This window comes from Chiroxiphia lanceolata, chromosome 27 (genome assembly GCF_009829145.1).
Source record: "Chiroxiphia lanceolata isolate bChiLan1 chromosome 27, bChiLan1.pri, whole genome shotgun sequence".
NCBI lineage: Eukaryota > Metazoa > Chordata > Aves > Passeriformes > Pipridae > Chiroxiphia > Chiroxiphia lanceolata.
The window spans coordinates 2,186,720-2,467,392 of record NC_045663.1 but is presented as its reverse complement, the minus strand read 5'-3'; the positions used below and the strand labels follow the sequence as shown (position 1 = coordinate 2,467,392).

The 280,673-nt window shown below is 53.4% G+C and overlaps 8 protein-coding genes and 1 long non-coding RNA gene across 16 annotated transcripts in view; 4 read left to right on the top strand and 5 right to left on the bottom strand.

The window, feature by feature from the left end:
• The window catches only part of MPND (MPN domain containing), a 10,321-nt gene extending 4,280 nt beyond the window's left edge, over positions 1-6,041 (bottom strand). Inside the window, exons 1-4 of the mRNA XM_032712075.1 lie at positions 6,005-6,041; positions 4,179-4,399; positions 2,967-3,017; positions 991-1,170 (exon numbers count right to left, since the gene is read on the bottom strand). Coding sequence (XP_032567966.1) covers positions 991-1,170; positions 2,967-3,017; positions 4,179-4,399; positions 6,005-6,011 — 459 coding nt within the window. The 5' untranslated portion in view covers positions 6,012-6,041. The remainder of the gene's footprint in view (positions 1-990; positions 1,171-2,966; positions 3,018-4,178; positions 4,400-6,004) is intronic.
• A 2,944-nt stretch (positions 6,042-8,985) lies between these two features.
• Positions 8,986-21,122, bottom strand: FSD1 (fibronectin type III and SPRY domain containing 1). 2 transcript variants are annotated; one of them, XM_032712073.1, is made up of 13 exons: positions 21,038-21,122; positions 19,929-20,036; positions 18,711-18,842; positions 18,502-18,603; positions 17,414-17,436; positions 16,178-16,299; positions 14,314-14,523; positions 13,206-13,304; positions 12,964-13,123; positions 12,801-12,880; positions 10,464-10,715; positions 9,195-9,283; positions 8,986-9,108 (listed from the first exon to the last, which is right to left on the bottom strand). In XM_032712073.1, exons 1-13 carry the CDS (start codon positions 21,047-21,049, stop codon positions 9,004-9,006), a joined length of 1,494 nt encoding a protein of 497 aa, XP_032567964.1. In that variant the 5' UTR covers positions 21,050-21,122; the 3' UTR covers positions 8,986-9,003. The 2 variants fall into 2 exon arrangements, with proteins under 2 accessions (XP_032567964.1, XP_032567965.1); XM_032712074.1 differs by having other exon boundaries at positions 19,929-20,024; positions 21,038-21,064.
• Positions 21,123-27,786: 6,664 nt separating this feature from the next.
• On the bottom strand, positions 27,787-33,885 carry SHD (Src homology 2 domain containing transforming protein D). Its single transcript, XM_032711678.1, has 6 exons — positions 33,727-33,885; positions 32,941-33,025; positions 32,644-32,856; positions 30,733-30,871; positions 29,596-29,715; positions 27,787-28,018 (listed from the first exon to the last, which is right to left on the bottom strand). Exons 1-6 carry the CDS (start codon positions 33,883-33,885, stop codon positions 27,832-27,834), a joined length of 903 nt encoding a protein of 300 aa, XP_032567569.1. The 3' UTR covers positions 27,787-27,831.
• Positions 33,886-35,222: 1,337 nt separating this feature from the next.
• Positions 35,223-44,380, bottom strand: YJU2 (YJU2 splicing factor homolog). The gene is made up of 8 exons (XM_032712029.1): positions 44,216-44,380; positions 43,970-44,070; positions 43,017-43,161; positions 41,566-41,700; positions 41,216-41,397; positions 40,122-40,239; positions 37,512-37,665; positions 35,223-36,260 (listed from the first exon to the last, which is right to left on the bottom strand). Exons 1-8 carry the CDS (start codon positions 44,237-44,239, stop codon positions 36,175-36,177), a joined length of 945 nt encoding a protein of 314 aa, XP_032567920.1. The 5' UTR covers positions 44,240-44,380; the 3' UTR covers positions 35,223-36,174.
• A 1,308-nt stretch (positions 44,381-45,688) lies between these two features.
• HNRNPM (heterogeneous nuclear ribonucleoprotein M) lies at positions 45,689-82,192 on the top strand. Of its 6 annotated transcripts, none has more exons than XM_032712025.1 (17): positions 45,689-45,820; positions 49,586-49,755; positions 56,712-56,764; positions 57,639-57,646; positions 60,618-60,711; positions 61,775-61,972; positions 63,151-63,304; positions 66,698-66,747; positions 69,098-69,158; positions 71,906-72,007; positions 72,759-72,803; positions 74,737-74,811; positions 76,915-77,013; positions 78,423-79,204; positions 80,207-80,258; positions 81,586-81,753; positions 81,811-82,192. In XM_032712025.1, exons 1-16 carry the CDS (start codon positions 45,732-45,734, stop codon positions 81,747-81,749), a joined length of 2,196 nt encoding a protein of 731 aa, XP_032567916.1. In that variant the 5' UTR covers positions 45,689-45,731; the 3' UTR covers positions 81,750-81,753; positions 81,811-82,192. The 6 variants fall into 6 exon arrangements, with proteins under 6 accessions (XP_032567916.1, XP_032567917.1, XP_032567915.1 ...); XM_032712026.1 differs by having other exon boundaries at positions 81,586-81,769; positions 81,826-82,192; XM_032712024.1 differs by having other exon boundaries at positions 81,586-81,779; positions 81,835-82,192.
• A 772-nt stretch (positions 82,193-82,964) lies between these two features.
• Positions 82,965-106,616, top strand: TIMM44 (translocase of inner mitochondrial membrane 44). The gene is made up of 13 exons (XM_032712037.1): positions 82,965-83,032; positions 84,940-85,044; positions 86,990-87,160; positions 88,974-89,054; positions 90,612-90,761; positions 91,801-91,940; positions 92,545-92,630; positions 94,986-95,078; positions 95,355-95,479; positions 97,321-97,371; positions 100,505-100,594; positions 102,033-102,143; positions 106,041-106,616. The coding sequence occupies exons 1-13, from the start codon at positions 83,009-83,011 to the stop codon at positions 106,158-106,160; spliced, it is 1,347 nt and encodes a 448-aa protein (XP_032567928.1). The 5' UTR covers positions 82,965-83,008; the 3' UTR covers positions 106,161-106,616.
• Positions 106,617-107,052: 436 nt separating this feature from the next.
• LOC116799152 lies at positions 107,053-108,302 on the top strand. The gene is made up of 3 exons (XR_004361000.1): positions 107,053-107,693; positions 107,765-107,786; positions 107,891-108,302. It is a non-coding gene; the product is annotated as an uncharacterized LOC116799152 (long non-coding RNA).
• A 7,048-nt stretch (positions 108,303-115,350) lies between these two features.
• On the top strand, positions 115,351-145,354 carry CTXN1 (cortexin 1). 2 transcript variants are annotated; one of them, XM_032712038.1, is made up of 3 exons: positions 115,351-115,674; positions 142,765-142,878; positions 143,831-145,354. In XM_032712038.1, the coding sequence occupies exon 3, from the start codon at positions 143,992-143,994 to the stop codon at positions 144,244-144,246; it is 255 nt and encodes an 84-aa protein (XP_032567929.1). In that variant the 5' UTR covers positions 115,351-115,674; positions 142,765-142,878; positions 143,831-143,991; the 3' UTR covers positions 144,247-145,354. The 2 variants fall into 2 exon arrangements, with proteins under 2 accessions (XP_032567929.1, XP_032567930.1); XM_032712039.1 differs by lacking the exon at positions 115,351-115,674 and adding an exon at positions 137,368-137,539.
• Positions 145,355-149,175: 3,821 nt separating this feature from the next.
• FBN3 (fibrillin 3) lies at positions 149,176-268,567 on the bottom strand (the record flags this gene model as incomplete). The annotated part of the gene is given in 67 exon segments (XM_032711677.1): positions 149,176-150,388; positions 151,448-151,616; positions 152,191-152,422; positions 153,203-153,322; positions 154,015-154,143; positions 154,270-154,386; positions 154,991-155,113; positions 155,603-155,728; positions 155,929-156,135; positions 156,936-157,061; positions 158,204-158,335; positions 159,288-159,410; positions 159,851-159,970; positions 161,037-161,162; positions 161,452-161,517; positions 162,358-162,510; positions 162,594-162,719; positions 163,163-163,282; positions 163,722-163,850; positions 164,025-164,141; positions 165,331-165,456; positions 166,888-167,013; positions 169,448-169,573; positions 170,941-171,012; positions 171,790-171,939; positions 173,057-173,182; positions 173,310-173,435; positions 174,117-174,185; positions 174,677-174,838; positions 175,239-175,361; positions 175,684-175,806; positions 176,645-176,770; positions 177,798-177,920; positions 179,060-179,182; positions 180,195-180,320; positions 180,401-180,526; positions 180,995-181,117; positions 181,396-181,521; positions 181,946-182,071; positions 187,262-187,390; positions 187,983-188,108; positions 188,230-188,457; positions 191,129-191,254; positions 191,608-191,658; positions 192,611-192,748; positions 194,023-194,142; positions 197,538-197,663; positions 198,678-198,803; positions 201,425-201,478; positions 202,376-202,651; positions 204,328-204,450; positions 205,034-205,159; positions 205,808-205,927; positions 207,415-207,558; positions 208,687-208,884; positions 210,285-210,437; positions 218,237-218,362; positions 226,772-226,897; positions 227,941-228,138; positions 241,288-241,383; positions 244,938-245,033; positions 249,480-249,578; positions 250,347-250,429; positions 264,936-265,230; positions 268,309-268,447; positions 268,449-268,511; positions 268,514-268,567. Coding segments are annotated over 67 exon segments (9,003 nt in total), but the record flags the coding sequence as incomplete, so codon positions are not given.
• Between the last annotated feature and the right edge of the window lie 12,106 nt (positions 268,568-280,673).

The following is a 280,673-nucleotide window of genomic DNA, read 5'->3' as shown; positions in this document are numbered from 1 at the left end:
GGTGCCAGAGGGGGGTTATGACCCCATCCCAAGGTGCCAGGGAGGTTGTGACCCCATCCCAGGGTGCCAGGGAGGTTGTGATCCCATCCCAGGGTGCCAGAGGGGGGTTATGACCCCATCCCAAGGTGCCAGGGAGGTTGTGACCCCATCCCAGGGTGCCAGGGAGGTTGTGACCCCATCCCAAGGTGCCAGGGAGGTTGTGACCCCATCCCAGGGTGCCAGGAGGGTTGTGACCCCATCCCAAGGTGCCAGGGAGGTTGTGACCCCATCCCAGGGTGCCAGGGGAGTGACCCCCATCCCAAGGTGCCAGGGAGGTTGTGACCCCATCCCAGGGTGCCAGGGGGGTTGTGACCCCATCCCAAGGTGCCAGGGAGGTTGTGACCCCATCCCAGGGAGCCAGGGGTGGAGTGACCCCATCCCAGGGTGCCAGGGAGGTTGTGACCCCATCCCAAGGTGCCAGGGAGGTTGTGACCCCATCCCAGGGTGCCAGGGGAGTGACCCCCATCCCAAGGTGCCAGGGAGGTTGTGACCCCATCCCAGGGTGCCAGGGAGGTTGTGACCCCATCCCAGGGTGTCAGGGGTGGAGTGACCCCATCCCAGGGTGCCAGGGAGGTTGTGACCCCCATCCCAGAATGCCAGGGGGATTGCAACCCCATCCCAGGGTGTCAGAGGGAGGTTGTGACCCCATCCCAGGGTGCCAGGGAGGTTGTGACCCTCACCCCAGGGTGCCAGAGGGGGGTTATGACCCCATCCCAAGGTGCCATAGGGTTTGTGACCCCCATTCCAGGGAGCCAGGGGGGTTGTGACCCCCATCCCACCCACCCACCCACCCACCCACCCCGCACACACCACCCCCGGGATGTTCCCCCACCTCCATCCCCCAACCCACCCCTCCCCTTCCCTCCGAGCGTTCCGGGGGAGGGTTTTTCCCCCCTCCCACCCCTCCCCTTCCCCCTGAGCGTTCCGGGGGAGGGTTTTCCCCCATCCCACCTCGTCGGGGGGCGGTGCGTGGGGCTGGTGCCGGCGCAGCCAGGCTGCCTTGTACTGGTCGAGCCTCTGGCCGCGGTACCGCACGGACGCCCACCCGCAGCCCGACTTCTTGGCCGGGTTCACCAGGCGCTTGCAGTGCGTGGCCCAGGCACTGGGGGAGTTGAACACCTGCCCCGTCTCCTGCGGGAAGGGAAAGGACAGAAAAAATCCCCGGGAAAGCCGCTGAAGCCACCGCGTTCCAAAGGAAGCCGGAATTAGGAGAGCAGCGAGGCTGGGGAAGGGACTGGAGCACAAGTGCTGTGAGGAGAGGCTGAGGGAGCTGGGGCTGTTCAGCCTGGAGAGGAGGAGGCTCAGGGGAGACCTCCTCACTCTCTGCAACTCCCTGACAGGAGGGGGGAGCCAGGGGGGGGTTGGTCTCTTTTCCCACCCAACCATCAGCAAGACAAGAGGGCTCGGTCTGAAGCTGTGCCAGGGGAGGTTTAGGTTGGATATTAGGAAGAATTTCTTTGCAGAGAGGGTGCTCAGCCCTTGGAATGGGCTGCCCAGGGAGGGGGTGGATTCTCCATCCCTGGAGGTTTTTAAGGTGAGACTGGATGTGGCATCAGTGCCATGGGCTGGGAACCACAGTGGGGTTGGATCAAGGGTTGGATTGATGATCTCAGGGGTCCCTTCCAACCCAGCTGATTCCATGATTCTGTGATTCCATGAATTTGTAAGTTGTTTGAATTTTGAAGGTTTTTAACAAGCCAGTGTTTCCACAGCAAAGGGTTAAATGGGGTTGGTTTCAGGTGGTTCTGATGGAACCAGGGCCTAATGGAGTTTTGGGCTTGGCTCACAGGGAATTTCCCGGCTCTTGGAGAAGGGACACGGCTTCTGTGAGCACGGAGGGATTGGGAAAAGAACAGAACTTTTGCAAATGGATAGAATCTATTATGTTACATATCTATAATCTATCATCTATAATATATATAAATTATCTATATATCTATATAGAGATCTATATAGAGATTATATCTATCTATTATACATATTATATATCTATATATTATATATATAAAATATAATATATTATATATTACAGATATCTATTTTATCTATATATCCATATATATATATTATATATAATATATCTATATGTATATCTATATTATATACATTATATGTAATATATATAATTATATATAAAATATAATATATATTATATATATCTATTCTATCTATCTATCTATGTATATATGTCTATATATAGATTATATATTTATAATCTATCTATATACTTTCTATATATCTATTATCTATATATATATATAATCCATAATCTATCTATATAATCTATCTATATATCTATATAACTGTATATCTATCTACCTATAATCTACCTATATAATCTATCTATATATCTACAATCTACATTTATAATCTACCTATATCTGTAATCTCTATCTATAATCTCTCTATGTAATCTATCTACAGTCTCTATCTATAATCTTTATCAATATATCTATAATCTATTATTATATCTATTATATAGATATTATCTATTATTATATCTATTATATAGCTTTATCTCTATAATCTTCAAACTGACAAAATCAGTCACCTGAGGCAGGAAGATACCAAAAAAAAAAAAAGGATAAAGGACTAATTTATGGGCAGGAAAACAAAACTATGAGTGTTTAAAAGGCCATCAGGAGGTAACTGTGATAAAAGGACACCAGATGGATGAAGGGAGCAGAAAAAGTGGGATTCGACAGGAATATAAATAATAATAAATAAATAATAAATAGATAAATAATAAATAAATAAGATAATAAATAAATAAATAAGATAATTAATAATATAAGGGTTTTGCTGTTGTAATTTCATCGGGAGCACTCGTGAGGATCCCCCCCAGCCCTTCTGCAGGGCTGTGCATGGAGAGGGATGTGATGGAACATTGGGAAAATCCCGTGGGGAGGGAATTCCCTGGGACTCACCTGCCACGTGATGGTCCCGTCCGGCCCCAGGTCCCCCACGAACTTCTTGCCCTGGGGGGTGGGGGGAGCTGGGGAGGGACCCGCTGGGCCCCCGGCCTGTCTGCCTTGTCCCCACCCCTGCCCCATGTCCCCTGTCCTCCTTCTGTGGCCCCTGGCCCCAGCCCACTTCCCTTTTCCCTTCCCATCTCCCCTGTCCCCATCCCACCTCCCACATCCCCATCCCCACCTCCCACATCCCCATCCCATCTCCCCTGTCCCCATCCCACCTCCCTGTCCCCACCCCACCTCCCACATCCCCATCCCCACCTCCCACATCCCCATCCCATCTCCCCTGTCCCCATCCCACCTCCCTGTCCCCACCCCACCTCCCACATCCCCACCCCACCTCCCACATCCCCATCCCCACCTCCCACATCCCCATCCCACCTCCCTGTCCCCATCCCACCTCCCTGTCCCAATCCCACCTCCCTGTCCCCATCCCATCTCCCTGTCCCCAGCCCATATCCCCATCCCACCTCTCATGTCCCCATTCCACCTCTGATGTCCCCACTCCATGTCCCCTGTCCCCATCCCATGTCCCCTGTTCCCCCCCCATGCCTCCTTCACCACCACTTGCCCTCTGTTCCCACCCCCTGTCCCCTGTCCCCATCCTGTGTCCCCATCCCATCTCCCCTGTCCCCCTCTCATCTTCCCTGTCCCCATCCCATCTCCCCTGTCCCCATCCCATGTCCCCTGTCCCTACCCCATCTCACCTGTCCCCATCCCACCTCCCACATTTCCAGTCCATCTCCCCTATCCCCATCCCATGTCCCCAGCCCATCTGCCTCATCCCCATCCCACCTCTCATGTCCCCATTCCACCTCCGATATCCCCATCCCATCTCCCCAGTCCCCAACCCACTTCCCATGTCCCCATCCCATCTCCCCTGTCCCCATCCCCTGTCCCCACCCCGTGTCCCCAGTCCCCACCTCACCTCCACTGTCCCCCATCCCACCTCCCCAGACCCCATTGCAGCTCCCTGGTCCCCATCCCATCTCTCCTGTCCCCATCCCATCTCCCCTGTCCCCATCCCACCTCCCATATCCCCATCCCACCTCCCCTGTCCCCACCCCGTGTCTTCTGTCCCCATCCCAGCTCCCATATCCCCATCCCACCTCCCCAGTCCCCCCCCCCAGCTTCCTGGTCCCCCCGTTCCCGTCCCCCCGTTCTCACCAGGTAGTAGATGGAGAGGACGCCCCGTCCCGGCTCCAGGAGCCCGTCCCGGAGCAGGACGCGCAGGGTGATGCCCCTGCGGGTCAGCACCGCCCCCCGCGGGCCCCCCGTCGCCCGACCCCCGGCCCCCGCCTCGGGCTCCGCCTCGTCCAGCCCCGGCTCCAGCTCGTCCTCGTCCTCCTCCAAGCACTCGTCCCCCGCCGGGGACCCGGCCGACAGCGCTGGGGAGGGGACACAGAGAGTGGCAGCACCCGGGGTGTCCCCACAGAGCACCCCCGGGACAGGGGACAAAAGGGGTGGACACGGGGACACGCACGCAGGGGACACACACGGCCAGGAGGGCCCGGGGACAGAGGGATGGGGGAGAGGGGACTCAGGGACAGGAGGGTGGGGGACACTGACGGGGGGAGATGTGGGGAGTGAGGACATGGGAGCGTGAGGAGAGAGGACTGGGGACGCGGGGACATGGTGGGGGACGTGGGGACACGGGGACACAGGGACATGGTGGGGGACGTGGGGACACGGGGACACAGCCAGGAGACACGGCTGGGGACATGGGGACAGGGGGACATGGCTGGGGACATGGGGACACAGGGACATGGTTGGGGGACATAGGGACACGGGGACACAGCCAGGAGACATGGCTGGGGGACATGGGGACAAGGGGACATGGCTGGGGGACATGGTGGGGGACATGGGGACATGGGAACATTGCTGGGGGACATGGGAACAGGGGGGACATGGTTGGGGGACATGGGGACACGGGGACATGGGAAGGGACATGGGAACATGGCTGGGGGCCATGGGGACAGGGGGCCATGGCTGGGGGACATGGGGACACAGGGACATGACTGGGGGACATGGGGACAGGAGGACACAGTCGGGGGACATGAGAACACAGGGGACACAGCCAGGAGACATGGCTGGGGGACACAGGGATGTGGTGGCAGGACACAGGGACATGGGGACATGGCTGGGAGGCACAGGACCACGGGGACATAGCTGGGGGGCACTGCTGGGGGACACAGGGACGTGGGGACATGGCTGGGGGACATGGGGACATGGGGGCACAGTCAGGGGACACGGGGACACGGTTGGGGCACACAGGGACATGGGGACACAGCTGCAGGACACAGGGACATGGCTGGGGCACACAGGGACATGGGGACATAGCCAGGGGGCACGGGGACATGGGGACAGGGCTGGGGGACAAGGGGGCATAGTCAGGAGACACAGGGACATGGCCGGGGCACACAGGGACGTGGGGACATGGCTGGGGGACATGGGGACAAGGGGATATCACTGGAGGGGCACAGAGACATGGCTGGGGGACACGGGGCCATGGGGACACAGCTGGGGGACACGGGGCCATGAGTGGGGGACACGGGGACATGACGGGGGGACACGGGGCCATGACAGGGGGACACGGGGCCATGGGGACACGGGGACGAGTCTCTCCCGGCCCAGCAGGTCCCCAGAGCCCGGCGTGAGCCCCGCGGGGTGCGGGGGGTGACACACGACAGGTCCGCGGGGTGGGGGGGGGGGGTCGGAGAGGGGCTCCCGGGGGGGGGGGTAAGGGGAGGTCCCGGGACAGGTGTCCGTCCCCACCGAGGGTGTCCCGCGCGTCCGCGGGCACGGGCAGGTGCGCGCGGGGGCGCGTGCCCGGTGCGTGCGCGTGCCCGGTTCCCGGTTCCCTGTTCCCGGTGCGTGCCCGGTGTGCGCGCGCGCCCGCTGCGTTCCCGACTCCCAGTTCCCCGCCCGTTCCCTATTCCCGGTTTCCGGTGCCCTCCCTCCCCCCCGGTGCTCCCCCCCCCCGGTGCCGGTACCTGCCATGCTCCGCTCCCGCCGCTCCCGCCTCTCTCCCCCCGGTGCGCGCGGCGGCGGCGGCGGCGACACGTGACGATGGGGCGGCCCCGGGGCCCCGCCCCGCCCGGGGGGGTGCGGGGGACACCGGCGGCACCGGGGCACAACGGGGGGGGGGGGAGAGAACACAGCCCCGCACCCCCCGCACCGGCCGGGGGGGACATACGGGGGGGCTCAGGGGGTACCTGGGCACTGAACCCCCCTCTCCCGGTCTGGGGATGGGGAGGGGACACCGGCACCGGGGGCGGGACACTGGCACCGAAGGGGGTACACTGGCACCGGGGGACAACGGGGAGACACAGCCCCGCACCGGCCGGGGGGACACACGGGGGGGCTCAGGGGGTACCTGGGCACTGAACCCCCCTCTCCCGGTCCGGGGATGGGGGCGAACACCGGCACCGGGGGACAACGGGGGGGGCACAGATTCGCACCCGCCGCACCGGGCAGGGAGAACACGGGGGGGCTCAGGGGGTACCTGGGCACTGAACCCCCTTCTCCCGGTCCGGGATGGGGGGGGACACCGGCACCGGGGGGGGGACACTGGCACCGAAGGGGGTACACTGGCACCGGGGGACAACGGGGGGGCACAGATCCGCACCCGCCGCACCGGCCGGGGGGGGACACACGGGGGGGTTCAGGGGGTACCTGGGCACTGAACCCCCCACTCGGAGCGGCGGGGACACCCCCGCCCCGCCCTTCGCACCGGCCCGGGATGAGGGGGGCTCACCGGCACCGGGAGGGGGGACACTGGCACCGAAGGGGGTACACTGGCACCGGAGGGGGGACACCGGCACCGGGGAGGGGAGGCGGGACCTGATGGGGGGGATGAGGAGGGGGAGCACTGCACCTGCCGCGTGGGGGGGGGGTGGGGGGCACACAAAGGGGCTCAGGGGGCATCTGGGCACTGAACGCCCCATCCGGACTGGCGAGGTCACCCCCGCACCGCCCTTCGGCCCGGTCCCGGGATGGGGGGGGACACCGGCACCGGGGGGGTTGACGGGACCTGATGGGGACAACCCCGGAGCTGCCGCATGGGGAGGGTGGGACACGGGGTCTCAGGAGGGGACACCCGCTCGCCGCCCTTCGCCCCGAGCCCGGAGGGGCCGCCCGGTGCCGGGAACGCGGCGGTTCCCGCACGGAGAGGGACCGGCCGGTGCCGCTGCCCCGCGGGCGCTGGGCCCGGCACAGCCACGAGGGATTCGGGGACATGCCGGGGCCGCGGGACCAGGGGGCGGCGACCCCCGGCACCAAGAAGAGAGACACCCCGGGGCCGAACGCCGGGACCGACCCCCGGCACCGACCCCCAGGACTGACCCCAGCACCTCCGGGACCGATCACCGGGACCCCCGGGACCGACCCCTGCATCCTCTGCCCTAATCCCGGTATCCCCTGGACCGACACTCGGGGACCCAGGAGCGATTCCCGGGACTGACTCCGGCATCCCCGGGCACTGTCCCACCCTGGCACCGACCCCCCGAGTCCCTCCCGCCGCCCGGGACCACCCGGGCATTCCCCGCGGTGCCCGGTGCCGGTTCCCGGTGCCAGCGTCGTTTCCCGGTTCCTGGTGCCGGCGACAACGCTGTTTCTCAGTTCCCGGTGGCGGTTCCCGGTGCCAGTGTTCTTTCCCCGTGCCCGGTGCCGGTTCCCAGTGCCAATGTTCTTTCCCGGAGCCGGTTCCCGGTCCCTCCCCATACGGCTACCAGAGGGTGTGGGCCGGGCTTCGGGGGCTCACACTCGCCTTCTGCGGGGGGCCCCGGGATTACGAGGTACGGGGGGTCCTCTGGCCAGGACCCCCGGGACAGGGACCCCCGGGTGGGCTCTCCTGACCGGGACCCTCGAGATTCCCCCAGACCGGGACCCCCCGTGGGAACCCCCGTGTCTGGAGACACCCTCAGGCTGGACCTCCCCGGTTGGGCACCCCTGGGTGGGACCCCCATGTCTGGGACCCCCTCAGGGTGAGACCCCCAGGCCAAGAAGCTTTGGGTGGGACTGGAGGGGCTCTCCCAGGCTGGGACCTCTGGGACCCCCCAAGGTGAGACCCCAAGACTGGGACCCCAGAGACACCCCTGGGTCAGGACCCCCCCCAGGGTGGGCACCCCCAGGCTGAGACCTGGGTACTGGGGTGGCACCTCTGAGAGACCCCTGGGCCGGGACCCCCCCAAGGGTCTCCCTCTGTGCCCTCCCCAAGGCTGGGACCCCCAAGGTGGGACCCCCTGAGATCGGGGACCCCTCCCCAGGGCTGGCACCCCATAAGCACCCCTGGGCAAGGGTCCCCCGATGGTGGGCACCCCAAGGGTGGGCACCCCCAGGCTGGGACCTTTGGATGACACTGGGGGGGGAGGGTCCCCAGGGTGGGGGTGGGAGCCCGGCTGAGGGGCAGGGGGGTGGGATGGGGGGGCTGAGGCCTGACGTGCTCGTGTCTGTGGTGGGGGCACAGGGGGCACAGAGGAGCTGCTCAGGGCTGATGGTGCCAGTCTGGGGGGGGCACCGGCAGCCCCCCACGTTGTGCCAGCACCACTCAGGGCAGCAGTGCCCCTCCAGCCTCAGGCCCCCTCGGCAGGGCACCCCTTAGTGCTGGGGGGGTACCGGGGAGGGGCGACCCCCCCAGATATTTGGGGAGCACCGTGTAAAGAACCCTGTGCCCCACTCAGCCCCCTCATGTCTCCCGGTGCCCTAGGGGTGCCCTGGGCGTGCCCTGGGGGTGCCACCCCACCAGCCCCGCCCCGTGCCCCTCCCGTGCCCCCCACCCACGCCCAGGTCACTCCTACATCCCGATTTATTCCGGCCAAAGCAGCTCTCGGTGGCGGGGGTGGGGGGGCACAGAGTGGTGGGGAGGGGGGGGCTGGCACTGCCCTGCCAGGGCGGCGATCGGGGGGTGCCCGGGGGGGGTGTCAGGGGGGTACATTCAGTGCTCGTGCCCCCGGGGAGGGGGTGTGCCCGCGGTGGGAGGGGGCACGGCTCTCTAGGGCAGGCTGGAGCTGCTGGCAGTGCTGTTCCGCTTCTGCAGGCACCGCACGGCGCTGGGCACCTGCAGCCCCGAGGTCACCTGGAAGCTGCCACACCACACCTGAGGGCACAGGAGGGGCCGTGAGGGGCCGGGGCCGAGGCCCTGGCACCCCCCGGGGAGCGGCCCCGGCCCTGCCCACCCCGTACCATGAAGGCTGGCAGCACGGGCTGCGTGAACTTGGCCTTGAAGGTGTGGAGCAGCTGCTTGGTCCGGGCGTTGTAGAAGGAGAGGAAGCCTGTGGGGGCACAGGGGAGGGGCACAGGGTGGGCACGGGGTGGGCACAGAGCTTGCAGAGCCCTGGCACGGTGCCCATGGTGGTGGTTATGGCCACGGTGATGCCTGTGGGGCTGGCACTGCCCACAGTGGTGGTGATGGCAGCGGTGATGCCCGTGGGGCTGGCAGTGCCCATGGTGGTGGCGATGGCAGTGGTGATGCCCATGGGGCTGGCAGTGCCTGTGGTGGACATGCTGGCACCCACAGGACTGGCAATGACTGTCGTGGATGTGTCGGTGCCCACCGTGGTGGCAATGCCCGTGGTGGTCACACTGGTGGCCATGCTGGGCACTCTGGTGGCTACAGTGGTGGCACTGCCCATAGTGGACACACAGGTGGCCGTGGGGCTGGCACTGCCCATGGTGGGCATGTCAGTCTCATGGGGGTGGCCATGGCCCTGGTGAACACTTTGGTGCCCGTGGTGGACACGCTGGTGGCCATGGTGCTGGCAATGCCCACAGTGGACACTCTGGTGCCCATATTGGACATGCTGGTGCCCACGGTGCTGGCAATGCCCACGGTGCCCACACTGGTGGCCATGGTGGTGGCAATGCCCATGGTGATGGTACAATGCCCACGGTGGGCATGCTGTTAGCAATGGTGGTGGCCATGCCCACGGTTGTTGTGGCAATGCCCACAGTGATCACACTGGTTCCCATGGTGGTGGCAATGCCCACAGTGGTGGCAATGCCCACGGTGATCACACTGGTCCTCATGGTCATGGCAATGCCCATGGTGGACATGCTGTTAGCCATGGTGGTGGCAATGCCCACGGTGGTGGTGGCAATGCCCATAGTAGTTCCCATTGTGGTGGCAATGCCCATGGTGGTGGCAATGCCCATGGTGGACATGCTATTAGCCATGGTGGTGCCAATGCCCATGGTTGTTGTGGCAATGCCCACGGTGGTGGTGGCAATGCCCACAGTGGTGGCAATGCCCACAGTGATCACACTGATCCCAATTGTCATGGCAATGCCCACACTGGTTCCCAGGGGTTTGGCAATGCCCACGGTGATCACGCTGGTCCCCACGATCATGGCAACACCCACACTCATTCCCATGGTGGCAGTGGTGACACCCACAGCACTGGCACACCCCCATGCCCACCCCCAGCCCTGCCCTGTGCCCCCCAGCCCGCCCACCTTCGTGGAAGTTGCAGTAGACGCCGATGCAGTCGGGCACGGGCACGTCCAGCGCCTTGGCCTTGTTGGCATGCTTGGCACTGAAGCTGAGCTGCAGCCAGTTGTTGAGGTGGAGGCACCAGGAGGCCGAGGTCTTGCCCAGCTGGTCGAACTTGCCCAGGCTCCGATATGCCACCCCCACCCCGAAGGCTTTGCTGTCCCGGTCGTACCGAACCTCCCAGTAGTGCTCGTCCCCGTCGATCAGGGTGTCCCCTGTGGGTGGGCACAGCTCTGGCACATGGCCCCCACCCTGCCAGGGCCCTCTGGGTGCCCCATGGCCACTCGGATCACCCTCTGTGTGCCCCCTGCCCTCGGTGCCTGCAGGGGCTCTCCAGCACCCACGGGGTGCCCGGTCCCATCCTCAGCCCCAGTGGGTCCCTCTGGGTGCCCCGTGCCCACCTGCATCATCCCCTGTGCTCTGCCCCCTCAGTGCCCCCCTCATGGGGTGGCCCAGGGTCCCCCCCAGCACCCACAGGGTGCCCCATCCCATCCCCAGCCCCACCAGGGCCCTCTGTGCGCCCCATACCCACCTACAGCACCCGCTGTGCCCTCTGCCCTCTGTGGTTGCAGGGTCCGCCCCAGTACCCACAGGGTGCCCTGTCCCATCCTCAGCCCCAATGGGTCCCTCTGGGTGCCCTGGATGCCCCCTTGTGCCCCCTGCCCTCTGTGCCACCCTCCTCATCCACATCCCTGGGTGACTGTAGGGTCCCCCTCAGCACCCACTGCATGCCCTGGCCTGTCCCCCACCCCGCCAGGCCCCCTGCCCACCTGCATCACCCCCTGTGCCCTCTCCCCTCCATGCCCTGCTCCCAATTCACACCCCTGGGCATCTGCAGCCCCCCCTCTCAGCACCCAGGGGTGCCCCATCCCATCCTAAGCCCACCAGATCCCCCTGGGTGCCCCACACCCACCTCCCTCACCCCTGTGCCCTCTTCATATCTACAGGGTTACCCCAAACACCCACGGGGTGCCCTCTCATCACCTCCCCTCGGGCCCCCACCCCTACCTGCACCCCAGGGTCCCTGCAGGGTCCCCCCAGCACCCTCAGGGTCCCTGTAGGGCCTCCCCAGCACCCAGGGGTGCCCCATCCTGTCCCCAACCCCACCAAGTCCCTCTGGGTGCCCCACACCCACCTCCCTCACCCCTGTGCCCTGTTTCCTCTGTGCCCATGGGATCCCCTCAAATACCCATGGGGTGCCCTGTCATCACCTCTGTGCCCTCTCCCCTCAGTGCCCCCATCCCCCCCACACCCCAGGGTCCCTGCAGGGCCCTCCCAGCACCCAGGAGTGCCCCATCCTGTCCCCAACCCTGCCAGGTTCCTTTGGGTGCCCCACACCCACCTCCCTCACCCGTGTGCCCCATCCCCTCCATGTCTACAGGGTTACCCCAAACGCCCTGTCATCACCTCCCCTTGATGCCCCCATCCCTACCTGCACCCCAGGGTCCCTGCAGGGACCCCCAGCACCCATGGGGTCCTTCATCCCACCCCCAGCCCACCAGGTCCCTCTGGGTGCCCCACATCCACCTCCCTCACCACTGTGCCCTGTTCCCTCTGTGCCCGTGGGATCCCCTCAAATACCCACAGGGTGCCCTGTGGCACCTCTGTACCCTCACCCCTCAGTGCCCCCATCCCCCCCACACCCCAGGGTCCCTGCAGGGTCCCCCCAGCACCCCCAGGGTCCCCTGTAGGGCCCCCCCAGCACCCAGGGGTGCCCCATCCTGTCCCCAAATCCACCAGGTCCCTCTGGGTGCCCCACACCCACCTCCCTCACCCCTGTGCCCCGTTCCCTCTGTGCCCACAGCATCCCCCCAAACACCCATGGGGTGCCCTGTCATCACCTCCCCTTGGTGCCCACCCCCCCAGGGTCCCTGCAGGGCCCCCCCAGCACCCAGGAGTGCCCCATCCTGTCCCCAAACCCACCAGGTCCCTCTGGGTGCCCCATCCCCTCCATGTCTACAGGGTTACCCCAAACACCCTGTCACCACCTCCCCTCGGTGCCCCCACCCCTACCCACACCCCAGAGTCCCTGTAAGGCCCCTCCAGCACCCAGGGGTGCCCCATCCCATCCCCAAACCCACCAGGTCCCTCTGGGTGCCCCACACCCCCCTTCCTCACCCCTGTGCCCTGTTCCCTCTGTGCCCGCGGGATCCCCTCAAATACCTACGGGGTGCCCTCTCATCACCTCCCCTCGGTGCCCCCACCCCTACCTGCACCCCAAGGTCCCTGTAGAGCCCCCCCCAGCACTCCCAGGTCCCTGCAGGGCCCCCCCAGGTACCCCCAGGGTGCCCCCCTCTCACCCAGCACCGTGTAGGACTCGGCGGTGAAGCGGTCGCGGCCCCCCCGGCCCAGGGACATCCTTTTGGGCGACTGCACCACCCTGGCACGGACAGAGGGGCAGGGTTGGCACCGCCCAGGAAGGGGACACAGCTCCAGGGTGACCCTGGGGGGGGTTGGCACTACCTGGCAGGGGAGTTGGCGGGCGAGGCCGTCCTGCCCTTGCCGTCCTTCTCGCGCGCCTTCACGTCCTGCACCTTCCCGCCCGTCGCGTCCCACTCCACGCTCAGCTCCTCCACCCGCAGGTTCTGGTGGCACGTGCTGGCATCCAGCTTGAACGTGAACGCTGGCAACACCCGCTGTGAGCGCCCCCTGAGCCCGGGGTGGCACGGGGGGACTCCTGCCAACCACCCCAGCCCGGTACCCACCTCTGGTCTCCAGCGTGACCGGCTCCGAGAACTCGCCCGCCACGGCCTTGTTACACGCCCGCACCCGAAAGTTCATGTACTTCATGTCAAACCTCAGCCCTGTGGGCACAGCGGGCTCACAGAGAGGGGCACAGGGTGGGCACTGCCACCCCCCTGTCCCCTGAGCAGCCTGGCACTGCCACCCAGCCCCTGTGCCTGAAAATTCATCTGCTTCATGTCAAAACTCAGGCCTGCGGGCAAAACAGGGTCATGGGATGGGTATTGCCAACCCCATGTCCCCTGCAGAGCCTGGCACTGCCACCCAGCCCCTGTGCCTGAAAATTCATCTGCTTCATGTCAAACCTTGGCCCTGCGGGCACAGCGGGGTCACAGGGTGGGCACTGCCATCCCCATGTCCCCTGCACAGCCTGGCACTGCCACCCAGCCCCTGGTACAGCCCCAGTGCCCAAAAATTCATGTACTTCGTGTCAAACCTCAGTCCTGCGGGCACAGCGGGGTCACAGGGTGGGCACTGCCACCCCCATGTCCCCTGCACAGCCTGGCACTGCCACCCAGCCCCTGTGCCCGAAAATCGATGTACTTCATGTCAAACTTCAACCCTGGCAGCTGTCCTGGTTGTGGGCACAGCAGGGTCATAGAGAGGGGCACAGGGTGGGCACTGCCACCCCCATGTCCCCTACAGAGCCTGGCACTGCCATCCAGCCCTGCTGCCTGAAAATTCATGTGCTTCATGTTAAACCTTGGCCCTGTGGGCACAGCAGGGTCACAGAGTAGGGTATGGCACAGGCACTGCCACCCCTGTGTCCCCTGCACAGCCTGGCACTGCCATCCAGCCCCTGGTACAGCCCCAATGCCTGAAAATTCATGTACATGTCAAACTGTGGGCTCAGTGGGGTCACAGAGAGGGGCACGGGGTGGGCACTGCCATCCACATGTCCCCTGCACAGCCTGGCACTGCCACCCAGCCCCTGTGCCCAAAAATTCATCTGCTTCATGTCAAACAGCTCTGTGGGCACAGCGAGGTCTCAGAGCAGGGCAGGGGGTGGGCACTGTCCCCTAGAGCCCCTGGCCCTGCCCCCCAGCCCCTGGCACAGCCCCGTGCCCTCACCAGACAGGGTGTACTCGGTGCCCTTGATGCCCTCGATGACCATCCAGGGCTGGTCCTCCTTGGCACGGGGGGGCCCCTCGAAGTTGGTCCTGCGATACTCCAGCACGTAGTGGTCGATCTTGCCGCCCTCCTCGGGCATCCTCCATGCCAGGCTCACGCAGTTATCGGCCACCAGCGACTCCGCCAGGTCGATCTCGGGCGCGCTGGGCACTGCCCGCGGGAGCAGCCGTGCCAGGGGACCCCCTCCCTCACACACGGGGGGGTCCCAGCACCCCCTGGGCATCCCCCGGGCACCCCCCGGGCTCCCAGAGCTCCCATGGGCTCGGCAACCCACAAACCCCTGGGGTGAGACCTGCAGGACCCCCGGGCACAGCACCCTGGGGACCCCACCCTGGCATTCCAGAGAGACCCTCAGCACCCACAGGATCCATGGGCACAGCACCCTGGGGACCCCACCCTGGCATTCCAGGGACCCCCAGAATGGCACCCACTGCACCCCATGGGCACAGCACCCTGGGGGCCTCACCCAGGGCATCCAGAGACCCCCAGCACCCACAGGATCCATGGGCACAGCACCCTGGGGACCCCACATGTTCCATTCCCGGGACCCCCAGCACTGTACCCACAGGACTCCTGGGCACAGCACTCCTGGGGACCCCACCCTGGCATTCCAGAGAGACCCTCAGCACCCACAGGATCCACGGGCACAGCACCCTGGGCACACCCACCCTGGGGCACTCTCTGCAACCCTGGGCACAGCACCCTGGAGACCCCACCCAGGGCATCCAGAGACCCCCAGCACCCACAGGATCCATGGGCACAGCACCCTGGGGACCCCACATGTGTCATTCCAGGGACCCCCAGCACTGTACCCACTGCACCCCATGGGCACAGCACCCTGGGGATCCCACATGTGCCATTCCAGGGACCCCCAGCACTGTACCCACAGGACCCCTGGGCACAGCACCCCTGGGGACTCCACCTGTGACACCCCAGAGACCCCCAGAATGGCACCCACTGCATCCCTGGCACAACAGCCTGGGCACCCCCACCTTGGGGCACCCACTGCACCCCTGAGCAGAGCACCCTGAGGATCCCACCCTGGCATTCCAGGGACACCCAGAATGGCACCCACTGCACCCCTGGGCACAGGACCCTGGGGATCCCACCCATGGCATTCCAGAGACCCCCAGTACCCACAGGATCCATGGGCACACTCACCCTGGGGTACCCACTGCACCCCTGAGCACAGCACCCTGGGGACCCCACCCTGGCATTCCAGAGACCCCTAGAATGGTACCCACTGCACCCCATGGGCACAACACCCTGGGGAACCCACCCTGGCATTCCAGAGACCTCCAGAATGGCACCCACTGCATCACATGAGCACAGCCCCTTGGGGACCCCATGTGTGGTATCCAGAGACCCCTAGAATGGCACCCACTGCATCCCTGGCACAACACCCTGAGGACCCCACCCATGGCATTCGAGGAACCCCCAGCATGGCACCCACTGCACCCCATGGGCACAGCACCCTGGGGACCCCACCTGTGACATCCCAGAGACCCCCAGAATGGCACCCATTGCACCCCTGAGCACAGCACCCTGGGGATCCCACCCAGGGCATCCAGGGACCCCCCAGTACAGCACCCACAGGACCCCTGGGCACAGCACCCAAACCCCCTCCTCCTTCCACCCCTGGCACCCTCCCACCCCTCTGGCTGAGGCACCACAGGGCACCCCAAGCCTGGCCCCCTCCCAGTTCCTCGCCCCCTAAACCCCGGCCCCCCACCCTCGTGCCACTGTCCTGCCAGGCGGGCACTGCCCTCCCCCGTGCCCCCTGTGCCCCCTGTGCCCCTGGTACCTGGCAGGAAGGTGAGGGCCTGGAGCAGGCGCCGTTCCTGGGCAAAATCCACCATCAGGTGGCTCATGTTGTCGCTCACCTTGGCCTTGAGCGAGAGGCGGAAGGCGGGTGCCATCGTCACGCTGTGCCAGGGACACGGGCACGGGGCTCAGCGGGGCCAGGGAGGGCACCCAGCCGGCCCTGAGCGCTGCCACCACCCCAAGGGAGGGTGGGGAGGGTGGGCTCGGCCACCCCAGCGCCCACCGGGCCACCCCAGCACCCAGGGGACCACCCTCTGTGGGGCTCTGGCTGTGGGAGAGGAGGTACCCAGGGACCCCCAGGATGGCACCCGCTGCACCCCTGGGCACAGCACCCTGGGGACCCCAGTTGTGGCATCCAGGGACCCTCAGCGCTGCACCCATAGATCCCATGGGCACAGCACCCTGGGGACCCAACCCTGGCATCCAGGGACTCCCAACACCCACAGGACCCCTGGGCACAGCACCTTGGGGACCCCACCCATGGCATCCACAGACCCCCAGGATGGCACCCGCTGGGCACAGCACCCTGGGGACCCCACCCTGTCATTCAAGGGACCCCCAGGATGGCCCCTGCTGCACCCCAGGGCACAGCACCTTTGGGACTCCACCCTGGCATTCCAGGGACCCCCAGAATGGCCCCTGATGCATCCCCAGGCACAGCACCCTGGGGATCCCACCCTGGCATTCCAGAGACCCCCAGCACCCACAGGATCTATGGGCACAGCACCCTGGGGACCCCACCCTGGCATCCAGGGACCCTCAGCACTGCACCCACAGCTCCCACAGGCTCAGCAATCCACAGACCCCCAGCGTGGGACCTGTAGGACCCCTGGGCACAGCACCCTGGGGACCCCACCCCTGGCATCCAGGGACCCCCAAGATGGCACCCACTGCACCCCCGGGCACAGCACCTTTGGGATCCCACCCATGGCATCCAGGGACCCCCAGAATGGCACCCCTGGGCACAGCACCCTGGAGACCCCATTTGTGGCATCCAGGGACCCCCAGGATGGCCCCCCAGAGGAGGAGAAGGTGGAGGATGAAGAGGTGGGGGGTTAGTGGGGTCGGGGGATCTCAGGGGGTCTCGGGGAGTCTCAGGGGGGTCTCAGAGGGTCTCGAGGGGAGTCTCGGGGGGGTCTCAGGGGGGTCTTAGAGGGTCTCAGGGGGGTCTCAGGGGGGTCTCGAGGGGTCTCAGGGGGTCTCGGGGGGGCCGTACCTATCCTTGATCTGTTTGGCCGCCTTGTGAGCGCAGAGGGAAGAGCAGGAGAGAAGAAGCAGGTGAGAACTGCAGAGCCAGGGAGGGGGGGCAGCATGCGGGACCCCCCGGGCACAGCAGCACACAGCGTGTCCCTGCATCCCACAGCGTGTCCCTGCATCCCACAGCATCCCACAGCATGTCCCTGCATCCCACAGCATGTCCCTGCATCCCACAGCATCCCACAGAGTCTCTGCATCCCACAGCATCCCAGAGCATCCCTGTATCCCACAGCATCCCACAGCATCCCGCAGCATCCCACAGCATCCCTATATCCCACAGCATCCAACAGAGTCCCTGCATCCCACAGCATGTCCCTGCAGCCCGTGGCACAGCATCCCACAGTATCCTACAGCATGTCCCTGCATCCCAGAGCATCCCACAGCATCCCTGTAGCCCACAGCATCCCACAGCACCCCTGCAGCCCATGGCACAGCATCCCACAGTATCCCACAGCACCCCTGTATCCCACAGCATCCCACAGCATCCCACAGCACAGCATTCCTATATCCCACAGCATCCCTGTATCCCATAGCACAGCAACCCTACATCCCATGGCACATAATCCCTGCATCCCACAGTGGAACCCCACGGTACAGCATCCCTGTATCCCACAGCATCCCTCTATCCCACAGTGGAACCCCATGGCACAGCACCCCTGCATCCCACAGCATCCCTGTATCCCAGAGCACAGCATCCCTGCATCCCATGGCCCAGCATCCCTGCATCCCAGAGCATCCCACAGCACAGCACCCCTGCACCCCCCCAGTGCCCCCCTGGCACACATCCCAGTGCCCCCCGTGTGTCCCTGCCAGGGCATCCTTTTGGGGTCCCCCGTGCTCCTCGTGCTCCCCCCCAGCCCCACAGCCAGCCCGGTACAGAGAGAAAGGGGGGTGCCCATCCCAGGGGGTGCCCATCCCAGGGGGTGCCCATCCCGGGGGGTGCCCATCCCGGGGGGTGCCCATCCCGGGGGGGGCATCAACCAGCCGGCACAGGGGGGGTGTCAGGACCCTGCCCAGCGCGGGGGGCAGCCGGGCAGGGCCCCCCACCTGGGAGAAGTCGTGGTGGTTGGCAGCGCCCAGGGCCTGGTTGGCCGCCTCCAGCAGCTCCTCCGAGCTCTCCAGGGCCTTGGAACACGCGGCGAGCTGGGCCTGGGAACGGGCAGGGAACAGGGAACAGGGAACAGGGAAGGGGTGGGAGGTGGGTGAGGGTGCCCACAGGGGGGGCACAGGGGGGCACGGGGGGGTGTGGTGCCCACCTGCAGCTCGTAGGTGCGGCTGGCGCGCTCCTGCTTGATCTTCATCACCATGTCCTCCTTGAGCTCGTCCAGCAGCGAGTACAGAGACTGGAACTCGGCCTCCAGGTCCTCCTGCGCCCGCGCCGAGTTGGCCTGGGCACAACCCACCCCCCCAGCCGGGGCATCAGCGAGGGGACACCCCACCCAGGGGGTACCCAGGGGGCACAGAGGTGCCATCTCCCACAGGGGACAGGGAAGTCCCATCCCATACCAGGGTGCCCACAGGGGACAGGGAGGTCCCAGCCGGGGGTCCCCAAGGGGCAGGGAGGTTCCACCCCACCCAGGGGGGTACCCAGGGGGCAGGGAGGTCCCATCCCATCCAGGGGGTGCCCAGGGGCACGGAGGTCCCATCCCATAGCGGGGGTCTACAGGGGACAGGGAGGTCCCATCCACGGGGGTACCCAAGGGACAGGGAGGTCCCATTCCACCCAGGGGGCAGGGAGGTCCCACCCCAGGGGGTCCCCAAGGGGCAGGGAGGTCCCACCCCCCCCGGGGGGTCCACAGGGGGCACAGAGGTGCCATCCCACCCAGAGGGGTACCCAGGGGAGAGGGAGGTCCCACCCAGGGGGTACCCAGGGGACAGGGAGGTGCCATCCCATACCAGGGTGGTCACAGGGGGCAGGGAGGTCCCACCCAGGGGTCCCCAAGGGGCAGGGAGGTCCCACCCCACCCAGAGGGTCCACAGGGGGCACAGAGGTGCCGTCCCACCCAGGGGGGTGCCCAGGGGGTACGGAGGTCCCATCTCAGCCATGGGGATACCCAGGGGACAGGGAAGGCCCATCCCATACCCGGGGGTCCACAGGGGGCAGGGAGGTCCCACCCAGGGGGGTACCCAGGGGACAGGGAGGTCCCATCCCACCCAAGGGGGCATCCAGGGGGCACGGAGGTTCCAACCACCCAGGAGGTGCCCAGGGGGCACAGAGGTGCCATCCCACCCAGGGGGTGCCCAGGGCACAGGGAGGTCCCAACCCGCCTTGAGGGGTATCCAGGGGGCATGAGTCCCACCCCAGGGCAACCCCAAAGGGCAGGGAGGGCCCATCCCACCCAGGGGGTCCCCAAGGGGCAGGGAGGTGCCATCCCAACTATAAGGTGCCCAGGGGGCAGGGAGATCCCAGCCAAGGGTCCCCAGGAGACAGGGAGGTCCTACCCCACCCGGGGGTCCCCTCCCTCCCCCGGTACCTCCACATTCTGGATCATCTGCTTGAGGGAGTAGATGAAGTTCTGGATCTCCTCATTCTTCACGGCGAGGGTGGTGATGATCTTCCGCAGAGACTCCTGCCCGGCACCCTGTGCCCGCAGTCAGCCCCCCGCGGGCACCCCCGGGCACCCCCCGGGCCCCCCCGAACCCTCCCGGGGCGCGTCCCCGTCCCCACCGGGCCCGGCCGTGCCAGGAGCGGGGACAGGGCCGGGAGCTCCGGGCTGGAGGAGCCGCATGACTTGGCAAGTGTGTGTGTGTGTGTGTGAGGGCAGCGAGGGGACAGTCCCGAGTCCCCCGTCCCTCCTGAGCCCCCTCCATCCCCCCTGAGCCCCCCATCTCTCCTGAGCCCCCCTGTCCCTCCTGAGCCCCCTCCGTCCCTCCTTTGCCATCCTCAACCCCTGTATCCCTCCATCCTCCGTCCCTCATCCCTCCTTCTCCATCCCTGTCCCTCCTTCCTCCATCCCCCCCTCCCTCCTTCCTTCCTTCCTTTCCCTCCTTCCCGTCTTCTCTCCTCCCTCCCTCCCTCTTTCCCTGTCCCTCCATCCCTCTGGCTTCCGTCCCTCTCCCATCCATCCCTCCATCCCCACTTCCTCCATCCCTCCTTCCTCCATCCCTCCGGCCCCTTTTCCTCCATCCTTCCGGCGCCTCTTCCTTCATTCCTCCTTCTTCATTTCCCTCCCTCCCCGCTTCCCTCCTTCCTCCACCCTTCCATCCCCTCTTCCTCCATCCCTTCTTCTTCATCCCTCCCTCCTTCCTTCCCTCCTTCCTGTCTTCTCCTTTTCCTCCCTTTTTTCCCCATCGCTCCATCCCCTCTTCCTCCATCCTTCCGGCGCCTCTTCCTTCATCCCTCCCTTTTCATTTCCCTGCCTCCCCACTCCCCTCCTTCCTCCCTCCACCTTTCCATCCCTCCCTCCCTCCCTCTCCATCCCTCCCTCCCTCCCTCCATCCTCCACCCCCCCTCCCGCTCCCTCCCCCATCCCTCCATCCCCTCTTCCTCCATCCCGCCGTCCCCTCCTCCTCCTCCTCCTCCCTGCCCTCCGGGTGCCCTCCGGGTGCCCCCCGGTGCCCCCCGGGCCCGGCCCGGCCCCACCTGGTCGCCCATACCGGGCCGGCCCCGCCGCCGCTCGGGCCCCGCCGACACCAACAAAGGGGGAGCGGCGCCCCCGCCCCGCCCCCGGACACGCCCCCGACAGGCCACGCCCACCGGACACGCCCACCGGGATGTGTGGGTGGGGTGTGGTTTATGTGTGGGCGTGTCTATAGTGGGTGTGGTCAGGGGCGTGATGGGAGTTGTAGTCCTGGGGGGACACCCGGGGTGGGGGGTCCGACAGGGAAAGGGGGGCGAGGGGGGGGACAGTGTCACATGGGGGGCAGAGAGGGGACAGTGTCACACTGAGGGGGGACAGTGTAGGGACAGTGTCACATGGGGGGACAGAGAGGGGACAGTGTCACACTGAGGGGGGACAGTGTAGGGACAGTGTCACACGGGGGGCAGAGCAGGGACAGTGTCACATGGGACACACAGTGTCCCAGTCCCGGACCCCCCGCCCTCCCCACTCCCCCGGGTGGCCGTGCTGGGCCTCCCCAGCCCTCCCGGGGACAGGAGGTGTGTCCCCCTCTTGGGGGACTCCGGAGGGGTCTCCAGGTGACACATCTCATGTGTGGGGTCAGACTGGAAAGGACACAGGACGGGTTGGGGGCCTGCAGAGGTACCACCTTGCTCCAAAGGGTGTCCCACAGCCCTCCCTGCCTGTCCCCACCCCTGGCCCCAGCCCTGGCCCTGTTCCAGGCCCCATTACTGTCCCCATCCTTGTCCAAATCCCTGTCCCCAAACCAGCCCTGTCCCCATCCTTGTCCCCATCCCTGTCTCTGTCTCCATCCCTTTCCTTGTTCCTGTCCCCATTCCTGTCCAATTCCCCATCCCTTCCCTGTCTCCATCCTTGTCCCCATCCCTCTCCCCATCCCTGTCTCCACCCCTATCTCTGTCTCCATCCCTTTCCTCATCCCTGTCCCCATTCCTGTCCAAATCCCTGTCCACAATCCCATTCCTGTTCAATTCCCCATCCCTCTCCCCATCCCTGTCTCCATCCTTGTCCCCATCCCTCTCCCCATCCCTCTCCCCATCCCTTTTACTCATCCCTGTCCCCATCCCTGTCCAAACCCCCATCCCTGTCCCCATCCCTGTCCCCATTCCAGTCCCCATCCCTATTTCTGTCCCCATCCCTGTCCCCATCCCTGTCCCCATTCCGGTCCCCATCCCTATTTCCGTCCTCATCCCCGTCCAAATCCCTGGAATCCCCGTCCCCATCCCCACCTCCTCCCCCCCTCCCGGCCCCTCCCTGTCCCCGTGTCCCCCCCCGGTGTCACCGCGCGGGGCGGAAGCCGCGGTGTCACATCTCCGGGGGTGACGAAGGGCCAGGAGGCTGCGGGGACACAGCGGCGCTTTGGGGACAAGGACAGCGCGGGGACGGGGGGACGCGGCCCCTCTGAGGGGGGGCTGGGGCGGGATGTGGGGGCTCGGGGTCCTCATCCCCCTCCTCGGCGGTGAGTGGGGGGACACGGGGGACACGGGGGACACGGTGGTTGGGCCGGAGGAGGGGGGGGGACAGGCCACCCACGGGGCACTGGGGCAGGGGGGCTGCTGGGGACATCTGTCCTGAGGGTTGGGGACACTGCGTGGGGACAGGTTGGGTGGACAGGGGTGGAGGGGGAGACAGGGCAGGGATGGACGGGGGGGACACGGGGAGGGGACAGGGTGGGGTCAGGGAGGGTGAGGGGGGACAGGGAGGGGACAGAGATGAGGGACAGGGAAGGGACAGAGATGGAGGACAGGGAAGGGACAGAGGTGAGGGGATAGGAAAGGGGACAGAGATGGGGACAGGGAAGGGACAGAGGTGGAGGGACAGGGAAGGGACAGAGATGGGGGACAGGGAAGAGACAGAGATGGGGGACAGGAAAGGGACAGAGGTGGAGGGACAGGGAGGGGACAGAGATGGAGGACAGGGAAGGGACAGAGGTGGAGGGACAGAAAAGGGACAGAGGTGGAGGGGCAGGGAAGGGACTGAGATGGGGGTCAGGGAAGGGACAGAGGTGGAGGGACAGAAAAGGGACAGAGGTGGAGGGGCAGGGAAGGGACTGAGATGGGGGGACAAGGAGGGGACTGAGGTGGGGGACAGGGAGGGGACTGAGATGGAGGGACAGGAAGGGCACAGGGTGTGTGGTGACAGGATGGGGCGCGCGGTCAGAGGCAGCAGTGACAGGGGACGCGTGGGCAGCGAGCCTGGCACCCCCTGTCCCCTGCACCCAGGGGGGACCCGGGGTGGGCTGGGGGGTGACAGCCCCCCGCGACCCCCGCGCTGTCCCCACAGCGGGCGCCCTGCGGGTGCTGCAGAGCCCGGGCGAGGCGCGGGTGACAGCGGGTGACACGGTGGCCCTGGGCTGCCGGGTGGAGGTGGCCGAGGGCCGGTACCTGCTGCGGATGGAGTGGGTGAGGGCCGGGGGGCGCGGGGCGCTCTGTGCCACCCGCCTGGGCACCCTCGGCCCCGCGCCCCCCGACCCCTGTGCCCCCCCCCTCCGCCTGGCCTGGCAGCCCCCCCGGGCCACCCTGAGCCTGCCCCGGGTGCGGGACAACGACAGCGGGCGCTACCTGTGCCGGGTGACCCTGGAGATCCCCCGCTACGCCACGGCCACCGGCGCGGGCACCGTCATCATCGTCACCAACGTCACCAACGTCACCGATGTCACCGGCACCGGGCACGACGGCACCACCGGTACCACCGGAACCCCCCAACCCTGCCACGGGTTGTCCCGTTGGCTTGGGGGGCCAACGGGACACCCCACTGGGGACGGGGGCAGGGAGGGGGGCACGGGGAGGTGGCGTCACCGAGGGGCTTGGGGGGATCGTTGTGGGGCTGGTGGGGTCACCGAGGGGTTCATGGAATCCCGGGGGGGGGTTGATGGGGTCCCTGGGGGAGTGGCATCGTTTTGGGGGTTGATAGGGTCACCAAAGAGTTGATGGGGTCACCGAGGGGTTGGTGGGGTACCTGAAGGGGTTGAAGGGGTCCCTGAGAGGGTTGAAGGGGTCCCTGGGGGGGTTGATGGGGTCCCTGGGGGGGTGGCATCATTTTGGGGGTTGATGGGGTCACTGAGCAGTTGATGGGGTCACTGAGGGGTTGGTGAGGTCCCTGAAGGGGTTGATGGGGTCACTGAGGGGTTGGTGAGGTCCCTGAAGGGGTTGGTGGGGTCACTGAGGGGTTGGTGGGGTCTCTGAGGGGTTGGTGAGGTCCCTGAAGGGGTTGATGGGGTCACTGAGGGGTTGATGGGGTCCTTGAAGGGGTTGGTGGGGTCACTGAGGGGTCGGTGGGTCTCTGAGGGGTTACTGGAATCACTGAGGGGTTGGTGGGGTCCCTGAAGGGGTTGGTGGGGTCTCTGAGGGGTTGGTGGGGTAACTGAGGGGTCAGTGGGTCTCTGAGGGGTCAGTGGGTCTCTGAGGGGTTGGTGGGATCACTGAGGTGTTGGTGGGGTCCCTGAAGGGGTTGGTGGGGTCTCTGAGGGGTTGGTGGGGTCCCCTGCTGGAGATGCCTGGTGGGTTTGGGATGGGCACAGTGTAGGAGGGACAGGGACAGGGCTGGGGACAGGGATGGGGACAGGGATGGGGACAGGGATGGGGACAGGGCCACCCCTGACTGCTCTCCCCTCCCGGTAGCAGCTGCTGGGGGCAATGGGGCAGGTCTGTGTGTCCCCTCTGTCCCCACTGTCCCCTCTGTCCCCTCCAGCCCCTGTCCGGGTGCCAGCGGTGGCAGGGGGTGACCCTGCTGGGTGTGTGTTCACAGGGGTGCTATGGGGGGTGCTGGGGGGCCTGGGGGGCACAGCCCTCCTGGGGACAGCCCTCCTTGGCTACTACTGCTGTCACAGGAGCTCAGGTAACCCCGGTCCCAAATACCCCCTCCCCAAATACCCCATTCCCAAACCTCCCAGTCCCCAAATACCCCATCCCCAAATACCCCATCCCCAAAAATCCCAGTCCCCAAATATCCCTGGCCCCAAATATCCCCAGCCCCAAATGCCTTCTCCCCAAATACCCCATCCCCAAATACCCCATCCCCAAATACCCCATCCCCAATTACCCCATTCCCAAGCCTCCCAGTCCCCAAATACCCCATCCCCAAATACCCCATCCTCAAACATCCCAGTCCCCAAATACCCCCTCCCCCAATACCCTCTCCCCAAATACCCCATCCCCAACTACCCCATCCCCAAATACACCATCCCCAATTACCCCATCCCCAAATACCCCATCCCCAAACCTCCCACTCCCCAAATACCCTGACCACAAATATCCCTGGCCCCAAATATCCCCGTCCCCAAATATCCCTGTCCCCAAATGCCTTCTCCCCAAATACCATCCCCAAATACCCCAACCCCAAATACCCCAATCCCAGATACCCCAACCCCAAATACCCCTTCCCCAACACTCTGTCCCTAAGTCCCAAATGCTGTCCCCAAATATCCCATTCCCAAATACTCCGTCCCCAAAGCCCCCAACCCCAAATCCCCCACCCCCCTTTGCCCCCTGGCCCCCGCCCCTCCTCCCTCCTGCCCAAACACCCCCAAAAAACTCGTGTGGCCCCCCCACCTCCCCCGGGGGTCCCCCGGTGCCACCCCCCGTGCCCCGCCCTGGGGGACAGGAGCGGCCACACCCCAAACCACGCCCCGCCCCCCCAGACACGCCCATCTACCAGAACGTGGTGCCCCCCCCGCCGCGGGACCCCAAAAAGCTGCCCCCGCCCCCCGCCGCGGTGGCCACGGACAACCCGTACCAGGGGGGGCCGTGGTGGGCACGGGGCCCCCCCGCTGCCCCCCGGCCCTGAAAATGCCCCGATGTGCCCCCGGTGCCCGGCGGGGGGGAGGGCACCCCCTCCCCCGGCAGGAACCCCCCCAAAAATCGTGTTTCGCAGCATCTCGGCCCCCTCTCCGTGTCCTCTGTGCCCCCCCCGCGCCAGCCGGTGCCACCCCAGTGTCCCCGGCCCGGCCACCACGCGTGGGCAGCTCGTGGGCACAGGGGCAGCCCCCGGAGCCCCCCATTCCTGGGAATCCCCCCGGATGGTGCCAGGGGGACCACCCTCGGCGGGGGGGTGGCAGTGCCACCAGCCCCCACACACCATGAGGGTGAGCCCCCACCACGGGGGGTGACCTCTGGCAGTGCCACCCTGTTCTGTGCCCACGGCCGTGTCCTGGGGGGCTCATCCCGACTCCCCCCTTCACCCTGGGGGGCCCTGGGGGGGGAGCTCAGGGTCAGGAGCCCACGGGGTGGCAGCGGGGGGGACACTGGTGGCAGTGCCAGGATGAGGACCCCACACACAATGCCCAGGGTGGGACACCGGGGGAAGTGCCAAGATGAGAAGTTCATGTGGTGGGACACTGGTGGCAGTGCCAGGATGCCCCCACACACTGTGCCCAGGGTGGGACACGGGTGGCAATGCCAAGATCAGGACCCCACACACTGTGACCAGGCTGGGACACTGCTGGCAGTGCCACCCTTGGCAGTGCCACCCCCTCACCCTCCCTCCTGCTGTGTGACAAGGGTGGGACACCAGTGGCAGTGCCAAGATCAGGACCCCCCACACCGTGCCCAGAGTGGGACACTGGTGGCAGTGCCAAGATCAGGACCCCCCACACCGTGCCAAGGCTGGGACACCAGTGGCAAGATCAGGACCCCACAAACTGTGCCCAGGCTGGGACACCGGTGGCAGTGCCACCCTCGGCAGTGCCACCACCTCACCCTCCCTCCCACCCTGTGACAAGGGTGGGACACCGGTGTCAGTGCCAAGATCAGGAGCCCAAGTGGTGGCATCAGGAGGGGACATGGGTGGCAGTGCCAAGATCAGGATGCCCCACACTGTGCCCAGGGGTGGGACACCAGTGGCAAGATCAGGACCCCATGAACTGTGCCCGGGGGGGACACCGCTGGCAGTGCCACCACTTCACTCTCCCTCTCACCCTGTGTCCCATGAGGGTGGGAAATCGGTGGCAGTGCCAAGATCAGGATCCCCCACACTGTGCCCAGGCTGGGACACTGGTGGCAGTGCCAAGATCAGGAGCCCAAGTGGTGGCATCAGGAGGGGACACCAGTGGCAGTGACGAGATCAGGACCCCCCACACGCCGTGCCCAGGCCGGGACACCGCTGGCAGTGCCACCCTCGGCAGTGCCACCCCCTCACCCTCCCTCCCACCCTGGGACACCGGTGTCAGTGCCAAGGTCAGGAGCCCACACACACTGTGCCCAGGCTGGGACACCGCTGGCAGTGCCACCACCTCGCCCTCCCTCCCCCCCTGTGACCAGGGTGGGACACTGGCAGCAATGCTGAGATCACAACCCCACACACCATGCCCAGAGTGGGACACTGGTGGCACTGCCAAGATCAGGAGCCCAAGTGGTGGCATCAGGAGGGGACACCAGTGGCAGTGCTGAGATTACAACCCATCACACACCATGCCCAGGCTGGGACACTGCTGGCAGTGCCACCCCCTCACCCTTTCTCCCACCCTGTGACAAGGGTGGGACACTGGCAGCAACGCCGACATCACAACCCCACACGCTGTGCCCAGGCTGGGACACCACTGGCAGTGCCGCCCCCTCACCCTCCCTCCCGCCCTTTGACAAGGGTGGGAACACCGGTGGCAGTGCCAAGGTCAGGAGCCCCCACACTCAGTGGGGACTGCCCCCCAGGCAGTGCCACCCTCGGCAGTGCCACCCTCGGCAGTGCCACCCCGTCGCCCTCCCTGCCCCGAGAGCGAGCAGAGCGTGCCCGTCCCTGTGCCACACCCACGGGGCTTTCCTGGGGTGCCGGGGCTTTATTGGGGTACCGGGGCTGTCCCGGGGGGTCACGGGGGCTGCACGGCCACGGGGTACAGCAGGGCCATGTGCCGTGCCCCCCGCACGGGCAGTGCCCGGGCCGTGTAGTGCCGCACGGCCGCGGGCACCGACGGGAAGGCGGCGCCGGCGCGGCCCAGGGTGAAGTGCTGCTCCCGCGTCCTCGTGAGCTTCACGTGCACGAAGCCGTGGCTGCTCCTGGGATCCGGGATACAGGGAATGAGGGGGGGATTGGGAATGGGGATGGGATGGGGACAAAGGTGGGGATGGGGGGACACCGGCCAGGGCAAGGGATGGGAGTGGGGATGGGGACTGGGATTGGGGCAGGGATAGGGGTGGGGATGGGGATTGGGACAGGGACGAGGATGAAGATGGGGATGGGGATGGAAGTTGGGATGGGGACGGGGACAGATAGTGGGACAAAGAAAGGGATTGGGAGAGGGATTGGGACAAAGATGGGAATGGGGATGGGGACTGGGACTGGGGCAGGGAGAGGGAAGGGGATGGGGATGGGGATGGGGACAAAGTTGGGGATGGGGGACACCAGCCAGAGCAAGGAATGGGAATGGGAATGGGAATGGGAATGGGAATGGGAATGGGAATGGGAATGGGGACAGGGATGGGGATTGAGACATGGATGGAGATTGGGACAGGGACTGGGACAAAGATGGGGATTGGAATAGGGATGGGGACGAAGATGGGGATGGGGACAGGGGTAGGGATGGGGATGGGGACTGGGACAGATGGTGGGACAAAGAAAGGGATTGGGAGAGGGATTGGGACAAAGATGGGAATGGGGATGGGGACTGGGATTGGGGCAGGGATAGGGATGGGGATGGGGACTGGGATGGGGATGTGGATGGGGGGACACCAGCCAGGGCAAGGGAAGGGAATGGGGATGGGGACTGGGATTGGGGCAGGGATAGGGATGGGGATGGGAATGGGGATGGGGACTGGGGCAGGGATAGGGATGGGGACAAAGGTGGGGATGGGATTAGGGATGGGGGAACACCAGTCAGAGCAAGGGATGGGAATAGGGATGGGGACTGGGATTGGGGCAGGGATGGAGATTGGGATGGGGACTGGGACAAAGATGGGGATTGGAACAGGAATGGGGACAAAGATGGGGATGGGGAAAGGCATGGGGATTGGGAGACGGGGACTGGGACAAAGGGATTGGGAGAGGGATGTGGACAAAGATGGGGATGGGAACAGGGATGGGGATTGAGACAGGAATGGAGACTGGGACAGGGATGTGGAGAAGATGGGGACAAGGATAGGGATGGGGACTGGGGGACACCATCCAGAGTAAGGGATGGGAATGGGGATGAGGACTGGGATGGAGATTTGGGACAGGGATGTGGACAAGGATAGGGATGGGGACAGAGATAGGGATAGGGATGGGGACAGAGATGGGGATAGGGATGGGAAGAGGGATGGGGGACACCAACCAGAGCAAGAGATGGGGATGGAGATCGGGACAGGGATGGGGACAAGGATGGGGATGTGGACAGGGGTGGGGATGGGGGCAGAGATGAGGACACCACCCAGAGCAGGGGCAGGGGGTGGCACCTCCGTGGGGCCCCCACCCCAGGCGAGGGGTCCTGGGCCCATCCCGCCTGGCCCCACATGTGGAGCTGTGCCAGGACAGGGCCACAGTGAGGGACACTGGGGGATCACCCTGCTCCTGGCCCTGCCCCCTGCCCGGGCACCCCCCGGGGCTGTCCCCGTGCCCCCCCAGGGCTGTCCCCGTGCCCCCCCAGCCCCCGGCTCACCGCAGGGACAGCGAGTAGTCGTCGGGGCTGGTCTCGCAGTCCCGCACCAGGAAGCTGCCCTCGCGGCACAGCGCCAGCAGCGTCTCGGCGCCCGCCCGCCCGATGGGGCCGTGGTACCACCTGCGTGGGGCTGGGCATCACCATGGGGCACCAGGGGTCACCAGGGGTCACCAGGGGCACCCTCTGTGCTGTGGGGGATCGTCCCCACCGCTTGGATCTGTCACTAACGGAGGGCAACCCCCCGGGGACCTGTCTGTGCCATGGGGCACCTCCCATGCCATGGAGGCAACCATGGCATTGCCATTGGACACACAACCATGGCAGGGGCACCCAGACATGGCATTGGCCACCCAGACATGGCATGGGCACCCAGCCATGGCATGGACCACTCAGACATTGTGTGGGCCACCCAGTCATGGCAGGGGCACCCAGACATGGCATTGGCCACCCAGCCGTGGCATGGATCACCCAGACATCATGTGGACCACCCAGACATGGTATGGGCACCCAACCATGGCATGGACCACCCAGACATGGCATGAACATCCAACCATGGCATGGGCCACCCAACCATGGCACGGGCCACCCAGCCGTGCCATTGGCCACCCAGCTGTGGCATTGGCCACCCAGCCATGGCATGGGTACCTAGCGATGGCATTGGCCACCCAACCATGGTATTGGCCACCCAGCCGTGGTGTGGGCCACCCAGACATGGCATGGGCACCCAGACATGGCATTGGCCACCCAAACATGGCATTGGACACCCAGCTGTGGCATTAGCCACTCAACCATGGTATTGGCCACCCAACCATACCATGGGGCACCTCCCACATCATGAAGCCAACCGTGTCATGGGACACCAAACCATGGCATGGGCACCCAACCCTGCCATGGGGCACCCAACCCCACCAAAAGGACCCCCAACACCATGAGGACCCACTCCCGTCACGGGGCACCCTCCATGCCATGGGGTACCCACCCATACCATGGGGCACCCACTCTCCATGCCATGGGACACCCTCCACCCCATAACCACCCACCCATGGGGGACCCTCCGCCCCCCAGAGCCTCCTGCACCCCATGCAGTGCCACCAGGGTGCCAATGCCACCCCCTGGGCAGGGCCCCCCCAGACTCACGCCTGCTTCTCCAGGGGCAGCGAGGTGTCCACGTGCCGGGGGCTGGGGGGGCAGCCCGGCCTGGTGCCCGGGGGGGCCCGGGGGGGCCGTGGCAGCTGCCGGGACAGGCTGGGCGAGCGCTCAGGGCTCTCAAACTGCACTGCAGGGCAAAGGGGGGGTCACCCCACCCCTGCCTGCTGCTGGGGAGGGGGCACCTCTTGGTGCCACACCACCGAGGGACGGCCCAGGGGTGTCCCCACCGGGGCTCTGCCCCTCCCTGGGGTCCCATTGCCACCCGTGGGCACCGGGGCTGGGAGCGATCGGGGGGTCACGGGGTGTTGGTGACACCCATGGGCACTGAGGGATGTGGGGCTGGGGGACCATGGGGTGCTGCTGGAGGATGTGGGGGGGGCAGGAGAGGCACTCATGGGAGTGGGGGAACCCTGGGGTGGTCCCCGTGGGCACTGGAAGATGCTGGGGGGAAGGAGTGGCACCCATGGGAGCAGGGGGACCCTGGGGTGGCACCCATGGCACCTCTGGGATGAAGGGTTGGGGGATTCTGGGGTGGTCCCCATGGGCACTGGAGGATGCTGGGGGGTAGGTGTGGCACTGATGGGAGTGGGGGAACCCTGGGGTGGTCCCCGTGGGCACTGGAAGATGCTGGGGGGAAGGAGTGGCACCCATGGGAGCAGGGGGACCCTGGGGTGGCACCCATGGCATCTCTGGGATAAAGGGTTGGGGGATTCTGGGGTGGTCCCCGTGGGCACTGGAGGATGCTGGAGGGGCAGGATTGGCACCCGTGGGAGTGGGGGAACCCTGGGGTGGTCCTCGTGGGCACTGGAGGATGCTGGGGGGCAGGAGTGGCACCCATGGCACCTCTGGGATGAAGGGTTGGGGGATTCTGGGGTGGTCCCCATGGGCACTGGAGGATGCTGGAGGACAGGGATGGTACCCACGGGAGCTGGGGGACCCTGGGGTGGTACCCAGGGGTGCTGGAGGATGGTGGGGGGCAGGAGAGGCACCCATGGGAGCTGTGGGGCTGCAGAGTCATCCCCGTGGGCACTGGGGGATGTGGGGCTGGAGGACCTTGGGGTGGTACCCATGGGGGCTGGGGGGATACTGAGAGCCAGGGGTGGCACCCACGGGAGATGTAGGACCCCAGGGTGGTACCCACAGGAGCTGAGGGTCCTTGGGGTGGTACCCATGGGAGCTGGGGGACCCCAGAGTGGTACCCATGGGAGCTGGGGGGATACTGAGAGCCAGGAGTGGCAACCACGGGAGATGTAGGACCCCAGGGTGGTACCCATTGGAGCTGGGGGACCCCAGGGTGGTACCCACGGGAGCTAGGGGGATACTGAGAGCCAGGAGTGGTACCCATGGGAGATGTAGGACCCCAGGGTGGTACCCACAGGAGCTGAGGGTCCTTGGGGTGGTACCCATGGGAGCTGGGGGGATACTGAGAGCCAGGAGTGGTACCCATGGGAGATGTAGGACCCCAGGGTGGTACCCACAGGAGCTGAGGGTCCTTGGGGTGGTACCCATGGGAGCTGGGGGGATACTGAGAGCCAGAAGTGGTACCCATGGGAGCTGTAGGACCCCAGGGTGGTACCCAAAGGAACTGAGGGACCCTGGAGTGGTACCCACGGGAGCTGGGGGGATACTGACAGCCAGGAGTGGTACCCAAGGGAGCTGTGGGACCCCAGGGTGGTACCCAGGGGGGCTGTGGGACCCCAGGGTGGTACCCAAAGGAGCTGAGGGACCCTGGAGTGGTACCCATGGGAGCTGGGGGGATACTGAGAGCCAGGAGTGGTACCCATGGGAGATGTAGGACCCCAGGGTGGTACCCATGGGGACCCCGGGGTGTCACCCAGCCCTCCCAAGGTGTCACCCAGCCCCCCGAGGTGTCACCCAGCCCCCCCGGGCCGCCGTCACCTGCGAACGCCCGGGAGATGTGATCCTTCTTCCACTCCCAGGGCTGGTCGTACTCGTCCGCCGGGCGCTCGTCGTCGCGGGGCAGGCGGCTCTCCCGGGCCGGGGGCCCCCCCGGACCCTCCCCGGCCGCCTCCCACTCCTCGGAGGGGGTGTCGTAGAGTTGCGGTCCCCGCCGGGGCCTCCCCCGCCGGCCCTCGCCCTGCCGCGGGCACCCTGGGGACGGGGGGACGGGGCGGTGGGAGCCACCCCGGGACCCCCCCCGGGGGGGTTGTTGGGGGTGCCGGGGGTGTCACCCACCTGGGGGCTCGTCCTCGCAGCCGCCGTCGGGCGCGGGGTCCTGCTCCCCCTCGAAGGGCTCCGAGTACTCGCTCTCACCAGGGCCCTGGGGGGGTGGGGGGGTGGCCCGGTGGGTGCCCCGGGTGGGATGGGACCTCCCTGGACCCCCCCCCGGCAGGTGCCCGTGCCCTGGGTGCCCTCCCGGGACCCCGCGGCCCCCCCCGAGCCCCGCGCTGGGTGCCCGCAGCCCCTTCCCCGCTCCCTCCCACCTGCTCCCTTTGTCCCCCGACCCCTCTCCCCTTCCCCCTCTCCCAGGGACTCCGCCAGCCCCCCCAGGCTCCCCCAGTTCGCTCTCCCAGTGCCCCCAAATCCCCTCTGGGTGCCCCATTGCCCCCCTCACCCCCTTCCCCCCGACCCCGTGGCTCCCCCCGCTTCTCCATCCCCGCTCCTTCTCCCTCGCTCCTTCTCCCCGGCCCCCCTTCCCCATCTCACCCCCATCCCCTCCGTGCCCCCCGCTGCCCCCCATGCCCTCTCCCCAGCCCCCCGCTCTCTCCTTGTGCCCCAATCCCACCTCTCCTGTCCCCCCCCGGTTCCCCCTCTCCTGCTCCCGGTGCTCCCGGTGCTCCCGGTGCCCCCCTTTCCGCTCCCCAGCCCCCCCCCCCCCGCTGTCCCACTGCCCCCCGATCCTTTCACCTCCCTCTCCGGTGCCGCCGCTTCCCCCCGGTGCCCCCCCGGTGCCCCCCCGGTGCCCCCCGGTCCTACCTGCTCCATCCTGCGGGGGCCGCCCCCCGGCCCCGCGCCCCCCACCCGCACCAGGCGGTGCCGGGGGGAGGCTGCGGGGCCGCGGAGGGCGGGGGGGGCTCCGGGGGGACCCCCGGTACCGGTACCGCTGTAGTCGGGCTGTGGCGGGCGGGGGGGGGAGCGCCGGGCCCCCCGGCCCAGGTACTCCCGGAGCCACTTGGCCATGGCGGGGGGAGCGGCAGCGGGGACCCCCCCGGCACCGCCCCGGGACCCCCCCGGCACCCACCGGGACCCCCCCACCGCCGCCGCCGCCGCCGCCGGAGCCGCTTTGTGTCGCCGCCGCGCTGCGCGGACCGGAGCCCCCCGGCCCCCCCCGCGCCCACCCCCAGCCCCCGCCTCGCCGGGGGCACCGGCACGGGGAGGGGGGGGCGAGAGACCACCGGGGGGGGACACGGGGGGACCCCGGGAGGGGACGGGTGATCCTCACCCCCCACGGAGTGATGGGGGGCAGCGGAACCCCTGAGTGGCACCGGGACCCCCCAGGTGGCACCGGGACCCCCGAGTGGTACCGGGACCCCCGAGTGGCACCAGGACCCCCGAGTGGCACCGGGACCCCCAGGTGGCATCGGGAAAGGCCCCCCCCGTGTGACAGTGCGAGAAGGGGGGGGTCACCGGGACCCCGCGGAGCAGCCCCGGGAGGGGACGGGTGATCCCCCCCCATCACTCGATGGACCCCCGCGTGACAGTGCGACCCCCGAGTGGCACCGGGAAAGACCCCCCCGCCGTGTGACAGTGGGAGAAGTGGGGGGGTCACTGGGACCCCCCCATAGGGACCCCCCCCACCGGCCCCTCCGGGTTCCCGGGGCTGCCCCGGGAGGGGCGGGGAAACGGCTCGTGGGGGGGGGGGCACCGAGCCCGGGGGGTTTGGGGGGCACAGGGAGCCCCCCCAATGTCAGGGTCACCCCCTGCCCTCCCGCGGAGCTCATCAAGGGGGGTATGGGGGGCTCTGCTGCCCCCTCTGCCCCGGGGTTTGGGGTGGGGGGCTCAGACACCACACTGGGGGGGGGGGGGGGGGGTTTGGGGTCCCCCCCCGGCCATGCCCCTTGTATTGTCCCCAGAACAAAGGTCCCTCTCGGGGGGTCCCTCCCCGGGGGTCCCACGCGGTGCCAGGGGGTGCTGGGAGGGGTGAGCAGGACATGTCTGGGAGGGGGGGACACAGCCAGGGACCCCCAAGTCCTGACCCCCCCCAAAAGCTCAGGGCCGAGCCCAAGGCTCATTAATGTTTGAAGAGGCCAATTACAGGGAATGTGCATGGAATGCTAATTGGGACTGGGGGGGGGCTGCCTTTCTCCCTGGCTCTCCCTGATGCCCCCCAGCCCCCCCCGGCCCCCCAGCCCCCACCAGAACACTCTGAGAGCAGGTTAATTAGCGCTCAGCAATTAGCAAAGGGGATGCCTCGATGAGGGGAGCCCCCGGTTGGGTGGGTGGAGGGTCCCCAAGGGCAAGACCCGCCCCGGTGCCCACGTACAAATCACCCTCTGGAAGATCAGGAAGCAACTGGCTCTGACAAATCCAATTTATTCCGGAGTTGTGGCTGCTGGAGCCGGGGAAGGGCGGGGAGGGGTTTGTCACCGAGCTCCTGGGGACATCTGGGGGGGCTCAGGGAGGGGAGGGGGCTGCTGGCAGGACACAGCCCCCCTGGGGCTGGGGGGCAGGATCCAGTCACAAAGGTGGGATCTGAGACCCCCAGGAGATGGAAAAGGGGTCCAGGGTCACTCAGAGCAGGGACAACACAGTCCAAGGACACTGGATTTGGGCTCCAGGGACAGAAAAGGGGTCCAGGGTCACTCGGAGCAGGGACAACACAGCTCCAGGATTCTGGATTTGGGTTTCAGGGTCACTCGGAGCAGGGACAACACAGCTCCAGGATTCTGGATTTGGGTTTCAGGGTCACTCAGAGCAGGGATATGACAGCTCCAGGACTCTGGATTTGGGTTTCAGGGTCACTTGGAGCAGGGACAACACAGCTCCAGGACTCTGGATTTGGGCTCCAGGGACAAAAAAGGAGTGGTGGGCCCTCCTGAGGTGGCAGAGGGGTGAGTGCCCACCTGGTCTCTGCATCCCAGTGGGAAGGGCAGCTCTGAGGTCCCTTTCACTGCTGTGGGAGGGTCGGTGAGCCCCCAAAACAGGGCCTGGGCACCCCCAGGATGGAGACAGCAGAGTCCTGTGCTTCCCAACACATCCTGGGAGCAGGGCTGGGACACACACCGGGCTGGCTGGATGCTGGGAGTGGGCACAGAGGCTTCCCACAGGATCCCTGCTCCAGGGAAACCCCCTTCCCACGGGAGCAGCTCCTCCGTGTGCCAGCAGCGAGGGCGGGCACTGCGGGTCAGGATTTGGGAACAGCAGCTGGCCTGGAATTCCCTGGGCCCAGGCTGTGCTTCCAGCTCCACGTGGGGCTCCAGGGGCAGCTGCTGCCATCCAGGAACATCCCCATCCTGCTGAGGTGGCTCCTCAGTCCTCGCTGTCCTCGCTGTCCGAGTAGGCCCCCAACAAGCTGAGGGAGGACGTGGAGGTGCTGGTCGGGGTGGGAATCGAGCCTGGAAGAGCAGGGAGAGAGGGAAGACCATCAGGGACAGCCCCCTGGAGCCTGGGAGAGGAGGGAGAGGGCAGAGACCAGCAGGGACAGCCCCCCCATGGCAAATCCCACCATCCTGCTTGGCCTCATCCCAGAGGCTCCATCCAGGGATTCACCCCAGGCCTGATCCTGATGGGAATGACAGGGATAAATCAGGTGGACATGGAGCCTCCACACCCCTCAATGTTGGCCCAAGGTCTGTGAACCCCTTTATCCCTCCACAGCTGATCCCCCTCAGGGATCCCACAGAGAGCTGATCCCCTCTCAGGGATCCCCCAAATCTCCCCTCAGGGATCCCCCCAAGAGCTGATCCCCCTCAGGGATCCCCCAAGATTTGATCTCTCCCCAGAGATCCCCCAAGAGCTGATCTCTCCCCAGAGATCCCCCAAATCTCCCCTCAAGAATTCCCCCAAGAGCTGATCCCCCCTCAGAGATCCCCCAAATGTCCCCTCAGAGATCCCCCAAGAGTTGATCCTTCCTCAGGGATCCCACAGAGAGCTGATCTCCCCTCAAGGATTCCCCCAAGAGCTGATCTTCCCTCAGGGATCTCACAGAGAGCTGATCCCCCTCAGGGATCTCATAGAGAGATGATCTTCCCTCAGGGATTCCCCAAGAGCTGATCCCCCCTCAGAGATCCCCCAAATCTCCCCTTAGGAATCCCCCAAGAGCTGATCTCCCTCAAGGAATTCCCCAAGAGCTGACCCCCCTCAGGGATCCCCTAGGAGCTGATCCCCCCTCAGAATCCCCCAAATCCCCCCTCAGGGATCCCACAGAGGGACTCCCTAAGCCAAAGGCTCAGGATCACCCAGCCCAGCACCAATGAATCCATCCCATCCCTCCCCAAATCCAGGGATCCTCTGGCTCTCTGGGTGCTGGGAAGCCTCTCAGCCTGTTTTCCGCCCCCAAAAGCTTCCCAACTCCCCTGGTTTCCCAGGATTTATCAGCAGGCCCCCGAACCAAAGCAACCCTCCCGCTTTCCCAGCCCTTATCCTGCTGTTGTGACGCTCCCAGGGTCCCATCTGTGCCCCGACAATCAGCCCCCAAGGCCGTGGCTCGGCGCCAGGAGCCCGGAAGGAGCCGGGAAAACCCTTGGAAGCACGGACAGCCCCCAGTTCTCCCACCAAGAGCTTCACCCCAAGCTCTGAAAACAGAGCCAAACCCCCCTTTGGGAGCTGCCAGAGCCTCCCCTGAGGGCCCAGCCTGGGGCAGGTACCGGTGTTTTGGCTCTTCATCCCGTTTTCCAGGGCTGGATCCGCCTTCTGCTTCCTCAGGGACACCAGCCCAGCCAGCTGGGCCTTGCTGTTGAGTTTGCCCACGCTCCTCTCCCAGCTCTCCGTCCTCAGCTTCTTGCTCTGGGGCTGAGGGTCCTGCAGGGAGACAGGAGAAGGGGTCAGGGGGGCTCCAGCTTTGGAGAGGAGAGGAGGAAAAGGGAAAAACAGCAGCAGGAAAAGCGGGAGACGCGAGGGAGAGGCCAAGGTGGGGATTCTCCCCCTGCAGCACCCGGGACAGGCCGGATAAACAGAGCTCTGGAGCCAAAACAGCCCTTGGAGATCAATGTCCTGCTGTCTGGGATTGAAGCCCAGCCTTGGGATGGCCCTGGGATGCTGAGGAGGCAGATAAAAGAATTCCAGATAAAAGAATTCCAGACTGGTTTGGGTTTGAAGGACCTTAAAGATCATCCCACTCCACCCCCTGCCAAGGGTAGGGACACCTTCCACTCTCCCAGGTTGCTCCAACCTGGCCTTGGACACTTCCAGGGATGGAGCAGCCACAGCTTCTCTGGGAATTCCATCCCAGCCCCTCCCCACCCTCACAGCCAGGAATTCCTTTCCAATATCCCATCTAAATTTCCCTTCTTTCACTTTGAAGCCATTCCCTGTGTCCTGTCCCTCCAGCCCTTATCCCAAGTCCCTCTCCAGCTCTCCTGGAGCCCCTTTAGGCCCTGAAAGGGGCTCTCAGGTCTCCCTGAAGCCTCCTCTTCTCCAACCTGCCCTTGGACACTTCCAGGGATGGGGTAGCCACAGTTTCTCTGGGAAATCCATCCCAGCCCCTCCCCATCCTCCCAGCCAGGAATTCCTTCCCAAAATCCCACCTACCCTTGCCCTCTTTTAGTCTAAACCCACCCCCCTGTGCCCTATCCCTCTCTGCCCGTGCCAAAGCCTCTCTCCCCCTTTTTCCATCAGCTCCCTGGAAGGGCAGGAGCGGCCCCAGGGGCTGCCCCAGCCCTGCCCTGCTGCCTGCAGGTGGTCCAGGCACTGAATCCAACCAATCCAACCCCCCCTCTCCGGGCTCTGGGATTAGTGCTGGGCCAGGGAACACGGCTGGGATTAACCCCAAACCCGGTTTAAAGCCGCAGCAGCTTTGATTGCTGCGGGCAGACACGGGTCCCTGCAGACAGGGAGCAGCAGGGCAGGGGCCTGGCTCTGGGATAATCCCTCCCTCACAACCAGGCCACTCAAAGCTCTTTTGTTCGGCCTCTTTTGCCAAAAACACATCCCAGGGAGGGGCTGTTGGTTCCCCTGAGGGCTGAAATCCCGCCTGGAGCAGCCCCAGGGCACGGCCTGAGCTGGGAGGGGAGGGAAGGGAGGGGGGGGGGCAGCTCTCCCTGCCTGCCTTTGTCAGCAGCCACGGCCTAAAATCACCCCCTGGATCCCCGGGCTCCTTCCAGCCCAGTGCACAGGGACACGGCTTTGGGAGCTGCTCATCCATGACGGGCTCCGGGGGCACTGGATTGGGGCTGGATTGGGGCTCCAGGACACAGGATTGGGGATGGTTTGGGGCTCCAGGACACAGGATTGGGGATGGTTTGGGGCTCCAGGACACAGGATTGGGGATGGTTTGGGGCTCCAGGACACAGGATTGGGGATGGATTTGGGCTCCAGGACACTGGACTGGGGCTGGATTTGGGCTCCAGGACACAGGATCTGGGCTCCAGGACACAGGATTGGGGCTGGATCTGGGCTCCAGGACACAGGATCTGGGCTGGATTTGGGCTCCAGGACACAGGATCTGGGCTGGATCTGGGCTCCAGGACACAGGATCTGGGCTGGATCTGGGCTCCAGGACACAGGATTTGGGTTCCAGGACACTGGATTTGGGCTGGATTTGGGTTCCAGGACACAGGACTGGGGCTGGATTTGGGCTCCAGGACAACGGATTGGGGCTGGATTTGGGTTCCAGGACACAGGATTGGGGCTGGATTTGGGCTCCAGGGGCACTGAGAGTAGGGATACAACAGGAACCCGCAGCTCCAGGACACTGGATTTGGGTTCCAGGATGGGGGATCCGGGCTGGATTTGGGCTCCAGGATGGCGGATCTGGGCTGGATTTGGGCTCCAGGATGGGGGATCTTGGCTGGATTTGGGCTCCAGGATGGGGGATCTGGGCTCCAGGATGGAGAATCTTGGCTGGATTTGGGCTCCAGGATGGGGGATCTGGGCTGGATTTGGGCTCCAGGATGGGGGATCTGGGCTGGATTTGGGCTCCAGGATGGGGGATCTGGGCTGGATTTGGGCTCCAGGATGGGGGATCTGGGCTGGATTTGGGCTCCAGGATGGGGGATCTGGGCTGGATTTGGGCTCCAGGATGGGGGATCTGGGCTCCAGGATGGAGGATCTTGGCTGGATTTGGGCTCCAGGATGGGGGATCTGGGCTGGATTTGGGCTCCAGGATGGGGGATCTGGGCTGGATTTGGGCTCCAGGATGGGGGATCTGGGCTGGATTTGGGCTCCAGGATGGTGGATCCCAGCTGGATGTGGGCTCCAGGCCCCTGGCCAAGCTGGGGGAGCAGCTGGGCTGTGTGCAGGCCCCTCTCCCCCCTCACCTCCTGCAGGATGTCCGTGGGGTTGGTGCCCGCGGGTTTCGGGCGCGGCTTCGCCGCCTCCTCGTCGGAGTCGGAATCCACGAGGAGCCGCCGGTTCTGGGCCTGCTCCAGCATGGACCTGTGGGAGAGGGGCCACACTGAGGGCTGGGGCTGTTCCACTGCCACCTCCTCCAGCCTCCAGCAGTGCCGTGGGATGCACCTTCCTGGGGTTTTTTTTCGGGAATGCCGGAAGGTTCTGAGCAGCAGGAGCAGAAACTCCTTCCAGGTGAGGACACTTCCCCTCCAGCAGCCCAGATCTCACGGAATCATGGAATGGTTTGGGTTGGAAGGATCTTAAAGATCCATTTCCACCCCCTGCCATGGGCAGGGACACCTTCCACCACCTCAGGGTGCTCCAAGCTGGCCTGGGACACTCCCAGGGATGAAGCATCCTCTGGAAAATCCATTCCAGGGCCTCCCTGCCCTCACAGGGAAGAATTCTTTCCCAATATCCCATCTAACCCTGCCCTCTGGCAGTGGGAAGCCATTCCCTGTGTCCTGTCCCTCCAGCCCTTGTCCCAAGTCCCTCTCCAGCTCTCCTGGAGCACCTTTAGGCCCTGGAAGGGGCTCTCAGGTCTCCCTGGAGCCTTTTCTTCTCCAGCCTGGCCTTGGACACTCCCAGGGATGGGGCAGCCACAGCTTCTCTGGGAATTCCATTCCAGCCCCTCTCGATTCTCACAGGGAGGAATTCCCACCCAATATCCCACCTAAATTTCCCTTCTTTCACTTTGAAGCCACTCCCTGTGTCCTGTCCCTCCATCCCTTATCCCAAGTCCCTCTCCAGCTCTCCTGGAGCCCCTTTAGGCCCTGCAAGGGGCTCTCAGGTCTCCCTGGAACTTCCTCTTCTCCAGGTGAACCCCCCCAGCTCTCCCAGCCTGGCTCCAGCCTTGGAATCATCTCCACGTCCCTCCTCCCATTTCCCTGCTGGGTGGAGCAGTGACACCAAACCCTTTCCCACTCTGCCACAACAAAGCTGTCCCCAAACCCTTCCCCATCCCTCCCACCAAGCTCCTGGGCCTGGCTGATCCCACTCCCAGCATTCCCAGCCCGCTCACTTCATCTCCTGCTCATCCTCCTCCTGCTCCCTCCTCCTCTGCTCCTCCTCGTACTCCTTGTACTGCTTCAGCATGGCCTCGAAGTCCACGTTGGCCTGGCGCTGGTTGAGCTCCTTCAGCTCCTGCAGGTTCTCCAGAACCTCCATCTCCAGCTTGGAGTCCTTGGTTCTGTTCTCCAGGACCTGGGGGAGAGGAGACGAGCTGGGATGTGCCAGCAGTGACCCCCCCCAGCAGCTCCAGGGAGCACAAGAGGATCCCCCTCATCCCGATTTTTGGGCAGGACGAGGTCACTTGTGTGGCTGGGGGAAGCCAGGCAGGGCAGGGGGGAGGTTTTCCTTCAGCTCTTGTACCTTCATGGGGTTGTTGAGCTCTTCCTCCTCCCTCTCCTTCTGCAGCCTCTTCTCCTCCTCCTCCAGCAGCTTCTCTGCCTGGAAGTTGCGAGTGGCTCCGTGTTCCATGGTGTAATCCGTGTTCTCGGGGTCTGTCTGAGGGGGAAACAATGGAAAAATCACTGTACTGAACCCCAGCCACTTCCAGAGCCACACATTCCCTGAGTTCCATGAGGGAAACTGGCTGGAAACAGCCCATCCATGGGGGGGTGGGACACTCCAGAGCTTCCAACTGCCCCGAGAAGGGAGGAGACACCAAAACCCCCCCTCTTTCACTTTGAAGCCATTCCCTGTGTCCTGTCCCTCCAGCCCTCATCCCAAATCCCTCTCCAGCTCTCCTGGAGCCCCTTTAGGCCCTGGAAGGGGCTCCAAGGTCTCCCTGGAGCCTTCCCTTCTCCAACCTGGCTTTGGACACTTCCAGGGATGGGGCAGCCACAGCTTCTCTGGGCAACTTAGTTTTTAAATTAAAAGAAAGCAGGGATAGATGGGATATTGGGCTCAGTGTTTGCTGGGACACCCCAACCCCAGGGGGGCAGGAATGGCATGGAATCATGGAATGGTCCCACAGGGATCATCAGCCCAACTCCAGGCCCTGCCCAGGACACCCCAACAATCCCCCCCTGTCCCTCAGAGCGTTGTCCAAGAGTTCTGGACAACAAAATGATGTTCCCCATAATTTTCCTTTGTTCTTCTCCACCCCCTGCCCCTCAAAGCTGGGGGAGATGGAGGGGCATTTTCATGGAAAAATGGGGGACATGGAGCAGAGAAGGATTTCAGAGCAGCTGGAATTTATCAGGAATTCTACAGGGTAAAGCACAATCCCTGGACTGACAAAAGCAAGTGGGAGGGGAATGGATAAGACAGAGTTGGAGACTGGATTTATTCAGAGAATCCTGGAATATTCTGAGTGGGAAGGGTCCCACAAGGGTCATCCAGTCCAACTCCTGGTCCTGCCCAGGACACCCCAAATCCCCCCCGTCCCTCTGAGCGTTGTCCAAGAGTTCTGGACATGTTCTCCAGGGTTTTCCTTTGCTCTTCTCCACCCCCTGCCCCTCTTTATTTAAGGAGCTGGGGCTTGATTTGTCCCCTACAAACACAGAAACATCCACAGCAACGATACAGCAGGATTTCTGTAGAATCCTGGAATATTCTGAGCAGAAAGGCACCCCCAGGGATCATCAGGACACCCCAACAATCCCTCAGAGGATCATCCAAACCCTCCTGGAGCTCTGGCAGCCTTGGGGCTGTGCCCACTGCCCTGGGAAGCCTGGTCAGTGCCCCACCACCCTCCGGGGGGAAAAATTCCCTGATATCCCACCAAACCCTGCCCTGGCACAGCTCCAGCTGCTCCCTCAGGTGCTGCCCCTGCTCCCCAGAGGGTGGGAGCCCAGAAGACCCCTCGGGGGTGTCACCTTGAAGGTGATCTCAGCCAGGCAGCGGGTGCACTTGATGTAGAAGCGGAAGATGGGCAGCCCCAGGTACACCTCGTTCTGCACCGTCTCCTTCCGGGCGTTGAACTTCTTCCCCTTGTAGATGTACTCCCCACAGGTCTTGCACCTGGCAAAAAGGACAAGGGAAAAGTCCATCCCACAGCACAAAAAAAAAAAAAAAAGGGATTAAACAGGTCAAACCCACGGGATTTCCGGCGGCGGTTTGAGCGATGGTTGTTTGGGGGTTTAGGGGCTCCTCATAAAACAGCCCCAAAAATCACAGATTCATGGAATGGGTTGGGTTGGAAGGGACCTTAAAGCCCATCCAGTGCCAATCCCTGCCATGGGCAGGGACACTTTCCACTAGCCCAGGTTGATTCAACCTGGCCTTGGACACTTCCAGGGATGAGGCAGCCACAGCTTCTCTGGGAATTCCATCCCAGACCCTCCCCACCCTCACAGGGAGGAATTCCTTCCCAATATCCCATCTAAATTTCCCTTCTTTCACTTTGAAGCCATTCCCTGTGTCCTGTCCCTCCAGCCCTTGTCCCAAATCCCTCTCCATCTCTCTTGGAGCCCCTTTAGGCCCTGAAAGGGGCTCCAAGGTCTCCCTGGACCCTTCCCTTCTCCAGCCTGGCCTTGGACACTCCCAGGAATGGGGCAGCCACAACTTCTCTGGGCAACCTAGTGTTTAAACTAAAAAAAGGCAAGGATAGATGGGATATATGGAAGCAATTCTTTCCCTGGGAGGGTGGTGAGGGGCTGGAATTCATTTCCCAGAGAAGCTGTGGCTGCCCCATCCCTGGAAGTGTCCCAGGCCAGGCTGGAGCACCCTGGGATAGCGGGAGGTGTCCCGTGGCACAGCTGGACGTGCTTTAAGGTGCCTCCCAACCCGCGCCATTCCAAACCCCCCCGCGGTGCCCGTCCCCTCTCACCTCATGTTGAAGGGGGCCATCAGCCTCACCACGTACTGACGGTCCTTGGGGAGTTTGAGCTTCGGGATCTTCGCTGGGTCGAAGTCCGGGGGGTAATATTTCTGTGAGGGGAGAGAGCGCAGGGGGGTGTGAAGGGTCCTCAGCCCTCCCCCGTTCCCCAGAGCCCCCCGAGCAGCGCCCTCGGCCGGCTCGGGACCCTCCGCGGGCCCGGCCCGGGCCCCCTGGCGGGGGATCCCTCCAACTCACGTTCAACACTTTCCGTTCCGACATCGCTGCTGTCGCTGCTGTCGCTGCTGTCGCTGCTGTCGCTGCTGTCGCTGCTGTCGCTGCTGTCGCTGCTGTCGCTGCTGTCGCTCCCGACCCCCGGCGCTGCCCCCGCGCCGCTCGCCACTTCCGGGTTTAGCCCCGCTCTCCCCCTCCGCTCATTGGCGGAGCGAGCCACGCGCTCTGTGATTCTCGTCTGTTATTGGCCGAGCCAGCTGCCTGTCAACAAGCCGCGCCCTCCGCTGTTGTGCATCACAGCCAACCGTCCGCCGGCGCGCCGCGGCCTCATCAGAGGTTCCGGCGATTTTGAGGTCCGGGGGGGTGTGGACTGTGTCCCCTTCCCGGTCTTGGGAGGCCCCGAGGCTGCGAACTGGGGCTGGGGAAGCTTCGGCTGCGTCCCAGTGACCCTCGCTGTGGGCCCCGGTCTTCCCTGTTCTGCCATGGCACACATTCATCGTGTGGGCAACAGTCCCCGAAAAGTCTTTTTTATACTTAAAATACCCCTCCCACGGCTGCCGTGTTGAGCCTTTTTTTATCGACGAGGCGTTTCCTGGTCAGTGTTAAGTGGGGAATGTGGAGTTGTCCCTGGGGCAGTATCCTGGTGTTGTCGGGGGCGTTCGGGGCAGAGCTCTGGTGACGTCCCAAAGGCAGGGGAAGCTCCTCTGCTCCTTCCCCGTTCTCCTGCTCGGGTGTGTTTTGGTGTCTGTTCCTTAAAACTGACGATTCCGAGGCCTTCGGAATTTGTAAAAAACTAACTCAACCTCAGGCCTTGTAGGTTTATTCCTGTGCAGGGCCAAGAGTTGCACTGACGAGTATCCCTTGATTTTGTGAGCTAAACAGCGTCTCTCTTAGAGCGGAATTATTGCTTTGTTGTCCATGGGAGGTCAAACCCCAAAATCTCAAATTTTGGGGGACAAAACGCCCAAAAATCCCCGTCCCCCTCCCACCTCCGCACAACACTACCCATGCCTTGCGGCGTTGCCCTATATTGCGCATGCGCAGCGCCGCCATGCCTTGCGGCTTTGCCCTATATTGCGCATGCGCAGCACTCCGTTCCCGCCATCCCTCACAGAGCGCCGCCATAACCGCGTGTCCGTACAGCACGCCGCCGCTGAGCGCGTACGCAGTTGTAATATCGCTGGCAGCCCACACAGAGCGCCGCCATTACCGCCTGTCCGTACAGCGCAGAGTCATCATTACACCAGCGCCGGCCGTTGGCGCCGCTCAGCGCGGCCGCCGCTCATCCCGCGCCCCCGCTCCCAGTCCCGCCCAGCAGCCATTGCCGCCTCATTGCGCGTGCGCAGCGCGCCACGCGCCCTTTCCCGCCGGCAACCGCCCTCGCGGCGTCGCCCCTTTTGCGCACGCGCGGCGCGGTTCGCCCCCTGGCGGGCGGGCGGAGCGGCGCCTTCCCGTCGTGCCCCGCGCGCGCCACACAAAGGGACGCGCAGGGAAAATGGCGGCGGCGACCGCGGCGGCCTCGCAAAGCGCCCCCGGCAAAATGGAGCCTCCGGCGGCCTCCGCGGCCGCGGCGGCGCCTCCGCCCGCGCCCAACGGGGCGGGCGGCGCGGGGGGGCCGCCCCCCAAGAGGTAGGGAGCGGCGGGACGGGGCGGCGGCGCCGCGTGCGCGGCCTCCCCGCGCCTGGGCCCGGCCTGAGGGGAGGGGAGGGGAGGGGTGGGGGGGAACCGTGCCCGGCGGGACCGCTCCTGGTTCGGGGCTCCCGAGGGGGACCCGGGCGGTGTTTCCTCCGTGAAAGCGCCTCTGCAAGAGCCGCTCCTGGCTCTCCTCGCCCCCGTCCCGCTCCGGAGGAGTTTCCACCGGGGTTTAGCGGAGTTAAAGCCGCCGCGGGGCGAACAGGCGGTGCCGGAGGGGTGCGGGTGGTGTTTAAAGTTAATTCCTTTGTGTTCTCTCGCAGTTTTGGGGGTGATTCACCCAGGAGGTGGCTCAGGAGCGCGAATACCTCGAGGGGGAGAGTTTGAGGTGGTGCCGGGAAGGGGTTACACAACCCTCGTGGCGAGGGAATGCTGCAGGAATTTCAGCAAAAACTGTAGTTTTGGGGTGGAAAAAAGCGCCTCAATTGCTTCTCAAATCATTCCGTTGCTGCTGGAGGAAAATTTCACTTAGAAAAGCTGGTTTTGAGGCCAAATCCGTGGAATAAAGGACATTTTTGGCTCCGGTTTAAGCCCGCGGGGAGAACCAGCAGTTTGAACCTCGCGTGCTCCGAGTCCTGTTGCAGATTTGAGGTTGGATGTGAGGTTGTGGGTTTGGTTTCACGGGGAGGAAGATCTGGAAAAATAGATGTGGAAAAACAGATGGGGAAAAATATGCATTTTCTATCCATTTTATCAGTTTTTTGGGTTTTATTTCTCCATTAAAAATAGTCAAATTGGGCTTTGAGGAACTGAAATAAAATCCTGACAAACATAATTTCGTTTAAACCTGCGCCTTAGTGCCCTTAGGGGGGAAAAAGAGGGGTTTGATATGACGGATTTTGATGTTTTTAGGGAATTCTGAGCCACTTCCTGGGTGTGGCTTAAGAAATCTTGTGGTGGAATGTGACTAATAATCCACTTTTTGGAGGAAATAAGAACTTCCCTTTCGGTTCCTCCTTCTCCAAACGCCACAAACAGGAGAATTTTCTTTTAGTTTGAGTGAAACTTTTTAGTTCTGGAACTCCAGGGGGGAGCAAAAAATCCCAGTAGATAAAATATCTCCCCCAAATAAGGACTAAAATGTGTTATTTTATGTAGATCTTTGGGTTGTAGTTACCCAAAGTGGTGGTTTAAGCGAAGCTTGAGGGGTTTTTAAGCTGATTTGGGAGCCTGAAATTCAGAATTCCAGGAAATCTCTGCCTCATCCTCATTGCCTGGAATATTTTAGAGCAGTTCAAGGGCCAGGAATGTAAATCCAGTTTAAGGAATAACCATAAAAAAAAACTTTTACCACTAAATTTTGTGTTATTTCCTCAACCCAACAAATTAAAGAGTCACAGGGGTTTCAAATCTAATTGAATTATTTTGTTTCTCAAGATTTAAGAAAAGTTCAGGGAGGAAAAGACTGGAAAATTCCCAATCCCTGAGGCTGGAAAAGCCTCAGAGAAAAATGGGGAATCCCCTCAAATATAAAATTTTGGAGACATCTCCACTCTTATTTCCTTTATTCCAGGGGGGGTTTGCCTCTTCAGGGATAAAATGGGAGGGATGGAGTTGGAGTTTCTGCCCTGGAATTTCAGGTTTTTAAGTGGAGAAAAAGCTCAGCACAGGCAGGTTTTAGAAACTTCAGCTTAATGTGTCCTCCTGAATTCCTTCAAAAGATGTTTTTGTGCATCTTCTCACCCAGAGAACTGGGAAATTAATTGGATTAGTGAAGGGAATTATGGAAGGCTGAGCCTGAAGCATTTAATTTATTTTTCCTTTCAGGGTTGCTTGAGAAATACTCTTAATTTCTAATTATTTTTTTTTTAAGTTTTTACCCTGAAATAACAAAGGGAAATATTCAGTATGTGGAAATATTGAATATGTGGAATTTGTCACCCAAAAATCTGGTTTTAAGTGGAATAGAGAGGAAAAGTGGATTAATGAGGAGCCACTGGGCTGAGAGATACAGATTATTGTGTTAAAACAACGTTATTGTGGTAAAAATCCTAATAGTGGGAGTGGTTTTATTTGAATTAAAGGTGTTTGAGGAGTGTGGGGAGGTCACAAGGAGGTGGAGGGTGTGAGGCTGAAAACTTGGGAGAAATGGGGGAGGAAAACGTGGATCTTTCCCCCCTGGGAAAGGAATCCCGGGGAGTGGGATTGTGTGGGAATCTCAGGGAGTGGGATTGTGAGGGAATCTTTGGGCCAGGGCCACGTTTGGGGCGGTTTTGGGGGGAAGGAGCAGCTTCCAAACCAACCTGAAGGGCTGAAACTTGGAAGGTGAGGGTGGGGAGGGGCTGGGATGGAATTCCCAGAGAAGCTGTGGCTGCTCCATCCCTGGAAGTGTCCAAGGCCAGGCTGGAGAAGGGAAGGTTCCAGGGAGAGCTTGGAGCTGCTTCCAGGGCCTAAAGGGGCTCCAGGAGAGCTGGAGAGGGATTTGGGATGAGGGCTGGAGGGACAGGACACAGGGAATGGCTTCAAAAGGGGGAATTTAGATGGGATATTGGGCAGGAATTCCTCCCTGTGAGGGTGGGGAGGCCCTGGAGTGGGTTTTCCAGAGGATGCTTCATCCCTGGAAGTGTCCAAGGCCAGGTTGGAACAACCTGGGATACTGGGAGATGTCCCTGCCCGTGGCACTGGACGGGCTTTAAGCTCCTTCCAACCCAAACCATTCCATGATTCCAGCTGAGCCAGGCAGTGAATTGCAGTTTGTCCTAAATACAAACTGTGGATCAGTTGATCCTTTTCCACACTGAACCACAATCCACCTGCTCAGGAGTTTGGAAGTTTCTTCCCCTCATGGAAATGTGCTTTGCCTCCAGCCCCAGGGCAGGGATGGACCTGGATCATCTTTAAGCTCCTTCCAGCCCAAACCATTCCATGATTCTCTGATTCCAGCTGAGCCAGGCACTGATTAAATTCTTGATTCTGCCCCTCAGGGAGATGTGTTTGCCTCCAGCCCCAGGTCAGGGGTGGAACAGGATCATCTTTAAGCTCCTTCCAACCCAAACCATTCCGTGATTCCAGCTGAGCCAGGCAGTGGATTGCAGGGTGAATCTCTCCTAAGTACAAACTGTGGATCAGTTGATCCTTTTCCACACTGGACCACGATCCGCCTGCTCAGGAATTTTGAAGTCCCTGCCCCTCAGGGAAATGGGCTTTGCCTCCAGCTCCAGGGAAGAGGTGAAACAGGATCATATTTGGGGGCCCTTCCAACCCAAACCATTCCATGATTCTGTGATTCCAACTGAGCCAGGCAGTGATTGAGTTCCTGATTCTGCCCCACGAGGAGATGTGTTTGCCTCCAGCCCCAGGTCAGGGGTGGAACAGGATCATCTATAGGGTCCCTCCAACCCAAACCATTCCATGATTCCGTGATTCCAGCTGAGCCAGGCAGTGATTGAGTTCCTGATTCTGCCCCTCAGGGAGATGTGTTTGCCTCCAGCCCCAGGTCAGGGGTGGAACAGGATCATCTTTCAGCTCCTTCGAGCCCAAACCATTCCATGATTCCAACTGAGCCAGGCAGTGATTGAGTTCCTGATTCTGTCCCTCCAGCCCCAGGTCAGGGGTGGAACAGGATCATCTTTCAGCTCCTTCCGACCCAAACCATTCCACGTTTTGCTTCAGTTGTAGGCCTATCCCAACTCCATCCCAAGATTTGGTGGCAGTTCCCGAGCCAGAGTGATCCATGTGCTGATCCTCCCTGTTTTCTTGCAGCGAAGGGGAGAGACCAGCCCAGAACGAGAAGAGGAAGGAGAAGGGGGTGAAGAGGGGGGGGAACCGCTTCGAGCCCTACGCCAACCCCTCCCGGAGGTACCGGGCCTTCATCACCAACATCCCCTTCGACGTCAAGTGGCAGTCCCTGAAGGACCTGGTCAAAGAGAAAGGTAAAGTGCTCCTCAGGTGGCCCAGGGATGTCCTGTTGTCCTCCCTGTGCCCGACTTCCTGCAGCTCTGGGTGGACTCGGTGTGATTTAGGGCTTTTGGAGAAGGTTCTTCGGCGGCTGTTGCACGACACCCGTCCCTGGCAGCTTTTCCAGGGGGATGGTTCCCGCGTGGGCATGTTGGCAGTGCAGCTGCTGGTGCTTCAGCCCGGGGTTAGGAGGATTTTCCTTAGGCCTTTCTCAGATTTTTAGCCTCCCTGGAGCAATTTTTTGGGCGTTCAAGGCGGTCATTTCCTGCTCTGGTGTGCGGAGATCCCCGAACTCGGGGCGATTTTGGGGCTCAGTTCTCAAGGGCCATTAAATGTATTTAAGGGTGACCTGCCAAAAAAGAGCCATCAGGTTTGTGCTTTGGCATGTGCTGCAGCAGGCTCAGGGTCCTGGCATTCCCACTTCCACGTGGGAGCTGCCTTTGTTGGCCTCAACACCTTCATCTCTGGAGGAAGATGAAGAGATTGAGCTGAGAGGGCTCAGGTGGTGACAAGTCCAAATTAGTGTCATTTCTCGAAGCTCCAGCCCAGCTTCCTAGTTTTCAAGTCACCTCGGAAATGCAGGAGAGTGGCAAGAAAATCCTTGACTTCTCCAACATTTCAATGGCTCCAAACAAGTTCAGAGCAAGCAGCACCTTAAATCCAGAGTCATGGTAGCGAGCAGTGTTCACTTGTGCTTGAACTGGGCAAGGATGGAGAGTTCATGTGGTCAAGGTGTGGCCTAATGAAGGGGAAAACAAATTTCCAAAGGGTTCTAAAATGTCTTGTCTGGAACCGAGTCTGTCAGGACTGGAAACCCTGGGAAGCTCCAGGATTAGGGGCTGGTTGAGACCCACCAGTGTGGTTTTCTTTAATGACAACAGCAGCCCCCAAGGCTGCTTGGCCAGGCCCCTAATCCTGCAGGGTCCCTGCTCCCACTTGGCTCCACCAGATCCATCGGTTTCTCCGGAGATTTGCCTTAATTCCAAGTGCTGTTGTTGAATTCCGTTCCAAGTGTCTTGTGGTTTCTCTCCAGATGGAAAAGTCCGGGGTCAGCTTGTTCCCTGCCTTGCTGTTCAGCTGCTCATTCCAGCAGATCCTTCCCTAGGGCAACGGTGAAGCCTCTTCCTTCCGCCTGCAGGGCTCCAACTGGGAAGCAATTCCTGGTTTTTGGGACTGCCTGACCAACCCACCGCTCCGGCTTTGCCGTGGAGTTGGGATTCACTTCCCTCCCTCAGTCCCAAGAACCAGGAACGTGCCCGTGGAAAAAACCAAACCCTGACCTGTCGTCTTTTTTTTTTCTCGTTCCGTGTGAAGAATTCCAGGCCCAACCATTCCCAGGCTTTTCTTTTTTCTTTTCTCCCCTCTTTTTATTTTTTTTGGGGAGGGAGCAGGTGGAACTTTTGTCCAGCCGTGGTGGCTTGTGGCAGTAAGTATTTGGGTTAGGAGCCAACCTGGTGCTGGTGGCCAGGCTGCCAAAGGTGCCACCTCTTCCTCTCTCTCTCTCTCCCTCTCTCTCTCTCTTTCTCATTCCCAGGCATTCCAGGGTATTTGTTGGTGCAACTCAATTACAGGTATGCAGTGGGAACATTGATAAAATGGAAAAAAAGAAAAGATGTTCTTGGTTGAAACTCCCCCTTTTGGGTTTTTTTTAGCTGAACTGAGGTGATCAGGTGGTTTAAAAGGCTTCTGGATGGCAGGAATTCTCCCTGGAAGTGGTTGGATGTTAAGGAGCTGTCCTGGTGTCCCCCACACACATGGGGGAGAAATGTGGGAATGTTCATGGATGCCAGCTGGGGTTTGAATCCCAGATATTTCAGGATACTGTGGTTTTAAACCTTCTTCCTGCCCCGGGTAGCAAATGGCAGAGGATCCAAGGAGAAGGGGTTGGCTGTAAAATGAAGCAATAGCTGTGCCACGTTGTCTGGATATATTAATATCCATAATTTAGATGGTTTTCTGGACATTAAAAAACAACCAGGAGCAGTTGCAGCCAAGGCCACGCTCGTGCCACACCCTGGGAAGGACAGGAGCCCAAACTCCCTGGGAAGAAGAGCAGCTCTTTAAACCTCCTGTGCTGCCTTCTTGCCCAATTCCCAGGGATTTTTGGGAGCTTTGTGGCCTCCTGCAGCTCTCCCTGGTGCCTCTGGGTTCAGTGCCCAGGATTCTGCCACGAGCTGCTCCCAGCCCAGCATTTTAGGGAGGCAAAGAGAGATGGATGAGTAAGGAATGTGCCTTGTTCCCCTTGTTCCTCTATCTTCCGTGGGCCTTCCCTGTCTTCCCAAGGAGTCTCAGTCCTTCCCTGGCTGCAGGAGCTTTTCACTCCCTCTTTCCTCTTTTCTTCTCTCTCCAAGAGCCAAAATTTCCCCTTTTTCTGAGTCTTCTTGTGCAAAAGGGACATTTATTTCCCTTCCCCATCTGGAAAGTGCTACCTCTTCTCTGCCTCTACTTTGGGGGGGATGTTTTCCTTCTCCCCTTTTAACCAAAACTGTGTAAAAAACATGTCAAAAATGTGTTTCTCTTCCCCTTCTGTGACTTTATAGGGATTTCCTGTCAGGAATTTTCATCTGGAAGTGAAGGAAGAGCAGTGGCCACCTCTGCATTTCCTCACATTGAAGCTTTCTGATCCTCTTCAAATAATCTCCTCATTCCTTACTTCAGATGATTATGAGGCACCCAGACAATTTCATCATGTCTTGAGTCTTCTTTTCCCTATTTAATATTTCCTTTTGGCTCTCTAGGCCAAAGAAATAAGTGGGATATAAACCATTCCTTCCTTTCTCCCTTTTTGTGCTTACTCAGACTTCCCTCTCTGCACCTTTCACACCTCTTGGTTTGTCTCAAATCATTAAATTGCCCCCAACTTTGAAGATTTTTAAGTTGATATTTATACCCCAGCTGGTTGTTCTGGTGAATTCCCAGAAAAATCTTCAGGATCAGGTGAAATCCATCCAAGCCAGGCCTCAGGTCATCCTTTTGGAATATCCTTTTCTGAGCTTCCTGAATGGTCACTGCCCAAATATTGGAATTCTGCCAGCCCAGCCTGGCTGGAAAATCCTCATTTTCCATTGCAGATCAACTTTGGGAAGTGGATGTAAAGTTTAAAAGGGGGATAAGAAGTTTAAAAGGATAAAAAGCTTAAAAGTTTGCATTTCTGGCTGGTGCAGTGATTCCTGCTCCGGCCTCTTGAGGAAATGCCGAGTTCCCAAACTTTTTTCCAAGTGTGAGGTTTAAAGAAATAAATAAACCCAGGCTGCTTTAAGTCTTAAAGACACCTTAATTACCCTGGCATTAACTTAAACCCCAGGATTTTCTGGGAGTTCCTGCTCTTTTTCCTTTTAAAAAGCTTCCTTTGCCAACCTCAACCCACCCTCTCCCGGCAGGATTGGGTCATTTCACGTGGTTTTCAGGTTAAAAAAAAAATGCATTTTTATTGCTCTTGTTCTGTCCTTTGGACTTTGTCTTGGATCCTGAGGATTGTGGCATTCCCCTTTCCCTGCTTTTCCTTGAATTTGGCTCTTCAGGAAGTTCCTTGGAAGGAAAAAAGCTCCTTCAGGTTGTTTTTAATCTCGGGGCTCGAAGGCGAAGCCCCCGAGCAGAACTGGCACATCCTGCCTTTTCCAAGAGATTCCTGGAATTCTCGTGGTTCCCAGTGAGAGATTGGTTAGAAGAGCCAATGTTCCACTGTGTTTAATACATCCAGGCTTGGCAAACTTCCTTGGAAGTTGTGTGTGTGGATCTGAAGGAGGGATTGTGGGTGAATCCCAGGAGCAGTTGGGAGAGAAGAGCCCTGGATCCGAGGGCTCAGGATATTCTTGGGAGCAAAGTCACAGAATTCCAGCCTGTGGCTCCGTCTGGTTTTGTCCTGTAGGTCCCCTGGGAAGAATTTGTTGTCTCATTCCCTGAATTTGTTGTCTTAATCCCTAAAATTGTTGAATCCATCCCAAGTTTGGTTGGACTTGGCTGCTGCTCTTGATGGCTGGCGACAGAAACCCCGTGGGAATGCTGAGATTCCAACCCCCCTGGATCAGCCCAGGACGGGCTGTTCCTCACACAGCCCCTTGGAATTGTCCTGTGTGATCTCATCCTGGATTATGGACTGGAATTCCTGCTGTTAGGCTGGATATCAACAGGGATTTAGCTGTGGGTTGGAATGGGACACTCTGGTAGAGCTGCCCTGGCCCTTTCAGAGGGACTTGTCAGCCCCTTCCAGCCTCCAACACTATCCCATAAACATCTCCCTGCTCCCTGGCTGGAATGCTGGTAGTGCCAAATTATTACTGAAAATAAGAAATGGAGATTAAAAGCAAAGAAATCAGTGATTTCATCAAGCATTCCTTTCTTTCCCAATTTTAAGAGAAGCCTTCCAGGCTGTTACTTTTCTGTAATTATGTTAAATATAGGCTACTTAATGTTATTAATATATAATTAATATTTTGTATTTATAAGATAAATTGCTGACCCTGTGGGAGGTCAGGCTGAACACCTCCCTCTGTCCCTTGGGAGACTCCATTCCTTGCTTAAATTATTCATTAATCCTCCCACTGGGTGGTGGTTTCCCACAAACACAACATCCCACCTTCCAGGTAACACAACCTGGAGTCCTCCTGGGTTTAATTTTACCCCCAGGATTTCTAAAACCACCTATAAAGAGAAAAAAAAAGGCATGTTTTCACCCATCCTTCTGTGTGCCAGTCCCTTCAAAGGCAGCAGCCACTTGGGTAGTTGGATCCTGGAATAAAAAGGCGATCCCAATCCCATGGGGAAAGATGCAGCTGGAGTTTTCCAGGGAGTTTTGCCTCTTGCTGTTGATAACTTTTGTCCTGAGAGCAAACAGGGCAGAGTTAAATGTGAATTATTGCAGCTAAAACCAGACTTTTTAATTAAAAATCTTGAAATAAATGCTCCCTTGTCCTTTTGGGACAATTTTTTCCCTCAGGATTTCAAGATAAAACAAATCACTCAGTGGAGAGATTCAGGATAAAACAAATCACTCGTTGGAGTGATTCAAGATAAAACAAATCACTCCTTCATGGAGACAAACTCGAGGTGAAGGAAACTCTTTCCTGCAGCTTTTCCCAAGGGTTTGGATCGCCTCAAGATCCAGAGGAACCTTCCACTGTGTAAGAAAACCTCAGGAAGCAATCCCAATCCCTTGGTTAAAGGCACAGCTGGAGTTTTCCAGGGAGTTTTGCCTCTTGCCGTCGACAGTTTTTGTCGTGAGGGCAGAGTTAAATGTGAGTTATTGCATCTAAAACCAGACTTTTTAATTAAAAATCCTGAAATAAATGGTCCCTTGGTTCAGATTGAGTCCTTTTGGGACAATTTTTCCCCTCAGGATTTCAAGATAAAACAAATCCCTCGTTGAAGTGATTCAGGATAAAACAAATCACTCGTTGGAGTGATTCAGGATAAAACAAATCTCTCCTTCATGGAGACAAACTCGAGGTGAAGGAAACTCCTTCCTGCAGCTTTTCCCAAGGGTTTGGATCGCCTCAAGATCCAGAGGAACCTTCCACTGTGTGGGAAAACCTCAGGAAGCAATCCCAATCCCTTGGTTAAAGGCACAGCTGGAGTTTTCCAGGGAGTTTTGCCTCTTGCCGTCGACAGTTTTTGTCATGAGGGCAGAGTTAAATGTGAGTTATTGCATCTAAAACCAGACTTTTTAATTAAAAATCCTGAAATAAATGGTCCCTTGGTTCAGATTGAGTCCTTTTGGGACAATTTTTCCCTCAGGATTTCAAGATAAAACAAATCACTCGTTGAAGTGATTCAAGATAAAACAAATCACTCGTTGGAGTGATTCAGGATAAAACAAATCTCTCCTTCATGGAGACAAACTTGAGGTGAAGGAAACTCCTTCCTGCAGCCTTTCCCAGGGGTTTGGATTGCCTCAAGATCCAGAGGAACCTTCCACTGTGTGGGAAAACCTCAGGAAGCAATCCCAATTCCTTGGTTAAAGGCGCAACTGGGTTTTTCCAGGGAGTTTTGCCTCTTGCTGTCGGCATTTTCTTGTCCTGAGAGCAAACAGGGCAGAGTTAAATGTGAATTATTGCAGCTAAAAATGGACTTTTTAATTAAAAATCCTGAAATAAATGCTCCCTTGTCCTTTTGGGACAGTTTTTTCCCTCAGGATTTCAAGATAAAACAAATCACTCGTTGGAGTGATTCAGGATAAAACAAATCACTCGTTGGAGTGATTCAAGATAAAACAAATCACTCCTTCATGGAGACAAACTCGAGGTGAAGGAAACTCCTTCCTGCAGCTTTTCCCAAGGGTTTGGATTGCCTCAAGATCCAGAGGAACCTTCCACTGTGTGGAAAAACCTCAGGAAGCAATCCCAGTCCCTTGGTTAAAGGCGCAGCTGGAGTTTTCCAGGGAGTTTTGCCTCTTGCTCTCAGCAATTTTTGTCCTGAGAGCAAACAGGGCAGAGTTAAATGTGAATTATTGCAGCTAAAAATGGACTTTTTAATTAAAAATCCTGAAATAAATGGTCCCTTGTCCTTTTGGGACAATTTTTTCCCTCAGGATTTCAAGATAAAACAAATCACTCATTGGAGTGATTCAGGATAAAACAAATCACTCGTTGGAGTGATTCAAGATAAAACAAATCTCTCCTTCATGGAGACAAACTCGAGGTGAAGGAAACTCCTTCCTGCAGCTTTTCCCAAGGGTTTGGATCGCCTCAAGATCCAGAGGAACCTTCCACTGTGTGGGAAAACCCTCAGGAAGCGGAGGAGAACCAAGAACACGTTCCAAGTGCTTTGCCCCCTTGCTGCATACCTGTAATTGAGGTCTGGAGAACACGGAGTGTTTCTGGGCGATTTCTTATAAGGCAGAGGCTCCATACCTGGTCGTTGATTGTTCTAAATTCCCATTGTTTTCTTGGCTTTTCTCCCTTGGTATATGTGTCGTCTGGAATCTGATTTGTAGTTGGTGAGGTAACATACGTGGAGCTCTTAATGGACGCTGAAGGAAAGTCAAGGGTAAGTGTTCTGAGAGAATTTACTTCTGTGGATTTTCTACCTGCCCCCAAAAAGAAAAAAAATAAAAATTAAACAAGCTTATCCGTGTGGTGGTGGCGTGGAAAAAGGCAGCCAGGGAAGGAAGCGCGCGGAGAGTGTGGATGTGGAGTGGCCAGAATTCCGGGAGAGCCGCTTTTCCGGGGGTTTGGGAGGAGGTGGGCCCAGGGTTTCGGAGTTCAGGACGGTTTTCCCCGCGGTCAGTTGGCGTTGGCTGTCGGACTTTTCCCCCCTTTTTTTTCCCACCCTCCCTTTTTCCCCCCCCCCCTTCCCCTCTGGAGCCCAGTTGGTATTTGGCTGGAGAGTGGAATTATTTATTTCTCCATGGCTTGGCAAAACTCGAGCGGTTCGGCTGCATTTCGGAAGAGCGGGTCGTGTTTTAAAAAAAACTCCACTTCCTGGGCCAGGTAAAAACCCTCCGCTGTCACCCTCTCTAGCCCAGAATTCCAGCAGGGATGGAAAAAATCCGGGAGAGCAGCGAAGTGTCCTGAAGGATCCGGCTGTAGGGTTTGTGTGTGGAGGCCAGGGAAGAGCAGGTCACGTGGAGGAGTGTGTGGTTATTTTCTTGGAGGAGGAGGAGAATCGGGATTTAGTTCTGTCTGTTCCAAAGCTCAGAGAAAATCCCAGGTTTTTTTTTAACCCTCTGATGGAAATTAGGGCCTGGAAGTCTCGGAGGCTTTTATTCTCACCGGCAGGGCCAAAACTCATGTTGATTTGACTTGGAAATGAATAAATAAATGAGGGGTTTGGGGGGTGTTTGTTGTGCTTTTGCTGACTTTGTTTCTGTTTTCTTCCCTCCTCTCCTCCCCGGTCCCGACCTCCGGAATCTCCTCCTCAGGGATGCGCGTAAGTTCAGTTTTGGGGAGGGAATTTTCTCCTCGTGTTTTTTTATTTTTGAATTCTCTCCAGTGATCTGTGAGCTCTTCTGCTTCTCTCCAATACCAACCAATCCCCTCTCCCCTAAATTTTAGTCTTTAAGAAATAAAACTTTAGTTTAGTAAGTGTATTTTTGAATTGTCTCCAGTGATGTGTGAGGTTTTTATTTCTTATATTTTTGAATTGTCTCCAGTGATGTGTGAGGTTTTCTGCTTCTCTTCAACACCAACCAATCCCCTCTTCCCTAAATTTTAGTCTTTAGTTTAATAGTTAATTAAATTTATTAATTAAATAGTTAAGTTATTAATTAAATAGCTAATCAATTAATTAAATAGTTAATTAAATTTTAGTCTTTAGTTTAAAACTAAAGTTTTATTTCTTATATTTTTGAATTCTCTCCAGTGATGTGTGAGGTTTTTATTTCTTATATTTTTGAATTCTCTCCAGTGATGTGTGAGGTTTTTATTTCTTATATTTTTGAATTCTCTCCAGTGATGTGTGAGGTTTTTATTTCTTATATTTTTGAATTCTCTCCAGTGATGTGTGAGGTTTTTATTTCTTATATTTTTGAATTCTCTCCAGTGATGTGTGAGCTTTTCTGCTTCTCTTCAACACCAACCAATCCCCTCTTCCCTAAATTTTAGTCTTTACTTGTTAAACTGAAGTTTTACTCTTTCAGGTTTAATATAAAGTTCTTCTTCTTAATATAAAATTGAACCTTGCCCTCAATTAAAACAAAGTTCTAACTGGAACAAACTAAGCATTGCACCACAAAATCTAAGTCAATACTGCATGATATTGTGGGTAGATATAATGCAAAAGTTCATTTTTTAGAATTAAATATATATATTTATATGTCTACACTTCATATTACATGCATCCATATATTTTAATATGTGCACAAGTTCATTTTTTAAAATAAATATATATATTTGTATGTGTACACTCTATATATTCCATGCATCCATATTTTGATATGTGCACAAGTTCATTTTTAAAAATAAATATATTTATATGCGTACACTTTATATATTATTTATATTTATATATATTTTATATATATATAACATCCCTCTATTTCAATACGTGCACAAGTTCATTTTTAGAAAGAAATATATTTTTATTGTGTACACTTTATGTATTATTTATATTTATATGTATTATATATATATAACATCCCTCTTTCAATACATGCACAAGTTCATTTTTAAAAATATATATATTAATATGTGTACACTTTATATATTATTTATATATATATTTAACATACATCCCTCTATTTCAATATATGCACAAATTCATTTTTAAAAGTAAATATATTTATATTGTGTACACTTTATATATTATTTATATTTTTATATATTATATATATATTTTCCATGCATCCATATATGTAATATGTGCACATTATGCACTTTATATATTATTTATTTTTTATACACTATATATTATTTATGTTTTATACACTATATATTACTTATATTTTTATATATTATATATATAATATATTTATATGTATATTATATATTTTTTAATATATATATTTATGTATATATATATTCCATGCATCCATATATTTTAATATGTGCACATTATGCACTTTATATATTTATTTTTTATACACTTTATATATTATTTATATTTTATACACTATATATTACTTATATTTTATATATTATATATAATATACTTATATATTATATATATAATATATTTTTTATATATATATTTATGTATATATATATTCCATGCATCCCTATATTTTAATATGTGCACATTATGCACTTTATATATTATTTATTTTTTATACACTATATATTATTTATGTTTTATACACTATATATTACTTATATTTTTATATATTATATATATAATATATTTATATATATATTATATAATTTTTAATATATATATATTTATGTATATATATTTTCCATGTATCCATATATTTAATATGTGCACATTATGCACTTTATATATTATTTATTTTTTATACACTTTATATATGATTTTTATTTTATACACTATGTATTACTTATATTTTTATATATTATATATAATATATTTATATATATTATATGTATTTTATATATATATATATTTATGTATATATATATTCCGTGCATCCCTATATTTTAATATGTGCACATTATACACTTTATATATTATTTATTTTTTATACACTTTATATATTATTTATTTTTTATACACTATATATTATTTATGTTTTATACACTATATATTACTTATATTTTTATATATTATATATATAATATATTTATATATATATTGTATATTTTTTAATATATATATGTATGTATATATATATTCCATGCATCCCTATATTTTAATATGTACACATTATGCACTTTATATATTATTTATTTTTTATACACTTTATATATTATTTATATTTTATACACTATATATTACTTATATTTTATAAATTATATATAATATATTTATATATTATATATATGATATATTTTTAATATATATATATTTATGTATATATATATTCCATGCATCCCTATATTTTAATATGTGCACATTATGCACTTTATATATTATTTATTTTTTATACACTATATATTATTTATTTTTTATACACTATGTATTACTTATATTTTTATATATTATATATATAATATATTTATATATATTATATATTTTTTAATATATATGTATTTATGTATATATATATTCCATGCATCCCTATATTTTAATATGTGCCCATTATGCTCCATCCACACAAGAAAGTTTCCAAACCAAACTAAAACGGGACAAACAATAAAAAAGTGGACATTTTAAGAGTCCTGTGCAGGGATCAGGGTTGGATTTGCTGCTCCTTGGGGGTTCCCTTCCCGCTCGGCACATCCCGGGACTGTGGAATTCCCGGGAAACCCTCCCTGCCCCGGCTCTGAGCGTCCTGTCCCCGCAGGGTGGTGGAGTTCAAGATGGAGGAGAGCATGAAGAAGGCGGCCGAGGTCCTCAACAAGCACAGCCTCGGGGGGAGGCCCCTCAAAGTCAAAGAGGTGAGAGCTGCTCCTCTTCTCCGGGGCCTGGGGAGGGCTGGCTCGGGAATAACTGAGCAAAAGTGGGATTTGACAGCTCGAATCCAGAAAAACCCAGGCAGTCTTTTTTATGTTTTACCTGTTGAACCACTGCTGGACTTGAGTTCAAAGTTGATTCATCAAATTTAAAGTTGATTGATTGAGTTTAAACTTGATCGATCGAGTTTAAACTTGGTCGATTATCGAGTTTAAAGCTGATTGAGTTTAAGGTTGATTATTAAAGTTTAAAGTTGTTCAATTGAGTTATAAGTTGATCAGTCGAGTTTAAAGCTGATTGAGTTTAAACTGGATTGATTGAGTTTAAACTGGATTGATTGAGTTTAAACTGGGTTGATGGTCGAGTTTAAACTGGGTTGATGGTCGAGTTTAAACTGGGTTGATGGTCGAGTTTAAACTGGGTTGATGGTCGAGTTTAAACTGGGTTGATGGTCGAGTTTAAACTGGGTTGATGATCCAGTTTAAACTGGGTTGATGATCCAGTTTAAACTGGGTTGATGATCCAGTTTAAACTGGGTTGATGATCCAGTTTAAACTGGGTTGATGGTCGATCATCAACCAAGTTTAAACTTTAGGCCTGGCTTTTCACTGCCTTAGACTGTCCTATATGGAAAATATTATAATCCATATCATGGAATATTATATTTCATACAATGGAATATTCTTTGATTTGAGCAATGTCCTATTTCAAATATAAACATGGAGGGACGGGTGTGAACATTTGCATTTCTGCAGTGAAACCTCAGGCCTGGCTTTTCGCTGCCTTAGGCTGGGCCTAATGGGAGACAATCTTTGCTGCTGCCCTGGCACAGGTGGCACAACAATTTGGGATTTGGGAAAAACATCCTTGGGTGAGGGTTGGAGAGGTTCTTTAAAGGAGAGAGGGAACGGGAGGTGAGAACAACATCCTCGGAGCAGAGCAATCAGCCCACCAGGAAGGGCATTCCAGAGGAATGCTGGGGCATTCCTGGTGGGAATCCCTTCCAACAGCTGGATTTTGGGATGCTGAGGGTGTGTTTTCCCACAGGATCCCGACGGGGAGCACGCCAGGAGGGCCATGCAGAAGGTCATGGCGGTGGCCGGAGGGATGGGAATCGGGCCCGGCCCCGGCGGCCCCGGAATGATCAACATCCCGCCCAGCATCCTGAACAATCCCAACATTCCCAACGAGATCATCCACGCCCTGCAGGCAGGGAGGTTGGGAAGCACCGTCTTCGTGGCCAACGTAAGTGGGAAGCGGGATTGCCTGGGAATTCCAGCTCTGGGAAAACCTGGGAGGGGCTTCGTCTGCCTTGGGTGGCTTCAGTCTGGCCTGGATGTCTCGGTGATCCTAAGGAGGTTCTAAATTATAAATTATATTTAAATTACATGGCAGAGTGTTGCTAATCTGGGTTTTTGAGCAAAGTACGAACTTAGTCTGTGTCTTCTTGGTTCCCTGTGCCAAGGAAGTTGTGCCTAAATTCCACAGTGTGTGTTTATTTGGATTTTTGAAGAGAGTAATAACTTAATCTGTGTCTTGTTGGTTCCCTGTGCCAAAAAGTGATGAATTAAGAGGTACCTGCATGTCCCAGTGCCTGTTAATTTGGATTTAGAGCAGTAACTTGATCTGGGTCTTGTTGCTTCCCAATGCTAAGGGAATTATAAATTAAGATGTACTTATATGTCAGTGTCTTCTAATTCAGATTTTTGAGCAAAGTAGTAGCTTAATCTGTGTCTTGTTGATTCTCTGTGCCAAGGAAGTTACAAATTAAGAGGTACCTGCATGTCCCAGTGCCTGTTAATTTGGATTTAGAGCAGTAACTTAGTCTGGGTCTTGTTGCTTCCCTGTGCTAAGGGAGTTCTAAATTAAGATACATTTACATGTCCCAGTGTCTGTTAATTTGGATTTTTGAACAAACTTCATCTGTGTCTTGTAGATTCCCGGTGCTAAATTAAGATGTATTTATATATCAGTCTTCTAATTCAGATTTTTGAGCAAAGTAGTAGCTTAATCTGTGTCTTGTGGATTCCTTGTGCTAAGGAGGTTATAAATTAAGATGTATTTACATGGCAGAGTGTCTGTTAATTCAGATTTTGGAGTGAAGTAGTAGCTTGATCTGTGTCTTGTTGGTTCCCTGTGCCAAGGCAGTCGTACCTGAATTCCACAGTGTCCATTTATCTGGATTTTGGAGCAAAGGAGTCACTTAATCTGTGTCTTGTTGGTCCCCTGTGCTGGGGGAGTCCTAAATTAAGCTGTACCTGCAGACCAGTGTCTGTTCATCAGAATTTTGGGACAAAACTCCGCCCTTTGCACTATTTCCATTCCCTCTTATCCTTGTAAACTCGGGGAAGGCAACATAAGGCACTAACGCTGTTTTTTCCATGGAAATCACTCCTATTCCCAACACTCCCCTTGTTTTCCAGCTGGATTACAAGGTTGGCTGGAAGAAGCTGAAGGAGGTGTTCAGCATGGCCGGGGTGGTGGTCAGGGCTGACATCCTGGAGGACAAGGACGGGAAGAGCCGTGGGATCGGCACCGTCACCTTCGAGCAGGCCATCGAGGCCGTGCAGGCCATCTGTATCCTTGGAAAAACCTGGAAAACCGGGGGCAAATCACAGAGCAGGGTGGAAACACGGGGTGTGGGACGGCTGAGGGTGTTGCCATGTTGAGGGAAGTCAAGTTGGGGTGGGTGGAAAACGTGAGGAAAGCAGGAAATAATTCCATCTCTAAGGAATTGTTGCTCAGGATCATCAGCCAAGGGGATTCTCTTTCCCTTGTGGAAATATGTGTATTAAAACACAATCCTGAGGGAAGATTTGCCTGGAATTCCCATGGTGGAGGTAAAGGATGAGTGGAACAAATCCCTGTACCCACGGATTCGTTCCCTTGGGGAATGTTCTCCATGGACTTGTTGATCTGTGTTGTCCATGGCCATGGAGGCCTTGCAGGCCATCTGTATCCTTGGAAAAACCTGGAAAACCAGGGGCAAATCACAGAGCAGGGTGGAAACACGGGGTGTGGGACGGCTGAGGGTGTTGCCATGTTGGGGGAAGTCAAGTTGGGGTGGGTGGAAAACGTGAGGAAAGCAGGAAATAATTCCATCTCTAAGGAATTGTTGCTCAGGATCATCAGCCAAGGGGATTCTCTTTCCCTTGTGGAAATGTGTGTATTAAAACACAATCCTGAGGGAAGATTTGCCTGGAATTGCCATGGTGGAGGTAAAGGATGAGTGGAACAAATCCCTGTACCCACGGATTCGTTCCCTTGGGGAATGTTCTCCATGGACTTGTTGATCTGTGTTGTCCATGGCCATGGAGGCCTTGCAGGCCATCTGTATCCTTGGAAAAACCTGGAAAACCGGGGGCAAATCGCAGAGCAGGGTGGAAACACGGGGTGTGGGAAGGCTGAGGGTGTTGCCATGTTAGGGGAAGTCAAGTTGGGGTGGGTGGAAAACGTGAGGAAATCAGGAAATAATTCCATGTGGAAGGAATTGTCACTCAGGATCATCAGCAAAGGATTTCCACATGGAAAATTCCATGTGGAAATGTGTGTATTAAAACACAATCCTGAGGGAAGATTTGCCTGGAATTGCCATGCTGGAGGTAAAGGATGAGTGGAACAAATCCCTGTACCCACGGATTCGTTCCCTTGGGGAATCTTCTCCATGGGCTTGATCTGTGTTGTCCATGGCCATGGAGGCCGTGCAGGCCATCTGTATCCTTGGAAAAACCTGGAAAACCAGGGGCAAATCACAGAGCAGGGTGGAAACACGGGGTGTGGGACGGCTGAGGGTGTTGCCATGTTGGGGGAAGTCAAGTTGGGGCGGGTGGAAAACATGAGGAAATCAGGAAATAATTCCATCTCCAAGGAATTGTTGCTCAGGATCATCAGCAAAGGATTTCCACATGGAAAATTCCATGTGGAAATGTGTGTATTAAAACACAATCCTGAGGGAAGATTTGCCTGGAATTGCCATGGTGGAGGTAAAGGATGAGTGGAACAAATCCCTGTACCCATGGATTCGTTCCTTAGGGAATGTTGATCCATGTTGTCCATGGGTTTGATCCAGGTGTGTCCCTCCCTTCCCTGTGTCCTTCCACTGCCCAAGCAACCTAAAAAACTCCCAAAATCCCAACCCACAATCAAATGTCAGATATTTCCCTCTGTGACCTCTCTGCCATGGAAAGGAGGGAAATATTCCCCCCTTTCCCCTCCTGGAATTTCTCTTGGAATGTTAATTCCCTCCTTGTTGGGAGCAAGACTTGGCCAAGTGGTTCCCCCTCTGGAATGGGGGGGTTGGTTTGGGAATAAGGAGAATTTTTCCTTGTTTTCCCCCTGTTTTTTTTTCCCCTGTTTTAAATGGACAAAGTTCCTGAGGAGCCACTTGTTTGGAGTCAAATTTAATGAACTTCACCTTAGTTTTTAACTCATTTTTTAATTGGAAAAAGCCCTTTGAATATTGAAACTCAACACATTTGGATTTCAAAGGGTTTTTAGGTTTGGAGAATGCAGGATTTGGGCTGAATTTTTACTTCATTTTTTAACTGCAAATATTGAAATATTTAACTTTGAATATCGAAACTCAACACATTTGGATTTCAGAGGGTTTTTAGGTCTGGAGAATGCAGGATTTGGGCTGAATTTTTACCTCATTTTTTAACTGCAAATATTGAAATATTTGACTTTGAATATCCAAACTCAACACATTTGGATTTCAAAGGGTTTTTGGGTTTGGAGAATGCAGGATTTGGGCTGAATTTTTAACTCATTTTTCAATTGGAGAAAGCCCTTTGAATGTCCAAACTCAACACATTTGGATTTCAAAGGGGTTTTTTTAACTGCAAATATTGAAATATTTAACTTTGAATATTCAAACTCAACACATTTGAATTTCAAAGGGGTTTTTTTAACTGCAAATATTGAAATATTTAACTTTGAATATTGAAACTCAACACATTTGGATTTCAAAGGGTTTTTGGGTTTGGAGAATGCAGGATTTGGGCTGAATTTGTAACTCATTTTTTAACTGCAAATATTGAAATATTTAACTTTTAGTATTGAAACTCAACACATTTGGATTTCAAAGGGGTTTTAGGTTTGGAGAATGCAGGATTTGGGCTGAATTTTTAACTCATTTTTTAATTGTAGAAAGCCCTTTGAATATCCAAACTCAACACATTTGGATTTCAAAGAGATTTTTTAACTGCAAATATTGAAATATTTAACTTTGAATATTGAAACTCAGCACATTTGGATTTCAGAGGGTTTTTAGGTTTGGAGAATGCAGGATTTGGGCTGAATTTTTAACTCAAAAAGCCCTTTAAATATCCAAACTCAACACATTTGGATTTCAAAGGGTTTTTAGGTTTGGAGAATGAAGGATTTGGGCTGAATTTTTAACTCATTTTTCAATTGGAGAAAACCCTTTGAATATCCAAACTCAACACATTTGGATTTCAAAGGGGGTTTTTTAACTGCAAATATTGAAATATTTAACTTTGAATATTGAAACTCAACACATTTGGATTTCAGAGGGTTTTTAGGTTTGGAGAATGAAGGATTTGGGCTGAATTTTTAACTCAAAAAGCCCTTCAAATATTGAAACTCAACACATTTGGATTTCAAAGGTTTTTGGGTTTGGAGAATGCAGGATTTGGGCTGAATTTTTAACTCAAAAAGCCCTTTTGAGTATTCAAACTCAACACATTTGGATTTCAAAGGGTTTTTAGGTTTGGAGAATGCAGGATTTGGGCTGAATTTTTACCTCATTTTTTAACTGCAAATATTGAAATATTTAACTTTGAATATCCAAACTCAACACATTTGGATTTCAGAGGGTTTTTAGGTTTGGAGAACTCAAAATTTTGGCCGATTTTGGCTGCTCTGGGATCTGGAACTTCAGAAATGTGGTTTTTCTGGGGGGGTTTTTGGGGTTTTCAGGTTTGAACAATGCTCCTTAACGACCCCCAGCCATGTTCAACGGGCAGCTGCTCTTTGACAGACCCATGCACGTGAAAATGGTGAGTCCAGGCCCCTCCTTCCTGCTTTTCCAGCTGGGAATTCTGCTCCTGGTCTGGGGGCATGTTTGGATTCAAGGTTGGATCAAAATCCAGTGGGATTTTCCCGATCCCGTGGGATTTTAAGTGATGAATTCTGATTTATTGTTACAATTCGTTGTTTCATTGTGTTAATTAAATTAATTTATTTATTAAATTATGTTTCTTAAATATAAATATATTTTAAAATATTAAATATTAAATTCAGTAATTTATTGTTACAATTAATTTTTTCATTGTATTAATTGAATAAAATTAATTTATTTATTAAATTATATTTATGAAACGTAAATATATTTTAAAATATGAAATATTAAATTCAGTAATTAAATTTATTGTTACAATTCATTTTCAGTTGTGATAATTAAATTGATTTATTAGATTATATTTATTAAATATAAATATATTAAAAAATATTAACTATAAAACCAGTAATTAAATTAATCAATTGTTACAATTCATTGTTTAATTGTATTAATTAAATCAAATTAATTTATTAAATTATATTTATTAAATGTAAATATACTTGAAATATTAACTCTAAAAATCAGTATATATTAAATATTGAACTCAGTAATTAAATTAATTAATTTGTTGTTACAATTCATTGTTTAATGGTATTAATTAAATTTAATTAATTCATTAAATTATATTTATTAAATATAGATATATTTTAAAATATTAAGTATTAATGTCAGTAATTATTTATTGTTACAACTAATTGTTTATTGTATTAGTTCAAATTAATTTATGAAATTATATTTATTAAACATAAATATATTTTAAAATATTAAGTATTAAATTCAGGCATTAATTTATTTATTGTTACAAATAATTGTTTAATTGTATTAGTTCAAATTAATGTATGAAATTATATTTATTGAACATAAATATATTTTAAAATATTAAGTATTAAATTCAGGAATTAATTTATTTATTGTTACAAATAATTGTTTAATTGTATTAGTTCAAATTAATTTATGAAATTATATTTATTAAACATAAATATATTTTAAAATATTAAGTATTAAATTCAGGAATTAATTTATTTATTGCTACAAATAATTGTTTAATTGTATTAGTTCAAATTAATGTATGAAATTATATTTATTGAACATAAATATATTTTAAAATATTAAGTATTAAATTCAGGCATTAATTTATTTATTGTTACAAATAATTGTTTAATTGTATTAGTTCAAATTAATAAGTATTAAATTCAGGAATTAATTTATTTATTGCTACAAATAATTGTTTAATTGTATTAGTTCAAATTAATTTATGAAATTATATTTATTGAACATGAATATATTTTAAAATATTAAGTATTAAATTCAGCAATTAATTTATTGTTACAAATAATTGTTTAATTGTATTAGTTCAAATTAATTTATGAAATTATATTTATTAAACATAAATATATTTTAAAATATTAAGTATTAAATTCAGGAATTAATTTATTTATTGCTACAAATAATTGTTTAATTGTATTAGTTCAAATTAATGTATGAAATTATATTTATTGAACATAAATATATTTTAAAATATTAAGTATTAAATTCAGGCATTAATTTATTTATTGTTACAAATAATTGTTTAATTGTATTAGTTCAAATTAATAAGTATTAAATTCAGGAATTAATTTATTTATTGCTACAAATAATTGTTTAATTGTATTAGTTCAAATTAATTTATGAAATTATATTTATTGAACATGAATATATTTTAAAATATTAAGTATTAAATTCAGCAATTAATTTATTGTTACAAATAATTGTTTAATTGTATTAGTTCAAATTAATTTATGAAATTATATTTATTGAACATAAATATATTTTAAAATATTAAGTATTAAATTCAGGAATTTATTTATTGCTACAAATAATTGTTTAATTGTATTAGTTCAAATTAATGTATGAAATTATATTTATTGAACATAAATATATTTTAAAATATCAAGTATTAAATTCAGGAATTAATTTATTGTTACAATTAATTGTTCAATCGTATCAATTCAAATTAATTTATTAAATTATATTCATTAAATATAAATAATTTTTAAAATATTAAATATAAACCCCAGTAATTAAATTGTTACAATCAATTGTTTAACTGCATTAATTCAAATTAATTTATTAACTTATATTTATGAAATATAAATCTATTTAAAATATTAACTCTAAAAATCAGCACAGAAATGAATTATTATTTGAGGGTTGCCTGAGCTTTGAATTCCTTTGGTTTCATTTATAAACTTCAATCACAAGGCTGATTTTCCTGCCCCTGTTGCCAACTCTGTGCTGTTTGTGTTTAGGACGAGCGAGCCTTTCCCAAAGGAGATTTCTTCCCTCCAGAGAGACCCCAACAACTCCCCCGTAAGTGTTTCCTGCATGATCCAGCCCCAGGAATTCCAGGGAAAAACTGGGATGCAAAACCCCCTCCCAACTCCATCCGGGGGGGGGGGAAACAGCGATCAGGAGGATTTTTGGAGGCTCCTTTCAGCTCACAGCCAGAAGCTTGGCCTAAAACAGGATCCCAACACCTTCTCCAGGCTTCCAGGTCCCAATTCCAAGATCCCAGTGCCTCCTAAAATTCCTGTTTGTGGTGGGATTTCCTGGGAGCATCGTCCGGCAGGCACCTCCTCGGATGGGATCTGGATTCTCCCTGACAATCTCCCAGCTCTTCAAATTCCTAAAGGGACATAAATTTCAAATTGATATCCATGGATATCAATCCAGAAAGGATAAGGGGGTCTTATCCATGGATATAAATCCAGAAAAAGGGATCTTATCCATGGATATCAATCCAGAAAAAGGGATCTTATCCATGGATATAAATCCAGAAAAAGGGATCTTATCCATGGATATAAATCCAGAAAAAGGGATCTTATCCATGGATATAAATCCAGCAAGGGGGTCTTATCCATGGATAAAAATCCAGAAAAAGGGGTCTTATCCATGGATAAAAATCCAGAAAAGGGGGGTCTTATCCATGGATAAAAATCCAGAAAAAGGGGTCTTATCCATGGATAAAAATCCAGAAAAAGGGGTCTTATCCATGGATAAAAATCCAGAAAAAGGGGTCTTATCCATGGATAAAAATCCAGAAAAAAGGGGGTCTTATCCATGGATAAAAATCCAGAAAAGGGGGTCTTATCCATGGATAAAAATCCAGAAAAAAGGGGGTCTTATCCATGGATAAAAATCCAGAAAGGGTAAGGAAGTCTTATCCATGGATATAAATCCAGAAAGGATAAGGGAGTCTTATCCATGGATATAAATCCAGAAAGGATAAGGGAGTCTTATCCATGGATATAAATCCAGAAAGGATAAGGGAGTCTTATCCATGGATATAAATCCAGAAAGGATAAGGAAGTCTTATCCATGGATATCAATCCAGGAAAAGGGATCTTATCCATGGATATAAATCCAGAAACTGGGTCTCATCCATGGATATCAGTCCAGAAAGGATAAGGAACCAAGAGGCTCTTTTTGGAGAAACCAGAGACCAAAACACAAGAGCCTGGAAATCCAAAATAATTGGTGGCTCCAAGCTGCAAATTCCCACTTGGAATCTTTTCATTAATTCCAACTCCACGTCTCAAACCACAGCAGGAAACCCCAGACTCCATCTGAGCGTCAGGAAATGTGAATTTGAGGTTGCCTGCCTTGCCCAGAGAACCTGTGGAGTCTCTAATCCTTGGAAATACTCCCAAATCCCTGGGAAATGGTCTGGGATAACCAGCTCGAGGTGACTCCAGAGGTCCCTTCCAACCTGGGATAAAATGGAATTATTGAAGAGGGAGAGCTGGGATTGGAAGGGAAGAGCTGGAAAAGGGAGAACACGGCCTGGATTGGTTTAAATGCAGCAAAACTGGGGCTGAAATGGAATTTTAATCCCCCTGTTGTGGTGGAACTGGATGGGCTTTCAGGCCCTTCCAGCCCAAAGCATTGGGAGTTCCACAATTCCATGAATTCAGCCAGTTCTGGTTAATCCCCCATGGGGACCAGACCCAGTTTTAGGGATCCTCAATCAATCCAGCCCTTAATTAGTGCAGGTTCTGGGTCTGCCAAAGCAGCATTAAAACCACTCTTACCACCATTCCTCTTCTCCAAGAGAAAACCATTGGGTTCCAATGGAATTATCCTAAAAAAAAAAAAACCCAAATCCCACTGGAAGCCTGGTTTGTTTTTTTTTTGTTTGACCTTTACTGGGGTGGGGAAGGAGGACCTCATTTAATTTCATTTAATCTCTTTAAAACAAGATTTTCCCGTGTTTCTGACGCTGAGCTGGAAACCAGGGAATCCTGGTTTCCAGGGAATCCTTTAGGCAAAGCATTGATGCCACTGGAGCTGTTGATTTTTTTTTTTTGTTGTTGTTGTTTGTTTTGCAAGTGCAAGCAGAGAACTTTTTTCTTCCTGATCCCAGGAAAAAAAAAAATAAATCAGGGCTTTTCCTTCTTTTCTTTGGGGTTGGGGGGAAAAATCCTTTAATGGGGTCGGGGCGGGGGGGGGGGGGAAAGCTGGAAATTCCTGCCCTTGGGAGGAGAATGCCATGTTTTTGTTTGCTCAGGGAAGAGGCTGGCTGTGTGCTCAGAATTCCAGAGGTGGCTGTCAGAACCAGAGGTTTGGAATTTTGTGGCTCAGTAGGTGGGAAACGAGCCCCGTTTGGCCCGTCCGGGGCGATCCGTTCGTGCCCAGGTTTTTTAGATCCGTCTTTCTCCCCCAAAATTTGCCCACTCCACTGCAGGAGTTCCCACAAAACCAAGCAGTGTTCTCAGCCAGTGATTTTTCAGGAGTCAGCTTCCAACCAGTCAGCTGGAAAATGGATGATTTAAAACCCCATAATTTGAGCTGGCTTGGAGCTTATTTCAGGACAAATCCACTCAGGATTTCCTCCCCTGCTGACCTGCTTTAAGTGCACACCCCAAAGGAGGGGAACACAGCAAGCTTTCCTTTTTTTATCATTATTATTATCATTATTATTATTTTTTATTATTATTATTATTTTTAATTTTTTTTTTTTTTTTTTTGGAGAATGAAAAGTTCAGTAACTTAAAGAATTAAAAAACTTGCTGTTTTGTCGAAAGGAGGCTTTTTTGATATCTGAATATTTTCTTCAGATGGTCTTGGTGGTATTGGCATGGGATTAGGACCTGGAGGTCAACCTATTGATGCAAATCATATAAACAAAGGCATGGGAATGGGCAACATGGGACCTGGAGGTAAGAAGATTACTCCTATGCTTTTGTTTCATGAGAGCTTTAAGCTGTGTAGAAGGTAGCTAGCTTTGTTTTGCCTTCCCCCCTCAAAAAAAAAATTAAAAAAAAATTAAAAAACCAGCTGGAATGACCTTAGGAATGTTAAAACCAACCGAGTTTTTATTGAGCTTTGATCATGGAAAACCTGAATTTCACCGACTGCTCCGTATTTTTATTTTTTATTTTTTTTTTTTTGGGTTTTTTTTTGTGCCACTGTGGGGTCGACACACAGCCCTTCGTTTTCTGACTCTTGAGCAGCAGACACTGCAAAAATATCCCCCAGGAGAACTCTGAGAACCACCTGTCACTCCTAAAACCACACAATTCCTCCATCAGTGGGCTTTGCAAATCTTTTTTTTCCCGTAGGATCTGGTCTAAAACAACAAGTTTTCAAAAGAGCCACCTAAAAAAAAAAAAACAAACCAGTAGCACACATTCAGCTTTCAATTTCTAAAATTCCAGTGGGTGTTTTTGGTTGTTTGGTGTTTTTTTTTTTTTCCCTTTTGCTGCTTGATTTTTTTTTTTTTTTTATGATTTATTATTTTATTTTTTTTTTTTTACCCTGACCAAGGAACGTTGGAATCTCCTCAGAGTTTTTATCCCATGTAAGCTCTTCAGTTCAAACTGTGGATGTGCCATGTGATGCTTTTATTTCTTTTCTGCAATTTTCTGAGAGTGACATGTGCTACATAAAAGCTTTCTCTTTTATTTTGAGGCATGGGAATGGAAGGCATGGGCTTTGGAATGAATAAAATGGGAGGTAAGCTGTGGTTTTTTTGATGTATCTGTAGCTGGGGTTCCTTAAAAATCCTGGAGGTTCAGTTGGGTTTGTCTGGCAGGGATTGGGGTGCTGGGAAATCATCACTGGTTTGGGAATAACTTGGGGGGGTTTTTTTTGAGTGGAGGTGGATGGGAATGGTTGATAATTCCCATAAAACACCACCAGGAGTCTCCTGCTCTCTCCGTGGGCTGCAGGTCCCCAGCAGGACCTGCCCCATCCTGGGCTTCCTTCTGCATCCACCTGCTCCATCCTGGGGATCCCATGGGATCACATCCTCCTTCTGCATCCACCTGCTCCATCCTGGGGATCCCATGGGATCACATCCTCCTTCCTCATCCACCTGCTCCATCCTGGGGATCCCACAGGGTCACATCCTCCTTCCTGCATCCACCTGTTCCATCCTGGGGATCCCATGGGATCACATCCTCCTACTGCATCCACCTGCTCCATCCTGGGGATCCCACAGGGTCACATCCTCCTTCCTGCATCCACCTGCTCCATCCTGGGGATCCCACAGGGTCAGATCCTCTTTCCTACATCCACCTGCTCCATCCTGGGGATCCCATGGGATCACATCCTCCTTCCTGCATCCACCTGCTCCATCCTGGGCTCCTCCATGGGCTGCAGAGGGGTCTCTGCACCCCAATGTCCCCCCCCCATGGGCACAGGGGGGTCTCTGCACCCTTGTGGCCCCTTATGGGCTATAGGGGGGTCTCTGCACCCCAATAGTCCCCCATGGGCACAGGGGGGTCCCTGCACCCTTGTGACCCCTTATGGGCTATAGGGGGGTCTCTGCACCCCAATAGTCCCCCCCCCATGGGCACAGGGGGGTCTCTGCACCCCTGTGACTCCCTATGGGCTGCAGGGGGGGGTCTCTGCACCCCAATAGTCCCCCAGGGGCTGCAGGGGGGTCTCTGCACCCCAAAAGTCCCCCAGGGGCTGCAGGGGGGTCTCTGCACCCCAAAAATCCCCCAGGGGCTGCAGGGGGGTCTCTGCACCCCAATAATCCCCCAGGGGCTACAGGGGGATCTCTGCACCCTTGTGACCTCCCATGGGCTTCAAAGGGGGGTCTCTGCACCCCAATGTCCCCCCCCATGGGCACAGGGGGGTCTCTGCACCCCGATAATCCCCCAGGGGCTGCAGGGCCTCAGCTCCAGCACCTGGAGCTCCTCCTGCCCCTCCTCCTGCCCCACCCCTGGTGTCTATCTCCTTGTTCCCATATTCTCTTCCCTGGCTGGAATTCTTTCCGTGCCACAACCTTCTGTTCCTAAATATGTTATCCCAGAGCTGTTATTACTCCTGACTGGCTCGGCCTTGGAAGCCCATCCTGGAGCAGCTGGAATTGGCTCCACGGGACAGGGGAAGCTTCCGGCAGCTTCCAAGAGAACCCACCCCTGTAGCCCCTCCCTGCTACCAAAACCCAACCCACCACCCCCCCAGCAGCACTCCTGGCCCTCTGTCTTTATTGGAACTAGTCCTGTTCTCCTCTGCCTTGGAAAATTCCCATTCCCAAAGCCTGTTCCCACCCCTGGGAAGGGGCCACGTGCCAGCGATTCACAGACATGTCCCTCCACATTCCCATAAAACATCACCAGGAGCCTCCTTTCTTTAGGAGATCCAGGGAATAACATCCCTGGGGCTTGACACTGGATGATCCTTAAGGTCCCTCCCGAGCTGCTCTGTAATTCCATGATTTATCCATGATTTTAGGGTGGTTTGTCCAAATCCTGCTTTGGGAATCGGCGACACAGACTCGTCTCCCTGCTGTGTGTGTTCAGCATGGAGTTGAAATGCATTGCTACAGAATCCCTGGAAAATCCCTTTTTTTTTTCTTTTTTATAGGAGTTGAAATGCACTGCTAAAGAATCCCTGGAAAATCCCTTTTTTTGTTGTTGTTGGTTTGTTTTTATAGGAATGGAAGGTCCCTTCGGTGCCATGGAAAACATCGGACGCTTCCCAGCCGGGATGAACATGGGCAGGATGACTGGTAGGCACTGGGGTTTTTGTGTGTCCAGCCCCTCCTGTGTGTTCCCTGGGAGTGTATCCCTCTTCTCAGCTTTATTTGGGAATAACTGGAAGCTTTTCCAGCTGACAGAGTGTCCCTGAGTCACTCGTGGCCTCCGAGCTGACCCAGAATAAGTCATTTATTGATGCTGCTGGGAAGGGTTGGTTCAAAAAGATTCTGTGCTCACCAGAAAGGCTTTTCCAGAGCCTCAGAAATATTTGGGATGAGTCCTGCTTTTCCTTGGGGTTTTGGACTCGTGAAGGCACCACAAAATGCTCAGGAGAACACGAGAAAAACCTTCCCTTGCTGGGAATCTTTAAAAATTATTTTGGTGTTAAAATGTTCTCTCAGGAGCCTTTGAGACCCCCTGAACTTCCCAACTTCATCTTGGAGACCCCCTGAACTTCCCAACTCCACCTTTAGACACCCTGAACTTCCCAATTCCATCTTGGAGACCCCCTGACCTTCCCAACTCTATTTTTAGACCCCCTGAACTTCCCAACTCCATCTTTACACCCCCTGAACTTCCCCAATTCCATCTTTGAGACCCCTTGAATTTCCCAGCTTCCAACTCTGAGACCCCCTGAGCTTCCTAACTTCATCTTGGAGACCCCCTGACCTTCCCAACTCCATTTCTAGACCTCCTGAACTTCCCAAGTCCATCTTCAGACCCCCTGAATGTCCCAACTTCCATCTTGGAAAACCCTCTGAGCTTCCCAACTCCATCTTGGAGACCCCCTGAATTTCCCAACTCCATTTTGGAGACCCCCTAAACTTCCCAACTCTATTTTTAGACCCCTTGAACTTCCCAACTCCATCCTTGAGACCCCCTGAACTTCCCCAACTTCACCTTTAGACCCCCTGAACTTCCCAACTCCACTTTTAGACCCCCTGAACTTCCCAAATCTATCCTTGAGACCCCCTGAATTTCCCAACTCCATCTTTGGAGACCCCCTAACCTTCCCAACTCCATCTCTGAGACCCCCTGAACTTCCCAATTCCATCTTTAGACTCCCTGACCTTCCCAACTCCATCTTTAGACCCCCTGACCTTCCCAACTCCATCTTTAGACCCCCTGACCTTCCCAACTCCACCTTGAGACCCCCTGATCTTCCCAGCTCCATCTTTGAGACCCCCTGACCTTCCCAACTCCATCTTTAGACCCCCTGAGCTTCCCAACTCCATCTTTAGACCCCCTGAATGTCCCAACTTCCATCTTGGAAAACCCTGTGAACTTACCAACTCCATCTTTGGAGACCTCCTGAACTTCCCAGTTCCATCTTGGAGACTCTCTGGACTTCCCAACTCCATCTCTGAGACCCCCTGAACTTCCCAATTCCATCTTTAGACTCCCTGACCTTCCCAGCTCCATCTCTGAGACCCCCTGAACTTCCCAACTCCATCTCTGAGACCCCCTGAACTTCCCAACTCCATCTCTGAGACCCCCTGAACTTCCCAACTCCATCTCTTAGACCCCCTGAACTTCCCAACTCCACCTTTAGACCCCCTGGACTTCCCAACTCCATCTTTGAGACCCCCTGACCTTCCCAACTCCACCTTTAGACCCCCTGACCTTCCCAACTCCATTTTTAGACCCCCTGATCTTCCCAACTCCATCTTTGAGACCCCCTGAACTTCCCGACTCCATCTTTGAGACCCCCTGAACTTCCCAACTCCACCTTTAGACCCCCTGGACTTCCCAACTCCATCTTTGAGACCCCCTGACCTTCCCAACTCCACCTTTAGACCCCCTGACCTTCCCAACTCCATTTTTAGACCCCCTGATCTTCCCAACTCCATCTTTGAGACCCCCTGAACTTCCCGACTCCATCTTTGAGACCCCCTGAACTTCCCAACTCCACCTTTAGACCCCCTGGACTTCCCAACTCCATCTTTGAGACCCCCTGACCTTCCCAACTCCACCTTTAGACCCCCTGACCTTCCCAACTCCATTTTTAGACCCCCTGATCTTCCCAACTCCATCTTTGAGACCCCCTGAACTTCCCGACTCCATCTTTGAGACCCCCTGAACTTCCCCAATTCCATCTCTGAGACCCCCTGACCTTCCCAATTCCATCTTTCCAGAGATGGATCGTGCCATGGGGGGAGGATTTGAGAGAGAATTTGGAAGAAATGAAATGGGAATGTCCCGGAGTTTTGGAGAGACCTTGGAGAGAGGAATAGGTGAGTACATGAACTAAATTCCATTTACTGCACATAAAAATCATAATCAGGAATGATAAATTTTTTCAGGAATGATAAATTACTTCAGGAATATGAGAAGATGTTTAGGCATTTTTGTCCCTATCTAATTCCTGCTCATCCCTGTGTTGTCTTCCAGGTTTTGGAAACGCCAGCATTCCTGAGGATAAATTATTTCAGGAATATATTTTTCCCTGTCTTAATTCCTGCTCACCTCTGTGTTGTGTTCCAGGTGGTGGCAATGCCAGCATTCCTGAGGATAAATTATTTCAGGAGTGATAAATTATTTCAGGAGTGATAAATTATTTCAGGAGTGATAAATTATTTCAGGAGTGATAAATTATTTCAGGAAGGTGTTAAGGCTGTCCCTGTCTAATTCCTGCTCATCCCTGTGTTGTGTTCCAGGTGGTGGCAATGCCAGCATTCCTGAGGATAAGTTATTTCAGGATAATTCCTGCTCATCCCTGTGTTGTGTTCCAGGTTTTGGAAACGCCAGCATTCCTGAGGATAAATTCTTTCAGGAATGATAAATTATTTCAGGAAGGTGTTAAGGCTGTCCCTGTCTAATTCCTGCTCATCCCTGTGTTGTGTTCCAGGTGGTGGCACTGCCAGCATTCCTGAGGATAAATTCTTTCAGGATGATTCCTGCTCATCCCTGTGTTGTGTTCCAGGTGGTGGAAACACACCCTATTCCTGAGGATAAATTATTTCAGGAATGATAAATTATTTCAGGAATGATAAATTACTTCAGGAATGATAAATTATTTCAGGAATGATAAATTATTTCAGGAATGATAAATTATTTCAGGAATGATAAATTATTTCAGGAATGATAAATTATTTCAGGAATGATAAATTATTTCAGGAATGATAAATTATTTCAGGAATGATAAATTACTTCAGGAATGATAAATTATTTCAGGAAGGTGTTAAGGCTCTTTTGTCCCAATCACCTCCGTGTTGTGTTCCAGGTGGTGGCAGTGCCAGCATTCCTGAGGATAAATTCTTTCAGGATAATTCCTGCTCATCCCTGTGTTGTGTTCCAGGTTTTGGAAATGCCAGCATTCCTAATGATAAATTATTTCAGGAATGATAAATTATTTCAGGAGTGATAAATTATTTCAGGAAGGTGTTAAGGCTGTCCCTGTCTAATTCCTGCTCATCCCTGTGTTGTGTTCCAGGTGGTGGCAATGCCAGCATTCCTGAGGATAAGTTATTTCAGGATAATTCCTGCTCATCCCTGTGTTGTGTTCCAGGTTTTGGAAATGCCAGCATTCCTAATGATAAATTATTTCAGGAATGATAAATTATTTCAGGAGTGATAAATTATTTCAGGAAGGTGTTAAGGCTGTCCCTGTCTAATTCCTGCTCATCCCTGTGTTGTGTTCCAGGTGGTGGCAATGCCAGCATTCCTGGCATCGAGAGGATGGCCCCTGGCATCGATCGCATGGGCTCGGGCATAGAGAGGATTCCGGCCGGGATGGGGCACGGCATGGAGCGGGTGGGCTCCGAGATCGACAGGATGGGGCTGGTCCTGGACCGGATGGGCTCCAACGTGGAGCGGATGGGCTCGGGCATCGAGCGCATGGCCCCGCTGGGCATCGACCACCTGGCGCCCAACATGGAGCGGATGGGCCCGGCCATGGAGCGCATGGGCTCCGGCATCGACCGCATGGGCTCCGGCATCGGCTTCGGCATCGACCGCATGGGCGCCGCCATCGACCGCGTGGGCGGCGCCATGGACAGGATGGGCTCGGGCGTGGAGCGCATGGGCTCGGGCATGGAGCGCATGGGGCTGGGCATCGAGCGCATGGTGCCCGCCGGGATGGGCGCGGGCATGGGGCAGGTCCTGGAGAGGATGCCGGCGGGGCTGGAGCGCATCGGGGCGCCGCCCATGGAGAGGATCGGCCTGGAGCGCATGGGAGCCGCTGGCATGGAGAGGATGGGCCTGGAGCGCCTGGGGGCCGCCAACATGGAGAGGATGGGGCCCCCCCTGGGGCAGGGCATGGGAGCGGGCATCGAGCGCATGGGACTGGCCATGGGCAGCAACTTCGAGAGGCCCATGGACATGGAGCGGGGCAACTTCGCCGGCAACTTCGCCGGACCCCTGGGAGGAGCCGGAGGCCCCGCGGCGGGGGTGGCCCGGAAAGCCTGTCAGATCTTCGTCAGGAACGTGAGTCAGGCCTCTCTGGGCCCCCTTTTCCTTCCCTTCCCTTCCCACTCTTTCCCACCTTTTCCCTTGCCTTCCCACCCTTCTCTTTCCCGCCCTTTTCCTTGCCTTCCCACCCTTTCCCACCTTTCCTTTTCTTTCCCTCCTTCCTGCCCTTTTCCTTCCCATTCTTTTCTTTCCTTCCTGTTCTTTTCCTTTTCTTTCCCACCTTTCCTTGCCTACCCACCCTTTTCTTTGCCTTCCCACCCTATTCCTTGCCTTTGTGCCCCTTTTCTTTCCCTCCTTCCCACCCTTTTCTTTCCTTCCCGCCCTTTTCTTTCCTTCCCATTCTTTTCCTTTTCTTTCCCTCCCTTTTCCTTGCCTTCCCACCCTATTCCTTGCCTTCCCACCCTATTCCTTGCCTTCCCACCTTTCCTTTTCTTTCCCTCCTTCCTGCCCTTTTCCTTCCCTCCTTCCTGCCCTTTTCCTTCCCACCCTTTTTTTTGTTTCCCACCCCTTTCCTTTTCTTTCCCTCCTTTTTCTTTCCTTCCCTTCCCACTCTTTTCTCTTTCTCACCCTTTTCCTTTCCTTCCCCTACTTTTCTTTCCTTTCTCCCCCTTTTCTCTTTCCCCCTTTTCCTTTCCTTTCCCCCCTTTTCCTTTCCTTTCCCCCCTTTTCCTTTCCTTTCCCCCCTTTTCCTTTCCTTTCCCCCCTTTTCCTTTTCTTTCCCTCCCTTTTCTCTTTCCCCCCTCTTCCTTGCCTTTCCCCCCTTTTCCTCTCCCCCCATTCCATGGAATCAGGGCTGACCTGTTGCTCTCATCCCTGCTCAGTTTTCACTCACAATATCTAACATCGGATGCTGCCAAATTTTGGGAGCTGGAGCCATTTCCTTCCCAGGAGAAGAGCTCCTGGAGGACCAGGACTCCGTGGTTCTCTCACTGGCTATCCCAGGATTTTGGGGAGTTGGGAATGTTGCAGATTGTTCAGCAGAGCCTCAGTAATGGTTTGTTCTTCTCTTTTCCACAGCTGCCTTTTGATTTTACATGGAAAATGCTGAAAGATAAATTTAATGAATGTGGTAAGTGATTTTTTGATCCCTGGTAATTCCTGGGAGAAATGAATGGGAATATGTGGCCAGTTCCTAACCCAGTCAACACCTGCTTTTCCAAAGCTTTTGTCCCCTTTTCCATCTCTGGGTTGGGTTTATCCTGTGGATGAGACCTGAGAGCCCCTTCCAGGGCCTAAAGGGGCTCCAGGAGAGGGAGGGATGGAGGAACAGGACACAGGGAATGGCTTCAAAGTGAAAGAGAGGAATTGAGATGGGATATTGGGAAGGAATTTTTCCATGGGAGGGTGGAGAGGGGCTGGGATGGAATTCCCAGGAAAGCTGTGGCTGCTCCATCCCTGGAAGTGTCCAAGGCCGGGTTGGGAAGAAAAGGTTCCAAGGATTCCTTAAACCCCTTTCAGGGCCTAAAGGGGCTCCAGGAGAGCTGGAGAGGGACTTGGGACAAGGGATGGAGGGACAGGGCACAGCTCCCTCAGCCTCTCCTCACAGCACTTGTGCTCCAGTCCCTTCCCCAGCCTCGTTGCTCTCCTCTGGACCTGCTCCAGCCCCTCAATGTCCTTCCTGAGCTGAGGGCCCAGAACTGGACACAGCACTCCAGGGGTGGCCTCACCAGCACTGAGTCCAGGGGCAGAATCACTTCCTTGGCCCTGTTGGCCACACTGTTCCTGCTCCAGGCCAGGATCCATTGGCCTTCTTGTCCCCCTGGGCACACTCTGGCTCCTGTTCAGCTCCCTGTCCATCCCCACTCCCAGCTCCCTTCCTGCCTGGCTGCTCTCCAGCCACTCTGTCCCCAGTTTGTGGTTGCTGCATGGTCTCATGCAGACATGAGGTCTCAGGGGAGAGAGAGAGACCTCCTCACTCTCTCCAACTCCCTGACAGGAGGGGGGAGCCGGGGGGGGGTTGGTCTCTTTTCCCAGGCAACCATCAGCAAGACAAGAGGGCTCGGTCTGAAGCTGTGCCAGGGGAGGTTTAGGTTGGATATCGGGAAGAATTTCTTTGCAGAGAGGGTGCTCAGCCATTGGAATGGGCTGCCCAGGGAAGGGGGGGATTCTCCATCCCTGGAGGTTTTTAAGCTGAGACTGGATGTGGCATCAGTGCCATGGGCTGGGAACCACAGCGGGGTTGGATCAAGGGTTGGATTGATGATCTCAGAGGTCCCTTCCAACCCAGCTGATTCCATGATTCTCCCTCAATCTTACCATCCAAGGAGATGAAGCTCCCTAGGTAATTAAACCGCTGGACTGATTGGAGCTCTGATTACCCGGTGGTGCTATGGGGATGACGTTCAAATCCCTTCCCTCCCTGCTCTAACCCCCCTCCCCGCCATGTCTCCCCTCAGGGCACGTCCTCTACGCCGACATCAAGATGGAGAACGGCAAGTCCAAGGGCTGTGGGGTGGTGCGGTTCGAGTCCCCGGAGGTGGCGGAACGCGCCTGCCGGATGATGAACGGGATCCAGCTCCGGGGCCGCGAGATCGACGTGCGGATCGACCGCAACGCCTGAGCCTCCTCCTCCTCCTCCTCCTCCTCCTCCTCCTCCTCCTCCTCCTCCTCCTCCTCCTCCTCCTCCTCCTCCTCCTCCTCCCCCTCCCTCCTTTTTATCTCTTTAACACAAAACCAGGGCTTGTTATTTTTATTTCCCGATTTTTATTTTGGGTTTTTTTTTTCTCTCTCTCTCTCTTTTCTCCTCGTTAACCGTATGAGTTTTGACTGGATGTTAAAGGTGTTCAGGAAAAAAAACCAACAACAACAAAAAAACCCCCACCCAGTTGCTTTCTGGAGTAAAATTTTAAGTCCTTTTTTTAAACGGGTGAAATGAGCATTTTACCGGGTTTTTTGCATCGGAATCTGCAACGTGGCACAATCTTTTTTTGTAGTTGTGGCATCTCGTTGACATGACAGATGTAAACAGTCTGAATTTGATAATAAAGCAAGTGAAATATTGCAGGCACGGCGTCCTTTACTGGTGGTGAAAATCCCCGTCAGCTCAGCCCTGGGTAAGCTTAGCCCTGGATAAACTCAGCTCAGTGACCTCAGCTCTGAGCCCTGGATAAACTCAGCTCTGAGTCATCTCAGCCCTGGGTAAACTCAGCCCTGGGTAAACTCGGCTCTCAGTGAACTCAGCCCAGTCCCTCTGGGTGTCCCTCTGTCCCCTGGGTGTGTCTCTGGATGTCTCTGGGTGTCCCTCTGTCCCTTGGGGGGTGTCTCTAGGTGTCCCTCTGTCCCCCGGGTGTGTCTGGATGTCCCTCTGTCCCTCAGGGATGTCTCTGGGTGTCCCTCTGTCCCCCGGGTGTGTCTCTGGGTGTCCCTCTGTCCCTCAGGGTTGTCTCTGGGTGTCCCTCTGTCCCCCGGGTGTGTCTCTGGGTGTCCCTCTGTCCCCCGGGTGTGTCTCTGGGTGTCCCTCTGTCCCCTGGGGATGTCTCCGGGTGTCCCTCTGTCCCCTTGGTGTGTCTCTGGATGTCGCTGGATGTCCCTCTGTCCCCTCGGGGGTGTCTCTGGGTGTCCCTCTGCCCCTCGGGTGTGTCTGTTTGTCCCTCTCTCCCCCAGGTGTGTCTGGATGTCCCTCTGTCCCCTGGGGATGTCTCTGTTTGTCCCTCCATCCCCCTGGGGGGTGTCTGTTTGTCTGTTTGTCCCCCCCAAAGAGCGAACCCCCCGCCCCTTCCCTTCCCCGTCCCCTCCCTTCCCGCCCACGTGGCCGTGGCGGTCGCGCGGCAGTGACGTCACCGCGCGGCGCCGCGCGAAGGTCACGGGCGGCGCGGGGCGATGGCGGCGGCCGGAGGGTGCGGGGTGAGCGGGGAGGGAACGGGGGGGAACCGGGGAGGGAAACGGGGCTCAACCGGGGCGGCGGGACAACGCCGGGGGCAGCGCGGGGCCGCCCGGGCCGGGGGCACAGCGCGGGGCCCGCCCTGCCCTCACCCCCCGCTGGGCCCGGCCCCGGCCGTGTGACCCCCGGGGGACCCGCGGCCGCTGTTCCCGGTGCCCCGGAACCCGCCCGGGACAGCCCGGAGCGACCCCGCCAGGGAACTGCCCCTGCCCGGGGCGGGGGGTGGCATTGGATGCTCCGGAAAGCCCCTCCATCCCAAATCCCTACCCTGCAGGGGTGCAATTGGATGGGTTTTAAAGCCCCTTCATCCCAAACTGTCCTTCCTTTGGGGTGGGATTGGATGGTCTTTAAACCCCCTCCATCCCAAACTGCCCCTGGCACTGGGTGGGATTGGATGGGTTTTAAAGCCCCTTCCATCCCAAATCCCTGCCCATGGAGTGGGGTTAGATGGGGTTTTAAACCCCCTCCATCCCAAACTGTCCCTGGCACTGGGTGGGATTGGATGGTCTTTAAATCCAAACTGTCCCTGCCCATGGGGTGTGATTGGAAGGTCCTTAAAGCCTTTCCATCCCAAAATCCTGCCCTGCAGGGGTGGATTTGGATGGATTTTAAAGCCCCTCCATCCAAACTCTCCCTCCTTTGGGGTGGGATTGGATGGGTTTTAAAGCCCCTCATCCCAAATCCCTGCCCATGGAGTAGGATTGGATGGGTTTTAAATCCCCTTCATTCCAAACTGTCCCTGGCACTGGGTAGGATTGGATGGGTTTTAAAACCCCTCCATCCCAAATCCCTGCTCATGGAGTGGGGTTGCATGGGTTTTAAACCCCCTCCATCCCAAATCTCACCCATGGGGTGGGATTGGGTGGGTTTTAAAGCTCCTCCATCCCAAATCCCTGCCCATTGGATGGGTTTTAAACCCCCTCCATCCCAAACTGTCCCTGGCACTGGGTGGGGTTGGATGGTCTTTAAATCCAAACTGTCCCTGCCCATGGCGTGGGATTGGAAGGTCCTTAAAGCCTTTCCACCCCAAAATCCTGAGCCCCTCCATCCAACCTGTCCCTGCTTTGGGGTGAGATTGGATGGGTTTTAAAGCCCCTCATCCCAAATCCCTGCCCATGGGTTGGGATTGGATGGTCCTTAAAGCTCCTCCATCCCAAATCCCTACCCATGGGGTGGGATTGGGTGGGTTTTAAAGCTCCTCCATCCAAATTGTCCCTGCTTTGGGGTGGGATTGGGTGGGTTTTAAACCCCCTCCATCCCAAATCTCACCCAGGGGGTGGGATTGGGTGGGTTTTAAAGCCCCTTCATCCCAAACTGTCCTTGCTTTGGGGTGGGATTGGATGGTCCTTAAACTCCTTCCATCCCAAATCCCTGCCCATTGGAGGGGTTTTAAAGCCCCTCCATCCCAAATCCCTGCCCATGGAATGGGCTTGGATGGGTTTTTAAACCCCTTCCATCCCAAATCCCTGCCCATTGGAGGGGTTTTCAACCCCCTCCATCCCAAATCCCTGCCCATGGGGTAGGATTGGGTGGGTTTTCAACCCCCTCCATCCCAAATCCCTGCCCATGGAATGGGCTTGGATGGGTTTTTAAAGCCCCTCCATCCCAACCTGCCCCTGGCACTGGCTGGTTTTCTGGGATCCATCAGATCTTTCCTGCTCCGATTTGAATCCAGAGGGTTCCTTCCTGCCCGAGTACAACCGGGAAATTCCCGCTTTTCCCTCCAAAGTCGTGTTTGGGAAGAATTCTCCTGGAAAAAAAAACCAAACCCCCCGATTTCCTTCTCGTCGCCGTCGCGTTTCTGCTCCAGCTCATCCCTAAATCCCAGCTTTTGGAATGTCCCCTGACCTCTGGAATGTTTTCCTTGCAGAAGTGTCTCCTGGGGGGCCTGTGGCTCTTTTCCAGACGTTCTCCCATCGCTGCCTTTCCCAGGAATGTCTACGGGATCCGCGGCCCCGCCCTGGACACCCCCCAGGTTGGTTGAGGCCGGAATCGATGGAATTCCAAGCTCCAGAGTGGTTTCCCTTTGGAATCCTGAGCTGGAGGTGGAGAAGCACCAGGTCCAGGTGGAAAATTTCCCAGGTTTTTTTTAAGATGTGTCCAATAAACTCCAGGAATTTTGGAGTGGCTGAGGTTGAAAGGGGGCTTGGAGCAACCAGGGCCCTTCCAACCCAAACTGTCCCGTGATTCCAGGAAATATCTGGGAATTCTGGCTCTTTGGAAGGTCACCTGCTTGTTTTTTTCAGTTATCAGCTCCATTTTCCTTTTTATTTAATTTTATTGTTTTAATTTACTTATTTGTTGGATTTTATTTATTTGTTTATTTACTTTATTGTTTATTTATTTTTATTATGTTATCATTTTATTTCATTTATTTATATTTTATCTATCTATTTTTATCATTTTATAATTTTATTTCATTTATTTATATTATTTTATTTATCTCTATTTACTTTTTCTATTTTTATTATTTTATAATTTTATTTCATTTATTTATATTATATTTTATTTCTCTGTTTATTCACTTTATTATTTACCTATTTTTAATAATAATTTCATTTATTTATATTATATTTCATTTATCTGTTTATTATTTATCCATTTTTTATTATTTTAACATTTTATTTAATTTATTTTATTTCATTTATCTGTTTATTTACTTTATTATTTATTTTTATTATTTTATTTAATTTATTTTTATTTACTTGTTTATTCACTTTATTATTTATCAATGTTTATTTTTTTACTTTGTTTATATTATTTTTATTTACTTGTTTATTCACTTTATTATTTTAATTTTATTTTATTTATTTATAATTTTTTTTTTATTGTTTGTTCACTTTATTTTATTATTTTATTTAATTTATTTCTGTCCTTATTATTTACTTATTTATTCACTTTATTTTTTATTTATTTTATTTCTTTATATCCTTTTTATTTACTTGTTTATTCCCTTTATTACATATCTATTTTTATTTATTGTATTTTATTTAATTCATTGATATTCTTATTATTTACTTGTTTATTCCCTTTATTATTTATCTATTCTATTTTATTATTTTATTTAATTATTTCTATCCTTTTTATTTACTTGTTTATTCCCTTTCTTACCTATCTATTTTTATTTATTTTATTATTTTATTTAATTTATTGATATTATTATTTACTTGTTTATTCCCTTTATTATTTATCTATTCTATTTTATTATTTTATTTAATTATTTCTATCCTTTTTATTTACTTGTTTATTCCCTTTCTTACCTATCTATTTTTATTTATTTTATTATTTTATTTAATTTATTGATATTATTATTTACTTGTTTATTCCCTTTATTATTTATCTATTCTATGTTATTATTTTATTTAATTTATTTCTATCCTCATTATTTACTTGTTTATTCCCTTTATTCCCTATTTTTATTTATTTTATTATTTTATTTAATTTTTTGATATTCTTATTATTTACTTGTTTATCCCTTTATTACCTATTTTTATTTATTTTATTTTTTTATTTAATTTATTGATGTTATTATTTACTTGTTTATCCCTTTATTACCTATCTATTTTTATTTTATTATTTTATTTATTTCTCTCCTTATTATTTACTTGTTTATTCCCTTTATTGCCTATTTTTATTTATTTTATTCTTTTATTTAATTTATTGATGTTATTATTTACTTGTTTATCCCTTTATTACCTACTTTTATTTATTTTATTACTTCATTCAATTTAATTCTCCCTAAAATCCACATTAATTCCACACCAAAATCCCCCCAAAAAATCAAAACAACAGGAAAAAAATGGACAATTCCCCCCAAAAATGGACAATTTCCCCCCCAGATTTCAATTTTCCAACACTCCCCAGTCCCTATTTTACCCCTTAACCCTCCCAGTTATCCCAAAATCCCGATTTTTTTCCAGTCCAGGTGCTCCTCCTCGGGAGGAAGGAAAGGTTTCATCTCGGGCTTCGTGGAGAACATCAAACAGGAGTTGGCCAAGAACAAGGAGATGAAGGAAAACATCCGGAAATTCCGGGATGAGGCCAAAAAACTGGAGGAGTCGGAGGCGCTGAGGGAGGCCCGGAGGAAATACGTGAGACTGGCTGGAAAAGTGGGAATGTCGGGAATGGGAATATATGAGACTGGCTGGAAAAGTGGGAATGTCGGGAATGGGAATACGTGAGACTGGCTGGGAAAGTGGGAATGTTGGGAATGGGAATATGTGAGACTGGCTGGGAAAGTGGGAATGTCGGGAATGGGAATACGTGAGACTGGCTGGGAAAGTGGGAATTTCGGGAATGGGAATACGTGAGACCGGCCGGGAAAAGTGGGAATGTCGGGAATGGGAATATGTGAGACTGGCTGGAAAAGTGGGAATGTCGGGAATGGGAATATGTGAGACTGGCTGGAAAAGTGGGAATTTCGGGAATGGGAATATGTGAGACTGGCTGGGAAATTGGGAATTTCGGGAATGGGAATACGTGAGACTGGCTGGGAAATTGGGAATGTTGGGAATGGGAATATGTGAGACTGACTGGAAAAGTGGGAATGTTGGGAATGGGAATATGTGAGACTGGGTGGAAAAGTGGGAATGTCGGGAATGGGAATATGTGAGACTGGGTGGAAAAGTGGGAATTTCGGGAATGGGAATATGTGAGACTGGGTGGAAAAGTGGGAATTTCGGGAATGGGTTGGGAAAAACTCGGGAAAATTGATGGAGATTTGGCATTAAATGTGATATTAAATTTGATATTAAATTTGTTATTAAATATGACATTAAATTTGGCATTAAATTTACCATTAAATGTGACATTAAATTTGATATTAAATTTGATATTAAATTTACCATTAAATGTGACATTAAATTTGATCTTAAATTTGATATTAAATTTAGCATTAAATTTGGCATTAAATTTGACATTAATTTGGCATTAAATTTTATATTTTACTTTAAATTTGACATTAAATGTAACATTAAATGTGACATTAAATTTGATATTAAATTTACCATTAAATTTGATATTAAATTTGACATTAATTTGGCATTAAATTTGACATTAAATTCTACATTAAATTTAGCATTAAATTTGACAATACATTTGACATTACATTTAGCATTAAATTTTACATTAAATTTTACATTAAATTTGACATTAAAAGTGACATTAAATTCTACATTAAATGTGACATTAAATTTGATATTAAATTTAACATTAAATTCTACATTAAATGTGACATTAAATTTGATATTAAATTTAACATTAAATTCTACATTAAATGTGACATTAAATTTGGCATTAAAAGTGACATTAAATTTACCATTAAATTTGACATTAAATTTGGCATTAAATTTAACATTAAATTTTATATTAAATTGGCATTAAATGTGACATTAAATGTTACATTAAATTTGGCATTAAATTTAACATTAAATTTAACATTAAATGTGACATTAAATTTGGCATTAAACTTATCATTAAATTTACCATTAAATTTGATATTAAATTTACCATTAAATTTAACATTAAATTTGGCATTTAATTTAACAGTAAATTTGACAGTAAATTTGACTTTAAATTTAGCATTAAATTTGGCATTAAATGTAACATTAAATTTGGCATTAAATTTACCATTAAATTTACCATTAAATGTGACATTAAATTTAACATTAAATTTAACATTAAATTTGACATTAAATTTACCATTAAATGTGACATTAAATTTGACATTAAACAGTTGGGTTTGAGAGCTGTAAACCTTATTTGCCAAACTGAGCTGGTGGCTCAAGTGAGGAGCCCCTAAAATGGAATTTTTTTGCCTTCACTTCCACCTTTAATAGGATTTTATTCTGTGCTAAACTGCTTTTGAGGGGTTTTTGGTCCTCATGTTGTTTTTTTTCCCCCCAGAAAACCATCGAATCCGAAACAGTGAAAACCTCAGAAGTGATTAAAAAGAAACTTGAAGAAATAACAGGGACAGTCAAAGAGGTAAAAGGACCTTTCCCTGTGGAAATTCAGCTTTTAAGTGGGAGATTTGGGTGTAATTTGAATTATCACCTTTTTTTTTCCCCCTCCCTCGGTGCCAAGTGGTTGATTTTCTAAATTAGGAACAAACTGAGCTTTTTTTGGAGCCTTTTATTTGATGTTTAAAGCCCCTTAAATTCCAATTTCTGCCTCGGATCTCTTCCAATTCCAATTCCAATTTCTGCCTCTGGCATCTCTTCCATCCAGACCTTTCCCAGCAAGGAATCACCCTGGATTTCAGAGGGGGCACTGGATGCGTTTTCCAGAATATTCCTGCCTAAAATAACTCTGGAAAAATCACAACCACACGATATTTTGGGCCACAGAATTCCCATCCATTAAATAAAACCTCAGATTGGGGAAAGCTCTATAAAAAAAATCCCTTTTTGGCCCCAGGAGCTGCTCTGGGTGTGACTCAGAAGAACCCAGTTCCAGGTGGAAAATTCCCACTTTTTAAAAGATATATCTGGTGAAAATTCCCAGATTTTTAAAGATATATCTGGTGAACTTTGGGAATTTTGGAGTAGCTGAGGTTGGAAGGGGGTTTGGAGCAACTTGGAGTAGTGGAAGGTGTCCCTGCCCACAACCCAAACCGTCCTGGGATCTGGGATTCTCCAGGTTGGGAGAACTGAGGGGGGTTCACCTGGACAAGAGAAAGTTCCAGGGAAACCTGAGAGCCCTTTCCAGGGTCTGAAGGGGCTCCAGGGGAGCTGGAGAGGGATTGGGATGAGGGCTGGAGGGACAGGACACAGGGAATGGCTTCAGAGTGAAAGAGGGGAAATTTAGATGGGATATTGGGAAGGAATTCCTGGCTGTGAGGGTGGGGAGGGACTGGGATGGAATTCCCAGAGAAGGTGTGGCTGCTCCATCCCTGGAAGTGCCCAAGGCTGGGTTGGAGAAGAGAAGATTCCAAGGAAACCTTGGAGCCCCTTCCAAGGCCTGAAGGGGCTCCAGGAGAGCTGGAGAGGGATTTGGGACAAGGGATGGAAGGACAGGACACAGGGAATGGCTTCCCAGTGCCAGAGGGCAGGGATAGATGGGATATTGGGAAGGAATTCCTGGCTTTGAGGGTGGGGAGGGGCTGGGATGGAATTCCCAGAGAAGTTGTGGCTGCCCCAGCCCTGGGAGTGTCCAAGGAGAAGGGAAGGCTCCAGGGAGACCTTAAACCCCTTCTGGTGCCTGAAGGGGCTCCAGGAGAGCTGGAGAGGAATTTGGGACAAGGGATGGAGGGACAGGACAAGGGAATGGCTTCAAAGTGAAAGAGGGCAGGGTTAGGTGGGATATTGGGAAGGAATTCCTGGCTGGGAGGGTGGGGAGGGACTGGGATGGAATTCCCAGAGAAGCTGTGGCTGCCCCATCCCTGGAAGTGTCCAAGGCCAGGCTGGAGAAGAAAAGACTCCAAGAAGACCTTAAACCCCTTCCAGTGCCTGAAGGGGCACCAGGAGAGCTGGAGATGGATCGGGATGAGGACAAGGAATGGCAGGAGCTGCTCTGACCTTCCCCTTCCCTGTTTTTTGGCAGAGTTTGGATGAGGTCAGTAAGAGCGACCTCGGCCGCCGGATCAAGGAGGGCGTGGAAGAAGCGGCAAAAACGGCCAAACAATCGGCTGAGTCCGTCACCAAGGGAGGGGAGAAGCTGGGCAGGACAGCAGCCTTCAAAGCCATCTCTCAGGTACACAATTCCCGGGAATCCAGGCCTCAGGAATGGCCTGGAAAATCACAACCCCACGATATCCTGGGCCACGGAATTCCCGTCCGTTAAACGAAACCTCACACTGGGGAAAGCTCTGTAACAAAAAATCCCTTTGTGCCCCCAGGAGCTGCTCCAAGAGCTGCTCTGGGTGTGACTCAGAAGAGCCCAGGTCTAGGTGGGAAATTCCCACTTTTTTCCCCACATTCCCAGTGGGAATGCGGGAGCTGCCAGGGGGGAGTTTGTACCAGGGCTGAAATTAAACCCGCGGCTCCCGGGTGTGGTGGCAGGTCTGGCACTGCCCTGGCAGGTCTGGCACTGCCCTGGCAGGTCTGGCACTCCCTTGGCAGCTCTGGCATTCCCCTGGCAGGTCTGGCATTCCCTTGGCAGGTCTGGCACTCCCCTGGCAGGTCTGGCACTGCCCTGGCAGGTCTGGCATTCCCTTGGCAGGTCTGGCATTCCCCTGGCAGGTCTGGCATTCCCTTGGCAGGTCTGGCATTCCCCTGGCAGGTCTGGCATTCCCTTGGCAGGTCTGGCATTCCCCTGGCAGGTCTGGCACTGCCCTGGCAGGTCTGGCAGTCCCTCAGACTGGCTCTGTCCCAAAGCTCGGATTTGGTGGAAAATGTTTCAGGGTTTGTGTGTTTTGGTGTCACCTAAAAGCTGCCCCAGCCCTGGGAGTGTCCAAGGCCAGGCTGGAGAAGAGAAGGTTCCAAGGATTCCTTAAACCCCTTCCAGGGCCTGAAGGGGCTCCAGGAGAGCTGGAGAGGGATTTGGGATGAGGGCTGGAGGGACAGGACACAGGGAATGGCTTCAAAGTGAAAGAGGGGAAATTTAGATGGGATATTGGGAAGGAATTCTCCCTGTGAGGGTGGGGATGGAATTCCCAGAGAAGCTGTGGCTGCCCCATCCCTGGAAGTGCCCAAGGCCGGGTTGGAGAAGGGAAGCTCCAGGGGCACTTTCTGGGAAGGGTGAGGGGGGGGGGGCAATAAATGGAATTTAACAGGGATTCTTTTCCTTCCAGGGAGTAGAAACTGTTAAGAAGGAAATCGATGAAAGTGTTTTGGGGCAAACTGGGCCCTACAAACGTCCGGAGCGGCTCCGAAAACGGACGGAATATTCCGGAGAGAGGATCAAAGAGGAGAGGATATTTGAGGCCAATGAGTAGGTATTGGGCTCATCTGGGGTGGATATTTCTGTGTCTAATTGAATAAAAACCTTCCAAACTAGACAGGGATTAAAATCCAGGAGCTGGATGAGGCTTTGGGGGGAGAGCAGGGAGCTCCTGGAGCACATTCCCAGCGAGAGCTGCTGATCCTGAGTCTTCCCAGAGTGAAAGTGGGCACTTGAAAATTATAAATTTAATGGTCAAAGATCAAATTTTGACTTGGGCATGTGTTTTGTTGTCGGTTTTAACATCTCCACGTGGATTTAGGCTTGGAATTAGGACTGAGCCTGAGCTCCTTTGCTTTCCCTGCTACCTCAACCCTCTTAAGTCAATTATTATTTATGTGGTGTATTATTTCCCTGCTGTACCAATTATGGGGTGTCTGATTAATTAATGGGGTTCTAATTTGCTTAGAATTCTAATTCTAATTAATTTATGGGGTTACAATTTATCTGGTGTATAATTTATGGGCTTATCACTGCTGTGTCTCCTCACTTCTGTTCAGGGCTCAGGGATGTTCCTCCTCTTTGTTCTCCCACTGTTGTAAGTTAATTTTCTCCCCTGTCTCCATGTTTTATCCCTGTTTCCTGCCCTTTCCAGGGAGGCCATGGGAATGGTGCTGCACAAAGACTCCAAGTGGTACCAGCAGTGGAAAGATTTCAAGGACAACAACGTGGTTTTCAACAGTGAGTGTTCAAGAGCTCGGAGGCAAAGCTGGAGCTTCCTTCTTTTTCCCAGCCCTGATTCCTGCTGGTGTGGGACACATTCCATCTGTGCAAATCCCAAATTCCCAGCCTTCCTGTGGAAGGGGTTGGAGCTGCTGCTGGGAGTGGTGTGAATGGGAAGGGGGGGGGAAGAGTTGACAGCTCTGCAGCTTTTCCAAGCTGCTCCATCTGTGTTCAAGCCCCTCCTGCTGGATCAGTCCCTGGAGGCACCAAAACCTGTTTTCCAAAAGAACTGAGCTTTTCTTTGTCCCGTTTTTCCCTCTGGGAAGAGGCTGGAAGGGCACATCCAGCAGCAGGGAGAGGGCAGGAGAGGGCACCAGGTCTGGCCTGGAGCTGAGGAGAATCCTTATAAATCAACAGGGTGGGGAGAGACTGGGATGGAATTCCCAGAGAAGCTGTGGCTGCCCCATCCCAGGAAGAGTCCAAGGCCAGGTTGGAGAAGGGAAGGCTCCAGGGAGACCTGAGAGCCCCTTCCAGGGCCTGAAGGGGCTCCAGGAGAGCTGGAGAGGGATTTGGGACAAGGAATGGAGGGACAGGACACAGGGAATGGCTTCAAAGTGAAAGAGGGGACATTTAGATGGGATATTGGGAAGGAGTTCCTGGCTGTGAGGGTGGGGAGAGGTGGGATGGAATTCCCAGAGAAGCTGTGGCTGCCCCATCCCTGGAAGTGTCCAAGGCCAGGTTGGAGCACTCTGGGATAGTGGGAGATGTCCCTGCCCATGGCAGGGTTTGGAATGAGATGAACTTTAAGGTCCTTCCAAGCCAAACCACTCTGGGATTCCCTGATCCTGAAATCTGGTTTCTGTTGGCCCCTGCCCAGATCTCTGGAATATTTGGGACTTTGCCTCCTTCCCGTTTTTATTGCAAAACCTTAAAAATTGTGAATATCTCTGGGTAGTTTATTTAGGGATTTCATGTTTCTGAGAGGCAGAAAAAGCCCTAAAACCAGAACCCTTCAACAAATCAAACCCATCCCTGGCAGTGCCAGGGGGGAAAAGATTTGTTGAGGAACCAAATGATCGTGTGAAAGTACAACATAATTAACTTCACATCCTGTTTCTTCCCAGCTTTTGAAGCAGAGCTCCTTGGGAAGTGTCCAGGAGTGGGTTTTACATCCCATTTTTTAGGCTTTCCAAGGAGAGGTGCTCCTCAAACTCCCCCTCCTCCAGTCCTGAGCCATCTGCCCGAGCTTGAGGGTGGTTTTTTTTAGGCTTCAGGCATTTTTCCAAGGCAGGTTTTGAGTCCAGGCTGAGCTGCAGCTGCCCCAGGCTCTGCCTTCAGGTACCACTCTGAGAACACTCCATGTTCCTGGCAGGAGAATCCTCCAGGGAATAATTCCCATTTTTAACTGAAGAACTTCCCTGCAGGGCCTGTTATCCCTTCTGTGGGTCTGATCCCTCTGATGGTGCCCAGAGCCGTGATTTGCTGCAGCAATGCCCTGTTTGCTTCAATATCTGGGTTTTTTTAGGTCCCCCCCTGCCCCTTTCTGCCCTTGGGATTTTTCCTCTGCAGAGTTTTCCTCCTGGAACCAGGACACACTTGGCTTCTTCCCTCAGTGAGGTTGAGAAGCACTTGGAGCTGCTTAAAAACTACACCCTCACTGATGTGGGGCTGTTTTATTAAAAATTTGGCCAAGTTTAAGGTCTATTCTATGATTTTCCACCCCTGGTGAAACTTTCTGGGGTGATTTTCACATTTCCTGCTCCTTGTAGGGCACTGAATCGAGGGGTGAGACTGTTCCTGGTGTCATCAGACTGTTCCTGGTGTAATCAGATTATTCCTGGTGTAATCAGATTACTCCTGATTTAATCAGACTGTTCCTGGTGTCATCAGACTGTTCCTGATTTAATCAGACTGTTCCTGGTGTCATCAGACTATTCCTGATTTAATCAGACTATTCCTGATTTAATCAGACTGTTCCTGGTGTAGGGCAGTTTTCTGGTGTGTTTTCTGCCTGCAAATCTTCCAGAAGCTCCCAAAGTTAGTGGCAGCTGAAGCAGGAGAACCAATTCCTGGGAGTTGAGAACCAATTCTTGGGAGTTGAGAACCAGTTTTTGAGAGTTGAGAACCAATTCTTGGGAGCTGAGAACCAATTTTTGGGAGTTGAGAACCAGTTTTTGGGAGTTGAGAACCAGGTTTTGGGAGCTGAGAACCAATTCTTGGGAGCTGAGAAGGAGGACGATGGGAAAGGTCCCTCACGGTCGGTGCCTGTTGCGAGCCAGGAGATTGAGGAGGGAACTGGGAGCTCTGATTCCCAACCCCTGGCAGTTTTCCTGGATCAGGATGGGCTCTGAGCTCTCTCTGCTCTCCTGGCAGGGTTCTTTGAGATGAAGATGAAGTACGACGAGAGCGACAACGCCTTCATCCGAGCGTCCCGCGCCGTCACCGACAAAGTCACCGACTTGATAGGTAACAGCTCCTCCCTGAGCTCCCCCTGCCTCTGGCTCTTCTCCTCCTTGTGCCATTTCCCACCTTTTGGGACAAATTCTGGAGCTTTCCAGCATTTTCCACGTGTTTTCCACGCGTTTTGCCTGGATCGTTCTCCGGGATCACTCAGGGATCAGAAGGGCTCTGAGATGACAAGTTAAGCCTGGGATAAATCTCTGGGATAAATCTCAGGCTTAACTTAAAGCCTGGAGTTGTTCCCCCCGGGGCTGGTTTTGTGCCACTGCCTTGTTTTCCCAGGTGGATTGTTCTCCAAGACGGAGATGTCGGAGGTGTTGACGGAGATCCTCAAAGTGGATCCCTCCTTCGACAAGGATCGTTTCCTGAAGCAGTGTGAGCGGGACATCATCCCCAACGTCCTGGAGGTGAGGGGGAAAAAGCATTCCTTGGATTTTTTTCCCTTTTTTTACTTTGTTTTTACTTTTTTTCCTTCGTTCTTTCATTTTTTCCCGTCGCCCAAAAGAAAAGGCGGGACGGGATTCGCTCCTCGAACATCCTTGGGAAAGGAAGTTGGAGCCCACATAACCAGCAAGTTCCACCAGAAAACCAGTAAATTCCCTCAGAAAACCAATAAATTTCACCAGAAAATAAGCAAATTCAATTAGAAAACCAGAAAATTCCCTCAGAAAACCAGAAAATTCCCTCAGAAAACCAGTAAATTCCCTCAGAAAACCAGTAAATTCCCTCAGAAAACCAGAAAATTCCCTCAGAAAACCAGTAAATTCCCTCAGAAAACCAATAAATTGCATCAGAAAACTAGAAAATACCCTCAGAAAACCAGTAAATTCCCTCAGAAAACTAGAAAATTCCCTCAGAAAACAAGAAAATTATCTCAGAATATTTAATTATTTTTAAAAGACTAATAAATTCTTTTTCTGGCCTGGAAAACAGCAAATCATCCTCTGCCCTGAGAAATGACGTGAGATCAGAGGGATCAAAGGGATCAAAGGGAAGGGGGTGATAAAAAATGGATAAAGGGAAGGAATTTGGGGCATGCCAAAAGGATCTGGGACTCAGGGAGAACAGCAGGGTCAGTGGAATAAAAACTAATCTGAGGAATAAAAACTGATCTGGGGAATTAAAACTAAGGAATAAAAACTGATCTGGGGAATAAAAACTGATCTGGGGAATAAAAACTGATCTGAGGAATAAAAACTGATTTGAGGAGTAAAACTGATCTGGGGAATAAAAACTGATCTGAGGAATAAAAACTGATCTGGGGAATAAAAACTGATCTGAGAAGTAAAAACTAAGGAATAAAAACTGATCTGGGGAATAAAACCTGATCTGGGGAATAAAAACTGATCTTGGGGATAAAAATTGATCTGGGGAATTAAAACTGATCTGAGTAAAAACTGATCTGAGGAATAAAAACTGATCTGGGGAATAAAAACTAAGGAATAAAAACTGATCTGAGGAATAAAAACTGATCTGAGGAGTAAAAACTGATCTGGGGAATTAAAACTGATCTGAGGAATAAAACCAGATCCCAACCAGGGCTTTGTCCCTCCTGTCCTTGTGTGACTTCCTGGGATGTGATGGCTCAGGGATAAGAGGGAGCTCTCTGGGAATCTGCTCTTCCTCACAGTGCCAGGGAAAAGTTGGGAAAAACCTGCTCCTGGCTCTTGGAGAAGGAATTTTTCCTGCCAGTTTGCAATTTATAAAGCACTGGATTAAAAACCACCCTTTCCCACCTGTAAACAACTTGATTTTTGGTGTCTGCTGAATTCCCAGTGGGGGTTTTGTCAGGAATTCCAGGGGTTTCTTCAGGAATTCCAGGGGTTTTGTCAGGAATTCCAGAGGTTTCTCAAAGACAAGCCTTTCCCAGGAGTTTCCAGTGGAATCTGGTCGTTCCAGGCCCTGAATTTTTCACAGCCTTGAAAACTTCTCAATCCGACTCCTGGCGTGTCCCTCCTGCTTCTGTTTGATCCCATCCCTCAGGATTCCCCAGGAATGGGAATTCTGGGGACTTTTTTTTAAGTTTTAATGGGAAATTCAACAGGAAAGTTTACCAGGAAGGTTTAGGAGCTACATCCTGGAAATTTATTGGATTTATTGGACTCAGTTCATGTGTGTTTTTTGAAGTCCTTATTCCTGTTCCTCTTTGAAACTCCTGTTTTCCTTGGATTTAGGGTGTTTTGCTGCTGGAATTGCTGGTTATTTCCCCCCTGTGTTAAAATGTTCCTGTTTTATTCCCTTTTCCCAGGCTCTGATATCTGGGGAGCTCGAGATCCTCAAGGATTGGTGCTACGAGGCCGTGAGTGGAGCTCCTGGAAATGTCCTGGGAAGGGGGGGATTCTCCCTTGGAAATGGGTTTATTGGGCTTTTTTTTGGCTTGGGAGCTGGGCCTGGTTATCCTGGAGAAGAGGCTGAGAGGGGATTTATGTAGTAAATATAATAATATATTATATAGTAATATAATATAATAGTATATATATTATATATAATAATATAATATATTATATTATTTGACTCCATGGAAGCAGAGCCTTGCCTGAAAATAGAGATTTGTTCTGGGCTTCACTCCTGCAAAATGATTGTGCTCCAGAATCCAAAATAATTGGGATGTAGAATCCAAAATAATCGGGATGTAGAATCAAAAATAATTGGGATATAAAATCCAAAATTATTGGGATTTAGAATCCAAAACTATTGTGATGTAGAATCCAAAGTAATTGTGCTGTAGGATCCAAAATAATTGTGTGTAAAATCCAAAATAATTGTGTTTAAAATTCAGAATAATTGGGCTGTAGAATCCAAAATAATTCTGTTAGAATGCAAAATCATTGGGATGTAAAATCCCAAACAATTATGATTTAAAATCCAAAACAATTGTGATGGAAAATCCAAAATAATTGGACTGTAGAATCCAAAATAATCGGATTTTAGGCTCCAAAATAATTGGAGTTTAGGCCCCAAAATAATTGTGGTTTAGGCCCAAAAATAATCGGATTTTAGGCTCCAAAATAATTGTGGTTTAGGCCCCAAAATAAATGGGTTTTAGGCCCCAAAATAATTGGATTTTAGGCCCCAAAATAATTGGATTTTAGGCCCTAAAATAATTGTGGTTTAGGCAAAAATAATTGTGTTTTAGGCCCCAAAATAATTGTGTTTTAGGCCTCAAAATATTCCTGCTGTCCCATTAACCACTGGAATTTCTTGGAGCGAGTCTCCTCCATGTTCCCACCACCAGAGGGCTGGAAGAGGCAGGATTTTGGAAGGATTCCTTGTGCTTCCTGAGCCCAAAAATCAAACATTTCAGAGCCTTGTAATTAGAAATTAAAGCTCTTAAGTCCAGAATCAGCAGGAAAATAAGAGAGGGGAGGATAATGGGAGAATATTCCCGATATTTGGAGGTAAAGCCTCTTAAGGGAGTCATCCCACAGGATGAGTTTGGGATCATTAAAGCGTTGGAATAAAACTGGCAGCACAAAATGTGTAGGGGGGGTTTATCCCAAATCCCACTGATGGAAGGGAAAATCCCACTGCTGGGAGGGAGAATCCCACTGCTGGGAGGGAGAATTCCACTGCTGGAAGGGAGAATCCCGCTGATGTAAGGGAGAATCCCACTCTGGAAGGGAGAATCCCACTCTGAAAGGGAAATCCCACTCTGGAAGGGAAAATCCTACTGCTAGAAGGGAGAATTCCACTGGTGGAAGGGAGAATCCCACTGGTGGAAGGGAGAATCCCACTGCTGGGAGGGAGAATCCCACTCTGAGAGGGAGAATCCCACTCTGGAAGGGAGGATTCCACTGGTGGGAGGGAGAATCCCACTCTGGAAGGGGAATCCCACTAGTGGAAGGGAAAATCCTACTGCTGGGAGGGAGAATCCCACTCTGGAAGGGAGAATCCCACTCAGAGAGGGAGAATCCCACTCTGGAAGGGAGGATTCCACTACTGGAAGGCAGAATCCCACTCTGGAAGGGGAATCCCACTAGTGGAAGGGAAAATCCCACTGCTGGGAGGGAGAATCCCACTCTGGCAGGGAGAATCCCACTCTGGAAGGGAGAATCCCACTCAGAGAGGGAGAATCCCACTCTGGAAGGGAGGATTCCACTACTGGAAGGCAGAATCCCACTCTGGAAGGGGAATCCCACTAGTGGAAGGGAAAATCCCACTGCTGGGAGGGAGAATCCCACTGTGGAAGGGAGAATCCCACTGCTGGAAGGAAGTATTCCACTGATGGAAGGGAGAATCCCACTCTGGAAGAGAGAATCCCGCTGCTAGAAGGGAGAATTCCACTGCTGGGAGGGAGAATTCCACTGGTGGAAGGGAAAATCCCACTGCTGAGAGGGAGAATCCCACTCTGGAAGGGGAATCCCACTAGTGGAAGGGAAAATCCTACTGCTGGGAGGGAGAATCCCACTCTGGAAGGGAGAATCCTACTGCTGGGAGGGAGAATCCCACTCTGAGAGGGAGAATCCCACTCTGGAAGGGAGGATTCCACTGCTGGGAGGGAGAATCCCATTCTGGAAGGGGAATCCCACTAGTGGAAGGGAAAATCCTACTGCTGGGAGGGAGAATCCCACTCTGGAAGGGAGAATCCCACTGCTGGGAGGGAGAATCCCACAGCTGGAAGGGGAATTCCATTAGTGGAAGGGAGAATCCCACTGCTGGGAGGGAGAATCCCACTCTGGAAGGGGAATTCCACTAGTGGAAGGGAAAAATCCCACTGCTGGGAGGCAGAATCCCGCTCTGGAAGGGAAAACTCCTGGAATTGTGTGCTCAAGCTGGGATGCTTTGGGATTTGCTGCCCTCAGAATTCCCGCTCCGTGGCTCCAATCCTGAAATTCCTGTGGGATGTTTCTAAGGGCGGAAGGTCCTTGGCGGGGGAGGGAGGTGCTGTTTGATTCCTGCCAGGAATGCTCCGGGAATGCTGGAAGCAGGGAGAGATTCACCATTCTCGAGGGTTCTGATCCATAAATAACCATCCATCTGTGCCTCAGAGGAGCCAGGGAATGCTGGGCTGCCTCCAGGGCTGGCTGGGAATTGGGAAAACAACCCAGATCCCAGACTGTTTCTCCCTGTCTGCCCGGGATTGGGAATGCCTTGGTGTCCACACATCCTGGGCAGGGAAAAATGGGATTTAGAAGGGAATTTTGGGGAACCCCGGAGCACTGGTGCAGCTCTTTGCTACCAGACACCCATCCAGCACCTTCCCAAAATTATTTAGGGCTTTGGGAGATCCCAAAAAACAGGCTGGGAAGCTGCAGGGACACCCGAGCTGCCCCAGAAAGGTGGTGCTTGGAGAGTCCTGATATCCTTGGATATCCCACTGCAATATCCCAGCAGATCCCTCTTCCCTTTGGTTTTTTGCTAGTTCTCCCTGCATGGAAATTCCTCAGGGACAGGACAATTCCAAAGGGGGTTTTTTTGTTGCTTCCTTTTAGACTTACAGCCAGCTGGCTCATCCTATCCAACAAGCCAAAGCCTTGGGGCTCCAGTTCCATTCCAGGATCCTGGACATCGACAACATCGACGTGAGTGTCCCGGGATTTCACTTTGGGGCCTGGATTAAACTCAGCAGGGATATTCTGGGAATCATTGAGGTTGGAAAACACCTGCAAGGTCATCAAATCCAACCGTTTTTGCTTTAACTGCTGGGTTTGGCCTCTGGGGTTGGGCAGCTCTGCTCCCACAGGGACAGATCCCAGGGCTGGAGGGGAGAATTCCAATGATGGGAGGAAGAATCCCACTGATGGAAGGGAAAATCCCACTCTGGAAGGGAGAATCCCACTGCTGGAGGGGAGAATCCCACTGCTGGGAGGGAGAATCCCACTGGTAGAGGGCAAAATCCCACTGGTGGAAGGGAAAATCCCACTCTGAAAGGGAAAATCCCACTCTGGAAGGGAGAATCCCACTGTGGAAGGGAGAATTCCACTGCTGGAAGGCAGAATTCCACTGCTGGGAGGGAGAATCTCGCTGGTGGAGGGCAAAATCCCACTGGTGGAAGGGAAAATCCCACTCTGAAAGGGAAAATCCCACTCTGGAAGGCAGAATCCCACTGCTGGAAGGGAGAATCCCACTGGTGGAGGGTAAAATCCCACTGGTGGAAGGGAAAATCCCACTGGTGAATGGGAGAATCCCACTGCTGGAAGGGAGAATCCCACTGTGGAAGGGAGAATCCCACTGCTGGAAGGGAGAATCCCACTCTGGAAAGGAAAACTCCTGGAATTGTGTGCTCGAGCCCAAGTCTGTGGTTTGTGTCCTTGCTCTCGGGACACCTTTGCTTGGCTCAGCAGCAGATGGGATCAAGGAAGGCTAATCCTAAAGGCAAACAGCACATTCCCAGGGGATTCAGGCAGGATCATGGACATTCCTGCCGTGACTCAAGGTCGAGCAGGGCAGGAATGGCTGAAGAGAGTCCAAGCTGCTGTTCTGGAACGTTCCGGAGGGTTCTGAGTGGGCACGGAGCGGCTCCCGCAGGGCACTGTTGGGATTTGCTGGTTTTCCGAGGGAATTTATTGGTTTTCTGATGGAATTTACTGGTTTTCTGGCGGGATTTGTGTGCTTTCTGACAGGAATTTGCTGGTTTTCTCATGGAACTTGCTGGTTTTCTGATGGAACTTGCTGGTTTTCTGAGGGAATTTTCTGGTTTTCTGAGGGAATTTGCTGGTTTTCTAATGGAATTTTCTAGTTTTCTGGTGGTATTTACTGGTTTTCTGATGGACTTTTCTAGTTTTCTGAGGGAATTTGCTTATTTTCGGAGGGGATTTGCTGGTTTTCTGATGGAATTTTCTAGTTTTCTGAGGAAATTTACTGGTTTTCTGAGAGAATTTACTAGTTTTCTGAGGGAATTTTCTGGTTTTCTGAGGGAATTTTCTAGTTTTCTGATGGAATTTTCTGTTTTTCTGAGGGGATTTCCTTATTTCCTGACGGGATCTGCCAGTTTTCTCACGGAATTCCCTCTCCTTGCAGTTGGCCATGGGGAAGATGATGGAGCAGGGACCAGTTTTGATCATCACCTTCCAGGCTCAGGTCGTGATGGTGATAAAGAACCACAAAGGGGAGGTGGTGGAAGGAAATCCGGTGAGTGGGGTCTGGGACAGCCTCATCCTGCTCTTTTTCCCTCTTTTTTTTCCCTCATAAAAGGCACTGGAAAATCCTTTGCTGAACAAGGGGTTGGATTGAAGTCGTTTGGGGGGAAATCACTCAATTAAAATCTCTCAATTAAAATCACTCAATAATAAAATTAATAATGATGCTGCTGCCTCCCCACGCTTCACACAAAATAAAGCCCCACAAGCCCTTATTCCATGAAATTCCATGGAATTTCATGAAATTCCACCATCCATAAATTGGATTTAACACCCTGTGTGGTTCCTGGGGAAGCCTCGGGCAGGGAATGATTTGTGGAGCAAATCCCTGGCACCTCTTGGGAGCTGGGGCTGGAGTGATGTCAAGCTGTCAGAACATCCTTGTTCCCAGAATTAATGGCAGAGGAGCCTCTGGAATACCTTTATTCCCAGGAGTTTCACTCCAGACAGCTCCAACTTGCCTCGTGCCTGTGCAATATTTAAGTAGCTTAATGATGGCTAATGAGGGAGATGTCTGGAGCTGGCAGTTCCCAGCTCGTTTTCCTTGGGATTAATACAGGCATTTAATAAATATTGGCTTTTTTTTTTTTTTTTTTGCAACCCTTGTCTTTAGTTTGCAAAAAAAAAAAAGGATTAATTTGAATTCTTGGGCTGATTTACAGCCTGTCACTGGGGCTGCAGGGGGAGGAACAGCTGATCCAGTGATTCCTGGCATTAAATTAGTGCATTCCTGGGAGATGGATATTGATGGGATCATTATGGAACAGGATATCAAAGTCTGTTGGCTGTCTGGTTTCTCTGGGGGCAGCAATAAATCAAGGAGATGCATTAAAACCTTCCACTGGAAACCAAAATTGAGCTTTAATCAAGTGGCAGCCTGGGTGGTGACTGGGATTTGGGGCGTTTTAGGGGAAGAGGAGCCTCAAATCCATGGAATCACAGGATGGTTTGGGTTGGAAGGGGCCTTAAAGCTCATCCTTAAACACCTTCCACTATCCCAGGTTGCCTCAAATTGGCTTTGGGGGCTTTGGAGCAGCCACAACTTCCAGCTGCAAACTGGAAATTCTCCAAACAGACATTGCTTGGAATTCCCCCTGGGATTTTTAGCCTGCTTGGAATTGTTCAGGTTCCCAGAAAATTGAGAAGAGGAGGCCTTGGACAACTGGGTCAAGGGAATCTCTTTAAAATCCCAGATTTCAGGACAGATTGGCAGAAATCTGCCTTTGGGGGGGTCCAGAATTCCCACTTTCCATGGATATATGGAGCAATTGTCCACTGAGGATTAAGATATTCCCCATTAATAAGAGCACCAGCTCAGAAAAAAACCCCAAATCTTAAAAACCCACCCAAATCCAGGTTCCACTAAATCAGTTTAAGTGACTAAATCAATTCAAGCCACTTCATCCTGAGCTTAATCCAAGTGGTTTATCCTCAGGAAAGATCCATTGGGATGGTTGTGGATGTGTTTTCCTTCTCTTATCCCCTCTTTTTCCTCCTGGCACATCCCAAAAACATCTGGATGATTTTACATCTGGATGATTTTACCACTTCAGAGCAGAACTGAAGCGAAATCATCTGAAACACTCCAAAAAATTAAAGAAAATTTGCTTTAAAATACCTGATATTTCCAAATGCAGCTCCCAGGGAAAGAGCTAAAGATCCTAAATCTGATGGAAAGTTCCAGCCCAGGCAATTTTAAAACCCAGAAATTTCTGCTTAAAATAAAAAACCAAAACAAGGTCAAGTCTTATCCAACTTTTGGCAGTGGGGCCTCCTAATGTGTGTCAGGCAGGGATTTTTGGGAACCCTGGTTCTAATTTTGGAAATTCGGCGAGTTTTGATCTTGGGATGAAGTTCCAAGAGAGGGAAGTTGGAAGCAGAGAGGAAAATCACAGGAACAGTCTCCGTGGGAGGGAAAGGAATCCTGGAATTATTCAGGTTAAAAAGGGGCTTTGGGATCATCAATCCATGTCCCCAAGGGCCACAGCCACAGGTTTTTTGGGAATTTCCAGGAGTGGGGACCCTTTCCATGAAAAAACAGGATCCCTGATGTTCAAGCTAAACTTCCTCTGGTGCGACTTGAGGTCCTGGGATTTGTGTTTTCTGGGAAAAGAGATTCCCCCTGGATCCCCCCTCCTGGCAGGGAGTTGTGGAGGGGGAGAAGGTTCTCCCTGAGCCCCCTTTGCTCCAGGCTGAACCCCCCCAGATCCATCAGAAATGAGGATCCTTTCCCCCCAAACTGGGAACTGGGAATTGGGAGCCCTTTTCTCCAGGCTGAGCTCCCCCAGCTCCATCAGAAACGTGGATCCTTTTCCTCAGAGCTGGGAATTTGGAGCTGGGAGCCCCTTTTCTCCAGGCTGAGCCCCCTCATATCCATCAGAAATGTGGATCTTTTCCCCTCAGAGCTGGGAACTGGGAGCCCCTTTTCTCCAGGCTGAGCCCCCCCAGCTCCCTCATATCCATCAGAAATGTGGATCCTTTCCCCCCAAACTGGGAACTGGGAATTGGGAGCCCCTTTTCTCCAGACTGAGCCCCCCCCAGCTCCCTCAGATCCATCAAAAACATGGATCCTTTCCCCCTGAGCTGGGAACTGGGAGCTGGGAGCCCCTTCTCTCCAGGCTGAGCCCCCTCAGCTCCATCAGAAACATGGATCCTTTTCCCCAGACTGGGAGCTGGGAGCCCCTTTTCTCCAGGCTGAGCCCCCTAGATCCATCAAAATCATGGATCCTTTCCCCCTGAGCTGGGAACTGGGAGCTGAGAGCCCCTTTTCTCCAGGCTGAGCCCCCCCAGCTCCCTCAGCTCCATCAGAAATGTGGATCCTTTCCCCCTAGACTGGGAACTGGGAATTGGGAGCCCCTTTTCTCCAGGCTGAGCCCCCTCAGCTCCCTCAGAAACATGGATCCTTTTCCCCAGACTGGGAACTGGGAGCCCCTTTTCTCCAGGCTGAGCCCCCTAGATCCATCAAAATCATGGATCCTTTCCCCCTGAGCTGGGAACTGGGAGCTGAGAGCCCCTTTTCTCCAGGCTGAGCCCCCCCAGCTCCCTCAGCTCCATCAGAAATGTGGATCCTTTCCCCCTAGACTGGGAACTGGGAATTGGGAGCCCCTTTTCTCCAGGCTGAGCCCCCCAACTCCATCAGAAACATGGATCCTTTCCCCTCAGAACTGGGAATTGAGAGCTGGGAGCCCCTTTTCTCCAGGCTGAGCCCCCCCAGTTCCCTCAGCTCCATCAGAAACATGGATCCTTTCCCCCTGAGCTGGGAACTGGGAATTGGAAGTCCCTTTTCTCCAGGCTGAGCCCCCTCAGCTCCCTCAGAAACATGGATCCTTTTCCCCAGACTGGGAACTGGGAGCCCCTTTTCTCCAGGCTGAGCCCCCTAGATCCATCAAAATCATGGATCCTTTCCCCCTGAGCTGGGAACTGGGAGCTGAGAGCCCCTTTTCTCCAGGCTGAGCCCCCCCAGCTCCCTCAGCTCCATCAGAAATGTGGATCCTTTCCCCCTAGACTGGGAATTGGGAACCCTTTTCTCCAGGCTGAGCCCCCCCAGCTCCCTCAGATCCATCAGAAACGTGGATCCTTTCCCCTCAGAACTGGGAATTGGGAGCTGAGAGCCCCTTTTCTCCAGGCTGAGACCCCCCAGCTCCCTCAGATCCATCAGAAACATGGATCCTTTGCCCTCAGAACTGGGAATTGGGAGCTGAGAGCCCCTTTTCTCCAGGCTGAGCCCCCTCAGCTCCATCAGAAACGTGGATCCTTTTCCCCAGACTGGGAACTGGGAACCCCTTTTCTCCAGGCTGAGCCCCCCCAGCTCCATCAGAAACATGGATCCCATGCCTGGGAGCCAGGAGCTGTGTCCCTGCCCTGGCTAATCCCGGGATTTTCCCTGCAGGACAAGGTGCTGAGGATGCTCTACGTGTGGGCCCTGTGCCGGGACCAGGACGAGCTCAATCCCTACGCGGCCTGGAGGCTCCTGGACATCTCCTCGTCCAGCACCGAGCAGGTCCTCTGAGGAATCCCTGCATCCAGGGCCTTCCTGACCTTCTGGAGCTCGGAACTCGCCCCAGCCCTCCTGGACTGTGGGGGGAAGAAGCCAGGCTGGGGGCTCTTGGGGGGGCTTTTTTTGGGGAGAGCGGGTGATCCCGGTGATCCCAAATCCCCGGAGGAGCCGGGCGGGTGTGCCCTCCCTGCCCCGTGCTTTGCTGTGTCCAAGGGTTTGTGGAGCTCCACCTCAGAGACACGTCCTGGTCCTTCTTTCGTCGTGCCTGGAGCGTTTCCCGGGATTCCAGCGAGGTGGGAATCGGGAGGGGGCTGTTCCAGGTCTAATTCCCACCTCCGGCGGCCTCGGAGCAGCCCTGGAAAGGCCTTTTTTCCACTCTCAGCTGCCACGTGTCCTGTCCAAGCTCCACCACCAGGCCTTGTGTCCCTGCCTCGCACTTTACCAGCCAAATACAAGCAGGACTTTGCACCTGGAGTCAGGCTGGATTTGTGGGATGGCCGGGAATGCTTGGGAATGGAGGCTGGGGGGGAGGTTTGTGTGGTGGTGTCTCCACAGGGGGGACATTGTGGTGGCTTCTGGTGTCACCAGAGAGCCACAGCTGAGGCTGGGTGGGGTTGGTGGGGTGGGGAGGAGGAGCAGGGGGAGTGGGAAAAGTGGGATAGGGGAGGAGGGAGCGGGTGGAGTGAGGAATGGGAAGGTGAGGAGGTGGAATGTCAGAGGAGTGGGAAGGTGAGGAGGAGCAGATGGAGTGTCAGGGGTGGGAAAGTGAGGAGGAGGTGGAATGTCAGAGGAGTGGGAAGGTGAGGGAGCAGGAAGAGTGTCAGGAATGGGAAGGTGAAGAGGGAGCAGGTGGAATGTCAGGAGTGGGAAGATGAGGGACCAAATGGAGTGTCAGGAGTGGGAAGGTGAGGGAGCAGGTGGAGTGTCAGGAATGGGAGGAAGGTGAGGAACAGGTGGAGTGAGGAATGGGAAGGTGAGGGGGCAAGTGGAATGTCAGAGGAATGGGAAGGTGAGAAGGAGCAGGTGGAATGTCAGGAGTGGGAAAGTGAGGGAGCAGGAAGAGTGTCAGGAATGGGAAGATGAAGAGGGAACAGGTGGAATGTCAGGAGTGGGAAGGTGAGGAACAGATGGAGTGTAAGGAATGGGAAGGTGAGGAGGAGATGGAGTGTCAGGAGTGGGAAAGTGAAGGAGGAGATGGAATGTCAGAGGAGTGGGAGAGGTGAAGAGGGAGTAGATGGAATGTCAGAGGAGTGGGAAAGGTGAGGATGGAGCAAGTGGAGTGTCAGGAATGGGAAGGTGAGGAACAGGTGGAGTGAGGAATGGGAAGGTGAGAAGGAGCAGGTGGAATGTCAGGAGTGGGAAGGTGAGGGAACAGGAAGAGTGTCAGGAATGGGAAGGTGAGGAGGGAGCAGGTGGAATGTCAGGAGTGGGAAGGTGAGGAGGAGCAGTGGAGTGAGGAATGGGAAGGTGAGGAACAGATGGAATGTGAGGAATGGGAAGGTGAGGAGGAGATGGAGTGTCAGGAGTGGGAAAGTGAGGGAGCAGGTGGGATGTCAGAGGAGTGGGAAGGTGAGGAGGAGCAGATGGAGTGTCAGGAATGGGAAAGTGAGGAGGAGGTGGAATGTCAGGAGTGGGAAGGTGAGGAGGAGCAGGTGGAGTGAGGAATGGGAAGGTGAGGGACCAAATGGAGTGTAAGGAATGGGAAGATGAGGAGTAGATGGAATGTCAGAGGAGTGGGAAAGGTGAGGATGGAACAAGTGGAGTGTCAGGAATGGGAAGGTGAGGAACAGGTGGAGTGAGGAATGGGAAAGTGAGGGAGCAGGTGGAATATCACAGGAATGGGAAGGGCTCCAAGAGGGATGTGTGAGGCAGCTGCTAAAAGGCTGGGAAGTTGTTTTGCACTTCCCAGCTCGGCCCTGGCACCATCCCGAAGATCCCAGCTGGGAATTGCTGCTCTTCCCGAGCTGTGAAATCCGGGGATGCATCTGCTGGAGGGAGAGGAGCTGCTGTGAGTGTCTGTGCCCAGAGCCAGCCCACACACAGCTGGAGCTCCTGGCACCCTCGGGGAGCTCTGCATGGAAGGGTTTCCATGGATTTGGGCAGGGATCCATGCCAGGTCCTGGAAGCAGTGCCAGCTGTCCCTGAGGGAGCATCCCCACCCGAAATCTGGGATCTGAACCCGGCTCTACACCTAAATCTGGGAGGGAGGGGTTCACCTGAGCTCTCTGTGTCTCCCAGGAGGTGAATCCCAGCAGGAAAACTGGGCTCACTGGTGGAGCCCTCGCTCCCAGATCAGGGAAGATCCGGGAATCCAGCTCCAAAAACATCCTTGGGCATTCAGGGAGCTCCAGTCTTGCTTCCCAGGCATGGGCTGGTGACTCCTGGACTCCCCTGTTCCCTTTGGAGCATCCCATGGACCACCTTCCCTCCTTTCACCTCCCTCCAAACCCTCAGCTCGGCTGTTCCCAGCAGGAAAACCCACCTTGGCTGCTCTATCCGGGTGGGAATGCACAATTTGAGGTTTATCCTGAGGATTTCAACCCCCAGTTCCTGCTGACATCCCCCAGGAGATGGATTTAATGACCCAAATTCCAGAGGCAGAGGCTGAGCCGAGCCCAGGATCCAGGGGAAGGGTTGTTATCTTGGGATTCAGCACCAGGGCTGGCACTTGGCTCATGGATTCCTGCTCAGGGGACATGGAGTTGTTATTCCATGGGATCATAGAGGGGAATTGGATGGAGCTGGGCCCAAAGCTCAGCTCTGGGAAGGGCTGGATTCAGGCACATTCCTTGAGCACATTCCTTGGGGAGGATGGTTTGGGACATCCCAAAGGGGTTTGAAACCATTCCAGACCCGAATCCTTCCAACTGTGCCTGAGAAATCCTTTGATCTGTCAGGGAATCATGGAATGATTTGCATGGGAAGGACTTTAAAGATCATCTTGTTTCCCCCCCCACCGTGGGCAGGGACAATTCCCACTATCCCAGGTTGCTCCAACCTGGCCTTGGACACTTCCAGGGATGGGGAACCTCTCTGGGAGGTGGGAATGACATCCCTGCTCTGGGTCCCTCCCTCTGGAAGGAGCTGCATCCAGGGCTGAGTTGTCTCCAAAGGAAGCCCTTGGCTTTGGGATGGAGCCCCTGGGGGGGCAGTGGATGTGTGGGATGAGAGCTGAGGGATCCATGGATTCACCCCCTGGCTGGAGCCATTCAGCAGGACACAGAGGGATCCCCTGGGAGTGTCCAAGGCCAGGTTGGAGAAGAGAAGGTTCCAAGGATTCCTTAAAAACCTTCCAGAGCCTAAAGGGGCTCCAGGAGAACTGAAGGGGGAACTGGGACAGGGGATGGAGGGACAGGACACAGGGAATGGCTTCCCACTGCCAGAGGGAGGGTTAGATGGGATATTGGGAAGGAATTCCTGGCTGTGAGGGTGGGGAGGGACTGGGATGGAATTCCCAGAGAAGCTGTGGCTGCCCCATCCCTGGAAGTGTCCAAGGGTTTCCTGGAGGTGGGATCACACCCCTGGATAAATCCCAGGATAGTGAGGGAGATCCTGGAGCACTCAGGGCTGATTGTGGATCTGGGGAAGGGAATGGAGCTGGAGCAGCTGAAGGAGCTGGGGGGGCTCATCCTGGAAAAAAGGAGGCTCAAGGGGGAACCTTCTCCCTCTCCACAACTCCCTGGAAAGAGGTTGGAGCTGGGGGAAGTCGGGCTCTGCTCCCAGGGAACAAGGGACGGGACGAGAGGGAACGACCTCAAGCCGTGCCAGGGCAGGGTCAGGACGGATATCAGGGAAAATTCCTTCATGGAAAGGGTTGTCAAGCTCTGGAAGGGGCTGCCCGGGGCAGGGGTGGAGTTCCCATCCCTGGAAGTGCCCCAAAAACCCGTGGATGTGGCCCCTGGGGACACGGGTGGCCGTGGCAGCGCTGGGGGATGATTGGACTCCGTGGGCTCGGGGGTTCTTTCCCGCCTTTCCCATTCCCTGGTTCCCAGGTGCCAGGCACTCCTCAGTCCTTGCCGGTGGCTCCCAACCCCGGGATGTCTCCAAGGGAAGCGGAGTTGCCATGGGAATGGTGACTCACTGCTTTTCCAGCGCCAGAAGCTGCTCCGGGAGCGGCTCTGACATTCCGGAGGCGTCTCCCTGTTCCCCCTCATCCCCTGGATACCGTGGGATCCACCTGGATACCGTGGGATCCACCAGGATGCCATGGGATCCACCTGGATACTGTGGGATCCACCTGGATACAGGGATTCAGTTTTCCCCCCCTCCAAGCTCTGGGAAGAAAAGGGTTTCCCAGCTCTGGCTCCACCTGCTTTTCCCTTTAAACCTGGCGGGGTTTTCCCTCTTTTTTCCTCATCCCTGTTTTGGTGCCGGGAGGGGGAGTTGGTGACTCAAGGGATTCTGGAATGTGGGATGTGCCTGGAAGAGCCTGAGGCAAAATCCTTTGGGATTTGAGGCTGGAATGGGGGGGGCTGAGCAGCAAAATCAGGGGAAGGGGTTGAGGTTTTGGGGGTGGAAGGAGAGGAGCTTTAAGGTCCCTCCCAACCCAAACAGTGCCAGAATTCCATGAGATTTCCCACTGGGAAGGAGGGACTTTTCCCCCCTGTTATCCCCAAGCGCTCAGGGCTGTTCTGTTGGGATTTGAACATTTTGAGTCTCTTCACAGCCCAAACCCCTTCCCTGAAGATCCTCTTTGGCCATTTCCCACTTTTCAGCCCGATTTGGCTGGAATGGGATCGGGATGGAATGGGATGGGATCCCTCCATGCACTTTGCTCCTCTCTTCCTGCCCCACAAAGTCATTCCTTAGGGATTTCCTCCTCCCTGGCCTTCCTGGCACGGGGGAATTGCTCCTTCCCAGCCCTCAGCAGGTGGAATTCTCCCCGTGGAACTCCAGCTCCAGGGAATTCCTGTGCCAATCCCTCATTTAGGAACAACTCATTAGAGGGTGAAGGGTTTTTTTGGATGAGCTGGGTTCCATCTCCAGCCCCACGGAGCAGCAGCTGCCCCTCCAGGTGCTCAAATCATCAACCAAACCCCCTGAGATGGTTTTTTTGGGGGGGCAGGGAAAGATTCCAGGATGATTTTCCTCCTTTTTTAGATGAGATCCAAGCGCTGGGAGCTCTCCCTGGGGCTTAGTCAGGCTTGTTGGAGGGATGAGTTATTGGGAATGTGTGGATTCTTCTGGCTGTGACTGTCCCTCCAAATATATATATTTTAAAAAAAAAAGCTTAATTAAGGCAAATGTTTTAAGAACATTTTTCTCCCCCCCCCACACACCCACACACCCATGTTTTCCCAGAAAGCACAGGGAGGAAATTCCACCTTGAGAGGCTCTTCCTGGCACAGGGAAGCTGTGGCTGCTCCATCCCTGGGAGTGTCCAAGGCCAGGTTGGAGAAGGGAAGGTTCCAAGGAGACCTTAAACCCCTTCCAGAGCCTAAAGGGGCTCCAGGAGAACTGGAGAGGGATTTGGGATGAGGGCTGGAGGGACAGGAAAAAGGGAATGGCTTCCCAGTGCCAGAGGGAGGGTTAGATGGGATATTGGGAAGGAATTCCTGACTGTGAGGGTGGGGAGGGACTGGGATGGAATTCCCAGAGAAACTGTGGCTGCCCCATCCCTGGAAGTGTCCAAGGCCAGGTTGGAGCACCCTGGGATAGTGGAAAGTGTCCCATGGCAGGAGCTGGACCTGGATGAGCTTTAAGGTCCCTCCCAACCCAAACCATTCCATGATTCCCTGATTCCATCAAGTGAAGCTTTAGGAATAGGTGGGATGGTCCCTCACGGCCACGTGGCCGAGCTCTGGGAATTCCAAGGTTTGGAAGGTGCTCCTGCTCCCCTTGGAGCCCCTGAAACTGCGGAATCACCCGGAGGACAGGGAGAGCATCCTTAAAAAACCAGCCCCAGATTCCATCAGCACTTTGCTTCCCGGAGGGAAAAGCGCTCTGCTCTTCCCAACCCCACATCCAAAGGGTGTGGAGGCAAAAGGAGGAGCATCCTGACACAGCATTCCCGCTCCAGAGGAACAGGATTCCCACCTGGAACACACTTCAAACCTCGATCTGGCGGCAGCAGGACACAGAAAGCTTTGGGAAGAATCCCAGGAATGCCCCTGGAAGAGGCTGGGAATGCCCCAGGGAGGCAGGATCCAGCACATTCCCGTTATCCCTTCAAAGCTGAGCCACTCCCAAGTCGGTTTTGGTTTTCCAAACAACCCTGGGCAGAGGAAGGGGGAGGAATCCCTGGATTTTATTTTGCCCTTGGTGTCCATTTTGCTTTTCCCTGGGATGCTCCAAACTGGCTGGAATTCCTTTCCTTTCTGCTGCTGATTGGGAACGGGAGCTGTTTGATGGGATTTCCATCCCTTTGGAACCGGGAGAAGGAACAACTTCCAAAAACATCCCCCGTTTTTTAACTTCAGGGAAGCGTTTTCCGGAAAATTTAGGGATGCAGGGATTGGGGTACCCTGGGGGAATTCTAGGAATGCAAGGGAAGGGGTACCCTGAGGGAATTTTAGGGATGCAGAGGGCGTGGTACCCTCTGGGAATTTTAGGGATGCAGGGGATGTGATACCCTGGGGGAATTTTAGGGATGCAGGGGATGTGGGGGGAAATTTAGGGATACAGGGAATGCAGTGCCCTGGGGATGCAGGGGATGTGATACCCTCTGGGAATTTTAGGGATGCAGGGGATGTGATACCCTCTGGGAATTTTAGGGATGCAGGGGGGTGTTTTCCACTGAAAACCCGGCGGGATTTGGATGGAATCCTTTCCCCCTCACGCCGGGAATTTGCTCTGGGAAAAGACGCGAGATCCAAACCCCTCCCAACCCCCCGACAGGCTCTGGTTGCAGCCAGGTCTCCCCGGAGCTCAGTTTTCCCTGGAAAACGGGAATCCAGCGGCTGGATCCGTGTCTCCCTTCCCTTCCATGGGGTCTCTCCCTTCGTCTCTCATCCCGAGGGTTGGGACGCGGCTCTGCCCCGAGGGAGGACGAGCCCCGCGGTCTCCCTTGGCACCATCACGTCCCGTTTTTCCCGGGAATGTCTCGCATCCTTGGCCGCGCTCTCCCGTTGCCATGGAGACGCCGAAGCCGCGCGCCCGGCAACACTTTTCCAGGCTTTTTTTTTTTTTTCCCTTTTTTTTTTTTTTTTTTAAATGTCTGGATGACTCGGGCTGTGCCCAGAGCAAGGGCTAATTAGCAGAGCGAGCTAATTGGAAGCCAATTAATAGGGGAGGGAGAGCCCTGTCAGAGCCGATCCCTGCTCCAAGGGCCACGTGGCACCTCTTCCCATTCCCAGCCTAAATGATTCCACGTGGGATGGAGCCAAGTTGGGGGGGGTTCATTGGAGAAGGGAAGGCTCCAGGGAGACTTTGGAGCCACTTCCAGGGCCTAAAGGGGCTCCAGGAGAGCTGGAGAGGGATTTGGGATGAGGGATGGAGGGACAGGACACAGGGAATGGCTTCAAAGTGAAAGAGGAGGAATTTAAACGGGATATTGGGAAGGAATTCCTGGCTGAGGGTGGGGAGGGGCTGGGATGGAATTCCCAGAGAAACTGTGGCTGCTCCATCCCTGGAAGTGTCCAAGGCTGGGTTGGAGAAGAGAAGATTCCGAGGAAACCTTGGAGCCCCTTCCAGAGGCTAAAGGGGCTCCAGGAGAGCTGGAGAGGGATTTGGGATGAGGAATGGAGGGACAGGACACAGGGAATGGCTTCAGAGCAAAAGGAGATTTAGATGGGATATTGGGAAGGAATTCTCGGCTAATGAGGGTGGGGAGGGGCTGGAATGGAATTCCCAGAGAAGCTATGGCTGCCCCATCCCTGGGAGTGTCCAAGGCCAGGCTGGAGAAGGGAAGGATCCAGGGAAACCTTGGAGCCCCTTCCAGGGCTTAAAGGGGCTCCGGGAGAGCTGGAGAGGGATTTGGGCTGGATTAGGGATCACATCCCACAGGTCCAGCTCCCAGGAAAGGCTTGATCCACTCTGCAGGGTCAGGGAGCTTGGAAAACAAGGATTTTGCAGGAATTTCGACCCCTGTGCCAAGGTGGGAAGTGTCACCACCCGGAGCAGGGGCCACAGGTGACCCCCGTGGGGTGGATCCAGAGGGGTGGATCCAGAGGGGTGCATCCAGAGGGGTGCATCCAGAGGGAAGGATCCAGAGGGATGGATCCACCCCAACCCTCCCTCAGGGCCGTCACCCCCCCCACAGCTCCACTCACTCCTTGTGCCCCCCCCGGCACCACCGGAATTCCCAGTTCCCTGACCCCACAGAATTCCCTCACTCCCCACACTTCCCTGCATCCCTGCACCTCTGCATCCCCTTGTACCCCCAGGGTACCACATTCCCTGTATCCCTAAAACTCCCTCAGGGTACCACGCCCTCTGCATCCCTAAAATTCCCAGAGGGTACCACACCCTCCGTACCCCTAAAATTCCAAGAGGGTATCACATCCTCTGCATCCCCCTGTATCCCCAGGGTACCCCATCCCCTGCATCCCTAACATTCCCAGAGGGTATCACATCCCCTGCCTCCCTAAAATTCCCCCAGGGCACCCCATTATCTGCATCCCATTGTACCCCCAGAGTACCACACCCACCTGCATCCCTAAAATTCCCAGAGAGCATCACACCCTCTGCATTCCCTTGTACCCACAGGGTACCCCATCCCCTACATCCCTAAATTTCCAATAGGGTACCACATCCCCTGCATCCCTAAATTTCCAATAGGGTACTACATCCTCCTGCATCCCTAAATTTCCCAGAGGGTATCACATCCCCCTGCATCCCCAGGGTACCACATTCCCTGTATCCCTAAATTTCCCCCAGGGCACCACATCCCCTGCATCCCTAAAATCCGCCCCCCCCCCCCGTACCACACCCCTGCCACTCCATCCCCCACCCCCTTCCCGCATCCCCACGTTATCCCATCCCCTCCCCCGCCACCTTCCCCTCCCTCCCCCGCATCCCCGCGCTCCCACCTCCCCCGCATCCAGCCCCGCACGCTTCCCACCCCCTCCTCCTGTCGCTGCACCCCCCCCCGAACCCCCCCGCTCCCCGTACCACACCCCCCGCATCCCTCCCTCCATCCCCCGCATCCCTCATCCCTCCATCCATCCCCCGCATCCCTGATCCCTCCATCCCCCGCATCCCTCCATCTCTCCATCCCCTGCATCCCTCCATCCCCCATATCCCGCATCCCTCCATCCCCCATATCCCGCATCCCTCCATCCCCCCACACACATCCCGCATCCCTCCCATCCCTCCACCCCGTATTCCCAACACTCCGCCCCCCCCCAAAATCCCGTCCCCACCTCCCGCAGCCCAATCAGGGCCGCTCGGAGGAATTCAAACCCCGGCCCCGCAAGCGCCGCCGCCGGCTCCGCTCCCGCGGCCCGGGGGGAAAAGGCTGCGCTGGGGAGACACCGGGAGCGGGATCAGGATCGGGATCGGGATCGGGAACAGGAGCGGGGCCGGTCCGGATGGGCGCGGGGAGCGGCAGGGCGGGCGCGACCCCCGCCCGCCGCCCGGAGCGCAGGTGAGTCCGGGGGGCACCGGGAGGGCACCGGGGGGGCATCGAGGGGGCTCCCGGCAAAGTTTGGTGGCGGAGGGGGGACACAAATCGCTGCCGGAGCCCCCAAAACCACCCCCGTGCGGGGCCGGGGGGTCCGGAGGGGTGGGGGGGGTTCCCCCCCCCCCCCCCCGGGGGGCTCTGAGAGCTCGCGGCGGGGGGAAAGGAGAGAAAAAAAGGGATTTTGGGCCGAAATATCGCTGTTAGATTAAAAAAAAAAAAAACAACCAAAACAACTGTGGGATGAGCGTTTGGGGAAGAAGGAGAAATCACGGAATTCCTGCAGCTGCTGCAAAGCTGCTGGTTTGGGAATTCTTCCTGGAGACCCCGAGCGCTGAGGGGCTTTGGGGGTGCCCGCCCCTGGCTCCGGGAAACGGGAAGAGGGGGCGGCTGAGGGAAAGTTTGGGATGAAACGGAGCCACCTCGTCCCTCCTGGAGCCGTGGGGGGCTGGGCGGGAGCCGGGCGGATCCCACGGAGCCCCGGGATAACGGGATGAGCCCCGGGATAACGGGATGAGCCCCGGGATAACGGGACGAGCCGCGGAGCCGCCCCACGCAGGAGCCGGTGGGAATTCACTCCCAGCCCCCCTCGGGAAGAGTTGGGAGCTCCCTGGGAGTGTCAGCGAGCCCCGGCCGCGGCGGAGGGAATTCGGGAAGTCTGGGCTTGCCGGAGGCAGTTTTTGGTGCAGAGCCTCGTGTCCAACATGAGATCGAGCTCCGGCAGCGCCGGGCGGGGGTTTGGCGGAGATTTGGGGCTTCCCGGCGCTGGGTTCCCATCCTGCCGTTCCTGCCGTTCCTGCTTTCTCCCGGCTGTTGTTACGCTCCATAAATCTGCTCCAGGGGTTGCTCCGGGGTGGCTCTGGCGGTGCCAGGGCAGGGCTGGGTGTGGGACGGGCGGCGGGGATGGTTGTCCTGGCGAAGGGATGGGTGGGAAGCATCCCTGCCCTGGTGACTCTGGAAGCGCAGCCCCAGCCTGCTCCTGGCAGGCAGTGAACGCCCAGATCCCCGCGTTTTTCCCTGAGAAGCCCCGGGAGGCTGCTCGGGAATGTGTTCAGGGTGGCTCCCCGTGGCTCCAGTGCCCGGGAGGGGAAGGGAGAGACCCGGAATCATCCCTCCAACCTGCAGGGGTGGAACATCCAACCCGCAGGGCTCCCCAGGAGGGATGGGAGAAGAGGAGACGGACTCAGGGAGCTTGAGGCTGGATATCAGGGAAAAATTTTTTCATGGAAAGGGTGGTCAGGCACTGGCACAGCCGCCCAGGGCAGGGGTGGAGTCCCCATCCCCGGAGGGATTTAAAATCCCTCTGGATGTGGCACTTGGGGACGCGGCCTTGGCAGCGCTGGGGGAGCGGCCGGGCTCGATCTCAGACACCTTTTCCAGGCTGAACAATTCCATAATTCCCTGACTCTGGCCTGCTCCGGGGGCCCGCAGCCACGCTCCCTGCCTGCTCCCAGCCTGGCAGCAGGACCTGCTGCCCCCAACGTGCCACCACCCACCTGTTGCGGGTGGCACCGGCCGGGCAGTGTCGCAGCTCCCGCTGCCAGGGAAATCTGCTCCCTGTTTCCCTGCGGCCCGGCCCTGCCGCAGCGTCACCGGGGCAGCATTCCCAGTGCCCAGCAGGGACTGGCACCGGCGACCAGGCAGGGCAGGGCTGGAGCACCAGCAGGACGGGGGCGGGCGCCGGAAAAAAGCCGGAGGGTTGGAGCGGCAGCCGCGGGGTTGTTTTTTTCAATCGGCTCCCTGCTCTCCTCCCTCCCTGCCACGGGTGACAGGAGCTGGTGACATCCTCTGGCTCGTGGCTCTGAACTCTCTGGAGCTGCCAACTGTCAGTAAATCCCGAGCCGTGTTGTTTTTTGGTTTTTTTTGGGGGGAGCAGCTGCTCCCGGGGAAAGAAGGAAGCGCCGTCAGGGCTGTCGGAGCCGCTCGGGTTCCGCCGCAAAATGTTCTCTCCAGGCAGGAAAATTGATGGGAGCTGAATCTGATATTCTGGAGGGGAACTTAATGGCCATTAGGCTGGTTGTCTGCGGCCCTGAGTGCAGGGGTTTGAGTCAGGATTAAAGGATGGGGGAAGTGCTGTCTGAGTCAGGATTGAAGGGTGGGGGAAGAGGGATGTGCTGGATGGGTGGGGGCTGATCCAGGGTGGAGAACGGGGAGCTGGAGAGCAGCTGGGAGGCTGGAGGTGGCAGGGGGAGGTGGCACCTGCAGGGCACAGAGCTGTGGTGACCGCAAGGGTGACCCAAAATGTGGGTCTGAAACGGCCACACCCCAGGGATCAGCATCCCTGAAATCCCAGATCCCGGCTCTGCTCCCGGGATTTGGTCCCTCTGCTGTCCTGAGGTCCCTCTGATTGTGCTGCTGGGCCAGAGCAGCTCCTGGGGCAGGACCAGGATCTGGCTGTGCCTGGACAGCGGCATCTGCTGTGTCCATGAACCCTTCCAACCTGGATTTGGCTCCTGGAGCTGCTGGGAACAGCAGCCTCCACTCCATCCATTGGCCCTTCCAGCCTGGATGTGGCTCCTGGAGCTGCCTCGTGCTCTCCTTCCCTGGCTGCCACTTCCCAAGCTTTGCAGCAGGGACCTCACCCCAGCTCCTGGAGTGGTTTTTGCCCACTCCCATCTGTCCCTGCTCGGTGACATCCAGCCAGTCCTTCCTCCTAGGAAAACACGCCCCTTCTCCCTGGAAATGAGCCCCGTCGAGCTGCCCAAGGTGGGAAACGCTCCTGAGCCCGGAGCCCTGAGCTCCTGGGGAAGTGCCCGAATTCCCAGGATGTCCTGCCGGCGCAGACCTGCATTGCAGGGCCGGGGTTTTGTCCTTAATTGCTGTGCTAACGGCCTGTGCTAACGAGGGGATTAAGGCCCCGGAAGGGCGAGTGGTGCCCGCCAACTTTCCAAGGTCTCGTGTTTTGTAACACTCCCTTCCCTCCCTCATCCCTGCCCTCCGCCTGGAGCAGCCTCCTGGCTCCCCACGCCGGGATTCAGGGATGCTGGGAATGCACCACGTGCCCCAGAACTCCTTCCCCCCCCCTCAGCTGGCCGTGGATTGAGGGATGTGAGGACGCCTGGGATGAACCCGGGATGAACCTTGGGCACTCCCTGCTCCCTGGTTTCTCCATCGGGCACTTCTCCAGCGGAGATCAGGATGTGCTCCAGGGCTGGATGTGTTCCCAGGAGGGGGATGAGGGGTCAGGGATGCTCTGCCTGCAAAGGGGAGGCTCTGCTGGATCCCACGGAGCAGGGAGCTGCTCCACCCGGGAGATCCCGGGTCAGGAGCACACAGGATGTTCCCCAGGCACCAGCAGAGCTTCCCAAGAGCCTGACTTTGGGGGTGGGGTTGGAGTAAATCCCGTGGGAGCCGTGTGGGATCGGCACCACCCTCTGGGAGCAGAGCTCGGCTCATCCCAAGGGACAAACCCCCGTCCCCAGGGGAACTCCTGGAGGTGCCAGGGCCCTGGGCAGACACCACGTGTGCCCGGGCTGCGATCCTCACTTCCAGTAAGAGCAGCCTGGCCAGAGCCAGACCGGGATCCATCCCAACATGCTTCCAGGAACGAGCCTGGAGAGGCGTCTCCCCGCCGGCGCATGGCAGGGGAGCGAATCAGGCAGAGATCAGATGGGAAACGCTTGGCACGGAGGTGGCACAAAGTGTCCTGGCACGGGGGGAGCACGGGCAGGAGCAGCTTTGCCCTGGGACAGCCGATCCCGGGCACGGTGCCGGGATGGGCGGCTTCCAAAGGAGCCGCAGCCCCGGGGGGGGGATGGAGGGGACACCGAATTCCAGAGGGAAGGGGGGTTGGCAGACACACTGTCCTGGATGCCCTGGATGTCCTGGATGTCTGTCCTGCCCGGGGGTCCTGCCCCACACACCCAGAGCCAGGCTGCCATGGGGGGGTGGGACGTGTTCTGGGATTTGAGTCTGGATCTGTCACAGGGAGTGTGGGAAGTGTTCCAGGATTTGGGTCTGGAACTGGCACAGGAGATTTAGGAAGAAGAAGCATTCCAGGATCTGGGGTCTCAATCTGACATAGGGGATTTAGGAAGAAGAAGTATTCCAGGATTTGGGGTCTGGATCTGGCACAGGGGATTTAGGAAGAAGAAGTATTCCAGGATTTGGGGTCTGGATCTGGCACGAGGGGGTGGGAAGGGTCTCAGTATTTGGGGTCTGGATCTGACACAGGGTGTGTGTTCCAGGATTTGGGGTCTGGATCTGACACAGGGGACTTAGGAAGGGGAAGTGTTCCAGGGTTTGGAGTTTGGACCTGGCACAGGGGATTTAGGAAGGGGAAATGTTCCAGGGGTAGAAGGATTTGGGGTCTGGATCTGACACAGGGGACTTAGGAAGGGGAAGTGTTCCAGGGGTGGAAGGATTTGGGGTCTGGTTGTGGCACAGGTGTGGGAAGTGTTCCAGGATTTGGGTCTGGATCTGGCACAGGGGGTGTGGGAGGGGGGAGTGTTCCAGGATTTGGAGTTTGGACCTGGCACAGGGGATTTAGGAAGAGGAATTGTTCCAGCAGTGGGTGGAAGGATTTGGGTCTGGATCTGGTACAGGGAGTGTGGGAAGGGGAAGAGTCTCAAGACTGGGGGTCTGGATCTGGCACAGGGGATTTAGGAAGAAGGAGTATTCCAGGATTTGGGGTCTGGATCTGGCACAGGGGGTGTGGGGAGGGGAAGTGTTCTGGGATTTGGGGTCTGGATCAGACACAGGGGGTGTGAGAGGGGGAAGTGTCGCAGGATTTGGGGTCTGGATCTGGCACAAGAGGGTGGGAAGGGTCTCCGTATTTGGAATCTGGATCTGGCACAGGAAATGTGGGAAGTGTTCCAGGATTTGGGTCTGGATCTGGCACAGGGGATGTAGGAAGGGGAAGTGTTCCAGCAGCAGGATGGAAGGATTTGGGGTCTGGATCTGACAGAGGGGGTGTGGGAAGGGGAAGTGTTCTGGGATTTGGGGTCTGGATCTGGCACAGCGGATTTAGGAAGGGGAATTGTTCCAGCAGCAGGGTGGAAGGATTTGAGGTCTGGGTCTGGGGATGCTCCTTCCCTCCCACTGTCCTGTTCATGTCCCCAATCCCATTCCAGCCCAGGCTCATCCCTGGCATCTCCATGTTCTCCCAGCTTCTGCTGGGGTGGGAATGTGGTGCTGGATCATTGGGATCCGCTGGGATCCAGGGCACTGCTGGCTCTGTGCCATTCCTGGCTTCCCTAATCCTGTTCTTCTCCCAGCTCTGTCCACCCCCAGCACATCCCTGGAGCAGCCTCTGGATCTGAGGAGGCTCCAGAAGCTCAACAACCTCGGGGTCCACCCACCAGTAGCTCCCAGTTCCTTTCCCTGCCTGACTGGTTTGTGGATGTGCGGGCTGGGCTCTGGGAATGGTTCAGATTCCGGGAACTGTGGCAGGAGATTTGATCCCCGGGGGAAGCAGAAACGGGAGATAACATCCCTTGGAGTGCTCAGCATGGGAACGGCATCGATTCCCGGGAGCTGCAGCCCCGGCCCTGGAATCGATCCGCGTTTTTAGTGGCTCAGCTCGGCCCAGGGAGAGGTTTGGATGTGGAGAGGGAGGAGGAGGAGGAGGAGGAGGAGGAAGAGGAGGAGGAGCAGCAGCAGCTCCCCAGGTCTCCTGTTTGCTCCTGCAGCGTCACCCACCTGCTGGAAAAACCGGGAGGGGTTTTATCCAGGTTAAAACATTCCCAGGGGAAAGGCTGGGACAATCCAGCAGGGATTTGCTCCTCTCCTCCTTCTTCTGCTTCCATTTGCATCGGGACTGGGTGGGTGGAGGGGATGAATTCCAGAGGGTTTAACTGCCAGGGATGGGGGTTTGCTCCTGTTTCCTGGGATATTGGATGAGTGCAGGGATGAATTCTAGAGGATTTAAGTGCCAGAGGTCGGGGTTTGCTCCTGTTTCGTGGGATATTGGATGGGATAAGGGCATGAATTCCAGAGGGTTTAAGTGCCAGAGGCAGGGGATTTGCTTCCTGTTTCCTGGGATACTGGATGGGTGGAGGGGCTGAATTCCAAAGGGTTTAAGTGTCAGAGGTGGGGGTTTGCTCCTGTTTCCTGGGATGTTCCTCACTGACATCAATCAGCCCACATTGGCTTCGGAAAATTCACTTTTCCCTCGGATTTGTTGCTGTGTGGGATGCTGGGTTGGAAATCACCTGGAATTCCCGTGGCAGAGGAAGCTCTTCCATCCCCTTTCCCCTTTTGGAGCAACCTGGGCTAGTGGAAGGTGTCCCTTTCCATGGAAATAGGTGACATTTCAGGTCCCTCCCAACCCAAACCAGTCCATGACATCCCAAACTGTGGATGTTCACATCCCAAAAAACCACCCTGTGTCTCCTCCTCCTTTTTCCTTCTCCTGGCTGCTCTTCCCTGCTGGCAGCTGGGACACCCAGAGAAGGAAAAGGGGACAGTCTCCCACGCTGGCACTGCTGGAACGGAGAATTGGAGCAGCTCGGGGGCAAAACTGGAGCTGTTTTGTCCAAACTCTTTGAATAATTCAAATCCTCCAGGAGATCTGGAAACCTGAGAGTAGCCCTGGAGGGGGCACTGCAGCGATTTAAGGCTGATCATGGTGATTTAATCACCATTTAAATGAGTGTTATCTCTTTTCCTCTCCGACTTGGAGCCGCAGCCCAACACCCCCGCTGGGATTCGGCGCTGCCGCCGCTCGTCCGAGCGGGAATGTCAGGGAATGAATCATAGAATCAGAGAATCATGGAATTATAGAATTATAGAATCAGAGAATCAGCTGGGTTGGAAGGGACCTCTGAGATCATCAATCCAACCCTTGATCCAACCCCGCTGTGGTTCCCAGCCCATGGCACTGATGCCACACCCAGTCTCACCTTAAAAACCTCCAGGGATGGAGAATCCACCCCTTCCCTGGGCAGCCCATTCCAATGGCTGAGCACCCTCTCTGCAAAGAAATTCTTCCTAATCTCCAACCTAAACCTCCCCTGGCACAGCTTCAGACCGAGCCCTCTTGTCTTGCTGATGGTTGCCTGGGAAAAGAGACCAACCCCCCCTGGCTCCCCCCTCCTGTCAGGGAGTTGCAGAGAGTGAGGAGGTCTCCCCTGAGCCTCCTCTTCTCCAGGCTGAACAGCCCCAGCTCCCTCAGCCTCTCCTCACAGCACTTGTGCTCCAGTCCCTTCCCCAGCCTCGTTGCTCTCCTCTGGACCTGCTCCAGCCCCTCCATGTCCTTCCTGAGCTGAGGGCCCAGAACTGGACACAGCACTCCAGGGGTGGCCTCACCAGCGCTGAGTCCAGGGCAGGAATCACTTCCTTGGACCTGTTGGCCCCACTGTTCCTGCTCCAGGCCAGGATCCATTGGCCTTCTTGTCCCCCTGGGCACACTCTGGCTCCTGTTCAGCTCCCTGTCCATCCCCACTCCCAGCTCCCTTCCTGCCTGGCTGCTCTCCAGCCCCTCTGTCCCAGCCTGGAGCTGCCGGGGGTTGTTGTGGCCAAAGGGCAGGATCCCATTTCAGCCCCAAAAGGGGCAGTTCCAGGCTCCAGCTGGTCCCCTGGGCCTGATCTCAGGAGGATTTGTCTCTCCTGCTCAGGGTGGTGCATCCAGCCCTACCTGGCTCCCTCCCAGCCAGAGCAGAACCGGCTGTCCTTCCAGCACCGGGCTGGAATGTGGCGGGATTGGGTGGGATGGGAATTTCCTCCATCAATTTTTTCCTCCTCCTTGTGTTTTCCAACATCCCACCAGGGCTGGGAAATGTACCCTGAGGCTGGAAGCAGTGGAGAAGGGTGTGGGAGCAGGAATCCTTGGCAGAATCCATCCAGGGCTTTGTCCTTCCGCCGTCTTTCCGCAGGAGCTCCCAAAATTCCTCCCTTCCCGCTGGAGAAAAGCAGCGGGGCTTGAGAGAGAGTTCAGAAGGCCCAGGATTCTGCTGACAGAAGAAGCTGAATTTGATTAGCAGGGGAAGGGAGTGAAGCCTTTCCAAGCCATAAATCTGTTCGGAAGGGATCAATCGTTCCGGGATGGGAGGAGAGGAGCTGGGATTAATTGGGAGCTAATGAGGTTTGGGCAGGATGGGAATCTCCTGTGTCCACTTTTACCTTCTTCTTGTGCTGTCCAACATCCCACCAGGGCTGGGAAACGTGCCCTGAGGCTGGAAGCAACAGAGAAGGTTGTGGGAGCAGGAATCCTTGGCAGAATCCATCCAGGGCTTTGTCCTTCCGCCGTCTTTCCACAGATCCCCCGGGAGCTCCCAAAATTCCTCCCGCCCCACTGGAGGGCTTGAGAGAGAGTTCAGAAGGCCCAGGATTCTGCTGACAGAAGAAGCTGAATTTGATTAGCAGGGGAAGGGAGTGAAGCCTTTCCAAGCCATAAATCCGTTCGGAAGGGATCGATCGTTCCGGGACGGGATGAGAGGAGCTGGGATTAATTGGGAGCTAATGAGGTTTGGGTTGAGTGAGATGCAGATTGGCAACGAGGGAGAGCTGGGAGAATCCCCTTCAGCTGCCTTTTAACAGAGCAGGATGTTCTGAGCTTCCCTGGACTCGTTTCCAGGCGGTTTTTAGGGATTTTTCCGCGAGTCCAGGAATGTTCCTTGGGGAAAACCTTCCCGGAGCGGGTCAAGGGCAGCTCGGGGTGGGTTTGTTGGTGCTGTGGGGTGGGAGCAGCAGGGAAAGGGGGGGACTGTACCCCTCTGCCCTGTTCAGGTGAGACCCCACCTCAGGTGACACCTCCAGCTCCAAGATCCAACGTCAGAAGGACGTGGAGCTGCTGGAGCGAGTCCAGAGGAAAACATGGAGGTGCTCCGGGGGCTCTGGAGAGACTGGGAGAGCTGGGGGGGTTCACCTGGAGAAGGGAAAGCTCTGGAGAGACCTCAGAGCCCCTTCCAGGGGCTAAAGGGGCTCCAGGAGAGCTGGAGAGGGATTTGGGATGAGGGATGGAGGGGCAGGACACAGGGAATGGCTTCAAAGTGAAAAGGGGGGAATTTAGGTGGGATATTGGGAAGGAATTCCTGGCTGGGAGGGTGGGGAGGGGCTGGGATGGAATTCCCAGAGAAGCTGTGGCTGCCCCATCCCTGGAAGTGTCCAAGGAGAAGGGAAGGCTCCAGGGAGACCTCAGAGCCCCTTCCAGGGCTTTAAGAGGCTCCAGGAGAGCTGGAGAGGGATTTGGGATGAGGGATGGAGGGACAGGACACAGGGAATGGCTTCATAGCGAGAGGGAATTTAGGTGGGATATTGGGAAGGAATTCCTGGCTGTGAGGGTGAGGATGGAATTCCCAGGGAAGCTGTGGCTGCCCCATCCTGGGAGTGTCCCAGGCCAGTTTGGAGCACCCTGGGATAGTGGGAAGTGTCCCAGCCCATGGCAGGGTTTGGAATGGGATGATCTTTAAGATCCCTCCCAACCCATTCCATAATTCCACGCCAGGCCGGGCTGGACACCCCAACTCTTTTGCTTTTATTTGATTTTATTTTTGGGAAACTCGCCTCCCTCCTCCCCCAAAAAAAAAAAACCCCGGCGCCGTGGCAGCACCGCGGCAACCCCAGCCAAAAAAAAAAAAAAAAGCGAGAATTCCCAAATCCCTCTAATTTGCAACAACGGGTTTCCTTTGGAGCAGCTCATTTGCCCACTTGTTCCATAATTCATGGCAGAGCCCGGTAATTAAATGCTAAAGACCTGATTTGCGTGGCGTTGTTTGGGGTTCCATTAAGCGGCTGAATGCGAGAAATTACCGCCTCCTTTAATTGCTAATTAAAACTAATGGTTACTTAGCAGCCCGGCAGGATTACTCAGCGTTTCTGGGGGGTTTTGGCACAAAGCAGGAACATTAAAAGTGGTGGTTTTTTGGGCGGATTTCTCGGAGGTTTCTGCCCGGGTTTGTGCTGAGGGGAAAAAGGTGCCCCACCTTCTTTTAATGGGTAATAAAAGCACGGGAAAAAAGCGAATTAAAGGCGAATAAACAGAGAGGAGAAGGTCTGGTTGTGTTCCTTGTTTCCCTTTTCCAAGCTTTTTTGGCGTTGGATGGTGGGGGTGGTCGGCAGGGAGGGTTTGGGGGGTGTTTGGGACACACACGGGGGGTTGAGAGGGTGGATTTGGGTGTTTGGAGAAGGGACTGTGCCTGCATTATATATAGTTATTTTTATATATATACATATATATATAAAATTATATATATTTATTATAGATATATTTATTATCTATATTTATTTGTACCTGTATTACATATTCATTTATATATTTATATATAATATATAATATATATTTATTATATATTTATTTGTGTCTGTATTTTATATATTTATATTTATTTGTATATTATATATATTTATTTATATATAATCTTAATATATAATATATTTATTATTTATATTTATTTGTCCCTGTGTTATATATTTATTTATATATTTATATATAAATTATATATATTATATTCATATACTTATTATATATTTATATATTTTTATATAATATATATTTGCATTTTAAAATATTATATATTATATATTATATTTATATATTTATTATATATTTATATATTTTTATATAATATATATCTGCATTTTTAAATATTATATATTATATTAATATATTTATTATATATTTTTATATTTTATATAATATATATTTGTATTTTAAATATTAAATATTATATTTATATATTTATTATATATTTATATATTTTTATAAAATATATATTTGTCTTTTTAAATATTATATATTATATTTATTTTTATACATAATATATGTTATATGTTTATTATATATATTTATTTGTGTATGTATTATATATGTATGTATTATATATATCTATTTATCTTTTAAGATTCCTTCTTTTTAGATTCCTTCTTTAAAAATTCCTTCCTTTTAGATTCCTTGTTTTAGGATCCCCTCTTTTTAGATTCCCTCTTTTAGGATCCCCACTTTTCAGATTCCTTCCTTTCAGATCCCCTCTTTTCGGATTCCTTAAGATTCCCACTTTTTAGCTCCCCTCTTTTCAGCTCCCTCCTTTTCACCCCTCGGGCTCCTCGGTGCCCCCGTGATCCCTGTGCTGTCCAAATCTCCCCTGACCCCAATGATCCCTCTCAAACCTCCCTTTCCATTCGTTTTTCCAGCCCTTTCTTTCTTCCCTGGGCATTCCTGGGCAGTGCCAGATCCCAAACACATCCAGGCTTTGGGAATGTGCTGGAGCAGCTCCGGCGGGAGCAAATCCACACCTCCCATTCCCTGAGCCCCCCTGTCCCCTCCTCTCTGCCCCACAGCTCCTCCTGTTCCCTCCAAACCATCACTCCCAACCCTGGCACAGGTTTCCCCATCCCTGGAAGTGTCCAAGGGCAGGTTGGAAAAGGGAAGGATCCAGGGAGACCTCAGAGCCCCTTCCAGGGCTTAAAGGGGCTCCAGGAGAGCTGGAGAGGGAATTGGGACAAGGGATGGAGGGACAGGACACAGGGAATGGCTTCCCACTGAAATTTAGGTGGGATATTGGGAAGGGATTCTTCCCTGGGAGAGCAGAGAGGAGCTGGGATGGAATTCCCAGAGAAGCTGTGGCTGCCCCAGCCCTGGAAGTGTCCAAGGTCAGGTTGGAGAAGAAAAGGTTCCAAGGATTCCTTAAACCCCTTCCAGGGCCTAAAGGGGCTCCAGGAGAGCTGGAGAGGGACTTGGGATAAGAGATGGAGGGACAGGAAACAGGGAATGGCTTCCCACTGAAATTTAGATGGGATATTGGGAAGGAATTCTTGACTGGGAGGGTGGGGAGGGGCTGGGATGGAATTCCCAGAGAAGCTGTGGCTGCTCCATCCCTGGGAGTGTCCAAGGCCAGGTTGGAGCACCCTGGGCTAGTGGGAAGTGTCCCTGCCCGTGGAGGGGGTGACACTGGACGTGTTTTCAAGTCCCTTCCACCCCAAACCATTCTGGAATTCTGGGATTCTCCCCTCCAACGCTCCTGAACGAGGAACATCCGTGAGGAGACAGAACCCGCTGGCACAGGGCCCATCCCACCCCCGGGGCCTGGTGCCCCCTCCTGCCACCCCCCCAGTGCCACTGCTCTCCCAGGAACCTTCATCCCTCTCCCAGGAATCTTCATCCCTCTCCCAGCTCATCCCTCTCCCAGCTCATCCCTGAGCTCCCAGGAACTGACACAAATTGGGGTTTTCTTTCCCTTCCCCGGTGATTTGGTGGCAGAGCTCTGTCAGCTCTCCTGGCACCGACACTCTGTTGGCACTGCAGCATCTCCTCTTCCCTCACCCGCGTGTCTGCTCCATTCCCAGCTTATTTTAGGAACCTGGAAAGCTGTTGGAGCTGCTCTGGAGTCACTGGGGTGGCTCTTGTGCTCGTGGCTGTTGTTCTTGCGTCGCTTCAGACACAATATTTGTCTGTTCTGCACAAAGACAGAGAGAAATAACAACAGATAAATACAACAGATAAATACAACAGATAAATACAACAGATAAATACAACAGATAAATACAACAGATAAATATCTGTTTTCTCCTGCAACCGCCTCTCCTGCCCCCCCACACCCCAGCTGGAGATCCCAGCCTTCCAGCACTGCTTTTCCAAGGCAGACTCTCTTTTCCAGGAGGTTATCCAGTGCTGATGGAGCTGTGGCAGAGCTCAGGGTGATGCTCAGCTGAGCAGTTCCCGCTGGCCCCGGGCCTGTCCTGCCTCTCCTTCCAAACTGGCACCTCCAGCCTGTCCTGCTCAGCTGCCCAGGGCAGCTCGGGTGAGCTTGGAGACCTGGTAAAGCCAGGGCACCTGGGCCTACCAGGACCTACCTGTGCTAGCCAGGACCCTCCTGAACCTGTCAGGACTCACCTGGACCTGCCAGGACCCATCTGTGCCAACCAGGACCCTCCTGAACAACCCAGGACCCACTTGGACCTGCCAGGACCCACTTGGACCTGCCAGGACCCACTTGGACCTTTCAGGACCCACTTGGACCTGTCAGGAGCCTCCTGGACTTGCCAGGACCTACCTGTGCCAGCCAGGACCCATCTGGACCTGACAGGACCCTCCTGAACCTGTCAGGACCTACTTGGACCTGACAGAACCTACCTGTGCCAACCAGGACCCACCTGGACCTGACAGAACCTACCTGGACCTGCCAGGACCTACCTGTGCCAGCCAGGACCCATCTGGACCTGACAGGACCCATTTGGACCTGTCAGGACCCACCTGTGCCAGCCAGGACCCTCCTGAACCTGTCAGGACCTACCTGGACCTGACAGAACCTACCTGTGCCAGCCAGGACCCACCTGTGCCAGCCAAGATCCTCCTGAACCTGTCAGGACCCACCTGGACCTACCTATGCTGACCAGGACTCATCTGCACCTGTCAGGACCCTTCTGAACCTACCAGGACTCACCTGGACCTGCCAGGACCCTCCTGAATCTGTCAGGACCCACCTGGACTTGTCAGGACCCTTCTGAGCCTGCCAGGACCCATCTGGACCTTCCAGGACCCATCTGGACCTTCCAGGACCCTCCTGGACCTGCCAGCTTTGCCCTGCTGGTGGTTTCTGGGTGATCTGAAGCAAAACAAGGCCCCAGCCTCCCTTCCCTTTGCCAGCTCTTCCCTGGAATCCAAACTCCCTGCCCCTTCTCCCATTGCTCCTGGCAGAATTCCCGGGAAAAGCCGTGGCCGTGGCTCCCGGATTTCTGGAGCCTCAGAATCCCAAAATCGGGCTTGAGATCCTAAATTTGGGTCAGAAGGCACCCCAAGGCTCATCTTGTGGGCGGGGACACCCCCCACCAGCCCGGGGTTGTTCCAAGCTGGAATATCACGGATGTGCTGGAAGCTGAGCTGTTCCAGAGGGATCCAGAGGGATCCCAGAGGAGCTGGGGGATCATCCCTGGGGGGTTTTCCTGGCTCTGGACAACGAGGTCCCTTTGTAGGGTGACACTTTGGGAGCCACCTCCCGCTGGCACTGGCACCTCTGGGCACGTGCCAGCCCCTCCAGCCCCTCCAGCCCTTCCTATTCCCGCTCCTGGAATAGATTCCCAGGAAAACAACTGGGTTATGATGCAATTAAGGATGAAGGATGAATCAGGGATTTGAGGGGGTGGGAAAAAACCCTAAATGTGACGAGGGAGGTGGCAGAGATCCCGGAGATCCTGGAGATCCTGGAGATCCCAGAGACCCAGAGATCCCACGCCGAGCTCAGACCCTGGGAGCTGGAGCCCTGCTGGGCTCTGAGCCCTGGAATTCCTTCCCCCCCTGGGAGCTTCCAGGCAGGGAAGAGCCCCGGGGATGGGAGAAAACCCCTGGATCATGGCAGTGCAGGGAAAAGGTACATCCCGGTGCCATGGCAACCTGGGCACCGACCGGGCTGAGCCAGGGGCTGTGGGAGCTGCCAGGCTGGGAGAGGGATGAGCTGGGAGAGGGATGAAGATTCCTGGGAGAGGGATGAAGGTTCCTGGGAGAGCAGTGGCACTGGGGGGGTGGCAGGAGGGGGCACCAGGCCCCGGGGGTGGGATGGGCCCTGTGCCAGCGGGTTCTGTCTCCTCACGGATGTTCCTCGTTCAGGAGCGTTGGAGGGGAGAATCCCAGAATTCCAGAATGGTTTGGGGTGGAAGGGACTTGAAAACACGTCCAGTGTCACCCCCTCCATGGGCAGGGACACCTCCCACTAGCCCAGGGTGCTCCAACCTGCCCTTGGACACTCCCAGGGCTGGGGCAGCCACAGCTTCTCTGGGAATTCCATCCCAGCTCCTCCCCAACCTCACAGCCAGGAATTCCTTCCCAATATCACATTTAAATTCCTCCTCTTTCACTTTGAAGCCATTCCCTATGTCCTGTCCCTCCATCCCTTGTCCCAATCCCTCTCCAGCTCTCCTGAAGCCTCTTTAGGCCCTGGAAGAGGCTCTCAGGTCTCCCTGGATCCTTCCCTTCTCCAACCTGACCTTGGACACTTCCAGGGCTGGGGCAGCCACAGCTTCTCTGGGAATTCCATCCCAGGGCCTCCCCACCCTCTCCCAGGGAAGGGTTGGAATTCCATGATCATTTTGATCCCTTCCAACCCAAACCATTCCAGGATTCCACAACTCTGAGAGGTGTTTGGTTCCCTCCTCCCCCCCTCCTCAAGGCATCACCTCCAGGAACGTTCTCATTCCAGTCCAGTTTTATCCCCATCAGCTCTCCAGGGCCCCTTCCCACCTGTGTGCCTGTCATTCCCACAGGGAATGAGGCTGGAACACCCTGGAGCACAGTCTGCTGTGCTCTAATTAGCGGGAATCATTAACTGGAATGTCCCTTTCCTGACTCCAGCAGTGTCAGTGCAGTGGTTCCATCAAAGCTGCCTTGTCAGGGGACAAGAAGGATCGTCCTGCTGGGATCACACAGCCATGGAATTATCCCTTGGATCAATTAATTACTTCAAAGTCACCTGGCAGGAATAAATTAACTCCCTTTCTTCCCTCCCTGTCCAGCTGCTGAGTCAGGGTGGGCACAGGGTGGGCACAAGGTGTGTCCCCTGGTGGGTCCCCTCGGATCCAGGTCCAGCAAACTGTCCCCAAATGTCCCTGCAGCCCCTTCCAGAGGTTCTCCTGCCAAGGGTTCCCCCCTGGCTGGGGCTGGGATGTGAGCACTGGATGGAAGATGAGAAGCTGGGAGGGCTCCAGGGGAGGATGGGAAGGGCAAAGAGGTCCTGGAGCAACAGTTCCAGGGGGCAGGAAAGATGAACAAAAATAAGGAAGAAACCTGGAGTGCTGGGGTGAAGATTCCTGAGGTCTCCTCAGACAAGAACCAGGAGCTGCAGTGAGACCCTCGGAGAGGGAACACCCCCCTGGCTGTGGAAAATCAGCCTCCAAACCCAATTCCTGTGGATTCCCATCAAAAGCAGCCTTTTCCTGGATGAGCCAGGGTGAATTCCTGATGGGAACAAGGAAGAGCCAACACGAGGCTGTCCCCCCAGTCAGTCCTCCCTGGAATCTGTGCAGAGGGACAAAGAGCACCGGGGGACACGGGAATGGTGACATCCAGCAGGATCCATCCAGGCCTTTGCTCCCACCGGCCAGGCAAGGACAGGATTTGCTGCCAGAGCCCCCAGACACCTTCTTGGATCCCCACCAGGAGATTCCTTGTCCTTGTCCCACCTTCCCCCTCCACTGCTGCCTCTGGAAGTGGCTGTGCCAACCCCAGCCCCACAGCACGAGCCGAGGGAAGAAGCATCCAGGAAAAAACCCGGATATTTCTGCGGGCCCGGGTGACACGGAGACCCCGGGACACAAATCCTTGTGGCCACCTTCCCTTGGGAACACATTAATCTGCTCCCAGGGAGCCCAGAGATAAAGAGAAGCATCCCAGGAGCGGCTCTTCCCGAAAGGAATTTTGTCACCAGCAATAAATTGCTGGAGGGTTTAAATTCCTGCCTGCCCCAAAAAACCCGGCACGCGGAGCGGTGTGATTTGTTCCAACCCTTTAAAGCTCCTTGATTTAAAGGCTGCTGAACTATCTTTATTTTCTTAGCACATTATTAGTTCAGGCTCTGGTGTGAAGGAGCCTCCTGGAGCCTGTTGTTGGGGGAATGAAAGGAGGGAAAGGGCGGATGGAAGGGAAAGAAAAGCCAGCCCGGTGGAACTTCAAGCTGGGAATAATCAGATTGTTCCGTCCTTCCTCGTGCTCTGACCACATGGGATAACTCAGCTCCAGAGCTCCCAGGGGGGTTGTGGGAATATAGGGATGTGTCTCACTCTCCTCAGCTCCTGGAATTTGCCATCCCAGCTCCGAGGTCGGGGCGGGAACTCGCTGAGGCTTCACCTGGAGTGTCGGACAAGAGGAGGCTCCAGGCCCTGGGATGGTTTGCAGCCTGTTTTTGAGGCACAATTTAAGGAATGTTCCCCCTCCCAGCAGTGCCTCTGAGCCCCGTGGAGAGGGAGGTTGGGGTTTAATCAGGATTTGTGCCACACAGTGTGGTGACAACTCCCAGCTCTGGTGCCCATCCCAGAGGGACAGGGATCAGAACCTGGGAAGCTGGAGGTGACAAATAAGCATTAAAACATCCCAAAAAAGGACAACAAATGGATCTTGCAGCGTTTTGGGGCAAAACCAGCTGAGATTCCACCCTTTGCTGGCTGAGAATCCCCCCCCCAGGAGCCGTCCTGCCTTTAACCTCCCTGTCCCTGAGATCTGGGAAACTTCAGCCACTCTTTGGCTGCCAAAAAAAAGGCTCCCAGAGAACATCTGCTGTGGAAAACCAGAGCCCTTCATCACCTCATTAGCGAGTTCCCCTGGGGGGGGGGAAGGAGAGAACTTTTCGACCTTTTCGCAGCTGCTCGGCTTTTGTCGTGCCCTGAGCAGGGAAAACCGGGAATTTGGGATGCAGGGAGGTCACCCAGCCCCGGGCTGTGGGAGTTTTTCCAGCCCTGGATGGGTGTTCTCAGCCTCATTAAACACCAAGGTGAGCGGGGGACGGCTTCCAGAGGTCGGGATGCTGCTGCCGAGCGGGATCGGCCCGGTGGGAATCGCGTGTCCTGAGGCCACCAGAGCTCCTCAGCTTCGTCCTCCAGGCACAGCAGAGGTGCTTCCACCCACCCTGGAGGCCTCCTGAGCTCTCCTGGTGGCCTGAGGGAATCGCTCCTGAAGACCTCCCGACCTCTCCCGACGGCCTGAGGGAATCGCTCCCTGTGGACACAGGGAGCGATTCCCTCAGGCCGTCGGGAGAGGTCGGGAGGTCTTCAGGGGAATCCTCCCTGCTCCAAACCACGGCTTTTTGGTCTCTGACCTGCTTTGTGCTGCCTCTTCTCTCCCATCCTCTTCCCTAATTGGTTTGTCTTCCTGCTCCGGGCTGTTTATCCCTGGAAGTACTCAAGGCCGCGTTGGATGGATCCCAAATTTGGGATATCGTGCTCAAGCCAGGAGAGGGAGAAATGGTCCCCCTGGGCTTTGTGGCCACAATTCCCCCCACACACATCCCCTAATCACACTCCCTCTAATTCCCTAATCCCCTAATCCCAGGGTCTGATTGGAATCTTTCCTACATTTTTTGAGGCCCAGGTGGGAAGTCTCTTGGGGTTTGTGGCTCGATAATTAACAGGATTACAGACATGGAGAGTGGCTTTTCACACGGGTAGGTGTTGGCAGGACCAGGGGGAACGGTTTGGAACTGAAGGAGGAAAGATTTAGGTGGGATATTGGGAAGGAATTCCTCCCTGTGGGAGGGTGGGGAGAGGCTGGGATGGAATTCCCAGAGAAGCTGTGGCTGCTCCAGCCCTGGAAGTGTCCAAGGCCGGGTTGGAGAAGAAAAGGTTCCAAGGAGACCTTAAACCCCTTCCAGGGCTTAAAGGGACTCCAGGAGAGCTGGAGAGGGATTTGGGACAAGGGATGGAGGGACAGGACACAGGGAATTGCTTCAAAGTGAAAGAGGAGGAATTTAGATGGGATATTGGGAAGGAATTCCTGACTGTGAAGGTGTGAAGGCCCTGGCACAGGTTTTCCCAGAGAAGCCGTGGTTGCCCCATCCCTGGAAGTGTCCAGGGCCAGGTTGGAGCACCCTGGGATAGTGGGAGGAGTCCCTGCCCATGGTGGGGATGGGACTGGATGAATTTTTAGGTCCTTCCCAACCCAAACCAGTCTGGGATTCCATGGCTGCGCCAGCACTCGGAGCTGACAGTGCCGTGAACTCCGGAGGTGCCGGAGGATCCGAAGCACCAGGATTCCCCTCCTCCCTGATCTTTAACTCCTCCAGGGAAGCTGCTGGAGCCAGGAGAGGTCACCCCACCTGCAGCTCTCAGAGGACAGGTCGAGCCTAAAGCATCACTCACAGAACAGCTCTGCAGGGCTGGGCTTGGATCCGGACGGGAATTAACGGGAATTCTCCGCTTGAGCAGCGGAGCCGCTCCGGGTGAGCCCAGGGAAGGACACTCTCTTCCCTCAGGAACATGTCCTCAGCCCTTGGGAAGAGGGCTCAGGGGCAACTCCCGGGATTTGCCAGGAAAAAGAGGGTGGGAGGTGGATTTATGGAAGGGATTTGGTGCCTCTCGCCCAGATTTTCCGAATCCCAGGATCATTAAAGTCGGAAAAGACCTCCCAGATGGAGTCCAACACTCCTCCAAGGCCACCACTAAACACCAACCCACGTCCCCAAGCATGGATTTAAATCCCTCCAGGGCTGGAAAACACTTTTCCAGGGAGGAATTTTCCCTTTGCCAGCCCTGGCTGCAACTCGGCCTCACCTTAAATCAGGAGCTGATTATCCTTAATTACCATTGGCAGGTAAATTAAACCCTTTAAGGGCCTGGAACCCACAGGAATAACAAATATCTGTGCCCTGAAGTGAAGCCTCCAAGGGTGTGTCACTGCAGGATTTTCCAGCATCACTTTGTCAGCACTCCAAAAAAAAACCAAAAAAAAAGAAGAAGTGCTTGGATCCCTTTCCCAGAGATTTATGGCATTCCAGAGGTGAATGGATTTTTGATTAGAGGAACAGTTGGTTTGGGTGGTTTTTTTTTTCTCTCCCAAGTGGTGAGATAATGCTGGAACTCATTGAATTATCCAGGAGGAACAAAGTCCTTTCCTGTCTCCACGTTGGAATTGCTCCCTCCCTCCCTCCCTGCAGCACCAAATCCCTGCTCTGAGGTGCAGCCGGGATCGATATTCCCAAATATCAAAGGGACAGGACACAGGGAATGGCTTCAGACTGAAAGAGGGGAAATTTAGATGGGATATGGGGAAGGAATGTGCCTCAGGGAACTGGTATCCCGAGTTTCCCTGAGGACCATCCAGCTTTTTGTGGGTTTAGGAGGGGGGAAAATCTTCCAGCAGGAGGATTTCCTGCAGCTCTGCCGCCCTTCCCGGGAGAGAGGGAGGAGTGGGAAGCTCCCACCAGGCCATTCCCACAGGCAGGTGCTTTGGAATAGAGCCCTTGGGAGAGGGGAGGAATTTGGAGATGAAAGAGCACAGGATTCCAGCATGGATTGGGTTGGAAGGGACCTTAAATATCATCTCATCCAGGTTGCTCCAACCTGGCCTTGGACACTTCCAGGGATGGGGCAGCCACAGCATCCCTGGGAAAGCTGTGCCAGGGCCTCACCATCATTCCAGGGAGGAATTCCTTCCTAAACTTCTTCCTAATTTCACCTGAGGCCCTTTGGAGGTGCCTGGAGAGACCCAAAATTGGGACAGAAGCCCCTCTGGCACAGCTCAGCACCGTCCCTGCTCCTCCTGACTCTTGCTCAGGGCAAAGACATCGATCCCATTGATCCCATTGATCCCTATCCTGGAGACAATTCCAGGAAGGTGAATCCTGCCCGTCCCAGGCCATGGATCTGCTCCTGGAGAGCAGCTGAAAGGAGATAAAATCAGCAGGAATTCATTGAAATGCAGCCACAGATCCCAGCTGGAGCAGAGCTGGGGCCAGGGGAGAGGAGCAGTGGGATGGAGGGATGGAGGGAGGGATGGATGGATTTATGGATGGATGGAGGGATAGATGGATGGATGGATGGATGGAGGGAGGGAGAGAGGGATGGAGGGAGGGAGGGATGAATGGATGGATGGAGGGATGGATGGAGGGAGGGATGGAGGGAGGGATGGAGGGATGGAGGGAGAGATGGATGGATGGAGGGAGGGATGGAAGGATGGATGGATGGAGGGATGGATGGATGGATGGAGGGATGGAGGGATGGATGGAGGGATGGATGGATGGAGGGAGGGATGGGCTGGCTAAACTGGGCTGGGGTGGACTGGGCTGGGCTGGGCTTTAATAGACTGGGCTCAACTGGAGTGGATTGGGCTGGGCTGAGCTGGAATGGGCTGGGCTGAGCTGGGGTTAGGCTGGACTAGGCTGGCTTGGCTAAACTGGGTTGGAATGGAATGGACTGGATTGGTTTGGGCTGGAATGGACTGTGCTGGGCTGCTGGATTGGACTGAGCTGGAATGGACTGGGCTGAGCTGGAATGGACTGGGCTACACTGGGCTTACTTGGGGTTAGGCTGGACTAGACTGGATTGGCTAAACTGGACTGGAATGGACTGGGCTGGGCTGGAGTGGACTGGGCTGGGCTGAACTGAACTGGACTGGGCTGAGCTGGAATGGACTGGGCTATACTGGGTTGAGTTGGGAATAGGCTGGACTATGGGATTCAGGAGCATCCCACTGATTCTGGAGCATCCTGGGGATTCTGGAGCATCCCATTGATTCTGGAGCATCCCATTGATTCTGGAGCATCCCAAGGATTCTGGAGCAGCCCAGGGATTCGGGAGTAATCCCGGGGATTCTGGAACATCCTGGGGATTCGGAAGCATCCCTGGGATTCTGGAGGATCCCATTGATTCAGGAGTATCCCAGGGACTCAGAAGCATCCCCAGGATTCTGGAGCATCCCATTGATTCTGGAACATCCAGGGGATTTGGGACCATCCCATTGATTCAGGAGCATCCCACTGATTCGGAAGCATCCCGGGGACTCTGGAGCATCCCATTGATTCTGGAGCATCCTGGGGATTCTGGAGCATCCCAGGGATTCGGGAGCATCCCAGGGATTCAGGAGCATCCCAGGGATTCGGGAGCAGCCCAGGGATTTGGGAGCATCCCAGGCTGTGGGTCTGGACGGACACCCACCCAGGAGGATCTCAGAGGGGCAGAGATGCAGCCCTGGGGATTAGAGGGGGGGGTATTTTTTTGGGCAGGGGGGGCCACAAGGACCCAGGAGCCTCAGGCGGGGGCGGGCAGGCTCAGCCCCCGACCCCGCGCTCGCTCTCCCACGGTCTGGTTTTTCCCAGGCAGCGGCTCAGGAAACTTCTCCCGGCTCCAGTTGCTGCGCTCCACCTTTTATTCTAATCGCTCCCGCATCGCCATAGGAACCCGCTCCAGCGGGAGCCGGGAGCGGCTCCTTCCCGGAGCGCTCCTTCCCCCGGCATGGCAAGGCATGGAGCCGGCATTCCAGGTACTATCCGTGCCCTCATTCCCTCTGGAATGCTCCCGCCGTGGGCACTGTGAGGAGGGGGGTACCAGGGACCCCCCACCCCTCCCGGGCTCGGGGTCCAGGATATCTGCTGGATGTTGTCCAGCGTGGGTGGAGAGGGCGGGAGCGCGGGATTTGGGGTGGGAAGAGCCTTTCCGGGGGGGACTGGATGCTCCCTGGGTGGTTTGGGAGCGGTGTGGGGGGGTTCCCGTGTGTGCTGGGATGAGCGGGGATGGGAAGGGTCCTGCTCCTGGCTGGGCTTTCCCAGGAGGAGTAGGGATTCCAGAGCCTGGGATTTAGGGAGAAAACATCCCTGCTTAGCTGGGATTGGGCTGAACATCCCCCTTGGGCTGAAGGGTTGGCCCTTTCTCTTCTAAAAAGGTGGATGGGACATCCCTGGCACTCGAGGGGGGGGCTGATCCACCCGGTGTGTCCCAAATTATTGGATCCTGTGGAGCTGCCAGGCTGGGAGAGCCCCTCCAGGGTGGCTCCATGGCTTTGGAGAGCTGCTGGAAGGGGAACTGGCATTCCTGTTATCCACAGGTTTAGCAGGAAACCAACCCAGCTCCCACATGGGGGGTTTGGGGGTCAGACCCGGAATCCCGGTGCCAGGGTGGAAGGTGCTGGAAGAGGGATGTTGGGGGTGGGTTTTGGAGGAAATGAGGGGATATCTGGGCACCTGAGGGATCCTGCTGAGCCTCAGGATCTTCCTGGGGCATCCAGGATGTCTCCTGGAGCCCGGATCTCCTCGTCCATGATGACAGAGAGGGGCCGAGGGGATCCACGGAGGAGCCCCTGGATCCTCCCGTGGGCACCAAACACCCCCAGACATGGGCTGTGGCACCTTGGGGAGGGCTGGCACTGCCCAGCCCGGGGTTTGCCCGGTGGGATATGGAGGGATGAACCCGTAGGAAGGTCGGGAACAGCCGGGCTGGAGGTGGAAAGGGGTCTCACCCTCCTTCCCTGGGCACCTCGGGGGGCAGGAGGGTCGGTGGAGGGGGCAGTGCCAGCTCATTCCCTGGCAGCAACAAGAGGGAAGCTGGGGAAGGGAAAGGGGGGGGGCTTTCCCAGGGAATTGCATTCCCAAAACGGGAAACAACTTTATTCCTGGCTGAGGAAGGACAGAGGGGAAGGCCCTGAACCAGCAAACCTGAGCCTGGGGCAAAGAGAGAGGAGCAGATTTCCAGGGAAAACACAGCTTGGGGAGGCACAGGAAGGCAGGAATATGGGAATAAAGGAATGCAGGATGACAGGAATGCAGGACAACAGGAATACAGCCAGTTTGTGCCAGTGGAGTCCTGTTTGCTCCCAGCTCCAGGGTGCATCCCAGAAAAAGGTGTCAGGAGGTCCCAGTGTGGGGCAGAACCCCCCAAGGACAAAGTGCAGCCCAAATTCCAGGGGTTTTTATCCCTCTGGGAGCCGAGCTCCCCCTGGCAGAGCCCCTGTCTGAGCTCAGCCCAACATCCAGGCTCGATCCCAGCGGGATTCCTGGGCTGGATCCAGCGGCGACGTTGACTGAAAAAGGCAAGGAATTCCTGCAGGGAATCTGGGAGCTCCTGTGGGAGCACCGGGGTGGCCAGGGAGGCACAGAGAGAGGCCTCCATCCCACCTGGGACAGACAGAGCTCCTGGGACAGACAGACCTTCCTGGGACAGACAGATCCTGGCTCTGGAGGTGAAGGGGAAGGGGGGAGGGAGCTGTGCCTGCCAGGGAAACCTTTTCCCATCTCCAAGGAGCTCAGGTCATGGAATAGAATCAGGAATAGAAGAGAAGGCTCCAGGGAGACCTTATAGGGGTTTATAAGAAAGGTGGGACAATGGTTTGGGGTTAAAAGCAGGGAGATTCCTGCTGGAGGTCAGGAGGGAATGTTTTATGAGGAGAAGCTGGGATGGAATTCCCAGAGAAGCTGTGGCTGCTCCATCCCTGGAAGTGTCCAAGGCCAGGCTGGAGAAGAAAAGGTTCCAAGGAGACCTTAAACCCCTTCCAGGGCCTGAAGGGGCTCCAGGAGAGCTGGAGAGGGATTTGGGACAAGGGATGGAGGGACAGGACACAGGGAATGGCTTCAAACTGAAAGAGGGGAAATTGAGGTGGGATATTGGGAAGGAATTCCTGGCTGGGAGGGTGGGGAGGGACTGGGATGGAATTCCCAGAGAAGCTGTGGCTGCCCCATCCCTGGAAGTGTCCAGGGCCAGGTTGGAGCACCCTGGGATAGTGGGAGGTGTTCCAGCCACAACTTCTCTGGAATTCCATCCCAGCCCCTCCCCACCCTCCCAGGCAGGAATTCCTTCCCGATATCCCACCTGAACCTCCCCTTTTACTTTAAAACCACCTCCCCATCCCCAAATTTTATTTTGTATAACCACCTCCCAACACCCAGAGCTCCCCCTGCTGCCTCTCCCTCCTCGGGGCTCCCGCGTTTTCCCACTCCCAGCTCAGCTCCGGGTTGGAAAACTGGGATAATCAGGAATGTCTGGGAGCATCCAGGGAGCAGAGGCTGTGCCCCCCTCCCTGCTGCCAGCCCAGAGGTGCCCAGAGGTGCCAGGGAGAGCCCTCCCTTCCCGGCCAGCTGGATCTCCCCTCCTCCAGCTCCGTCCCCGCCGCCTCCTTGTTTGGAATAAACATCTCGTTAGGTCTCTGCCGCTCCCGAATTACCGCGGAATTCGTGTTTCACAGCCGGGGAAAAGCTCGGCCCAACCCCCCGGAATTGTTGACAGGGCTCCTCTTCCTCCGTGAGCGCCGTTTCCTCGCTCCTGTTCTTCTTTTTTGTTACTAAGGGAACATGAATCTTAATAAAACTCCATCAAATGTGCCTGAAATAACAGCTGCCTTCAGCCCACTGCCTGAGCAGAGGGCTGGGGCTCGGCTCGAAATTCCTGGGAAATTCAGATTACGGATCCAAAAGGTCTTTGGGGTTGGAAGAAACCTTAAAGATCATCTTGTTCCCATGGGCAGGGACAGCTTCTGCTATCACAGGTTACTCCAACCTGGCCTTGGACACTTCCAGGGATGGGGCAGCCACAGCTTCTCTGGGAAAACCTGTGCCAGGGCCCCCCCACCCTCCCAGCCAGGAATTCCTTCCCAATATTCCATCTAAATTTCCCCTCTTTCACTTTGAAGCCATTCCCTGTGTCCTGTCCCTCCATCCCTCATCCCAAATCCCTCTCCAGCTCTCCTGGAGCCCCTTCAGGCCCTGGAAGGGGTTTAAGGTCTCCTTGGAACCTTTACTTCTCCAACCTGGCCTTGGACACTTCCAGGGATGGAGCAGCCACAACTTCTCTGGGAAAACCTGTTCCAGCCCCTCCTGATTCTTCCCACAGCAAGAGGGAAATCCTTTTTTCCTGAATACTCCAGGATATAAAAGCAGGGATGCTGTGGAGCAGAAAATGTTGCATTTTGTCCTGAATGTGCCCCTTCTTCCTGGGATTTGGGATGGGAGCCAGCTGGGCATCTCCAGCTCCAAATGATTTATTGGCTTCATTATCCAAGGATTTCTCACAGCTCCGGCGCCGGGATCCCCCAAGGGGAATTTTCCCGACCTGGATGTGTCCGTGGGAAGCACCAGGGGAGGTTTAGGCTGGATGGGTCCTGGTATCTCCCAGAGGGGCTTTGGGGTTTTTTTTCTGGAGTTTCCACAGCACTGGGAGCACTCAGGCTCCGGGGGCTGCAAGGGGGGATTGGTGGGAGTGGTCTGGAAAGGTTGGTTGGATGTTCTCCTGGGGAGGTTGGTGTGGATGTTCTCCTGGAAATATTGGTGTGGATGTTCTCCAAAGCAGGCTGGTTGGATGTTCTCCAGGGAAGTTGATTGGATGTTCTTCTGGGGAAGTTGGTTGGATGTTCTCTTAAGGAGGTTGTTTGGATGTTATCATGGAAAGGTTGGTTGAATGTTCTCCCAGGAAGGTTGGTGTGGATGTTCTCCTGGAAAGGTTGATTGGATGTTCTCCTGGAAAGGTTGATTGGATGTTCTCCTGGAAAGGTTGATTGGATGTTCTCCTGGGGAGGTTGGTGTGGATGTTCTCCAAAGGAGGTTGGTTGGATGTTCTCTTAAGGAGGTTGATTGGATGTTATCATGTAAAGGTTGGTTGGATGTTCTCCCAGGAAGGTTGGTGGGGATGTTCTTCTAAGGAGGTTGGTTGGATGTTCTCCTAAGGAGGTTGGTGTGGATGTTCTTCTGGAAAGGTTGATGTGGGTGTTCTCCTGAGAAGGTTGGTTGGATATTCTCCAAAGGAGGTGGGTTGGATAGTCTCCTAAAGAGGTTGATGTGGATGTTCTCCTGGAAAGGTTGGTGTGGATGTTCTCCTAAGGAGGTTGATTGGATGTTCTCCTGGAAAGGTTGGTTGGATATTCTCCCAGGAAGGTTGGTTGGATGTTCTCTTGAGGAGGTTGGCATGGATGTTCTCCAAAGGAAGTTGGTTGGATGTTCTCCTGGAAAGGTTGATTGGATGTTCTCCTAAAGAGGTTGATTGGATGTTCTCCTGGGGAGGTTGGTTGGATGTTCTCCCAGGAAGTTGCTGTGGATGTTCTCCCAGAAAGGTTTGTATGGGTGTTCTCCTAAGGAGGTTGATTGGATATTCTCCTGGAAAGGTTGGTGGGGATATTCTCCAAAGGAGGTTGGTGTGGATGTTCTCCAAGGAATGTTGGTTGGATGTTCTCCTAAAGAGGTTGGTTGGATGTTCTCCCAGGAAGGTTGGTTGGATGTTCTCCTGGAAATGTTGGTGTGGATGTTCTCCCAGGAAGGTTGGCGTGGATGTTCTCCCAAGAAGATTGGTGTGGATGTTCTCCTGGAAAGGTTGATTGGATATTCTCCTGGGGAGGTTGCTGTGGATGTTCTCCTGGAAAGGTTGGTGTGAATGTTCTCCCAGGAAGATTGGTGTGGATGTTCTCCAAAGGAGGTTGATTGGATGTTCTCCCAGGAAGGTTGGTGTGGATGTTCTCCTGGAAAGGTTGATTGCATGTTCTCCTAAAGAAGTTGGTTGGATGTTCTCCCAGGAATGTTGCTGTGGATGTTCTCCCAGGAAGACTGGTGTGGATGTTCTCCTAAAGAGGTTGGATGGATGTTCTCCTGGAAAGGTTGCCGTGGATTTTCTCCCGTGTTAACTCCCTCCAGAGCTGCCAACTCCAGATGTGCCTCGTGCTCCTGGTGACCCCCAGTGACTCCCCAGCCCTTTAACCCCCTCTGCCCTCTCTGTCCCTCTGCTCTGCCTCCCCAGCCCAGGAAAGCTGGACCCTGCAGACCTTCCCTCAGTGACGTGGCTGCTGGGACACGGCCTCCCCCTGCTCCTGCTGCAGTAGCAATGCTGGTGTCCCCACGGAGCTGCAGTGAGGTGGGTGCCCTCCTTCTCCTCCTGGAACCAGCCCCTGCTGCTGCCCAGCCAAAGGGAGGACAGCTGGACACGTGTCCCTCAGCAGGAGGGAGCACATTCCGACCTCGTGTCCATCCTGGGAGAACTCGGAGGCCAGGAGGGGCAGAGTCTGAGCAGTCTGATCTGACTGCAGAGCGAGGGAATTTTTGGTGGGAATTACCTGGGGTTTGGGTCCCTCTCCAGAGGATTTCTGGGGATTTGTGACTGGACAGACAAGTTCTGCACCAGTGCCCTGCGCTGCCCACCCACCCCACGCCCTTGTGCCCCTCCTGGGTGGCTTCTCGAGCTTGCTAAAAAAACCAGGAATCCCTTTGGGAGCTTCCCTGCCCTTCCCTGTGCCCGTTGCTGTGGCCTGGGGCCAATTCCTGCTCCCTCACCGCCTCTGCTTTCCCTTGTCCAATTCCTTTCCCCATGACCAATTCCTTTCCCCGTAGCCAATTCCTTTCCCTGTGTCCAACTCCCTTCCCTGTGTCCAATTCCCTTCCCTGTAGCCAATTCCTTTCCCTGTCTCCAATTCCTTTCCCTGTCTCCAATTCCTTTCCCTGTCTCCAATTCCTTTCTCTGTGTCCAATTCCCTTCCCTGTGATCAATTTCTTTCCCTTCATCTAATTCCCTTCTGTCTCCAATTCCTTTCCCTGTCTCCAATTCCTTTCCCCATCTCCAATTCCTTTCCCCATGGTCAACTCCTTTCCCTGCATCCAATTCCATTCCCTGTGTCCAATTCCCTTCCCCGTGTCCAATTCCTTTCCCCGTGTCCAATTCCCTTCCCTTCATCCAATTCCCTTCCCTGCAGCCAACTCCTTTCCCCCCTGACCTTTCCCCCTTTCCCCATGGCCAGTTCCTTTCCCCGTGCCCAAATCCTTTTTCCCTGTGCCCAACCCCTCCTCCCTCACCACCTCTCTTTCCCCTCCAGGAGCTCTGGGCTCTGGCAGGAGGTCACCCCGCGCCGGTGCCCATGGAGTGAGCGGTGCCCGGGGGTGAGCGGGCACAGCAGGACGCTGAAGTTTGGTTGCCCCGGCCCCGCCAAAATCCCTCCCCCCCCCCGGTCCTTCCCGCGCCCTCCCCGCCTCTGCCATGAATGATGCATCGACGATGGATTATGAACTGCTCTCGCCGTCCCTGGTGGAGCACCCGGCGGGCGCCGCGGGCATGGACGCCGAGCAGAAAACTGTCTTTGCCTTCGTCATCTTCCTCCTGGTCTTCTTGGTGATGCTGATGGTTCGCTGCTTCCGCATCCTGCTGGACCCCTACAGCCGCATGCCCGCCTCCTCCTGGACCGACCACAAGGAGGGCTTGGAGAGGGGCCAGTTTGACTATGCCCTGGTGTAGAGGGCAGGGCTGGGGCGAGCCCGGGCGCTCCCCGTGCCCCCCAGCCCGGCCCCGGCCCCCCGTTCCCCCCGCGGGGATGCTCCGGGTACCGCGGCGCTGAGCTCGGGCTCTGGGCCGGGGAGAGGTGGCGTGTTGGGGGGGGGGCGGGGGGAGTTTTCTAGGGGTTTCTCTCTTTTCTAAGCACTTTTCGGTTCTCTCTTTGCAGCCCGGGAGAGAGGGATGGGGGGGTCGGAGGGGCGAGCCGGGCCCGCTGCCCGCCCTGCCCGCGGGGCACGAGGGGACGGGACGGGGCACGGCGGGACCTGCCCTCGGCCCCCGCTCGGGGCGGCTCCGCCCGGTGCCACAGCAGAGCTTTGACCCTCTCTCCCCTCCCTCCTCCTGCCCCTTCCCAATCCATCCATCCGCCCCCGTCCGTGTCCCCCGGGGAGCGCTGCCCGTGGTCCAGCGCGTGTGTGTGTGTGTGTGTCCCTGTAGCTGAGCTGTGTCCGTCAGGGGGGTTTCCAGGCACCAGACCCAAGTGCTGGCTTTGTTCCTCTCCGTGTGGCAGTCCCAAGAACTCCCCCCAAAAAAAAGGGAGGGGGAGGTGGAGACCCCCCGTGTGTGCAGCCCCCTTTTTTTTGGCCTCCAGCCCCGCAGCCGCTCTCTGCTTCCGCGGTGCCCCGTCCCCGCCCGGCTGGTGACAGTGGCCCTGAGCGAGGTGCAGCCCCGCCTGGGTGGCCCTGCTGGGATTCCAGGAGGGATCAAAGATCCCACACAACGCCTGGGAGATGCTCCTCAGCCAGCCCCGGCCTGGCAGCCCCCCCCCCCCCGGTGCCCCGTTCCCCGTTCCAGCAGGACCTGGGTGGCCTCTCCGTGCCCAGGGGGTCGCTGGGGGTGGCTGGCCCTTCCCTGGCCGTCCTGATTTTGGGAATCCGAGGGGCTGTGGAAGTAGCTGAGGGGGGATCAAGGCTGTTCTCTCCATGCCTGGGGAGCAGGGGTGCTCAGCTGGCCGCGGGGTGGGCTGTGGCCGTGGGTCAGCAGGAGGGTTTGGAGGAAGGGATTGGAGCCCACGGGGGAGAGAGAAGCTCTGCCCCCTCCATGGAAATAAAGCTGCACTGTGCTAACCCCACCCGGCTCCAGCTCTGCTCTTTGGTGTCCCTCAGGCCCTCGGGGGAAATCCCAAATCCTGAGGGCCTGTCCCATCTCTGGGGGGAGAGCCCAAATCCTGGGGGGCTGCCCCATGTCCAGGGGGAAATCCCAAATCCTGGGGGGCTGCCCCATGTCCCAGGGGGAACCCAGATCCTGGGGCATTGCCTCATCTCCAGGGGGAAATCCCAAATCCTGGGGGGCTGCCCCATGTCCCAGGGGGAGATCCCAAATCCTGGAGGCTGCCCCATCTCCCAAAGGAGACTCCAAATCCTGGGGGCTGTACAATATCCAAGGGGAAATCCCAAATCCTGAGGGCTGTCCCATCTCTGGGGGGAGATCCCAAATCCTGGGGGGTCTGACACAAACCTGTCCCCCCCTGGGAGCCCGGGGAGCTGTTGGAGGGGCGGTCGGAGCCCCCGGGCCCCTGTTTTCCCTGTTTTCCCGTGCCAGGGGAGCGGCCCCGCTCCCAGCGCTGCTCCCGCTGCCCCCGGGAAGGTTCGGGGGGTCCCTCCCGGTGGCCGATGCCGCGGTCCCGCCCTGCCCTCTTGTGTCTGCAACGGGAAGCCAGGAAGAGCTTCCTAAAACCGGGAATATCAGCCTGGAAGGAGGGTTGGAGCCGAACTCAACCAGCCGGACGCCGACCCGACACACACGACCCGATCAGCGGCCGAGCTGTCACCACACCCCGTCCCCTGCTCGGTGGCAGGAGGGGTGCTGGTCCTCTCGGGGGTGCACCAGGGGCCGAAGGTGGGCACGGGACAAGCGGTGACATCGCTGGCCCCACCCCAGGCAGGGGCAGCAGCTTTGGCTCCATCCCCTCCATCCCCTCCATCCTCTCCATATTCTCCATCCCCTCCATCCCCTCCATCCTCTCCATCTCCTCCATCCTCTCCATCCCCTCCATCCTCTCCATCCTCTCCATCTCCTCCATCCTCTCCATCCTCTCCATCCCCTCCATATTCTCCATCCCCTCCATCCTCTCCATATTCTCCATATTCTCCATCCTCTCCATCCCTTCCATCCCCTCCATCCCCTCCATCCCCTCCCCAGCCCCTCTGGCAGCACTTTTAGTGCCTCTTTCATCCTTGTCATGGTCCCTGTCCCCTCCCTCAGCCCCACACCAACCACGGGCTGGGCACAGACACCCCTTCCCCAGGCTGGCACCTCTGGCATCGCCCTCATTCCACTCCCCTGCCTGGGAGAGGGAATCATGGAATCACAGGTTTGGGGTGGGAGGGACTTTAAAGCCCATCCATGGGCAGGGACACCTCCCACTATCCCAGAGTGCTCCAACCTGCCCTTGGACACTTCCAGGGATCCAGGGGCAGCCACAGCTTCTCTGGGAAAACCTGTGCCAGGGCCTCCCCACCCTCCCAGCCAAGAATTCCTTCCCAATATCCCATCTCACCCTGCCCTCTGGCAGTGGGAAGCCATTCCCTGTGTCCTGTCCCTCCATCCCTCATCCCAAATCCCTCTCCAGATCTCCTGGAGCCCCTTTAGGCCCTGGAAGGGGCTCTCAGGTCTCCCTGGAGCCTTCCCTTCTCCAATCTGGCCTTGGACACTTCCAGGGATGGGGTAGCCACAGCTTCTCTGGGAATTCCATCCCAGTCCCTTCTCACCCTCACAACCAGGAATTCCTTCCCAATATCCCATCTAAATCTCCACTTTTCCAATTGAAGCCATTCCCTGTGTCCTGTCCTTCCATCCCTCATCCCAAATCCCTCTCCAGCTCTCCTGGAGCCCCTTTAGGCCCTGGAAGGGGCTCCAAGGTCTCCCTGGCTCCTTCCCTTCTCCAGGCTGGACAATCCCACCTCTTTCTCCATAGAAGCTGCACTTTGGAGCTTGGATGGATCCTCCCACCCTCCCCAGTTGCCCCCAGTGACCTCCCACATCCCCCACCCCAAATCCATGCCCAGATAAGGAAGAAACACAGACCCACTTAACCCAAAATAATTTTATTGTTGCTGTTGCTTCTGATACAAAAAAAAAAAAAAAAAAAAAAGGAATTCCACAAAGAGCCACCTCTCTGTGCGGGACAAGGGGCACAAGGTTTTGGGTTTCCACACTTTTCCCCCCTTTCTCCACAAAAAAAAACCAAACCAAAAAAAACCAACAAACCAACCAAACAGCAAAAAATGTCAATACAAAATTAAAAGAAACCCCAAACCAACAAACCAAAAACCAAACCAAAAGAGAGGAAGGAAGGAAACCTTGAGCTTTTTCATTTGAGATTATTCTTTTTTTGGCTCAACACACACACACATAAACCCAGCTCTGCTAATTTATAATTATTAATAGGTTTGGGTTTTGGTTTGGTTTTCTTTTTTTTTTTTGTTAGAAAAAAAGCACCTGTTGGAAAACAAAATGAAACAAAATAATAATAAAAAAATAAAATAAAAAAAATAAAACCAAAACCAACAAAGAAAACCATCCCAAACATCAGGCCACCCATCCTGTCACAAGCTCTGGGGGGGGGGGGGGGGACTCTTGTAAAATCCAGAGTCTGGAGCTGCAAAAGAGTTTTCAAGTTTGACTTCAGCCCCCAAGTACAGTAAACACACACTTCCCCCACGCCCTGGGGACCAGGAAAATCCCACCCAATTCCCCAAAAAAAAATAATAAAACCCCCAAAAGCTACAGGAATCTGCACTCCTCCCGAGGCCCAGGGAGCAGGACTTTGGTGGTTCTCCATAAATATGAGGGGTGGTGGGGACAGTGCAGCGACGCCGGCGATCCCGATCCAGCACCGGCTTCCCGGAGCTGGGAGCACCTCGGGGTTGGGATAAGGTAGTTCCGTGTGAATTAGCACCTTTTATCCATTTGGAACTGCAGAGAGAGGTTCATGCAGGATTTAGGGAATGGCAGAGCAGGGAAGGACATCCGGAGGGAGGGAGGGGGGGGGAAAAGCCCGGTTGGAATTATGGGGGCAAGCAGGGAGCCCTCCTGGCTCTGGATTCCTGTTTTCCACACCCTCTGGAGCGCATCAGATCCACAGTGACCAGAGACTGCCCATCTCTGGGGCCACCTTGATGGAGGGGACAACCAGAGGGGAGAGACTTCTGGCCAGGGGGATGTGGCCACAAGCGCCGGAGTCGCACGGACAGAGTGGCTCCGAGCCCAGGGTTCTTCTGGAAGTGGCTGTTCCTGCCTCTCACCCCGTCCCCATCTTGCTTTTCCTGGTATTTTCATGGCTGCTGGCCATGGAATGTGCCCCTGCAGCGTGGGATGTGCACCTTCCCAAGCCCTCCACCCCTCTGGCACGGGAAGCATCCCGGTGCTCTCCACCGGGATCACGAGGTGCTTCCCACCAGCTTTGTCCAACCCCACCCAACCAAGCACCTCAATCCATCTGCCTTTCCCCAGAGCTCCTCCCTGGGAGGACACCTGAACCCCTGGACTTGCTGGAGCTCTGGGAAAGCCCTTCCAGCTCCACACTTGTTCAGCCTATCCCGGTGGGAAGACCTGAGGTGTCCCAACAGGAGCCTGTGGTCCCACGGCCTGGCTGCTTTGGGATGTGAGGGGGGCAACCTGAACTGGCCTTTTGCTCACAGGGGACCTTTGCTGCTTGAAAGAGGAGCCCCAAAAGCACCAGAGGAGCCCCAAAGAGACCAGTGGAGTCTTAAAGGACCAGAGGAGCCCCAAAAGCACCAGAGGAGCCCCAAAAGGACCAGAGGAGCCCCAAAAGGACCAGAGGAGCCCCAAAAGGACCAGAGGAGCCTCAAGGGACCAGAGGAGCCCCAGAGGAGCCCAAAAAGCACCAGAGGAACCCTCAAGGACCAGAGGAGCTCCAAAGGGACCAGAGGAGCCCTAAAAGCACCAGAGAAGCCTCAAGGGACCAGAGGAGCCCCCAAGGACCAGAGGAGCCCTAAAAGCACCAGAGGAGCCTCAAGGGACCAGAGGAGCCCCAAAAGCACCAGAGGAGCCCCAAAGGACCAGAGGAGCTCTAAAGGGATCAGAGGAGCCCCAAAGGGACCAGAGGAGCCCCAAAAGCACCAGAGGAGGCCCAAAGGGACCAGAGGAGCCTCAAAGGGACCAGAGAACATGGAGAAGACAGCGAGAGACAGAGCACAGCCAGGGCAGGGATGGGATGGTTTCTGCAGCACCATCATGAACGTAGAAGCAAAGGAGGAACAAGAGCTGTTGGGAAAGGCTCTGACACCAGGCCCTGCCAAAGCTCCTTCCCAAGCTTTCCCCAGCCCCCCCCCCCACATTTCCCGGGTTGTGGGGTGGGATATGACCACGGAGGCACCCCATGGCACCACCCTGCCAGCTTGGACAGTGTCTTGGTTGCAGGAGCCAGGAGGGAGCTGAGCAGGGGGCGGGGAGTCCCTGCCGGCGAGGGGCTGGAACCTTTGGCGAGGTTTGGAACCCTCGGCAAAGCTCCCGGGGAGCTCTCGGCGCGGCGCGGCCCCGGCTCACGGAGCAGAGCATCCCAGGTGCTGATCCCAGAAGGACGTTTCCCAGGGGGGCCGTTTCCCAGGGTTTCCCCGGTGGGAAGGAGGTGGAGGGGGGCGGCGCCAGAGGAGGAGCCCGTCTGTCCCCGAGGCGTGGCTGGCGAGAGGAGAAGGGCCGTGACTGTCGGGTGGGTGGGTGGATGGATCCCGTGGGGGGGGGTTGGTTTTTTTTTTTTTTTTTTTTTTTAGTAGAGCTGGAGCTGGAGCTTCATCCTCAGTGCCTGGCCCAGCTCCCCCGCCAAGTAGTCGAGGTGGTTCTTGGCCTCGAGTTTCTGCAGTTCCCGCCTGCGGTACAAGGGCACGCTGACGATCTCCAGCAGGTACGTGCCGGGCAGGATTTTCTTGCGGCCCAGGTGGAGGAAGCTGAGCCCCTCCTTCTGGTGGATGCGGAAATAGCCCTCCTCGTTGCCCTGGGAGATGAGGTACCGCACCCGGTTCTCCAGGGGCTCCACGGCCGGCAGGAGCTCCAGGATGTGCTCCTTGCGCGCCAGGTCCGAGAGGTTCAGGGTCATGGACAGCGGGGCCTCCACGTCCATGCTGGCCAAGTTCACGGCGTGGTCCTGCCAAGGAAGGGGGAGTGTCACTCACAGAACCCCTCAACACCTCCAGGCTGGGTGGAGGAGGGTGTGATTTCGGGGAATTCTGCCCCAAAACACCTCGGGGCCGGGTGGAGGAGGGTGTGATTTCGGGGAATTCTGCCCCAAACCAGCTCTGAGAAGTAACAGCGACTTCCATACGTTCAGCCATTGGAATGGGCTGCCCAGGGAAGGGGGGGATTCTCCGTCCCTGCAGGTTTTTAAGATGAGACTGGATGTGGCATCAGTGCCATGGGCTGGGAACCACAGCAGGGTTGGATCAAGGGTTGGACTGGATGATTTCAGAGGTCCCTTCCAACCCAGCTGATTCCATGATTCCACGGTCCTTAATTTCCTACAAGTGTTTCTCGGTGCCCTGATTGTGTCTCTGACACTGAACCAGCCACCACACAGCCCTCAGCTGCAGAGGCAGGACCAGGAACTTCAGAGCCTAAAATGACCTCCCAGTCCAACCTGACAGGGCTGTAAAATTCTTGGGGGAGCCTCAGACAGAGGCCAGAACTCCCTGTGGAGGAATAACCTGTATTTACAGTGACAGGCCCAGCCTGGAGTCAGACAGTGAGTGCTGAGAGCCCTCAGTGACCCTGTGGGAACTTCTCCCCCATCACCTCCCCTCGCTCAGAAACACAGAGCTGGTTTGGGTTGGGAGGGACCTCAAAGCTCATCTCATTCCACCCCCCTGCCACGGGCAGGGACACCTTCCACCGTCCCAGGTTGCTCCAAGCCCCATCCAACCTGGCCTTGGACATTCCCAGGGATGGGAAACACCTGCTTTATCTCTTGGCTTCACATATCTCCACACATCTGTGGCCAAACCACACGTGTGTGTGTCACCTCAGGGTGTCCCAACCTCCAAAAATCCCCAATTCCCACAGGACTTGTGGACTCGGGGCCGACCCCAAACACTCCAGGCAGGTGTGGGGTGAGCTGCTCTGGCTGGACTGAGGCAGGCCCCACTATTGCCCAGGTGACCCAGGACTTGCCTTGCCCCCCAGCCCACCCAGGGTGCCGTGGATGTCCCACCTGGTGCCTCTCGGTGCCGTTGAGGCTGCGGCGCTGCCGGCCCCTCTTGGGGTAGCCGTTGATCTTGCACTCGTAGCAGGTCTCGGGGGAGAGCAGGTTGTCCTCATCCTCTTCCTGAGGGGCAGGCAGGTAGGGACCTTTCCCAAAGCCCAAGCCAGAGATGCAGTGTCTGGGGGCAGAAGAGCAGAGAGACCCAGCTCAGAGCCGTGATCCGAACAGAAGTGTCACCACTGCCCTCGGAGGTTGTCCCAGAGGACTTGTTCTTGAGTCCCTTCCCCAGCCTCGTTGCTCTCCTCTGGACCTGCTCCAGCCCCTCCATGTCCTTCCTGAACTGAGGGCCCAGAACTGGACACAGCACTCCAGGGGTGGCCTCACCAGTGCTGAGTCCAGGGCAAGAATCACTTCCTTGGACCTGTTGGTCACACTGTTCTGAGCCAGCCCAGGATCCATTGGCCCTCTTGTCCCCCTGGGCACACTCTGGCTCCTGTTCAGCTCCCTGTCCATCCCCACTCCCAGCTCCCTTCCTGCCTGGCTGCTCTCCAGCCCCTCTGGCCCAGCCTGGAGCTGCCGGGGGTTGTTGTGGCCAAAGTGCAGGACCCGGCCCTTGGCCTGGTTGAACCTCATCCCCTTGGAACCAGCCCAACTCTCCAACCTCTCCAGGTCCCTCTGCAGAGCCCTCCTGCCTTCCAGCTGCCTCGATGGTTTTGGAACAGCGTCTGGGAAGGTGTAAGTGCCTCCCTTACCCTTGTCCCGCTCGGAAGTAGCCCCCGGGGCAGCCGCACAGGTACCCCCCGTCCGTGTTGGAGCAGCCGTAGCTGCAGGGGCTGCCCCCGGCCGAGCACTCGTCCACGTCCTGGCAGCCCCCAAAAGCCTGGTCGAAGTCAAAGCCCGAGGGACACACGCACTTGAAGCTGCCCAGGGTGTTGTAGCAGGAGGCAGAGCCGCAGGCGGTGGGGCTGGAACACTCGTTCTCGTCTGCGGGGGCGGCACAAAGGGGCACACGCTCAGGGAAGGGCGGGACGCGGCGCTCCCACCCCGCCCGGAATTCCCAGCAGGCTCCCGGAGATCCCAAAAGGCTGCTGGAGTACGGGGGGGGGTGTGTATCCTGCTGCTGGTGGCAGAGCAGCTTCCTGGCATTCCCTGTTCCTGAGAGAAGCCGGGGGAGGGCGGGGGGTCCATCCCTGGGTAATGTCCCGGTTTGTCTCTGGGGCGGGGCAGGAATATCAATGGGATAATGGGGATGAACCCAAACCCAGTGTCAGAGGGGGCTGAGGGGGGTGGAGAGGGACTGGGGGCTCGGCTGCCCTCCATCCTGCATCCCACAGCTATGGGATACACCCATAGGAATGGGATAGACCACAGGTATGGGATACATCCCACAGGTACAGGATACACCCCACAGGTACAGGATACACCCACAGCTATGGGATACACCCACAGCTATGGGATACACCCACAGCTATGGGATACACCCACAGCTATGGGATACACCCACAGCTATGGGATATACCCACAGCTATGGGATACACCCACAGGTACAGGATACACCCACAGGCACAGGACACACCCCACAGGCACAGGACACACCCACAGGCACAGGACACACCCACAGGCACAGGACACACCCACAGGCACAGGATACACCCCACAGGCACAGGACACACCCCACAGGTACAGGACACACCCCACAGGCACAGGACACACCCCACAGGCACAGGACACACCCTACAGGTACAGGACCCCAGCCTCACTCACCCACACACTGGTTCCACTGGTAGTGCTGGACATAGCCCTGGGGGCAGCCACACCTGTACCCCCCCAGCACATTCTGGCAGCCGTGCTGGCACCGGTGGTTCCCGTCACACTCGTCCACATCTGCAGCAAAGTGACACGGGGGCAGTGGGACAATGGGACAACAGGACAACTCCCCCCAGGCTGGGCGGCCCTCAGGGACCAGTGGGTGGGACCCCAGGGCCCTCAGGGACCAGCTGGACCTGCCTGGCACCCTGCAGGGTGCTCGTGTGGGGGTGGTTCTGGTGCCCAGTTATGTCCCTGCAGTTGGCAGTGAGGGGCACCCTCAGCCCCAGGGCCCACAGACACCCCTGGGATGGGTTTGGAGTTAAAGTCTGGTCTGGACTCTGCTTCAGGCTGAGCACTGGCACTCCTCAGCAGGTCCCATGGCCAGCATGAGATGTCTTCTGGTAGGACACAGGACCATTCCTGTCCCAGCTTGGCTGTGGCTGCAGCACTGAGACCTTCATTTCTCTCTCCAAGGGCCGGTGTTTCCCCAGGCAGGTCAGGCACTGACCTCTCCTTCACACCAGGGCTTCCCATGGGGGCTTCTGGTGCCCCACAGACCCTTCTTATAGAACCATGGAATATCCTGAGCTGGAAGGGACCCACAGGGATCATCCTGCCCAACCCTTAGCCCTTCACAGGACACTCCAACAATCCCACCCTGTGCCTGAGAGCATTGTCCAAACTGAGCTCCTCGGAGACTGTGATGCACCAGGAACTCTTCCCCAGGGGAACACAACTCTGCCAAAGCCCTGGAGACCCAGACCCACCTTCACAGTTGACCCCAGAGCTGTCCAGGGAGAATCCTTTCTGGCACTCGCAGTTGTAGCTGCCCGGGGTGTTCAGACACTGCCCTTTGGCTCCACACAGCGAGGGCTGAGCCGTGCACTCGTTGTTGTCTGCAAAACACCCGTGGTTTTGGGGGCTGGAAAGACTCTCCTGGGCTTAAAGCTGACCCCTGGGGATGTTGTGCCCGTGGGAATGTCCTGGTGCTGCCCAGGGGAGCAGGGAATGGCTCTACTCACCGATGCAGGACGAGTGGTGCTGAGTGAAGCCGGGGGGGCACTTGCAGTTGAAGCCCCCGATGATGTTCACACAGAGGAACTGGCAGTTGTGCTGCTTGGTGGAACACTCGTCCAGGTCTAAAGCAACAAGGAAAAGTGTCTCATTTTATCCCCCTGAGGTGTCTTATCCACGTGGTCTCAGCCTGTGCCACCTGTGGATACACCTGGGCACACCGGGACCGGCCTCAGGAACAACACTCAGAGTTCCTCCACGAGAAGAACGAGCCTCTCCCCACCTCAGTGTTATACATGGGTACATCTGGAAGGTGCAGAGACTTCTCCCTGCCTCCCCTGTGATCCACAAATCCCAGAGTCTCCCAGATTCTCAGCCCAGCCTCCTCACACACTGACACTGGGAGAGGTGGGCACAGCCCCAGCCTGGCAGCTGCTGGTGGCACTGACATGCAGGACACATCCAGGCTGAAGCTCCTTGGAGCTCAGCACAGCCTGGGATAGGCTCTGAGGTCTGTAGGAAAGGGCAAGGAGGATTTTTTTCCCAGATGAGACAAGTCCAGACTGCGGGAGGATGAAACCCTCACCCACCAGTCCACAAGGGTGGCACCTTTCCCCACATCTGTCCTCGTGCTGTGGCTGAACAGAAGGACCTGAACTGCTCTGCCACGTCCCCCCAGGTGCCAGGGGTGAGGCAGGGTCTCTGCTCCTCCTCCTCCTGGCTGGATACCTTTGCAGATCTTGCCATCCTCCTGCAGGATGTACCCTCGGGGGCAGGAGCACTGGTAGCTGCCTTCTGTGTTCTTGCAGATGAAGTTGCAGGGCTTGGGGGACTGGTTACACTCGTCCAGATCTACCCTCGAGAGACAAGACATGTCAGCACCCCCAGGGTCAGGGCCCCCTCCACCCCTTGGACAGCTCAGCCTGCCCAGGAGCTCCTGAACACGAGGTGATCCCGGGTTTTGTGGCACCACACGAGTCAGTGGTCAGATATCCCTATGGATTCTGGCACTCCTGGATAAAAGCCCTGTTTTCACCCTGCAGGAAGACAGGGATTTTGGGGCAGTTTGAGGCAGCACAACAAGTGTAGGAGGTCTCCTGTGACGTTGTAATCATATGAATATGCATTTAATCACATATGAAGATTGCACAAACCCCCCTGATTTTGTGTGAAACCTTCGAGCGAGTTCTCCGTGGTGCGAACCACGCTCGCTCCCGACGTCGGCCATAAACACCTTCGCTGCTCAAAAGATCCAAAAGCCTCTGAGCAGTTCCTTAAACTGGATTTTTTTTGGATTCACAAGGGCTGTCCAGAGGCACGGGATCCCTCTTCCCCACTCACCCACGCAGGCCGTGCCCGTGATGTCGGCGGTGTAGCCCAGCCGGCAGTGGCAGCGGAAGGAGCCGATGCTGTTGATGCACTGCCCATTCCTGCACAGGTTGGGCAGGACCTTGCACTCATCGATGTCTGGGGGAGGGAGAGAGGGAAGGACCTGTCAGTGCCAAGGCTGCCTCTGTGCCCGCTGCCAGCCCCGTGCCAGGGCAGCTCTGAGCCTCCCAGAGCTGAGAACCCGCCCGGAGAACCTCACAGAGGCTTCGTGTCTGCTCCGGGCTTTGTCCCAGCCTGCACCCACGTCCTCTGCACTCAAAGATGTGGCCCCAGCTCACCTCTGCCATCAGTGGAGTATCCTGGGCCATGGGGACACATCTTCTTGTACTGGGCAGTGCCAGGGAGGGGGCAGAGCTCACACTGGGGGCCCCAACTGCGCCCGCTGTTGCAGCAGCACTCGGATTTGGTGACCAGGTTGCGGTTGGTGGAGGACATCTGGCACATGGTTTGCAGCACCTCGGTGAAGCAGAACCCTTGGCGGGTGTCTGGGTGGAGGAAAGGGGGATATGAGTCCAGGATCTGAGGCAGTGTCAGCCCCAGGGATGAGGGAGCACCAGCATGAAGGGGGTGTGGTTCAGATAAAGGTGAAGGTGATGTCCCCCAGACCTTCTGCTCAGGATCAAAGAGTCACAGAATGGTTTGGGTTGGAAGGAGCTAGAAGATCATGGAGTTCCAACCCTGGTTTGGGTTGGATGGCACCTTGAAGGTCATGGAGTTCCAACCCTGGTTTGGGTTGGGTGGCACCTTGAAGGTCATGGAGTTCCAACCCTGGTTTGGGTTGGATGGCATCTTGAAGGTCATGGACCCTGGTTTGGGCTGGATGGCACCTTGAAGGTCATGGAGTTCCAACCCTGGTTTAGGTTGGATGGCACCTTGAAGGTCATGGAGTTCTACACTCTGCCATGGGCAACCTTATACTGTCCCAGGTTGCTCCAAGCCCTGTCCAACCTGGCCTTGGACACTTCCAGGGATGGGGCAGCCACAGCTTCTCTGGGTAACCTGTGCCAGGGCCTGCCCACCCTCCCAGGGAGGAATTCCTTCCCAATATCCCACCTAACCCTGCCCAGGGAGGAATTCCTTCCCAATATCCCACCTAACCCTGCCCAGGGAAGAATTCCTTCCCAATATCCCATCCAACCCCACCCTTTGTCGGCGTGAAACCACTCCCCTTTGTCGCGTCCCTCTGTACCCACATCACAAGTCCTTCTACAGCTCTCTTAGACCCCCTGAAGCCCCCAGGGAAGCCCCACGTGCTGCTCCAGACCCGGTAGGATTTGGGAATTACCGATGCACTCAGTGCCAGAGGGACTGACTTCGAAGCCCTCGTTGCAGTCGCAGCGGTAACTCCCGGCAGTGTTCACACAGCGCCCGTTGGGGCAGATCCCAGGCTTGGTCCGACACTCGTTCTCATCTGGGAGGGAGGGAAGGAAGGAAGGAGGGAGGAAAAGAGAGAGAGATAGGAAGAAAGAGAGAGAAAGAAAGAAGGAAGGAAGGAAAGGAGGGAGGGAGGGAGAAAGAAACAGAGAAAGAAAGGGAGAGAGAGAGAAAGAAGGAAGGAAAGAAAGAAAGAGAAAGAAAAAAGAAAGAGAGAAGGAGGGAGAGAAAGAAAGAAGGGAAGATGGAAGGAAGGAAGGAAGGGAGAAAGAAAGGAAGGGAGAAAAAGTGAGAAAGGGAGAAAGAAAGGAAGAGAGAGAGAAAGAAGGAAGGGAAGAAGGAAGGAAAGAAGGAAAGAAAGAAAGAGAAAGAAAAAGAGAGAAAGAGAGAGAGAAAAAAGGAAGGGAGGAAGGAAAGAAAGGAGGGAGGAAGAGAGGGAGGGAGGGAGAAAGAGGGAAAGGGAGAAAGGAAGGAAGAGAGGAAGGAAGGAAGGAAGGGAGAAAGAAAGTGAGAAAGGGAGAAAGAAAGGAAGAAAGAAAGGAAGAGAGAGAGAAAGAAGGAAAGAAAGAAAGAGAGAAAGAGAGAGAGAGAAAGAAGGAAAGAAGGAAGGAAGGAAGGAAGGAAGGAAGAAAAAAAAAGAAAGAAAGAAAAGAAAGAACCACAAAGAGCTCTAGTGAGGCAAAGAACCAACACCAGCTTTCCATGAGCCCCTGTGCTACCACTCGGTTTGAAATGTCCTCCCAGAGCCTTTGAGGACCATTTCCACATCAGCTGGGAAGCACATCCACCTACCCTGGACCTCTCCCAAAGCAAGGGTGGCCAAAATTTGGCTTCCCTGGGCTGCACATCCTCCACCTGCCCTGGCCAAGCTGCTGGGCCAGCTCTGGAGCTGGGCTGGCTCCGTGTCCCTGCTGTGCCCGAGGCTGAGCAGGGCTGGGCTGCCCAGTGCTGCCCCTTCCCAAAGCACATCAGTGCAAAGCAGGACAGACACAGAATGACCCAAAGGAAAGGTCCCTCCATGCTGGACTCTGATCCACGTGGGCCAGAGGTGAACAGAGGGTTGTGCGTGAAGGTGCGAGCGGGACACCCCAGGGAGGAAGAACATAAACTTCCACGGGCAATGCCTGGCAGGGAACCACCTCCATGCCCTTGGGAGTCCCTGGCAGCCTGCCCTGGTACCTGTGCAGCCCTCTCCATCGGGCCTGCGCTGCATCCCAGGCGGGCAGATGCACATGAAGGTGCCGATGAGGTTCTTGCACAGCATCCCCCGGGACTCGCAGTCGTGCAGCCCCTCCGCACACTCGTCCAGATCTGCAAGAGAGACCCCGTCAGAGCTGCCCCTGGGTGGTAGTTCTAGTCTAGGCCTTCCTTGGTGACCAGTTTGTAACCAAGGAAGTGGCCATGCTCCCAGTATTCCATATGATTTTTACATAAGCCAGGCTACTGTTCGTGTGAGGCCTAGTGAGGCCTAGTGAGGCCTTGGAGGCAGAGGGTGCCAGCAGTGCTTGGCACGATTCTGCTATCTCAAGGAGAGTAATAAGATTTTCTTTTCCTAGTTCTTTATTGATTGTTACTGTGCATACCTGCTTTGGGGTATTTTGTGTTTTTTTTTCCCTTGTCCCTTTTCCCTTCCCCTCTGGGGGGGTTGTTTGGGGTTCTCTTTTCATATGTACACAGTATTGTAACTGTATATAAACTTCTGATATACGTAAATATATATATTTTGGTTTCGGGTCTTTCAGTTTCTGTAGTTGTTTTTTTTTTCCTTTGTCCAAAGAGGAGGGGGAGGTTTTTGCTATAGCCTGGGGGACTTGGTGGGAAGCCAACTCCAAACAGCTACACCCTGCCAGCCCCGGGGGGCATCAGGAGCGCCCACTGCTCCATCAATCCCCATGGCCTTAGCCCAGGCTGGTTGGGGTACAGTATAAAAAAAAAATCATAAAATCATAACACGGTTTGGGTCGGAAGGGACTTTGAGGCTCATCCAGTGCCACCCCCTGCCGTGGGCAGGGACACCTCCCACTAGCCCAGGTTGCTCCAATCTGGCCTTGGACACTTCCAGGGATGGGGCAGGCACTGTGCCAGGGCCTCACTGCCCTGTGAGCAAAGAATTTCTTTCTGGTAGCAAAACCAGGGGGGTGACAGTGGGCACAGGCCCAGCGATGCCAGGGCAGGAGTGCTGCCTTCCCTGCACACATGAGGCTGAGACCAGGAGCTGGGGAGGGTTTGGGAGCTTCCTGATGGGTGCAGGAGGGGCTGTTACCTCTGCACATCCTCCTGTCCTCTCTCAGGGCGTATCCAGAGGGGCAGGTGCACTCATAGGAGCCGAAGGTGTTGATGCAGCGGAAGGCACAGAGCAGGGGGTTCAGGGAGCACTCGTTGATGTCTGCGGGGAGGAGAGAGGAGAGAACCTGCCTTGGTGCTGTCAGGGACAGGGCTGGGCCTCCCCAGGGCAGAGCCACCCTCCCTGGGCATCCAGCTCATGAGAACTTTGTTCCACCCAGGCTTCCTGCTGTGGTTGGTTGTAGAGGGACAGACACCAGGACTCTCAGCAGAGGGACAGACACGCACTGTCTCATCAGCTCAGATGGGTCCTGGCTCCCTGAGGAGGTAGCTCCTGGATTTTGGCAGGTCTCCAGGCTCCTCCTGGGCTCCGGCCTCAGAGGAAGCTGAAGGAGCCCGATGCCGAAGGAGCTGAGCCCCAGCCAAGCTTTCCCACACCATCCCTTGGAGCCAGCCCGGGCAGCGACCCAGTAGGGTCCCCCCCAGCCCTGTGGCGCTGGGAATGAGGGGACAGATGAGGGGACAGTCCCCCAGCAGCGTCACCTTCACAGGTCATCATGGGCCCCGGCTCAAAGCCCTCGTCGCAGGCGCACTCAAAGCCTCCCACCACGTTGGTGCAGGTGCCGTTCCCGCAGGGATTGCCGATGGAGCACTCGTCGGTGTCTGGGGACATGGGACACGTCGGGGGGTCAGTGGGGTGGGAAGGGTCGGGGCTGGGTGGTCTTTGCAGCCCTAAACCCCCCAGCAAAGGCAGGAGCTGGGACAATGGGTGGGCAGGGGAGGAGCGAGGTCACTCCGTCCACCTTGGACACAGTGGGTGAGGAAGGAGGGAACAGGGATCCCACCCCCACCTCACAGACCCACCCACCACCCACCACTCAGACCCCCACCCACCTCACAGACCTACCCACCACACAGACCCTCATCCACAGAGACCCCCACCCACCACACAGACCCTACCCTCACAGACCCTCACCCACAGAGATCCTCACCCATGCAGACCCCCTCCACCACGCAGACCCTCACAGATCCCCACCCACCACTCAGACCCTCACCCATCACAGACCCTCACCCACACAGACCCTCACCCACCACATAGATCCTCACCCACCACATAGATCCTCACCCACCACAAAGACCCTCAAAGACCCTCACTCATCACACAGACCCCCACCTACCACACAGATCCTCACACCCACAGAGACCCTCACCCACCACACAGACCCTCACCCTCACAGAACCTCACCCTCACAGACCTTAACCATACAGACCCTCACCCCCAGAGATCCTCACCCACCAGAGACCCTCACCCATGCTGACCCTCTCTCATGCAGACCCCCACCCACCACACAGACCCTCACAGACCTCCACCCACCACACAGACCCCCATCCATCACAGACCCCCACCCACTCAGACCCTCACAGACCCTCACCCACCTCACAGACCACACAGACCCTCACCCACCTCACAGACCACACAGACCCTCACAGACCACACAGACCCTCACCCACCACTCAGACCCTCACCCATGACAGACCCTCACCCATCACAGACCCTCACCCACCACACAGACCCTCACCGACCCCCACCCACCACACAGACTTCACCCATACAGACCCTCACTCACCACTCAGACCCTCAGCCACACAGACCCTCACAGACCCTCATGCACCACACAGACCCTCTCCCAGGCACCCCTGACCCCCAGAGCCCCGGGCAGACCCTCACCCACGCAGTTGACCCCCGTGTAGTCCAGGTTGTATCCGAAGGGGCACTCGCAGCGGAAGGAGCCGTCGGTGTTGATGCAGGCCCCGTTGATGCAGACCCCCAGGTTCTCCGAGCACTCATTGACATCTACCAGGGAAACCACGAGGGTGAAACCTCCCACAGCCACAAACAGCCCTCTCAGGACCGACATGAGACACTCAGGTGATCCCTGGAGCTTCAGATTCTCCCTTTCCAGAGCCGAGGGCTGAACCTTTGGTGAGCAGTTGAGCTTGGGAGAGCCCCCAGTCCAACTCCTTCCACCCCTTCCCTGCCTCTGGGATCCAACCCTGCTCTCCAGAAGCCCAAGTCTGGTTGTTTTTATGCAGGAACCCCCCCTCAACCCCAAATTTCTTGTCATCCCTAGAGCCAAGCTCACCTTCTCGGGTGTCACCTGGGCCTGGAATGGCTCCGTGGCCGTACGGACACAGCTCCTGGAAGGCAACTGGGAGGAAGCAGCAAAGTGAGATCTGCTCACAAGGGATTCCACTCTTGCTTCTAGAGCATGATGGGAGCTTGAGAACCCACAAAACCCCGTCTGGCTGGGCAAAACCCGTGCATGCCTCAGGTGTGGAATCATGGAACCATGAAGGTTGGAAAGCCCTCTAATATCATGGAGTCCAGCCATTAACCCAACACCACCGTGTTCACCACTAAACCACATCTCCAGGTGCCACATCCACATGTTCTTTGAACACTCCCAGGGATGGGGACTCCAGCAATGCCCTGGGCAGCCTCTGACAGTGCTTGACCACCCTTTCAGCGAAGAAACTTTTCCTAATGTTCAACCTAAACCCTCCCTGGCACAACTCAAGGTTGTTTCTTCTTGTCCTGCCGCTTGTTATCCGGGAGAAGAGCCTGACCCCCACTTGGCTACAACCTCCTTTCAGGCAGCTGTAGAGAGCTTCAGGTAGTTGTGGAGAGAGTTGTGGAGGCCCTGAGGTAACACCAAGGTTCTGGGTTTGACCCTTGGGTGGGCCATTCACCGAAGAATTGGACTTGATGATCCTTGTGGGTCCCTTCCAACTCAGAGCGTTCTGTGAGATCTCTGAGATGCTTTTGCCTCATCTAAAGCCCTGGAGAGCACCAAGAGTAGATCCAAAGCAGAAATAACCTGCCTGGTTGCTGCAGCCCCAGGGAATTCTGCAGCCCCAGGGAATTCTGCAGCTCAGGATGGGCTCCCAGTTCTCCAGGCATGGATAAACCCCCTTTGCTGGACGTCTTGCCTTGCTGGCTGCCTTCCCTGCCTTTCCCCACACACAGAGCCAGGTCCCAGCCTTCCTACCATTCCCTTCCTGAGGGCACAGCTCGCAGGGATCTCCCCAGCCCTCCCCTGGCATCTTGCTGCAGCAGCACCGAGCCTTGGTGGTGTTGAAGGCCTTGGGGACGGAGCACTTCCCGTTGTCGAAGCGGGTGAAGCAGAAGCTCTGGCGAGTGTCTGCGGGAGGATGGGAGAATTCCAAGGTCACACAGAGGTCCAGGAGGTTCTGCTCCCTCCCCACCACGAGCAGCTGCACTCACCAAAGCAGCGCCGGCCATTGTCAGACAGCACAAAGCCCGGGGGACAGACGCACTGGAAGCTGCCAGGGGTGTTGGTGCACGTCCCAAAAAGGCAGATGTTGGGCTCCTCTTCGCACTCGTTGATATCTGGGAGGAGCAGGGACACACAGAGCAGCCAAAGGTCACTCCTTTTTCCTCAGGAAAACAAGGTGAAGGAGATGTCTGGGAGCTCTGATGCCTCATCACCACGTCCCCAACCTTTAACCCTCCCTCAGAGAAAATGAGGCAATGACACACAGAGCAGCCAAAGGTCACTCCTTTCCTCATGAAAACAAGGTGAAGGTGATGCCTGGGAGCTCTGATACCTGCAGGACATCACCATGTCCCCAAACTTTAACCCCCCCTTAGAGAAAAAGAGGCAGAGAACCCCCTGAGGCCTCTCTGCCACAGGAGCAGGTCTTGCCTTGCAAGAAGGTGTTTGAGGGTGGTGATGCACCATCCTGCTGCTGCCTCAGAGATGCCCCAGCCCACCCAGGGAGAACAGGGCTGTTGTGGGAATGGTTCAAGAGGGGGCAGAGGCCCCACATTACCGATGCAGTTGTCGTTCTGCACCTCGTAGCCCGGGGGGCAGATGCAGCGGAAGGAGCCCTCCAGGTTCTGGCAGGTGCCCGGGGAGCAGGTGCCAGGCAGGCTCACACACTCGTTGATGTCTGAGGAGGAAGAGAAACACCCCGTGATGGGGTCTGTGCCCACCTCAGAGGACCCTCCTGCACCCAAGGCCCCGCTGAGCCCAAAAGGTCTGAGGGAAGCAGGTCAAGACATTTCCCAGGATGGTTCCCAGGGCATCCCTGGTACAGCTCTGCAGGTTTTAGGGGCATGGACAGAGCATTTCTCCTCACTGCACATGGAAAGGTGCAGGTTTGACTGTTCCCTGCCTTGCTGGAGGGGAGATGAAGGCAGAGAGGGACTCAGCCCAGCTCTCCAGGGGCACTCAGATGAACCAGGCTTTGGTTCCAGAGGACTCGGGACTTGTGGCAGAGGATCTGTGAGTGGTTCTGGAGAATCCACTGCTCAGCTGGCTGGGATGGGCCCAGCCTGGGCACCACATCTCCCAGCAGCAGCTCCCCCCACCGCTGCCCAGACACTCACCCACACAGTTCTTCCCGTCAGGGGTCCGGTCGTACCCCTCCTGGCACAGGCACTGGAAGGAGCCGACGCTGTTGATGCACTGGCCGTTCCGACACACCTGCCCCACCAGGGATGAACACTCATCAATGTCTGTGGGAGGGAGAGGACAAGCAAAACAGGAAGAGATGCAGAGCATGAGAGTGTCACCCCCACCAGCCCTGCACCTCCGGCACGTACGGCCCCCGCTCCGGCCGCCGCCGACCCCCGGCGTGCCCACCTGGCACATTCCAGCAATCCCTGGGCTCAGCATTCCAGGGAACTCACCCATGCAGTCGTTGTTGTGTGTGAGCTCAAAGCCAGGGAAGCAGAGGCAGTTGTAGGAGCCGACTGTGTTCTTGCAGGTCCCGTTCCCGCAGGGCTGGCGGTCGCACTCGTCGATGTCTGCGGGGAGAAGGCCACAGGGGACGGGTGAGGGGACACTCCTGGGTGTGCAGGCAGTGCCCAGGGGGCTGCACAGCACCAGGGGCAGCCTGAGAGGACGCTGGAGCCCTTGGCTGTGCTTGGCACCGCTCAGCAAAGTGTCAGAGAGAGCTCCCATCCTTCCTCGTGGCTGATTCCCACATGGACTGTGGCACCACAGTGACCATGGACATGGTGTGTGGTCACACAGTGACCCAGGAACACAGTCTGTGGTCACACAGTGACCCAGAAACACAGTCTGTGGTCATACAGTGACCCATGGGCATGGACTGTGGCACCACAGTGACCATGGACATGGTGTGTGGTCACACAGTGACCCAGGAACACGATCTGTGGTCACACAGTGACCCAGGAACACGGTCTGTGGTCACACAGTGACCCAGGAACATGGTCTGTGGTCACACAGTGACCCAGGAACACGGTCTGTGGTCACACAGTGACCCAGGAACACGGTCTGTGGTCACACAGTGACCCAGGAACACGGTCTGTGGTCACACAGTGACCCAGGAACACGGTCTGTGGTCACACAGTGACCCAGGAACATGGTCTGTGGTCACACAGTGACCCAGGAACATGGTCTGTGGTCACACAGTGACCCAGGAACATGGTCTGTGGCACCACACTGACCCAGGAACACGGTCTGTGGCCACACAGTGACCCAAGGGCATGAGCTGTGGCACCACACTGACCCATGGGCATGGACTCTGGCCCCACACTGACCCCTGCACATGGACTGTGGCCCCACACTGACCATGGGCATGGCCTGTGGCCCCACACTGACCATGCACACGGACTCTGGCCCCACACTGACCCACACACATGATCTGTGGCCCCACACTGACCCCTGCACATGGACTGTGGCCCCACACTGACCCACACGCATGGACTGTGGCCCCACACTGACCCCTGCACATGGACTGTGGCCCCACACTGACCATGCACATGGTGTGTGACCCCACACTGACCCACACACACAGAGACTCTGGCCCCACACTGACCATACACATGGCCTGTGGCCCCACACTGACCATGCACACAGACTCTGGCCCCACACTGACCCACATACATGATCTGTGGCCCCACACTGACCATGCACATGGACTCTGGCCCCACTCTGACCCACACACACAGACTCTGGCCCCACACTGACCCATGCACATGGTCTGCTCCCCCGTGGCCTTGAAGCCGTTGTGGCAGATGCAGACGTAGCTGCCCTCGGTGTCCACGCAGTCCCCGTGGCTGCACACGTTGGGGATCTCCTGGCACTCGTTGCGACCTAAAACGGAGCCAAGTGGGCACAGGTGAGCAAAAAGGAGGGACCAGATGGGAAGAGCAGAGTCAAAGAACATGCCCAGTTGGAAGGGAGCCACCAGGATTGTTGGGTCCAGCTCCTGGCCCTGCACACGAACCCACAAGATTTATGCACTCAAAAAACCAAAATTCCGTGTAATTGGAAAATGTGGCCCAGGCTGCACTTCACAGTGACCTTTTCTCATCCCTCAGGAGCCCAGAATCCTTGGGAATTGCACCAAGAACTCCAGATGTGCCATAACCACAGCACAGCCAGGTCAGAGTGCCCAGGGAGTGACAAAAGAGCAGCAAGGGACTGGCATGTCCTTCGTGTGCCAGGCAAAGAGTCACCAGCTGGGTGAGGGAGGGGGCTGTCCCGCTCTGCTCTGCACTGGGGAGGCCTCACCTGGAATATTGTGGCAGTTTTGGGCACTGCAAGAAAGATCTGAAGCTCTTAGGGAGTGTCACAAAGAGGGAATATGGGAAAGGGCCTTGATTTGAAGTGTGAGGACACTGAGGGCACTTGGTGGGTTCAGCTGGAGGAGACTGAGGGGAGAGATCAGGGCAGCTAAAACTTCCTCGTGAGGGGAAGAGGAGGGACAGCACTGTGGGGACCCCAGGGAATGACCTGGAGCTGTGTCAGGGCAGGGTTGAGTTGGATATTAGAAAAAGGTTGGATACCAGAAAAAGGTTTGATATTAGAAAAGGGTTAGATATTAGAAAAAGGTTGGATATCAGAAAAAGGTTTGATATTAGAAAAAGGTTGGATATCAGAAAAAGGTTGGATGTTAGAAAAGGGTTGGATATTAGTAAAAGGTTGGATATTAGTAAAAGGTTGGATATTAGTAAAAGGTTGGATATTAGTAAAAGGTTGGATATTAGTAAAAGGGTTGGATATTAGTAAAAGGGTTGGATGTTAGAAAAAGGTTGGATGTTAGAAAAGGGTTGGATATTAGAAAAGGGTTGGATATTAGAAAAGGGTTGGATATTAGAAAAGGGTTGGATGTTAGAAAAGGGTTGGATATTAGTAAAAGGTTGGATATTAGAAAAGGGTTGGATATCAGAAAAAGGTTGGATATTAGAAAAAGGATGGATATCAGAAAAAGGTTGGATATTAGAAAATGGTTGGATGTTAGTAAAAGGTTGGCTATTAGAAAAGGGTTGGATATCAGAAAAAGAGGCTGGTTGGGCACTGCCCAGGCTCCCCAGGGCAGTGGGCACAGCCCCAAGGCTGCCAGAGCTCCAGGAGGGTTTGGATGACCCCCTCAGGGACGCGGGGATGGCCCAGGAGCTGAACTCGACCCCTTCCACCTCGGCACATTCTGCAATCCTGTGACCACAGGGGGTGCTGTGCCAGCCCAGCCCCTCAGGCAGGGGGGGTGTGTGTGGAATAGGTGGCCCAGGGGTGCCCTCTTACCCACGCAGGCCCCGCTGGGTGACAGCTTGTAGCCCGTGGAGCACTCGCAGCGGTAGCTGCCCGGGATGTTGATGCAGTCGGCGTTGCGCTGGCACAGGTTCTCCCCACTGCTGCACTCGTCGATGTCTGTGCCAAGGAGAGGGAGGGAATCACGCCTGGCACCGAGGGTGGGCACCGAAAACATCGGGGGAACACCACGGGAGGGGGGATCCACCGGGAGAAATCGAATTTTCCCGTTATTTTTAGCGTTAGGAAGCAGGCGGCGCTTCAGTTTTAGGGTGGTTCCACACAGAGAACCCCCCACTTCCCAAACTTCTCACTGTTTATACTTTGTTAGCAAGGAAATCAGGGTTAATTCCCTATAAATTCTGTTCATTCTTAGCAAGGAAATCAGTGTTAATTTGCTATAAATTCTCTTCTTTGTTAACAGTGAAATCAGTGTTAATTTGCTATCAGTGTTAATTTGCTATAAATTCTCTTCACTGTTAGCAAGGAAATCAGTGTTAACTTTCTAAAAAATTCTCTTCTTTGTTAACAATGAAATCAGTATTAATTTGTTATAAATTCTCTTCACTGTTAGCAAGGAAATCAGTGTTAACTTTCTGAAAAATTCTCTTCTTTGTTAACAATGAAATCAGTATTAATTTGTTATAAATTCTCTTCATTGTTAGCAAGGAAATCAGTGTTAACTTTCTAAAAAATTCTCTTCATTGTTAACAATTAAATCAGTGTTAATTTGCTATAAATTCTCCTCATTGTTAACAATGAAATCAGTGTTAATTTCCTATAAATTCTCCTCATTGTTAACAATGAAATCAGTGTTAATTTCATATAAATCCTCTTCATTAATTGCCTATCAATTACATAATTCCCCCCATTAATTAGCATTCTATCTCTGCTGCTTCTCGATTTCTCGCTTCTCGTGCCCACATTTGCAGCCTTTTTATTCTCTTTTTCCCAGACAGAAATGCTGAATTATCTTTATCAGTTCCTGCTTCATTTCTGCTCTCTGCAACATGTCCTTGTGGTCCATAAATTCTGCATTCCTGGTGTCCAGTTCTCAGCAGTATTTCCCTCCCCTAAGGCTTTGGTCACCGAAGTGTGTCGAGGTTGGTTTAGCAAAACTTCACGTTTGGGTGATTTTTCCCAAAGTCTGTTCCCAGAAGAGCAATTACCCCGCTCATGATTAATGAAACCAATTAATTAGAAAAGTTATCAGGGTAGTTTTAGCATTTCCAACACTGCTGGGAACTCCTGGGAGGGCTGGAGGGGCTCAGTGCAGTCAGCTGCGCTTTAACCCTCGGTTTGCTCCAATCTGGGTGGATTTTCAACCATTTCCTGTTGCTTTGTGATTAAAAAATAAGGGGAATTTTAGTTTGAAAGGCTGCTGTTTGTAAACTTTTTTTTAAAAAAAACCCAACAAAACACAGAATAAGGGGAAAATCAAGAACATGAATGTAAATCAGCATTTTTTTAATCTGACCACCGAGGCGGAATATGAAGATTTCAAGGATTTATAGAATCGTGGAATACCCTGAGCTGGGAGGGACCACAAGGATCAGCAAATTTGCAGATGACACTAAGCTGGGGGGGAATGTTGATCTGCTGGAAGGCAGGAGGGCTCTGCAGAGGGACCTGGAGAGGTTGGAGAGTTGGGCTGATTCCAAGGGGATGAGGTTCAACCAGGCCAAGGGCCGGGTCCTGACCTTTGGCCACAACAACCCCCGGCAGCTCCAGGCTGGGACAGAGGGGCTGGAGAGCAGCCAGGCAGGAAGGGAGCTGGGAGTGGGGATGGACAGGGAGCTGAACAGGAGCCAGAGTGTGCCCAGGGGGACAAGAAGGCCAATGGATCCTGGCCTGGCTCAGGAACAGTGTGGCCAACAGGTCCAAGGAAGTGATTCTTGCCCTGGACTCAGCGCTGGTGAGGCCACCCCTGGAGTGCTGTGTCCAGTTCTGGGCCCTCAGCTCAGGAAGGACATTGAGGGGCTGGAGCAGGTCCAGAGGAGAGAAACGAGGCTGGGGAAGGGACTGGAGCACAAGTGCTGTGAGGAGAGGCTGAGGGAGCTGGGGCTGTTCAGCCTGGAGAAGAGGAGGCTCAGGGGAGACCTCCTCACTCTCTGCAACTCCCTGACAGGAGGGGGGAGCCAGGGGGGGGTTGGTCTCTTTTCCCAGGCAACCATCAGCAAGACAAGAGGGCTGGGTCTTCAGCTGTGCCAGGGGAGGTTTAGGTTGGATATTGGGAAGAATTTCTTTGCAGAGAGGGTGCTCAGCCATTGGAATGGGCTGCCCAGGGAAGGGGTGGATTCTCCATCCCTGGAGGTTTTTAAGCTGAGACTGGATGTGGCATCAGTGCCATGGGCTGGGAACCACAGCGGGGTTGGATCAAGGGTTGGACTGGATGATCTCAGAGGTCCCTTCCAACCCAACTGATTCCATGATCATGGAGTGCAACTCCTGGCCCTGCACAGAACACCCCAAAGATCCCAGGATGTGAGAACACATAGGCTCTGTCCCACAGCCCTCTCCCTGGTGGGTGCCACCTTTGGGTGCCCCCCGTTACCTTCGCAGATGAGCAGGATGTTGTTGTAGCTGAAGCCGATGGGACACTCGCAGCGGAAGCTCCCGATCTGGTTGATGCAGACGCCGTTGGTGCAGATGGCCGGGATCTCGCTGCACTCATCGATATCTGCACACACACAGACACACACAGACACACACAGACACACACAGACACACACAGACACACACAGACACACACAGACACACACAGACACACAGTCCCCCATGAGCATCCCAGCTGGAAAATGCCTTCCCCACACCGGCAAAATGGTGCCCCCGCCGTAATGGTTTGATTTAGGCCTTTCCCTGGCAACCAGCTCAAATCCAAGAAGTCCCTATGTCCTTCCCAGTATTCCATCCTATTTCTTTATGTAAGCAAACACATAAAAGGTTGGTCTCTTTTCCCAGGTAACCATCAACAAGACAAGAGGGCTCAGTCTAAAGCTGTGCCAGGGGAGGTTTAGGTTGGAGATTAGGAAGAATTTCTTTCCAGAGAGGGTGCTCAGCCATTGGAATGGGCTGCCCAGGGAAGGGGTGGATTCTCCATCCCTGGAGGTGTTTAAGGACACACTGGATGTGGCATCAGTGCCATGGGCTGGGAACCATGGCGGGGTTGGATCAAGGATTGGATTGATGATCTCAGAGGTCCCTTCCAACCCAACTGATTCTATGATTCTGTGATTCTATGAAGGGGAGAGGAGGTTGAGCTCTTCTTCTCTTACAGTAGGCTTGGAGAAATCAGCCTCCCTGTGGCTCTGTCCTAGTTAGAACAGCTGGGACCAGTTCATCACTGGATGGGTGTAACCCAAAACTGTGCATTCTCCAGCCTTCCATGCCATTGCCCAGAAACTGTTACCAACAGACCATTTACACCCTCTGCCTAGAGCAGCCCTGACTCCTCAGGCTGTAAACTGGGTGTTCAGAGGCCTGGGAGATAGGAGGGTGCTCCTGTCAGAGCAGATACCTGTCAGACAGGTATCCTGTCTCAGACTGAGACCACCACCCTCGACAGGGATATCCTCTGGGAAGGGAAGGTTTGGGAAAGTGTGGGAAGAAGGTGTGGGAAGGGGAAGGGCAAGGGCAAGGGCAAGGGCAAGGGCAAGGGCAAGGGCAAGGGCAAGGGCAAGGGCAAGGGCAAGGGCAAGGGCAAGGGCAAGGGCAAGGGGAAGAAGGAGAAGGAGAAGGAGAAGGAGAAGGAGAAGGAGAAGGAGAAGGAGAAGGAGAAGGAGAAGGAGAAGGAGAAGGAGAAGGAGAAGGAGAAGGAGAAGGAGAAGGAGAAGGAGAAGGAGAAGGAGAAGGAGAAGGAGAAGGAGAAGGAGAAGGAGAAGGAGAAGGAGAAGGAGAAGGAGAAGGAGAAGGAGAAGGAGAAGGAGAAGGAGAAGGAGAAGGAGAAGGAGAAGGAGAAGGAGAAGGAGAAGGAGAAGGAGAAGGAGAAGGAGAAGGAGAAGGAGAAGGAGAAGGAGAAGGAGAAGGAGGGAAGGATTATTTACTCACCAATGGGCTTCCCCGTGTGGATGTCGATGATAAATCCCGGGGCTTGGTTCCCACACAGGATCTGGTACTCGGCTGGAACGGGAACCCTGAGGTCAGGGCCGTGCCCAGTGGGCACAGAGGGTCCAGCCATGGCTGGATTTGGGGGTGTGCCAGGCAGGAGGGGCTCAGCACAGACTCACAGGGTAACCCAGACAGGGTGCTGTCCCTTGTCCCCCTCCCCTTGGCAGTGGCTGTGCCTTAAAATCCACATTATCTAAGTTTTAGCCCAGCTTGTTGGCACCTTTACCTTGCCAGTGCCTTAGGACAAAGTTTCTAAAACTGCTGTTGAACATCCTTTGTTCAGGAATTCAACAGACAGGGATTTTAAGGAAGAAAGGGGGTTTCTCTGCCTGTGAAAGAGCCACAACCTCTGACAAGAACCAGGCAAAGCTCTCCAGGAGCCTTGAAACCATTCCAGAAGGGATGATACTGTGCCAAAGACCAAGGAATAAGAAGATAGAAGGGTCTTTGAGACCTCTGGGTTAAATTTGGGAGGTGTGTCAGGGGTGGTGTTATGGGAGGGACAGTTTTGGAAGTGGGTGTAACAGCTGAGGTAATGTCCAAATGTTGCAATTAAATGACAATATAAAGCATAAAGTATCATAAAAATATTGTAATTGGATGATAGTATAAAGTTCTAACCCTGATATAGCTCAGGATGCACACTTGGGAAAACATTCCTGTGCATCCAGCATGGAATAAACGAGTGCTTTTTGCTTCAAAAAAAGAGTTTTAGGGAGTTATTTTCTGGCTTTTGGGTATCAGAATCCCTGGAAAAGCGAGGGGACAGCAGGGAATGAGGTGACTTACGGCTGGCAGGGGTGGGACAGGGCTCACAGGGCTTGTTCCAGGCCTTGCCAATGTTGTAGGAGCAGCAGCACATCTTCTTGGTCATGTTGAAGGAGAGCTCGTTCTCACACGTGTCGTTGTAGTTGCGGTAGCACACGCTCTTCCTCATGTCTGCAGAGGCAGCACAGGCAGCATTCCCAGCCTGGCATGGGCACTGCCAGCCCTGGGAATGGGCACTGCCAGCCCTGGGAATGGGTGCTACCACCTCTAGGAATGGGACCTGCCAGGCTTTGGAATGGGTGCTGCACCAGCCCTGGGAATGGGTTCTACCACCTCTGGGAATAGATGCTGTGCCAACCCCAGGAATGGGTTCTACCAGCCCTGGGAATGGGACTTGCCAGCCCTGGGATTGAATGCTGTGCCAGCCCTGGGAATGGGTTCTACCACCTCTGGGAATAGATGCTGTGCCAACCCCAGGAATGGGTTCTACCAGCCCTGGGAATGGGCCCTGTCAGGCTTTGGAATGGGCACTGCCAACCCTGGGAATGGGTTCTACCACCTCTGGGAATGGAAACTGTCAGGCTTTGGAATGGGCACTGACAATTCTGGGGATGAGTTCCACCACCCCTGGGAATGGATGCTGTGCCAACCCTGGGAATGAGTTCTCCCAGCCCTGGGAATGGGCCCTGCCAGCCCTGGGAATGGTCCTACCAGCTCTGGGAATGGATGCTGTGCCAAACCCGGGAATGGGCCCTGCCAGCCCTGGGAATGGGTTCTACCAGCCCTAGGAAGGGATGCTGTGCCAACCCTGGAAATGGTCTTGCCAGCCTTTGGAATGGCAGCCCTGGGAAGAGGTTCTACCAGCTCTGGGAATGGACGCTGTGCCAACCCTGGGAATGGGTTCTACCACCCCTGGGAATGGATCCTGCCAGCCTTTGGAATGGCAGCCCTGGGAAGAGGTGCTACCATTACTGGGAATGGGCCCTGCCAACCCTGGGAATGGGCCCTGCCAACCCTGGGAATGGTCCCTGCCAGCCCCAGGAATGGGTTCTACCACCCCGGGAATGGATCCTGCCAGCCTTTGGAATGGCAGCCCTGGGAAGAGGTTCTACCAGCCCTGGGAATTGGTCCTGCCAGCCCTGCCAGCGGGTCCCACTGGTGACTCCCAGCCCTTGTGCTGCCCCCCCCCAGCCCCCAGCCCAGCACCAGGCCTGGGTACAGGCTGGGCAGTGCTCCCCCATCCCAGTACGGCCCAGTATGGCCCAGTATGGCCCAGCCCCTGCCATACCCATGCAGTTGTTCCCTCCGTTGACCTGCATGTACTCGGGGGGGCACACGCAGGTGTAGTTGCCCAGGGTGTTGTAGCAGGTGCCAGGGCCGCAGATCCCGATGTGGGCAGAACACTCATCGATATCTGCCAAAAACAGGGCGAGAGGGGGGTCAAACCAGCGGGCACGGGGGGAGAGGGCACGACACGGGGTCGGGGCAGGCTGGGCACCAGCCCAGAGAAGGGATTTTCCCTGATTTTGGGGCCAGGGTACCTTCGCAGATCCGCGTGTCCTCGTTGAGGTAGTACCCGAGGGGACACTCGCACTGGAAGCTGCCGAAGGTGTTGACGCAGTTGCCGCCCTGGCACAGCCCTGGCAGCTCCTGGCACTCGTCGATGTCTGGGGAGGGAGAGCAGAGGGAGGTGTTGGCTTGCCTGGCACCCCAGAGGGTCCATCCCAACACCTCCCAGAGCTGGAGTTCATCCCAGGAGAGCACATCCAAGCTGTGTCCAGTTCTGGGCCCTCAGCTCAGGAAGGACATGGAGGGGCTGGAGCAGGTCCAGAGGAGAGCAACGAGGCTGGGGAAGGGACTGGAGCACAAGTGCTGTGAGGAGAGGCTGAGGGAGCTGGGGCTGTTCAGCCTGGAGAAGAGGAGGCTCAGGGGAGACCTCCTCACTCTCTGCAACTCCCTGACAGGAGGGGGGAGCCAGGGGGGGCTTGGTGTCTTTTCCCAGGCAACCATCAGCAAGACAAGAGGGCTCGGTCTGAAGCTGTGCCAGGGGAGGTTTAGGTTGGAGGTTAGGAAGAATTTCTTTCCAGAGAGGGTGCTCAGCCATTGGGATGGGCTGCCCAGGGAAGGGGGGGATTCTCCATCTCTAGAGGTGTTTAAGGTAAGACTGGATGTGGCATCAGTGCCATGGGCTGGGAACCACAGCGGGGTTGGATCAAGGGTTGGACTTGATGATCTCAGAGGTCCCTTCCAACCCAGCTGATTCCACGATTCTGCGATTCAAAGGTGGACACCCGGCAGTGCCCTCGCAGGGTTGAGCTCCCCCAGGCACAGGGCACAGGATAACTCACCCTCCAGGATGACAGTGATGGGGTTGGGCCGGAATCCTTCCCCTCCAGGGCACAGGGTCTTGTACTCGGCTGCAGAAAAATCAGTCAGGGGGGTCCTGAGATCGTGGGGGGGCTCCCAGGAAATAGGAGGGGGAGGGAGAAGGAGGAGAAACCCGGGAAAAACAGGCCATGGCGGTGGGGGTGGTGGCAGAGGGAGCAGCCCGACTTCCATGGCCTGCCAAGCCAAATTATCCCTCCTGGCTCTGCCTGCCCGCTGGAATAACAGTTATTCCACATCCCCCACCGGACTAGGGATGAAGGATCCCAACCTGAATCCCACAAGGCACGACCAGCCGGGTCTCCCCCACCCCACTTCACCCCTCCCCTGCCCTGCCTGGCCCTGCACAGGGTTGCCTCCCTCTCCCTCAGCTTCCCTTGCTCCATCGTGATGGTGGAGCAGCAAATCCAGGACCCAGGACCCCCAACCTGAGCTGAGAATCCATAGGGAAGCATCCCTGTCTCCCTTCCCTGCTGTCCATCCATCCCACTCCCGAGTTCCCCCCAGGCACTGCCCAACTCACTGGTGTTGGCTGGAGGGCACAGCTCGCAGGGGTTGCCCCAGGCCCGGCCCAGGGAGCAGCAGCAGGAGGCCCGAGTGACCCCGACTCCGATCTCTGCACTGCAGGAGATCCCCCCATCTCCTCGATCCTGGGTGTCCAGGAAGCAATTCCCGACACGGGTGTCTGCACAAAGACAGTGGTGGGTGAGCAGAGCCCCTCCAGCAAACTTTGTGTGCACAGGAGGAACAAAATCATGGGATCCCAGACTGGTTTGGGCTGGGAGGACCTTGAAGGTCATGGAGTTCCACCCCCTGCCACGGGCAGGGACACCTTCCACCAGCCCAGGTTGCTCCAAGCCCCGTCCAACGGTGCCTTGGACACTTCCAGGGAATAAGAACAGCCCCAGAGCTGCCCTGGAACAACTTCTTCAAGAAGCAGAGCACCCACACGGGTGACACAAGGTGGGTCAGGCCCAACAGGAGATGGGTCCTTTTCTTCTGGTGGTCAGCCAGCCTGGCAGTGGCCAGTTCCAGCTCTGAGGGACCACCAAGAAGGCCCCCCCAAGGTGCAGGTCCCCACTCACCCACACAGCCCACCCCGGTGGGGTTCAGCTCGAAGTCCTGGGGGCAGTTGCACAAGTAGCTGCCGGGGGTGTTGACGCAGAGCCCATTGATGCAGTTCACAGGGTCTGCACATTCATTGATGTCTGAAAGGGTGGAAGGGTGGAGAGTGAAAAACAGGGTGAAGAGTGGCACAGAAACCACAGCCCCGAGCTCTGTAGGTGAACCCTCACACCGTGGGGTTCCTAAGATGGTCATGGGATGGTCACCAAAGCCCTTCTAGAAACAGGCCTTGCCTTGTCCCACCTCCCACCACCCTCCCAGAGGCAGCAGAAAGGAGCAGAGCCACACTGAGCTGTCCCTCCTGTCCCCCTTCCAGTGTCCCACAGGGACACTGAGCTGGCTTTAGGCTGCTGGTGCCACCCCCAGCAGACCCCAGAGCAGTGCCCCTCTCCCAGCAGCCCTGACCTGTGCAGTTGCCTCCACTCCTGTCCAGCTCATATCCATCATCACAGGCACAGCGGAACATCCCGGGCAGGTTCTGGCAGGTGCCAAAGACACAGATGTTCTGGAAGGTGCACTCATCAATGTCTGCAAAAACAGGCAGAGCTGGGCACTCAGGGTGTGCCAGAGGCAGGGCCAGCACAGGATTCTCCTGTCCCACCACAGCCCTGCTGTGGGTGACCCACCTCAGGATGGCTTTGGTGCTATGGGAGACCACCTCCTGGGTGAGCAGGACCACTCTCAGCGCCCTCTCCTCTCACCCATGCCCACATTTTGTAGGAATGTTGCATCAATGCCCTCTCCTCTCATCCATGCCCACATTTTGTAGGAATGCTGCATCCATGCCCTCTCCTCTCACCTGTGCCCACATTTTGCAGGAATGTTGCATCAATGCCCTCTCTTCTCACCCATGCCCACATTTTGCAGGAATGTTCCACCAATGCCCTCTCCTCTAACCCATGCCCACATTTTGCAGGAATGTTGCATCAATGCCCTCTCTTCTCTAACCCATGCCCACATTTTGCAGGAATGTTCCACCAATGCCCTCTCCTCTAACCCATGCCCACATTTTGCAGGAATGTTGCATCAATGCCCTCTCCTCTCATCCATGCCCACATTTTGCAGGAATGCTGCATCCATGCCCTCTCCTCTCACCTGTGCCCACATTTTGCAGGAATGTTGCATCCATGCCCTCTCCTCTCACCTGTGCCCACATTTTGCAGGAATGTTGCATCAATGCCCTCTCCTCTTGCCCCTGCCCACATTTTTCAGGAATCCTTGGCTTACCCCAACCCCTCTGAAGGCTGGAGACCAACTCCTGCCAGCTGGAAGCTCGGGAGCTTTGCACCACCAGGTGATGGGGGGCCTTAGCAATGGGCTGGGTGGTCACAGAGCAGTGGAGAGGGAAGGAACTCTGGGCACTCACCCTGGCAGGCCTTGCTGTCCTCGGTGGGGTTGAAGCCCATCTCGCACTCGCAGCGGTACCCGCCGGGGGCATTGAGGCACTGCCCGTTCTCACACAGGTTCACGTTGTCTGCACACTCATCCACGTCTAGAGAGACCCAGCAGGACACTGAAGCATCCCCCAGCACGTGGCAGCTCCCTCAACTCACCCTCAACATTCCCACAAGCCAATCCCACCCCTGTCCCAGCTCTCGGAGGAGAGTGATCTCGTCCCGTGGAACCTCCCATTCATCAGGGACATCAACTGCAGCAGAGGGGGACATTTCTGAACTGAGCAAGTACCTTGTGAAAGATGCTCCTGTGGCATCTTAGATTACAGAATCCCAGAACATACTGAGTTGGAAGAGACCCACAAGAATCATCCAGTCCAACCCTCAGCCCCTCTTCTGCGAGGGGGCTGCAGTTCTCCTCATTGCCTTGATCCTCCCCAAACACCTCCTGAGGGGGTGGTGAATCCCTGCTGAGGGGGTGGTGGATCCCTGCTGAAGGTATCTGAGGTGTAAACTGGGCTGCTGTGGATTTTGGGGGGACATCTGGGATTTTGGGGGAAGGCCAGCCACACGCCCCAGGGTGCTGAGCCAGGCTGGCAGGGAAGAGGACTCAGAAAAGAGAATGACATGTCTGCCCAGGAGGAATTCCTCCAGTGGTGTTGTTTCTTCAAGTAAAGCTGCGATAAGGCGAAGCAAAATTAAATATTCCAAACCACTCTTTGAGCTGAAGCAGTAGGGGAAAAAAAAAAGGAAGCAAAATGGCTTGGGATCAGGGAGTTATTTTGTCTGGGAGAGCAGCTCCAGGGAATATCCAGCGACTTGGAACTGTGAGAAATAACAATCCCTAAAGGCTTTTTACTTAAGGCTTGTTACATCTGCATAATGAGCTGTGAGGGGCTTAAACACCCCCTCTGGAGCTGCTGCAGCTTGGTTGAGAACATCCCACCACCCCACCAGCTCTTTCACGACGACTTTTTAATTAAAAGCCTTCAAACATGCAGGTCCATTCATTGCCTGCACTTAAAGAGAAACTGCCAGTGCCCCTGTCAAAGTGGGGGTTTTTTGGGGCATAACTGGGATATAATTCCGGGTCCCAGGCCACATTCCTGCTGCCCGTGGCCTCACCTGAGCAGGAGAAGCCATCGCCGTTGAAGCCCTCGCGGCAGGCGCAGCGGTAGGAGCCGGGCGTGTTCACGCAGTTGGCGTTGAGGTTGCACTTGTGCTCTTCGGTCGCGCACTCGTCCAGGTCTGGGCAGGGAGAACACCCCGTCAGGGCTCTGCCTCCGGCCCTGCTCCCCGAGCCTGGGCAGCTCTGGGGGCTCAGGGATGCTCCGGGAGGTTTTCCAGGCGCTCGCGAGGCTCCGGCGGATCTCCGGGAGCTTCTCCGGCCTCTGTGACCAGGACGCTCGCCCACGGCCCCAGGTGCCACATCTACACGGCTTTGAGATCCCTCCAGGGGTGGTGACTCCACCACCTCCCTGGACAGCCCGTTCCAGGGCTTGACAACCCTCTCCGTGAATAAAGTTTCCCTGATATTCCACCTGAACTTCCCCTGAGGGAGCTTCTACCAGACCTGGGAATGGGACCTGTCAGCCTTTGGAATGGGTGCTGTACCAGCCCTAGGAATGGGTTCTACCAGCCCTGGGAATGGGTTCTACCAGCCCTAGGAATGGGTTCTACCAGCCCTGGGAATGGGTCCTGCCAGCCTTTGGAATGGCAGCCCTGGGAACAGGTGCTACCAGCCCTGGGAATGGGTCCTGTCAGCCCTGGGAATGGGTTCTACCAGATCTGGGAAGGGATGCTTCCTCTTGTCACGGAATCCCGGAACATGCCAGGTTGGAAGGGACCCCCAAGGTTCATCCAGTCCAGTTCCTGGCCCTGCACAGGACCATCCCCATGTGCCTAGGGGGATCACCCAAACCCTCCTGGAGCTCTGGCAGCCTTGGTGCTGTGCCCACTGCCCTGGGGAGCCTGGTCAGTGCCCACCACCCTCTGGGGGAAGAACCTTTCCCTGAGATCCCACCTGAACCTCTCCTGACACAGCTCCAGCCATTCCCTGGGTGCTGTCTCTGCTCCCCCCAGAGCAGAGCTCAGTCCCTGCCCCTCCTCTGCCCCTCCCAAGGAAGTTGTAACTGCAGTGAGGTCTCCCCTCAGTCTCCTCTTCCTCTCCCTTGTTCCCTGGCAGCAGAGCCCGACCCTCCCCAGCTCCCCCCTCCTGTCAGGGAGTCCCAGAGAGCCAGAAGGTCCCCCCTGAGCCTCCTTTTCTCCAGGCTGAGCCCCCCCCAGCTCCCTCTTCATCCAACTCCTGGCGCTCTCAGCCCACGTGCCAGCTCAGCCCAGCCCTCAGAGGTGCCCCCAGGAGCTCCCTCTCCCGGGGGAGGACTCACCGTTGCACTTCAGCCCGTCCCCGAGCCAGCCCGTGCGACACTTGCACTTGAAGCTGCCGGGCACGTTGATGCAGGAGGCGTGCATGTCGCAGTTGTGCGCCCCGATCTCGCACTCGTCGATGTCTGAGGGGAGGAAGGACACCCAGGTCAGCTCTCCCAGGGCAGGAGGGAGCAGCCAGGCATGATCCCGCTCCTGGGTTTGGGTTCCAATGGATTCCAGGAGCCCTGAACCTCGGCATTTTGGGGAACAGGCTGCCTGGAGTTGGAGCCCTGAGCTGAAGGGCTTGAGCACAGCTCAGCCCTGGAAGATGATGCAAAAGGAAAAGTTTGTCTATCAACTAGAAATAGGTCAGTTTGTGCCTCTAACCTGCCCTCCTGGCCATCTCTGATTGCCCAGGGAGGGGGTCCAGCTATGATCCTGTTCCTGGGTTTGGTACCAGTGGATCCCAGGAGCCTGAACCTCAGCACTTTGGGGAACAGGCTGCCTGGAGTTGGACCCCTGAGCTGGAAGATGGTGTAAAATGAAAGGTTTGGCTGTCAACTAGAAATAGGTCAGTTCGTGCCTCTAACCTGCCCTCCTGGCCATCTCTGATTGCCCAGGAAGGGGGTCCAGCTATGATCCTGTTCCTGGGTTTGGGTTCCAATGGATCCCAGGAGCCTGAACCCCAGCGCTTTGGGGAACAGAAGAGCTGAGCTGTGCTCAGCCCTGGAAAATGAGGCAAAAGGAAAGGTTTGGCTATCAGCTAGAAATAGGTCAGTTCTTGTCTCTACCCTGCCTTCCTGGCCATCTCTGCCTGCCCAGGGAGGGGGTCCAGCTATGATCCTGCTCCTGGGTTTGGTACCAGTGGATCCCAGGAGCCTGAACCTCGGCATTTTGGGGAACAGGCTGCCTGGAGTCGGACCCCTGAGCTAGAAGATGGTGCAAAATGAAAGGTTTGGCTTTCAACTAGAAATAGGTCAGTTCTTGTCTCTAACCTGCCTTCCTGGCCACCTCTGGCTGCCCAGGATTTGCTCCCAGCACAGCCACACCCCTGGGTGCCCACGGCATCCCCCACACAGCACCCCAGGCACGGTGCCCTCTCCGTGGCAGCCCTGGGAGCTGTCTGGGAAGGCTCCAGGTCTGCTGAGTTCCCACCTGTGCACCCTGTGGTTCCCTTCTTGACGAAGTAGCCGAGCTGGCAGTGGCAGATGAAGGAGCCCTTGGTGTTCTCACACTCGCCGTGCAGGCAGATGTTGGGGTTGAGGTCACACTCGTTCACATCTGCAGGAGGAAAAGAACCATGGAACACCACGAGGACTCTGGGGCAACCCTCTGTATCCCCTCCTGCACACAGTCCTCACCAATGCAGGTCTTCATGTCCAGGGATGCCATGAAGCCATCGAAGCAGAGGCACCGGTACTCGCCGGGGATGTTTGTGCACTGCCCACCATCGCAGATGTCAGGATTATCCTCACACTCATCGATGTCTAGAGAGGGGAGACCATTGCCAAGGTAAACAGGATTGTGGAAGCCCAGGAGGGAGGCACAGGAGGGGCTTAGCTCCAAATCCTGCAGTTCCAGGAGCCCATGAGAGGGGCTGGATGGGAAAATCACCCCTGGGGAACGGGCTCAGAAACGAGACTCCCTCGCCCTGAAGCTGCCACAGAGGTGCCTGGGGCAGCACCTCTGAGGGCTGAGGTGGGCACTGAGTTGCACAGGACCTCTTGTCTGGCATGGGCACTGACCAGCACAGGACCTCCTGTCTGGCATGAGCAATAACCTGCACAGGACCTCTTGTCTGGCACGGGCACTGACCTGCACAGGATCTCTTGTCTGGCACAGGCACTGACCTGCACAGGACCTCTTGTCTGGCACGGGCACTGACCTGCACAGGACCTCTTGTCTGGCACAGGGACTGACCTGCACAGGACCTCTGGTCTGGCAGGGGCACTGACCTGCACAGGACCTCTTGTCTGGCATGAGCGCGTAGCCCTCGCTGCAGCTGCACTCGTAGCTGCCCTCCGAGTTGGAGCAGTGGGTGTCACAGCCCCCGTTGGTGATGGTGCACTCGTCGATGTCTGGGGACAAGGGACAGGTCAGGCAGCAGTTTGGGTCGTGGGTTGGGATATGTGCCTCGCAGCAGAGGTGCTGAAGAGGACACCAATGCCTTCCCCCCAGCCACAGCCACCCACACTCCCTCACCGGCAGATTTGGCCGTTGCTCAACCGGGAGGTTCCCCCCTCGTCCAACCCTCCGACGCCCCGCTGAGGGTTATAAATAACAGACAAGACACCAGGAGGGCTCTGGGTTCATCCTGGGGCCCTGGAATGACTCGATGGCACAGAGGAGGACTCACCAACACAGCCCTGCCTGTCCAGCGTGGCCTGGAAGCCAGAGTCGCACGAGCACTGGTAGGTGCCGATGACGTTGACGCAGCGCCCGTTGCGACACAGGTTGTCACTGAGGGAGCACTCGTTGATATCTGGGGGGGAAGAGCAGTTGGAGCAGCCAGCTGGGCTGATTCCCACCCTGGGAATCTCCTGGTGCCCACCCCTGGGTCTCCAAACTGAGTTTGTCGTTGCCCCGTTGGTCGGTGCTCAGTGAACAGCAGAAGGAACAACGTAAGTGTAGTGAAACCCTGGGAACAGCACTGGTCCCTCCTGGGTGAGGGTGTTCTAACCATATATTACAGAATCACAGGGTGGTTTGGGTGGGAAGGGACCTTAAGGATCATTTCATTCCACCCCTCTGCCATGGGCAGAGACACCTTCCACCAGACCAGGCTGCTCCGACCTGGTCTCGGGCGCTTCCAGGGAAGAAGATATTCGTACCCCCGCACGAGACCTGAGCTTCCCTGTGTGATTCCCTTTGAACCCTCACTGTGACACAGGTTTCCAGCCTCTCACCTATGCAGGTGTTGCCCTCAGCTGTCAGCTCGTGGCCAGGGGGGCAGATGCACTCGAAGCTGCCGTCGGTGTTCATGCAGATCCCGCCCCGGCACAGCAGCGGGTCCCGCTCGCACTCGTTGATATCTGCGCACAACAACACCAATTGTCCCCTTCCAGAGGGTTTTCCAGCTAGCAGGGCAGTGCTGGTGCCAGCAGCACAGTCCCCACCACCAGAGGGCCACCCCAAAAAACACAGGGATATCCCAAAATCACCCGGGGTTGGGTGAGTGCAGTGGACTCCTGGCTGAAATCACAACCTTGACCTCAGCAGGACATAAAGTGTGACAGCAGGAGCAAGGACATTATTAGCTTTGTGCAGTTGAGCCAGCAAGGACTAGAAGGATAATTCCCAGCCCTCCCATCCCAGTACATTCTCACAAATCCCATCAGCAGAGGAAGAATTCCTTGGAAAATGTGTGGTTTGTTTGATAGAACACCAACAGACCTTCTTGGGAAGAGCCTCCCCAGCTCCAGTGTCACACATAGGGGTAGGAAATAACCCCCACATAGCTGGGAAAATCACGTGTGGACCAAAAAGATGGAATTTACAAGGACCTGGAGAAATCCCTGGAACAGGTGAAACTGCTGGGAGAGAGATGGGATCCGTTCAAAATGAAAAATAAAAAACAAAAAGGGATAGAAAAGTTTATAAATGTCAGACTGGAAAACCCAAACAAGGGAAACTCCTGGAATGGCGAAGTGGTGATGTCTGGAAACCAAAAAAACAACACAAGGAGGAGAGGAAAAGTGTGGAGCCTTGTTATCAATGGATTATCCATGGAGAGAGACCTTGGAAAAGGCTCTTTGTGATCTTCTAAGATGCTGTGCAGGTAAGTCTTTATGTGCTTCACAGTCACATTCCTTGGACAGGGCAAGTGCTGGGATGAATCTGATCCTTTAACTTTTGAAACAGGAGTCTGAGGTTCTTTATTCTGGTCCCAGAATGGAGTTTGTCAAAATCAAAAGATTTTGGGTTCTTGAATACCCCTAGAATTGACTGGAGATGTCCTGCAGTGACAGGAAGAGGGTAAAAAAACCAGGGAAGCCTCCCTGGAAGTGCTCAGAGGATTCATCCACAGCTGCACCCTGAGAAATGGGAATTGAGAGCACAAAGCCTTTGGGTGCAACAGGAAGGAGCTGAGGGAGCTAAAAATCTTCCCCATAAACCCCTCAGTGACAGCAGAGACAGGGAGGGAGGTTGGATGTGTGGGAAGAACCCAGTTTCTCCTCAGGTGTTTATTTTTCAGATTCTAAACTTGAAACTAAGAGGGGAATATTGCTCCTCCCTTGGATAAAACACTCTGATGGGATCTTCAGGTTATCCACAGCTACAGGGGACTGGGATCCACCCAAAAATGGGGGTGACAGGTCCTTATCAAACACCCCCCAGGAGCTGTGCCTCGAGTTCTCCACGGTGGGAGCCTATTCCTGGTGAATTCCAGGCTGCATTTCCCCTGCTCTTGTTGTCATCCACAGCCAGAGGCTGGAAAGAATTCCTCCCTCAGGAAGCTGGAGGCAAACAGAGATGGGAAAAAGTTAATCCTGGAGCAGAGGAAAGGCCATAATGTCACTTGGGGGTGAGGTGAGACAGCTCCCTGTCACCTCAAGGACAAGGTGGAGTTGGATTTAATATAATAATGAGCAGATAATAAGGAGCTTTAAACAAATAAAGGACAATTTATATATAAAGATATTAGACATCTCACTGCTGCAAGGAGCCAGCAAGTCATTGGTGGGGAGTGTGACAGTCTCAGTGTCTCAGAGGAGGAAGAGAAGATGATGAGTGGGAGCTCATCATTTGTGGTGTGGGAGTCCCACACCACAAACTGCAGGGAAAAAACAAACCCCAGGCCAGTGGCAGGGCAGGGATTGGTTTCAAAGAACACAGAGAATAAAACATGAAAAACAAATAAATGGTGTTGAATCACACCGAGGACTGAAGTGGTTTGAAAGTCCAAGCCAAAGCAGAACATCAGGAGTAGGTCAGTGAGACAAGTGAGTCTGGCTGGACAGACGAGGAAAAGAACATGGAATGCCAGGAATTAGAGGACAGCAAGAGTCTGGCTGAGCTGTTGGAGAAGAACTGAGGTACTGAGGTCACTGATGGGATTTTTTTAAGCTCCAAACAAAAATTATTAAATTGAAAACAGATGAGACTCTGACAGAGTAAAAACAAGCACTGGGCGGGTGGGAGGAGCTGTAAAGAATTATCTGAGGATTAAGGACACCATGAGCTGGGCAGGTGAAAGGTGCTTTTACAATTACAACTGAAAAGTGAGTGGGGCAGGAGAGTGTGGATGGTCCACCAGAACTTCTCAGGAAGGAATTAATCCCTGAAAATATCTGGGGAGCTGGGCAGGGACCTCTTTCATGGCTGAGGCTGGTATGGAACTGCTGCAGAGCCCAAGGAAAGGTGTAGGTTAAAATTTAAATATCACATAAAGTGAGACCAGGCTGAGAGGCATTTTAGAAGAGATCCAGTGGAAAGCAGCCCAAGAAAAACAGGATGAATCAGCAAGGTTCTGAGTTGGAAGAGACACAATCCATCTCCTGGTGGACCTCTTGCTCAGCAAGGTGTATCTCCATGTCCTCCTGCCAGGGGAGGCATTTGATTTAATTTGATTTAATGACACGTGGCTGGAGGATGGACCATGACAGCAGTGCTGTAAAGACAAAAGTTTAATTTATCTCCTAATACAGGAGTGGAAATAACAGGTCTGCTCATCTGCCAGGGTGTTTGAAAATGGTTTAGTGCAAGGGTTGACCACATGAGGTTAATAATGGGTGGAGATGGGGGGGTGTTTAGAGTGGGGAATATGTAAACAACCACAGGATCCCAGAATGGTTTGGCTTGGAAGGAACCTTAAAAATCATTCAGCTCCAACCTCCTGCCAGGGAGGGCAGGGACACCTTCCAGTGGCTGAATTCATCAGTGGCCAAATCAATAATAGGTGGCTGAGAAGGGGAAGGAGATGAGACGTCACGGAAAGTAAAAGGGCCAAGTGGGGGAGAGAACTGGAGCTCTCAAACACCCAGTCCAAGCTGCTGGGCTGGCACAGCTCCACCAGGCACTGGCCAGTGCCCAGGAGAAAGGTGGCAGGAATGAAAACACCAGGCATGGATCCTGTCCCAGCTCAGTGGCAATGCCAGGCTCGAGCTCCAGCTGCCGGGGGCTGAAAGGAGAGGAAGGTGAACGGCCAAGGTCTGGGGCAGGGGAAGGTCCGAGGGAAGAGGAGCATGAAATGAAGAAGAATGGACTTGGTTCAAGGACAGGAATGAGCACAAGATGAAGAAGGAAATACCAGGTGATCAGTGGGTGACCTCTCCCAGCTCTTATCTCAGCTCACAAGTCCTTCGCCCTTTTTTTCCCCTCCTCTTCCCCATTGCCGAGGGGAGGGAGACAGATTTAAATAATAAATTAACAAATAATTAATAAATTTAACTAATTAATTAATAAATAATTAATAAACTTAACTAATATCCCCACTCTTGAGTCTGTTTTGCCCACTGTGATGGTGACCAGTGGGTGACCTCTCCCAGCTCTTAACTCACAAATCCTTCGCCGGTTCTTTCCCCTCCTCTTCCCCGTTGCTGAGGCGAGGAAGACAAATTTAACTAATCAATTAATAAATAATTGATAAATTTAACTAATAAATTAATAAATTAATAAATGTAACCAATATCCCCACTATGAGTCTGTTTTGCCCATGGTGGTGATCAGTGGGTGACCTCTCCCAGCTCTTATCTCAACTTACGAATTCTTCACCATTTTTTTCCCTTCCTCTTCCTGTTTCCAAGGGGAGGGAGAGACCCAGCCAGGGTCAACCCACTCCTCCTGGCCAAGGGCAGGTCCTTATGAAATGAGAGCAAGGCCTAAAAGAGTTAACTGTTGATAAAACCCCCCTGACACCTGCTCTGCCTGTGCTGCTGAAGAACTCGTTCTGTTCTGCTCGCTGGACCCAAACCTAATCAAAAGAAGAAGGCTGGAAACTCTACACAATCAACCTGGAGGTCATAAATTAAGACAGGGTAGACATCTGACTAGGAGAAAAGGCCTTAGAGCCAAGGGTTTCTGCAAGCTTCAGTAGTCAGGATGTTAACAACAGAAAGGTGAGGAGGTCAAAGTGAGAAAGAAGAGAAATAGGCCCCCCATTTGAGGCTGAAGGCCAGAAAGAGCAGCAACACTCAGTGCCAAGAGAAGAATCTGGGAAGCACCTCCCTAAGCTCTGCCCAGACTCCACCTATTATTCATATGTATGATTAGATGTTGTAATCATGTGAATACCCATTTTAAAATGTTGCAATCGTGTATGCAGACTGCACAAACCCCTTGTTTTTGCATCGGTGCTGTCCTAGGTTAAAAAGGGTTTTCCCCTGGAGTTGGAAAGTGGTTAACTCCAGGGGGGTGGTGTTTCTTGGTGTTGACCCCATCAGCAGCCCTGCAAAATTAAAACATATTACACCAGACTGGAAAAGAAGGATGATGATGTAGTTGGAAGAGAGGCAGCCATGGTCTGAGCCACGAGGGGGTCCGGGCCAGTGAGCCCTGCTGGGGACCAAAGCCAAGGGCTGGGGGCTGCAGGAGCTTGGAACAGGATTAAACTGCCTTGCCCCCCCCTCAAACACGCTGGCAGCTTGAGACAGAGCAAAGGAGCTTTGGTAGGATGCTTGGGGCAAAGACTGAACTGAGAGCTGCCCTAAACGTTCTGACTCGAGGGAACTCGACCCCTCAAGGAAGGGATTTCCATGGGATGTCTTGAATTCTGTGATATGACTGTGGTGAAGTGAGTTTTGTCCCTGCTGGCAGTCCACGGGTGAGACCTTCAGTTGGAGCTGAAGGGCTGAGGGGTGAGAAGAGACCCCCTTGTGTGTGATGGAGAGAGAGAGAGAGAGAGATTTCAGCTATGACAACTCCAGCTACGACTGCTGCTTTGAAGAGGAGAGACACTGCTGCCCTGAAAAGTGGAAAGGATCTTCCCTTCTTCCCTTCTGAACTTTCACTGGAGGGAAAGGAGGGACTTGATCTAATGTAAATATTGTTTTACCATAGGAGAGAGAATTGTGTATATAATGTATTATAGTATTTATTTGTGTAATAAACCTCTCACACCGAAGTAAATTGTGGGAGGGGAGGGCTTGGACTTGGAAATCGGATTTCTGAGGGTCTCAAACAGGCGCCTTCGAGCGAGTTTGCCCGGCGCGGGTGAACAAACACCACGCTGCTCAGAGATAAAAAATTCTTAATTCTGAGGGGTTTTTTTCAGCATCACTTACCCATGCAGTTCTTCATCATCATGAAGCCGCTCTCGTAGCCCTCGAAGCACTCGCACTCGAAGCTGCCCGGGGTGTTGACGCACGTGCCGTGGCCGCACAGGTCGGGGGAGATGCGGCACTCGTCGATGTCTGTGGGGAGAGGGACACGATGCCTTCAAAATCTGCATCCTATTATTATTATTTATATTATTATTTATATTGTTATTATTTGTATTATTATTATTTATATTATTATTTGTATTAATTTCACGAGTTTGTGGTGCGCTGTTTTGTCTTTGCTGCAGCACAGCTGGGGGTTGGTGTGTGTGTGCCACAGAGCACTGCCTGAGGCTGCAGCTTTCCAGGCTCCCTGGGGGCATGAGAGACATTAATTGGCACCAAAATCCAAGGAGGAGAGGTGTCAAAGGATCATGGAACCCCAGACTGGTTTGGGCTGGGAGGGACCTGAAAGCTCATCTCATTCCACCCCCTGCCATGGGCTGGGACACCTTCCATTATCCCAGGTTGCTCCAATCCCTGTCCAAGGACACTTCCAAGGACGGGCATCCACCACTTCTCCCTGTCCCGCCTCCTTTCCCGGCCTCGATGCTTCTGCTCGCGGTTGGCTCCTCGCCACGTCCCTAAAACAAGTGCCACAACCCCACTGGGCGGCACCACCACGCTGAGCACCCCCAAAGGCAGCAGGGTGGGCCAGGGGTGGCCCAGAGGGGGGGTCCCTTACCCGTGCAGTTCCTCTCCTCGGCGTCCAAAGCGAAGCCGTTGCCGCAGATACACCGGAAGCTGCCGATGGTGTTCCGGCACGTGCCGTGAGTGCAGAGCCCGGCGAAGACCTTGCACTCGTTCACATCTGGGGGTGGAGAAGAGCAGGAGCTTCAGGGGGAGGGGGTGTCTCACGAGCCCAGAGCCCCCGGGGGCGGGCGGGCCGAGGGCCGAGCACCGCGAGGTGCTTTTCCCCGCTTTCCGCTCACCTTTGTAGAAGGGCCGCCCCGAGAGCACGTCCCCGCGGTTGGCGAAGCCGGGCCCGCGCGGGCAGATGGCCTTGAACTCGCCGGTGCCCGGCTTGGGGCACTCCTCGCAGTCGCTGCCCCAGGCCGAGCCCACGGAGCAGCAGCACATGTCCATGCGGTACTTGCCGGGCAGGGGCTCCGTGCACTCGTCCTCGTCCCAGCGCATGTAGCACTGCTCCACCCGCACGTCTGGGGGGGCACAGCAGGGCTCAGCAAGCCCCCCGAGGCGCCCACCCGCCGCCAAAACCAACCCTGGCGCCCTCCGGGACTGGGTTCACACGGTAAAAAGCACCCTGGCACCCTCTCTGGGACTGGGTTCACACAGTAAAAAGCACCCTGGCACCCTCTGGGACTGGGTTCGCATGGTAAAAACCACCCTGGCACCATCTTCACATGCTCCCTGGAGTGGCTTTGGTTGGGGAATCATCCAAACAACCCAGGAATGGGCCGTTCACCAACAATGCCTGGCACCCTCTCTGGGACTGGGTTCGCATGGTAAAAACCACCCTGGTACCCTCTGGGACTGGGTTCACACGGTAAAAACCATCCCAGCACCCTCTCTAGGACTGGCTTTACATGGTAAAAACCACCCTGGCACCCTCTGGGACTGGGTTCACATGGTAAAAACCACCCTGGCACCCTCTGGGACTGGGTTCACATGGTAAAAACCATCCTGGTACCCTCTCTGGGACTGGGTTCACATGGTAAAAACCAACCCTGGCACCCTCTGGGACTGGGTTCACATGGTAAAAACCATCCTGGTACCCTCTCTGGGACTGGGTTCACATGGTAAAAACCAACCCTGGCACCCTCTGGGACTGGGTTCACATGGTAAAAACCACCCTGGAACCCTCTCTGGGACTGGGTCCACATGGTAAAAACCATCCTGGCACCATCTTCACATGCTCCCTGGAGTGGCTTTGGTTGGGGAATCATCCAAACAACCCAGGAATGGGCCGTTCACCAACGATACCTGGCACCCTCTCTGGGACTGGGTTCACATGGTAAAAACCACTCTGGCACCCTCTCTGGGACTGGGTTCACATGGTAAAAACCACCCTGGCACCCTCTGGGACTGGGTTCACATGGTAAAAACCACCCTGGAACCCTCTCTGGGACTGGGTCCACATGGTAAAAACCACCCTGGCACCCTCTGGGACTGGCTTTACATGGTAAAAACCACCCTGGCACCCTCTGGGACTGGGTTCACATGGTAAAAACCACCCTGGCACTCTCTCTGGGACTGGGTTCACATGGTAAAAACCACCCTGGCACCATCTTCACATGCTCTCTGGAGTGGCTTTGGTTGGGGAATCATCCAAACAACCCAGGAATGGGCCGTTCACCAACGATACCTGGCACCCTCTCTGGGACTGGGTTCGCATGGTAAAAACCACCCTGGTACCCTCTGGGACTGGGTTCACACGGTAAAAACCATCCCAGCACCCTCTCTAGGACTGGCTTTACATGGTAAAAACCACCCTGGCACCCTCTGGGACTGGGTTCACATGGTAAAAACCATCCCAGCACCCTCTGGGACTGGGTTCACACGGTAAAAACCACCCTGGCACCCTCTGGGACTGGGTTCACACGGTAAAAACCACCCTGGCACCCTCTCTGGGACTGGGTTCACACGGTAAAAACCACCCTGGCACCCTCTCTGGGACTGGGTTCACATGGTAAAAACCACCCTGGCACCCTCTCTGGGACTGGCTTTACAGCATCCCTGGAGTGGTTTTGGCTGGAGCATCCTCCAAACAGTGCCCAGGTTCACAAATCACTCCTGGCACCTCTGGGACTGAGTTCACAAGGTCCCTGGAGTGGCTTTGGCTGGGACATCCTCCAAACAGTGCCCAGGTTCACAAATCACTCCTGGCACCCTCTGGGACTGGCTTTAGATCATCCCTGGAGTGCCTTTGGCTGGGGCATCCTCCAAACTGCCCAGGAATGGGCTGTTCACAGAATTTGCTGAGTAGGAAGGGACCCACGTGGCTGCAGCACTGGGACTTTCATTTCTTTCTCCAAGGGCCAGTGTTTCCCAGGGAGGTCAGGCACCGACCTCTCCTTCACATCAGGGCTTCCCATGGGGGCTTCTGGTGCCCCACAGACCCTTCTCACAGAATCCTGGAATATCCTCAGCTGGAAGGGACCCACAGGGATCATCCAGCCCAACTCTTAGCCCTGCACAGGACACTCCAACAATCCCATCACGTCCCTTGGAGCGTTGTCCAAACACTCCTTGAATCCTGTCAGGGTTGGATGCTCAACCACTGCCCTGAGGAGCCTGTTCCAGTGCCATTCCCTTTTTTTTTGGAATGCTGTGGGAGATTTCACAGCATGGACATGACCAGCCTGGATTTGCTGGCAACAGGGCTGGCGAACGGCCCCTCCCTGGTGCTGGACGCACAGATGGCCCCTGGGAAGGGCAGAGGTTTGTCCCTGTGTGCCCAGGAGTTGGTTCAGGGCTCGCTGGGCTGTGTCATCAACCAAAATTAGGTGATTTGGCCACTTCTGAAGTCCACCCAGGAGGAACAACTGCTGGACTCGGGGACACGAAGCTGTGGCAGCTTTGCCTCAGTTCAGCTGCCAGGACCTGCCAGCAGGTCCCTTTCATGCTGTCTGCAGGAATGAAGACAAGGCAGGAGTGAGGAGCTGCTCCATTCCCAGGTTCATGGAACCCTGAGGAGCAGCCCTGGAACCCTCCCTGGCTGCAAGGTGGCTGTTGGTCCTTGGGGTCACTCTGTCCTTCCCAAAGATGCCACCACTCAATTCCCAAGAATTCCTGCTGCAGGTGGCAGGGAGGGGGGGAGCTGGAGCCCCTTAGAGGGGCCAGGATTTGGGTGAGAGGAGGTGCCCTTACCCACACACGTCCTGGCAGTGCCATCCAGGGTCAGCCCCTCGGGGCACTCGCAGCGGAAGGAGCCGGCGGAGTTGACGCAGCGCCCGTTGGGGCAGACGCCGGGGAACACCTCACACTCATTCACGTCTGGGGGCACAGAAACAGGAGAAGGGCGTGAGACAGGCACGGGGACAAGGCCAGCACGGCCTCCAGGGGCTCCTGGAGGGGATGGAAGGAGCCCAGAGCTGCCCTGCCAGACTAAAAAGTGACAACTCGCTCCACGAAAAGCAATTTGTCCCTGCACGGCCACAGCCAAGCCCAGCCAGGGGCTGAGCACAGACAGACAGACAGACAGAGGCCACACAGCCACAGAGAGCCCAGCAAAGGGCCAGAAGGTGTAGAACCTCCCCTCCCAGACTTGGAGAGGCAGGAGAGCAGCAAATGAACAATGAGCATGATCCTGATGGAAACAGTTTCCCCGTGTCCTGCTGGAACTGTACCTTCACAGGTGACCCCCTTCATCCGGGCGTATCCCCGGGGACAGGCGGTGTCTGCAAGGAAAGATGGGAATGTCAGCAGAGGAACGGGCTGCTCCTGCCTTCCTGATCTCCCAGAGAATCAGGGAATATCCTGAGCTGGGTGGGTCCCACAAGGATCATCAGTCCAATTCCTGGCCCTGCACAGGACAACTCAACCATCACCCCCTGTCCCTCAGAGCGTTGTCCAAGAGTTCTGGACATGTTCCCCAGGGTTTTCCTTCATTCTTCTCCACCCCCTGCCCCTCTTTATTCAAGAAGCTGGGGCTTAATTTGTCACCTACGAACACAGAAACATCCATAGCAACAAAGCATCAGGATTTCTGTAGAATCCTGGAATATCCTGAGCGGGAAGGGACCCCCAGGGATCATCAGGACACCCCAACAATCCCTCAGAGGATCATCCAAACCCTCCTGGAGCTCTGGCAGCCTTGGGGCTGTGCCCACTGCCCTGGGGAGCCTGGTCAGTGCCCAGTCATCCTCTGGGGAGGAAGAACCTTTCCCTGAGATCCATCCCAACCCTCCCCTGGCACAGCTCCATGGGTTTCCATGGAAAAATGGGCAACACGGAGCAGGGAAGGATTTCAGAGCAGCTGGAATTTATCAGGGATCCTACAGGGTAGAGTACAATTCCTGGATTTATGAAAGTAAGTCGGAGGGGAATGGATAAGACAGAGTTGGAGACTGGATTTATTCAGAGAATCACAGAATCCTGGAATATCCTGAGTGGGAAAGGATGCTCAGGGATCATCAGGACACCCCAACAATCCCACCCTGTCCCTCAGAGCGTTGTCCAAACCCTCCTTGAGCTCTGGCAGCCTTGGTGTTGTCCCCACTGCCCTGGGGAGCCTGGGCAGTGCCCACCACCCCCCGGGGAGGAAGAACCTTTCCCTGAGATCCATCCCAAACCCCCCTGGCACAGCTCCAGGCGTTCCCTGGGGGATCCCCGTGCCAGGCAGGGCCTCACCGATCTCGCAGCGCTCGCAGGGGCTGCCCCAGGCTGCCCCCAGGGTGGCACAACACTCCGACTTGAGCGTGGCCCCGTTGATGTTCACCTCGCAGCGCCCGTCCTGGATGTTGAGCCAGCAGGTCCCTTTCATGCTGTCTGCAGGGGTGAAGACAAGCCAGGAGTGAGGAGCTGCTCCATTCCCAGGTTCATGGAACCCTGAGGAGCAGCCCTGGAACCCTCCCTGGCTGCAAGGTGGCTGTTGGTCCTTGGGGTCACTCTGTCCTTCAATCGGTGGGGCCAAGGGGGTTCCAGCAGGGACACAAACCCTGCTGGTCCCCACAGCCCTGTCCTGCCCTTTTCCCATTCTCAACCTGCTCCTTTTCTGGGTGGAAATAGTCCTTTATCCGTTTGTCCTGTGATGCTTTGCAAGGCCCTGACCATCGAGGAGTGGGAAGTGGGAACCTTCCCATGGTCTTGATGAGAAAGGGTCCACTTTTTCTCGACGTGCCTTAATGTCAGCACACCCCCAACCCACCTGCTGAGGGAGAACCCACCATCCTGATGCCCTGAAGGATCCCCTGGCACCCCATAGGGACCCTGGGTTCCCCTGGGACCCTGTGTGTGGGTGCAGCACAGCCTGAGGCTGCAGCCTTCCAGGTTCTCTGGAGGCAGGAGAGACATTAACTGGCACCAAAATCCGAGGGAACACTGAGTGGGAAGGAGAGGTGTCAAAGGATCATGGAATCCCAAATTGTTTTGGGTTGGAATGGACCTTAAAGTTCATCTCATTCCACCCCCTGCCACGGGCAGGGTCACCTTTCACTAGCCCAGGTTGCTCCAAACTGGCCTTGGACATTTCCAGGGATGGGGCAGCCACAGCTTCTCTGGGAAAACCTGTGCCAGGGCCTCCCCACCCTCACAACCAGGAATTCCTTCCCAATATCCCATCTATCCCTTTGGCAGTGGGAAACCATTCCCAGTGTCCTGTCCCTCCATCCCTTGTCCCAAGTCCCTCTCCAGCTCTCCTGGAGCCCCTTCAGGTCTCCTTGGAGCTTCTCTTCTCCAACCTGGCCTTGGACACTTCCAGGGATTCGGGGGCAGCCACAGCTTCTCTGGGAAAACCATTCCAGGGCCTCCCCCCTCTCCCGGGGAAGGGCTGGAATTCCGTGACCTTTTTGATCCCTTCCAACCCAAACCATTCCACGATTCCACAGCTCTGAGAGGTGTTTGGTTCCCTCCTCCCAGGGAGGAACTGGGGGATGAACTTTCCCCCCAACACCCGACCTAAACCTTCCCTCCTCCAGCTTAAGGCCGGTCCCCCTCATCCCACCATCGGTGCCCTTGGAATGCCAGGAAGGCACCGGGAATGCCCAGCCAGGGGTGCTGGTGGGCACTGGGGTGGCCAGTCCAGGAGAAGGTGCCCCCCTTACCCACGCAGATGGTGCCAGTGGGGTCCAGTTTGCTGCCAGGGGAGCACTCGCAGGCGAAGGAGCCGGCGTTGTTCCGGCACACGCCGTTCACACACGGGTTGGACGTGCACTCGTTGATGTCTGGGACATAAAATGTATGAAATGTAATGTACAAGTATCTAAAAATAGCTAAAATAGAAAATAGAATAATGGGTAAAATATGTATATAATTTATGAAGGATATCAAAGATATTAAATGTGTAATAAATAAGTATCTCAAGTAGTTAAAATACAAAATGCAATAATACGTAAAATATATAATCATCTATGAAGGATATAAAATGTATAAAATGTGTAATATATAAATATCTAAAATAGTTAAAATATAAAATGCAATAATACGTAAAATATATAATCATCTATGAAGGATATAAAATGTATAAAATGTGTAATATATAAATATCTAAAATAGTTAAAATATAAAATGCAATAATACGTAAAATATTGTAATATATAAATATCTAAAATAGCTAAAATATAAAATATAATAATATGTAAAATATATAATAACCTATGAAGGAATGCAAGGATATAAAATGTATAAAATGTGTAATATATAAATAGCTAAAATATAAAATACAATAATATGTAAAATATATAATCATCTATGAAGGATATAAAATGTATAAAATGTGTAATATATAAATATATTAAATAGCTAAAATAGAAAATACAATAATAGGTAAAATGTATAATAATCTATGAAGGATGTGGAAGGATATAAAAGATATAAAATGGGTAATATACAAATCTATTAAATAGTTAAAATGGAAAATACAATAATAGGTAAAATATATAATAATCTATGAAGGATATGTAAGGATATAAAAAGTATAAAATGTGTAATAAATAAATATCTCAAACAGTTAAAATATAAAATACAATTATACATAAAATATATAATGATCTATGAAGGATATAAAAGATATAAAATGTGTAATATATAAATATCTAGAATAGATAAAATATAAAATACAATAATACGTAAAATATATAATAATCTATGAAGGATATGGAAGGATGTAAAATGTATAAAATGTGTAATATATAAATATCTAGAATAGCTAAAATAGAAAATACAATAATATGTAAAATATATACTAATACATGAATGATATGCAAGGATATAAAATATATAAAGGCTATAGTATATAAGAATATATAAAATATATGTAAATAATATGTAAATATAATATTTAAAATATATAGTAATTTATAATATGTAAGTATATAAAATTTATAAAATATAATATATAAAATATAATAATATAGAACATATATACTAATATATGAATAATATGTAAGTATATATAGAAAATGTTTAGTATATATAAATATCTAAAATATTAAATACAATCATATATAAAATATACACTAATACATTAATAATATATATGATATAAAATATATTAGATCTATAGAATATAAGAAGATATAAAATATATGGAAAATACAATAATATTTAAAATGTATAGTAATCTATAATACGTAAGTATATAAAATATAGAAACTGAATAATATATAAATATCTAAAATACATAAAATATAATAAGATAGAACATATACACTAATATATTAATAATAGATAAATATATTAAATATATAAAATGTATAGTATACAAATAAATGACCTCTGACACCTGTCTGACCCTGATGTGAGGCCACACAAAATTGTCCACTTTTCACCTCCTTTACAGAAAATCTGCTTTTTTTCCACTAAACTTTCCTGTGCCAAGTGCCAGTTCTCAAATATCTGAGGATTTTGTGGACAGGAAACAATTTCTCCCACTCCAAAACCCAACCTTTCAATCAAATGCCCTAAAACTTGCAATTTTGGTCAGGCTTCAGCTAAAATTTCAGGGCCCTGGAGGAAATGGTTCTGGTTTGCAGGCACTGAAAAGCCCAGATGTTCTGGGTTTGGGTGTCCACTCCTTTGATGGAAGTGTGAAACTTCACCCTTAGGGAAAAAAAACCCAAACCCACAAACCCAAAAGCTGGAGATGAAACAACCAAACCCACAAACCCCAAAGCTGGAGATGAAATGATCAAACCCACAAACTCAAAACCCTGGAGATGAAATGACCAAACCCAAAAGCTGGAGATGAAATGACCAAACCCAAAAGCTGGAGATGAAATGACCAAACCCAAAAGCTGGAGATGAAATGACCAAACCCAAAAGCTGGAGATGAAATGACCAAACCCAAAAGCTGGAGATGAAATGACCAAACCCAAAAGCTGGAGATGAAATGACCAAACCCCAAAACTCAAAACCCTGGAGATGAAAAGACCAAATCCACAAAATCAAAAGCTGGAGATGAAACCATCAAACCCACAAACCCAAAACCCTGGAGATGAAATGACCAAACCCAAAAGCTGGAGATTAAACCATCAAACCCACAAACTCAAAGCCTGGAGATGAAATGACCAAACCCCAAAACTCAAAACCCTGGAGATGAAAAGACCAAACCCACAAACCCCAAAGCTGGAGAAGAAACCACCAAACCCCCAAATCCAAAAGCTGGAGATGAAACCATCAAACCCACAAATCCAAAACCTGGAGATGAAATGACCAAACTCACAAACCCAAAACCCTGAAGAGGAAACCATCAAACTCACCAACCCAAAACCCTGAAGATAAAACCACCAACCCCACAAACCCAAAAGCTGGAGACGAAACAACCAAACCCCCAAATCCAAAACCCTGGAGATGAAACCACCAAACCCACAAACCCTGGAGATGAAACCATCGAACCGACAAACCCTGGAGATGAAATGACCAAACCCACAACCCCAAAACCTGGAGATGAAACCATCAAACCCACAAACTCAAAAACCTGGAGAAGAAACAAACAAACCCACAAACACAAAACCCTGGAGATAAAGTGACCAAACCCAAAAGCTGGAGATGAAATCATCAAACCCACAAACCCAAAACCCTGGAGATGAAACCATCAAACCCACAAACCCTGGAGATGAAACCATCAAACCCACGAACCCTGGAGATGAAACCATCAAACCCACGAACCCTGGAGATGAAACCATCAAACCCACGAACCCTGGAGATGAAACCATCAAACCCACAAACCCTGGAGATGAAACCATCAAACCCACGAACCCTGGAGATGAAACCATCAAACCCACAAACCCTGGAGATGAAACCATCAAACCCACGAACCCTGGAGATGAAACCATCAAACCCACAAACCCTGGAGATGAAACCATCAAACCCACAAACCCTGGAGATGAAACCATCAAACCCACAAACCCTGGAGATGAAACCATCAAACCCACGAACCCTGGAGATGAAACCATCAAACCCCCCAACCCAAACCCCTGGAGATGCTCCATTTCAAACCGCTGTGGTCAAAAGGGAACCAAAGGCACGGCAGACTTTGAGCTGCCCTTCAGGCAGGCCCTCAGGCCATGGGTTTTTCCCCCCCCTGGAGCTGTTTGTGGTGCCTCCAGAGCCCCGTTACCTTCACAGGTGTCCGTCTCTGTCCTGAAGACGAAGCCCTTGGGGCAGGTGCAGGTGTAGCTGCCGGGGGTGTTCCTGCACAGCCCGTTGTCGCACAGCAGACGGTTGACAGTGCACTCATCAACATCTGGGGACAGGGAGAGAAGGGCTTCCTGAGCCACAGCACCGACCCCACAGAGCACAGGGGGAGCAGAAGTTCAGCTCCACCCTCACAGTGAGACAACCCAAGACGTTCAATCACGTCCGTGCAGGTTCTCATGGGCACCTTTGTGGTTTTCCGTGTGGGTGAGTGTCCTAGAACAGCTGGGACCAGTTCATCACTGCATGGGTGTAACCCAAAACTGTGTATTCTACAGCCTTCCATGCCATTGCCCAGAAACTGTTACCAACAGACCATTTACACCCTCTGCCTAGAGCAGCCCTGACTCCTCAGGCTGTAAACTGGGTGTTCAGAGGCCTGGGAGATAGGAGGGTGCTCCTGTCCTCACACCCAGTGTGGAACTCCCACCCTGAGGGAGGCACTGGGCATTCCTGCCTGAACTGGAGGATATATAATCTTGGAGTCTGGGGACTTTTTTAACCACTGGTGGGATCCAGAGGAGGACTGGGACCACCACTCTCAACCAGACTGAGACCACCACTTTTCAACCAGACTGCAGATCACCACTCTCAACCAGAGTGCAACCACCACTCTCAACCAGACTGCAACCACCACTCTCAACCAGACTGCAACCACCACTCTCAACCAGACTGCAACCACCACTCTCAACCAGACTGCAACCACCACTCTTGACCAGACTGCACCAGCAGCCTCACCAACAGGTTTTTCCCCTCTCCTTTTACTTTGACCTCAGGGGGCCCAAAGAACACCACTCTGTTCATGCCCCAGGGTGCTGGGTTATACACTTGGGTTTTGTGGGTTAAAACCAACTGTTTGTCTGTATAATCCTATTTATTGTATTATTTTATGAAATTGTTATTCTGATTTACGATCTCTCCTTTGAGTTGAGTTCATTTCCCCTGCTGGTTCACCTTTAAACCAGCACAATGAGGCAGCACTGAGTGGGGACAGGGCTTGGGGGCATCACCTGGAGGTTCTGGCCCCTGCCAACCCTCTGCCCACCCTGTGCCCTGGACTCACCCACGCAGTTCTTGCCCGTGGGGTCGGACTCGTAGCCCAGGTTGCAGATGCAGCGGTAGCTGCCCCGTAGGTTCTCACACATCCCGTTGGGGCAGATGTCCGGGTTCAGGGCACACTCGTTGATGTCTGGCAGAGAGAAAAGTCAAATGAGATGGACCACAGCCAAGGGAGACACCGGAACATTCCATCTCCCCGGCCCTCATCGTTCCTCGGTGTCCACCCACAGCCAGAAGCACAATCCCAGACTGGTCTGGGTGGGAAGGGACCTTAAAGCCCATCCAGTCCCACCTCCTGCCATGGGCAGGGACACCTCCCACCAGCCCAGGTTGCTCCAAGCCCTGTCCAGCCTGGCCTTGAACACATCCAAGCAGGGGCATCCACCACTTCTCCCTGTCCTGCCTCCTTTCCTGGTTTGATCCAGTATATCCTGGGGAACCTCGCTCCTCTCCCTCTGGAGCTGTGGAGCTGGGAATACACAGCTGACCTGGCACAGAGCTCTGAGCTCAGGAGGAGCTGGACAAAGGGATGAGATAAGCCCAGTCCCATGAGGGCTCTCAGCTCCTTCTGTCACATTCCTGAGTCTTCCAATAGCACCTTTATCCCGGTGCTCAGCTCTGGGATTAATTATCCCTGCATTCAGCACCCAGTGCCCCAGAGGGGTGGCAGCCAGGTGGGCAGCACCTCTTCCTCTGCAGCAGCATCACCTCCCTGCTTGTTTTGGAGCCTGGGCAAAGAGGTTTCACCCTGGCAAGAACCAGCCCAAGGCAGGCCCAGCAGTGCCCTGGCAGTGCCACGGTGCCAGATGGCCACAGGCCCAGGTCAGGCCTTCCCAGACACTGCTGGCCTTTGTCTCCAGGCAGTTGGAATTCAGTTCCATCCAGGAAAAAGCAGCCCTGGAGAGCTCAGAGTGTGCCTGTGGGCAGGGCTGGGCTGACCAGGGCTTGTCTGGCATATGGTACATATATATATATCTATTTTCAGACTATTTTATGCTGTATTGATTTTAATATGTTAAAGGTGGATGAAGACCAAGAGATTCTGGTCAAATGCATATTTACACCTAGAGATCATTAGTTCCACACTCTCACATCTGAAGAATCAAAGAGAGATGTCTCACTTAGGAAGTATAACCCATCAAACTGATTAAATATTAGTATCAAAGTCTGCCAAAGTGACTGATACAATCAGTGAAGATCTTGTTTCAGTAAATGTGACCTGTTGAGCTCTCTGGGCTTCCTTCACTTGCCTGCACAAAGACAACGACTTACATCTGATATTTCATTAAATATCCAGGACATTTTCACGGATCTGGTTAATTTGGCCATTTGTCTTTCTGGAATGGAGAAGTCTGGGCTGGGATACTAAAATATGACACAATTCCTTGCTAGAAAGAGCCTTATCATTACCCTGAGCCTGACTCTGGCCAGGACACGGTGCCCTGGCTGGAAGCCCAAGAAGTCACCAGGGTTTTGCCTCTGGCTCATTCCCATTTGGAAGGTTTTGAGAGGTTGTTATCTGGCTGCTTTGTTCTCTCCCTGCTGGTCCAAGCACTGCCCAGGGCTGGCACTGTGACTCAAAGCAGCTCCTTGGCAACACCCCCCACACAAACTTATCACCTCCCTCTCCCTGGGAGACTCAGGACCCTCCTCTCCCACCCTGGAGGAGCCGGAGGGAAACAACCAAGAGGATGGAGTTGGTCACGCTCCGTCATTCCCATCAAAGCAAGGGAGCAAAGCCAAACTCCGTGGGAGCATCCCCAGAAATGCAGCTCCCACAGGGGTGCCAGGCATCCAGCCCTCAATCCTCAGGGATAGTTACTCAACTCCAGCTCGCGGTGGTTTGGGGAGGGGGAAAAAAAAAATCCCGCAGCGCCTGTTTCTCCCCCTCCCTGTGCCCAACTCACATCCCACCCACTGGCACGGAGGGAGGTTCTTGTAGGCATTAAAACCCACCCAGGCTCTGCAAGCCCCCCCTGTGCCACTCATGCTCAGCTCTCACACATACACGGGCTGTGCCAACCCCCCAGCACAGCCAGCAGTGCCAAGGCTCTCCTGGCACAGCCTCCCGGTGCCACATCACTCCTGGTGCCACTCAAAACCTGGACATGAAACCATCAAACCCACAAACCCAAAACCCTGGAGATGAAAACACCAACCCCACAAGCTCAAAAACTGGAGATGAAACCATCAAACCCACCAACCCAAAACCCTGGAGATGAAACCATCAAACCCAGAAAACCTGGAGATGAAATGACCAAACCCACAAAACCTGGAGATGAAATGACCAAACCCACAAACCCAAAACCCTGGAGATGAAATCACCAAACCCACAAATGCAAAAGCTGGAGATGAAACCATCAAACCCAAAACCCCAAAACCCTGGAGATAAAACCATCAAACCCACTAACTCAAAAGCTGGAGATGAAACCATCAAACCCACAAACCCAAAATCCTGGAGATGAAACAACCAAACCCTCAGACCCAAAACCCTGGAGATCCACTAACTCAAAAGCTGGAGATGAAACCATCAAACCCACCAACCCAAAACCCTGGAGATGAAATGACCAAACCTACAAATCCAAAACCTGGAGATGAAACGACCAAACCCGCAAACCCAAAACGCTGGAGACGAAACCACCAAACCCACAAGCACAAAACCCTGGAGATGACATGACCAAACCCAAAAGGAGGGTGTGACCAAACCCTGAGGGTGACAGGAGACGAGTCCAGAGCTTGGGCTGCACAAACCTCTGCCATCAGCCGTTATCCCGATGCCGCTGCTGCAGAGAGCCTGGAATTCCGCTGTGGAGAAAGGACAGCAGAGCCATGAGCTTTGCTGGGCACTGCACCCAGTGCCAGTAACTCTGGATTTATTGTTTGTTTGTCTGTTGGAATGTCAGCTCCAGGCTTCCCAGCAGGGCCTGTTTGTGCTTACACAACGTGGATTTTAAAGCTGATGCTCCCAGTTGGAGTCCGACATCCCTGCCATGAGATCAGCACCAGATTTGGGGACCCAGCCTTTGTTTGTGGACTGCCTGGCACCCCTTTCCCCCTGCCTGTGGTTTTCTCATATTGCTGCCAAGCTGCCAAAGCCATCAGGAGGGCTCTGAGCACCTTCCTGGGGTTTTACACGCTCAGAATCACAGAACGTGCCGAGTTGGAAAGGACCCACAAGGATCATCCAGTCCAACTCCTGGCCCTGCACAGGACCATCCCCATGTGCCTGAGAGGATCACTCAAATGCTCCTGGAGCTCTGGCAGCCTTGATGCTGTGCCCACTGCCCTGGGGAGCCTGGTCAGTGCCCAACCACCCTCTGGGGGAAGAACCTTCCCCTAATTCCAGGTTATACTGTGCATATAATTACACCCTGTGCACTTGGGTGTCATTTTGTGGCTGTTGAAATTGAGGTTTCACTTGGTTCCTCCAGTCAAAGTTGCAGCCTGGATTAACCTGGATTGCTAATTAATCATTGTAGAATCATGGAATATCCTGAGCTGGAAGGGACCCCCAAGGATCATCCAGTCCAACCCTCAGCCCTGCACAGAACCATCCCAAGAGTCACACCCTGTGCCCCAGAAGATCATCCAAACCCTCCTGGAGCTCTGGCAGCCTTGGGGCCGTGCCCACCGCCCTGGGGAGCCCGTTCAGTGCCCAACCACCCTCCAGAGGGCGGAGGAGAAAGAAGAACCGGAGCTCACCCGAGTTCTTGGCCGGGCAGGGCTGGCAGGGCTCTCCGAAGCCGTGGTCCGGGTTGGCACAGCAACACTCGGACTTGGTGACGGCGCCGGGGAAGGGGCGGGCGCAGGTGCCCTTTTTGATGCCCCCGTAGCAGGTGCTGCGCATGTGGGTGTCCACGCAGACCCGGCCGTCCACGCCGATGGCCAGGCCCCCCAGGCACTCGCAGCGGAAGGAGCCCTCGGTGTTGATGCACCAGCCGTTCATGCAGATCCCGGGGGTCTCGCACTCGTCGATGTCTGAGGGAGGGAGGGGACACCGGCGGGGGGGGGGGTCAGCTGCCCACGGGCACGGGGACGCGTGGGGAGGGGTGAGGGACGGGTGGAGAGGGTGAAGGACACACAGAAAGGGGTGAAGGGCACATGGAGAGGGCAGAAAAACACAGATAGGAGTGAAGGAGACATAGATGGGGTGAAGGATACGCGGAGAGGGATGAGGGACACGTGGAGGGGGTGAAGGACACGTGGAGGGGGTGAAGGACACGTGGAGGGGGTGAAGGACACGTGGAGGGGGGTGAAGGACACGTGGAAGGGGGTGAAGGACACGTGGAAGGGGGTGAAGGACACGTGGAGGGGGTGAAGGACACGTGGAGGGGGTGAAGGACACGTGGAGGGGGTGAAGGACAGGTGGAGGGGGTGAAGGACACGTGGAGGGGGTGAAGGATACGCGGAGAGGGATGAGGGACACGTGGAGGGGGTGAAGGACACGTGGAGGGGGTGAAGGACACGTGGAGGGGGTGAAGGACACGTGGAAGGGGTGAAGGACACGTGGATGTGAAGAGGGGTGAGGGACAGGTGGATGTGAAGAGGGGTGAGGGACACGTGGATGTGAAGAGGGGTGAGGGACAGGTGGGGAGGGGTGAGGGACAGGTGGGGAGGGGTGAGGGACACGTGGGGAGGGGTGAGGGACACGTGGGGAGGGCGAGGGACACGTGGGGAGGGCGAGGGACACGTGGGGAGGGCGAGGGACACGTGGGGAGGGCGAGGGACACGTGGGGAGGGCGAGGGACACGTGGGGAGGGGTGAGGGATGCACAGAAAGGGGTGAAGAACACACAGAGTGGGTGAAGGACACATGGAGAGGGGTGAGGGACACGTGGGGAGGGGTGAGGGACATGTGGGGAGGGTGAAGGATGTGTAGAGAGGGGTGAGGGACATGTGGAGAGGGTGAAGGACGTGGAGGGAGTGAGAGATGCATGGAAAGGGGTAAAGAGTGGGGTGAGGGACATGTGGAGAGGGGTGAGGGATATGTGAAAAGGGTGAAGGACATGTGGAAGGGCTCAGGACACACGGAGAGGGGCTCAGGACACACGGAGAGGGGCTCAGGACTATTTTGCAGAGAGCCCTTGCAGACCAAGAGGGTCTACAGGGCTCTGCTGCCTGTCCCCGCTGGTTCAGGGGAAGGAACAGGGATCTGGGCTTCTCCAAACTCCTGAGATCCAAGCCCTTCTCAGAGCAGCAGGGTCTGGTCTCTGCTCTGCTGACGGGGCACTGACCCAGAGAATTCACCCCCTGTCACAGCAGCTCATCAAAGAAAAGGTCTCCTCCTCCTCCTCCTCCTCTTCCTCTCTCCACTCTGCCTCCACATCCCAACCTTCCTGCCTTTGGGAGGCAGCACACAGACTGCAGTGGGACATGCTGGAGAGGCTGGGAGCTCTGGGACAAGTGCTGCCAGCTCACATTGGCCACCCAGAGTTCCCTCAGAGAGAGGATTCCGGCTCCAATTTGTGCTGGAGCAGCGGAGGCCAAAGAACATTTTCCCTCATGCCCGTTCTGCTGGGAAGGGACGATTTCTGGTGGCAGAGCAGGAGCTGCCGGGCAACAGCCTTGGTTGTTCTCAGCTCCCTGTGCTCTGAGACAGACCAGTAATCCCAGGGAATGGGAATGGGCAGGGAACAAGCTCGGGGATCCACACACCGACACAGTAGCGCCCGTTGGGAGCCAGAACGAATCCGGGCTTGCAGATGCACTTGAAGCTTCCGTCCTCGTTGATGCACATCCCGTTGAGGCACATGTTGGTGGTGGCACACTCGTCGTGGTCTGGGGAGGACAAACACCTGGGCTGAGCCTGAGAGCAGCAGCAAGACCCTCCTGTGCTCAAAAACCCTCCAGCTCCTGTCCCAAACTGCTTCTCCCAGCAGTGGGTGCTAATCCTCGAGGAAGAGGGATGGTTTGGGATGGAAGGGAGCTTAAAGAGCATCTACTCCAACCCCCTGCCATGGGCCGGGGCACCTTCCCACTGCTTCTCCTGGTGAGAAGAAGAAGTCCTGCTGGGAACTTTCTTTCCCACCTTTGCTGGTGGGAAGAAGAAGTCCTGCTGCACCCTCAGAACTCTCAGCCAGTGAAAGACTCAGATACCGGCTGCTGGAGCACGTTCTGCCTCCAAACCCAGCCCTGCTGATGCTCCTGGACCCCAAAACCCACAGGAGCACTCACAGCCTTATAAAAACCCCTTCCCACTTGAGCCCTCTCATTTTAAGATGTCCTAGAGCCGAAGGGAGCGCAGGGGTAGGAACGGGATTTAAGGGATTTAAGGAGATCTGATTAAACCAACCCTCAACCCCGAGGGAGAACATAATCCTAGCTCAGTCCCAACCTCCCCAGGGGCCACCAGGAGCCTCACCAACACAGTTCTTGCCATCAGGGGTGATCTCAAAGCCAGCGTTGCAGATGCACTGGAAGCTGCCGTCGGTGTTGACGCAGCGGCCGTTCCTGCACATCACCCCGTTCATGATGCACTCATCGATGTCTGCCAGGAGAGGGACACAGCAAGGAAGGAGCAGCTTAATAATCTCCAGTTTAATAATAATCCCCAGTTTAATAATCTCCATGAGAAAACCAGCCAAGTGCCCTCAGACTCCAGAAGAATTCGCCTCAAAAACATCTAGTTGGGAAATTCGGAAAGCTTTTCGCGCTGCAAACTGAGGGGTCCTTTGGAAACCATTTGGTTGGAAAGAGAGGAAAAATTAAGAATTCCACAGGGAAATCTGCCTTTGCTTCTTGCTTCACATGGTGGAATGTTTCCTTTCCACCATTCTCTTTTAGCAGTCCCTCATCTTTGTGCTGCAAGGCCCTGAGAGAACAACCTTGCCGGGCGTCCTACACCGATACAGATTCGCCTCAAAACCCCATCTTCTGCCAAATAAAATCCCTTAAACAGAGTTCTGCTCTTGGAAAGGACTCTGTGGCTTCCTTGATTGCCACCCACCAATTTTAAGGCAGATTAAGGCAGACGGAACTTCTCCAAGACAGATCTCACCACATACACACACGTGACCAGAGGTTGGTTGGCATTTGGGGACTTCTCACCCTGTTTCCCCCCTTTAGAACCATTCCCTTTGGTTCCCAGGGCTCTGACACCTCTGGAGCTCATCCAAAGGAGAGGGACAACCCTTACCAATGCAGGCCTGCTTGGTGGGGGTGCTCTGGAAGCCCTCGTGGCACTTGCAGTGGTAGGAGCCCGGGGTGTTGACGCAGTCGCCGTGCACGCAGGGGCTGCTGGAGCACTCGTCCACATCTGCCAGGGGAAAACACCAAACCCTGAGCGTCCAGGAGACACAACCAGCTCCCAGGACTGGCACAAGAAGGGCTGGGGAGGTGCTGAGCCCCTTGTGCTGACAGCAAAGTCCCTCAGATGGCACCACCCCAACAAGGATCCCCCTCAACGTGGTGTCACCTGCACGAGGACACTCAATCCCAGAGTCTGTGTCACTGAGGAAGGTGTTTAACAGTGCTGGTCCCAATGTGGACCACTGGGGACACCACCACTCGTTCCTGGTTTCCACTTGAACTGGGATAATTTGGACACAACCCTCCAGACAATTCCTTATCCACCCAACCCACATCACTCCAACTCAGAGCTAAGGATGGTGCAGGGAATGATCTCGAAGGCCTTGCAGAAGTAGATGACATCTGTAACTCTCCTCTTTTTCATTGGTGAAGCCACACCATGATCAAAGACCACCAGGTCCTGAAAATCTCTGTGGGTGTGTCTTGAGAAAAACACCAACTTTCCCTTTCCTTTGTCACTGAAGTTCCATTTTCATAAAGACAGAGAAAATTTTCCATCCTCCCACCTGACATGATCCCTCTACCCTCTGTCTCCAACCACTTGTGGGAAGCTCTGATGGGATCACAGAACCACAGAACATGCTGAGTTGGAAGGGATCCCCAAGGATCATCCAGTCCAACCCTCAGCCCTGTACAGAACCATCCCCAAGAGTCACATCCTGCCCCTCAGAGCATCATCCAAACCCTCCTGGAGCTCTGGCAGCCTTGGGGCTGTGCCCACTGCCCTGGAGAGCCTGGTCAGTGCCCAGCCACCCTCTGGGGGAAGAACCTTTCCCTAATTCCAGGTTATACTGTGCATATAATTACACTCTGTGCACTTGGGTGTCATTTTGTGGGTGTTGAAACTGAGGTTTCACTTGGTTCCTCCAGTCAAAGTTGCAGCCTGGATTAACCTGGATTGCTAATTAATCATTGTAGAATCATGGAACATCCTGAGCTAGAAGGGACACACAAGGATCATCCAGTGCAACTCCTGGCCCTGCACAGACACCCCAACAATCCCCCCCTGTCCCTCAGAGCATTGTCCAAGGGTTCTGGACATGTTCCCCAGGGTTTTCCTTTGTTCTTCTCCACCCCCTGCCCCTCTTTATTTAAGGAGTTGGGGCTTCATTTGTCCCCTACAAACACAGAAACATCCACAGCAGCAATGCAGCACAATTTCTGTAGAATCCTGGAATATCCTGAGCGGGAAGGGACCCCCAGGGATCATCAGGACACCCCAACAATCCCTCAGAGGATCATCCAAACCCTCCTGGAGCTCTGGCAGCCTTGGGGCTGTGCCCACTGCCCTGGGGAGCCTGGTCAGTGCCCACCACCCCATGGGGAGGAACAACCTTTCCCTGAGATCCATCCCAACCCTCCCTGGTGTTGGGGCAGCAGCTGGAGGTGCTTTAGGAGCAGGCCCAGGGCCCGTCTGGAGCAGAGGCCACTCACCAATGCACTCCCCACGCACGTCCTGCTTGTAGCCCATGTTGCACTCGCAGCGGTAGCTGGACGGGGTGGGGATGCAGCGCCCGTTCAGGCACAGGTTGGTGAAGTGCTTGCAGATGTCAATGGTCTGGTTCAATGTGGCAGTGCCTGGGAAGCACAGAAACAGCATCAGGGAGAAGGTTCCGGAGCCCCCCCGTTGTCCCCAGGGCTCAGGGTGGGGACATTGGAACCGCGACAGCCCCGAGATGATCCTGGGCCCTGAGCAGGACCCCCACACCCAGAAGGGTCCACAAGGGGCTGCTGTGCCCCCTCCCCACTGTTCTGAGCTGGAAGGGACCCACAAAGACCATCAAGCCCAGCTCTGAAGTGACTGGCCCACACAGAGATCAAAGCCACCAGCCTGGTGTTATCAGCACCCTGCTGGGAGCAGCTGAGCTCATCCCAGGGCCAAAGGCCTTGGAAAATCTCTGGGACGTGTCTTGATAAAAACACCACCAGGCACGAGGGGGCTCAGCCTTGACAAAAACACCACCAGGCACGAGGGGGCTCAGCCTTGACAAAAACACCACCAGGCACGAGGGGAGCTCAACCCTGGCAAAAAACACCACCAGGTACAAGGGGGCTCAGCCTCTCTGAGATAAGGTGAGAATCCATTCCAGCCCCTCTGAAATCAGATGGGAATCAATCCCAGCCCCTCTGAAATCAGATGGGAATCAATCCCAGCCCCTCTGAAATCAGATGGGAATCAATCCCACCTGACTGGGATCAGATGGGAACCAATTCCAAGCCGCTCCGAAACAAGGTGGGGATCAATCTTTGGGGCCACCCAGCACGTCCCCACAGGCTTCAGCCCTCAGCAAGGAGCTGCATCGGGGTGCACAGCACAGGGGGGTCCAAGCTGGTGAGGGAGCAGTTTTGTTTTGGGGAGGCAGAGGGTGAGGTGGTGACGTGAAAGCTTTGTTCCCGTTCGGTAATTGTTTGAAAGGCTTCGTTCCTGTTGGGTGATTGGAGAGAGATTCCAGACTGGAGCCGACCCCGGCTGTGTTTTTGTGCCAGCAGACACTGTTTGATGTGTTTGTGGGCTCAGTGTCCTGCACAGTGTTCCTGTCACATCCCACCACTCCCCCCTTCAGGGTCGGGACACACCGTGGAGCTGTCGAAGAACGCGGGTGTGCCGGGAGCAGCATTCCAGCATTCCAGCACGAAGGAACACGCTCTGCTCCCAGCCAGGCAGCCTAAAGAGGGGTCAGCACGAGGAGAAAGGAGTTTAATTACCAATGCTCGAGCTTCCTGGGCCCATTCCAGGCAGCCCTGGGATCCCGCCTTGTCCGTTCGCCCCGTTTGGTCCGATGCCTCCGGGCCCGTTGAGTCCCGGCCCGACGCCGTTGGGCCCGAATCCAGGGATTCCTGGAAAGTTCCCAGGGAAGCCTGGCACGACCGGGAGTCCCTCGATGCAGAGCCTGCGGTACTCGTCTGAAACAAAACAGCTGCCTCAGGGCTGCTCCTGAGGGGCCTGATTCCCGGGATGGGGACGGATCCACGGGGAGCAGAGCGGGTGGGTGCTGGTGGGAACGGGGCACACGGGGTGGGGAGGGCTTGAACACCCTTCACCCCGCAGCAGGTGAGGACACACAGCTCGCCAGGGTGTCTGGCAGCAGGTTTTTGGGGCGTGTGGCACAGTTGGCACCGCGGGCTTCATTCCCACCAGGAAGGACGGGACACACGGGAGGTGCCAGGCACTGAATTGCTCTGCCCTGCTCGGAGTTAGGGATGGAAAAAGAGATGCAGAGCAATGTATCTACATCTCTGGGCCTCCTCCAGATGCAGAGAGATGGATCTACACCTCTGGGACTCCTCCAGGCCTCCCGCTGCCTGGGCTCATCCCAAGGTTCAGTTATGGTGGGAGCCAAGGAGAGCTGAAGGAGTGGGAGGAAAGGGATGAATTCCTGCCTTGGCTCAGCTCATCTGGCTCAGCTTCAGCTGAGACCCAGGCAGGGGAACCAGCATCCCCAGGTGACCTTCCCTGGGTGTTCCATGCATGGGGGGTGGGATTTTCTCCCAGGTTACAAGCGAGGGGACGAGAGGAAACGGCCTCAAGCTGTGCCAGGGGACGTTTAGGTTGGAGATCAGGGGGAATTTCTTCATGGAAAGGGTGGGCAGGCATTGGCACAGGCTGCCCAGGGCAGTGGTGGAGTCCCCATTCCTGGAGGGATTTAACAGATGTGTGGAGGTGACACTTGAGGACAGGGGTTAGTGGTGGCCTCGGCAGTGCTGGGGGATGGTTGGACCTGATGATCCTGGAGGGCTTTTCCAACCACAGAAAATGCTGAGTTGGAAGGGACTACAAGGATCATCCAGTACAACCCCTGGCCCTGTCCAGGACACACCAACATTCCCCCCCTGTCCCTCAGAGCGTTGTCCAAGAGTTCTGGACATGTTCCCCAGGGTTTTCCTTTGTTCTTCTCCACCCCCTGCCCCTCTTTATTTAAGGAGTTGGGGCTTCATTTGTCCCCTACGAACACAGAAACATCCACAGCAACAATGCAGCGGGATTTCTGTAGAATCCTGGAATATCCTGAGTGGGAAAGGACCCCCAGGGATCATCAGGACACCCCAACAATCCCTCAGAGGATCATCCAAACCCTCCTGGAGCTCTGGCAGCCTTGGGAAATAACCATTCCATGGGGAGCCTGGTCAGTGCCCACCACCCTCTGGGGAGGCAGAAACAATAATAATGGATATTACTCTTCCATAACACCCCACCCAACCCTCCCCTCGATTCCAGGATTCCCCACATCGCGCCGGCGGCTCCGCCGGGGTTGGCACAGGCAGGAGCTGCCCGGGCAGCAGCAGAGCTGTGGTGTGGCACTCACCAGAGCCCCTCACAGGGCACATCTCGGGGGTCTGGCCAATGGCCCAGCAGCGCCCTGAGTCGCAGCAGCACTGCATCCTGGTGTACTGGCCCGGCAGGTCCCCGGCGCAGCGGCCCCCGATGAGCGCCGAGAAACACGTCCCGATGCGCTGGTCTAGAGGAGAGGGGGAGACACCATCACAATGTGCCAGCACAATGTGCCAGCACAGCACCCTGGTGGCCTCCTGAGGGCTCATTCCCAACGGCATCTCTTCTGGCTGCCCCGTATCCCAACCCAGCCCCTCGTTCTGGCCTCGTCCTCCCGCGTCGTGAGGTTCTCCAGCACCTCCCTCCGGAGCACATCAATGCTTTAGGTAAAGCCAGGACTCATTCCCAGGATTAAATCTTGCATTCCTGTCCTCCCAGACAGCCCCAGCCTCCCACTTAGGCTCTGAAAAACAGCCAGACCAAGAGCCAGGCACGGGCAGCACGTGGGCAATCCCTCCTTGCCCTGCAGGAAGGACGAGCTGACCCAGCTGATTCTGGGTGGATTTACAGAGCAGAGCACAGGTGAGATCCCTCATCTCATCCCAGGCTTCCTCACCTTCCCCCAAAATCTGGATTATTTCCTGGTGTCTCCCTTCTCCCTCTCCAGAGTTTCTGGACTGACAAGAGGTGCCAGGGGCAGGTTCCCCCACTGAGCCCACCCCAGCTGGGAGAGGGGAGGTGGAACCTTGACTCTTCCCCTGCTGGACAGATGAACTGTTCTGGGCTAAATTCAACAAATTTGCATCCTGGGGCTGAGATGTCCATTCCTCAGGTTCCTCCTCTGCTGCTTGTGTCTGCCTTGCCCATTTATATTCCATTTGTGACCAAGGTTTGGCCATTGGCCACTGTAACACCACAACAGGCCCCAAATTTGGCCACAGGAGGAGCAGCATCTTCCCCTCTCTTGGGCTGTGGGACCCAGAGGGATGTATTTTCCCCTGACTCCTGCCACCAAAACCATTTCTCTGCCACAAAAACAACCCAGCACTGCCTCCTGCTCCTATTTCAGGGGTTCCCAGACAGCGAGAGGACACTCCCCAGCCATTCCTGCTCCATTCCTGAAGCCTTGGCTGCACAGTCCTGCTCCTGGTTTTCCCTGGGAACCGCCAGACCAAGGTGGTTGGACATTTCCCACCCCACTCTGAGGCTGAGGGACCAGGTCCAACCCTCCCAGTGACCCTCAGTGCTGCCACCACCGTCCAGTGCATCCTGCAAACCACAGGTCCAAGCAAGGACCTTCCCAGAACTGCCCCACATCCCAGGTTTCCCGTGGGGAAGCTTTCCCTGCCAGCACCCAGCGGTCCCAGCATCTCCTGGGACTGGAGCTGTTCCCAATCCCACATCCCTCCGGCCCAGCCTGTTCCTGTTTCAGGCCAGGGGCTGATTCCCACAGGCTGGACTGAGCTGGGAGGAGAAGGAGCCCTGGATGGTGGTCAAAGCCACAGACACCGAGCCTGGCACTGAGGTGGGGTGTGTGTGGCTTCTGGACCAGGCCCAGCAGACTGAGGGTCTTTCACACGTCTGGCAGGCTCCACCTGGCACCAAGTGCTCCAGGAAAAACCTGGAACCTTCCACTCCCTCATCTCCAGGAGATTAATGAGGGGGGAAGTCTCCTCTGCTGTGTCAGCTGTGGCTCTGGGCTGACAGCAGCCTGGGCTCTAATGGAGATGAATTGCCTGGAGCTGTCAGATCCGTGAGCTGTGGTTCCACCCCAGAGCCCTGCACAGGACACCAACCCCACTGAAAGCCAGGGGGACTAAACCAGCAGCTCTTTCCTCAGGCACAGCCCTCCCACCCCTCAGCAGGAACTGATCCCTCCCTGGAAACTTTATCCACCAAAGCCACACCCGGAGGAGGGAAATTTGAGAGAGGGGGTTGATGCAACACTGGATTGGCTCCTAATCCTAAAGATGGGAAGTACAAACCACCTGGGTCATCCCAAAGCCTTGATCTCTGGTGAAGCAAGAGCACTGCCCACGTCTCTGCAGGTTCCAGCAGGTGCTGGGGGGTGGCAGGGCTGTGTTTCCACACGGGGAGCAGGTTGGGGTTACTTGGTTTCGGGAATTTTCAGTAATCCAGCAGAAGTGAAGGGACAGGACAATTTGGGGAATGGCTTCCCACTGCCAGAGGGCGGGGTTAGGTGGGATATTCTGGAGAAATTCCTCCCTGGCAGGGTGAGGAGGGGCTGGGATGGAATTCCCAGAGAAGCTGTGGCTGCCCCATCCCTGGAAAGTGTCCGAGGCCAGGTTGGAGCAACCTGGGCTAGTGAAAGCCCAGGGGGTGGGACTGGTTGAGCTTTAAGGTCCCTTTCACCCCAAATCATTCCATGATTCTCCGTAGCCCCCTCTGGCTCCCAAAAGCAGCTCCTCTCTGACCAACCCAGGGCAGGATTTTGGGACCACTTGGAAAAGCCGCCCCTCGACCCTCTGACGGGAGTCATCCTTGCGAGGGCTCAGGGCTGAGCTTAAACGAACTCCTAGATCCGAGGGGGGTAGTTTGGAATAAACAAACCCTTCGGGGCATCAGAGATCCCCACCCAGCTCCTCCCGTGCCTGCTGGATCTCCCCAAGGCTGGCAGGCAGGCTGACAGCCAGGAAGGGTTGGAGAGCTCCGGCTCCTTCCCCCCGGCCAGACGAAGTGCTGACAAGTGTGACAAGGCGGGGAGGGGTCACAGCAGTTTGTGTGACACGGGGAAAACGCTGCAGCCCTTGTTCCGTCTGGCCCCCGGTGATTAAACTCAGCTGCTCTGCCGCGGTTTGCAACAATCCCGCTCCGAAATGAAGGTCAGAGCTAATTAAAAACTCATCCGCAGCTGCCTCGGGCAGGGAGAGGGGTGGGTGGGAAGAGCTGTGTCCCTGCAGTCCCTCTGTGACCTCCTCCAGGGCCACCCGCACGCTGGAGGTGGGAGAACAGCTTGTCCTGCCCTCCTCCTCCTCCTCCTTCTCCTTTTCCACAGCTTGCTCCGGGAATGAGTTTGCACAAAACCCCCCAGGAAAGCAGAAAATGCTGCAGGGAGACGGGAGGGGCAATTCCAAGTGGGATTAGAGAGTGCCCGGAGGTGGGGGATGGAGCCCCGGGTCTGGTTGAGGTCTCTGGGTCAGAAAGGCTGGGGAGGGTTTACTAGGCAGGAGATGGAGTTTTGGGACCTTCCACGGGGATCTCGCAGGGTTTGCACCCCCAGCTGGGCCACGGGGAGCGTGTCCTGGTGGCCAGGAGGAGCAGGATAGAAGGTTATCCAGCGTGGTTTATCCCTAACTTCCCATTCCACACCCTCTCTTCCCATTCCATGGACACACCCTCTCTGTGGTCTGCACAAGGTGTCTGAGCTCTGTCATGCACCTGCAGGGGATTCCTGCAGTTTAAATCCTAAGGAAGGGAGCTGGGGCAGGGAGAGAGGGAGGGAGGGATGGGAAGTTCTGGTGCCACTTCCCAGGAATTAAGGAAGAGGAATTTAAGGGGATTTCCCTCCCTTTGTGTCTCGCCACGAGCAGAAATTGAGAAGCTCAAGTGACCAAAGCCAAACACGCCTGGAAGTGTCCAAGGCCAGGTTGGAGCAACCTGGGATAGTGGGAATGTCCCTGCCCATGGCAGGGGGGTGGGACTGGATGGGCTTTAAGGTCTCTTCCAGCCCAAGCCATTCCACGATTCCATGAGCCTCACATTTCCTTCCTCCCCTTGCTTTTTTCTCTCCTGGACAACGCCCAAAGTGGACAAAACCCTGCAGGCAGGTGAAGCCCTCAGTGACACCCTCAAAACCTTCCCCAAGCCCAGGATTTTGCAAGGCTAAAGCAAAGCTTGGCCCTCCCCAGAACTGGAGGCTGTAAATCTGCCAAATGCTGCCCAAGCAGAGAGAAACCCCAAATCTCCTCAGAGCTTTGCTGCACTACCAGGGGGGAAAAAAAAAAAAAAAAAAGAGCTGAAAAAGCAATGTTCTGGTTTGCAAGGGCTGGAACACCACGTGCAGGTCTGCAAATGCATCTGAAAGGCCGTTTTTTCCCCTCCTTGGAAAATCGTCCTTTGAAGCTGTTCTCGAAGAGAAAACTCATTGTAGCAACAAAAAAAAAAAAAACCCCTCCCAGGCTGCTGGAGCAGATCCTTCTGCTCAAAAAAACCTCAAAAAAACCCCTCCCAGCCCGGCTTTTAGAGGCAGAAATGAATGAAACTGTTATGAACACGTGTGGGACTGGACTCTTTGTGTCAAGCCCAGGTGGCTGAAGGGTTCAATAAATGCTCATTTCAAACCATGACGGGCTTTCTCCAGCCTTGCTGCTGGGGGGGTTTTACTGGGCAGGGCAGTGAGAGAAGTTAATGAGGTTGGGGATCAACTCCAGCCCCAGGTTTTGCTGTTTCAGCTGTAAAAACTCCGGGAGATTATTCAAATGCAATAAAAAAAAGGTGTTTGCATCACTAAAAAGGGAGGGGAATATGTCAAAGCACCACATGGCCAGTGCTGGTGCCCTTTGAGATATATATAGATATATATATACATATATATTTATATATTTATATTTATATATTTATATTTATATATTTTTATTTTTATTTCTATTTTATTTATTTTATACATTTGATATATTTCTATACATTTATATATTTATATACTTATATATTTTATATTTTTATATATTTTATATAATTATATATTTATATTTTTATATTTTTAGATATGTATATATTTTTATATTTTATATATATTTTTATATTTGTATATTTATATATAGAGAGAGACACTATGGTCACCTCCAACCTAAACATCTCAGAGGTACCAGTGTGACAGTCTCTCTTCTCTCTCTCCTGATGCTGTTCATCCCTGAAAAGTGGCCATGATTAATAAATGGCCATAATTCTAAATAAGTGGCCACAATTAATCAATTAGTTATTAATTCCCAATTTTTCCAGCCATTCCTTTGATTTATTTTCACATGGGACGTAAATCGCCGCCGTAAACTCTCAAAAAAAAAAAAAAAAACAACCAAAACACACCAAAAACACAACCATGGAAGCAGAGTTTGCAAAAATCTGGATCCCAGGGCAACAAACACCCAAGAGCAACTGTGAGTTTGGCCAAAAAAAACACGGCCCTGGCCCAAAATGAGCTCAGGGAGGTGACGTGGGGAGTTCGGATCCACTCCCGGTCCACTGCAGCTCAGTCAGCTTCGGGGGCTATTTTTAAACGTGGGCTTTCTAATTTTTCATTTAGCTTTGGTCTCAAGGAAAAGTCCATATGACTCATCCATCACACTCATCCCCCCCGGGCTCGTGGCAGGGACTGGGAAACGGGGAGGAGAAGAAGAATTTTGTCCTCGTTAAAAATCCATCGGAGTCCCAAACAAGAGGAACTCGTGCTTTGCTTCTTACTCACACTTGACAACAACGTTTCTCTTTCTGGAATTAGAACATGTTCTAATTTTGCTCCAGGTTCTGTGGATAGAAAAGAATCTGGAGCTGATTTTTCTTTTTTTTTTTTTTTAATTTTTTTTTCCCTGCTCTATTAACTCCCAGGATTTCCAGCTGTGCCTGACATTTTGCATTGCAGCGACAACGACCTTTGCCTTTTCTGTGCCAGTCCCTCCTTCCAAAATCCTCCCAATCCTGGGCTTTCTGGAGGCAAATGAACTTTCTGAACAGGGTGAAAACATCCTGGGATTCGTTTTGACTCAAGCAAGGGCCCCTGCTGAGAGCAAGCAAACACCAAACTGATCTGTTTATCACAGGAATTGTTGTCTGGCATGAAGAGAGATGGCCCATCAAATATTTACAAGCCTTTGGAGAGGAATTTTGAGCTGTTCAAGGTGGAAGATTCGCTCCAGGCTTTAGGCTGGAGGCAGGAAAACTCAGCTTTCCTGGATTCAGGGCCGGTTTGGGGAAGAAGCTTTGAAATTTGGACACTTTGAGCCGAACTGGGAGAGAGATCAGCTGGTGGAGCAGCACATTCCAACCCCACCGAGCTGCTGGTGGCACCACAAGGCTGGGATTTCCATAGAAACCTGGGAATTGTGCTGGTGCCGGGCTTGGATGCTGTGGGAGAGCTCCCAGCACATCCCAGTGACCCCAGGGATGGGTGTCTGGGATTCCTGGGCTGGGGAAGCTCCTCTTCCTCTCCCAAAAAAACCAGCTCAGGGCAAAGCAACCCCCTCCAAAAGGCTGAGTTTAGGGAGGTGGAGCCAAAGGAGCCCTGTGGATCCTTAGCTTGGGAAAACTGGGATTTATGGGCAGGGAGGAGGAGGAGGTGAGAAAATTCCCTGTTTATTTGCACTGGTTCATAAACACTTGGAGGAAAAGTTTCCCCCTTTCACCTCTGCAGAGCAAGTGGGTGAATGGGCAGTTGGGGGGATGTTCCCACCACTGGGAAGGATCCTAAGCTTTTCCTTGGATTTACACACTCCACAACCACACCCCGTGGCCACAGTTTGTACTGGGAGTACTGGGATCACTCCCTGGATAACGCTTCATGCAGGAGAAAAAGGGGGGGATATCTGGGATCCTCCTGCAAGCTGGGAGGATCCCAGGGGCAGAAGCACAAGGATCCTTCCTCACAGACCACAATCCCACCAAGAGACCTTCCCACCCCACTCCTCTTCCTCCTCAGCAACCCCTTCAAGCCCTGAAGCACCTGAGGGTCCGAGTTATGGAGAGGGACAGAGGGACCAGGATGGACCATTTCAGCCAGGAAAACGTGGAGAACAGCACATGGAAAAGGGGCTTTCCAACTGCCTGGGGCTCAGAGCACAGCCTGAGCTGTGTCCCAGAGGTGGTGGGAGCCCTGAGGGCCGTGGCCAGGCAGGGCTGAGAGAGACACCCCCAAAGCCCCTGAGGGACCTTGGAAACAACCCCCCACCCAGGACCCACAAAAACCCTCCCAGATCCCCTCAGGAACCCTACAACCCACCTGGGACCCCCCCAAACCCCCTCAAAACTGACCCAGGACCCCCTGAATCCCCTCAGGGACTCTACAAACCCACCTGGGACCTCCCTAAAACCTGATCCAGGACCCCCTAAATCCCCTCAGGGACCCTCAAAACTCCCTCAGGGATCTCCCAAATCCACCCCAATCCCCCAAGACCCTCTAACCAGCAATGCCTGCCCAGTCCTTTCCAGTGCCTCCCAGTGTCCCCAGTCTACTCCCAGTGCATCCCAATCCTCCCCAATTCCCTCCCAGTCCTCCCAGGTGCCCTCTACTCCTTCCCACTCCCTTCCAGTGCCTCCCAGTGCCTCCAGTGCCCCCCCGTCCATCCCAATCCTCCAGTCCATTCCAGTCCCTTCCAGTGCCTCCCAGTCTACCATCAGTGCTCCGGAATCCACTCCCTCCATCCTAATCCTCCCCAATCCATTCCCGTCCCTCCCAGTGCCCCCTACTCCCCTCCATTGCCCCCAGTCCATCCCAATCCTCCCAATCCATTCCCAGTCCCCTGTGCCTCCCTCTCATCAGTCTCCACTCCTAGTCCATCCTAATCCTCCCCCAATCCACTCCCAGTCCCTCCAGTGCCTCCCAGTCTACCATCAGTACTCCAGAATCCACTCCCAGTCCATCCAATCCTCCCCAATCCACTCCCAGTCCCTCCCAGTGCCTCCAGTCTACCATCAGTCCCAATCCACTCCCAGTCCATCCCAATCCTCCCCAATCCACTCCCAGTCCTCCCAGTCCTCCCAGTCTACCATCAGTGCTCCGGAATCCACTCCCAGTCCATCCTAATCCTCCCCAATCCGTTCCAGTCCCTCCCAGTCTACCCCCAGTGCCCCCCCACTCCCCCTCCCAGCCCCTCCCAGTGCCCTCCCAGTGCCCTGCAGGTTCGATTCCCATCACCGGGCAGGAATTCGGGATGGCCTCGGAACCCAAACCCCATGAGGGGTCTGGGGGGGTGCTCCTGGGGGAGTGTGGGTTCCAGAGCATGACCTGTGGGGCCGGGCCGTGGTTTAGGGTCTCACCAATGCAGCGGGATCCGTCGGGGCTGGTCATGAAGCCCCGGGGGCAGGTGCACACGTAGCTGCCCGCGGTGTTGGTGCACTCGCCGCCGTCGCACGCGCCCGAGATGGCCCCGCACTCGTCCACGTCTGCAAGAGAACACACCCAGGGCGGGGTTGGCCTTCGGAGAGTCTCCTGTCCCGCCCGGATCCGGCTCGAAGAGGGGCAGGAGTGGGGTTAGGGGTGGTCGTGGGATGCTCCAGGTCATCGCTGGTCTGCTACGGGCAACAAGAGGCTCCCACACTGAGGGGTTCAGGGACATTCTCCCACACCGAGGGGTTCATGGAGACACTCCCACACCGAGGGGTTCAGGGACATTCTCCCACCACGAGGGTTCATGGAGACACTCCCCACACCGAGGGGTTTCAGGGACATTCTCCCACACCAAGGGGTTCATGGAGACTCTCCCACACCGAGGGGTTCATGGAGACACTCCCACATCGAGGGGGTTTATGGACATTCTCCCACCCCGAGGGTTTCATGAAGACTCTCCCATACTGAGGGGTTCAGGGACATTTCTCCCACACCAAGGGTTCATGGAGACTCTCCCACACTGAGGGGTTCATGGAGACTCTCCCACACTGAGGGGTTCATGGAGACTCTCCCACACTGAGGGGTTCAGGAGTCTCCACAAGACTCAGGTTTCATGGAGTCTCCCACAACACTCAGGGTTTCATGGATTTCTCCACAAGACTCAGGGTTTCATGGAGTCTCCACAGGATTCTCCCACACTGAGGGATCCATGGAGTCTCCCACAGGATTCTCCCACACTGAGGGATCCATGGAGTCTCATGGAGTCCTCTCCCACACTGAGGGGTTCATGGAGTCTCCACAAGACTGAGGGTTTCATGGAGTCTCCACAGGACTCTCCCACACTGAGGGGTTCATGGAGACTCTCCCACACTGAGGGGTTCATGGAGTCTCCACAAGACTCAGGGTTTCATGGAGTCTCCACAACACTCAGGGTTTCATGGAGTCTCCACAAGACTCAGGGTTTCATGGAGTCTCCACAGGATTCTCCCACACTGAGGGATCCATGGAGTCTCGTGGAGACTCTCCCACACCAGGGGGTTCATGGAGTCTCCAGAAGACTCAGGGTTTCATGGAGTCTTCCCAAGAGTCTCCCACACTGAGGGGTTCATGGAGTCTCTCCCACACTGAGGGTTTCATGGATTCTCACGAGACTCAGGGTTTCATGGAGTCTTCCCAAGACTCTCCCACACTGAGGGGTTCATGGAGTCTCCAAGTAATGTGCAAAAAAGAAAAGACTGATCAAAAAAAAAAGACTAATCTGCAAAACAAAAGGATTAAACTAAAAAAAAACGAAACTAAAAAAAAAAAAGACTAATCTGCGAAAAACAAAAGGACTAACTGAAAAAAAAACTAAAATAAAAAAAAAAGACTAATCTGCAAAAAAAACTGCCAAAAAAAAAAAAAAGACAAAACAGCTAAAGACCCCTCGTGTGGGAAGGGGTGGAGGGAATTTTTGGAAGAGCTCATCCACCAGATTTTCTGGGAAAGGGTCACCTGGGAGCCAGAACTCCTGGGTGTGAGGATGGATACGAGAAAGGGGAGGGAAATTTACGTAGGGAAAACAGTGTGAGTGACCCCGAGGGGCGGTGACTCGGGTCCTTGTCCGGTAGGAAAGTGAGGAATTCTGGAGCTGGGAAGGGAATCGCGATCCCACAGTGCCCTGCAGTGGCTGCAGGTGCCAGTGCAGCCCTGAAGGTGGGAGGGAGAAAGGCAGGGGATGTTTAATCCTGCTCTGATCTCCTCCTGATCCAGTGGGAAGTGTCCCTGCCCATGGCATGGGTGGAACTGGAGGAGCTTTAAGGTCCCTCCCATCCCAAACCATCCCAAAGCAGTCTGGGATTCCCCGTAGCTGAGCTGATGTTGGTTGTTATTCCCATTTCCAGGCACAATCAGCTCTTCCTGAAGTTCCTGCACTTTTCAGCAGCAGCTGTTGTGACAGCACAAGGGGGGGAATGGGTTCAAACTGCCAGAGGGAGGGATAGATGGGATATTGGGAAGGAATTCCTGGCTGGGAGGGTGAGGAGAGGTTGGGATGGATTTCTCAGAGAAGCTGTGGCTGCCCCATCCCTGGAAGTGTCCAAGGCCAGGTTGGAGCAACCTGGGCTAGTGGGAGGTGTCCCTGCCCTATGGCAGGGGGGTGGAATCTGACAATATTTAAGGTCCTTTCCAACCCAACCCATTCCATGATTCCACAATGCTGAGGGCACATCTGCAGTCCCAACAGAAGATAAAAATTAAAACTGAGACATTCGAAATTCCAGCTTGGATTTAAAGATTCCCACCAGTGGGAGCCCCATGTGGCCAGAGGAACAACCTTCCCCCTGTCCTTGCTCACCCAACCTGTCACAAACACAACTTGTTTCACTTTGGCTGCAGCTTTGACTGGAGGGACCAAGTGAAACCTCGATTTCAACAGCCACAAAATCAAACCCGAGTGCACAGGACGGGTTATCCACAGTCTAACCTGGAATTAGGGAAAAGGTTCTTCCCCCAGAGGCTGCCCATGGAATGGGCACTTCCCAAGGCTGCCAGAGCTCCAGGAGTGTTTGGACAACCCCCTCAGGGTCAGGGTGGGATTGTTGGGGTGTCCTGGGCAGGGCCAGGAGTTGGACTGGATGATCCTCATGGATCCTTCTGTGGTTCTTTTCTGTGATCCTATGATTCTATTCTACTAAAAACAGGAAGACACTTCCCTGCTTGGCTTTTTAGGACTAAAATTCTGCTTTCAGCCACCACCTGAGATGTCCCCTGAGCCCTTCCCCTGCTCCTCTGGCTCTTTGATGCTCAGGGAAAGGACTCGAAACCTCCCAAGGCAGCAAAGCAAAAAGGACAGAAAACACTTCCCCCACCTGGGCCCCTGCAGTGAAAAAGAGATTTTATCACTCCAGCCTGCCCTGTCATTTAATTACAGCCCTGCCTTGGGTTACAATTCACAGAGCACTGGAAGGAAAAGAGCTTTGTGGAGCAGAAGCTGGTTGTACTATTAGTGAAAAAAACCAGTTTAATACTCGTGTGTAGCACTGGGAAAGTTGTTGCATCAGAGGGCTGGGGGCCAGATCGATACCTACAACACAGCCAGTCATCCAGAGGGGTGTGTGGGCAGCAAATCCACTCCATTCTTGAGGAAAACCAGTGAATTCAAGAGGTTAAATCCAACTGCAATTTTTTTTTTCCCTCCCTGAAAATCCCAGCCCGGCCCAGAGCAGCAACCCAAGGAGCAGGAAAAGAGGCCGTTCCTCAAGCCTTGCACATCCTGTGCTTTGGGAACCTGAGCTCTGGGCTTTGTTGTTCTTTCAGTTCTTCCCCCACCACACATTTTTTTGCCTTCTTGGTTTTCCCTTTGTAAAGTTGGTTTGGATTCATTGAGCCAGGGAGAGCCCGACACGGGTACATCCACCTCCCATTAACACCCGGTGCTGGGCAGGGAACCCTTCCAGCTCCAGCCTGGCTCCTCCACCACTTTTCCAGCCCTCTGTTAAAAATTAAAGCAACATTCTGCCTGCTCTGCTGTGCAGACAATGGCAGGATTCAAGGCAAACGTTGATTTTGGATCTGCTCTCCACCTCTGGCTTGGAGTCGGAGCCTGGTCCTTACGGCTGAAAACTCTGGGAGCCAAAGGCTACAGAGCTCCAGAAGGAGCTGGAGGCTGCAAAGCCCATCCAACACGGTGCCCACAGACATGCTGAAACCCCAGTTTCTCCATCTGCTAAAAAAAAACCCCCAGGTCTTGATGGAGAAAACATCCCCCTGTCACGTAGCAAAGAGGTCAGGCCTCGACGGCAAACTCACGGGACTCTGAGACCTCCCCTCCCAGAAAGCACAAAGAAACCACAGAGGAGAGGAATGGAACCCTCCAAACCACCCCAAATCCGTGGAAATGAGCTTTTAATGGGGCCAAAACAATGAGCTCTTCTGTAGGAGTTTTGCAGGAAGGTTGAAACGGGACTAATAAAGCGGCTCTCGAGTTCCAGCCGAGCTCGTGGAAAAGATCCCTCTCCCCTGTGCAGAAACAGGGATGAGGTTGGACAGAGTGAAAAATAGAGCCTTGTGTTCGTCAGAAAACAGGGAATTTTGTGCCCCTGGTGACAAAAGAAGGACATAAGTAACATCTAAATAGAAAGGGGTGAGCGAAAATTGGTGATATTTGTAATTAAAGGCTTCGTTCTGCCCCGGCAAAACCTCCTGGAGAGGCCAAGAGTGGTCAAAAAGGACTTCTGCTGGAGGGATTTGAACAGAGCTTGTTGCACACAGCATGCAGAGCCTTCCTCTCCCTTCCCTGGTGTTTCTCCCTGTGTTTTTTTTGGGATGTCATCACCCTGGAACAATTCGGGACGCGAGACATTCCCTTTGGAAGCATCCTGGCCTTGCCTCACTGATAGCAGAGCTGGCCTGGCATGTTGTCATCCAGCACAGGAAGGGCTATTAGAAAGTTAAAATTCTTGGCAGGGGAACACTGGAATTGTGGCAGGAAGAGCTTTGTTCAGCCAGTGATTCCACCCTTTAACTGCACACCACGGAGCCGTTCCCTCGGTGCGATTTTTACAGCCGCTTTTCCAGGATAATTTAAAATGTCACTGCTTGTAACAACCCCCCCCACTTCCCTGTGATTTATGGATCGAGGGCTTTGCATCAGGAGGATGGGGCTGAGCTCAGCTTTGATGTTTTCCTCTCTCCATTTTGCACCAGGAGGGTTTTCTTGCGTCCTCCTCAACGATTTTACTCAGCTGGATAAACCATGAGCTTCTCTCCAGCTCCTCCATTTCTCATTCCCCTACAAACCTCCACAAATCCTGCTTTTTTTTTCCCCTTTTTTTCCCCATCAGCCAGGCATAGGATCTATTAATTCAGCCCTAAACTGGCAACTTCTGCCCTCCTTGCTGATCTTTTTGGGCAATATAAACCCAATTTTGGGTGCTATGGTTTGTCTCCAACCTTGCTTTAGGGAGCAGCCTGACCCCTCCCCACCCTAAATCCACCCCAAATCCACCCCCATGAATTCCATGATTCACAGGCCGCTCATATCCCTCAGAAACTCAAGTTCTCCTTAGACATTGCACAGATCCAAGCTCAGGAATTCCTGATCCCTCCAGTTCCCTGGGAATACAGTGAACAAAAGGAATCACAGCAGTGTCACATTTGTCAGGGATGAGCTGCAGAAACAAGCCTGGAACTGAGCAACCCTGAACTTGGAGGATATTCAGGTCCAAAACTAAGCAGAGAGAAAAAAAAGGAACCTCGTTTTCCTTCTGGAGTTGACCAAAATCCAGGCCCAAAAATCCAGCTGCAGCCTCCTGGGAGCTCAGGGCCTCCACTATCAGCCTGGAATATCTTTATTCCACACAAGGAAAGCATCTTTATTCTTCAGGGACTCGGGGACTGAAAGCAGAGCCCCCAACTCCAGGTGCCTTTTGTGTTAAGAGATAAGTATCACTGATGGGAAAGCCCCAACATTATCTCTCCTCCTGCCTGTTCCCACCAACGAACAGCCCCGAGGAGATTAGTGGCACATGCTGCTGCTGTTAATTAGGGAGACATCATTAATCAGCAGCCCTGGTGACACCGGGCTCTGACCTTTGGCTCCAGCACAATCCCATCTGCTGACTTCACCCCCCCCAGGAGGAACCTTCCTGAGCACAAAACACAAGCTCCTGGGAATCAGGGATAAAATTTACCATCTAGTTTTGATATTTCCTGGATGCTGGGGCTTGGATGAGGAAACCTGAAAGCGAGAGGGAAGCATCTTCCCTTCCTAAAGCAAGAAGGGCTTGGTGCATGTAGAAAAATCCCTCCTTTCACCAGCTCTAAAATTAACCCAGGGACTCAACAAGGGAACTGCTCCAGCATGGAGATTTTAGGCCTGGAGCACACCTGGGTGAAGAATAAATCTGTCCCTTTCTGCCTGTGGTTGTTATTTTGGTTCTCAGCCTTGGCTCGGGGAGGAGGGGACATGGATGGAGATTTTTGGCAGCAGGTCGGGAATTGGGATCCTCAAACTGGATCCTCAGCTTTGATTCTCGACTCCCTGATGTACCAAAGCACTCAGCAAACTCTGAGAGGAGCTCAGATCTTCCTAAATTTATCAGGTGTGAGCAGCAGACACGATGCTGCCTCTGTATTCTCTTATTCACATCATTTTAGGGAATCACGGGGCACATTCCTAGAGGGGAGCAGTGATGCCCCAACAAAGGTGATCCCACAATTCTGTGATCATCCTGATGGGACATGCTGGTGATTCCCATGTGGGAAACAAGCCCCCTCAAGCAACCCCAACCCCATCCCTTTAGAGCATCCCTCCTGTTTATGTCGTTCCCACAGAAGGACTCCCAGATCCCTCAATCCCACCCAAGCAAAGCCTCCTCTTTCCGTGGTCTCCTTAGCAACCAAGGCAAGATAAGTGATGGAACAGAACCCTGTGGATGCTGGAGATGTCTCTTTTTATGGCCATGCAGGAAGGAGAGTGAAAGGCAGCTGTTTATGGCCACATGGTGCTGCTTTGGCAGGCGCTGGGGGCCCCTCAGCATCTGGACAACAGACCCAGACAATGGATTGGTTTTAATCTCAAGGATTCCAGCTAAACTGATTGCAGATGCTCTCTGCCTGCTCCCCAGCCAGCGTGGGTGAGGCAGAGCAAGGACAAGAACGACTTTTTGTTGCCCACAGTCCCAGGGCAGGGCAGAGAAATTCCGCGGGACACCCTCGGATTCGGGTCCTTCACCCCAGACATGGATCAAAAGGCTGGGCTGGACCCTCCTGGTTTCAGGTCCTTGGGTGTCAGAGCACTGCAAGAAACCCCCTTGCTGTTGGAATTTTAGGGAAAGTCTCGTGGCATCCTGCCAGGGAAGACCACAGGCACAGATGTCTTCTGGAGATAAAAGAAGGTCCATCCCCCCCAGTCCAAGGATTGACCTCTGGAGCTTGGTATTCCACTTTGGGAAAAGGTTTTCTGAGGGGCTGAACCCAGGTCATAGAATCCTGGAATCACAGACTGGTTTGGGTTGGGAGAAACCATAAAGATGATCCAGTTCCACCCCCTGCCACGGGCAGGGACACCTTCCACTAGCCCAGGGTGCTCCAACCTGGCCTTGGACACTTCCAGGGATGGGGCAGCCACAGCTTCTGCGGGCACTGGAGACTACTAGAATTATCTCAGCAAGGAAAATTCCTGGATTACAGGAAGGTGGGAGTATGGGAACAATCCCCTGGGAGCAGTGATGCTCCTTTCCTGGAAAAAAATGGCTTGGAAGAAACCCCTCTGAGACAAGGAATGCTGTCAGGAATGCTCTAAGTGCTCTCCCTGTGTAGCTTTGCCACACGAATTCCATGTTGAAGGTCTGGATTTCAGTGCATTCCTCACCTCTTGTCTTGGTTACAGCAGAGCCTTGGAGAGGAATGAGAGGGAGGGGGAGCTCCTGAGGGATCCAGCAAGGTGGGACTCGATCCCAACATGCTCCATCCATGTTCTCCCACAGAACTGTGTGTCCCGGTCTAGGTGAGCCCCAAATTTATCTGAGGCATACACTGGACCAACTCACCCCAAGCCCAGGAGCAAAGAGCAGTTCCAGGGGCTCCCAGAAAACTTCCAGAGTTCTCCCTTAACTACCACAACCAGCCTGGAAATTGTTAAATTCTCACACCTCACACGAAGAGCCTCGAAAGAAAAGGCTTTGAGTTTTCAAAGCTTGATCAGACTGAGCTTTGAAGGCATCCCTGAGCTAAGCAGAGACCTAAAGCCTTCCAGAGATCCCTTCCGTCCAGTCAGTCTGTGTTGCCATGAAAATATCCTTCAGAAAACACCTGCCTGAAAAATCCAACCCCCTTCTTTCTGGTTTAAGAGAAGATCAGGCAAGCCCTGCTGCTCTTGGAACCAAGAGGAGCCAAATAAACAGATTAAAAACCTCATTTTGCAGGGCCTCCTCCTCTTTGGGAGGCAGGATTGAGCCTGGCATGGGAGATCTCTCCTTGGAAGTGCCCTGTGATCAGAGGTATCCTCGAGATTTCCACCCCCTTGTGCTCTCAGGATGTTGGAAAGCTGAGCTAAGCAGAGACCTAGAGCCTTCCAGAGATCCCTTCCATCCAGTCAGTCTGTGTTGCCATGAAAATATCCTTCACAAAACACCTGCCTGAAAAATCCAACCCCCTTCTTTCTAATTTAAGTCTGTGTTGCCATGAAAATATCCTTCAGAAAACACCTGCCTGAAAAATCCAACCCCCTTCTTTCTGGTTTAAGAGAAGATCAGGCAAGCCCTGCTCCTCCTTTCCTTGCCTTGGGGCTCTGGGAACCAAATAAACAGATTAAACCCCTTCTTTTGCCCTGTCTGGGAGGCAGGATCAAGCCTGGCATGGGAGATCTCTCCCATCTCTCCTTGGAAGTGCCCCGTGAGCAGAGAGATCCTCGAGATTTCCACCCCCTTGTGCCCTCAGGATGTTGGGAATCTGAGCATCCTGCAGGTCCGAGCCTTCCTTACCTTCACACCTGTGGCTGGTCTCGCTCTGCTTGTGTCCTGCAGGGCACTTGCACTCGTAGGAACCCACGGTGTTGATGCAATTCCCACCTTGGCAGAGGCCAGGGATGGCTTGGCACTCGTCCACATCTGCGGGAAGAAGAGCAGGGACGTGAGGAAGCGCGGCCGTCCCACGGATCCACGTGGGAGGGGAAAGCTTTGCTCCAAGATCACGTTTCAGAAACCCCCTCAGAGATAAGGTGAAGGACAGGAAATGGTCCTAAATGGTATTCCTGGCTCATCCACACAAGCAAGAAGGAGACAAAAGTCTGGGAATGCTTTCCAAAGCAAACGCCCGCGTGTCCGTCCCCCCGCGGTTCGTTCCCCGTGGAAGGCTGGGGTTTAATTTTGAACCTGGAGAAACAACCAGCCTCGATTCACCCCCTCTTGTGGGGTGGAGGAGGTTGGAGAACCGCACTGTGACCAGAATCTTTGAGCTAAAATGATCCTGGATGATCCCATGGGAGATCCAAGGTCCGTGGTGCTGCTCTGGGAGACATGACGACGGATCGAGCAAAGTCACACAGAGAGTTCTCTGTTTTGGGGCTCTGTTCTCCATGTTCCCTGTTTTGGGGCCCTGTTCTCCGTGTTCCCTGTTTTAGGGCTCTGTTTTGGGGCCCTGTTCCCTGTATTCTTTGTTTTGGGGCCCTGTTCTCCATGTTCTCTGTTTTAGGGCTCTGTTTTGGGGCCCTGTTCCCTGTATTCTTTGTTTTGAGGCCCTGTTCTCTTGTGTTCCCTGTGTTCCCTCTTTTGGAGCCCTGTTCTCCATGTTCCCTGTTTTAGGGCTCTGTTCTGGGGCCCTGTTCCCTGTATTCTTTGTTTTGGGGCCCTGTTTTCTGTGTTCCCTATTTTAGGGCTCTGTTTTCATGTCTTGTTCTCTGTGTTCCTTATTTTGGGGCCCCGTTCTCCGTGTTCCCTGTTTTAGGGCTCTGTTTTGGGGCCCTGTTCCCTGTATTCTTTGTTTTGGGGCCCTGTTCTCCATGTTCTCTGTTTTAGGACTCTGTTTTCATATCCTATTCTCCTTGTCCCCTATTTTGCTGCCCTATTCTCTGCATTCCCTCCTTTGGCTCCCCTGGCACACTCTCCTCCTCCCTCCCTTATCCCAGCCCGGGCACATCCCCGATGGCACCGACCTTGGCAGGCTCCGGTGCGGATATTCGGGATGAATCCCCGGCGGCAGGGATGGGGCTGGGCAGGACACATCTCACAGGGGTGTCCCCAGGCCCGGCCGATGGTGGCACAACACATGGTCTTGGTGCAGACGATGCCACTGAGCTGGCCCTGGCACATCTGGTTGTTCACTTGGCTGAAGCACGGCCCGGTCCGATAATCTGGGAAAAGGGGGGGGAAAAAAAAAAAACACATCCAGGGGTTAGGTCCCGACAGGAACACGAGGATTCCTCGGCCGTTCGGGTGCAAATCGACAAGTTCTGAGGGGGAAAAATAAAAATAAAGCCCTGCAGTGGTGAAAAGAAGAGAAATTTCAGGCCTGTGCTGGTTCCAAAATGAACTCAAAATAAGAAGAGGTGGTTTCAGGGCTGCAGTTTCACCTGTTCTGTGAAGCAAAGCAATCAAATTTTATTTTGTTTAGGAGCAAAGATCCACCCCTGGAAGTGCCCAAGGCCAGCTTGGAGCAACCTGGTCTAGTGGGAGGTGTCCCTTCCTTCCTTAAGGACCTTCTTTAAGGTCCTTCCAACCCAAACCATTCTGGGTCATGATTAATTCCTTCAGTTTAACTCTTAAAAGATCCCCTGGCAGTTTGAACTTTAAAACCCCAGATACTGCAGAAGCAACTGGTGTGTTTCCCATTCCCAACCAGGATCCTCCCATCCCTTAAAACCAAAAAAGAAAAAAAAAAAAGGATTTTTGAAGGGCTTTGCTTGCACTGAGGAATGTTGGGTTTGACCCTCGATTAGGGATATTGGCACAGCAGGAAACTAAATTCTGAAATAATAAGGTTTTTGCCTTCTGCTGAGAATAGGTGATTTCGTGTAAGTGTTTGATCTGTGGCTGGAAAAAAAAAGACCTTTAACCCAGAAAATTCCACATGAACTGTCTGAGGAAGTTAAGTGTTGGTCTGGCTGAGATTTGCTGAGGGAATTTCGAGGTTGAAGAGTCCAGTAATTAGTGACTGCCTGTGAACCCAACTCCTGCATCAGCTCCAGGATTAACCCCCAGCTGTCTTTGCAGTGAAATATTTGGATTTGATGTGTGAAGCGACCAAAAAGTCGTGTGGGGGGGGTGGTTATACCTGAACAACGAGCCACAGGCACCCACAGGCAAAGGGGAAGAGTTTAACCTGGGCTAGAATTGTCCCACCTGGAAAACACACAAGAAATCCTGGGAAAGGACCAATTAGCAAAATAATTGCTTGTTTCCAGCTTAATGCTCCCTCTGATTTGTGTTTCTTGAGCAGTTGGGAGCACAGTCAGGCTTGAAAATTAACGCTGATAAAAGCGAAACGAGAAGTTTGGTCTGTGGGTGTCACCGAGATCAACAGCAAGAAGGATTTGAGGGGAAAAGAAAGCACTGATTTTGAAGTGAAATAGGTGTAAAGGTGACGGGATCTCATAAAAAAAGCCCCTTTTTTTTAGCAGCCTGAACAGAACCACGAGCCACGTTTGCAAAGGTGAGTTACCAAATAACCGTATATTGGTTTTTTTGACTCGAATTTTATCGAGATACCAAAAGCAGCAGAAGAAGACGTCCCTCAAAGGGACTCAGAAAGTCAGATTAATAAATGTATAACCCCAAACCGATGCAGGAAAGGGGGTGGACTTGCACCTCCCACCTCCTCTGGAGACGGAAGCGCCGCGGCAAGAATTCCTGGAGATGGATCCTAATGAAAGCACAATTGTGAGGAGAACACCCCCTTTGAAACAAGCACTTGACAAAAATAGATTTTCCTATGTAGATTACTCCTTTGGAGGGGAATGAAGCCAAGGAAATTGCAGTCTGGAGGCCAGGAAGCCTGGCTGCCTTCCAGCTCCCATCTGTTGCTAATTCGAACGGGCAAATTATTAAATTTTTAATGAGGCACCAATCAAATTTTATTAAGGAAATACGGACGCTTAGGAGATGTCTAAAGCCCTTTTCCAGCCCGTGTTACGGGATCTCATCTTCCAGGAACCTCAGTGCAGGGTAAGTTGTCCCTCAGAAGTTCTGCTTTTTCCTTGGAAAAGCAGAGGTGAGGTGCTGAAAAACTGGGATTTCTGCTTCCTCTTCCAAGCTTGCTCAGCTTTACAACAAGAAGAGCCCAGTGGTGGGACACGGATGGTTCTACCTTCCCACCTCCAGGTGAAGTTCTCTTTACAGAGATGGCAAGAAATACGTGATCAGGCTTGATTTTTGGGAAGCTTCAACCACGGCAAGGTGGGTTTAGCTGCCTAAAAACAACCCCCCTGACTCCACCTCCCCAAAGGACCCGGCCAGGAGCGAACCCCCGGCGGGGGACAGCCCTCAGCTCCTCTCCCAACATCCATCAGCAGCCTCATATCCAGGCACTTGATCCTGTTGCCGCGTTAATTCCCAGCTAAAACCGCGCTCGACACGTTCCATCTGTAAATTCCTTATCTCTGGGGTTAGTCCCAGGTTATTCTGGGGTTACTCCAGGGTTATTCAGGGGTTACTCCGGGGTTACTCCTTGTGTCTCCTTCTCGAATTGCAAAAGACACCATGGAATCAGAGCTGAACCATGAGCCAGGCAGGAAGGGGCTGGGAGTGTGGATGGACAGGGAGCTGAACAGGAGCCAGAGTGTGCCCAGGGGGACAAGAAGGCCAATGGATCCTGGCCTGGCTCAGGAACAGTGTGGCCAACAGGTCCAGGGAAGTGATTCTTGCCCTGGACTCAGCGCTGGTGAGGCCACCCCTGGAGTGCTGTGTCCAGTTCTGGGCCCTCAGCTCAGGAAGGACATTGAGGGGCTGGAGCAGGTCCAGAGGAGAGCAACGAGGCTGGGGAAGGGACTGGAGCACAAGTGCTGTGAGGAGAGGCTGAGGGAGCTGGGGCTGTTCAGCCTGGAGAAGAGGAGGCTCAGGGGAGACCTCCTCACTCTCTGCAACTCCCTGACAGGAGGGGGGAGCTGGGGGGGGTTGGTCTCTTTTCCCAGGCAACCATCAGCAAGACAAGAGGGCTCGGTCTGAAGTTGTGCCAGGGGAGGTTTAGGTTGGAGATTAGGAAGAATTTCTTTGCAGAGAGGGTGCTCAGCCATTGGAATGGGCTGCCCAGGGAACTGGGGGTGGATTCTCCATCCCTGGAGGTTTTTAAGCTGAGACTGGATGTGGCATCAGTGCCATGGGCTGGCTTTGCCCACCCTCCTGAAGCCAGAACCTGTCTCACCTCCTCCACGAGGTGAGAAACACCAGTGGACAAAACCAGGGCCCCACCAGAAAAAGCAGCTTGGACTCATTAGAACAGAACAATCAGCTTCAGACTATTTAAAATGACCACTCAAACATTGATTTTTTTTTTTGGATCCGGCGCTCAGCTTCCCGATGCTGAGGGAAAACAAGGGATATCTTCCATAGGGAACATTTCCCTGGGATATACAACAGAATTTACTGGTGCTATCTGGCGTGGAAATGTTCCTTTCAGCAGCTCAGGCTGGTTGCTTTGAAGAAGGGAACCAACTGGGCACTGCTCTCACCAAGGGCATTTTTCAAAGGTTTTGTAGCACCTGAACTGAAATTGGATCCGAACCTGAAACATTTACAACTTTATTTCGTACCCAATTTCAACTGGATGTGAAACACTGGGTTTAAAAGTGGATTTAAATTCCCACTTTTCTCTATGGGGGGAATAAAAAAGGCATTTAAAACTAACATTTTACTCCCTTTTAGCTGGTTTTTATCACCCCTTTGGGAGAATGGGGAGGTTTCGATCAAGGACTTTTGAAGAGAAGTGTTTGGGTTGAAAATATTCCCGAGGGAATAAAATCAGAGTTTTCTCCACATCTACAACATCCACCGACCCAGGAGGGTGTCCCTGAGTCAATTAATGCTTCCAGTGGGAATTCAGATCCCCGAAGATGCAAAAGCAGGAAGGGAATGTTCCCTGGAGGAGGGTGTGAGTGCCCTCCAGGACCTGCTGGGACAGCTGGGAGCTTAAAATTAAATGTTTCATGGAGCCATGGATGCCCTGCTCCTGGAGAGACCACAGAATCACAGAGTGGTTTGGGTTGGAAGGGATCTTAAAATTCATCCAGTGCCACCCCCTGCCACAGGCAGGGACACCTCCCACTATCCCAGATGGCTCCAACCTGGCCTTGGACACTTCCAGGGATGGGGCAGCCACAGCTTCTCTGCCCAACCCGTGCCAGGGCCTCCCCACCCTCCCAGGGAAGGATTTCTTCCCAATATCTCATCCAAATCTCCCCTCTGGCAGTGGGAATCCATTCCCCCCTTGTCCTGGCGCTCCATGAACATATGGGACAGCACACAGGGGGAACAGCATCCCAAAAGCCACCAGCCAGACACCCCTGGAATGACACAACTCCCAAGCCCTGCCGTTGTTTCAGGGCGAACACGGAGATTTTCCAACCGGGATCGTGGCTCTGGGCTCCCAAATCCCTGCTCAGCCTCTCAGCCTGAGCTGATACGTGACAGCTTTGGGAGGGAGGGAGGGGGGGCTGCAGAGGGAACAGCACGAGGGTCTCCTTAAAGGGCTCCTTTCTCATGGAATACTTTCTCCACCTAGTCATTTCCTTACCTCATCCAAACACAGCCACATTCCTCATGTTTAACTGTTTGGACTTTTGCAGAAAAGAAAAAGCTGGCTGGGGCACTTTTATATAAGGCCAGACATTCCAAGTGCTGAAAAAACACATCCAAAGGAAATAGTGAAGGGAGAAACTTTTTTTGGGTTTTTTTTTTTTTTAGTTTTCCTGTCCTATTTTTACAGTTTCCTGACGAAGCCTCGGCCCCCGACGAAACCCGAGCTGGAGCCCCACGCACAACCCTCCTCCTGCACTCCCAGCAGCATCTGAGGCACAAAGAACACACCAGGATGGGAGTTCCAGCAGTTTTGGGAATGTCTGGGAGGGCTGGAGCTGTGTCCTGTGTCCTGGGAGAGACCTCAGGGTCAGGACATTGGTTAGGGCAGGGATGGAGGTGCAGGAGTGGAGGTGGTGGAAGCCTTGCACCTCTCAGAGTCCTTGGGAACATGACTATGGACAGGCTCTTGGAAAAAAAGGGCATGGAGATGGTGGCTGTGGCCTCCTGGACTGTGTGTTCCTTACAGGAGTGAGTAAGGGAAGGAGGAATTCATGTCTGACCAGTGGGAAGCATTTTTGGGCAGAGGTTTTTGCCCATCTTCCTTCTGGGAGGAGCTGATGGCAAAGACACTATGGAGTGAGGACTTCCCAAAAATCTGGCTGGGTTTCCAGGTCTTCCCTGATCTTACCAAGGTGAAGAGCATCTCCCTCTGTCCCTCCTGTGTTTCACGAGTGGGTTTATTTGGAAACCTCCTCGCTGTTATTTCAGCCAAATTTGTGACCTGTTGTTCTGCCTGGAACAGGTTTGCACCCAGGAAAAGCAGTTTGGGAGAATTCCAGTCCAAACATTCCTGCCAGATATAAAGCTAAGCCGTGGGAATGCTGTTCCCAGGAGGAAATGAACTCTGAGGTTGGTTCCCACCGGGCACCGTGACCCCTGAGCCACCAAACAGCAAATGAAGGGATTAAACATCTATGCTGGAGAATAATTCTGGAGAACTTTTCCCCCTTTCCCTCTGGTAGGGGAAAAGCAGCCTGTGATTGTCTCATTAAGGATAAACCATAAAACCCAGGGGCACACAGGGACATTCCATGTGCAGGATCCACCTCCAGCCCACCAGTGCTCCCAGCAGAGCCCCTGCCTGGTTTTCCACAGGGGGAAGAAATGTGGTTTTCACACAACCTGTCATTATTTGTTCAAGGAAACCTGTCTGCAGGGGGCAAATTGCAGCCTGAAAAACCAAATGCAGGGAAGTTTCTGCCAGACCTTTCCTGCAGGAATATTTACGGAGCTCTGACATCAAAATGCTTTTTCTACCACGAGGCAGAGGAATGGGAGGTTATTCCTCACCTTTGGAAGGAGGCTGAGGAGGAGGAACTTCATCACAGAGCTCAGCTAAGAGCTCTGCTTTCTGTCTGAACATCTGCTTTAGCTGAGCACCAGGAAAAAGCCAGCTGAGCTCCTGGTTTCTGGGGAGGAGGAGGAATCTCTTTGTGAACATGGAAATTTAATAAAAAGCTCATCTGGGGAGAAAAAAATTCACAGAATCCCAGAATGGTTTGGGTTGGAAGGACCTTAAAAATTATCCAGTCCCACCCCCTGCCACGGGCTGGGACACTTTCCACTATCCCAGGTTGCTCCAAGCTGGCCTTGGACACTTCCAGGGATCCAGGGGCAGCCACAGCTTCTCTGGGAAAACCTGTGCCAGGGCCTCCCCATCCTAACAGCCAGGAATTCCTTCCCAATATCCCAATGGCAGTGGGAAGCCATTCCCTGTGTCCTATCCCTCCATCCCTTGTCCCAGTTCCCTCTCCAGCTCTCCTGGAGCCCCTTTAGGCCCTGGAAGGGGTTTAAGGTCTCCTTGGAACCTTCTCTTCTCCAGCCTGGCCTTGGACACTTCCAGGGATGAGGCAGCCACAGCTTCTCTGGGAATTCCATCCCAGTCCCTCACCAACCTCACAGGGAGGAATTCCTTCCCAATATCCCATCTAAATTTCCCCTCTTTCACTTTGAAGCCATTCCCTGTGTCCTGTCCCTCCAGCCCTTGTCCCAGGTCCCTCTCCAGCTCTCCTGGAGCCCCTTTAGGCTCTGGAAGGGGCTCTCAGGTGTCCCTGGATCCTTCCCTTCTCCAGGTGAACCCCCCCAGCTCTCCCAGCCTGTCTCCAGAGCAGCCCTTGGAGCAGCTGGGCATGGATGGAGGGGAGACTTTTGCCAGCTTGAGATTTATCCCCAGACCAAAAACCGACTGGGCAGCTCAAACTAATGAATTCCCCATCTTTTCCTCCCAAATTCATCCTGGGAGGTTGTTTCCAAATGAGGCTGGAAATTTATGGAGAGGGGGAAAAAAAAATCATTATGAGAGGAAAAATCTGAGACGAAGCCACTGAATAACTCAGGAGGGGGAGGTTGGAGAGGCCTTCCAAGGAAGAGTAATGGGGTATCCTACAACATTCCCAGCAGCTGGAAATGTGAGTGGATTAAAGTTCAGCCTGTGCTGAGACACCCTCTGGATCCATCTGTGTGTTCCAAGCTGGAATCCTGGATGGGATTCTGTCCTGTTTACACGTGGCACGGGGTGCCTGTCACTGGAGAAGCTGCAGCTGGAGGGAATGGGACAGATCCATCAGGATTGAGCTTTCCCTTGGACAAGGTTGACTGGCAGGATTGGACCACATCAGTATTTATATCATAGAAATAAAAATCCTTATAAATTATTCCAGGGCTTAAATATTTCAGAGTGATAGAAATTAAATGGAATTACAAGAGGAATTGTTCTGGGCAGCCAAGATCTTTGAGAAATTGGTAAAACATATAAAAATATGCCAACCTGGGGAGTTTCCACTAATCTGACTCAATGCTCATGGAGGTTTCTTCCAGGATTGGAATTGTGAGAGTTAAGAAGGAATCCTGAGTTCCCAAAAAAACCCGAAGATGTGAAAATCCCTTTGAAATTTTGGTGAATCTACAGACACAGGCTCAGAGGGGATCCCTGTGTTACATATGCTGAAATCAATACATATTTATATAAAAATAGAAAAAGCTGGGTCTCGATGGCAGCAGAATCCTGGATGATATGATCTGTACGTGGACAAAATCCCTTCCAAGGCTCTTCCTGGGATATGGGACTTGGGAATTCCGAGGCTTCAAGAGCACAGCTGGCTTCCAGCTCAAGTGTTTGCGCTCAGGAACATCCCCAATTTTTGGAAACCAGGGAGAGGAGAGGACATGGAGACACCCCCAGGGCCTTTCTGAACCAGCCAGATCACAGGAACCTCCAAAAGATGGAGGAGGTTACTCTTGAAAAGCTTTTTTTTTTTCTCCAAAGGAAAAGAAGATTTTCTTTCATGGCATCCACAGGGATGGAAAAAAACCACAACCCAACAACCCAAACTAAAACCTCATCCTTGGCACCACAGGAGGGGCTTCAAACCATCACCTGAGTCAAACACCTCATTTTTTCCTACTTGCAGGAGGGTGAAATCAGAGACATGACATCAAAACGCTTCATTTTTTTGCCGTAAAACCATTAAAAAATAATAATAATAAAAAAAAAAATTTGGCCTCTGTCCCCCCACAGCTTCATTTTTTTCTGCTCTGCAGCTTTTTCCTCCCACACTGATGTAATGGGAGTTCACGTTCCCAGAGGCTGCTGGGGTTGTACAATGCAGTCATTAGTTCCTCATCCCTGAAGATGTCAGGGGGAGGCAGGAAATGATGCCGAGGTTCTGGGAGTACCTCTCTCTTAAGGTATTTCCCTCTGAAGTGGAGAATTTCCTGAATGAAGTGTGAAGGTGCTCGGGTTGCTCCCAGTACAAAGCAGCCTCTTACTGGAGCCCCCACTGCTCCCAGCACTCAGAAATTCAGTTTATCCTCAGAAATTCAGTTTATCCCGATTCAAAAGCCAAGGGATTTCTTTTTGTGGTCGCAGAGAAAGAAAGTCAAGTGAAAAACCCTAAATAAATCTGATATTGGGTGGATTTTTGGGGGGGGTTGGTGACTTCTGTTTACCAACACCAACACGGGCACGTTCAGTGCTCACCAGTCCAAAGTGATGTTCCAGAGATGGGGTTCAGGGATTGGCAGAATCCTGGGATATTTGGGGTTGGAAGGGACCTCTGGAGATCATCCAGGCAGGGTCACCTGGAGCAGGTGACACAGGAACTGCCCCAGGTGGGTTTGGAATGTGCCCCACACCCTCCCTGGTGCTCTCCATGTGGGAAGAAGTTCTTCCTCACATCGAGGTGGAATTTCTGGTGTTTTAGTTTCTGGCCATTGCTCCTCACTTGTTATCTCACTTTTTAAGTGCAGAGAGGTCCATGTGAGCCTGTGGCAGAACTGGTGATCCCTCTGTGATCCCTCACCCTACCCAGGATCTTGGCCAAAAGGCCGAGGACTCGATGGGACACTGAGGAAGTTTGGTGATAAAACAAATTTGGGAGGAGCTGTCGACTCCCTCGAGGGCAGAGAGGCCCTGAAGAGAGACCTGGATAAATGAGAGGGCTGGGAATCACCAGAGGTGTGGAATTTACCACACACAAGTGCTGGATTCTGCCCCTGGGATGGGACAACTGGACAAACTCGGGAAGGAGAGGCTGGAAAGCAGTGCCATGGGAAGGGACCTGGAGGTCCTGGTTGGTGGCAAGTGGAATATGAGTCAACAGGGCAGGGCCAGGAGTTGGACTGGATGGTTCTCGTGGGTCTCTTCCCACTCAGAATATTCCAGGATTCTATGATGAAACTCGTCCTTTCCACCTATGAGTATAAAGAAAACCCCACCAGTGGGTTTCAGGCTCTGCTTTGAGTTAATCCTCCCTCAGAAGAATCTTTGGGAACAAGAATTAGAGCTAAAATGAGACCTACAGATGATCTAAGCCTGTTACTTGAGTCTCCTGCCACTGGAGACTCCCAAGGACTCCTGTGAACACCTCAAACCTCAAAGAAATCCAGCAGTGGTCCCATCTCCAGCAAATCTGGTGCTTAGGGACTCAACGAACTCAGGGATGGAGCAGGAACCCATTTTCTCCTTGGAAGGGTTAAACCTTCCCTGCCACGCTAACGATCCTTGGAAGGTCATTCCCAAGCACCTCACCTGGCTCCAAACCCCCCAATCTGCCCGGCCAGGAGCCTCTTGGAGAAAAGTGTAACTTTTAACATCTCCCGGCAGAGCGAGGGCTCTGTTTGTCTTGGCAGGGAGGAGCTGTGTGTACACAGCTGGAGAGCTTGTTTTGTCTCTTAGTACAAGTCTGGGCTAAGCCAAATCTCCAAAGGCTTTGTAAAAATGCTCTCTTTATTTAAAGAATTTTATACATTACAAGATGTCTCCAAAGTCAGACCCTGCTCAGACCCCCTTCTTTTTCCCTGTCTCTTCCCTTTCTCCCTCCACGCTCGGGACGGTTGGTTTTCCAGCCCTGCTGGATCCAGAAGTTTCTTTGAGGAATTTCCAGCTCTCTGTTCACACACAGAGCCAATGCCTGCCTCAATTTATGAGCCTCAACACTTCAGCGAGGAGCTCTACAGACACAGCTCTGGAGCTTGGGTTTGTGGGGTTTTAGGGGAAGGGATCTTCAAAGGAGAAGTCAGGAAAATCTGCCATAACCGAAGCGGTGCAAGGAGAGGACTTGGAGGATCTGTAGCTGCAGCACTCAACAAGATCTGGGTTTGAAATAGAGATGTTGAGGCTGCCCCATCCCTGGAAATGTTCAAGGGTAGGGACTGGAGCAACCTGGTCTAGTGGGAGGTGTCCACTGGACACCTCTAGGGTGGAACTGGACGGGTTTCAAGATCCTTCCAACCCAAACCACTCTGTGACTCTACAAAAGCAGGAGACTGGAACAATGAAAGGTTCCTTCAGCAAACGTGGTGTGTGGAGGCTTTTAAAGAACTTTCCCTTCTCTGCAGCCAATAAATGTGAGGCTCCAACCACAGCAGAGGCCTTTTATGGGGCACCTGCACTGGGAGGTTCAGGAGACACTTTTCCAAACCAGGGAATGTTGCACAAGCCCGTGGAGCTGTGTGTGTTTAAGCAGGGCTGGCCGATGCCTGGGCTACCAGAAACCAACTGTTATTCCCATCTCACCCCCTAAATCACCTGGCCAAGAAGCCCCAGCACGGAAAAAAAAACATTTGAGGCAAGAACAGCCCAAATCCTTGGCCATGGAGTTAAAACAGGACGAGCCCAAGCTCGGGGGGAAGGCGAGAGGCCAGAGAACCGGAGCGTTTCCAGGGAGCTTTGATCTTAATTCTGGGAGTTTGCACGGCGGTGTTTCGGTTTCATTTCTGAGCCGTGCCACCCTGGGGCCTCGCCAAAAATCATATCAGAGACGTCCAGCAGGAAAGGAAAGGGAGAGATTTTGTGTCTCGGCCAAACCCTGGATTGACAGGAAGCTGAACAGGAGCCAGAGTGTGCCCAGGTGGCCAAGAAGGCCAATGGATCCTGGCCTGGCTCAGGAACAATGTGGCCAACAGGGCCAGGGAAGTGATTCTTGCCCTGGACTCAGTGCTGGTGAGGCCACCCCTGAGTGCTGTGTCCAGTTCTGGGCCCTCAGCTCAGGAAGGACATTGAGGGGCTGGAGCAGGTCCAGAGGAGAGCAACGAGGCTGGGGAAGGGACTGGAGCACAAGTGCTGTGAGGAGAGGCTGAGGGAGCTGGGGCTGTTCAGCCTGGAGAAGAGGAGGCTCAGGGGAGACCTCCTCACTCTCTGCAACTCCCTGACAGGAGGGGGGAGCCAGGGGGGGGTTGGTCTCTTTTCCCAGGCAACCATCAGCAAGACAAGAGGGCTGGGTCTGAAGCTGTGCCAGGGGAGGGTTAGGTTGGAGATTAGGAAGAATTTCTTTGCAGAGAGGGTGCTCAGCCATTGGAATAGGCTGCCCAGGGAAGGGGTGGATTCTCCATCCCTGGAGGTTTTTAAGCTGAGACTGGATGTGGCATCAGTGCCATGGGCTGGGAACCACAGCGGGGTTGGATCAAGGGTTGGACTTGATGATCTCGGAGGTCCCTTCCAACCCAGCTGATTCCATGATTCTGTGATTTAAGTGGTTTTGTACCCACGGTGCCCAAACGTGAATGTGATCCAGCCCCTCGGCAAAGCCACGCGTCCCTACGAGGGAAAACTGCTTCCCACTGGAGTTGCTTCCCATTGGAGCTGCTTCCCGCTGGCACCGAACCACGGGAGGTTTACAACGAACCAGAGCTGGCTCGTGCTCCCCTCCGTGGCGTTTTTAACTAAAACAAGGTTCTTTCATGGAAAAACTCGATGTTCTGGTCACGGCTTTCAAGCTTTTTGCGAGTAAACGTGGTCCAGAGCCATCAAAATAACTTTGCCAAGGTGTTGTTTCTCAGTACAAGAGTACTGGCTCTTGGCTTTTTATTAAATTCATGTTGACTTTTGGGGTTTGAGGTCCGCGGTCGTTTGAAAATTATCAGCTGTTGGTGTTGGTGATGTCATTAGTTTTCGTTTTTGAGGGCTGACCTCCTTCACCCAAAAGCATCTGTCTCCAGAGGCACCCAAGACACGTCAAAATCAGGCAATAAATTGAGTTCTTATTGGATTCAGTGTAATAGGAGAGGCAGGAGGCTGCAGAAATGGTGCTGCTGAGGGGGGGAGCTCGGAGCTCTCCCAGGGAGCTGCCACTGCCTGCTGGAATTCCTGTGCCAGCTGGCCAAGCCTCACAGCAGCATTTTCCATGTGCTCCCTGACTCTGGGTGGTCCCTGATTCCTCCAACGTCCCTGCTCTGCCAGAGCTGCTCTGAGCCCTTCTTGGGGTGCCACAGCCTGTCAGGCTCACAATAAATCCTCAGGGAAAGATGGAGAAAGGGGTACAAGATCTTATATCCCCCCCCCCTTCCTCCTCCTTTCCTTGAGGTTTTGTCTTCCCAAACCATCATTACAGGTGCTGTTTCCCAGGAAGTGGCTGGATGTCATTCCAAAACTCATGGGATGGGATGGAGTGAATCAATTCCTTATTTTCCTGTGCTCCCACACCCAGCTTTTGCTCTCCTGACTAAAATGGGGACGCCATCCCCATCCATGTCCCTGCCTGATTTCCATCTGCCTTCTGCCAATCCCAAGGGAAATGGGGTTGAGAGAGATGTAGGATTGGGTGTTTGGCTGCCCAGTGGGGTCATCCCATCATAAAATCAGGGAATCCCAGAATGGTTTGGGATGGGAGGGACTTTAAATCTCATCCAGTCCCGCTCCCTGCCATGGGCAGGGACACTTCCCACCATCCCAGGTTACTCCAACCTGGCCTTGGACACTTCCAGGGAAGAGACATCCACAATTTCTCTGGGCAGCCTGTGCCAGGGCCTCACCCTCCTCATAGCCAGGAATTCCTTCCCAACATCTAAACCTGATTTCCCCCCCTGGCACGTTTAAACATTTTGGTTTCTGTTCTTTCCCTCTCAGTGATCAGGAAGGGACCGGTGGCGTCCCCGTCTCTTCGGGAGGAGCTTCCTGGCATTTCTAAGCCTCTCCCAGGTCACCAGACAAAAAAAGAGGGACATGCCCAAGAGGAAAACACCCTTTTTGTCCTCAGCAATGATGGGAAAACACCCTTCTTGTCCTCAGCAACAAAACAAACAGCGGAGAGGAGGATCCAGAGACACCACAGGGAACGGGGACTTCTCATCCCGCAACCACGAAACGCTTTGGACCCAAATTTAGCATTTCAGGCCGGGCCATCCGAGCAGAGATCCCCATAAATCGAGCATCTTGAACACACAGACTTCGACATACACCTCCTGATGTTCTAATTTAATCTGATGTCCCTTACCTCTCTCGCACTGGGGGCCGGTGAATCCGTAGACGCAGGCGCAGCGGTTGGGCCCGATGCATCTCCCGCCGTTCTGGCAGCCGTTCTCACAGACAGCTGGAGGGGGGAAAGAACAAGGAGAAATCCATGATTTTTTTTTTTTTTTTTTTTTGCTCCTGGTGAACCCACAGAGCTGAGGTTCAGCCGTGCTGCCAACCCTTGCAGTGTCACCCCCACCTCATTCGCCCACCCGGAGCCTCCTCCACGCTGGGAAAACTCGGAGGGGTTTTGGTTTTGGTTTTTTTGGTTGCTTTGGGTTTTTTTTCCTTGGAAAATTGCATCCTGTTCCTGAACGAGCCCGTTTATGACAAGGCTATAAAACCCTCAGAGGATTTCCTGAGCTCTGGAATCTCGGTTTGTTGGGGTCAGCACCGGGATTGAAACGTCAGGGTTGGGGATGGATTGAGGCGAACGAGAAAACGCAGATGGGAAAATGTTTAAGGAATGACAGTGTGGGAACGTGAGGAACGGGAGGGGGGTCAGGAATTTAATCCCACGTCCCCAGAGCAGGGAAGGACCAGCCTGAGCAGCACGTGGACTTTTTAAATATTCATTGGCTTAAAATGGGACCTGCCAAACACTGCGGTGGACGGTGCGGGAGTCAAAGGAGGAGGCTGGTGATTGGAATCCTGGAATTATGGAATATCCAGAGTTGGAAGCGACCCACAAGGATCAGGGAGTCCAACTCCTGGCCCTGCACAGGACAAGCCTCAGTGGAGAGCAGGATCCAGAGACACCACAGGGAGAGGGGACTTCCCATCCCGTAACCACGAAACGCTCTGGACCCGAATTTGTCGTTTCGGGCTGGGCCATCCGAGCAAAAATTCCCATAAATTGAGCATCTTCAACGCACAGACCTCAACACACATCTCCTGATGTCAATAATCCAATCTAATGTCTGTGCTTTGTGCCCAGCTCAGAGCCCAGGTAGAGCCTCCTCCCGGGGCCGAACCCACCCCGGAGCCGAGGCAGCCGGAATGTGCTCCTTTGGGATGCTGCCAGTGGGAGTCTCCGTCGTTCCCACCCTCCCGGCGATGTCCTGCCAGCATCTGAACCCTCTCCCAAGGACATTCCAGGTGGAGCTGGGAGCTGCACGTAACCCAGGGCTCCCTGCACGCTCCCTTCCAAGCCCGGGGGTTGCTGTTACTCAGAAGCTTCCCAAGTTTTTGGCTGTTTGGGATGAAATTTTCCAGCTGGTGCCTCTGGCTCCGCTTGGGCTTTCGGGAAAGTCGCGGCACCGACGAACGAGTGGGAGCTGAGGGGAAGTTTAGGGGGAATGGGAGGGGGTTTGTCCAGCTTTTAAAAGTCCTCCTTGGCTTCCCTGAGAACTTTGGGGGGGTTCCCACATTGATTCCAGGGATTGGGAATTTGCCTGGAAAGTTCTGATTGATCAGAGATTCGCTCAAAGTCATTGCTGGTGGTTGCTCGTTAAAAGAAATGCTTATTAAAATGTATTATTGAATAATATATTAATAATAATATATAATATTTAGTATATGTATTAATCAATATATTTATTAATACATTAATTTATTAATAATTAATTATTATATTAATAAATAAATACTACAAATAATTATGTTATAAATAAGTATAATTCAAGTGATGTTTAATGTAATAAACAATTCCATAAAAAGAATTTTATATTATAAAAATGATAATATATCATTTTAATGTATTTATTAATTAATATATATTTATTGATATATCAATTTATTAGTAATAATTAATGATAATTAATAATAAATAAATACTGCAAATAATGATGTTATAAATAAATACAATAAAATTATTGCTAAATGTAATAAATAATTACATAAGAAATAATTTTATATTATATAAATAATAATATTAATTCATCATTATTATAGTATAAATATATGGTTTAAAGTATAAAATTTATTATATTAACATATTATAGTAATTATATTTATTATTATATTTATTATGTTAATATATTATAATTAATATTATATTATTACATTATTGCAGTATTATTAAAGTAAACATCTAAATTATTTGGTTGTTTCCAGAGGAATGTTAACTAATATACATATATAATTTTATTATATATTGTATAAATTTTTATTTTTTATACTTCCAGTGAATTTACACCTAATATATATTTATCTTGAAATTATATCTAGTATATTTAGACTTACAGTGAATTTATATCAAAAAAATAGAGATATATAGACAGATATATTTGTACTTGCTAAGGGAATAAGGATGAGATTCCAGAGGAGAGGAGAACTGACATCAAAGAGCCCATTCCCAAAGAAAATGCTGTTTACAGATGAATTTTAACTAATACACATATATTTATATTAAATATATATTTATATTTTTATACTTTCAGTGAATTTATATCTAATTTATATTTATAATGAATGCATATATAATATATATTTATAATGAATTTGTATCTAATATATATTTATAGTGAATTTATATCTAATATAAATTTATAATGAAATTATATCCAATATATTTACACTTGTAGTGAATTTATATCATATATATAGGCAGATATAAACCTATACTTGCTAAGGGGATAAGGATGAGATTCCAGAGGGGAGGAGAACATGGAGCTGCCATCCCACAGCCCCTCAGTGAGTGCCAGGTGCCCTCTGCCCACACGGATCCCTGGGTGCCTGTGCCCTCCCTGCCCTTCCCGTGGCATTCCCAGATCCCTGGGTGCCCGTGCGCTCTCTGCCCTTCCCGCAGCATTCCTGGATCCCTGGGTGCCCATGCCCTCCGTGCCCTTCCCGTGGCATTCCCGGATCCCTGGCTGCCCTCCGTACCCTTCCCATGGCATTCCCAGATCCCTGGATGCCCGTGCCCTCCGTGCCCTTCCCATGGCATTCCCAGATCCCTGAATGCCTGTGCCCTCCATGCCCTTCCCACGGCATTCCCAGATCCCTGGGTGCCTGTGCCCTCCCTACCCATTCCCAGATCCCTGGGTGCCTGTGCCCTCCCTACCCATTCCCAGATCCCTGGATGCCTGTGCCCTCCCTGCCCATTCCCAGATCCCTGGGTGCCTGTGCCCTCCCTACCCATTCCCAGATCCCTGGGTGCCCGTACCCTTCCCGTGGCATTCCCGGATCCCTGGATGCCCATGCCCTCCATGCCCTTCCCGTGGCATTCCCAGATCCCTGGGTGCCCGTGCCCTCCCTGCCCTTCCCGTGGCATTCCCAGATCCCTGGGTGCCCGTGCCTTTCCCGTGGCATTCCCAGATCCCTGGGTGCCTGTGCCCTCCATGCCCTTCCCGCAGCATTCCTGGATCCCTGGGTGCCCGTGCCCTCCCTGCCCTTCCCGTGGCATTCCCGGATCCCTGGGTGCCTGTGCCCTCCCTACCCATTCCCGGATCCCTGGGTGCCCAAGCCCTTCCCATGGCATTCCCGGATCCCTGGGTGCCCGTACCCTTCCCGTGGCATTCCCGGATCCCTGGGTGCCTGTGCCCTCCCTACCCATTCCCGGATCCCTGGGTGCCCGTGCCCTTCCCATGGCATTCCCAGATCCCTGGGTGCCCAAGCCCTTCCCGTGGCATTCCCGGATCCCTGGGTGCCCGTGCCCTTCCCGTGGCATTCCCGCGGCATTCCCGCACTCACGCTGCCCGCAGTAGGTGCCGGTGTATCCCTTCTGGCACAGACAGGACTCCTCGGAGCAGCTCCCCCCGTTCATGCACCTCACGTTGCACGTTTGGACTGGGGGGGGAAGGAAGAGCAGGGGAAAACATCACACAGGGATCCCACCCCTCCAAAATCCCGGGATACGAACCGCTCCCGTGGGATGGACGGGCAAAGCTTCGGGAAAGTCGGGTTGGAAGCGGCCAATTTAAACACGCTGAGTAAAATCATGGAATATCTTGGGATATTCCCACAAGGATCATCCAGTCCAGCTCCTGGCCCTGCCAACAATCCCCCCCTGTCCCTCAGAGCGTTGTCCAAGAGTTCTGGACATGTTCCCCAGGGTTTTCCTTCGTTCTTCTCCACCCCCTGCCCCTCTTTATTTAAGGAGTTGGGGCTTCATTTGTCCCCTACAAACACAGAAACATCCACAGCAACAATGCAGCAGGATTTCTGTAGAATCCTGGAATATCCTGAGTGGGAAAGGACCCCCAGGGATCATCAGGACACCCCAACAATCCCTCAGAGGATCATCCAAACCCTCCTGGAGCTCTGGCAGCCTTGGGGCTGTGACCAAACCATGGGGAGCCTGGGCAGTGCCCAACCACCCTCTGGGGAGGAAGAACCTTTCCCTGAGATCCAGCCTCAGCCTCATTCCACAGAAACCAAAGGCACCCACCCATTCCTTAAGGAATCCCCCCCAATCAAACATCTCCAGCTTCATCCTTCCTCCAGGACATCCCACCACAGTCCAGGAGACTGTGAGTGAGGGCAGAATTCCTGACATCTCATTTTCTTTGAGAACTCTCTCTCTTTGAACAAATTTTTCTTTCAGATACTCCACTTTTCCAAGATCTCCATACCCTTTTTTATCATTATTTCACATTGCTGCTCCCCTTTAAACCCTTTTCACATCCTAAAATCTGCCTGGCCTTTAAAATTCCTCCATCTTAAAGCCTCGTGAGATGTTTGGGGGGGGACAGAATTTCTTTGGTGGAGGAAACTTTGAAGACATTTATCATCCTTTTACAGTTTCTACATGGCCTTGTTGGTGACATTCCTTGGCTACAAGAGGCTTTTTTTACAGAAATCTGCAGAGAAAAGCACGTCCCATCTATTCTTCCATGTGAGAGTTCAGCTTTCACACCGGATTATGACCCACTGGATGTGACTAATGCACTGTAGGAAAACAATAGCAATAAATAAGCTGGGAAGTTTTATCCTGCTGCAGACACAAAGCCAGGACTGGGCTTGAAGTGTTGGAGGAGAAGAAGAACCCCAAAAAAACTGAGTTTTCCTGCTAAATATTTAGTTACAAACGGCCCTGGAACGACACATTCCTCCTTTTGTAAGATGTGACAACTGCGAGTGCCTGAGGTTAGGGCAAGTCATGCGAAACCTGTTTTTCACGTTAAAAAAAAAAATAAAATATTAAAATAAAAAGGCCTGTAGAGAGCACAGCTCGTGTCTGCCAGGGAGAGGAGGGGCCGTGCCTTGGCAGCTCCGGGAGGCTGGAGAGGGACCGCGTCTCCTCCGTGCATCCAACACCACTTCCAAGCAGGCAAGAGCTGCCTGTCCAAGAGGCAGCAGGACTCAGGAGTGTCCAACAGGGATAATGAAGCGGTTCAGAGGGATTCTGGAGGGCGGGATGGGATGGGATGGGACGGGAAGGCTCGGGGGCTCCGCGCTCGCCGCGTGTGCCGCGCGTTTAATCCCGGCGGCGCTGGGGTGGTTTGAATTAGTCACGATGTCTCCTCGTCTTCCTACTGCTCCCCCCTGGGGCCAGGGATCCGGCCAAATTGAGATGGAAGCTTAATCCTTAAGGAAAACTGAGCTGGAGGCTTCAAAGCACGGCCCGGGGTTGTCAGACACGAGGTCGGTCTCGCTGGGAAAAGGCCCCGATTCCGGCACATGCTTCCCCTTCCAGCCCTCACCTCCATCAGTCAGCCCTGGGAAAGCAATTAGAGCCAGAAATCTGGGAGGGCTGCCCAGAGACACAGGGAGCTCGGAAGTGTCTGTCTGTCAGAGCTGTCCATCTGTCAGGACTCTTCCTTACGCATCCCGAGCCTCGCGTTCAACGCGGTCGACGCGGGGTGCGAGAAATTTGGGGCCTGGATATGAGAAGAGCCCTGATGCTCATCCAGAAACTTTCCAGCTAACTGGCAAAGGCTGTCCCAGCTCCCATTTCTTACCCCTGCCACGATCCCGAAAGGCCTGAGGTCCCATCACCATCTGATTTATCACAGACTCCCACAACGGGTTGGGTTGGAAGGGACCTTAAAGCCCATCCAGTTCCACCCCCTGCCACGGGCAGAGACACCTTCCACTATCCCAGCTTGCTCCAAGCCCTGTCCAGCCTTGAGTTGTCCAAGGCTGGCCCTGTTCAACCCCCTCTGCAGATCTGGAAAGCAGAAGAACCATCTTTCAACCGGGAATTTCAAGGCCTGTTGTGCTTCGTCGGGATTTTCCAGGGCAGCAGAGAGCAAAGTTGTAGGAAGAGGAGAACGACAGCTCTCCCTGCTTAACTTTTCCCATGGTTGGATGGGGCTGGATTCGTTCTCCAACTGATTTTGAAGGCTCAGTGGCTGCTGCTGCTCTGCCAGAGGAGTTTGCAGGCAGGTTTTCCCTCTGCTCACACACCCCACTTGCAAACAACTCCTAAAATATCTTTGCTCCCCAAAGCAGGAAACCCAGATTTTTGGGATGACACAGCACAGGCAGAGCGGCTTTCCTTGCCTCTGGAATGCACAGCTCTGCTTTACCCCCCCTGAAGAATTCCTGAGAAATGCAGCCCCAAACATGCCCTCAATGAATCCCAGATTGGAGCCCCTGAGGAGGAACCCACCCAACCCCTTGGAAATCCACCCCAGGCTCCCGGGAATGCCCAAATGTACACACTGCTCACAGCATTCCTTGCATTCCTCCCTGATTGCTTCCACATGGACCCTCACTCCAGATTCCCCAACTTCTGTGGCTCCAGCACCTTCCCCTTCCCGGAGCTCTGTGCACCCACGGGCTCTGGTGCTTCCTGGGGGGAATTTCCAGGGATCTCTGGGAGCAGATCCTGGGAATTTCCTCCGTCCAGTCGCACCCTGAGTGTGGGTTTGAGGCTTTTGGAGGGTGAGGGGCAGTTCTCTGAGCTTCCATCAGCCTGCAAGTCACTTCATTAACAATATATTAACAAAGGCTTGTCTCCAGCTGAGCAATAATGGAAATAATTCACCTCTGGGTTGTCTCTTTCCATCAGAGACCTCAAAAGACTCGATAAAATCCCATTAATTTCTGGATTTTACACAAAATCACCCTTCTTAAAACACAACTCTGGGGTTTTTTTGCTGGCAAGGGGTTTTTTGGCTGTGGTGGGATCGAGGAGTGTTGTCACTTATGGGTGGACTGAGTATATAAATGACAGATATAAATGACAGAGATAAATCACCCAGTGTTGTTGCCCACATTTAGGGATTTACAGTGCAAGAAAACCCTCATCCATGAATTATCCTGGCTTTTTAGAAACACCTGGAGCCCTTTTGGGAAGAGCTTTTGGCCTTGTGCCACGTGAACAGGTCCCTGTCCCAGCACTGCATCACCCTCCAGCCTAAAAAAAACCTTCTCCATGCCTGCAAAATCCCAACTGGGAACATCCCAAGTGGCAACTCGTGGCCATCAACCTCTGGTCTGGGACTCCTGACTGGTCTCCAGCCTCCAGCAGAACTCCCAGGTCCTTCCCAGTGGGAAAAGGGCACAGAGGAGAGCAATAATTCCTTTCCACCAAAAAAAAAACCAACCCCTGTGAACTGTCAGGATTTGGACTCCACCTGGAAAGTTTTCCATGCAGAGCCCTGTGCTGTGGGATCTGGTGTTGGAAGCCCCACGTAGAGATTCCCAGAGGGATTTGGGAATTGCTTCCTGCCTGCCTGTCATTCTGCTCTTCAGAAATCCAAGCCAGCCAGCCCTTTTCCCAGAATTTTCCCAGGTGTTTGTCCCAGAGGTCTCAGAAAAAGCAGGAATGCTGCATTCCCAGCTCCAGCAGTAATTCCATCATGTCACTGCAGTTTGCTTTAAAACCCTGGGCAATCCCTGCCCATCCAAACCACGGCCTGGGAAAAACTTCATCATTTTTCCATTGGAAACAAAAATAAATCAAAGATATTTCTTTGGTTCCCAAAAGCAGGGACTGATTTGATTCCCCTTCAAAGAGCAGCCAGGGTTGGATGGACTCCTTGGCAAAATCCCTCTTTGCTGCTCTGGGATGTGGTTCCTGAGCTGCATCCTGAAGGATTTTCATCCCAGAGGAGCAGAATTCACCAGCAGGTGACGATTTCCCTCCAGGAATTCGGGGGAAATGAGGACCCTTGGGGAAAACAACCCCAAAAAACCGGAATATTTTGTGACCTCTGCGCGGGTCAGGTTGGGAAGGGGCTGCCAAAACACCCCAATATTTGAGGTGCCCAGAGAAATGTCTTTTCTGTTTTAAGAGAGCCACAACAGCTCAGAGGGAGGAGGGTCCTCAGGATGTTCTCTTACCTCCAGCTGAGCCACAGTTGGGAGAAAGTTGTCCATTGGAGCACGTGCACATGTTCGGCCGCGAGCAAAACCCGTCACCACAAGAATTCCTGCAGATTGCTGGAGGGAGAGAAGGGGAGGAGGAGGAGGAGGAGAGGAGAAGGAGAAGGAGAAGGAGAAGGAGAAGGAGAAGGAGAAGGAGAAGGAGAAGGAGAAGGAGAAGGAGAAGGAGAAGGAGAAGGAGAAGGAGAAGGAGAAGGAGAAGGAGAAGGAGAAGGAGAGTTTCAGTTGAAGCACAACCAACTACAGGTACAACTGCCCCTACAGAACCTCATTTATTTACTCCTGAGAATCCCCTAAAGGGCAGGTTCCTCCATCTCCCTGTAGCTCACGCCTTTATCCTGCAGAAACCCAAAACATCAACCCATTAGTGGATTTTACAGGGTTGAGAGCCCAAACAGCACAGAAAACTCCCAAAACAGAGGTGTGATTTATCCAAATCCTCATCCTGCCCTGGGTGGCCACTCAGAGATGCAAATTCCTGCTCGTGGACCCATCTGCTTCCATTGGATTTGCAGCATCAGCATCTCAGTGGGGTTCAAGGAGCTCAAACATTCCATCCAAAGGAGCAGCTCCAAAATAATTTCTCCAGGAGCCTCCTTGGAGGCTCATCTCCCAAAGAAGGCACCCAAACTGCCCGGCAACGAGGAGCACAGGGGTTGAAATGGGGCCGAAAATCCAATTTTATCCCGTTAAACGGGAGCAGTTGGAGCCATCCAGGGCTGGGAGAGAACTCCCAGGAATCCCTGTGGGTTGGGAAACGTCCAGTGTGAGCTGGGCCTCCCTTCCCAAAGCTTCCCAGGGGGGTGGATCCCGGTGGATACTCACGGACGATGCACTGGTTCCCTCCGGGCAGCGTTTTCCAGCCGGGACAGCAGTAGGAATGGAACCTGGAGCCGCAGACATTGGGCCTGAAAATTAAAAATATGGGTTTTCCTCTGGTTCTGGGCAGTGCCAGGGGGTAAATCCAGCTGTGGCACGGCTGCAGGACAGCAGGGAATGGCTCCTGCCGGGATATCTCCCTGGCAAACCCCGTTCCCTGTTAAATGGGATAAACTGTGTTTAATTCCCACTGAGTTTTAATAACTGACTTGTGCCCTCATGTGCAGAATGCTCTGGGTTAAAAACCTTTGCTTTGGGTCAAAAACTTAATTTTAAAAGCTCCAAAAGGGTTGGTGGATCTGTTTGGGGTGGTTTTGTTTTGGTTTTTTTTTTAAATCCTGATTCATCCCCGATTGTCCAGAGCAACAAATAAATCTCATTTTCCAGGGAACAGCCTCCCTTTATTTATTTCCCTGTTATTTATTTCCCTGTTATTTATTTCCCTGTTATTCATTTCCCTGTTATTCTGCCACCAGCAAGGAACACGATTTGATGCTTGGATTGAGGGGGTAAAGGGTAAATCTATATTTTAATCCCAAATATTTCCAAAAGCCTGGGCCTGAGGTTGGCACAAACTGGGAAGAGAAGTTCACTCCGAGCAGAGGAGGAATTTTAACTGATATCCACATATTATACATATATTTATATGTTTAAACTTACAGTGAATTTATACATAATATATATTTATAATGAATTTATATCTGTTTACACTTACAGTGAATTTATATCAAATACATAGAGACATATAGACAGATATATCCCTATATTTGCTAAGAAGAGTGGGATGAGATTCCAGAGGAGAGGAGAACATGGTGCTGCCACCAAACAGCCAAGAAAATGCTGTTTACAGAGGGATTTTAACTAATGTACAAATATATTTATATTATATATAATTGATATTTTTATAGTCATAGCAAATTTATATCAAATCTATATTTATAATTAATTTATATCTAATATATTTGGGCTTGTAGTGAAATTATATCTAATATATATTTATATATTAATATTTAAATTATTAATAATATTGATATTAATGTTAATATTAAATATACATTTATATGTATATATTAATATAGATATATTTATATATTTACCTATATAAATATATATTTATAGTGCTTATAGTGAAATTATATCTAATATATATTTATATATTAATACTGAATTATTAATATTAATATTAAATTTATATAAATATAAATATATATTTATATTTATATATTTACCTACATAAATATACATAAATATATATTTATAGTGAATTTCTAATGTCAGGTCCTGCAGAATCTGATTTCAGCACAGGGGTGGGACCAACCACCCAAAGAACATTAATTTTTAACATTAATGTTCCAACAGTGCATCCAACCTTGGCCTCAGGATACCTCAAACCTTGGTGGAGATTAAAGAATATTCCAGAGCCATTTTACCAGGCAAAAGACTCGGAGAGGTTTTAGTTTTGGGGGGGTTTTTTTGGCCAAAATCAATGAAGGAAGAGGAATCTGGCATCGATCCTGTGGGTCAAGACAGAGGGAAGTTGAATGAAATCGATAAAAAAGTGGAGTATTTTGAATTTTGGTGGCAAATTCCAGCTCCTTCCAAGAGAGATTCAGCCAAGGGATCCTGGGAGAGGTCCTGGGCACCCTTTTCCACGGAGGGTCAAACTCCAAAATCCCAAATTTTTCCTCCCAAACCGGCCCTTTTGGAAGCATGTGCTAAAAATTAGCCAGAGTTTCAAAACAAACCACCGGGAGAATCCAGTTTGAAGGGGGCTGAGATTAATCTGGTGGCCCAGGAATGACCTGGAGGGAGAATGAAATCGGATTCCAGAGCAACAACTCAGCGAGGAGAATGGTGTTTTGTAAGGGAAATAAAACAATAAAAGAACATCTTCAGCAGATTTGGGACCAAAAAAAAAACCCCGCTTTTTAAAATGAACACGGTTCTCTCCAGGCTGGGAAATACAAGCTGGAATCCCATCAGTGGGGATAAAAGGGATGCCGTGGAATTATGGAATCCTGGAATGGGTTGGGTTGGAAGGGACCTTAAAACTCATCCAGTTCCACCCCCTGCCATGGGCTGGGACACCTCCCACTATCCCAGGATGCTCCAACCTGGCCTTGGACACTTCCAGGGATGGGGCAGCCACAGCTTCTCTGGGAATTCCATCCCAGCCCCTCCCCACCTTCCCAGCCAGGAATTCCTTCCCAATATCCCACCTAAATTTCCCCTCTTTCACTTTGAAGCCATTCCCTGTGTCCTGTCCCTCCATCCCTTGTCCCAAGTCCCTCTCCAGCTCTCCCGGAGCACCTTTAGGCCCTGGAAGGGGCTCCAAGGTCTCCCTGGATCCTTGCCTTTTTCAACCTGGCCTTGGACACTTCCAGGGATGGGGATGGAACAATCAGTCCTAAATTAAAAATACCAAGAGGGTTTTATAACCCTCCTCACCCTCAGCTTTGCTTCCTTCCTACCAAGGGGGTCTTATCCAGAGTGGATGCATTCCAGGAGCATTTTTCCATGGATGTGCTGCTGAGGTGGTGCCAATTCCCACAGGAATTTTCCTTTGGGTGTCAGAGCCCTGGAGATAAGAGCCCTCTACCCTAATCCAAGCAGGTCCTGGTTTAATCCCTGGAGCAGCCAGTGAGAAGCTGAAAGAGTCACATTCGTGCTGGTTCTTCCCAGCAGTGTTTTCTGGCAAAAGGACCCGCTGCTGGTCCAAGCCCCTGGTCCAACTGGTGCCAAACTGGACCTGGGATCATCCCTGAAAAGGCTGGAAGAGCTCAGCTGCTGGAAGGAGCTTTTTAAATGCCAAGGAAGGACAGAGGGAAAAGCAACTCTGGCCATGCCCGTCCTCTTCGCCCGCTTTAAATGAACAATGGGACTGAGGAGATAAGCAGGGACAGAGCCAGCAGGAATTTCAATGATGGCACCAAACGCTGCCCTCTGGCAGTGCCTCCATCGGAGAGAGCTGGAAAATGCCAAGGAAAAAAAAAAAAAAACAACAACCACGGGAACAGAGCAGAGCTGCGGCCACGGGATGTGAAACGCTGCTGGCAAGGGGAGCCCTCCTCCCGAATCCACAGGGGCTGGGAGGCAGGAGGGAGGGCTGGGAGACGTTCCCTGCCCGCAGGGTGGGGGTGCCAGCCCTCCCGTGGGCACAGGGCACGAGGGGCTGCTGGAAAAAGCTGGAAAAAACAACCTGGAGTGGTTGTTTACGGGCCGAGCGAGGAGCTGGAAAGGGCTCAGCCCTGCCAGTTATGGGCAGAAGCCGAGTGTGACTCCAGCAGGACTGGACTCGTTGTCAAAGGTGGGACTCCCCAGGCTGAGGAGTCTCTGCAGGCTCAGATTCCAGCCAGAAAAATGGTCACAATCACCCCAAAGTCACCAAAATGAAGTCACCAAAGTGAAGTCACCAAAGTGAAGTCACCCTGAGTTTCCTGCTCGCCCGCAGCTTTTTGTCCCCAACACACACACCCCCACCAAGGTTTTGCCATGGGAGACAACTCCCAGCTGGAGTGAAGCCCCCAAATCCTCCCCAGAAAGCTCTGCCCAGTCACTAATTGGGGGAATAACCGGTTTCCCAGGAGCTCTTTCCCTCCCACAGCTAATGAACCCCCGGCTGCACGGGGTGGGAGTTTTCCGGACAGCAGGAGCAGCAGCCCAGGATTTGTCTCCCCTGTCAGGGGCAATCAATGCACCTCAGTGGTCACCAGCCTTCCCAAAGTGCTATTTCCACCCCTTAAAATTACAGGAAGGCAGGAATAAATGAAAATTGGTTGATTGCCAGGGCTGGGGGGGGAAACTCTCAGAGATGTTCTGCTCCTCTCAGGGCTTTGCTGCCCTGGCTGCTCCTGCATCCTCCTCCTCGCTGGCCTCGTTCAACACGTTAATTCAGGAAGAATTCATTGCTTTGGGACAATTTCCTGCTCTTCTCACCGGCTGGAGAGACCCTGAGATTCCCTGAGGTGTAAACCTGGAATTAGCTTTGCTTGCACACTGCAAATGCTGTTCCCAACTCTGCCTGGAAAAGTTTAGGATGGATTATCTGCTACCTGAGCAGATCCCAGTCATCCTTCCTTTCTCCTCCCTGCTACAACCTCAAACTTGGTCCTGTTGGGTGAAAACACGTCCCCTGGGCACGGGGAATCTCCTGGGCACCACTCTCCAAGGTGGAGATGCTAAGGAAGGGCGGAGGGAAAAGCAACTCTGGCCATATCCGTCCTCTTTGCCCATTTTTCCCTGTTCAACGGGAAAAGGAATCTGAGATAAATCCAACAGCACTGAGTGATGGTTCCCTGGGCCAGCTGGGGTCTCTTGGCAAGGGTAGAGATGCCACCACGTCACCTCCCCTCTTGCAGGGATGAGGAGGAGTCCCAGTTCCAGTTTGGGTGCCCTCGGAAACTCAACGGCTCCGTTTTTTTGGGAACTAAAACTTGGATAACAAAAGGATCGTTTGCTTTGTTTCCCCCGGGCCCCAGATGGGAGTCAGGCAAGCGACCAAGCCCGAATTCCTTCTTCTCCAAGTGTTTCAAACAAAACACTCCCTCAAATCCCCCCTCCTGCCCTTGCCAAAGCACAACCGAGCGGGCGACGGCGAGGCCGGAGCTCAGCGAGCGGCAGCTTTCCCGGGATCTGGAGGATTTCGGGATGAGAAATCGTGGACTGCTTCGGGTTGGAAGGGATCTTAAAACTCAACCTGTGGCCAGGGACACGTCCCACTAGCCCAAGTTGCTCCAAGCTGGCCCTGGACACTTCCAGGGATGGGGCAGCCACAGCTTCTCTGGGAAATCCATCTCAGCCCCTCACCACCCACACAGGCAGGAATTCCTTCCCAATATCCCACCTAAATTCCCCCTCTTTCACTTTGAAGCCATTCCCTGTGTCCTGTCCCTCCATCCCTTGTCCCAGATCCCTCTCCAGTTCTCCTGGAGTCCCTTTAGGCCCTGGAAGGGGCTCTCAGGTCTCCCTGGAGCCTTCCCTTCTCCAACCTGGCCTTGGACACTCCCAGGGATGGAGCAGCCACAGTTTCTCTGGGAATTCCATCCCAGCCCCTCCCCACCCTCACAGCAAGGAATTCCTTCCCAAAATCCCATCTTAATCTCTCCCTTTTTAGTTCAGAACCATTCCCCCTGGTCCTAACAATAAAAAAGTCACTCTCCACATTTCTAAATGACCAAGAGATGAGAAACTTCTCACCTGGACCTCAAAATATGTCGGAAAGATTCCGATCAGACCCTGGGCTGGATTAGGCCACAAGGTCCAGGGGAACCATTTCTCCCTCTCCTGGGGACATTGGGGGAGATTTTGGGATTGGGGAGGGGAATTTGGGGATTTTCGTGGCATTTTGATAAGATTTGGGGGGATTTTGGAGCCAAATCCGGATGGTTTTGGACCGAAAAATGGCATTTTTAAGGTCCAAAATGGGGATATTGGGGTGCAAATTCCCAGGGGTTTAAGGTCAAATCCATCACATCAAAAGGTCAAATCCAATGGATTTGGGACTTTGGGAATTCTGGGGGTGATTTCGAGGCGGATTTGCCTGGATTTGGGTGTGGTTTGGGGGATTTTTAGTGCAAGTCGGGGCTGTTTCGTTGCAATTTTCAGGGAATTTTGCAGGAATCGGATGGAATTTCGTGGATTTGGGAATTCTGGGGGTGATTTTGAGGGTGATCTGGGGCGGATTTGGCTGCGCTTCGAGTGTATTTGGGGTGGGTTTTCCTGCAATTTTGGGACATTTCGCTGCCATTTTTGTGGCTCTTTGTGGGAGCCGGATGGAACTTTTGTGAAATTTGCATGGATTTGGGAATTTGGGAATATCTGAGGTGATTTTGAGGGTGATCTGGGGTGAATTTGCCTCCATTCTGGGCACATTTGGGGCGGTTTTTCCTGCAATTCATCACCGGATTTCAGACACAGCCCTTCAGAGCCATCTCTGCTTCTCCAATCAGTGAAAACTCAATAATTCCAGACCAATAAAGATTTCTGATTTGATATTCCCAACAGGAGGCCTGTCTGCCATCCATGGAAGAGCTACTTTAGGGAAGGGACAGAGAAATTTCTTCCTGGATTATTTGTGACCCCCCCTGCAGCCCTTCTCTTATTGTGAAATTCGTGCCAACGAAATGACTGCGGGCGACTTAAAACCCTGTGGGTTTTCCAAGGACAATGATCCCACCTCTCCATCCAAGCTGGAAATTCTTTTCCCCCTATAATTCAAGATCCTCTCGGGTTTTGATCTTTGGGGCTCTCACAACAAGGCACTGAGTCACCCCTTGGCCCCTCAGCTGGGGGGGGGGGGGGCAATAATTAATGCCAAATGTGAGGGTGGCTTTTGGCAATTCATGTCCCCCCCCCCCCTTCCCAAAGGGATTTGGGATTGTGTGGTGGCGTGAGAACGGAGCTGAAACAATGCTGACTCTGGGACCCTTGGAATGTTGCAGCCTCCCCCAGAGGGATCCCTCAAAGAAAGGCCGAGAGTTGGATTTTTGGGGGGGAAATTCTCAGTTTTAGGAGTGGTCTCTTGACCGTTTTCTCCTCCACCCCGGGCCTGTCAGTGCACACACACTGCTTGGGCAGTTTGATAAGCTGTTTGCAAAGGAAAAATTCCAGGAGAACCACTGGAAAACTCAGATCTGAGCGAGGCAGCCCCTGCTCAATGCAAGGATAACGAACCTGCAAATTCCTCCCACGTGGAACACCACCCTCCTGTTCCCCAAAAGCAGCCTGATACCACTCAGGAATAAATGGAAATTCCTGATACCACCCAGGAATAAGTGGAAATCCCTGATTCCTGATACCACCCAGGAATAAGTGGAAATTCCGCTGATTTCAGTTGTTTCTGGGTCTAAAAATCAAGTTTTAAAGGTGCAGAGGGGCTGATTGCCCGTGCCACGAGTAAAACTCCCACCCCAAGAACTCCCAACAGACATTTTGCAGGGTGACAGTGAAAGGACAAAAGTTTTCAGAACTCAGCACAAAAAAACCCCATGGAATCCCCCAAAAGTTTAGGCTGGAAGGAAACTTAAGGTTCATCTCATTCCACAGGCAAGGGACACCTCCCACTATCCCAGGTTGCTCCAAGCTGGGCTTGGACACTTCCAGGGATGGGGCAGCCACAGTTTCTCTGGGAAAACCTCCCCATTGAGAGATGGAATTCATTTTTTTTAATGATTATTCTTCAGTTTCATAAAAGAAATGAAGCAGAAGAGCCTTAAAAAGACTCTATACAGCAAGGAGACCCCTAAAATCTCATTATACACCTTTTCTCTGTCAATAATAGTGGGGGGGTTTTTTTCCCCCCTTAATCCAGATCTTCACACATCTTTATATGAGTGGTGGTGGGGAAAATCTGCCCTTATTTGTGCACCTTTAAATCCACACCCTTTAGATCAGCAAGGAGACACAGAGAGAAGATTTTCCTTTGAAAAAGACTAAAAATCCAACTGACTTCCAGGAACTGCTCAGCACTTCCATTTGGAAAGCAGCATCACCCACTCCTCCACCTTTTTTTTTAATTTCCCCTCCCCTTAAACTCTGAAATAAATCAAAACTTCAAACACAGTCCTCAAAACTTCCAGACAAACCCATATAACCCCTTCACTCCTCTGCCAGATAATCCCTTCCCATGCCAATACTCTCCTTGATGTTTCCTGCCCGGGCCACAAGTCCAAGATCAACCATTTCATGACATAAATCAAGACACACCAGGAAAAATTTAGGACCAAAAGTCTCAAGCCAGGAGTTTCCAGCGGCCTCCTGAGTTTGGTTCCTGCTGTTGTTTGTAGGATTTCATCTCTGGTTCTAAGGATAAACTTGAGGTTTATGTGTGTGGAGGGCATGAAATGTGCTCAGGGCATGGATCACAGCGACAGAAACTCCAGTGGCACCTTTAGTGGAGGAAATTTTGTGTATTTTGCCAATTAAATGGGTTTTTTTAAGTATTTAAATTGCTGTAGCTAAAGGCTCTTTTGCACCAGTAATTAAAGGGGGTCTGCCTAAGCTGAGTGAAGAATTAATCTGGCTGCCTAAATTAAGTGAAGAATTGGGACATTCCAGCTTCTGCTGCCTCTTAGGTCAGAGAATCAACAGAATCACTGAGGTTGGAAAAGACCTTTGAGGTCCTCAACCCAACCCCCAGCACGTTCAGCACCGATCCACGTCCCCAGCTGCCACATCCACACATCCCTGGACACTTCCAGGGGTGGTGACTGCCCTGGGCACCCTGTGCCAGGGCTTCACAACCCTTTCTGTGGGAAATAAGAATCCCTCATGTCCAAAATAAACCTCCCCTGGCACAGCTCGAGGTTGTTTCCTCTGCTCCTGCCTCCTTGTTTTCCCTGGGAGAAGAACCTGATCCCACCTGGCTCCATTCTCCTGGCAGGGAGTTGTTCTTGCTCCAAACAGGATTGTTAATTTTCAAGCAGGTTCTTCTACAGCTTGTAGGTCAAGATGTGAATTTTTTTTTTTAAGGAGATAAAGGTGAATTTGTGCTTTTAAAGGGCTCTGAGGGATCGAGGAAATCGGATCCCGCAGCTCCGACAACTCCCTCTCAAGGGGCTCTGAGGGACAGGGTGGGGTTTTGGGGTGTCCTGGGCAGGGCCAGGCGTTGGAGTGATGATCCCTGGGGGGTATCCCATGGATCCTGTGATTCCCAGGAGTGGTAAAGGCGCAGAAGGGATTTGCTGATCCCCCCTCGGGGCCGATTCCTGTCAACGAACTCGAACTCCAACACTGAGCTCGGACTCGGCAGAGGCAGAACCAGGGCCTGGACTGGGGAACTTCTGGCAGGGCTGGGGGTGGTTGGGGCACCAGCTCTTTTTAAAAGCTCACATTCCTGGTAAACCTTCACTGAGAGTAAAGGGAACTACAATTCCATGATTCCAAGAAAACCCTCGTTGGGATTCCTGGGCTAAGATTCTGCAACATCAGGGGTGGACTTGGAGGCAAACGCTGCTGGAAATCACCTGTGGACATCTCAGGTGCCTTTCTCAGGTACATCCTCGATGTTAAACATCACCCCAAAGCCAGCTCTAGTTTAACTGGGTGCCCAGAAATCCCAGTAAAATTCCCTCTCCGCTGCTCAGGGAGGGGATGGAGAGTTCACCCCATCCCTCAGCTCCTGTTCTGCACTTTTTAAAAGCTCACATTCCTGGTAAACCTTCATCAAGAGTGAAGGAAACTACAATTCCATGGATCCAAAAAAAACCCTCCTTGGGATTCCTGGGCTAAGATTCTGGTGGAACTGCAACATCAGGGGTGGACTTGGAGGCAAACGCTGCTGGAAATCACCTGTGGACATCTCAGGTGCCTTTCTCAGGTACATCCTCGATGTTAAACATCACCCCAAAGCCAGCTCTAGTTTAACTGGGTGCCCAGAAATCCCAGCTTTCCCTCTCTGCTGCTCAGGGAGGGGATGGAGGGTTCACCCCATCCCTCAGCTCCTGTTCTGCAGTTCCTTCCCTCCCCATTCCCCAGGGACAAGCTGGAAAAATCAGGAGAGCGTCCAAAAGCTGCAGTTTGGGAACTCCTCCTGTCCCCCCCTTTTCCCCCACAGGGAATTCAGACACCTCAATCCCTTCCCATCAGCCAGAGCCAGGGAAGAGGCACAACAAACACCTCCCCAAAACATCCTCTCGCCATCCATCTTCTCAATTGCAGTGGCCATTTCATAATTAATGGGCTTGACATAATTAGTTGTGTTCAAAGTCAGGCCATAGCTGAGCCTTTATTCTCCCCCCTGAAAAAAACAGGCAGCCAGGAACTTACAGGAAATCGTGGTGCCAGCACAAGAGCTCAGCTGGCTGCAGACTAATCATCTTTGCTTTCCCCCTTTGTTAAACACATTCCTGCTCTTGGAAGCCGTTCAATAGTTCATTAAACTAATAATCCCATTCAAATCCTGCCCTCATAAATGGATTTGTCAGGGCTGTTCCTTTCAGGAGACCGGTGATTTCGAATTGTCTCCCCTCTAATGAGCCCAAGGACAGATTAAAATCGTGGCTTTGGCCCTGATTTATTGCTTTATTAATTGTTATTTGTGAAAGCATTGGCGGATAAGAGGCTTGTTTGTTTTGTGTTTAGGCCATGCTTTGCATTTGTTTCGTGCTTTTCCCCTTCATTGGAGGGGGCTGGGATGGGAACTGAGCTCCCAAATAAATAGATTTTCCAGCAAAAACACACACAGCCTCTTGACCTGAACTGCTGAAGCCTCTTTTATCAACAATTCATCTACAACTGCCCTCGTGGTGCCCAAACATCAACAAGGGCTTGTCTTGGGGTTCCTGGAGAGCAGTTTCTTTACCATGAGCTTGCTGATATGAAATTTTGGGGTGTTTCCATGAGTATTAATTGATGGAAGACTTCACAGAAATCAACTTGCCACCGAAAGAGAAAAGATCTCCTGGGGCCACTTGGGTTCACTCAACTCTTTTCCTGGGAAATGCCCCATCCCTGGAAGTGTCCAAGGCCAGGTTGGAGCGACCTGGGATAGTGGAAGGTGTTCCTTCCCATGGCAGGGGGTGGGACTGGATGAGTTTTAAGGTCCCTTCCAGCCCAAACCACTCTGGGATTCTGTGAAACCTTCAGGAAGTCGTTTGTAGGAGTAGAATTAATTTCTCTTATTTAAGAGAAACAGAAGGAAGATATTAAATTAATATATTTGGGGCTTTGATTCTACCAGAGTTGATATAAAAAGCCCTATAAAGGCACCTGGGTCCCACTTCTCTCTGCAGTTCTGGTGTGATTCCCTTTTCTTGTTCAAATGGTGGTATAACACAATCTGGAGATGGAGGGAATTTGTGTCTCCAGCCAGCCAAGAGAAAAGGAGGGCACAGACAATAAATCACAGAATCACTGAGGCTGGAAAACACCTCCAAGACCATCGAGTCCAACCCTTAAATCAGGACAGGAGAGGAAAAACCCAGAATGGGAGAGCAACAGCCCAAGATGGGAGAGCAAAACCCCAGAATGGGAGAGCAAAACCAGATCCTGTCAAGATTGGGGACCGTCCTTGGAGCCCCTGGATGTGTCTGTCTGTCATCAACCATCCTGGCAGCAAAAACCACATCTGCCAAGGACAAAATGCTGTGTTAACACCTCAAAAGGCTTTGAGATCTGGAAGGTTGAAAGGCCTCAAGTGCACGAAAGGAAAATTCTCACCGACTTGCTTTGGGAAACACGGGGTTTTTTTTCAGGGAACAAAGAGAACAAGAGCTCCAGAAACCCTGAGGAGGAGGTCCCACAGAGGAGAAAAAGCAGAAATCAGGACTCTGCACTGCATTTCCCTCCCCTCAGAGCCAAGACACGAAGTTTTGAAGGTTCCCACAGAGTGTTCAGGGTGGTGGTTGGGGACGGTGGCCCAGGGCTCAGTTCAGACCCACAGGACACAGCTAAGCTCTGCTCAAGTCCAGTTCTATTTAATTCCAGCTGGTGCAAGAGCCAAAGAAAGTCTCAGGACCAGCTGAAGGTTGGGTTGAAGTTGGTTTATCCCCCTGGAAGGGAAAGCTGTGGGTCTTTGAGAGCAAGTGCCAAAAGCAAACCTTGGAAATGGTGTCGTGGATTATTAAAATGGACACCAGATAAATCAGAGCTTGAGTGGTGTGGCTGCAGATGATCCCACAAAATGCAGGGGTCAAGAGGAGGCAAAATCACCCCCAATTTAAAGAGATGGCTGGAGGTGATCTGACCTTTCTTCACCTTTCAAGCTGCACCAAGAAAATTCGCCGTTCGCTCATTTCTTTTGCACCGAACCTCGAGTCTGATCTTCCCCAAGGGGAAATTTCACAGCAGCAAAGAATCCTGACACCTTAAAGCAGCAGAACCCAGGTCAGGGAGGATTCCAGAAAGGTTGGAAACAACCTCTAAGATCACCAAGTCCAGTGTTGATGTCGATCCACCACAATAAATTGTTTCGAGCCAGAGCACGAGGACAAGGGATCAGCCCAGTTTTGGGGATTCCACAGGAAAAATCACTGGGATTTTGGGCTCTGCAGGAGATGGCTCTCACTGGCTGCCAGACCCACCTGGTGACACCTGTAGGTGCTTCCCAAGCCCAGCAGAACATTATTTAAAACGCAGATTTCTCGTCACAAGTGGTGTCCCCCTGCCTTGGAAAATGGGGATTTTTTAAAGAGAGGGATCTCTGAGGGGCTGGAAATCCTGAGATTTGGACACCAAACCATCAGGGAGCATGGGAAGTGCCTGGGGCAGGAGCTCCAGCCACTCCAAGCTTTGCCAGCTCCCCCCTGTGCTGCCCACCACGAATCCCTCCCTCGGAACAAGTCCTGCTCTCCCGAGGGTCTGGAAAACAATGAATCTTCAGTTGGCTTAAATTAGAGCTGCCCAGACTTCCTTACACAGACCTTGCACTTATCCCAGTGGGTTGTTTTCTTTTTTTCTCTCTCTTTTCCCCCAGCAGTTGCTCCACAGGGCGTGAGGAAAGCAGGAGGGGAGGAGGAGGAGGGAGGAGTGTGGTCCTCAGCTCCCTGCGGGGGACTGGGAGCCAGACAGGGCCGTGTGGCCACTGAGAACTTGCCCAACCAGTCCCCTTGGTGTCGTTTTACTTAAATGTTGGTCCATGCCCGATGCTTCAAAGTGCAGAAGGGTTTGTTGTTTTTTTTTCAGAAGTCATTTCTGCCTTGGGAATCTGCCCCTTCGTTTTTTTAAAAGCGCCCTCGGGATTTGGACTCTTCAGACTCGAGCAGAAATCAAAAAAGGGGTTTAAGCTGGAAATAATTTTTGGAACCAGGGTCTTGGCCACTGAAGTCACCGAGTGCCAGAAGACCACTGGGCACCAGTGACCTTTTGTTTTGGGTGCTGTGAGCAATGGGAACATTTATTTCCTTGCTCTGCCCTTCCCTTTTCTTCACAGGGCTGCGTGAGACAACGTTATCCGAGCCCACAGCAGCTCCTTCCAGTCCTTCCCACCTCCACTGGGAGCTCAGGAATCAGCCACATACAGCCCAGGGTGAATCAGAGCCCCTGGATCTGGTGAAACCATCCTTTCCAAACAACAGCCTTCCCTCCTTTTAGTCACAGAACCGTGGGAGGGTTGGGGTTGAAGGGATCTCTGGAGACGATCAGGTCCAACATCCATAGCCATAAAGATTTTTTGGGATGATTCCTCTGAGGGATGAGGAGCAGCAAAAGTAATAGGGGAGAGAAAGGGTGTCCCTACCCTGGGAGTGAGCAAAGGGCTGCCGGGGGGGAGCTGGTTTGGAGAACCCCAGATCCCAGGAGGGCGATTGTCCGCCTTTCCCGAGCCCTGCGCCGCGGGAAGGGGAGGCCACGCGCGCCGGAATCCCGGGAGCGGATTCCCTGCGGCGGGGCCAGGGCTCTGAGCTCCGGCTCCAGCCCAAAACACGGCACATTTGAGCCTGTCTGGGCTCAAAGCTCAGCTCTCCAGGCCATTCAAGCCACATTCCCGGCGAGAGCCGAGGCCTCTGGCACGGCCGGGGCCCCGCGCGTGGATCACGTTCCGCCCCGGCCCTGCCCACTGACACAGGAAAGCTTTCCAAGAACTGCAGCCAGACAGACTTAAAATAACCCAGAGTCCACACCGGGGCCAGGAACCATCTTGAGAGCAGGAAACACAGCCCAGCTCCGGCACAGGGAGCCTCTGGCTGGGCCCTGTCTCCCTCCTCAGGTGGAAAACGGGTTCTCGCGCTGATTTGTCCCACAGATGAGCCCACGAGGCACAACGAGGGGCTGTGGGACACCTTCCCCTCAGAAACACTCCTGGCAAAGCAGCTCTCAGGGGCAGTGACCTCCCAGCACAGCCCACGGCCACCGGCAGCAGAGCCAAAGGCAACTCCAGGGTCAAATCCCGAGGCGACAACATCCCTGCCAGCCATGTGGAAAACGCGGCCCCAGCCATCGCTGCACGGGGTTTGGGTGGGAAGGACCTTAAATGCCATCCAGTGCCACCCCCTGCCACGGGCAGGGACACTTTCCACTAGCCCAGGGTGCTCCAACTTGGCCTTGGACTCTTCCAGGGATGGGGCAGCCACAGCTTCGCTGGGAAATCCATCCTGGCCCCTCACCACCCTCCCAATCAGGAATTCCTTCCCAATATCCCACCTAAATTTCCCCTCTTTCACTTTGAAGCCATTCCCTGTGTCCTGTCCCTCCATCCCTTGTCCCAAGTCCCTCTCCAGCCCTCCTGGAGCCCCTTCAAGCCCTGGAAGGGGCTCTATGGTCTCCTTGGAACCTTCTCATCTCCAACCTGGCCTTGGACACTTCCAGGAATGGGGCAACCCGTGCCAGGGATCTCCCCACCCTCCCAGGGAGGACAAACAAGGGGATCCCTCCCACCAACAGGTGGGTGTGGGTGGCTCTTCACAACCACTGCAGATGAACCTCGAGGTGCTGTGACCCCCAAACACAGCTCAGTGCCCAGCTTTGCTCCCACAGGACCCTCCTCGGACATCCCCCACGGCGGGAGCCGAGGGAAAAACAACCCCTCCGGCCCAGCCGCGCGTGCTGAGCTCACAACCCCGACCCCGCCGCGCGAAAACGCCGGGGAACATCCAAACTCACCCTCGTAACGAGTCCTGGCCTCTCCTCCTCACCCTGCTGGGCGGCCTCTCCTCGTAGCCGGCGAATCTGTCCGTCTGCAGGTCCCCCTCGTACTGCGCCCGGGCGTGCCCCACGCACGCCACCGCCGTACATCCCAGCACCAGCCTGGCCAGCCACAAAACCCCCATGGTGGAACGACGGCCCAGACCCCCTCGAGTCCCCCGGAAGCTCCTTCCAGCCGCGAGGGCCTCCCCGCTGCGGATTTTCGGCGGCGGGTCCCCCCGAGCGCCGAGGTGCCGTCCTTGCCCTTCCCGGTCTAGGAGGGGAAAGATGGGAGAGAAGAAGAGAGAGGCGAGTGTTCTCAAGGGCTTCCTAACACCTTTATATCACCCCACTCTTCTCTCAATCATCCCACTCTTCTCTCAATCATCCCACTCTTCTCTCAATCACCCCACTCTTCTCTCAATCACCCCACTCTTCTCTCAATCACCCCACTCTTCTCTCAATCACCCCACTCTTCTCTCAATCACCCCACTCTTCTCTCAATCACCCCACTCTTCTCTCAATCATCCCACTCTTCTCTCAATCATCCCACTCTTCTCTCAATCACCCCACTCTTCTCTCAATCATCCCACTCTTCTCTCAATCATCCCACTCTTCTCTCAATCACCCCACTCTTCTCTCAATCATCCCACTCTTCTCTCAATCATCCCACTCTTCTCTCAATCACCCCACTCTTCTCTCATCCCACTCTTCTCTCATCCCACTCTTCTCTCATCCCACTCTTCCATCATCCCACTCTTCCCTCATCCCACTCTTCTACCATCCCACTCAACGCCGTGGGGTCGCACAATCCCACCCGGTTTGGCTCCCAACCACAGCGGTGCCAAATCCTTCTTTCCCAAGAGCTGGAGACCAAGAGAAGATGTCCAAGGGTCTCCCATCTATTTTCCTGCCCTCCTGGTGGAGGAAACAAGCCCACCAAGCAGGAGGAGAACTTCAGGAAAGAGCAGATCCTATTTATGGACCATCTTCCCAGGTCTGTTTGACTCCACTGCACTCCAGACAGGCCATGGAGTGGAGATTCACTTCCAGCTGCTGGAAAACAACCTCCCGGATCATTCCAGCTGCCTGAGGGGAATGGTCTGCTGGGAAACCATCAGAGGGACATGGACACCAGCGCACACCAGCAGGAAAAAGGGTCCTGATGGGCTGGAGTGAGAGGGAAAACCATGAGCTGGGACCAAGGAATGAAGATGCCTCAAGCTAAGCCTGGATTCCATGGAGAGGGAAGGGACAGAGGGGAGGGTGGACGTGCTGGAGGGATGGAGAAGAGCTCCTGAGGTGGGACAGGCAGCTGAGAGGCACGAGGAGGAGGATGATCCAGGTCCAAAGGCTCTGTGGAGAAGGGGAGTGAGCCAAGGGAGGCAGGAAGGAGACCCCTCACCCCCTGGCATGAGCACGGCTTGCCCAGCTCCAGAGCCTGGGAGATGGACACAGCTCCAGCCCCAGAGGCTGGCCCCAAACCACACCAGGGCAGGTCTTCACCCCCTGAGGCTTTTTTTGCCCCGAGCAAACCCCATTCCCGGGAAAACAGGGACACGGCCCGGGGGGCCCGAGGGCAGAGCTGGGGAGAAGGAGCCCAGGGTGGGCTTAGCCCTGAGAGCCATCCCGGGTCTGGGGGGCTCTGGGGTGAAGGAGAACAGCCCTGGGAAGGGGTGAAGACCCTGGCACAGCACTGACCCCCCCTTGGGAGCCACGGGGACATTCAGTGACTCCCCGGGGTGGCCACTGTGAGCCGGGGGGCTGCTGTGGGGTGTGGGGAGCGGGGCAACGAGAAAACCCAAGGGAAAAGCTCTGGAAAGTGGGTCAGACTCCACACTCTGCACCCCCTTCTCCTCCCCCTCACCCCCATCACCCCCCCGATTCCCAAATTTCCCCCTGTGGAACTGGGAAGCCCACCCTTCCTCCCCCTGCCCGGCAGCAGGGTCAGGATCCATCTCTCACCTCGAGACCCCCCCCCCCCCCAAAAAAAAAATCTGGTCTTTCAGGGAGGCAAATGCTGCTGGATCTCCCTTCTCCAGCCCAGGGTGGAAACAATTTGGAGCTGCAAGAGGCCCCGGGAGCAGCGTCGGGGAGGGAAAAGGGCCCCCGAGTCCCCCCCCTGATTGTCCCCCCTGCTTTCCCACAGCAGCTTTCCCGTTCCAGCCCGGCCTCAAAGCAGGCAAAAAAAAAAAAAAAAAAACCCCAACAAAAAAAAGGAAAAAAAAAAATCAGCCCAGACAAGACAGAAAATGTGTCTGAACCATTCAAAAAAAAAAAAAAAATTATTGGAAAAAAAAAAAAAAGGGGCTTTAAAAAAATTAAAAAAAAAAATTATTCGAAAATAATTAAAACCTCATTTCCCTCCCCTGCTTTTTTCCCAGCTGGGAATGTGTCAGCTCGAGAGGGCAGGGATTTTTTTTTTTTTTTTTTTTTTTTTTTTTCTGCAGGCTCTAATATTTCAGTGAATGAGAAGTGGGAGAGTGGGAAGGGGGGGAAAAGGCAGGGCTGGGAGACAAAGAAACTGCCCTTCCTGCAGAGCCCTGAGAGCTCTGACTTCGCCTGGCCGGGGTCCGGTTATCCCGGCGAGACAAAAGGGAGAGTGTTCCCTCTCCCAGAGGTGCGGGACAGATGCGGGAAGAGGGATAAAAAAAAAAAAAAAACCAAAAAAAACCACACACACACAAAAAAAAAAAAAAACCACAACACGAAAACCCCAAACAAACAACAAAAAAAGGAGTGGTAAAAAGCATAAATATAAAGTTTTGCCCCCGCAGAAATTTCAAGCGAAGAAAAATCCAGCTGCTGCTTTTCCATTTCCTCTCCCGGAGAACTGAGAATCCTGGAGAAACGATCGATCCCCGAACCCTGAGAGCGCTCGCCCAAGTCTTACTGAGAGAGCCCGGAAAAGTCGTTTACACCCGGCGAGAGAGTTAAAAATTTAAATAACAACGACAGCGACAAAAAGAAGAAGAGGAAAAAAAAAAAAAAAAAAAAGGCTCCGGAGTTTTTTTTTTTCAGCGCTGAGAAATCCCAGCGAGCCCCCCACTTGTAAGAAACACCCTGAGAGAGCAGTGAGAGAATCAACCACTAAATCAGAATTTTAACCCGGGTGTTGGGAAGGGAGCAGGAAACGTTTCCCGAGGCAAAAGGCTTGGAGTGTGCAAATTAAATCGATTAAAAAAAAAACAAAAACAAAAAACAACCAACAAACCAAAAAAACCTGTGCGAAAACCCCAATGAAACAGAGAAAAAAAAAAAAAAGAGAAAGAGAAAAGAAACCGGCTCTGGCAGCTCTGGCTTTTTTTTTTTTTTTTTTTTTTTAAGTCTGAAAGTGGGTTTTTTTAAATACCTTTTTTACGTCCTGGAAGTGGTGATGTGCCCAGAGCTCCTTTGTTTAAAGTGGGAGATCTGAGGGGCAGAAAAGAAGGGACCCAAAAAACCCTCACTCTCGAAGGGGAAGAGAAGAAAAGGTGCAGCCTCATCCAAATTGGCCGAGGGGGAGGGCCTTGAGCCGGGGAAAGGGGTGCAGGAGGAGTGGGAGTAGCGGGGAGGAACAACCCAACCGCATTCTTGAGCCAAAAGTTTTTAACTTCAAGGAGGGGCTGGGGGAGAGAGAGAGAGAGAGAGAGAGAGAGAGAGAGAGAGAGAGAGAGAGAGAGGGAGAGGTTGGGTTTAGCAAAGCCTGAATGCAGACGGGATTATCACCTCCCCACTCCCGGGGCGGTTCGTTAGGGAAGGTGTTTTTTGTTTTTTTTTTTTTTTTGGTCCAGCTTGTCCCAAATTTTAAGGCTGGAGCAGAGGGAAGGAATTAGTGGCAGTGGGTTCACATCAAAAGAGTTGGGGAGTGGGTGGGGGGGGGGGGGATAATTCGGGTTTAATTTGGGATTTAGCCCCCTAATTTCAGGGAGGTTGGATAATTCGGGTTTAATTTGGGATTTAGCCCCCTAATTTCAGGGAGGTTGGATAATTCGGGTTTAATTTGGGATTTAGCCCCCTAATTTCAGGGAGGTTGGATAATTCGGGTTTAATTTGGGATTTAGCCCCCTAATTTCAGGGAGGTTGGATAATTCGGGTTTAATTTGGGATTTAGCCCCCTAATTTCGGGGGAGGTTGGAAAGCGAGGGGGTGTCACAGCAAATAAATAAATAAATAAATAAATGAATGAATAAATAAATACATAAATAAATAAATAAATGCATAAATAAACAAATGCATAAATAAACAAATGCATAAATAAACAAATGCATAAATAAACAAATACATAAATAAACAAATACATAAATAAACACATAAATAAACACATAAATAAACACATAAATAAACACATAAATAAACACATAAATAAACACATAAATAAACACATAAATAAATGCACAAATAAATGCATAAATAAATACATAAATATCAAGTAAAAAGCACTTTTCTTTCTGATTGTTTTCTGGGATTTGGGTGTAACTCAGGTGAAATTAAGGAAAGGTGGGTACTTGGATGGGTGAGCCAGGCCAGGAACTTCAGGGTCAAAAGTTATCTTGGCTCCAGAGGAGGAAAATCTTGGAGGTTAAAAAGTGGGTTTTTTCGAAATAAATATATTTTAAAAAATAAAATGTGAAATAAAAGCATAATGGTGATATGAAGGCTTTCTTCTGAGGCAGGGCTTTTGTCAGATGGGAGTTTAATTCCGCTCTTTTTCTCTCCCCCAAAAAAACTCCAAAACTAAAAAACCTAAAACAAAAAAACCCTAAACCCGAAAAAAAACCCTAAACCCGAAAAAAAACCCTAAACCCGAAAAAAAACCCTAAACCCGAAAAAACCCCCTAAACCCGAAAAAACCCCCTAAACCCGAAAAAACCCCCTAAAACCAAAAAAAACCCCTAAAACCCGAAAAAAAACCCTAAACCCGAAAAAAAACCCTAAACCCGAAAAAAACTAAAACAAAAAAAAATCTAAACCCGAAAAAAGCCTAAAACTGAAATAAACCCAAAAAACAGCCAAAAAAAACTAAAAGAAAAAAAACTAAAACAAAAAAACCCCTAAAACCGAAAAAAAACCCTAAAACCAAAAAACCCAAAACCAAAAAAAAAAAACCTAAACCCGAAAAAAAACCCAAAACCAAAAAACCCTAAAACAAAAAAAAAAAACCCTAAAACCAAAAAACCCACATAAACCCAAAAAAACCCCTAAAACCGGAAAAAAAACTAAACCAAAAAAAACACCTAAAACCAAAAACCCCTAAAACCAAAAAACCCCTAAAACCAAAAAACCCCTAAAACCAAAAAAACCCTAAAACCAAAAAAACCCTAAAACCAAAAAACCCCTAAAACCAAAAAAACCCTAAAACCAAAAAAACCCTAAAACAAACAAACAAAAAAAAACACTAAAACCAAAAAAACCACCCTAAAACAAAAAAAAACCCTAAAAGCAAAAAAACCCTAAAACCAAAAAAACCCTAAACCAAAAAAAACCCTAAAAGCAAAAAAAACCCTAAAAGCAAAAAAAACCCTAAAAGCAAAAAAAACCCTAAAAGCAAAAAAAACCCTAAACCAAAAAAAAACCCTAAACCAAAAAAAACCCTAAACCAAAAAAAACCCTAAACCAAAAAAAACCCTAAAAGCAAAAAAAACCCTAAAAGCAAAAAAAACCCTAAAACAAAAAAACCCCTAAAACAAAAAAAACCCTAAAACAAAAAAAACCCTAAACCAAAAAAAACCCTAAAACAAAAAAAACCCTAAACCAAAAAAAACCCTAAAAGCAAAAAAAACCCTAAACCAAAAAAAAACCCTAAACCAAAAAAAACCCTAAACCAAAAAAAACCCTAAAAGCAAAAAAAACCCTAAAAGCAAAAAAAACCCTAAACCAAAAAAAACCCTAAACCAAAAAAAACCCTAAACCAAAAAAAACCCTAAACCAAAAAAAACCCTAAAACAAAAAAAACCCTAAAACAAAAACCAACTGAAAACAAACAAAAGAACTAAAAAAAAAAAACAAAAAAAACCAAAAAAAAAACCACAAAAAAACCCAAAACAAAACAAAAAAAAACCCCAAACCCAAAAATACTTCTTTCTGCTTCTTGCTTTAGGAGTGATGGCCTTTTTTTCAATAATATATATAATAAAATGCACATGGCCCTCCTCTTCCTCCTCCTCCTCCTCCTCCCTGCTCCGTGCCCCCAGCTTTTCCCGGAAGGTGCCGGAATTCTCCCTGGAAAAGCCCCAACTCCAGCTGCTTTTCCAGGTCCCAGGGGTTGAGGGGAGCTCCAGCACCAAATGGGGGATGGAGCAGGAGGTTTCCTGGAGCTCAGGCCCTTCTTGGAGGCTTCACAGCCTCAAATTCCCAATTCCCAGAGGGGCAGGAATTCCAGGGAAACTGCCATCCCTTCTCCTGGCGTCTTTGAACCGTCCTGGCCGCTTCCTTTGTTCTCCTGGCTCTTCCTAATCAACCCCCCCACCGCTTTTAGAGGAGCCAGGAGGATGCTCGGCCTAATTAAGCGCGGCCTAATTAAGAGCAAACCGGGCGCCGGCAGGGAAAAGGCCGAGCTGCTTTTCCCGGGAATGGGAGAGCCTCGCATGGAATGTGGCTCTGTCAACACCCAGGGAGATACAGACCCCACTTCTGGGTTTAACCAAACCCGGCTTGGGAATTCCAGAATTCCTGGGGCAAAAATAGCCACCCAAAAAATCGCATTTTTCCGCTCCCCAGCTCAAAGCTCGGGGGGCAAAAGATTAACTCTCCAGTCCAGCTTAATTTAAATTTTCTTGTGTTGGGATCATCCCGTTGTTTACGTGGTTGAAGGTGTCCTGAGTCCTAAAAAAAACACACACACAGGGGTTTTGTTGTGTCTGCAGGAGCTCCCAGAAATCTGGCTGCGATTTTTGACCACCAAATAGTTAAAAAAAACCAAACAAACCAAACTTTCAAGTGTCCAAATATTAGAGAGTTATAAAACCCCTGGAGAGGGAAGGGACCTTGCCCCAAGGATCAAAACCTAATAGTAAAAAACACCCCAAAAACACACAAAAAATCAAAAAAAACACTCAAAAAAACCCCCCAAAAAACCCCAAAAAAACCACCCAAAAAAAATCCAAAAAAACCCTCCAAACTTTCAAGTGTCCAAATATTAGAGAATTATAAAACCTCTGGAGAGGGAAGGGACCTTGCCCCAAGGATCAAAACCTAATAGTAAAAAACACCCAAAAAACACACAAAAAATCCAAAAAAACACTCAAAAAACCCCCCAAAAAAACCCCAAAAAAACCACCCCAAAAAAATCCAAAAAAACCCTCCAAACTTTCAAGTGTCCAAATATTAGAGAATTATAAAACCCCTGGAGAGGGAAGGGACCTCCCCCCCAAGGATCAAAACCTAATAGTAAAAAAAACCCAAAAAACACCAAAAAAAAAAAAAAAAAAAACCACTCAACCCCCCCCCCCCAAAAAAAAAACCAAAAAACCACCCCAAAAAAATCCAAAAAAACCCTTCAAACTTTCAAGTGTCCAAATATTAGAGAATTATAAAACCTCTGGAGAGGGAAGGGATATCCACCCCCCAAGGATCAAAACCTAATAGGAAAAAACACCCAAAAAACACCCAAAAAATAAAAAAAAAAAACCACACTCAAAAAAAACCCCAAAAAACCACCCAAAAAAACCCCCAAAACCACTCAAAAAAACCCAAAAAACCCCCCTGAATTTTCAAGTGTCCAAATATTAGAGAATTATAAAACCTCTGGAGAGGGAAGGGTCCCCCCCTCCAAGGATCAAAACCTAATAGTAAAAAACACCCCAAAACCACCAAAAAAACCCCAAAAAAATCCAAAAAACCACCCAAAACACACTCAAAAAACACCCCAAAAAACACCCAAAAAAAAATCCCCAAACTTTCAAGTGTCCAAATATTAGAGAATTATAAAACCTCTGGAGAGGGAAGGGACCTCCCTCTCAAGGATCAAAACCTGATAGTAAATCAATCAATAAATCAATAACAAATAGATATAAAGCCATAAATTGAGAGTTTCCTTGTTTCTTCTCCGGGTGCTGAATCAACCACAGCTCTGGGCTTTTGGGAGGGGTTTTATTTGGGCTGCTGAAGGTTGTTCTTTGTGTGCAGAACAGATTTTATCCCCTGTCTCACCTCTGCCACCATCCTGCTCACCCCATTCCCCCGTTAATTAGCACGGAAGCGATCCCAGACCACAATTAATTAACATTTCCTGGGTGCCTTTACCCTCCTCTCTCCAGCTCCAGCCCTACAAACCACTGGCACCTGAGGGGGAAATCCACCCTTTTATTTTTTTTATATTTTCCCCTGCATTCCACTTTGGAGGGTCAGGAAGCATTTTAATCCCTCCAGCACATGGAAAACTCTCTGAACACGGAATTTTCAGCTCCCTCCCTGATGTTCCAGAGCTTTCCAGGGCACAGCAAACCCCCAAATCTCTGTCCCCAAGGGCCACATCCAGGGGGTTTTTGGGCAATTCCAGGGATGGTGATTTCACCAGGGAAGGTGCCTGACCACACTTTCCATGAAGGAATATTCCATAATATCCAACCTGAACCTCTCCTGGTGCAACTTGAGGTGGTTTCCTCTCCTCCTGCCCCTTGGGAGCAGAGGAACCCAGGAGAGCTGGAGAGGGACTTGGGACAAGGGCTGGAGGGACAGGATAAGGGGGAATGGCTTCAAATTGGAATTTAGGTGGGATATTGGGAAGGAATTGATCCCTGGGAGAGTTGGGAGAGGCTGGGATGGAATTCCCAGAAAAGCTGTGGCTGTCCCATCCCTGGAAGTGTCCCAGGCCAGGTTGGAGCAACCTGGGATAGTGGGAATTGTCCCTGCCCATGGGATGAGCTTTAAGGTCCCTTCCAACCCAAACCAGTCTGGGATTCTTTGATCTGGGAATTTGGGGGGGGGGGGTGAGTTCTGATCCTGGCAAATCCTTCCCTCTATTCCCGGACAAAAGTGTGGGAGATGCTTCCTCCAGTCCCCTCAGGGAGTGTCAGGAACACCCAGCAAAGCTGCCTGAGAGCAGCTTGAATTTTTCCATTTCTGGCTTTATTGAGTGTCATCTCTGAAGTGCCTTTGCTAAAATTAGGGGCACTAATTTTAACTAATTTTAACACACAAATTGCCTCTCGCAGGGATGACACAACTGCTGTCAGGGCAACAACAGTTCTGGGTTGTGATGTCACTGAGGGGGAAAAAAAGGGGGGAAAAAGGGAAAAAAAGGGGGAAAAAGAGGGATAAAAAAGGGGGGGGAGAAGGGGGGGGAAGGGAAAAAAGGAGAGGAAAAAAAAGGAAAAAAGGAGGGGAAATGGGGGGAAAAGGGGAGAAAAAGGAGAAAAAAAGGGGGGGGAGGAAAAAAAGGAGAGGAAAAAAAAGGAAAAAAGGAAAAAAAAGGAGGGAAAAAAGGAGGGGAAAAGGGGGAAAAAGGAGAAAAAGGGGGGGAAGAAAAAAAGGAGAAAAAAAGGGGAAAAAAGGAAAAAAAGGAGGAAAAAAAGGAGGGGAAAAGGGGGGAAAAAGGAGAAAAAAAGGGGGGGGGGGAAAGGAGAAAAAAAGGGGGGGGAAGAAAAAAAGGAGAAAAAAAGGGGGAAAAAAGGGGAAAAAAAGGATAAAAAAAAGGAGGGGAAAAGGGGGAAAAAAGGGGAAAAAGGAGAAAAAAAGGGGGGGAAAGAAAAAAAAAAGAAGAAAAAAAGGGGGGGGGGAAGGGGGGGAAAAAAAAGCAAGATTGGGCTCTGGTGTGGAGATTCCTGCTGAGAACTGAGGTCAGGGAATGTGGCATTCCCACTGCTGCTCCCAGCTCCCTGCCAGGCTGTGTCCTGGCAGATCCACAGCTGCTCCCTCTGCCTTTGGAAGTCAGGAATGAAGGGGTTTGATTGGAAGGGAACGGTGTGGGAGGAGGACGTGGCTGAGGGACCAGGGGATGCTGAGCTGGATCCCCAGGACCGGATCATGGGATGGGGAGGGATCCTGTGCCAAGGTCTCTGCTCCTCCTGGGTGGGGAGCCAAAGGTGCTCTGTCCTGGATGGAGCTGTGAGCCCTGGACTCCTCCTGGAGGACCCAGAGAATCTTGGAACGGGTTGGGAGGGACCTCAAAGACCACCCAGTTCCAACCCCCTGCCTTGGGCAGGGACCCTCCCACTGCTCCAGGTTGCTCAGGTGGTTGTTTCTTGGGGCCAGGACCACCTGAGACCATCCCTCCCTCCTCCAGGAGGTGCAGGATGTGTCCAGAGCCCCGTCCTGACTCTGGAGCCAAAATCCTTTTGCTGCTGTTGCTGTCAGTGAGATCTGTGAGATGAAGGCAGAGCCCAAGACACACAATTCCCACCCTTCTCCAGGTCTGCTGAGGGACAACCACCTCTCCCTGTGCCCTCATTTGCTGGGGGCACAATGGGGTGAAGATCTGTGACCTGGAATATCAGGAGCAATCACTGGGATATCAGGAGCAGACACATCCACCTGCCCATTCCACCTCCTTGGTTCCTGTCCCCCGGGCAGTGGAAGCTGCTGGATCCACGTGGATGTGGATCCTGGGTTAATGGTTGGACTCAGTGACCTGGGAGGGCTTTTCCAACCTAAACAATTCCCTGCTTCTGTGATTCCCCTGAAGGGGGGGGCACGATGCCATCCTTCCCTCGGGAGGTGCCTCCGCCCTGGAGTCCAAACCAGATGCAGGGAATTTCCAGGAACTTCTCATCAAATTTCATGAAGGGATCAAAAATTATCTCCATCAGCACCACATGAGGCATCTAAAGACAGTCAGGAACAAACTCAGACCAAGATTTCCTCGGGGAAATTGTTCCACAGCATTAACTCCTTCACTTGCTGCCCAGTTTTGCACCCAAGGGGCAGGTTTTGAACCCCAAACCAGGCTGGGGTTCAGGCTGGTTCAGGCTGGTTGATCCCCTTTTCTGACATCCCAAATATCAGCCCAGACCATTCTCCTGCCTCACCTTTGGCTGAGCCAAAAGAACGTTTGTTTGCCTAAAACATGCACTAAAAAAAAAAAAAAAAAGCCCTTTGTGGACGCCCAAAACTGGAGGATTCGTGACAAGAACTCTCTGAACGTGCAGCCAGGGAAGAGAAAGGAAGAGCCAGGGAATAGGTGATCCCTGAGGTCTGGAAAAGCTGGATCAGGTGTGCTTGTGGCACTGCTGCCCACAGCTAATGCCAGAGCAGTGGAGCCTGGGAGGGGAAGGGTTAAATGATGCTCCAGTCCTTTGGCTTTGCCGTGAAAACTCTGATGATCTCCCTCCTTAATTATCACCCTCCTTAATCACTGTGGGCAGTGGATGGGAGCAGCACAAGGGGGAGGTCAGTGCCAGCCCTGAAAAAGGATGGAAATTATCCCATCTCCTGAGCAGCAGGGAAGAGCAGTGGCTTTCACCTCCTGCACATTCCCACTCCTGCACATCGTTCAGCTGCCCTTAAAATTCACCAAACCCACCCAAAAAATAAAACCCAAAACCATCCCAAGGGATCACCCCATGGTTGATACTTAAAATAGAATCCCAGGATGGGTTGGGTTGGAAGGGATCTTAAGGATCATCTTGTTCCATCCCTTCTTCCACGGGCAGGGACACCTTCCACTATCCCAGATTGCTCCAGGTTGGAGCCTTGGACACTTCCAGGGATGGGGCAGCCACAGCTTCTCTGGGCAACCTGTGCCAGGACCTCCCCATCCTCCCAGGGGGGGATTCTTGGCTCTACATCCAACATGGATTCACTTTGTGTCCATCCCAAGACTCTGGGTTCCAATCAGGGGCGTCCAGACAGGAGCAGGTCGGATCCAGACGGAGACCTGTGGAAGGGACAGGAAGATCTGGGTGACCTCAGGGCTGGGAAAAGGCACCAACAGAGCTGATTAAATCCCCATCACCTCCTGCAATTCCCAGGTCTGGAGTAACAGTCCCTAATTTCACACAGTCGTGTGAGGAATCACCTCCAGGGAGGGAACTGGGACGAGGAATCGGGATTGAGAGGCAGGACTGACCCCAAGGTGCCCACTCAGGCCTCACCACTCTCAGCCTCTCTGTGTGTAAGATTTCCAGCCCTCCAGCCTCTGACCACGGGGTTGCAACATTCCTTTTGTTTTCTAGGAATTCGACTCCACCAAGGAGGGGGAAACCACAGGGAAATTGTTTCAACGTGCGCTGCTCCGGATCGGGAGAGAGCGGGGCTGTGATGTCGAACACACACACACACACACGGGCCCGACAGCCAAGCTGGTTGAAAAAAAACCAAAAAACCACAACTTTTATTTCAACCTAAAGGAAAGGAACTCTTTTTTTTTTTTTCTCCCCAAGTTTGGCAGGCTGAGCCGAGCCCAGGCAAGGGCAGATCAAAGCCGGGCGAGTCCGCCGCGAAAAAATCGAGCGCCGGACGTTTATTAAGATTTTATTCATTAAAAAAAAAAAAACAACAAAAAAACCCAAAAGGTGGGATTTGCCCTGTGGAACTTTTGACACGGGAGCTGCCGCATTTAGAAGGGAAAATTGCCTCTTTCTCCTGCCCAGGAGAAAGGTGATCCCTCCATTTCCCCTGCAATTCCGACCAGGGACACCAACACCTTTCTTGTCGCCCTCAGGTGGGCTGGAGGCACTTCCAGCCCTTTCTCCCCCCCGAGGGGGAGGAGGTGGGAATGGGAATCTCCCACCACATCCCTCTGCTCCAGCCCCACGGAGCTCCCACCTTCTTGTCTTCTCCATTCAAAGTTCGCCCGTTTTCAAACCTTTTTTTGTTTTGTTTTGTTTTGTTTTTTTCAGGTTGTTTGTTTTTTTTTTCATTTGTGGCTCTTTTTCTCCCCTCCGTGAAATCTGCAGCACAGAAGTTTGACTTGGCAACGCTGCTGGAACAGATGGAGAACACTGGCCCAGCTCCCCCAGATCCCAGGAACTTCTGCTCGATGCCGTGTGCAGGATTTCCAGCCACTCACTGCTTGGATCAGCCAAGGCAGAGCCTAAAAAAAAAAAAAAAACAAACCAAAAAAATCCCAGTTTTCAGGTAGAGGAGCCGGAATTTTCTTTAGGATGTGAGCAATCCACAAGTGATCGTGTGAGTGTCCTTCCCCCAAAAGGTCCAAAGCCTGCAGATTCCAAGGGAGCTGATTTCAAGGATTATTTTAGGGAAAGCTTTAAAATCCTTCCCTTGGTGGAAGCACCAGTGTGGTGGATCTGCAGCTGGATTCTCATGGAGGCGAAGATGAGGCAGAACACGTTGCAAGAACATCCCACACACTCCTCAGCTGTGAAAAAGTCACAGGTTGGAGTCATTCCCTGTGGGAGAAAATCCTTCTTTTGTCTCCCAGTGCCAACAACTGAGGAAAAACCACGTCCCTGCTCCTGGAGGTTGTTCCCAATCCCAGCCCAGCTGGCACAAGGAGAGGGAAAAGGGATGAATCCACAGGGGCTGGAGAGCTTCAGGAGGAGGGGAGCAGAGGGCAACAAGAGCTCCCCCAGAAATAGGGAAGATTTCCCTGTGGGAAGCAAATCTTCTGGAGCGTGGTTGTTGGAAGTTCTGGGGTCACCAGGAGATGCTTTCAGCCAGAGATTTGTTGGGAAGTGAGGAGACTTAGGGACATGGGCTGGTGGTGGTAGAAGTTTGGACTCCATGATCTTGGAGGGCTTTTCCAACCTTAACTTCAAGTTTGGATATTCCCTAGGCTTTTTTTTATTTATTTTTTTTTTAGTTCCAGACCCAGAACAGGCAGATGGGAGCAGATGGGACGGATCCAAAGGTGCTGATGGCTCTGGCCAAAGTCCCTGGGAGGCTGCTCTCCATCATCCCTGAGAGCCCAACCTGTGTGAGCAGCAGTGCAGCCAGCAGGTCGTGGGCAGGGATTACTCCCCTTTTTTTGCAGCACTTTCAGGCCACACCTGGACGTTGTCTCCAACCTCTGCTTCCCCCTCCCAGCAGAAGGAAGACAGGGATGTGCCCACTGAGCTGGGCAGGGGTTGGGGAGCTGATGGAGGAGCAGAGGTTGTGGAGAAGGAGCCGTTCAGGGAGGAGCTGCTTCACATCTACAGCCACCAAACAGCAGGGCACAGGGAGATTCCAAAGGATATCCAGAGATTCCAAAGGAGATCCAGAGATCCCAAAGGAGATCCAGAGATTCCAAAGGAGATCCAGAGGTTTTGCTTTGCTTGCTGTGCAGAACCAGCTGGGAAAAGCAAATCCTCTCAGGTTTCCTCCTGCCTGGGCTTTCTTTCCTTCCCTTCCCGTCCCAGGCTTTGCCTCCACGGAAGGTGGAACACAAACCCTGCCAGACCACGCAGGCAAGGTTGGAGCTGGGACAGTACAGAGTGTGCTGGAAGGGGTTCCCCCCTCCCTGCAGCCCCAGTGCCACGGACAACAAACCCTCCTGAGCAGCAAATCCAGCCCTGGGTTCTCCCCGACGCTCCAAACCCTCGAGCGGAGCCCGACTCTGCCACCCACAAATGGTGTCACACCAGAGGAAGGGGTGGAATGAGCTCCATCCAAAATTAGCACAACAAAGGCTGTTCTCCTGCCCGGAAAATGTCGCTTCAGGGATAATATCCAGATCCTGGAATTCTCTTCCTGCCCCGGGACATCTAAACTGGAGCAGAACCATCCCCTGAGCACGACACAAGGGATGAGAAGACTTTTGCTCCAAACCTGGCTAACAGCAGGGAATGGCTTCCCACTGCCAGAGGGCAGGGTTGGATGGGATATTGGGAAGGAATCCTTCCCTGGGAGGGTGGGGAGGGGCTGGGATGGAATTCCCAGAGAAGCTGTGGCTGCCCCATCCCTGGAAGTATCCAAGGCCAGGCTGGAGAAGAAAAGGTTCCAAGGAGACCTTAAACCCCTTCCAGGGCCTGAAGGGGCTCCAGGAGAGCTGGAGAGGGATTGGGACAAGGGATGGAGGGACAGGACACAGGGAATGGCTTCAAATTGAAAGAGGGGAAATTTAGGTGGGATATTGGGATGGAATTCCTCCCTGTGAGGGTGGGAAGGCCCTGGCACAGGTTTTCCCAGAGAAGCTGTGGCTGCCCCATCCCTGGAAGTGTCCAAGGCCAGGTTGGAGCCACCTGGGATAGTGGGAGGTGTCCCAGCCCGTGGCAGGGGGTGGGACTGGAACTGGATGATCTTTAAGGTCCCTCCCAACCCAAACCACGCTATGCTTCCACAATTCCCATCATTCCACCCCATCAGTGCAGCCTCCTCACAGGAATCACTCCGTAGACGTCTCGGTGTCTTGAGCTCCTTGGCAGAAGATCTCCCCGAGCCCCTCAGGAGTTGCATCATCACTTGGTCATCCCACAAATATTATTAATATTTCGAGGGCTGAGGAAGGAGATTTTCCCTTTTTAAATCCTTTGGCTCATCAAGGGGCTCTGTCTGTCGGGGCCGTGTCACCCTCTGCTCCGAGTTCCTCCATCAACTGATGTCACCCTTTGGCCACAACACCCCCCCAGACTCTCCTTCCCAGAGAGAACAACCCAAGAGCCAGCAGAAAATCTGTTTCTTCTTAATAGATCTAAATTGGAGGGAACAGTGCAGCTCTTACTTCTCTGCCTTTCCCTGGGAGGTGCAAAAAAACACCCCCCCCCCCCCCCTTTCTTCTCCCCGCCCCGGGTGCCAGCTGTGAACTGACGGCGGGAGCGAATTTCCCTCGGTGCCAACACCTCCGTGAGTTATTCCCTGGAAAAAAAAAGCCGTTCCTGGCTGACGTCTGACACGGTGCAGGCAGTGGACAAGGGCCTC

Excerpts from the sequence above, each read along its gene's own strand:
- FSD1 (XM_032712073.1), bottom strand. Across the intron at positions 18,843-19,928 it reads AGATGATCCAGAATGTGGAG|GCCAACTCGGCGCGGGCGCA; the intron begins GTACCGGGGGAG and ends GGTTGTGCCCAG. Across the intron at positions 18,604-18,710 it reads GCCGCACCTACGAGCTGCAG|GCCCAGCTCGCCGCGTGTTC; the intron begins GTGGGCACCACA and ends GCCCGTTCCCAG.
- SHD (XM_032711678.1), bottom strand. The coding sequence starts at position 33,885 with ATGGCCAAGTGGCTCCGGGAGTACCTGGGCCGGGGGGCCCGGCGCTCC. Across the intron at positions 30,872-32,643 it reads CATCTCCCGGGCGTTCGCAG|TGCAGTTTGAGAGCCCTGAG; the intron begins GTGACGGCGGCC and ends TTTGCCCTGCAG. Across the intron at positions 28,019-29,595 it reads GACTACTCGCTGTCCCTGCG|GAGCAGCCACGGCTTCGTGC; the intron begins GTGAGCCGGGGG and ends CCCGGATCCCAG.
- YJU2 (XM_032712029.1), bottom strand. The coding sequence starts at position 44,239 with ATGTCGGAACGGAAAGTGTTGAAC. Across the intron at positions 44,071-44,215 it reads CGGAACGGAAAGTGTTGAAC|AAATATTACCCCCCGGACTT; the intron begins GTGAGTTGGAGG and ends CTCCCCTCACAG. Across the intron at positions 41,398-41,565 it reads AGCTCAACAACCCCATGAAG|GTCCTGGAGAACAGAACCAA; the intron begins GTACAAGAGCTG and ends CCTCTCCCCCAG.
- HNRNPM (XM_032712025.1), top strand. The coding sequence starts at position 45,732 with ATGGAGCCTCCGGCGGCCTCCGCGGCCGCGGCGGCGCCTCCGCCCGCG. Across the intron at positions 61,973-63,150 it reads GCACCGTCTTCGTGGCCAAC|CTGGATTACAAGGTTGGCTG; the intron begins GTAAGTGGGAAG and ends CTTGTTTTCCAG. Across the intron at positions 80,259-81,585 it reads AGATAAATTTAATGAATGTG|GGCACGTCCTCTACGCCGAC; the intron begins GTAAGTGATTTT and ends GTCTCCCCTCAG.
- TIMM44 (XM_032712037.1), top strand. The coding sequence starts at position 83,009 with ATGGCGGCGGCCGGAGGGTGCGGG. Across the intron at positions 95,480-97,320 it reads TCATCCCCAACGTCCTGGAG|GCTCTGATATCTGGGGAGCT; the intron begins GTGAGGGGGAAA and ends CCCTTTTCCCAG. Across the intron at positions 100,595-102,032 it reads TGGACATCGACAACATCGAC|TTGGCCATGGGGAAGATGAT; the intron begins GTGAGTGTCCCG and ends CTCTCCTTGCAG.
- CTXN1 (XM_032712038.1), top strand. The coding sequence starts at position 143,992 with ATGAATGATGCATCGACGATGGATTATGAACTGCTCTCGCCGTCCCTG.